Source organism: Oncorhynchus tshawytscha, linkage group LG08, assembly GCF_018296145.1.
Source record: "Oncorhynchus tshawytscha isolate Ot180627B linkage group LG08, Otsh_v2.0, whole genome shotgun sequence".
In the NCBI taxonomy this organism is placed as follows: domain Eukaryota; kingdom Metazoa; phylum Chordata; class Actinopteri; order Salmoniformes; family Salmonidae; genus Oncorhynchus; species Oncorhynchus tshawytscha.
This window is the reverse complement of record NC_056436.1, coordinates 51,234,050-51,478,103: the sequence shown is the minus strand read 5'-3', so window position 1 is coordinate 51,478,103 and position 244,054 is coordinate 51,234,050. Positions and strand designations below refer to the sequence as shown.

Here is a 244,054-nt window from a genome sequence, read left to right as displayed (position 1 = left end):
TGTTCTGTTGTTCTGTTGTTCTGGGATTGATTTTCACTTTTTGCACCAAAGTATGTTCATCTCTAGGAGACAGAATGCATCTCCTTCCTGAGCGGTACGACAGCTGTGTGGTCCCATGATGTTTATACTTGCGCACTATTGCTTGTACAGATGAACGTGGTACCTTCAGGCATTTGGAAATTGCTCCAAAGGATGAACCAGACTTGTGGAGGTCTACAATTTTTTTTTTCAAGACTTGGCTGATTTCTTTTGATTTTCCCATGATGTCAAGCAAAGAGGCACTGAGTTTTAAGGTAGGCCTTGAAATACATCCACAGGTACACCTCCAATTGACTCAAATGATGTCAATTAGCCTATCAGAAGCTTCTAAAGCCATGACATCATTTTCTGGAATTTTCTAAGCTGTTTAAAGGCACAGTCCACTTAGTGTATGTAAACTTCTGACCCACTGGAATTGTGATACAGTGAATTATAAGAGCAATAATCTGTCTGTAAACAAATGCTGGAAGAATTATGTGTCATGCACAAAGTAGATGTCCTAACCGACTTGCCAAAACTATAGTTTGTTAACAAGAAATTTGTGGAGTGGTTGAAAAATGAGTTCTTTTTTTGGTTGAATTTTACCCCGTTTTCATGGTATCCAATTGTTTTTAGTAGCTACTATCTTGTCTCATCGCTACAACTCCCGTACGGGCTCGGGAGAGACGAAGGTTGTAAGTCACACTGCGTGTTTGTGTGCAGTTAGAAAGAGCAGCTGTATGTCAGATCGTTGGAGACCACGTGGGATATATGGCTCACACCGTTGAAGGAGTTACCAAAGAGCAGGGCACCTCACTGGACTGGCATAAACTAAGAAATCTATTTTGTGGATCAAAAATTAGAGAAGGTGACAATTGTGACTAGCTACTTGCAGGTTCTGAGACGCAGCATGAGGACTCGAGACCTTGTTTAGGTAGATAGACATATATTTTAATCTCACGGGAGAGAGCCACACCCTGTCAGTGGCAATCTTGGGGACAAGACGTTCGCACAGCCGTCCTGGGGTCATTGACGCCGGGAGATGTGTGAAGACGGATGAAACATGAATCGACTAAATTAATGTTACTGTGAATTAAATTGCCCATGAATTAAATGAAATTGTCATGTTTGGATTGTATCAAGAGTTCATAAAGAGTTGCACATTTTGATATGTTCTATTGTACTCTAAGTGCTCTGGATTTAGTTTAAATGAAGTTGATTAGATTAGGGTGTGGGTGTGTTTTCCTCCATATTGTTGTAACTTGCAATGTGCAAAGAAATGTTAATTCAGGTTGGGTGAGTTTCTGCTTGAATTTGGTTAAGAGGACAGTGAATTCGTTCATATTTTGAGAACTTGTTAGCAAGCTCCTGTGTGTGTCACGCACGCAGTATTTTCTCTTCGTGATTATTTTGAACTGAAGACACGTGTAACCACATGAAGTCTTATTTAATTGATAGTAATTTACTCTGTTGTTCTGTAATGTGTCATGTATTTCATGTACACTGTAAATGTTTGAGTGTTAATTCTTTCGCGACTAATAAATCCTATTAGTTGAATTGAGTAAATCCATTCCTTGTTTTACAGAGTAATCCTTTGACTATACATTCATAATTTAGTGGGTCTATTGGTAAGTATAATTTACACTACACATAGTACATGCTTTGGTTTCACCTTGACATACCTGGTCGACTTGACTCAACAAATGAATGCTAGAACATTGGTCTCCAGGATGATCTATTTGTATCTAACTTCTTAATAATTTCTTAACTGTGCAAGATACAAACATGTTCATTATAGTCATAATGAGAGGTGATGCAAGGCTTGCTACCTTGACTAGATCCTCACATAATAATGAAGACAGATTGATGAATGTAGTTTATTATTATATTTAACATGATTTAGATTCAAGTACAGCCACGTCTAACCTCCTTTCGCTTCAGGGAAGTCTGCCACATCCAAGGGCAGAGCTCAGTGGAGAACCTGGCAGACCGAATTATCAAAAGAACCCCGGCAGCAATGAAGAGGGGTCTGGCCATGGAGCCTGCTGCTGTCCGTGAGAACTGCCACTGTTTTGGGCTCCCTAGTGGTGCAGCGCTCTAAGACACTGCATATCAGTGCTAGAGGTGTCACTACAGACCCTGGTTCATTTCCAGGCTGTATCACAACCGGCCGTGATTGGGAGTCCCTTAAGGTAGCACACAATCGACCCAGCGTCGCCAGAGTTAGGGTTTGGCTGGGGTAGGCCGTCATTGTAAATAATATTTTTTTCTTAACTGACTTGCCTAGTTAAATAAAAGTTAAGTAAATAAAAAAACATCAAGAATGTGAACTACATAACATGTGGGTTTGTAATCCACCCTGACGCCCCTTGGCTGGGGTCTTCACCTGACAGGCTGATCTACGATCCAATTGAGAGCCCACTGTTCGGCTTACTGGAGATCATGTGTCCAAACGCCAAGAGTTTATGTTGACTGCCCCTACCTGAAAGCTCCAGCGTGGCAAACTGGAGCTGAAGTCACAGCACACCACAGCGCACCTACCACCGGTACAAGGCCAGATGCTAATAACATGGCTAGAGCGGTGTGACTTCGTTGAAGAGGGCATGCTAATCCAACGCATCTACAAAGACAGTGGGGTGGCAAACACTATCAGGGAAAAGGCAGACCATTTATTTTTTTCATTTTTGCATGTCTAGATATCTACATTAAATGATTTACTTCAAACATGGCTATGCCTGAGGGATGTACAGGGAAACTTGTTTTGATGTACACTTTTGGAGTGCATCCTATTTTCATTCATGTTCGTTCATCATTGATGTTGACTGCTTAACCTTTATGAGACAGACGTTCTGCTAGCGACCCACCTCGACAACATCCGGTGAAATTGCAGAGCGCAAAATTTAAATTACAGAAATTTAAATATTTAACATTCATGAAAATACAAGTCATACATCAAAATAAAGCTTAACGTCTTGTTAATCCAGCCGCTGTGTCAGATTTCAAAAAGGCTTTACGGCAAAAGCACACCATGCGATTATCTGAGGACAGCGCCCCCGCATGAAAAACATATTTCAACCAGGCAGGTGCGCCACGAAAGTCAGAAATAGCGATGTAATAAATGCTTTACTTTTGAAGATCTTTTTCTGTTGGCACTCCAAAAAATTCCAGCTACATCACAAATGGTCCTTTTGTTCGATAAATTCCTTATTAATATCCCCAAAAACTCCTTCAAAATGCATACAAAATTAATCCAAACGTTACCAATCAACTTCTCCAAACAAGTCAAACAACGTGTATAATCAAACCTCAGGTACCATAATATGTAAATAAATGATCAAATTTAAGACGGAGAATTGTCTTTACCGGAGATAAACAACAAAGAACGCACTCTCATCCACGCGCATGAAAACACTACAGCCAAAATGGGAGCCACTTAGAAAAACTACAAATACTTGCAAATTTTTCCAAGAACAAGCCTGAAACTCTTTCTAAAGACTGTTGACATCTAGTGGAAGCCCTAGGAACTCCAATCTGGGAGGACTTCGCCCCATAATAAACATGACAGTCATTGCAAACAGTGGTAGGCTAAAATTATTATTTTATTGGATGGTTTGTCCTCTGTGTTTCACCTGCCATATCAGTTATTTTATACTCACATACATTATTTTAACAGTTTTAGAAAGTTTAGAGTGTTTTCTATCAATATCCCAGCTTCTGGGCCTGAGTAACAGGCAGTTTACTTTGGGCACGCTTTTCATCCGGACGTCAAAATACTGCCCCCTAGCCCAAAGAGGTTTTAAACTTGTTAAACTGATGTCTTTACTCATTGAACACATTGTGGAGCATACAGGTTACTTGTGTGTTCCAATTGTTCTAAACTGGTTGCCAGGTGAAGAGGAGTGACACAAGGGATAATGCAACTGTCATGTCTGCTCCCGCTCTTCCCTCCCCTTGGCGCTTGAGGGCGCCAGGTTGCGCTGCATCACGCACTCCTGCCATCCATCATGCACACCTGCCTTCCCCCGTCACATGTATCAGCATTATTGGACTCACCTGGTCTCACTTATCACCTGTTCATTTCCTCCCCTATATTTGTCAGTTCCCCAGCTCTGTTCCCTGCTGCTGCATTGTATTGTTTTTGTCTTTAGCATTAGTTTGCTGACGCTGTTCCTGTCTCGTTCCATGTCCGTCTTTATTAAATGTTTAACTCCCCGTACTTGCTTTGTCTCGCCAGCGTCAATTCCATGTGACAGCAACAAGATGAGGTTTAAAACAAACAATAGCCTTAAGGCTAGTATTTAATTAGAACTTAATGTAGGCTAATAATATCAAACAGAATTATAAAATGAACTGATTCAATAAAACATCAAAATCAAAGGCACCTAGGGCATTGGAGCTTGTCGAGATGACCTGAGTGACAGTGCAGGGTGCTCAGGCTGGCTATGGGCATGGGGTGGCTGTCTAGGTGGTTCTGGGCTCACTTCTTATTTGCCCGGGCTTTGACCAGAGTTCCATTCTGGTAGTTGAGCAGGAAGCATGCAGCTGAGTACAGCTGGTTGAAGCTACCTGTGATGGAGAGGGGGATGATGGTGTCAAAGAGTTTGTTCTCCCTTACCTTCCTGATACATCTTTCCATGTGAACTCTCAATCGGGTGATAGACTGGGTCAGACACACATCTAAGGCTGGCCTCTGGGTCCTCTTTGAGAGGAGAGCTGGTCGCTGAACCTTACAAGGCACAGTGTCGTCCACAATAAACCCTTTGTCCACCAGGTTGGCCATCCTCGGTGTGAGAAGAGGCACAATGCTGGACTACTTCAGCAGCTCTTTGCTGCTGATCGAGTCAGCAAGGGAGAACAAACTCTTTGAAAAGACACAAATGTGAGTGCATAATTTAGTGCCATCCCAATCATGCCTTTGAAGGTGGAGTGAGACTTGTACGTGGAGAAGACCTCACTTTGTAGAAGCAGAGGGTATGGTGTCTTGCAGCGCAACTCTGTGCAGTAGATGACAATTTAAATGTGTCCATATAGCCCTCGTTGAACTCCGCAGTTCTTCCTCTAACATCCAGAGACACTTGACACCAAGCAAAGCGTAGAGAAAGACGATCCGACTCAGTGGACAGGCTGATAATAAACCTGTGAGCCAAATTCCTCTGCTTCAAACCCACAGTGTGCTGGAACATGAAGAGTAAGAACTAATCTATGGGCTGCAGGACTGTCTGTTGAAGAAAGTGAAAACATTCATAAACATACTGTACATGAAATCCAATACTATAACAAAAAGAGTTTAGCCCTTAGAGCAGTGCTATTCAAAGTTGGGTTCCCCCCCAAAATATTTTTAAAATAGTACAGATTATTGTATGGGACAATATACAAACGTTTTAGGGAAAGATAATAGAGATGAAGATGTAATGAATTGAAGTTTATTTGTTGACGTAAATATCTAAATGTACTAATTTGAAGGTAGTGTTATCAGACCTGGGGAGGGGTGAGTTCCACAGAAATTCTGGTGAAAGAAAAATGGGTTCTCCGCTGGAAAAGTTTGCCTACCACTGCCTTAGAGGGAAGCGAAACCATGCCTAAATAACAACCAGTCACAGTATTATCTCTCCTTAACCTAGGAGTTATTATCATGATTCCCATTGACATTGAATAGAAGATTGAACCAGGCTTGTGACAGTGATGTTGCTGTGTGTTAAAGATCTGTAGGGCACTGTAACATGTGCGCTACATTATATTGACTGCTGTTGCTGCTGCTGTGGTGTCTATTTTAAAAACAGTTTTAAGAAAGATTGCATTTACCGTTGTATCGCTTAGGAATGTGACCACGTTGTTATTCTTTGACACTGCTCTTGCTCTCGTTACACTAATCACCTTGTGTGTGTCAGGTTTGATGAGCTTTGTGAAGGCCATTAGGTGGGCGTGAGTTGCAAGCCCATGCGAAAGTTGGAACATACTATAATGAATGAGTTTAGAAATGGATTAGAAAAAAGTCCTACTGGGGCATAATATACAGAGTGATTTAGAGATAGAAAGAGATACATCTGTTTATTTTCCCTTTTGTACTTCAACTTTATGCACATTGTTACAACACTGTACATAAACATAACATATCACGTGAAAGGTCTCTATTCTTTTGAAACTTTTGTGTTCCTTTCTGATTATTTCCCTTTTTGTTAATGATCTATTTCACTTGCTTTGGCAAAGATAGAGATATGTTTCCCATGTCCTTTGAATTGAAATTGAATTGAGATGGCGAGTGGGGTAGAGGTAGAGGGAAACTGAGAGAGAGGAGAGAGAGCGGGGCAAATGAGTGAAAGATAGAAATAGCAAGGGAGACAAAGATGGACAGGGCCTGATTGTGTTCCCTTCTGGCCCTGGCAGCAGTTGTAATAGTGTAACACATACACAAACCCCAAGGAACCTGCATCAGGTCACTAATGTAAACTACAGCTGTGATGCTCATTGTAAAAGTTTATCAAGTGTATAGCTAATAGTAACATTAACCTACCTTATGCCGAACTGTATGTCGTCGGAGGAGGCTGCAAATCTTTCCAAACAGAAATGCTTGCTGACAGACTGCTTTTCCACCTGCCTCCCTAGACGCTGTATCTCCTTGCGAAGGTCTTCGTTTTGCCCCAGTGACATATCAAGGGCCGAGGGGTCGGGGGCTGAACTGTAGTCATGATCCATCGCCATGGACACATCATCTGCAATGTCCTCAACATCCTCTGTCTCGGATGATTTAGTGGTGGCTGATGATATCGCTAGCTAGCTACTGTTCGCGTTGTGGTTTGTTTAAGTCTAGACCAGAACCCCATGGCCTGGTTAATATTTTCAGCGGAAGTACGTGGGCGTGACGTTGTCGTTCTACCCTATTCTCATAAATATCACTTAATTGTATGGGTCTGTTCCACTCAAATAATAGACCCAAAATAAACATGACCTGTTTTCTAAACGCTCATCCCCAGGGCCTGACTCCCCAGCCCAAATGAATGGTGTGGCAGCTGGAGCTATGGCAAGTTGGATAATGTTGTATCCACTTTCTCTGCTGTGTGCTTTTGAAGTGATTTTCTGCTGCTCGTGTATGTTTCTTGATGGCAGCACTGTGAAGCACAAGGCACCAGTACACCTTTCACACTGCTAAGCCTTTGAAGCTGTGACACTTAGCACTCCTATACAAGCCAGGCCTCAACCGGAGTGGCTAGGATTGGAGGAGAGGGAGACAGAAAAGGAAACAAAGTAGTGATCAAAGACCTGGAGGGGGGTTACAGTGAGATTGGTAGGAGAACAGCCTCTAGTAAAGATGAGGTCAAGCGTATTGCCTTCCTTGTGAGTTGGAGGGGAGTGGGAAAGGGTGAGGCCTGGGGAAAAAAAGAGGCAAGGAGGGGGAAAAAAGAGGTATAAATAAATTCATCGAAGGCACACGTCGGGAGGTTAAAGTCACCCAGTTTACTTCGATATGTGCTTATTATATGAATATTTGTGCATAAAGGTGTTTCCATTGCCATTTCTCGCATAATTAATGTTACTGACACAAAAAGATCCAACCATCTCAAACTAACATATTATCTGTCAGCATTTCTAAAATTGTACCAAAACTTCCTGTTTCCATCACAGCTGTCTTGATTTTTTTTATACGGTAGAGCTTTACTTGCATAAAAACTGTGTATGGAAACAGTAAAAGTTTTAAGGAAGTTATTCAAAAATCAAACCTTCCAGGAAAACGTTCAAGGAACCAGAGTAAAACATTCGAAGAACTTCCCTGTAACTTAAAAATAAATAGACGCAAACATGCTTCGGTTTTGATGACACAAAAAAAAACAACGCTCCACATGAGGTGTAGCAGGCAAGCTTCAGGCGTGATTTTAGCTGCTAGTGCGACTCCCCATAGTTGTCTTGTACATCGTTTCCCACCCTTAAGGAACAGTAGTTATAGTCATAACGTTACTTTAATTGCAATACCATTTCTGACAAACCAAAACATTGCCTTATCTTGCACTAGACGACAGTCTTGTCCTAGAGCAGTGTTCTTGTTTATGTGTCAAGTGGCTGAGATGACATGTTTTCTATGTGTCTCTTGCCTGGAACTCAGGAGCTCTCCAAAGAATCTGGCATATTTGTTAGCAGCAACAACAAAGTAATGTTCATGACAGTCTGTTTCTTTGAAATGTGGGGTAGAAAAAAACTGGGGGACCTGATATCCTTTCCCTTCTTGAAAGACATTTGTTTAATTCACTGATCAACAGATTAACCTATGAGGGGGAGAATAGACATAACTGACGCCAGTGGACAACAAACTCAAAACTACAGTGGATGACTTGCAGTTTTCAGATCTGCGATGTAATTAGTAAATGTCAAGCATAACCCCCCCCATGCTAATTTCTGTACTCAATGATTATCTCATTGGCATTGTGCCTTTTTCTGCATGATTTAAGATGATGTTATCCTTGAAAGGCAAACTCTGTATCATTGTACATCAGCGATACAACTTTAACTAAAAAAACAAATGGCAATCGACCTGCTGATAATCTGAAATGCACGAGGGTACGGTCATCTCATGCAGATACACTTAAAGTTGTGTGTCATTGACATTCTGATTTAGCAATTGACAAGTAACTTAACGGTTTTAAAATACAATAGTGGCTCCGATATAGGCCAGGTAAAATATAACTGATGGCTTATGGTGCTAACACAAGGTAGCCTGTACAGGGGACATATTTGTGATGTGTACGCCTAGGGATATTTCAGTTATCATATTATCGCCACACCGTCAGTCATGAATGATGACCGCAGTAAAAATCCCATGTCACAGTTGAGTCATGGTAATATTCTCTTATGCACTCTGGCCATGCTTTGGTAGTACCCAACTCCCTAATGACCATCAGGTCGCTAATGGCCTGGTACTTAAGGGCTCTATTGTCCCTCTAACCACTCTGACATCAATGCAAATTCAATCGTAAAATCGCATCAAACACTTGTCATCAAAACAGTGTCCTTCTTTTAAAACTCACCTCACTATGATGATCAATTTGAAGAAAGAAATTCAACCACAGGTTGAAACTGAGTGGAAAACATGTTCTTTGTGAAGGTTGTTTCAAAGCCTAACACAACAGAGTGGACAGTGTTTTCTAAGGTGATGATTAATTCAAAACAATCATATGCATATTAGAGCTTAGGCATACTCATAGACCTACAGTATATATGAGCCCCAAATCCCCTGAATTAAATTAATGATTGTGCCTTTTTACAGTATATAGCCTACTGCATATTATTCAAGGCAGAATTTTTTTTTTTTAAATGATTTAAGATGTCTTTCATACCTAATTGGTCTAGCCTATACTCCAAAATTAAACCAATTCTAGTAATCGTCATTGAGTGTGGACTGTATTATTATGCAAACTGGATGGATTGGTTACCTTATGCTATGCTCAAAACTTTTTATCCATGAGTCTCAGAGAGAACTTATAGGCCTAGGCTATGCTGTTGGTTCATCGATTGTGCAGGGCAGCTTCACTATAATTACAGTGAATTTGTATTTCATTTTGAATAACCTAGTAATAGGGGATTTAGTCTATTTTCATATCTCACCACCCTGCATATCCATATCCGTATCTCTCTCCGTATCTCCTCCTCTCTCTACTTTCTCGAGCGCACAGAGAGAGGGGCTGATAACAGTTTAATGAAATATATTCCGTTGTGAAAACATCTTACTATCGATGTTCCCGAACAGATTTAACTTGGTTTCCCAAATTAAGCACTGGGTAGCTGCAGGAACAAGGTTGGAGAGCCCGTGGAATACCAAGTTCGGGCTGAATATCACGCTGCATTGCTCCTCAAACAGTGGTTGACCCGCGGATTGAAATAGGTGTTCTTATAAGCCCAGGCATTTCTCTATGCAATCCCATGTGAAAGCAAAGTTTTGATGGTTGCCACTAAAAATAGGAGGATTCCAGATGCTACTATATTAAGAACACGGTCTGCTATAAATCCGGATTAGCCTATCCTGTGTGATTGAAAAATGAACCGGCAGGAAAGTGTCCTCCGTTCGTTAATCAAGTGCATACGGCTAACATGTCCCCCCCGCCCCTGTTCCCTGTTCTTGAACATTTGATAATGGGCCATTCTAAATCAAGACAAATGTTATACATTAGTAAAGACAAGATTGCATGTAAAAAATAGTCTGGTGGGTGAAAATATGATTACTTGATGAGAGAACAGCACGTGCAGCCGGAGGTCAAGGCAGAGAGCGCAAGCTTTTTTAGCGACTTTCTCAAATCGTGAATAGTCATTGTACTGTTCCAGTCAAAACCTACTCATTCAAGGGTTTGTCTTTATTTTTACTGAGATGGTTTGGGATGAGTCAAACCACAGTGTGAAGGAAAAGCAGTCAACAAGTGTCCAGCATATGTTGGAACTCCTTCAAGACTGGTGGAAATGCATTCCTCGTGAAGCTGGTTGAGAGAATGCCAAGAGTGTGCAAAGCTGGCATCAAGGCAATGGGTGGCTACTGTGAAGAATCTCAAATCTAAAATACAAAAGTTTAACACTTTTTTGGTTACTACATGATTCCATATGTGTTATTTCATCGTTTTGATGTTTTCACTATTATTCTACAATGTAGAAAACAGTGAAAATAAAGAAAAACCCTGGAATGAGTAGGTGTATCCAAACTGTTGACTGGTACTGTGTATTTTGATTTCTAAGACATTCTAAGGTTTGTATCATAAAATAACTCTCAATCTAGCATATAGGACCTGTTTCAAATGATCACTTTTATGCTCAACATCTCCACTTCATATACTTAGTCGCGCCGGAATGGGAAAATGTTATTTTCTATTTTATTCAGTTCATTTATATTCTTCTCATGATAAAATCACATAATATAAAAAATTTGGAATGGGATTTCTAAGCATATCTTGTCTGCTAAATGGACAAGCCTACAACCTATGGCATGGTCAGATAACATACAGTAGGCCAACTCATGCTCTGTTCTTCTGAAATAAATGTTCTTCATATCATAATGTTTCTTCAGACCTGCCTAAAATCAATAATGGATTTATTGTGATGGTGTATATTAAATGTATTTATAAATTGTTCCAAAGGTGTGCATCAGTGGCTAGATTATGCAGCTTGTACAGTATGTGTGGAGGCCTGAAGATGCCAAATGTGTTTATGTTAATTTTTATTTATTTATTTACCTTTATTTTACTAGGCAAGTCAGTTAAGAACAAATTCTTATTCTTATTTTCAATGACAGCCTAGGAACAGTGGGTTAACTGCCTGTTCAAGGGCAGAACGACAGATTTTGTACCTTGAACTTGCAACCTTTCGGTTATTAGTCCAATGCTCTAACCACTAGGCTACACTGCCGCCCCAATTAACAGTCAAGTACCATGAGAACGGCAGTTTTTTGCATGACAATAACCAGCTGGCAAAATTTCATGACCTCCACAGCCCTATGTACACCCTAGAAAAATAGCACCATTCACTTTGAAGAGTACATATTTTGTCATGGATAAATGTGCTATTAGTGTGGCTGTCGGTGCAACGGCTTAATAAACCTGACAAAGATAACATGGAGATGAATCACAGTTTTGGCCAATCGCCTTTTTACAAATTGTAAATTGTGAGGAATTCTGATTTTCCTTCCTCTCATACACCACAGTAGAAACAGGGTTAGATCATCAGGCATAATAAATGTGTAATCATGACAAATGAGATGTGAAACACAATCATTTTTGAATAATACGAGGCATCTCCGAGGTACCCAAACATGAGAGGCTCGCATACCCCATTTGTATTGGCCCGTAATGGTGTCATAAACCATTATAAAAAATACAAAAAAATGACAGTCATATTTATGATGTGTGGAATAGATGGAGCTTTCTTTAATCCCAAATGAAGTTTGCGAAAGCAGCCTAAAGCTTTTCCAGAACCTGGGGCCAAGTACTTTACAGTTTGACGGCACTTCATTTTCATTCAGAGTTTGTAACCTTGAGCGCCACAATGTCATTTACCCTCCTCCGTTCTCAGCTCTTTAAGATGCACCAATTTCATTTGCATGGGCATCTCTGGGAGTGGAATTTCACATTGCAATATCGCATTACAAAAACTAAATGGGTTTTCGAGCGCCTTCGTGCACATTAGAGAGTCTTGATGCATATTACTGACATAGATATTGCCGGTTGTGAATGGATCGCTTGGACTTTGAGCTATCTTCAGCCGCTTCCGGCTGTTTACTGGTAATGAAGTCGGCGGTGGTTAAGTAAGTCATTGCTGTGTTTGTCACCAAACTAATGGCTTTTTGGCTCATTAAGCCTCATACTGTTGGTAGCCATTTTATCTAGAGCTGGGTGTCCCGTCCGTGTTGACTCCCAAATGGCACTGTCGGTAATTGAAAACGCTGAGCTTTCAGGTTTTTGGGGTGAACTTTTGACACAGAAACATTCCTTGTCTAGGGCATTGGGTTGGTTTAATTTCTGGTTTATTCATCACTGTCAGTATCATATCCAAATTCTTATTAGCAGGGTGGTGGCTAGCATGGTTCACTACAACAATAGACAACAACAGCAGACAATCACTCTCTAACTGGTTATATTCATTATCCTGACAGCATCCGTATATCAGTGTTAATTATTTGTATGTACGCACCTCTAAACTGTCCGAGGAAAAACTACATGACAGAAAAATAATACATTACCTCCACCAAATATTTTGTAAACAATGCCCTTAATAAACTAGTTCTCTTCCAGCATTGTTGGCCATTAAATCTTGTCGCTGGCGATACAGAGCTCATTAGTTTTAATGAATACATTGATGAATGAGGGGTTTTCAGCTGACTGATGAGATTAGGGAACAGTATCATTGTGGAAATGGGCCCCTAACGAAAGGTCACAAAAGTCAGTCGAGCGAATATCTTAAACCAAAAGGAACTCTAATCAACTCAAACTCCTTTCTTGAAAAGTTACTGTTGTCAAAGTTGCACTTAAGCGGGCAGACCGATAGCAAATAAACCCCTATTCTGTCAAGGCTAGATCTGATGTTACACTCTCCTGGGATGATTCTTCATTCTGATATCATTGAAGATGGTTTCATGTGTGTGTGCTAAAATCTTATTTAGCTCTCTGATTCAACAATGGACAACCAGTGCCTTTATGAATAACATACACATCTTAATGATGGTATACAGTTCAAGGACCTGGTTATTCATCATTTTAAAAAAGCTATCTAAAAATATACGGTATTAATTATAGGAATGGTGATAGAAAGGACAATTTCACTCAATTCTATTCAAAGCAGTTTCTCATTGCCCTGTCATGTCCAATGAAGTCCAGTTTACAGTCTTCATTCACTCCAGTTTTCATTTATATGAAAATTAATCATGTTATTTAGTTAACTTTGTTAACCTAGTGATTTTCTGGAGATGATAGGCAGTTCCTAGATCTGTGGCAACTTCCCAAAGCAATATACACTGACACTAATCTTCACACATTAGTATGTTTGATTTGACAGTTGAGCTCAAGTTATAAGCCGTGAATAAGATGCATGGACTAAGTGGATTGCAGTTTGTTTGGTTTAAGATTCTGGGGGAAATAAGATTTCTATCATTACAATACAACCTGAAGTTATTATTCTCCACTCTATCAAAACCAATTAGAAGATGTTAAACCTAAGTGGATAAGATTTACTTGTCAGCATTGCAGAATATGAATTTGTTTCAGTGCATAATCAAATACATATTACATATTTAGTTTACAGTCACCCCGTATAACCTAAAGTCAGTTGTCCCACATGTAACGGATGTGAAACGGCTAGCTTAGTTAGCGGTAGTGCGCACTAAATAGCGTTTCAATCGGTGACGTCACTTGCTCTGAGACCTTGAGGTAGTAGTTCCCCTTGCTCTGCACGGCCCCGGCCTTTGCGGAGCGATGGGTAATGATGCTTCCTCCTGACTGTTGTTGATGTGTGCAGAGGGTCCCTGGTTCGCGCCCGGGTATGGGTGAGGGGACGGTTTAAAGTTATGCTGTTACATTGATGCTGTTGACCAGGATCACTGGTTGCTGCGGAAAAGGAGGAGGTCAAAAGGGGGATGAGTGTAACGGATGTGAAACGGTTAGTGGTGGTGCGCGCTAAATAGCATTTCAATTGGTGACGTCACTTGCTCTGAGACCTTGAAGTAGTAGTTCCCCTTGCTCTGCAAGGGCCGCGGCCTTTGTGGAGCGATGGGTAACGGTGTTTCGTAGGTGTCAGTTGTTGATGTGTGCAGAGGGTCCCTGGTTCATGGGCGAGGGGACGGTCTAAAGTTATACTGTTACACATACATACAAAATGTTGCCTGATGGAACGTTTCTCCAATTCTCCAAGCTCCAAGCCCTTCATTTCAAGGCTATGTTCACATATAAAAGGAGAAACATATTGTCCACTCTAACCAAAGATTATACACACAGACACTCATACATGTACAGTTCTTATTGAGCTTTTTCTCCGTGTTGAAGAGAGAAAAATACTTGTTAACAAAGGGAAAATAAGCCTTCACTGTGTCTTTTTCAAACTGTTCTCTGCTGTAGAAGTCCCCCCTTCCCTCTCTCTCTCTCTCTTTCTCTCTCTCTCTCTCTCTCTCTCTCTCTTTCCCACACATTTTAACTTGTACTGTAATTTCGATGAACTTGAGTCTGCTTTTGGTCTGGCTAGCTCTCTCTCTTCTCAGACCCTCTCCCTGAGAGACCGATTGAAGGAAATCAACAATGGCTTAGTCGGGTTTCAGCATCTGCCGTTTATTGGCAACAGGAGGACACCTTCTCTACTAAGTGGCTTAACTCATTTATTAGCCCCTTCAGCACTTTTACTTTATTGCTGCAGGTTTTCAGACATTGCACTGGGTTGTGGTCATTAAGCACCAGACAGAAGCAAACAGGCTGACACAGGGAGTGACTACATGGACATGTCCAATTATACACACCACCCTAATTTTACTTTGGTACACCGCTTTGAGTGACTTACAAAATAAAACAAACTGGAATTGTTGCATCTCGTCGTGTTGTTGTCCTCCGGTGGCTAAGATAGCTAGCTAAAGAGAAGAGCATGCCATTGTTGTTTCTCTATAAGTAGGGTGAGCCAACATGTTTTTTTTCTATTTGCAAGTATGCACACACATGCACGCACACACACACGCACGCAGGCGCGCGCACGCACACACACACACACACACACACACAGAAATCAGTACCATGGACAGCCACATCATATTTACCTCATGTTGATTTGATTTGATTGAACTAAATTATTTTGATTTGATGATGTTGAAATGTTAAAGTTGAAATGGTGCTGGCTGGAATAGTGGAGGCAGCTCCTGTTTTCTTTGTGACTTGCGGTAACACTCATTGGTTCTAAATCATTAGTTGTTTAGCAGTTAGAAACTGTCGAAAACATGAACATGCTTGACCATGTTGTAGGTAATTTAACTGTTTGTTACATGCAATATGCTTTGTGGACTTCACCCGACAGATGTTGCTCTCCGGTTTTGTGTTGAAACAAAGGTGTGGTTGAATTTTATTTCTTGGCCTTGGCCTATATATCACAGTGGCAAAGTATATGAACTAACAAGTTAGAGCAATTATCACAACACATAGGATGTAATATGGCTATTAGTTATTGCTCATCTTTTTAATGAGATACAATGCATTCGAAAAGTATTCAGAGCACTTTTTCCACATTTTTCATATTTTTGTTATGTTGCAGCCTTATTCTAAAATGTATTAAATCATTTTTTTTCTCTCATCAATCTAAACACAATACCCCATAATGACGAAACAACATTTTTGGGGTGTATTTTACCTCCTTTTTCACCCCAAATTAGATCTTGTCTCATCGCTGCAACTCCCCAATGTGCTCGGGTTGCGGATGGCTGAGCCATGCGTCCTCTGAAACATGAACCGCCAAACCACGCTTCTTACCACCGTGTCGGAGGAAACACCGTTTAATTGAGGACCGAAGTCAGCCTGCAGGCGTCAAACACACCCCTAACCCGGACGACGCTGGGCCAATTGTGCGCCACCCTATGGGACTCCCGATCACAGCCGTTTGTGACACAGCCTCGGATCTAATCGAGGTCTGTAGTGATGCCTTAGACTGCTGCGTCACTCGGGAGGCCCGCAAAATAGGCTGTAATACATTTTTGCAAATGTATTAAAATAAAAAACTGAAATATCAAATTTACATAAGTATTCTGACCCTTTACTCTGTAATTTGACAGTGATTACAGCGTCAAGTATTCTTGGGTATGACGCTACAAGCTTGGCACACCTGTATTTGTGGAGTTTCTCACATTCTTCGCTGCAGATCCTCCCAAGCTCTGTCAGGTTGGATGGGGAGCATCACTGCACAGTTGCACATTCAGAGACTTGTCCCGATGCCACTCCTGCGCTGTCTTGGCTGTGTGCTTAGGGTTGGTGTCCTGTTGGAAGGTGAACCTTCGCCCTAGTCTGAGGTCCTGAGCGCTCTGGAGTAGGTTTTCATCAAGGATCTCTCTGTACTTTGCTCCGTTCATCATTGTCTCGATCCTGACTAGTCTCCCAGTCCCTGCCACTGGAAAACATCCCCACAGTGCCGTAGGGATGGTGCCAGGTTTCCGCCAGATGTGACACTTGACATTCAGGCCAAAGAGTTCAATCTTGGTTTCATCAGACCAGAGAATCTTGTTTCTCATGGTCTGAGAGTCTTTAGGTGTCTTTTGGCAAACACCAAGCAGGCTGTCATGTGCCTTTTACTAAGGAGTGGCTTCCATCTCAACCATAAAGGACTGATTGGTGGAGTGCTGCAGAGATGGTTGTGTGGAGAACCTCTGGAGCTCTGTCAGAGTGACCATCAAGTTTTTAGTTACTTCCATGACCTTGGCCATTCTCGCCCAATTGCTCAGTTTGGCCGGGTGGCCAGCTCTAGGAAAAGTCTTGGTGATTCCAAACTTCTTTCATTCAAGAATGATAGAGGCCACTGTGTTCTTGGGGACCTTCAATGCTGCCAAAATGTATTGGTACCCTTCCCCAGATCTGTCCCTTGACACGATCCTGTCTCAGAGCTCTACAGACAATTCCTTCGACCCCATGGCTTGGTTTTTGCTCTGACCTGCACTGTCAACTGTAGGACCTTATATACAAAGGTGTGTATCTTTCCAAATCTGGTCAAAACAATTGAATTTACAACAGGTGGACTCCAATCAAGTTGTAGAAACATCTCAAGAATTCAGTGGAAACAGGATGCACATGAGTTCAATTGAGTCTCATAGCAAAGGGTCTGAAAACTAAGTTTCAGTTTTTTTTATTTGTAATTACATTTGCAAACATTTCTAAAAAAAACTGTTTTCACTGTCATTATGGGGTAGATTTATGGGGAAAAAACTATGTAATCAAGTTTAGAATAAGGCTGCAACGTATCAAAATGTGGAAAAAGTCAAGGGGTCTGAATACTTTCCGAAAGCAGCGTACATGTGCAAATTCTTAAATGCAACACATCATAGGTGTAGCTGAAAAGCCTCCAAAGATATTTTTGGGGATAGTAAGATGCAAATATAATTGTCTCTTTGTGCCTTCCCAGTGTAGCCCATTCAAGCCTTGCAAAGCTTTAAATGAACACACACACACACACACACACTCCTCTGAGTCTGCCTGTTAGCGTTTGAAGTCTCCTCACACACAGTCCCCAATGACATCTTTTCTTCAACCAGTCAAAGGCATCTAAAGACTCTATATGTAGAGATTGTTACATTATGTTTCACATTCTTAGATTTGCACAGCAGAGGTTTCACCCTGTATGTGCCATGTAATATTGTGCTCATGTAACCGATTGGATTTTGTTTTGTTTAGACACCAAATAGCATTCAAGTAAGTCAGATTTGACCAATTGTATGTTGATTTGCAGCATAAATGCAGTGATTGTTAAATGTATCACAGCACATTAATACTGTTAATGAGATGCAAACCAATTTCTTAATGATGTATTCCAAGAATGTAATCCAAGAAGATTGCTAGAGCCTTTGAAATATAATGATTAGACTTCAAGTGGAATTGACAGCATTTTAACGACTTTGCAAATATGAAACAAACAGTTAAAAATATCACCTTTCCAGTTTATGCTATAAAATCTACTTCATAAGAGGTTTTAAAAATAGATTATATTTGATTTTAAATAATCCCATGAGATAGAGTAAAGTATTGTTGGCAGAAGCTAAAAACACGGAGCCTAACATTAGCTAGCTAGCTTGCTGGGAGGCTGTCATGTCATTGGGCGAATGGGTGAGTGGCCAACTTTTTCCCCTCATATCGTTATTCGGTGGCTACAGCTAGAGATGCAGGTGCCATTTTGGTTCGCTAGCAAGTAATGTGAATTGCTTTGCTAGCTAGCTAGCTAGCTAGCTATTCTGAACTTGAACGACTGTTATACAAAGTTAGCATGCACATCTCTAAGTTGTCAATCAAATGTATTTGGCGTCGATCAAATGGGCGTGCAAGGCAGTTCCCATTCAGTTGACAAAATGTGGATTTGTATAAGCATGCATTGGCAGGCAAGATTCAGAAGGTCGAGCAGGCTACGATTCCCCATCGTTTACCAGTGAAATTTTGATGGCAAACTACAATCTGAAAAGGGTGGGTTTATCTATTCTTGCCTCGTTAGATTTTAGCTCATCGCGCTCATTTACATATTTGCAGAAATCCATCAGGTGACTTTTGGCGAATGCATTCTAATGGTCACAAGTCACGCTGTTGCTACTTCCTGTAAACACACCGTCCAGAATCAAAGTGAATGATGGCAGGCCGGTGTGACAAATGGCTTACTTGCATAGAAGCTTACTGTAGCTCTGAGTGGTTATGGCGCACCAGTCTGTGTAGAGTCAGGTCCTGATTACCGTTCGCCTAGCTGCAGGATATTATGCTGACCATACGAGTGCGGATTATCATATTTTTTTTTATATATACTGTATAAGAGTCTGTCTGGAAAGATGCTAAACTTTGGGGATATTGATGATATTTTTTGCACTCTAGTGCAGCACAACTGTTTTTCACAGCATTGCAACCAACACAGAAAAAATACATTTTTATAATATGTGACGTTTTGGAGGGGGGCTGTGTCATACATACCCAGCAGCACTTCGTTCTCCACCCCCTCCATAGCCCCCAATGAATGATACTGTAATAGACAGTTCTCTCTTTTCTCTCTACAAGCCAATATGTATCCAATGTACAGTCTATTACAGTAGAATTAAAATCCACTCCAAAACTAACTCTATTTGGTTAATAGAGACCCTACTGAGTATTCTCCACCTCACTTTACCATAGACAGGTAGAACAGTTTACAGCCCAACAGCCCAATATTCTCAACATACCAGTGTCAACATTGTATTTTTTATTATACATTTTTTAAATAATTAAAACCATATTTTTAATTTTTTTCCCCCCATAAATTACTCATTGCATTGTCTTGTTGTCACAATAGAAGTGGCGAATGATTAAAATGCAATATCCTTTGAATAAGTTATCCACATTGCAATGTTTTGAAATGAGGGCTTTCATTTTTAAGGTTTCCTCATTACCATACGAAAGCGTCTGTGCAGCTGGCAGAATACTAGTCCAGTCCTGGAAAAGACTGACACGTTTTTATGCGGTTTTGTATACTGCAGTGTTAATTAATTGTCCGAAAGCACGGCCGCTTTCCTACTGTATAGTGCTATATAAGTTTCACAAATGCCTTGCTCTATGTCATTCCCAAACATTCTACGAAAGTATGAAAACATGAAAATTACCATGTCTAAGTGCTTGCTTGTCAGAAAATGTAAAAAAATTTTTTTTTTTTTAAGTGTCATATTCTTCCTGAGAGCGTACATGAACAGATTTTTGAAGAAGATTTCATGTCGCTAAAAGGCTGTCAGTTCCACTTTAATGAACAGCAATAACACATCTTAATGAAAGGCAATTTTGCCGGGCAGGCATATTGTGATTGTAAGAAAGGTATTAAGTAAATGTAGAATGATTTAAATAAATACAAAATTTATGCAGTTAAGGAATTATATTGAATCATATACACATCACCATTCAAGATAATAAACTTGATATTCTCCCCTTGATGTATGGGTTGAGAGTGGGATACATGTAGCTTGCCAAAGGCATGTACATTGCTGATGCATGTACCTCTGCTGTTGTATGTTGAACACAATCAGTTCATAATGATCTTCAAATGTAACATGAGAACATATACTCCCTTCAGATAATATAGATTTGTTTTTGGTGGGGCATGATCATATCTTTTTGAAAACATAAGCTCGGAGCAACACGTTTAAACAAACACTTTTTAAACCATTTCAAAGTTTAGCAAAACAATTTCCCAGATTGTGACATAAGGATAATGTAGCTTGTGCAAGTGAATGCATGGATACTATATAGTTTCATAGTATTTACGCTGTAAAATACTATATGATCACAGAAAAGATGCACCCACGATGGGAAATCCAATGCAATTGAATGCCTCATCTGTCCCTCACTTGTCAGTAAGTATGATCATGCTTTGGAATTCTTATAAACAGCCTTTTTTTAAATGTAATTTTTTAAAGGGGTGGTTCAGCTTTAGTACTTCTGATGTCATGCACACTTGTTTTTTACGACATGGATTCAGATGTTTTGTCGCTCAGCCTTGATTACACCTGGAACAGTTCTCATTTCACAACTTAACAGACCAGTGGACACTGCCTCTCTGTATATCATCTAACACACAGACAAATGCTCGCCGCTATCCCCGCTACCCACGATCCCGTTGTGGTGGAACAGACACCACCTGTTCTCTAAATCTTATAGCCATTAAAGTGACATTGAATGGATGAACATTTCCGCCATCGCCAATGTTTTGCAGGTTGCCTTGTGAAGATTCTGTCTTACATTACAAAGTATAGTATAGAGAGAATTCATCTTTTTGTTTGTAATTGTTGGTCTAATGTTGTTGTGTATATCTTCTGGATGTTTGCTCTTCACTCAAACTTACGAGTCTTCTTTTATGAAATTATACATAAAATATACAGCAGCACTGAAGAACTTAATCTAAATAAATTATGATTTCTGACTGTGTGAAGTTGAGTTCACACTCACACATGAATTATGGACTAGCTATTTTGGACATATTGCCATTTCCTCCCTGTATTCTTTTGCCATCTGCTTTGGTTCCTTTGTGCCTAAATGGAATGAGCAGTCTCTCTTTCAAGATTCGCTACACTTATTCACAGTAATGTACTGTCACCCTGGATCCAATCTTACTGAGGGTGTTGAATCAACCCAAGTGGGTTGAATCTGTGTCATTGTCAGTCTAACTCTACCTACTGCATATCAATATATTCCTCACTTCACAAGCCAAAGTATTTGATATTTTTGTGATTTGCAGACATTATCACATTTGAGTGGCTCTAATGAAACAAAAAAAGGCCTTACAATGACTTTTGGTGAAAATAAATATATGTTCCCCTCAATTTACTCAAAAGTAGAAATATAAGGCCACAAAATAAATGGCTGAAAGCATACATGCTTCCAAGTGATTTTTTAAATATTTTTTTCCACCTTTATTTAACAAGGTAGGCTAGTTGAGAACAAGTTCTCATTTACAACTATGACCTGGCCAAGATAAATCAAAGTAGTGTGACACAAACAACAACACAGAGTTACACATGGAATAAACAAGCGTACAGTCAATAACTCAATAGAAAAAAGAAAGTCTATATACAGTGTGTGCAAATGGCATGAGAAGGTAGGCAATAAATAGGCCATAGTAGCAAAGTAATTACAATATAGCAGATTGACACTGGAGTGATAAATAAGCAGATGATGATTTGCAAGTAGAGATACGGGTGTGCAGAAAAATAAATAAAAACAATATGGGGATGAGGTAGGTAGATTGGGTGGACTATATACAGATGGACTATGTACAGCTGCAGTGATCGGTTAGCTGCTCAGATATGTCACGACCTGAACTTAGTTATCTTTGTTTTCTTTAATATTTTGGTTAGGTCAGGGTGTAACTAGGGTGGGTATGTTAGTGTTTGTATTGTCTAGGGTTTTTTGTTTTTTTTGTAAGTCTAGGTATTTGTATGTCTATGGTGGCCTGAATTGGTTCCCAATCAGAGGCAGCTGTTTATCGTTGTCTCTGATTGGGGACCATATTTAGGTAGCCATTTTGTCTAGGGTATTTGTGGGTTCTTGTCTATGTGTAGTTGCCTGTCAGCACTCGTTTATATAGCTTCACGTTCATTTTGTAATTTTGTTTGTTTGTTTTGTCTTCTTTTCTTTCTTTATTAAAATAAATATGTACGCTTACCACGCTGTGCCTTGTTCTCCTCCATACAACCAATGTGACAAGATAGCTGATGTTTAAAGTTAGTAAAGGAAATATAAGTCTCCAGCTTCAGTGAGTTTTGCAATTCGTTCCAGTCACTGGCAGCAGAGAACTGTAAGGGAAGGTGGCCAAAGGAGATGTTGGCTTTGGGGATGACCAGTGAGATATACTTGCTGGAGCGTGTGCCACGGGTGGTTGATGTTATTGTGACCAGTGAGCTGAGATAAGGCAGAGCTTTACCTAGCATAGATTTATAGATGACCTGGAGCCAGTGGGTCTGGCGACGAATATGTAGCGAGGGCCAGCCGACTAGAGCATACAGGTCGCAGTGGTGGGTGGTATAAGGGGCTTTGGTAACAAAATGGAAGGCACTGTGATAGACTGCATCCAGTTTACTGAGTATTGGAAGCTATTGGAAGCTATTTTGTAGATGACATCGCCGAAGTCAAGGATCGGTAGGATAGTCAGTTTTACTAGGGTAAGTTTGGCGGCGTGAGTGAAGGAGGATTTGTTGCGAAATAGAAAGCCGATTCTAGATTTGATTTTGGATTGGAGATGTTTAATATGAGTCTGGAAGGAGAGTTTACAGTCTAGCCAGACACCTAGGTATTTGTACTTGTCCACATATTCTAGGTCAGAACCGTCCAGGGTAGTGATGCTAGTCTGGTGGGCGGGTAACGGCAGCGAAAAATAGAAAAGCATGCATTTGGTTTTACTAGCATTTAAGAGCAGTTGGTGGCCATGGAATGAGTGTTGTATGGCATTGGAGCTTGTTTGGAGGTTAGTTAACACAGTGTCCAAAGAAGGGCCAGATGTATACAGAATGGTGTTGTCTGCGTAGAGGTGGATCAGGGAATCAACCGCAGCAAGAACAACATCATTGATATATACAGAGAAAAGAGTCGGCCCAAGAATTGAAACCTGTGTTACCCCCAGAGTTCCAGAGGTCCAGACAACAGGCCCTCTGATTTGACACACTGAACTCTGTCTGCAACTCTGTCTGGGGGGATGGGTTGGCCAGGATGGGTTGGCCAGGAGGAAAGCATGACCAGCCATAGAGAAATGCTTATTGAAGTTTTAGATTATCATGGATTTATCAGTGGTGACTGTGTTACCTAGCCTCAGTTCAGTGGGCAGCTGGGAGGAGGTGCTCTTGTCCTCCATGGACTTTACAGTGGAGTTAGAGCTACAGGATGCAAATTTCTGTTTGTAAAAGCTAGCCTTTGCTTTCCTGACTGACTGCGTGTATTGGTTTCTGACTTTCCTGAACAGTTGCATATCGTGGGGACTATTCAATGCTATTGCAGTCTGCCACAGGATGTTTTGTGCTGGTCAAGGGTAGTCAGGTCTGGTGTGAACCAAGGGCTATATCTGTTCTTAGTTCTACATTTTTTGAAAGGGGCATGCTTAAATAAGATGGTGAGGAAATGACTTTTTAAGAACGACCAGGCATCCTCGACTGACGGGATGAGGTGAATATCCTTCCAGGATACTCGGGCCAGGTCATTTAGAAAGGCCTGCTCGCAGAAGTGTTTTAGGGAGTGTTTGTCAGTGATGCAGGCAATGACGCAATGATCGCTGATATCCTGATTGAAAACAGCACAGGTGTATTTGGAGGGCAAGTTGGTCAGGATAATATCTATGAAGGTGCCAATTTTTACGGATTTAGGGTTGTACCTGGTGGGTTCCTTGATGATTTGTGTGAGATTGAGGGCATCTTGCTTAGATTGTAGGACTGCCAGGGTGTTAAGCATATCCCAGTTTAGGTCACCTAACTGAATGAACTCTGAAGATAGATGAGGCTATCAATTACCATATGGTGTCCAGGGCACAGCTGGGAGCTGAGGGGTGTCTATAACATGCCACAACAGTGAGAGACTTATTTCTGGAGACATTCATCTTTCAAATTAGAAGTTCAAACTCCTCCCCCTTTGACAGTTCTATCTTGAGGAAAAATGTTGTAGTTTGGTATGGAAATTTCAGAATTTTTGATGGCCTTCCTAAGCCAGGATTCAGACACTGCAAGGACATCAGGGTTGGTGGAGTGTGCTAAAGTAGTGAGTAAAACAAACTTAGGGATGAGGCTTCTGATGTTAACATGCATGAAACCAAGGCTTTTTCGATTACAGAAGTCAATAAATGTGAGTGCCTGGGGACACGCAGGGCCTGGGTTTTTTAGGCCTTATAGCCAAAACGTTCATCAGAAGCCAGCTATCAGATGCTAATTAGCTACTAGCTATTTAGTCATTGTTAGCCACTGCTAGCGGCCTTTACCCTCTGCACATGCACCAGACGTTTTTTAGCCTGGATAAGACCTGCCAGCCTCGGACTGACGGATTCCTGCCGTTAAACCCTAGACCATTACTCCTGATCATCACAGCTAGCTAGCTGCCACCGAGTGACCCAGACCCGAAAAATAGCAGATCCGTGTCACATTGAGTGAGGCGGGTTACCGGAAGGTATATTTAACAAAAAAATGAAAAATATACAACAAAGATGAAAAATACAAAAAGTAAAGAAGAGGACGACAAACCACGTCTGCACTGCTACGTCATCTTGGGAAATCTTGAAAATAGGTTTGCAGGTTTTGTCTCCTGTGGGCTTTCAGAATGGGAAAGACAGTGAGAAAGAGTTTGGTGGGCAGTCTATAACTGGCCTGGTACTGTAACTGATTGTGGCAGCTTTTCTAGGGGATACAAGCTTCCATTCCTTCTATTTGTTTCCTGCCTTGGCCCATCCTATTCCACAATGGATTTAGCTTGTCAATAAGGGACCATTAAGGCTGAAAGATTCTGCCTGGCATTCACTCGTCTAATTGTTCCATTTATTCCAAGTATCCCTCAGTCTCGGGCCTCTACAAATGTCAGCACATCCATATCAATATTGTCATATTCTGAATGGAAAAGCATGAGACATCTGTCAGAAAGAGAAGGGCTGAGAAATATCATGTGACCTCAACTCTGACGCCATCAAGAACTGTCTAGCATGAAAAGCTAGTAACATAGCTATAAATCCTATAGTATTAACGTATGCACCAAGTAACTACTAAGTATAGTAAGATTACTTATCTCAGAACCACTCAGGTGTATGAGAGCACTGTTTACACCATGACATCGGAAAGTATTCAGACCCCTTGACTATTTCCACGTGTTGTTACATTACAACCTTGTTCTAAGTTTGTCAATCTACAAACAATACCCCATAATGACAAAACAAAAATATGTTTTTAGAAATGTTTGCACATTTATATAAAAAAACTAAACAGAAATATCACATTTACATTAGGGTTAGGGTCAAAGTGAGTCCAATTTCATGGACTATACCTTTAGCAGTATCTTACGGAGCAGGCTGGTAAGGCAATTAGCCGACAAAGGCCAGACAACTACACAGAGACCGGCATCACATGAAAGAGGTGTGAGGATCAAACCTTAAGGGCAGAGTTGGCAGTTAGCATCACAGACACTTTTCTGTTGATCAGCTTGTTGCCATTTTGCCAGAGAAATCGCCAGTACAGTACTGCATGTAGATGTCCGTATAAGTGTCTCCAGAGCCTGGGGCACAGTAAAGATGCTAAACATTTTAGGCCTGCAAAATGGAGGGACATGTCAATATTGGTGGAAGATTGCCTACTTTGTGTGATTAGCATCTGCTGCCCAGCTCCCTTGGCACTGGCGCTAACACTTAGTCCGCGCTCTGCGTGATCTCTATGGCACAGTGGTACTCTCAGCGGTTTTATTTGCATCTGAATTGGCTTGTCTCTGCTGGAGCTCTCTTAACAGCACCTCTCACACATGGAAATGAAGCCAGTGATCAGGTGGATTCTCTCATTGTCTCAAAGAGCCTGTCGAGGCATGACTCCGGGTACGATGGGGAGATGGGCAGGGGATTGGAAAGTAAAGATGTTGACATTAATAAATGTAAGATGATAAGATCTTTTTGACTTTGGTGAAACCTGAGTATCACAGATCAAACTACACTCTTGCCATTCTGTTAATCCATTGCAATAGACGCTACACTTGCTGAGATTGTACTGACTTGAAAGGCATATTGTCAAGTGGATAGGAACATCTACAGCTCGTTCCTCTTAAAAACCTGCAGTCATTCGGGAAAAAGGCAACAGAGATGCTCATTATGCTCTTTCATAGGGAGTTGATGTAGAAAATTGTGAATAGAATGATACATCATATTGTATGAAAACACACAGTATTCAAGAGCTGATCATCACAATATGTTTTGTTTTCAGCATTGATAGGTCGAAATTGAGCGCTCAATAATCATAGAGGACCAAAAGAGAGCTGTGGATAACACTCATAATATAATGTGTTCTGTTTTGCCACCATTGTGGTTTATACAATTGAAGTTGGAAGTTTACATACACCTTAGCCAAATACATTTAAACTCAGTTTTTCACAATTCCTGACAAATCCTTGTAAAATCCTTGTAAAAATTCCCATCTTAGATCAGTTAGCATCACCACTTTATTTTAAGAATGTTTAATGCCAGAATAATAGTAGAGATAATTATTTATTTCAGCTTTGATTTCTTTCATCACATTCCCAGTGGGTCAGAAGTTTACATGCACTCAATTAGTATTTGGTAGCATTGCTTTTAAATTGTTTATCTTGGGTCAAACGTTTTGGGTAGCCTTCCACAAGCTCCCCACAATAAGTTGGGTGAACTTTGGCCCATTGCTCCTGACAGAGCTGGTGTAACTGAGTCAGGTTGGTTAGCCTCCTTGCTTGAGTTCAGAGCTTTGTGATGGCCACTCTAATACCTTGACTTTGTCGTACTTAAACCATTTTGCCACAACTTTGGAAGTATGCTTGTGGTCATTGTCCATTTAGAAGACCCATTTGCGATCAAGACCCATTCCCTCCCTCATGATGCCATCTATTTTGTGATGTGCACCAGTCCCTCCTGCAGCAAAGCAACCCTACAACATGATGCTGCCACCCCTGTGCTTCACAGTTGAGATGGTGTTCTTTGGCTTGCAAGCCTCCCCCTTTTTCCTCCAAACATAACCATGGTCATTATGGCCAAACAGTTCTATTTTTGTTTCATCAGACCAGAGGACATTTCTCCAAAAAGTACGATCCTTTTCCCCATGTGCAGTTGCAAACCGAAGTCTGGCTTTTTTTATGGCGGTTTTGGAGCAGTGGCTTCTTCCTTGCTGAGTGGCCTTTCAGGTTATGTCGACATAGGACTTGTTTTACTGTGGATATAGATGCTTTTGTACCCGTTTCCTCCAGCATCTTCACAAGGTCCTTTCCTGCTGTTCTGGGATTGATTTGCACTTTTCGCATCAAAGCACGTTCATCTCTAGGAGACAGAACGTGTCTCCTTCCTGAGCGGTATGACGGCTGTGTGGTCCCATGGTGTTTATACTTGCGTACTATTGTTTGGATAGACTAATGTGGTACCTTCAGGCGTTTGGAAATTGCTCCCAATGATGAACCAGACATGTGGAGGTCTACAATTTTTTTCTCAGGTCTTGGCTGATTTCCTTTGATTTTCCCATGATGTCATGCCATAAGGGGCTGAGTTTGAAGGTAGGCCTTGAAATACATGCACAGATACACCTCCAATTTACTCAAATGATGTCAATTACCCTATCTGAAGCTTCTGAAGTTTACACGCTGTTTAAAGCACAGTCAATTTAGTGTATGTAAACTTCTGACCCACTGGAACTGTGATACAGTAAATTATAAGTGAAATAATCTGTTTGTTAACAATTGTTGGAAAAATGGCTTGTGTAATACACAAGGTAGATGTCCTAACCGACTTGCTAAACTATAGTTTGTTAACAAGAAATTTGTGGAGTGGTTGAAAAATGAGTTTTAAGGACTCCAACCTAAAGAGTTTTGGACACTTCTATTGAAACGACTCCGTTTCAAAACTGTTTGTGGATCACGGTGTTGAATTCTGATACATCACAGAAGAATCAAAGGGCATGTCAAGCTTATATGAGGGGTATAGGAAAGTGCAGCAATAGACCAGCTCCGATGACACGTTTATGTTTGGGTAAATAGAGTTACCCATGTCATGTTCCCCATTCTGCAATTTAACTCTAAAAGAGCCAACCATCAGTTAAACATAGAAGACTCAAGGCCGTAAATATGTGGTTATCAAAGGGCATTGCACAAACCATCCGTGCACAAAATGACACTGCCAGTTACCTGGCTGACAGAGTCATATCAGCTTTCTGATTCGCTCTTGGACCCGTAAAAGATCAATATCCATTTGCAGTCTAGAAGATGGAATGTGAATGTTGTACTTGTAGATATTAGTTTGTTTCCTGTGTTGGTAACTTATGTGACTGGTTGAATGCAAATCTTTGTTGCACCGTTTACTTTAAATCCGCACAGCTAATTGCCGCATTCTCATTGTAAAAAGAGACATTTTGAGATCTATCCCACTGCAACTGTTGTGAGTGGCAGGGACTTAGAGTGCACTCCAATAGTTGTTTTGTGGACTGAGTATGCTGTACTGTGTTCATTTGGGCTTACTTCCCTCTCCTTTACCCTGTGTATTTGTTTTGCATATAGTGCAATATAACAGCTGAGACTGTTGTCTAGCCTCACACTGAAAACTCACACAGACCTTGAGTTTGACAGAATCGTCCAACTCAAGGTCTGTGAGTGCAGTGTGTTTCCGATCCACGCGAATGGGTTTTCTCTCAGTTAATATCTCTATCCGTTAGCACAAAGCTTCCTGTTACGTTGACACCGACCCAATTGACAAGGGAGGCAAAACGAGAGTGAGAAACTTTCCTTCTACCCTCTCATGATGAAAAGAATGGGCTACATCTGAGATGGGCGTTCTGCATGACTGGAGCTCCTCGAGCACACGGGCACATCCCTTCTTGTACAGGCAGACAAGTGGAGGGAGGCGGGTGGAAGAGTGGGTTATTATCTGTCAGACGGTAGCTAGCTAGCTCGAGATGAAAGAGCTGCTGCTCCAAAGAGCTGCCTGCAATCCTCAGAACGGGGCTGCCCCGATCACCGGCAAAAGCCAGAGCTGCCCTCCAGGGCTTCAAAAGGAAAAAGTTGAACTTACTTATGAGCTGCAACACGGTTCCACAGTCAAGAATCCCTAAAGCCAAGTTAAATATAGAAGAGCATGGAAGAGCAAAATGCCCCATGGAGGGAGCAGGTGGACAGATGATGGATGCAGTAAGAAAGGCGTTGGTGGATATTAAGGTCTCGATCGAATCAAGGTGTTATTGTGTGATTCATTTTGTTTTAGGAATATCACTTGCTCACTATATGAAACAGAACTGACAGAAAATACACACATCAAAATAGAAATACAAATTGCAAAGCAGAAAAAAAATATGGTCACAAAAAAACAAACGCATTCATCAGTAATCAGGTCCTCCGTCAGCTTTCTGAATTGCCCTCGAGGCACCAACACATCGAATTTAAGGACATTTTGAAGATTGTTCCACAAATAAGGTGCAAGAAAACCGAAAGCTGACAAAAGGAATTTCCAGAGTTAGCCGTCCCTGAGTGGGTGTGGCTAACATACGGAATTGTTTTAAGATGGTCATACTATGGATCATTTAGTTATTTGTTTTTGAATTTTAGGACCCCTTTAGGTATAAAAACATTTTTGGAAAAAAATTGTATTTGATAAAATATAGATATCTTTACTACTATAGCCCGGAGAAATGCGTTGAATAACACAATCATAAATGGCAAAACAGACAGTCAAAAAACAAATGACAAGAAACAAGGTTTTGAAGTGCTTGTTCTATATCTTGGCGAAAGTTATATACAGTACCAGTCAAAAGGTTGGACACACCTACTCATTCTAGGGTTTTTCTTTAGTTTTATTATTTATTTTCTACATTGTAGAATAATAGTGAAGACATCAATACTATGGAATAACACATATGTAATCATGTAGTAACCAAAAAAGTGTTAAACTAATCAAAATATATTTTATATTTGAGATTCTTCAAAGTAGCCACCCTTTGCCTTGAGGACAGCTGTGCACACTCTTGGCATTCTCTCAACCAGCTTCATGGGGTAGTCACCTGGAATATATTTAAATTAACAGTTGTGCGTTGCTAAAAGTTTGTTTGTGGAATTTCTTTCCTTCTTAATACGTTTGATCCAATCAGTTGTGTTGTGACAAGGTAGGGGTGGAACACAGAAGATAGACCTATTTGGTTAAAGACCAAGTCCATATTATGTCAAGAACAGCTCAAATACGCGAAGAAAAATGACAGTCCATCAGTACTTTAAGCCATGGAGGTCAGTCAGTACGGAAAATGTAAAGAACTTTGACTGTTTAGTGCAGTAACAAATGCCATCAAACGCTATGATGAAACTGGCTCTCATGAGGGCCGCCACAGGAAAGGAAGACCCAGAGTTACCTCTGCTGTGGAGGATAAGTTCAGTAGAGGTACCAGACTCAGAAATTGCAGCCCAAATAAATGCTTCACAGAGTTCAAATAACAGAAACATCTCAACATCAACTGTTCAGGCCTTCATGGTCGAATTGCTGCGAAGAAACCACTACTAAAGGACACCAATAAGAACAAGACACTTGCTTGGGTCTAGAAACTCGAGCAATGGACATTAGACTGGCGGAAATGTGTCCCTTGGTCTGATGATTTTTGGTTCCAACCGCCATATCTTTGTGAGACGCAGAGTAGATGAACGGATTATCTCTGCATGTGTGGTTCCGGCGGTGAAGCATGGAGGAGGTGTGATGGTGTGGGGGTGCTTTTCTGGTGACACTGTCTGTGATTTATTTAGAATTCAAGGCACACTTAACCAGCATGGCTACCACAGCATTCTGCAGTGAAATGCCATCCCAACAATTGTTTTTCAACAGGACAATGACCCAACACACCTCCAGACTGTGTAGGGGCTATTTGACCAAGAAGGAGAGGGATGGAGTGCTGCATCAAATTACCTGGCCTCCACAATCACGAGACCTTAACTAATTTGAGATAATTTGGGATGACTTGGATCGCAGAGTGATGGAAAAGCAGCCAACAAGTGCTCAGCATATGTGGGAACTCCTTCAAGACTGTTGGAAAAGCATTCCAGGTGAAGCTGGTTGAGAGAATGTCAAGAGTGTGCAAAGCTGTCATCAAGGCAAAGGGTGGCTTCTTTGAAGAATCTAAAATATATTTAAATTTGTTTAACAGTTTTTGGTTACTACATGATTCCATATGTGTTATTTCAAAGTTTTGATGTCTTCACTATTATTCTACAATGTAGAAAATAGTAAAAATAAAGAAAATGAATGAGTAGGTGTGCCCAAACATTTGACTGGTTCTATATATATATATATCTATTATGTGTAAAATAAATGAATATATATATATATATATATATATATATATATATATTCATTTATTTTACACATATTTAACTCCTTTTTTGGTTAGGCATAGAGTGGTCATAAAAGTCTCCAGGTCAAACCGTTCGGGTGCTACAGATGTTTTCGTGAGAAGACCAATTTTCAGGATGTCTCATGGTCTGACAAACACCGCTCTCGTCCTGCCAACTTTCATCGCAGATGAGAAGAGCGACACTGGCGGATTCGGTGAATTGAGGCAGATCCAATGCAAAAAACAGATGTCCCTATTTTAAATTGGCAGATCTTTATTGGGATTTTTTTCTTAAAATGTATACATGAAAACATAGCAATGTCAATCTACATGACACCTGCTTTCTCTAACTGAATGATCGGCTATGAAAAGCCAACTGACATTTACTCCGGAAGTGCTGACCTGTTGCACCCTCTACAACCACTGTGATTATTATTATTATTATTTGACCCTGCTGGTCGATTATGAACGTTTGAACATCTTGGCCATGTACTGTTATAATTTCAACCCAGCCCTTCAATCAAGTGGTAGAAACACCTCAAGGATGATCAATGGAAGCAGGATGCACCTGAGCTCAATTTCGAGTCTCATAGCAAAGGGTCTGAAAGTAAATAAGGTATTTCTGTTTTTTATTGATTTTGAATACATTTGCAAAACTTTCTGAAAAACTGTTTCCGCTTTGTCATTATGGGGTATTGTGTGTAGATTGACGAGATCTTTTTTGTAGATGTTACCCATTTTCTATAAAGGCTGTAACGTAACAAAATGTGGAAATAGTCAATGGGTCTGAATACTTTCCGAAGCCCCTGTATGTACATATATTATTATACATGAGTTTGCGTATGGTTACATACTATGGGAGAATGATCACTGAGATCCAATGCAAATACTTATTTATGGGGGTTATTAGTAATATATAAATACATCAATGGGGTGTTAACAGGGTGTTTCACATTTATCATGGGGATTTTTTTTATAGCAATTGAGTCTGATTAAAGTCATGCATATACTCATATATTGATCAGAGATAGCCAATCCAGATTAAAATCCCATAAAATGTCCAATTCTGAGGACAGAAAAGGTGTTAAACACTCAGATAAAGCACCAACAGCATCCGCCATGGCAGCAGGGGGGCGGTAAATTCTATCAACAAATACATTTGAGCTAAAAATTGATTTGGAACCTAAATATTTTAAGATTGGGACGCCGTGAAATTCGATTTTACATTTGACATATATGGCTACTCCTCCCCCTTTATGTAATCTAAATACATTGTAATCACTTTCTTCAATGTCTTTATCAGAGACAGAACCATTTAACCATGTTTCCGAGAGAACCAGAATGTCAGGACACGAGTCCCGTACCCAAATGTCTATAGTGTCAATTTTTAAGTCCTACTTCATACATTTAGGTGCATTAGCCAAAGTGTCCAATGAGATTTAAAGGCAGAGGCGGTATTCAGCTCATTCCCATAAGAGCTAACATGCATAGGGTCAGCTGCATCTACTGTATTTGTTGAGTGAGCTGAGAATTTGCCAACGTCCCTGGCCAATCACGTGAGAGCAGAGTTTAGGCTAGCTACCCTGTTACTGCAGTGCTTCCAAACCCCTTCTTGGACTTCAGGGATTCTTGATCAGCTGAGGCAACCTTTGCAGGGCAAAGCGGATGCTGCAAGTCATACAAACGATGACAGTGCGTCTAGGGTTGTATATCTGTGTGACTGATGAAGGCAGTAGATTTCAGATTGCCTTCCAAAAGATCTGATATACTGCTGCGGTATTGCCCAAGATAGCATTGCAGCATCATAGTATATCTGATTACGGTTGGATGAGGACAAACCTTACCTAGTGACATGTCAGTGCTCTCTAGACCCTCGGTGTGTTTGCATATGTGGTCCGGGGTGAACTTATATATTTGAAAGCCTTCACTGACCATGAGAGTTATGAGAGTTATATTCAGAGGAAGTGAGTTTCTGCAGTCTATCTATCTATATTGACCTTTAGCATTTTCCCTATGCCTACTTGCTCTGCAGTGAAACTCTGTTACATTCATTCATGACGACATGATCAGGTGCCTTCCCTCGAAATTCCCAAATGGAATCCAAAGAGTTTTTTTTTTTTTCAAGAAAATAAAAATGGATTTCATGCCCGACTAAACTACTGAATTAAGAATTATAATGTACATGGCTCCTCTTTACTTCATAAATCTCTAATTCAATTAATTCAGCAAATATCGCATGCTAAATACATTGTAATATCCCGATAGCTAATTAGTGAGAGTTGCAATTTTTCCCATGAGGACATTTCCTGCTGGATTTCAGATGGACCTTTCTGTCCCTTTTGAGCTTTCCTAGAGGAATTCACAAAAATGCAGTTACCTACATGCAAACAAATCCATTGTAGTAGCAGCTCTTTAAGTCTCCGTTTGAATCATTAAATCATGCATATTTAACTTTATCATGCCTTATTAAGTCTTCTACCTCTGTCACCAGTCAACCCAAAGTATGAATATATCTTAATGTGGAGGTTTCAGAGCTAATGTGAGCAGAAAAGATGAAGGTGAGTTTAAAACATTTTCTAATTGGTATGAAAGCAATTCAGTGCCATTCAGTGCATACCAGGTCTTGAACACAATAATATACAGCATATATACAGTGGGGAGAACAAGTATTTGATACACTGCCGATTTTGCAGGTTTTCCTACTTACATACTTACAAAGCATGTAGAGGTCTGTAATTTTTATAATAGGTACACTTCAACTGTGAGAGACGGAATCTAAAACAAAAATCCAGAACATCACATTGTATGATTTTTAAGTAATTCGTTTGCATTTTTTTGCATGACATAAGTATTTGATCACCTACCAACCAGTAATAATTCCGGCTCACACAGACCTGTTAGTTTTTCTTTATGAAGCCCTCCTGTTCTCCACTCTTTACCTGTATTAACTGCACCTGTTTGAACTCGTTACCTGTATAAAAGACACCTGTCCACAGACTCAATCAAACAGACTCCAACCTCTCCACAATGGCCAAGACCAGAGAGCTGTGTAAGGACATCAGGGATCAAATTGTAGACCTGCACAAGGCTGGGATGGGCTACAGGACAATAGGCAAGCAGCTTGGTGAGAAGGCAACAACTGTTGGCTCAATTATTAGAAAATGGAAGAAGTTCAAGATGACGGTCAATCACAATCGGTCTGGGGCTCCATGCAAGATTTCACCTCGTGGGGCATCAATGATCATGAGGAAGGTGAGGGATCAGCCCAGAACTACACGGCAGGGCTTGGTCAATGACCTGAAGAGAGCTGGGACCACAGTCTCAAAGAAAACCATTAGTAACACACGACGCGTCATGGATTAAAATCCTGCAGCGCATGCAAGGTCCCCCTGCTCAAGCCAGCGCATGTCCAGGCCGTCTGAAGTTTGCCAATGACCATCTGGGTGATCCAGAGGAGGAATGGGAGAAGGTCATGTGGTCTGATGAGACAAAAATATAGCTTTTTGGTCTAAACTCCACTCGTCGTGTTTGGATGAAGAAGAAGGATGTGTACAACCCCAAGAACACCATCCCAACTGTGAAGCATGGAGGTGGAAACATCATTCTTTGGGGATGCTTTTCTGCAAAGGGGACAGGACGACTGCACCGTATTGAGGGGAGGATGGATGGGGCCATGTATCGCAAGATCTTGGCCAACAACCTCATTCTCTCAGTGAGAGCATTGAAGATGGGTCATGGCTGGGTCTTCCAGCATGACAACAACCCGAAACACACAGCCAGGGCAACTAAGGACTCGCTCCTTAAGAAGCATCTCAAGGTCCTGGAGTGGCCTAGCCAGTCTCTAGACCTGAACCCAATAGAAAATCTTTGGAGGGAGCTGAAAGTCCGTATTGCCCAGTGACAGCCCCGAAACCCGAAGGATCTGGAGAAGGTCTGTATGGAGGAGTGGGCCAAAATCCCTGCTGCAGTGTGTGCAAACCTGGTCAAGAACTACAGGAAACGTACGATCTCTGTAATTGCAAACAAAGATTTCTGTACCAAATATTAAGTTCTGCTTTTCTGATGTATCAAATACTTATGTCATGCAATAAAATGCAAATTAATTACTTAAAAATCATACAATGTGATTTTCTGGATTTTTGTTTTAGATTCTGTCTCTCACAGTTGAAGTGTACCTATGATACAAATTACAGACCTCTACATGCTTTGTAAGTAGGAAAACCTGCAAAATCGGCAGTGTATCAAATACTTGTTCTCCCCACTGTATATATATATATATATATACATGCCTTCAGTATCTCATGGCAGTGCACTAGAGAGAGAGTGTGAGTGACAGAAGGGAGTGGAGTGAAAGGTGGGGATGGAAACCCCTTCTGGGAGTCAGGTGAGGGAGAGCTAAGGGTTCAACAGGAGGTTAAAGTTCAACAGGAGGTCAACAATAAAGAGGACAAAACGCAGGAAACAGCAGCCTGCACTAAATTAACTGTAAAATTATCTTGTAAAGACACCATGTAAAGTAAGTATGACATGTACCTTGTAGACCTAATACCATTTTCACTGAGCTAAAACCTTTAATCAGAAATAATGCATTGCGTAAACATGTGTTTTCACAGTTTCAATATATAGCACAATATTTAAAGACATATTCCGCATTCATGTCCTGCTCCAGGTGTGGGTGAATGGAGAGAGAAGTAAATCAGGGATTTGAGTATCGGCGTGTAGTGTTTGACGCGGTATTGTGAAGTTTAGCTTGTTTCTCACTTTTCTCATTATGTCTGTCAATGCATTCTCTGTTTAGTAATTTAAGATAAGTTGTCTGGTGGTGGAATGTAAATAAAAGAAAGGGAAAGGGCAACAAGTTTGTGTACATCCCTAGAGAGTCGTAATTCAGGAAATAGTGATTCACATGCAACAAAGAACCCAAACGGTGTCCTCCATGTTGTCTGGTGACGAGCAACTTCCTTGTAGTTTACTTATGTATTTGTTGCTGGTGATAATGAATTACTCAATCTCTTTCTGCCTAATGCTGGAAATACAGTGTGGAAATAAGCAATAAAGTGCGTACATTAGCCTATGAATGCCTACAGGGCTGACAAGGATGAACTAATTGTTATATGGTGAGTGAGAATATGTCACTTTAATAATCTGTCAATTGTATTTGTCTGTAATGATAATGGAAATGTCAGGGAATCTTCTTAGGAAGACGCTAATAACTACAAAACAACACCTTACAAAATTCTGCTTCAGTTATTTTGTCTTAAATTGCTAAATGCCAATGCACCGTCTCTCATCGTGCTTCACTAATTGATTGCCAAGATACGCGCTTCTGTAATTCATTGCATGCAAGATGCCATGTTTTCGACTGTGGAACAGGGCAATGCATTTTACCTTTGTGTGGGGGATATTTCTGATCTAATATTTGAAGAGTTAATTTCCAAAAAGCTATATCCACCAATGTTTTTAATATCCATTGTTTAGCTGGAATGGAATGTTCATATCCTGTATATTTGAGTGTGATATGTGGTTTCCTCACCTAACATAGCTATTTGAAGATGAATGCACTTACTGTATGTCGCTCTGCATATGAGCATCTGCTGAATGACTAAAATGCCAAATGGAAATGTTTCAAATGTATCATTTGTACAGTTCTTTATTAAAAATGTAGGTATTTGTTACTTTCGACGACATTCGACTGTATAAAACCTAAAAGTGCTACTTATTTCTCTGAGAGTGAGGCACACTCAGAAATGAAAAATAAAAAGCATTCAGAAATGAAAAATAAAAATATTTGTCTCTCTGAAATTAAACCATCAAGTGATTTTAAACAAATACATGTCAGTCAAAAGTTTGGACAAACCTACTCATTCAAGGATTTTTCTTTATTTTTTACTATTTTCTACATTTTTGAATAATAGTGAAGTCATAAAAACTATTAAATAACACATATGGAATCATGTAGTAACCAAAAAAGTGTCAAACTAATCCAAATATATTTTATATTTGAGATTCTTCAAAGTAGCCACCCTTTCCCTTGATGAAAGCTGTGCACACTCTTGGCATTCTCTGTCCAGGTAGTCACCTGGAAGGCATTTCAATTCACAGGTGTGCCTTCTTAAAAGTTCATTTGTGGAATATCTTTCCTTCTTAATGCGTTTGAGCCAATCAGTTGTGTTGTGACAAGGTAGGAGTGATATACAGAAGATAGCCTTTTTTGGGCTATTATGTCCATATTATGGCATATTATGAACAGCTCAAATAAGCAAAGAGAAACGACAGTCCATCATTACTTTAAGACATTAAGGTCAGTCAATGTGGAAAATTTCAAGAACTTGGCAAGTTTCGTCAAGTGCAGTCACAAAAATCATCAAGCGTTATGATGAAACTGGCTCTCATGAGGACCGTCACAAGAAAGAAAGACCCAGAGTTACCTCTGCTGCAGATGATACGTTCATTAGAGTTACCAGCCTCAGAAATTGCAGCCCAAATACATCAAATCAAATCAAAATTTATTTGTCACGTGCGCCGAATACAACAGGTGTCGTAGACCCTACAGTGAAATGCTTACTTACAGGCTCTAACCAATAGTGAAAAAAAAGGTATTAGGTGAACAATAGGTAAGTACAGAAATAAAAACAACAGTGAACAGTGAACAGTAGCGAGGCTATATACAGTAGCAAACACCGGTTAGTCAGGCTTATTGAGGTAGTATGTATAGGTAGTATAGATATGGTTAAAGTGACTGTGTATACAGTATATGATGAACAGAGAGTAGCAGTAGCGTAAAGAGGGGTTGGCGGGTGGTGGGAGGCGGGACACAACGCAGACAGCCCGGTTAGCCAATGTGCGGGAGCACTGGTTGGTCGGGCCTATTGAGGTAGTATGTACATATGTACATGAATGTATAGTTAAAGTGACTGTGCATATATGCTAAACAGAGAGTTGCATCAGCTTAAAAGAGGGGTTGGAGGAGGCACACAATGCAAATAGTCTGGGTAGCCATTTGATTACGTGTTCAGGAGTCTTATGGCTTGGGGATACAAACTGTTGAGAAGCCTTTTTGTCCTAGACTTTGTCCTAGACACTCCGGTACCGCTTGCCATGCGGTAGTAGAGAGAACAGTCTACGACTGGGGTGGCTGGGGTCTTTGACAATTTTTAGGGCCTTCCTCTGACACCGCCTGGTGCAGAGGTCCTGGATGGCAGGCAGCTTAGCCCCAGTGATGTACTGGGCCATACACACTACCCTCTGTAGTGCCTCGGATGCTGAGCAATTGCCGGACCAGGCAGTGATGCAAACAGTCAGGATGCTCTCGATGTTGCAGCTGTGGAACCTTTTGAGGATATCAGGACCCATGCCAAATCTTTTAGTTTCCTGAGGGGGAATAGGCTTTGTCGTGCCCTTGTTGGTGATGTGGACACCAAGGAACTTGAAGCTCTCAACCTGCTACACTACAGCCCCGTCGATTAGAATGGGGGCATATTCGGTCCTCCTTTTCCTGTAGTCCACAATCATCTCCTTAGTCTTGGTTACGTTGATGGATATGTTGTTATTCTGGCACCACCCGGCCAGGTCTCTCATCTCCTTCCTATAGGCTGTCTCATCGTTGTTGGTGATCAGTTGTGTCATCTGCAAACTTAATGATGGTGTTGGAGTCATGCCTGGCCATGCAGTCGTGGGTGAACAGGGAGTACAGGAGGGGACTGAGCACACATCCCTTGGGGGCTCCAGTGTTGAGGATAATGTGGCAGATGTGTTGCTACCTACCCTCACCACCTGGGGACGGCCCGTCAGGAAGTCCAGGATCCAGTTGCAGTGGGAGGTGTTTAGTCCCAGGATCCTTAGCTTAGTGATGAGCATTGGGGGCACTATGGTGTTGAACACTGAGCTGTAGTCAATGAATAGCATTCTCACATAAGTGTTCCTTTTGTCCAGGTGGGAAAGGGCAGTGTGGAGTACAGTACAGATTGCATAATCTGTGGATCTGTTTGGGCGGTATGCAAATTGGAGTGGGTCTAGGGTTTCTGGGATAATGGTGTTGATGTGAGCCATTACCAGCCTTTCAAAGCACTTCATGGCTACAGACGTGAGTGCTACGGGTCTGTAGTCATTTAGGCAGGTTTCCTTTGTGTTCTCGGGCACAGGAACTATGGTAGTCTGCTTGGAACATGTTTGTATTACAGACTCAGTCAGGGACATGTTGAAAATGTCAGTGAAGACACCTGCCAGTTGGTCAGCACATGCCCGGAGCACACGTCCTGGTAATCCGTCTGGCCTGCAGCCTTGTGTATTTTGACCTGTTTAAAGGTCTTACTCACATCGGCTACGGAGAGCGTGATCACACAGTCGTCTGGAACAGCTGATGCTCTCATGCATGCCTCAGTGTTGCTTGCATCGAAGCGAGCATAGAAGTGATTTAGCTCGTCTGGTAGACTCGTGTCACTGGGCAGCTCGCGGCTGTGCTTCCCTTTGTAGTCTGTAATAGTTTGCAAGCCCTGCTACATAAGACGAGCGTCGGAGCCGGTGTAGTATGATTCAATCTTAGCCCTGTATTCACGCTTTGCCTGTTTGATGGTTCGTCACAGGGTATATCAGGATTTCTTGTAAGCTTCCAGGTTAGAGTCCCGCACCTTGAAGCGGCAGCTCTGCCCTTTAGCGCAGTGCAAATGTTGCCAGTAATCCATGGCTTCTGGTTGGGGTATGTACGTACAGTCACTGTGGGGACGATGTCCTTGATGCACTTATTGATTAAAACTGATGTAGTGTACTCCTCAATGCCATCAGAAGAATCCAGGAACATGTTCCAGTCTGTGATAGCAAAACAGTCCTGTAGTTTAGCATCTGCTTCATCTTACCACTTTTTTATAGACAGAGTCACTGGTGCTTCCTGTATCAATTTTTACTTGTAAGCAGGAGTCAGGAGGATAGAGTTGTGGTCAGATTTACCAAATGGAGGGCGAGGGAGAGCTTTGTACGCATCTCTGTGTGTGGAGTACAGGTGATCTAGAATTTATTTCCCTCTGGTTGCACATTTAACATGTTGATAGAAATTTGGTAGAACTGATTTAAAATGCTTCATAGAGTTCAAGTACCAGACACATCTCAACTGTTCAGAGGAGACTGTGTGAATCAGGCCTTCATGGTCAAATTGCTTCAAAGAGACCTCTAATAAAGAACACCGATAGGAACAAGAGACTTGTTTGGGCCAAGAAACATGAACAATGGACATTAGACTGGTGGAAATCTGTCCTTGGTCTGATGAGTCCAAATTTGAGATTTTTGGTTCCAACTGCAGTGTCTTTGTGAGACGCAGAATGGGTGAATGGATGATCTCCGTACAGTATGTGTGGTTCCCTCCATGAAGCATGGAGGAGGAGGTGTGATGGTGTGAGGATGATTTGCTGGTGACACTGTCTGTGATTTATTTAGAAATCAAGGCACACGTAACCAGCATGGCCAGCTCCCTGAGTCAAAACATCTTTGCCATTGATTACAGGTGCGAGTCTTGGGTAGGTCCATAAGAGCTTTGCACACCTGGATTGTGGAATATTTGCCTATTATTTTATTTTGTAAACTCAGTCGAGATGTTGGGGATAAGGGGTAGACAGCCATTTTCAAGTCTTGCCGTAGATTTTCAAGCATATTTAAGTCAAAACTGTAACTTTGCCACTCAGGAACATTCACTGTCTTCTGGCTACTCCAGAGTAGATTTGGCCTTGTGTTGTAGGTTATTGTCCTGCTGAATGGGGAATTGCATTCCTAGTCTCTGGTGTAAAACAGACTGAAGCAGGTTTTCCTCTAGGATTTTGCCTGTGCTTAAGTCGGCCCATTTCTTTTCATCCAGGATAAAACGCCCAAATATTTGCCGATGGAGTCACTACAATATTGTGGATCCACCCACAGCCATTGAACTGTGTAGCTTGGCCTCATGGTGACATTCCTGTGCAGTTTCATTCCGGTCCCTATATCTCAGTTCAGAAGGACGACTGTATCTTTGGTGGAATGTAAATAAAAGAAAGGGAAAGGGCAACAAGTTTGTGTACATCCCTAGAGAGTCGTAATTCAGGAAATAGTGATTCACATGCAACAAAGAACCCAAACGGTGTCCTCCATGTTGTCTGGTGACGAGCAACTTCCTTGTAGTTTACTTATGTATTTGTTGCTGGTGATAATGAATTACTCAATCTCTTTCTGCCTAATGCTGGAAATACAGTGTGGAAATAAGCAATAAAGTGCGTACATTAGCCTATGAATGCCTACAGGGCTGACAAGGATGAACTAATTGTTATATGGTGAGTGAGAATATGTCACTTTAATAATCTGTCAATTGTATTTGTCTGTAATGATAATGGAAATGTCAGGGAATCTTCTTAGGAAGACGCTAATAACTACAAAACAACACCTTACAAAATTCTGCTTCAGTTATTTTGTCTTAAATTGCTAAATGCCAATGCACCGTCTCTCATCGTGCTTCACTAATTGATTGCCAAGATACGCGCTTCTGTAATTCATTGCATGCAAGATGCCATGTTTTCGACTGTGGAACAGGGCAATGCATTTTACCTTTGTGTGGGGGATATTTCTGATCTAATATTTGAAGAGTTAATTTCCAAAAAGCTATATCCACCAATGTTTTTAATATCCATTGTTTAGCTGGAATGGAATGTTCATATCCTGTATATTTGAGTGTGATATGTGGTTTCCTCACCTAACGTAGCTATTTGAAGATGAATGCACTTACTGTATGTCGCTCTGCATATGAGCATCTGCTGAATGACTAAAATGCCAAATGGAAATGTTTCAAATGTATCATTTGTACAGTTCTTTATTAAAAATGTAGGTATTTGTTACTTTCGACGACATTCGACTGTATAAAACCTAAAAGTGCTACTTATTTCTCTGAGAGTGAGGCACACTCAGAAATGAAAAATAAAAAGCATTCAGAAATGAAAAATAAAAATATTTGTCTCTCTGAAATTAAACCATCAAGTGATTTTAAACAAATACATGTCAGTCAAAAGTTTGGACAAACCTACTCATTCAAGGATTTTTCTTTATTTTTTACTATTTTCTACATTTTTGAATAATAGTGAAGTCATAAAAACTATTAAATAACACATATGGAATCATGTAGTAACCAAAAAAGTGTCAAACTAATCCAAATATATTTTATATTTGAGATTCTTCAAAGTAGCCACCCTTTCCCTTGATGAAAGCTGTGCACACTCTTGGCATTCTCTGTCCAGGTAGTCACCTGGAAGGCATTTCAATTCACAGGTGTGCCTTCTTAAAAGTTCATTTGTGGAATATCTTTCCTTCTTAATGCGTTTGAGCCAATCAGTTGTGTTGTGACAAGGTAGGAGTGATATACAGAAGATAGCCTTTTTTGGGCTATTATGTCCATATTATGGCATATTATGAACAGCTCAAATAAGCAAAGAGAAACGACAGTCCATCATTACTTTAAGACATTAAGGTCAGTCAATGTGGAAAATTTCAAGAACTTGGCAAGTTTCGTCAAGTGCAGTCACAAAAATCATCAAGCGTTATGATGAAACTGGCTCTCATGAGGACCGTCACAAGAAAGAAAGACCCAGAGTTACCTCTGCTGCAGATGATACGTTCATTAGAGTTACCAGCCTCAGAAATTGCAGCCCAAATACATCAAATCAAATCAAAATTTATTTGTCACGTGCGCCGAATACAACAGGTGTCGTAGACCCTACAGTGAAATGCTTACTTACAGGCTCTAACCAATAGTGAAAAAAAGGTATTAGGTGAACAATAGGTAAGTACAGAAATAAAAACAACAGTGAACAGTGAACAGTAGCGAGGCTATATACAGTAGCAAACACCGGTTAGTCAGGCTTATTGAGGTAGTATGTATAGGTAGTATAGATATGGTTAAAGTGACTGTGTATACAGTATATGATGAACAGAGAGTAGCAGTAGCGTAAAGAGGGGTTGGCGGGTGGTGGGAGGCGGGACACAACGCAGACAGCCCGGTTAGCCAATGTGCGGGAGCACTGGTTGGTCGGGCCTATTGAGGTAGTATGTACATATGTACATGAATGTATAGTTAAAGTGACTGTGCATATATGCTAAACAGAGAGTTGCATCAGCTTAAAAGAGGGGTTGGAGGAGGCACACAATGCAAATAGTCTGGGTAGCCATTTGATTACGTGTTCAGGAGTCTTATGGCTTGGGGATACAAACTGTTGAGAAGCCTTTTTGTCCTAGACTTTGTCCTAGACACTCCGGTACCGCTTGCCATGCGGTAGTAGAGAGAACAGTCTACGACTGGGGTGGCTGGGGTCTTTGACAATTTTTAGGGCCTTCCTCTGACACCGCCTGGTGCAGAGGTCCTGGATGGCAGGCAGCTTAGCCCCAGTGATGTACTGGGCCATACACACTACCCTCTGTAGTGCCTCGGATGCTGAGCAATTGCCGGACCAGGCAGTGATGCAAACAGTCAGGATGCTCTCGATGTTGCAGCTGTGGAACCTTTTGAGGATATCAGGACCCATGCCAAATCTTTTTAGTTTCCTGAGGGGGAATAGGCTTTGTCGTGCCCTTGTTGGTGATGTGGACACCAAGGAACTTGAAGCTCTCAACCTGCTACACTACAGCCCCGTCGATTAGAATGGGGGCATATTCGGTCCTCCTTTTCCTGTAGTCCACAATCATCTCCTTAGTCTTGGTTACGTTGATGGATATGTTGTTATTCTGGCACCACCCGGCCAGGTCTCTCATCTCCTTCCTATAGGCTGTCTCATCGTTGTTGGTGATCAGTTGTGTCATCTGCAAACTTAATGATGGTGTTGGAGTCATGCCTGGCCATGCAGTCGTGGGTGAACAGGGAGTACAGGAGGGGACTGAGCACACATCCCTTGGGGGCTCCAGTGTTGAGGATAATGTGGCAGATGTGTTGCTACCTACCCTCACCACCTGGGGACGGCCCGTCAGGAAGTCCAGGATCCAGTTGCAGTGGGAGGTGTTTAGTCCCAGGATCCTTAGCTTAGTGATGAGCATTGGGGGCACTATGGTGTTGAACACTGAGCTGTAGTCAATGAATAGCATTCTCACATAAGTGTTCCTTTTGTCCAGGTGGGAAAGGGCAGTGTGGAGTACAGTACAGATTGCATAATCTGTGGATCTGTTTGGGCGGTATGCAAATTGGAGTGGGTCTAGGGTTTCTGGGATAATGGTGTTGATGTGAGCCATTACCAGCCTTTCAAAGCACTTCATGGCTACAGACGTGAGTGCTACGGGTCTGTAGTCATTTAGGCAGGTTTCCTTTGTGTTCTCGGGCACAGGAACTATGGTAGTCTGCTTGGAACATGTTTGTATTACAGACTCAGTCAGGGACATGTTGAAAATGTCAGTGAAGACACCTGCCAGTTGGTCAGCACATGCCCGGAGCACACGTCCTGGTAATCCGTCTGGCCTGCAGCCTTGTGTATTTTGACCTGTTTAAAGGTCTTACTCACATCGGCTACGGAGAGCGTGATCACACAGTCGTCTGGAACAGCTGATGCTCTCATGCATGCCTCAGTGTTGCTTGCATCGAAGCGAGCATAGAAGTGATTTAGCTCGTCTGGTAGACTCGTGTCACTGGGCAGCTCGCGGCTGTGCTTCCCTTTGTAGTCTGTAATAGTTTGCAAGCCCTGCTACATAAGACGAGCGTCGGAGCCGGTGTAGTATGATTCAATCTTAGCCCTGTATTCACGCTTTGCCTGTTTGATGGTTTGTCACAGGGTATATCAGGATTTCTTGTAAGCTTCCAGGTTAGAGTCCCGCACCTTGAAGCGGCAGCTCTGCCCTTTAGCGCAGTGCAAATGTTGCCAGTAATCCATGGCTTCTGGTTGGGGTATGTACGTACAGTCACTGTGGGGACAATGTCCTTGATGCACTTATTGATTAAAACTGATGTAGTGTACTCCTCAATGCCATCAGAAGAATCCAGGAACATGTTCCAGTCTGTGATAGCAAAACAGTCCTGTAGTTTAGCATCTGCTTCATCTTACCACTTTTTTATAGACAGAGTCACTGGTGCTTCCTGTATCAATTTTTACTTGTAAGCAGGAGTCAGGAGGATAGAGTTGTGGTCAGATTTACCAAATGGAGGGCGAGGGAGAGCTTTGTACGCATCTCTGTGTGTGGAGTACAGGTGATCTAGAATTTATTTCCCTCTGGTTGCACATTTAACATGTTGATAGAAATTTGGTAGAACTGATTTAAAATGCTTCATAGAGTTCAAGTACCAGACACATCTCAACTGTTCAGAGGAGACTGTGTGAATCAGGCCTTCATGGTCAAATTGCTTCAAAGAGACCTCTAATAAAGAACACCGATAGGAACAAGAGACTTGTTTGGGCCAAGAAACATGAACAATGGACATTAGACTGGTGGAAATCTGTCCTTGGTCTGATGAGTCCAAATTTGAGATTTTTGGTTCCAACTGCAGTGTCTTTGTGAGACGCAGAATGGGTGAATGGATGATCTCCGTACAGTATGTGTGGTTCCCTCCATGAAGCATGGAGGAGGAGGTGTGATGGTGTGAGGATGATTTGCTGGTGACACTGTCTGTGATTTATTTAGAAATCAAGGCACACGTAACCAGCATGGCCACCACAGCATTCTGCAGTGAAACAAAATCCCATTTGGTTTCAGCTTAGTGGGACTATGATTTGTTTTTCAACAGGACAATGACCCAGGCTGTGTAAGGGCTATTTGACCAAGAAGGAGAGTGATGCAGAGCTGCGTCAGATGACCTGGCCTCCACAATCACCCGACCTCATCCCAACTGAGACGGTTTGGGATGAGTGAAGGAAAAGCGAAGGAAATCAGCCAATAAGTGCTCAGCATATGTTGAAACTCCTTCAAGACTGTAGGAAAAACATTCCAAGTGAAGCTGGTTGAGAGAATGCCAAGAGTGTGCAAAGCAGTCATCAAGGCAAAGGGTGGCTATTTTGAAGAATCTCAAATATAAAGTATATTTTGAGTTGTTTAACACTTTGTTGGTTACTACATGATTCCATATGTGTTATTTCATAGTTTTTATGTCCTCTATTATTCTACAATGTAGAAAATAGTAAAAAATAAAAACCCTTGAATGAGTAGGTGTGTCCAAAATTTTGATTGGTGCTGTATATACAGTATCTTTCAAAAGTATTCAGACCCGTTTGATTTCACATTTCACATTTTATGGTGTTACTGAGTGGGATTCAAATCAATTTAATTGATTTAATTAATCTACACAAAAGTATCTGTAATGTCAAAGTGGAAGAACATTTAAAAAAATATATATTAATAAAGAATTTAATAACTAAAATATAGTTCTTGCATAAGAGTTCAGCTCCCTGAGTCAAAACATCTTTGCCATTGATTACAGGTGCGAGTCTTGGGTAGGTCCATAAGAGCTTTGCACACCTGGATTGTGGAATATTTGCCTATTATTTTATTTTGTAAACTCAGTCGAGATGTTGGGGATAAGGGGTAGACAGCCATTTTCAAGTCTTGCCGTAGATTTTCAAGCATATTTAAGTCAAAACTGTAACTTTGCCACTCAGGAACATTCACTGTCTTCTGGCTACTCCAGAGTAGATTTGGCCTTGTGTTGTAGGTTATTGTCCTGCTGAATGGGGAATTGCATTCCCAGTCTCTGGTGTAAAACAGACTGAAGCAGGTTTTCCTCTAGGATTTTGCCTGTGCTTAAGTCGGCCCATTTCTTTTCATCCAGGATAAAACGCCCAAATATTTGCCGATGGAGTCACTACAATATTGTGGATCCACCCACAGCCATTGAACTGTGTAGCTTGGCCTCATGGTGACATTCCTGTGCAGTTTCATTCCAGTCCCTATATCTCAGTTCAGAAGGACGACTGTATCTTTGATTTGTCTGGGTGGTTTACAGCTCCACAGCTTTTAACTTGACCATTCTTCAAGAGATATTCTTAAGGAGATATTTTTACCCATTTACCAACCACTGCCCTTCTTTATGAGGCTCTCGAAAAGCTCCATGGTCTTTGTGGTTGAATCTGTGCTTCAAATTCAATACTTGACCAAGGGACCTTACAGATGTTGTACAGTATGTATGGGGGACAGAAAAAAGGTTAGTCATTCCAAAATCATGTCAACCCCTATTATTTCACACAGAGGAGGCATCTGTTGGTCACAGATACCTTACAAAAGGTACAGGGCGTGGATCAGAAAACAAGTCTATATCAGGTGTGACCGACACACCTCATGCAGTGTGACATCTCCACATAGAGCTGATCAAAGCTGTTGATTTTGGCCTGTGGAATGGTATCCCACTCCTGTACAATGGCATTGCACTGTTTTATGTGATTTGTTAAGCCACATTTGACTCCTGAGCTAATTTAGGCTTGCACAAACAAAGGGGCTGAATACTTATGCAAGTTATGGATTTTTTTATTTATCTTAAAAACATTGACGTTACAAAGTAATCTGTGTAGATTGTTGACGAAAAATGACAATTGTAATCCGTTTTAATCCCATTTTGTAACACAACATAATGTGAACAAATCCAAGGGGTCTGAATACTTTTGCAAGCACTGTATAGCGTTTTGGAACGAAAGGCATATAAATGTAAGGCACATAGAAAATTTGATGCAGACGAGTCTCAAGTCCCAGGAGAGGACCGAATTTTACAGAGGGTTGTGGGTAGACAATGTGTGTTGAAAAATGTGTTACAGGCATTCTGGTGGGGATGGGTTATTGGGGAAATATAAGCTTGCTCGCTCCATTGCATTGGAATTGCTTTCTCAATTCACCTGTGTATATAGAGCATAGTCTCAGAAAAGAACCTGTTTATTATTGTGCTGTCGAAAATTTGATTTCTAACCATGGCACAAACAAACTTATATTGAGGCCAGTGGAGGCTGGTGGGAGGAGCTATAGGAGGACGGGCTCATTGTAATGGCTGGACTGTAATTAATGGAACGGTATCAAACACATCAAACATTTGGAAACCACATGCTTGACTAAGTTCCATTTATTCCATTCCAGCCATTACAATGAGCCGTCCTCCTATAGCTCCTCCCACCAGCCTCCTCTGATTGAGACATCGTCTTTCCATTCTATTCTCCTTGCCAAAGTGAAGACTTTTCTTTGGTGAGGAGACTTTAGGGAGATACAAATCTTGTTGCCATGGCAAACAGCGCAGAGACATCTGACAGCTATGCTGGGCTGAATGTTAATTAATTCACCCCCAACTTATTCCTTTATCACACAATCAAATGTTGCTCTGTCACTCCCCATTTTTCCATCACATCATTTTCCCCTTTTTAATTGTTCCTTATCCATTCACAATGCCAAAAGGAATTGCTTTGACTGATTATGGCCAATGGCAGCTAGCAAGAAAATAAGTAACCATTCAGGTTGTGTGTTCCCTTTTGCTTTTCAGTCAGGTACATCCTATTATGCTCCTACTCATGCCAAACCACATTGCTCACTCCCTCTTTGTAGCACTCCAGCCATCCAGCTGGCCCTTTGTGTGTGTGTGTGTGTGTGTGTGTGTGTGTGTGTGTGGGTGTGGGTGTGCCAGTCTGCCTCTGTGAGAGCTGCGTGATGTTTTCCTCCTCCTCTCCAGTGTAGCTCATCAGGGGGTTGGACACACCTTCTCCACATCTGCTAACCCGTGAGAGTGGCAGCACATCTGCTCCTTCACTGTGAACACATCCACTCCAGTGGCACACATGCATGGGGGACATTTTCCATGACTCCCTGGCTACAAGCCATGTCTGCGTTCATCACTGTTCCGGTGTTTTGAATTGTGGGCCCATGTCCCAGTGCAAAGCAGGCTTTCTTGATTTGTGTCACAATTAACATGGTGCTGGGTGTGTTGTTCAATAACTAGAGAGATGAGCAATGGCCGATGCACAGACACCTGTACCTCTCTCAAGCCATTATCCAAGTTATGTCTCATAAGAATAGGAGTCTTTATTATTCCCTGTGGGCCATTCATTTTGCAGCACGTAGTAAAAACAATATGTACTCAACTAACAGTATTACTACTTATTGAGAAAGCTGATAGCAGTTGGCATGAAGGTGAGTTCAGACCTATTCGGTTTGAACTTAGGGAGCTTGGGTTTGCACTCTGAGGGAAGCAACATAAATTCATTAAACAAGGGATGCTCGGAGTTCCTTAAATGGATTGCGCCCTACGTATTACTCGTGCCTCTTATTCTACCCTGAAACTGCCGGGTTTCCTCAGGAAGAGCAAGCGCTGATTTCCCTTTTGCACAGCATCCACCTTCGCCTCGAAACTCAGTTTGCTGTCAAGGAAAGTGCCAAGATATTTGTGTTGATCAACGGTCTCCACTGGCTCACCATCTATCAGCATCTGCATAGGTGGCAGTGAGCTGGAAATCAATAGTCATATCCTTGGCTTTTCTTGACATTAAGTTCTAAGGAGGAGCTGTCACACCCATCCAACGAACTCTTCCACCACTGGGCCATGGCTCACCTCCTCATCTTGTGAAAGACTCACGATAACCAAGTTGTCTGCAAACGTAATAATATGCCCAGCTTCATGATTACTCTGACACTAATTAGTGTACCGTGCAAACACGATGGGAAAGGATGCACTCTTGTGGTGAACCAGTGAAGGAATATAGTGTGCCGGGTCGGGAACTGTTGACTCTCACCCTTTTGAGGTTTAAAACCAGCTGACCATGTTAAAGTCATGATCTGAATTGGACAACAGCCTCTCTGCTAAGACATGGTTGTATACAATTAAAAGCTGAAGAGAAGTCAACAAATAGCAGTCAGCCATGGGTCTTACTACCCTCAAGATGATTAAGGACATAATTAAGAATAGTGATAGTTGCACCTTCCGCCCCTGTCCTGACCCTTTAAGCAAACTGCGATGGGTCTAACTGGTCCTGAACCTTGGCCATAATCTCACCCTTAACAATGTTCAAAGGTGTTCAAGGTCAGTGAGGAAAGGGCTACATGCAACAACTTCAACAATTTTACTGAGTTACAGTTCATATAAGGAAATCGGTCAATTTAAATGAATTCATTAGATCCTAATCTAATGGATTTCACATGACTGGGCAGGGGCGCAGTGGGCCTATCCCTTATCCCCTACCAGTCCCACCCACTTGGGAGCCACGCCCACCCACTGGGGAGCCAACCAATCAGAGTGAGTTTTTCCCCACAAAAGGACATTATTATAGACAGAAATACTCCTCAGTTTCATCAGCTGTCCAGGTGGTTGGTCTCAGACGATCCCGCAGGTGAAGGAGCCAGATGTGAAGGTCCTGGGCTGGCGCGGTTAAACATGGTCTGCGGTGGTGAGGCCGGTTGGTCGTACTGCCAAATTCTCTAAAACGTTGGTATCGGCTTATGGTATAGAAATTAATATTACATTCTCTGGCAACAGCTATGGTGGACATTCCTGCATTCAGCATGCCAATTCCGACCTCCCTCAAAACTTGAGACGTCTTTGTGTGACAAAACTGCACATGTTAGAGGGGCCTTTTAGTGTCCCCAGCACAAAGTGCACTTGTGTAATGAGCATGCTGTTTTATCAGCTTCTTGATATGCCACACCTGTTAGGTGGACACATTATCTTGGCAAAGGATAAAGCTCACTAACAGGGTTGTAAACAAATTTGTGCACAACATTTGAGAGAAATACATTTTTTTGAGCGTATGGAAAATGTATGGGATCTCATGACATGAAACATGGGACCAACATTTTACACTTTGCGTTTATATTTTGATTCAGTACAGTATCCTTTGCTGTTGCAGTGACAGCTGGAAGATGGAGGAAAATATGCCAGTGAGTTTTTAACACTCTGCCTCCAACATCATCAGGGCCAGGGCTCTTTTTGTCTTTGATGTGGCGGAATATTTTAAAAACATTCTCATGACCAATATGAATATTACATTCAGAGACACTCCCTTAAACCAGTTAATTCATCATTAAAAAAATGGGTGTCAAACCGTAGGTAAAAGTTGTCATTGGTTTATTAATTATCTTCCCAGCTCTAAACTGCAATTCAACCGTCGATTTCATCCCCTCCAAGTAGAACAGGAGTTGCCTCTACTCAGTTCAGCCTCCACCTTGTCTTTCTACTTCAACTTAACCCGTTTAACCTCCCTCTTTACGCATTTTATGTGCTCCCCTACGCTGGCAGACGTCACCCTGGTGAAAAGGGATATTTTTCATGGTAGAGTTTTGAGTGATTTGGCTACCCAAGGTTTGTTATTTGGGAAGCTTTTGCACGATTTCTGGGGGTGTCACCTAATTCTCACAGAATGAAACAGAACTGGTCACAGTGCCAGTCAATGAATCCAGGTCGGTGCAGGAGCAAGTAAAACATGGCCGAGTCAGTTTTATCAAAACAGTTCTGTTCTGTGTACGTTTCGATGACTCAGCCATCCACAACAGAACGTGTCTTCACTTTGATGAGGCCTCTCTTCAGGACAGGTTTGTCTGTGGGAATGACGTAAACAGAATTATGGTCAGACGAGCCTATTGGACCTCAGACGATGGATTTCTTCACCCCCTCTACTGTCCGACAACGCAAATCCAACACTTGACCATGTCTTGCAGGACAAGTGACGTATTGGTAGATGTGAGTGTGAGACTTTTTCAGTGAACAGCGATTATTGTCACCCAGAACAAGATGCGGAGCATCAGGGGGGGAGATGCTCTGTAACTGTCGCACGGTCCGGGAGATGGTGTCCGTCGTCTTGTCCACGTTAGCTCTAGGATGCATGTGACGGAGATTTGGGGGGGAACTCCTGTGGTAAGCAAAAGGGCTGAAGTGAGAGTAAAAGTTCAATATCTGGGTCACACAGACTCTCACGTATGAGCACGTAGAGGCAGACCCCTCCGCCTTGTGCCTTTGCCCATCGTTTTTGCATCACAGCCTTGACGTACAGGCACCCAAAAGCCGTCGATTTCTAAATCAGCGTCCCGGTCCTGCTCTTTCAGCCACGACTCAGTGAAGGCCAGAATGCAGGCATTTCTGTAATCGGATAATCACTTAACATTGGCTTGCAAGTTCGTCTGTTTTACGTCTGAGTGATTTGCACATTAGCCAGGATGATGGGAGGGGAGAGGTATGCGGTTTAGTTGTGATTTCTTGAGTCTTTAATGCACGCTGCGACTGTGTCCTCTCCTCTTCTCCCGACTCGGCTTTTGGTTATTATATGTGCTCTCTTGTTGCCATTTTGTGAATATAGTGTTATCAAAAGGCATACTGTTTTAGTTCACTTTTATTTAACCAGGAAGACCCATTGAGCTCAGAAGAACCCTTTCCCAAGGGAGACCTAGTGCCTGTTAATGCCCGTATTGAATTTGTCTACAATCTAAAACAATGCTTGTTGATATAAAAAGTATAATAGATGCAATAATCTGACCCTTGAGGAGAATCCATTTGCCGCCATCTTAAAAACATGTAGTGTAAACAAAGAGCAGACGGGTGGAATGTGGTTGGCTGTAGACGGATGCTTGGCTTCTTTATCTCTTGCAGCATCACTCCAGTGCATCTCCGAGGCGAAAAGGTGGCTGTGTGTGCATCCCCCTGTCATTGATGTGTGTTCACTCACCTAGCGCGGCCCTGGTGTCATGCCCGACTAAATAACAGCAGGCTCAGCATGACAATGGGGCCCAAAGGATACAAGGTGTGATGCCGCCACCATCTTATCACATACACAGGGCTCTGGCTGATACGTGTCATATCCTTCCAACATCCCAGTGAGTCTCTACTATGAGTTTGACACGGGGCAAGCTAAGGGGAGTGTTCACACAGCCAGTTAAGATGCCAATGGGTGCACCCTGTTGACTATCGATCTATTTAGTAGGTTAGACACTACACAGACACACACAGACACACAGACACGCACACATGCACACACACTGACTACGAATTTTGCACACAACTGAGGATGTTATACTGCAGAAATTGATCAATCAATATGCACATTGATTAGTTGGTTTTCAATTAAGTAGGAACCAATTCATTTCTTTGTTGATGTCAACCGACCCCAATCAACCCTTACACCCAATCAATGCAGAAAAGATCCACTGAATGCTGTTGATTCCATTCAGACATTCAGAGAAATAGAAAACCAGTGAGTGTTAAAGCGTGGGAATTGAAGGCAGAGAGGGGACCGTTGGGTGAAATGTATGAGTATTCAGGTCTGGCACAAAGCACAGCACACATGGTGGCCTCGATCAGTCATCAGCCCTGACGCGGGATGGACAGAGAAGTGAGGCATTACTAGTGCCCAGGCCTGGAACATGATTAAAATACTACATTTGACACCGGGAGGGGAGGGGAGGGGAGGGGAGAGTTCCACCCATGTGGCAATGCACTGGAAGATGAAGGGCTTGACAATAGATCATTTAAGGCACTTCCAGCCACCTCGTTTCGCCCACCGAGATATGTATTCTCCTGGCAAATTTTATTATAGGGATCGTGTAAAGGAGACTATTAATGTAATGTATCAGTCTCACCGAGTTCGAGAGGAATGCAAATTTTGTCTGTCAGGAAAAACTAGCTGGGGCTTATCAGCTGGGTGAAGGGAAGTGTTTCAGTGGGAATGGGCGATCTGTGATGAGGCACGGGCTTGCCTAATCACCACGGATCAATACGGAAAACCTAAACGGACAGGGTGGAAACTGAAGCTAGGCTACGAAACTCCTTGGAATGGCTTTGAACATCATAGTGTGACATGTATATGACATAAAGCAATGTGAGAAACATGGATGTCCCTGGGTTAGCTAGCTGGGGACTGGCACTATATCAGGTAGGGCAAGCCGGTAAAGTGCCTTCAGAAAGTATTCACACCTCTTGACTTTTTCCACATTTTGTTGTGTTAAAGATCAGTAAAATGTATTAAATTGTGATTTTGTGTCACTGATCTACACACAATACCCCAAATGTCAAAGTGGAATTGTTTTTATAAATGATTACAAATGAATAAAAACTGAAATCTGAAATGTCTTCAGTCAAGCAGTATTGAACCCCTTTCTTATGGCAAGCCTAAGTTCAGGAGTAAAAATGTGCTTAACAAGTCACATAAAAAGTTGCATAACAGAGTTTAACAGGATTTCTAAATGACTACCCCATCTCTGTACACCACACATACAATTATCTTTAAGTTCCCTCAGTCGAGCAATGAATTTCAAGCACAGATTCAACCACAAAGACCAGGGAGATTTTCCAGTGGTTCGCAAAGAAGGGCACCTATTTGTAGATGGGTAAAAAAAGTATATTGAATATTCATTTGAGCATGGTCCAGTTATTAATTACACTTTGGATGGTGTATCAATACACCCAGTCACTACAAAGATACAGGTGTCATTCCTAACTCAGTTGCCAGAGAGGAAGGAAACCACTCAGAGACTTCACCATGAAGCTAAAGGCTGTGATAGGAGAAAACTGAGGATGGATCTACTCCACAACACTATTTATTTAAAACCTGTATTTAACCTTTATTTAACTAGACACGTCATTTAAGAACACATTCTTATTTACAATGACAGCCTACCCCGGCCAAACCCAAACCCAGATGATGCGGGGCCAATTGTGTGCCACTCTATGGGACTCCCAATCACGGGCAGTTGTGATACAGCCTGGAATCAAACCAGGGTTTGTAGTAACACCTCTATCACTGTGATGCAGTGTCTTAGACCGCTGTGCCACTCTGGAACCCTTACTAACATAAATTACAGAGTGAAAAGAAGTATAGCCTGTACAGAATTTTAAAAAATCCAAAACATGCATCCTGTTTGCAATAAGGCAATAAAGTTATACTGCAAAATTTTTATTTTTGTCCTGAATACAAAGCGTTATGTTGAGGGCAAATCCAACACAACACATCACTGAGTACTGCTCTTCATATTTTCAAGCATGGTGGTGGCTGCATCATGTTATGGGAATGCTTGTCATCGGGAAGGAGTTTTTTAGAATACAAATAAATGGAAAAAAGCTAAGAACAGGCAAAATCTACGAGGAGGACTTGGTTCAGTCTGCTTTCCAACAGACACTGGGAGATTAATTCACCATTCAGCAGGACAATTAACTAATACACAAGGTCAAATATACAATTGAGTTGCTAACCAAGATTACATTAAATGTTCCTACGGTAAGACTTGAAAATGCCAGTCAGCAATAATCAACAACTAACTTGACAGCGCGTGAATCATTTTTTAAAGAATAATGGGTAAATATTGTACAATCCAGGTTTGCAAAGCTCTTAGAGACCTATCCAGAAAGAGCTGTAATTGCTGCCAAGGTGATTCTAACATGTATTGACAGTAGAGTATTTTTTGTAGATCGTTGACAAAAAAAAAATTAAATACATTTGAATCCCACTTTTTAACACAGCAAAATGTGGAAAAATATCAAAAATTTGTGTTAATTATTTCTGAAGGTACCCTATTCCTTAAATGTAATATCTAACATAAATGCAAGAAGAAAAAAATATATTTGCATCAGTCGTCATCTCTCACTCAAATGTCACTCGACATTTGTTTCTAATACATTTCCTTCATTTAACTACAGTTAATTTCAGTATTTATACTCTCTGATTGTTACTCGCTTTATATGCAATTGATTTGTCCACAATTACCAGTGTTGGGGAGAGCTATTCTGAAAATATAGTTTACCAAGCTACCAATTACTTCACACTACAACAAGTTAAGCTACCCTTAAGAAACATATAAATGTAAAATAACAAAAATATAAATGTAACAAACTATTTAAAAGATTTTACTGACTTACAGTTCATATATGGAAATCAGTAAATTGAAAGAAATGTATTAGGTCCTAATCTATGGATTTCACATGGCTGGGAATACAGATATGCATCTGTTGGTCACAGACACCTAAAAAAAAGTAGGGGAGTGGACCAGAAACCTGAAATTGTTGCATGTAGCCCTTTCCTCACTGACCATGAACACATTTGAACATATTGTTAAGGGTGAGATTATGGCCAAGGTTCAGGACCCATTAGACCCATTGCAGTCAGGACAGGGGTGAAAGATGCAACTGTCACTCTTCTTAATTATGTCCTTAAACATCTTGACGGAAGTAAGACCCATAGCTGATCTCAGACAATCCTGCTGGTAAAAGAGCTGGATGTGGAGGTCCTGGGCTGGCGTGGTTACACGTGGTCTGCGGTTGTGAGGCCGGTTGGAAGTACTGCGAAATTCTCAAAAATGACATTGGAGGCGGCTCATGGTAGAGAAATTAACATTCAATTCTCTGGCAACAGCTCTGGTGGACATTCATGCAGTCAGCATGCCAATTGCGTGCTCCCTTACAGCTTGAGAAATCTGTGTGCAAAAATTGTGTGACATTCATGCAGTCAGCATGCCAATTGCGTGCTCCCTTACAGCTTGAGAAATCTGTGTGCAAAAATTGTGTGACAAAACTGCACATTTTAGAGTGGCCATTTATTATCCCCAGCACAATAAGCTTTTTGTGTGTTTAGAAAATATATGGGATCTTTTATTTCAGCTCATGATGTCACGGATCCTTCCGGAACTGTCATTACGCACACCTGGTCCCCATTCCCAATGATTAGTAATTGTATAAGTATGCCCTTTGTTCACCATTGTGCTGACGATTATTGTTACAATGTCTGTTGTGCATGTGACCTGTGCTGTGTGTTTTGGCTTCTGTGCCATTGATGATTACCGGTCTCGTCCCATGTGTTAATCACTGTGCGTGTTATTTATTTGAGGTACTCCTCACTCTTTTGTTTTGGGTTTCTACCCTGTGTTTTGTATAGTGTTTGTCTGGTCTTCGTCCCCGTGTGTTGGCACGCCGTAATTTGGGTACAATAAAAAGCCCTATTACGCATTCCTGCGTCTGTCTCCCGACCAACACTACATGTTGCTGCATTTCTATTTTTGTTCAGTGTAGTTTACTTAACTATAGTTACTTTGAAAAAGTAGTTCACTACATCCAAACTACTTCGAGAAAAATCATCATATCTAAATCTGAAATGTCATAGACTACAAATTGCAAGAAAGATCACCCTGGAGTCAGATGTTAACATCATGTGTAATTTGTCTATTAATCATAAAAACTATGTTTCAAGTGAAAATTATGCTGGTCTTCCTGAAAAAGAAAATAAATCTTGCCTACTTTACTCATATTTTCTGTTATTTTTGCAAAAAAGTAATTCCAGAAGTTAGCTACACCACTACATGGCAAAAAAGTTATTATTAAATACTGAAAACACAACCATCATTTGAATTTAGTACAACTACCACCAAGCTACAGCAAAATGTAATTCAATTGCTAGTTCACTACTCCCCGTCACTGACTATTACACATAATTTTTTAATAGCGATTGCAATTTCTAATGATGATCGCATTTAAAAAAATAAAATCATGGTTATGTGAAGTGCCCATCAATAAGTTATGTATCAGCACACCCACATTGTGTGGGTCTCCTTTAATCTCAAGCAGACACGATTGGGTGTGGAATTAGTTTTGTAAGAGTGACAGAAACTGCTGAATCAATATAGGGGTCGTTCAAATGAAATTTCCAAAGCTCTTTCAAAATGACATTCACGAAAGTTCAGAGATATGTTCATATTCTCAGAATGTCATGAGCCTCATTTATACCTGGTGCTAACATGCATTCTTTGTCCTGATCTTATCCACATTCTGATTGTGCACACATTTTAGCCTGTTATATCTACATATGGTAGTAAATTGTGTCTCTTATCCATCCACTGTGTCCGCATTGTGACCAGATGTCCTGTTACCTCCCTGTATGCAGATTGTTTGACAGATATTCTTTGAAAATAATATGAATGTATTTATTTTAAAACAATTATGCATGCTATAAGTCAATGGTGCTACCTGTCAATGATTGTAGAGATCGGTATAACTTTGATTTAAATGGTTTGACCATCCAGATCGGTTTTCACTTGATTGATATCCAGTTACAATGGGTCCCTGACTACCTCTGGAGGTGGTCAGGAAGAGCTGATCACAATCAGATCACAATGCATCTTTTAATTGTCTACACCTGTCTGAAAATGTGAGAATGTGGACAATATCAAGAGAAAGGACAAATGTTAGAACCAGGTATAAACACAGGCTATTGTCAGCAACAGAAGCATTACCGAAGAAGTTTCTCTGAACTGTGTTGAACCTGGTCTTTCAACGGCGTTAGTAGAGTGTGGCCTGAAACCATTTTTGAAACACATTTTCCACAGAAAGGAAGTATAGACTTTATTGTCAGGTAAAATGTCAAGTATGTATTCTCTACATAAATAATAACCACATGAATCAACAAACAGCACATGGCTATAATGAAAACTACAATGTCTCAGTAGGTGAAATCACAATGTACTTGGTCAAGGATAGCGAGATGACAATGGTGCTCTTTTCGTTTCTTGAAAGGTGGGTGCATATGCATTCAAAATAATGAACAGAGCCCTCAAAAACTGTATGAAAACTTCCATGTTAAGGAACTCAGTCAACTCTGCTGCTATATACAGAAAACAAGAAGTAAAGTCACAGGTAATCAGTACAGTCCTATGGGTATCAAGGGGCAACACCAAACAAAATGTGATATATATTTTTGTTTTTTTTGATGAATTGAAATTGAATTGACTAAATAAAACAAAACATCAAATTATATAAAAATGTATCATCTTAATTGGGAACATAAAATGGACCTGTCCATAACCAACCAGAGGTCCAACATTAGATTTGAAAAATAATACATTAACATATTCCTCATTGTGTTTGTGTTAGAGTGCTATGGTGAAAATGCATAGAATGTGTCCTTCGAGGAAAGAACTTGTGTCCTAAGCACAACGGGCCACATACTTGCCAGGTTTCATAGGTACAACTGATTCATCCAACTACGTTCTGCCTTGTAGCATTTGATAAGAAATGTGACTCACATTTGAAGCTTATAGACCAAGGTCTCTCTCTATATTATCCTTAGACCCACACAGCTCATAGGGCCTCTATTCTCTACAACTGCACAAATCCACTTCCAACTAAACAAATCCCTCTTTATTTCACTGTAATGATACATATCCAATTGCTAAACTTTGCCAAAATTGATTGACAATATGTAAGTACATTCTATTATATACTATGACTCCTTTTGGGCCAGGGATATTCTTCAAATTTGAATATTTTTCTACACACACACACACACACATTGACCTTGTGAATCAAAGTGTGAAACTTTAATGAATTTATCCCGCAAATATTAAGACGGATCGATCTATTAACATTGTCATTGAGACTTGGATTGTTGGACAAAATCACATTCAAATCACTAGCTCTGTTGAAGACTCTCAGAGATCAAAGGTGACCAAGCAGCACTACATCATAATGGACAACTCAATCTCTCTATCTCCACTTCAAACGAGACGGGGTCTCAGCAAGAGCTCATTTTAATTAGCCCAGAATGGGCTCCACGTCGGTCCGAGATGAAAATAAGACGAGAAACATGGATTTTTGGAGCATCTCTCACCATGAAGGAGGGTCAAAGAGAAGAAGGTGTAATCTGCAGCCGCAATGGGAATAATTATGTGAATTCCTCTTTTGGAGTTTGTTTTCCTTCAAGGCACAGGAAAAAAATGGAACGGGAGTAGACAAAACAGAGGAGGATAGTCTAGACCTATTTTCTCCCTCTTTTTAGCGAGACGCCAGTTGACGTGATTATCAAAAAACGTCCATCGAATTGAATTAGCAAGACTTGCAATCGAAAAATGCTAATATGACTCTAATTTGTCTAATTTGAACTGATATCCCCTAGAAGATATTGTGGAACCACCAAGATTTCAACTTGGCTAGTAAACAACGCCAACAAATCACTCCCTATTTTTTTAATGAAGTTCCCAACATCCAATACGATTTTGATCTGTGAATTTTGGTTTTGAGAATTGCTTATGTTTTTCTTCACACCCAATAAATGATGTATCTGCAACCAAATTCAGTGCAACTGTACATTAATAATAACACAAGACGAGTCTAAACACAGACCGACCTACGACTCGCCAACCCACGTCACTACGTTGCCTTTGACAACATCGGTGATCTCGCAGTTGAGCTTGTTGAGACGACCGTCCAGGATGAAAATAGACTCCCTGGACGGGGTCATGAGGTACTGTCCGAAAAGTCCACTGCCGGTCATCACGCGGTTTCTACTGCTCCACGGCCAATCGGAAGTCTTGGTGGCCTCCTTCAGACTCTTGATCATCTTCACATTGCCTGTGCTCAGCTCGACATATAGAGAGTCCGTTTGGCTTCCCGAACTTCCGAAGACGTTGTACTGGTGGACCTCGGTGAACGACGGCTGGAAGGCCACATCAGACAGGTGAAGGTTGGTGTGGATGTCGAAGGGCTCGCCGATCTCCCCGCGCACTGTGATCTGCTGGATTCTCATCAAGCCGTTGCGGTCGTCCACTGTGACCAGGTAGTGACCGTCCGGAGACACGTACGGGGTGCCGGTGACGTCCCCATTGTGTCCATTCACGGAGTCTGTCACACTGTCTACGATGAGCTGGGGCTGGGTGGCGCCCGTGGAATCAGGCCTGCAGTTGATGAAGTAGTAGCCTCCCAGGTGGGTGTAAGCCAGGGACTTGGGAATGCAGTTGTACTTGAGCAGGCTGATGTTCTTCCCTGACGACGTGGTCTCCAGGTCGATCTTGTGGAGCGCCGGTTCATTTCTGTGGAGGACGATTCCAAATCTAGACGGAGAGAAAATACATTTGGAATGTTAGTATACTTGTTCACGTTTTTATGACATATATAAAACCATTAGAAGTACTGTTGAGGGTCGACACAAAAAATCTATACTTTAAAATGTATTTTATGCTTATTTATTAATTAATTAAGTCATTCATTCATGTTGCACATTACACCTACAGACTTGAATCAATTTGATTTTGCTTCCGGACTTCACAATTCATAGTGGTGCTACATTAGAATTAAAGCCAACCTTCACCAAGACTACAGTTACATTTACAATTGTGGAGAGTGGAATTAAATATATGATTTTCGAGAGAAGTCTGTTATCCTCACGACTATTGAATAGTTGCACATTTTCCCCGCTCATGCTGTGATTAAAATCTTAACAGTGACAGGGACTTTCATTTGCATCCCCATCTCCTATTATTATACTCTGAATTGACTTGGGTGTGTGACTCTCTTAGCTACAGTATTTCAGTTCCTCAAAGAAACGGCCTTAGGATTGGTTTGAGAAGAAGAGAGGGGTGGATACGGTCTTTTCACATTTCAGTGGCCATTTTCTTATCGCCTCAGATGAGCAATCTCAGCAAGCTGAGTTGAAATCGTCTGCCCTATGCTTCACAGTAATAGATTTCCATGGGCATATTAATCATTGAAAATACTATATTATACATCAAAAATCTAAAGAGGAGTGATAATGACACGTTCGAATTCTGATATGCAAGACTGGAGGGAGAATGTGAGGGGCCGACATGGCAAAATTACATCTGAATGCTGTCTGATCAATCCTGACATGCACTTCAATCTCGGTATCATCCGTCTTCTTTTATGTGATTTTAAACACCCCTACTGTCTGTTCATGTGGACAGAAAATTACTGTTAGAGAGTGATGGAGCACATTATCAGCACTGTGAAGTAAAGCATTGATCCAGAGATTGTATCGTCCATTTGAGGCGTTAGGGCTGGGGACTTGGACATCAATGGGACTGATCGTGGACGTTTACTAGGTGCTGCATTGGGTCATGAAATCGGAGGGTCTGCATGGTCCATTACCATGGTCTTTTATCTTTTGTTATATAAATACTCTTGGATTTTGTGTAATTGTGAGTTTCTAGAATGTTCGAAACCCACAGGATTTCTTCCCAGGGAGCTTTTGATCCCAACACAAGCACCTTCAAGTTAAAAAAAAAGCACACCCACAGGGAGCGAAATTAATTCAAAGCTAACACAGTTAGTGAAAATAACTATAATTTGATCTATTGGAGAATGAGAAAAAAGGAAAGTGAAATGATGTTGCGGGTGGACTCCTGATAGGGAGAAAGGAGTACTATGTTAGTGCAAGCAACTGTAAATACTGCTATGTGAATGTACCTATATGGTATACATTTTAGGACATCCCTACTCCCCATGATAAATGTCCCTACTCTCTACAAATGTGTACATTAAGACAGATCAGTGAATGGAGCACATCTACAGTGATACAAAGCAGAGTACTTGATATATGAAGGTCAATATGACAATTTTGCCTTCAGCCTTATTTTTTCTAAAAAACGAGTAGTGCTGAAGTTTGTTAGAAAAATAAATATGGGCTTGTTTGCGTTCTCTATGAACAGAAAAAGTGTAATCTGGGCTGGCTTTGCTTGTAAACACATTGAGCAAAATATAAATTGCGAGTTGCCTTTTGTTGTTTTGTTTTCAGCGTGCCTCCCTTTATCGGTACACTATACAGATTTTTATAAATACTGTGCAATTATGTGAAAAGTAACACTTGTGTGTTGAGTTATGAGCTGTATACTTTGTTGTAGTTTTTCTTGCATACTTTATAATAAGGCAGGAGTTAGCTTTTCTGGTCCACCTGAACTCAATTAGTAAACAGAGGAAAACAAGGATGTTTTCTCTGTAATAGGCGAAACGACTTAAACAATTCATTTGGTTGAATATTTATTTGTTAAATTCAGTGGTGACCCATCATTCAGGGCAGGTGGGACCTGTTTTAAGCCTCACAATTTTGAGCTTGCCTGTTTTGCTTGTTATTTTGGCATGAATACATTGTCTATGAACAGTAAAAGTATCATCTGGGCTGGCTTTGCTTGTAAAGTTTGCAAACAAAGTAAAGAAAAAATATATATATATATATATATCATTGAGTTGATAAAGCCGCAATACAAACATGGTCTCTGTTTTGTTTTCTTGAGTAAGGCAGCTCCAAAATGAAGGTGTTCAGCCTAGCTCAGTGCTTTCTGTGGTGGTGGGGCAAGCCAGCAGAAAAATATGGAGCATTGCGCCGTGATTGGCTCAGTGTTCTGTCACTCATGGGGACACTCTACGTCACCACCAAGTCTAACAGTAGACTTTGAAAATTCTAGCCCCTTGGGTGCTGCCATAGAGTTTGGGTGCTGCCACATTAGAAGAGCCCATCTAAGAAGGCTCAAGATCATTGGCCACAGATAGAATGGCGTCAAATCACGATATATGTACAGTAGCTTTCATTGGACTGATCATGTCAACATCACCCTTTCAAAATCTTAGCTAGCAGTCATCATCATGAAGTCGACAATGTACTGGCAAATCCTTGTCATAGTGATAGAAATAATGAAGGAAATTGTAGATAAAACGTATTGGTGCTCATCAGCCATTGGACATAAACATTACACAACAAGTTGGAAATCGCAAATTCAACAATGAGTGGTTTGGAAGGAATCAGTGACAGTGGCTGTATGGTCCCAAATCTGCAATTAAGGGGCTCTTTTCCAAGTTTAAAATGATAAACATTCAACATTGGCCAATGAAGGATGATTTGTGCCGCGACTGGGAAAATACGTTTTGAACATCATCCAACTCGGAATTGTAAATCCGGACTTTTTCTAGAGCTACGATCTGAAGATCAATAACATCATCATGATTAGACCTTGTTTTTTTCAGAGTTGTCAGTTGTTTTATATGCAGCATAAATCCAGAGAATGTCAGACTTTGATGACTAAATTTGACAACGAAGGACCGCCGCGCCACCTTCCTGTTCAAGCGAGCACAGTCCAAAAATGTACTGTATGCTTCTGCATAAATGATGTAAAGATGGCGCCGGAGAGGATGGCTGCTGTTTTATTGGCTCTTAACCAACAGTGCTATTTTGTTATTTTTTTCACATTTGTAACTTATTTTGTACATAATGTTGCTGCTACCACCTCTTATGACCGAAAAGAGCTTCTGGACATCAGAACAGCGATTACTCACCTCGAATTGGACAAATCATTTTTCTTAAATGAGTCGAACCGGAAGGATATACTACAAACACCTGAACAGGCCCTCATTCCCTGTCAAAGAAACTAAGATTTTGCGGAAAGAGACCAGGGTGCCTTGTGAGGATCAGGCGACGAGTGGCTAATCTGCCTTTGCCATCCGTACTGTTTGCCAACGTTCAATCGCTGGAAAATAAATGGGATGAACTGAAAGCACGTATATCCTACCAACGGGACATTAAAAACTGGAATATCTTATGTTTCACTGAGTTGTGGCTGAACGAAGACATTAATAACATACAGCTGGCGGGTTATACACTCTATCGGCAGGATAGAACAGCAGTCTCTGGTAAGACACGGGGCAGCAGCCTATGTATGTTTGTAAACAACAGCTGATATATGATATCTAAGGAAGTCTTTAGGTTTTGCTCGCCCGAGGTAGAGTATCTCATGATAAGCTGTAGACCACAATATCTACCTAGAGAGTTTTCATCTGTATTTTTCGTAGCTGTCTACATATTACCACAGACCGATGCTGGCACTAAATCTGCAATCAATGAGCTGTATACCGTCATAAGCAAACAGGAAAACGCTCATCCAGAGACGGCGCCCCTAGTGGCCGGGGACTTTAATGCAAGGAAACTTAAATCCATTTTACCTCATTTCTATCAGCATGTTAAATGTGCAACCAGAGAAAAAAAAACTCTAGACCACCTTTACAACACACACAGAGACGCGTACAAAGCTCTCCCTCGCCCTCCATTTGGCAAATCTGACCATAATTCTATCCTCCTGATTCCTGCTTACAAGCAAAACATTTAAGCAGGAAGCACCAGTGACTTGGTCTATAAAAAATTGGTCAGAAGAAGCAGATGCTAAACTACAGGACTGTTTTGCTAGCACAGACTGGAATATGTTCCAGGATTCTTCTGATGGCATTGAGTAGTACATCACATCAGTAACTGGATTCATCAATAAGTGCATTGACATGCACCAACCAGAAGTCATGGATTAACAGGCAAGATTCTCACTGAGCTAAAGGGTAGAGCTGCCACTTTCAAGGAGCAGAAATCTAACCCGGAAGCTTATAAGAAAACCCACTATGACCTGCGACGAACAGGCAAAGCGTCAATACAGGACTAAGATCGAATCATACTACACCGGCTCCGACGCTCGTTGGTTGTGGCAGGGCTTGCAAACTATTACAGACTAAAGGTAAGCACAGCCGAGAGCTGCACAGTGACACGAGCGTACCAGATGAGATAAATATCTTCTATGCTTGCTACGATGCAAGTAACACTGAAACATGCATGAGAGCATCAGCAGTTCTGTGTTCTGTGTGATCACGCTCTCCGCAGCCGATGTAAGACCTTTTAACGGGTCAACATTCACAAGGCCGCAAGGCCAGACGGATTACCAGGACTTGTACTCACATTTGCTGACCAACTGGCAAGTGTCTTCACTGACGTTTTCAACCCCTCCCTGTCTGAGATCCACAGATGAAGCAATCTCTATTGCACCCCACACTGCCCTTTCCCACCTGGACAAAAGGAACACCTATGTGAGAATGCTATTCATTGACTACAGCTCAGCGTTCAACACCATATTGCCCTCAAAGCTCATCAATAAGCTAGGGACCCTGGGACAAAACACCTCCCTCTGCACCTGGATCCTGGACTTCCTGAGGGGCTGCCCCCAGGTGGTAAGGGTAGGTAACAACACATCCACCACACTGATCCTCAACACAGGGGCTCCTCAGGGTGCGTGCTCAGTCCCCTCCTGTACTCCCTGTTCACTCATGACTGCACGGCCAGGCACGACTCCAACACCATCATTAAGTTTGCCGATGACACAACAGTGATCACCGACAGCGAGTCAGCCTATAGGGAGGAGGTCAGAGACCTGACCGTGTGGTCCCAGGACAGCAACCTCTCCCTCAACATGATCAAAACAAAAGAGATGATTGTGGACTACAGGAAAAGGAGGACCGAGCACACCCCCATTCTCATTGACGGGGCTGTACTGGAGCAGGTTGAGCGTTTCAAGTTCCTTGGTGTCCACATCACCAATAAACTAACATGGTCCAAGCACACAGCTCTGCAGATTCTGCTGTGAGGAGGCAGTCATTAGATCATTTATTTTGGCATTGTCCATATGTAGCTCGTTTTTGGTCACAGGTCCAGGAATGGCTGAAGAATTGCAACATTTGCCTAGAACTAACGCTACAGATAGCAATACTGGTTGATTTGAAAAGCCATAGTCAATCAATCAATAATATAATAATTATTTTAGCAAAAATATATATTTTTAATTTACAATCTGTAGAATCTATGAGAATGGGAAGGTTCAATTATTTTGTGAAGCACAATTGAAAAATATATGGCAAATAGAAATCTGAAATCCTCAACATGGATGATGTTGAGAGATAGATGGGAGGGGTTGAATGGAGCTGAAGGGTGGGACTAATAACAAGATAAACAATGTAAAGCATACGGGATCTGTAAAATGTATATAGGTTCGGAACTTTTGTGAAATAGCATAGTTACAAATAGAAGTCAAACTGGATGGACATCAGAAATAGAGGAAGGACTAAGAACAAACAAGAGAGAACTATTGTAAAGTAGACTGTGTCTGTAAAATGGGTATAACATGTATAAATTGAAGGTAAAAGCAGAAGTGTTTATTAGCTTACTCCAATTTGGGGATCGGTGATAGGGTTTGCGGGGAATAATAATAAAGGTATATTCTTATAAAGGTATATTCTTTAAAAAAGTATGTACAGTATGTCTATATAGGCATGTGTATGTATATATGTGTATATGTATGCATGCGTGTATGGATATATTTACCCAAAAAATATTGTCGATTGGAAATGATGCAGACAACTACATTGGAAGTAACATTCTTTCCGCAATATTAAGCTGACCCTCCCTCCCTCCCTCCAAATTTAAAAAAAAAAAAAAACATGGTCCAAGCACACCGAGACAGTCGTGAAGAGGGCACGACAAAACCTATTTCCCCTCAGGAGACTGAAAAGATTTGGCATGGGTCCTCAGATCCTCAAAAGTTTATACAGATGCACCATTGAGAGCATCCTGACTGGTTGCATCACTGCCTGGTATGGCAACTGTTCCTCCTCCGACCGCAAGGCACTACGGAAGATAGTGCGTACGCCACAGTACATCACTGGGGTCAAGTTTTCTGCCATCCAGGACCTCTATACCAGGCGGTGTCAAAGGAAGGCCCTAAAAGTTGTCAAAGACTCCAGCCACCCAAGTCATAGACTGTTTTCTCTGCTACCACACGGCAAGTGGTACCGGAGCACCAAGTCTATGTCCAAGAGGCTTCTAAACAGCTTCTACCCCCGAGCCATAAGACTCCTGAACATCTAATCAAATGGCCACCCAGACTATTTGCATTGCCCCCACCCCTCTTTTACACCACTGCTACTCTCTGTTGCTATCATCTATGCATAGTCACTTTAATAACTCTACCCACATGTACATATTACCTCAACTAACTGGTGCCCCGACAGATGTACCGGTACCCCCCCTGTATATAGTCTCGCTGTTGTGTTATTTTACTGCTGCTCTTCAATTACTTGTTACTTTTATTTTCCTATTCTTATTTTTTTTATAAACTGTATTGTTGGTTAGGGGCTCATAAGTAAGCATTTTACTGATGTATTCGGAGCATGTGACTGATACAATTTGATTTGATTTGACATGAACATAGATGAAATGCTTCTGTCTACCACCACAAATGCATCATTTCAGAACTGTAACATAATGAAAGCATCAACTTGCGGTGCTTGACATAAGCATGTAAGAAATGATTGCGCACACTACTTATGAATGTGTTATGTACGGGTTATTGAATGTATCATCAAGTCCATATCCCATTTATGTTAAACCATCCTCCAACATGAAAATTAAAATCACATTTTAAATAATGTTCTCACACTTCATGCATTGTATTGACTTGCTGATGTATAAGCCAGCTTTCAGTATCGTGCACACTGCAATAACCCTACTGCTAAAACTACAAAGGCCTGTTGAAGCTTTCAGAGTTTACATCCTAGATATCATTGGTCTAAACCTTACTAGTGTACTGCTCGGCTGATCTGCCAAATGCATTTATGCTGCTTTGAAATACTGTAAGATATAGATGAGTTATAGACAAAGGTCCATGTTTATGTAAGAATGGCGGCACTTACTTACTGTAAAATGAAGGAAGGCTAAGGACTGTATACGTCCATGTTCAAATCCATATGAACACTGTAAGGTCTACTCGTATTTTCCATCGTCCAGTCACTGACAGAAGTGTAAAAACATGACATACAACACAGCCAGCAAAACGTTCACCACTGTCGACTCCCCACCAAGCGAGGTAGAAACAACAGTACAAAAGATTGGACCGGAATTTAAGTCCAAGACCTCTATAATAGAGTCAGCAAAAACATTCAATAGATGTTTGCGCCCTAAGAGCACAATCAAGGGCTCTTTTAAGCTGCGTTATCAGACGTTTCAAAGGAATAGGGTGTTTAAAAAGTCCTTGTGCACAATGCCATATCCTTGGCATTGATTCGCAGCTCCCCAAAGCCCCTGGATCGTTTTTCCTGATAAATCTAAAAGCCTCCAAAGCCTTTGTATATTGTGATGTTCAGTGCACTGAGACTCCTGTTTTGGGCTATGAGGTGCACTGACCGCATATTGGTTTGGTGGAGTTGTTGGGCACATCCACAATGGATTGATCTTGCCTGAGGCTAAGGGAGTTATTACGCACGAAAAGCTATCAATAAGTGCGCTTGATTGAGTTTGAGCTATCCAGAGTGGGCATGGTTTGACCTAAAGGGTGGCAGTCTGCCTACCTATCAATTGAGGTTCAATTAAGTACACCTAGGGCAAAATGAATGGTCATAGATTAAAGTATATTTGTGGAATAAATGTAGATTCCATGTAGACATTCATACAATAAACCTTTTTTCCATAACATTATCAAGCCAATTAAGAAGGAATATCGACGTAGCGAAGTTAGAAGCAAAATTCGATTTTCATCAAAATAATAATTATTGCAAACTATGACATGAAGTAATAAACATATTTGAATATGTCTCAAAAGAAAAGATAATTCACTCTTATTAAACTAGCCAGATCATTTTCCATCAATGGATGTCGGTTTAACTCATTTGACTGTTATAATTAAGCAATAAGGCTATGTATAAGGGTTATGGTATATGTCAAATGGGCTGTTCTTAAGCATGACACAATGCGGAGTGCCTGGATACAGCTGTTAGTCGTGGTATATTGGCCGTATACCACAAACTCCCAGGGTGCCTTATTGCTTAAACTGGTTACCAACGTAATTACAACAGAAAAAAGTTATTTTTGTCATACCCATGGTCTGATATACCATGGCTTTTAGCCAATCAGCATTCAGGGCTCGAACCTCATATATAATTGTAAATAAATTACCTTTTGCGCATGCGCATAACTATAGATAAATCCGACAGGAGAGTTTGAGTGATGAAATTCGGACAGAGGATCTCAAAATCTCTGAGCAAGAAACAAATCAAATCGTATGTCACATGCGCCGAATACAACAGGTGTAATGCTTGCCGTGAAATGCTTACTTATAAGCCCTTAACCAACAATGCAGTTCAAGAAAGAGATAGGAAAATATTTACTTAGTAAACTAAAGTAAAAAATTTAATAAAAAGTAACACAAGGCTATATACAGGGGGTACCAGTACTGAGTCAATGTGAGGAGGAACAGGTTAGTCGAGGTAATTTGTACATGTAGGTGGGGTAAAGTGACTTTCACGTCCGGATGAAAAGCATGCCCAAAGTAAACTGCCTGTTTCTCAGGCCCAGAAGCTAGGATATTCATATAATTGGTGGATTTGGATAGAAAACACAGTTTCTAAAACTGTTTGAATGATGTCTGTGAGTATAACAGAACTTATTTGGCAGGCGAAACCCCGAGGACAAACCAACCAGGATTTTTTTATTTGAGATCACTCTCTTTTCAATGGGTTTTCAATGGGAATCTAGGCAGTTGCTTGCAGTTCCTATCGCTTCCACTGGATGTCAACAGTCTTTAGAAATTGGTAGATGTTTTTCCTTTGTGTAATGAAGAAGTAGCCCTGTTCAGAATGAGGGTCGAGTGAAGTGTACTGTTTGATAGAGGAGCGTGATCTGAAAGCAAGCTCCACGTTGTTTTCCTCCGGTATTGAACACAGTTTATCCCGTCTTAAATGTTATCGATTATTTACGTTAAAAAAGATCTAAAGTTGTATTAGGAAAGTTGTTTGAAATGTTTGGACAAAGATTACAGGTAATTTCTGAGATATTTTGTAGTCATATTGCGCGAGTTGGAATCTGAGTTTTTCTGGATCAAACGCGCCAAATAAATTTACATTTTGGAGATATAACGACGGAATTAATCGAACAAAAGGACCATTTGTGATGTTTATGGGACATATTGGAGTGCCAACAAAAGAAGATCTTCAAAGGTAAGCCATGAATTATATCGTTATTTCTGAGTTTTGTGTCGCACCTGGCGGGATGAAATATGATTGTCTGTGTTTGTTTGATGGGGTGCTATCCTCAGATAATAGTATGGTTTGCTTTTGCCGTAAAGCCTTCTTGAAATCTGACACAGTGGCTGGATTAACAAGAAGTTTATCTTTAAGACTGTTATTTGAGACAATGCATTACTGAACATAACGCGCCAATTTAAACTGAGGTTTTTGGACATAAAGAGGGACTTTATGAACAAATCGAAAATGTATTGTGTAACATGGAGTCCTGGGAGTGCCACCAGATGAAGCTCGTCAAATGTTAGTGATTAATTTAAATAGCTATTTCTGACTTTTGTGAGCCCTCTCCTTGGCTGAAAAATTTCTATATATTTTTTTGTGGCTAGGCGCTGTCCTTTCATAATCACATGGTGTGCCGTAAAGCCTTTTTGAAATTGGACACTGGTTGAATTAACAAGAAGTTTATCTTTAAAATAGTGTATAATACTTGTATGTTTGAGGAATTTTAATTATGAGATTTCTGTTGTTTGAATTTGGCGCCCTGCAATTTCACTGGCTGTTGTTGAGGTGGGACGCTAGCTTCCCACAAATCCCAGAGAGGTTAACAGAGGTTAACAGAGGAGTATAGAGTGCAGTGAAGTGTCCTATAAGAAGCGTTGGTGGCAAATCTGATGGCCGAATGGCAAAGAACATATAGCCTCTCGAGAGCACCATTACCTGCCGATCTATATATTATGTCTTCCCATGCCAGCATGGGTAGGATGGTCATCTGCATCAGGTTTAGTCTGGCAGCTGGGGTAAAAGGTAGGCCGTCATTGTAAATAAGAATTTGTTCTTAACTGACCTGTCTAGTTAAATAAAGGTTAAATAAAAAATCTAATAAAAATGTATCTCCCCTTTAAATAAAGGACGAACCGTGGCTGCCTTCCAAGCAATGGGAACCTCCCCAGAAAGGAGAGACAGGTTAAAAGGGTTGGAGATGATAAGGGCAGCGACCTTAAAGAAGAAAGGGTCTAAACCATCTGACCCCAATGTTTTTGGGGGGTCAAGTTTAAGGAGCTCCTGTAGCACCTTGGACTCAGTGACTGCCTGCAGGGAGAAACTTTGTAGCGGGGCAGGGAAAAAGAGGGAAAAAACATTTGGGGATAGGCGCATTAGAAAGGGTGGGAGATGAGGAAATGTTGGATGGGCAAGAGTCAAATAGGAATCCTGACTTAATGAAGTGGTGATTAAAGAGCTCAGCCATGTGCTCCTTGTCAGTAACAACCACATCATCAACATTAAGGGACATGGGCAGCTGTGAGGAGAAGGGTTTATTCTCCAGGTCTTTAACCGTTTTCCAGAACTTCTTGGGGTTAGACACACAGAGAGAGAACAGCTCCTTAAAGTAACTAACATTGGCCTTCCGGATAGCCTGAGTGCACTTAGATGCAAGGAGGCTATAGCCCCTGATAGGCCTACATCTTATTTAGCAGCCTGAAGACTATCTGAAATGTAAGCATTATGTAAACTGAGCAATTTAGCAGCTTGCTTAGTTCAAATTAACAAACTAATTTATTCAACATGAATAGCGAGGCGATTTGAGAATGAGGTCGTAATTTCAATCACTAAATTAAATATGAATAATATGAATATGAACTGTATATGCTTGTCAACAACATGCCATTGATTATCTTGATCTGTATCCTCATCTGACTGACTGTTACGTCTCTCTAATGTGGTATAATAACTAATTGACAATTTCGATAGAGCTTTGACAACTTCCCATTGAATAAATTATTATTATAATTTATTATTATTATTATTATTATTCCATAATAATACAAGGCCACAACAATACACTGAAGTTACGGAGTATTTATTAAATTAGTTTGTCAGCTCAAGGTAGGCTACACAAGCCACACAATTTGAGTAGCAATGACTCAAGTGAAATAGTCATTTCAACATATTTATTGTATCAAATGGTAGCCTACCATAGCCTACAATGGCATATACATTAATAGGCTACTGGATGGCCAACAGATGAAAATGTATAATTCGCCACATTTAATGGCGAAACACACAAGGGAGTTCCATAACGTCCATTTCAAATTTCCACACGCACATTCCACCTACATATTGAATTGATGATCATTAGCACCTGTTTGGTTTAAGTGTACCTAAGTGTACCTAGAAGAATTCATGCTGTTTTGAATGGGTGGTCACACCAATTATTTGATGTAGATTTTTCTTCTGTTCACTCACTTTGCATTAAGTTAATTGATAAATATAATATATTAACATGTCTATTTCTGAAAGCATTCTTACTTTACAGCATTTTTTTCACACCTGCCTAAAACTTTTGCACAGTACTGTATATATTATGTCTGCTCCTCTGTGTTGTTCCCGGTAGCAGCATTGTTTGTTGTGTCGTGTTTATGTCCATATGCTGTCCCTGTTCCGTTGCATGTCCGTCTGTATTAAATGGGTCACTCCCTGTACCTGCTTCTCATCTCCTGCGTTGGGCCTTTACAGGGAGTTTTTTAGGGTTTTGTTTTGTTGGTGACGTCGGACCTGGGGGCTGCCGCCGATGAAACCGGGGGTGCCTAAGCTGGCTCCTCGGGCTGTCATGCCCTAGCTGGCTGGAGAGGTTGCCCAGATTGGCTCGGCAGGTTCCCATCCCACGTCATGCTTCAGCCGGCGCGTCGGTCCCGGATGCCTCAGCCGGTCCATGAGTTTTCTTGTTTTGTTGTTGACGTCGGGCTTGGATTCCGCCGCCAATGCCTAAGCTGGCTCATTGGGCTGTCACTTCATAGCTGGCTCGAGAGCTTTCCATGCCTCGGTTGGCTCGACAGGTTCTCATCCCACGTCATGCTTCAGCCGGCCCATCCGGCTGGGGGGGGGTACTGTCATACCCTGCTCTCGCTCCCCCTCCTTACCCATCATCATACGCATCTGTTGCCATCATTACGCGGAGCTGCGCTCATTGGACTCACATGGACTCCCTCACTTTGTTGATTGCCTCTGCATATATGTCTGCTCCTCTGTGTTGTTCCCGGTCGCAGCATTGTTTGTCATGTCGTGTTTATGTCCAGACGCTGTCCCTGTTCCGTTGCATGTCCATCTGTATTAAATGGTTCACTCCCTGTACCTGCTTCTCATCTCCTGCGTTGGGCCATACACACCTGTTAATTGAAATGCATTCCAGGTGACTGCTGGTTGAGAGAATGCCAAGAGAGTGCAAAGCTGTCATCAAGGCAAAGGGTGGCGATTTGAATAATCTCAAATATAAAGTATATTTGGATTTGTTTAAAACTTTTTTGGTTACTACATTATTCCATGTGTGTTATTTCATAGTTTTGATGTCTTTACTATTATTCTACAATGTAGAAAATAGTACAAATAAAGAAAAACCCTTTAATTGAGTCGGTGTTCTAAGATTTTTGACCGGTATTGTACATTCTCAGTACCTTCCATGTTTTTTTAGCAACCCTATCAGACAAGTCTTAGTCGACCTAATTAAAACTAGGGCTTGCGAATGCAACTCTCCGGGAGTCTGTTAACATCCTTAAATCCCAGATACATCCAGCTTGGCACTTGGCTTTCTCCACAACTTCAACTCCAGCTAAGCGTTTGGTATTGTGCTAGGCCTTCTGTATCAAGTTAAGCCTCAGTGTGTCAGCAGCTCGGGACTGAATCTCGGTGAGTGCCCATCAAAAGCTCAGGCACCAAATCGATCTGCTCTGCATATGTTGCTGACGAGCAGTGGGTCAGTAAACTCACCTCCCCCTGCTTTTCAGAAGGCAGGAGGGCGTGGTCCGAGGAGGGGGGTGTCTGTATTTAAATTCACACTCAAACACACTGACTCTCTCGCGCACACACACACAACCACCCACCCACAAACGAACACACTCTGACTCTCTTTCTCACACACATACCGACACTGACGTACCTGATGTGATTAATGATGAGGCTGGCGGCAGGAATGAAGAAATCCTCCACTCTATCAAAGCGTCTGCCAACCGGCTGGGTGTGGACGGTATGGTGGGACACACTCCCGCTGGCCTGATTGATCACCTAGCACCACACCAGGAGAGGGGGAGGAGGGGAAAGGAGGAGAAGATGGGGGGAGATATTTAACACAGCCCTCGTGAATTATTCACTGTGTTTGCCTCCTGCATCGCTTCTGACATGAACTCACACTGGGAGGAGAGGTCCTCTGTGTGCGTTTGTACCAGTGTGCACATACAGGAAAGGCTAGCCTTAATTATGCCACAATGCACTGGAGAGACTGGAACCTCCTAACAATCCAAAAGCCGTGCAGGCTAATAACTTGTATTGAACTTGAAACAGAAAAGGACACCTAGTACTGTGCCATTTGGGAAAGGGTTGTTGACCAAACTTGGATTGATAGTTGATAATGTATCCCATTGGGAGAATAATAATGCTTAGTAATGCATAGTAGCGTTCCGAAAATGTCACAACACAAGTGTTTTTTATGCCATATCATAACACATAAAATAGTACATCTTTAAACTAAATATTGCTTATTTCACATACATAGACCCACTTGTATAGATCATTAGTATCAAGACAAACACGTAACACTACTCTATATGGTGCATTTCAGTGTGATGTCAAACAGTTACCTGCAAAGTAGGAAAGTTTCTCTCCATGTCTCCCCAGCTGAGGACCCACACCTGGTCATGGGATTTGTCATAGTGCAGCTTCACCGGGTAGGGGTCTGTGCTCACCGTCTGAGAGCACACACACAAAAACAAACCTTAAATAGCACACTCTACTTACCCAGTCCGATCATTTGCTTTAGTCTTCCTGGAGTGCCAGGTGGACAGGGTTTGCACTTTTGGGACTTTTCCATTGGTTCCATCACATCAGGCAAGCGCAATCAAGCGCAGCTTGAGGAAAGCACAACTATTTGAAGACAGGTCTGCACTTAAAGGGCAAATCAGGACCATTCAACACGGTTCTTAGACAGATATGCCCTTTGACGCTCGGCGCGGTGCATATCACAACTTTCCCCGTTCGCTAATGCATTGGATTTGACAGGAAGAGTCAAGTTTTCCCTTTTGAACGAGACAAAGGGGAGGCTCAACCTTTTTTATGTATGAGGTGTTTGGACGTGGAGCGGCTTCTCAAATCGAGTGGTGACAGGGCAATTGCTCGACAACACCGAAGTAATTGCTTTCAATCCGTATCCATTCCTTGACACCTGGCTACGATGTGTTCCAGCCCGGCTCCGACGGATGAGTCATGTGTGTGGCACTCATGCATTATGTCCACTCGGGTGCGGATTGACAGTAGAAAACACACAGTGAGAAAAACAACACAACAACACAGCTTTTTACACCTAGCTTGGCACAAAAAGCAATTATTTTCTTTCTTTCTGGTAAATTAGAGCAGACACCAAAACAAGCTGAAGGAAGGTGAAGTGGTGTTTTTTTTCCTCCCCGTAAAAATCTTAATGGAGCATTTTACCTGGCTGGTTTCATGTTAAAGTGTATGGTATTACTGTGAGAGTAAACAACTCGAGGGGATTTATGGTACAAGGAGATATGAGAGATGTGTTGAGTCATGACTCATCTCTGAGCATGTAGTAATCAGATGGAATAGGTGTGGACATTGTTGTTGTTCTTCTCCGGGCAACTTCCGCCTCTCGAGGACTTGACAGTATTAATTCCATCCATATTCACATGTACCTAATCTGTGTCTGTGACAGTGGATATGCTATGAATTAGACCGAATCAATCCAGTACGCTGATGTTCTATTTAAATACAAAACGGTAAAGTTGATGGATGATCCATACAATACAGTGGCAGGACAGTCAATATAAAGTACAACTCAATTTTGAAAGCGAAAAGAGAAGATGAGTAAATAAACTGAGACACCCAAATTACCCCCCCCCCACCCCCTTTTTCCTTTCCTTGGTAGAGCTGAGCGAGGATCAGGTGGCTAATTAGCGTCAGCTCATCTAGAGTAATGAAGCCAAGCCTCCAGGTGACCCAATAATGAGCCTGTGATGGTCGCCAGCGCAACAACCTGACTACCGGTTTGACCCTAGGGAGCCTTCAGCAGCAGAAATTGGCCCCCATGCGGCCCCCATGCGGAGTCCTTTTACTCCGAGACGCACAAACCTTTTTAACCCGGCACATACACAGCCTGCTCTGCTCAAGGTACTCTCCTACTGTAAGAACGTTGGAGCCTTTTGGTTCATCATGGGGTTAACCATTCCCAGCAGGCAAAACTGCAATGATGTCAGGCCGACATTCTTTTTTGCGATGTCATGGTCAACATTGGTAAAAAAAAAAAAGAAAGAATAGGTGGGTAAACACTGATCGCCGTTCGCGGTGAATAAAGTAACTCTCTACGTTTTCAAGGAATTTTTCTGCGTGTGTAAATTTAAAAAGCGCGTAAACAACGGTTATGTGAGTTTACCCTCCACTACCACTGATAAGCTTATATACTGGCTGTAAAAGGAGGTGAAGTACGTAACACAATCATCTGTATCTATCTGAGCAACGGGAACAGCTTTCACAATTTTTTTTGAAGAAGCCATACAAAGACCTTACAGAGGTTGGTTGATGGAAAAGACATTGGAAACAACAAAATCCAAATCTACATCACAGAAAATAATTGAGTTGCTAAAGTTCAGTGCATTTGTATCTAAATGAAGTCTGACTCAACTGGGGGTTTGTGAAAAAGTCTGTGTCCATCCCTTGACCAGAATAGCTAGAGTGCTAAATTATTGTCAGCTGTAGTGAATAGTGTAAGCCTCTCAGACTCATCAACTTCGTAATTTCTTCAATGATGTTCAGAAAAACAACATTTGCTTTATGAATGGTTCCAGATTCAAAAAAGTGCAGATCAAAAATGTCATTGAAAATGTAAAAGAAATATTCCAGGTCCTTCCGAGTCGAGGCTTGGAAAAATACAATATTAACTCAGAGTGAAGGAGAATGAGTGCAGATATGAAAAAGGCAGAATAGCTATTTATTTTAAACAATACAACATTACACCCATTGCTGTGTACTGTAGCCTATTACTGGACATGTGTTGTTTCGTATGACAACTAAGAGTCTTCCTAATGGATGCCGTATGTATGGTTCGTTATTGTGTTTACTGCATACCGGAACTCATAACACTCCACAGCAGGACCTGTCCAAAAGGGGAAGCGGATCTTGATTATCCAATTTTTGTGGCCGAAATTACCTGGACAACCTTCTGAGACGTGATGTCGACCACAAGCACTCTGGCCAAGGTTGGCTGTGTGACATAAATAAACTTGTCCTTCACGTTAACTGCTGATGACCACACACACTTCTGCTTGACCTCCCCCATTGACTTGGGGCAAACCTCAGCCTGAAAATAAAACACACACACACAGTTAATACATGTATTGTGCAACATTTATCAAAATGACACATTAAAAAACAAATTATCTTTATCTCCTTTCTTCCCCTTTGTTGTCTTCGAGTCATTCCCTTATCAGCTAACTCCAAGTCCAAGTCTCTCTTATCCCAACAGCAACATGAACACACACACACACACACAATCTCCCTATTGCCCGTGTGCAATCCACTACGGTCCTACACTCTGAAACCCTATATCCACAACCCTCAACCTGGCTAACGTTGGCATCCTGCCCACATGAAAAAAATACTACTTCCCTATAGAATACTACAATACTTACTATAGAATTCTATAGTCAACTGTAGTATACTGTAGAATACTATACTACACACTGTAGTATCCCTCAATCATGTACTTACTATAGAATTTTGTAGTATACTCTACAATACTATAGAAAATGGTCTTTTAATATTTCTCCAGTAGGTTTCCTGAAGGAGAAAGACTCTACTTCTATATACAAGATAATAATACTACAGTAATATCTGCAAAAATACTATAGTAAATACTACATTATACTACAGTCCACAAAAAAAGTAGTCATCAATAACACTACAGTAAATACTACAGTATACTTACTTACTTAAGTATATACTACACTTTTGTTTTACTAGTACAGTATACTATAGTAAATACTACAATAGTGCTCAAAATACTACAGTGAATACTCCAATAAAGTCTGCAAAAACACTACAGTGAATACTATAGTATTTCTACCATAGTATGCTCTGTCCTTCTATCCCCTGCTATGTCTCTTTCTTCGCTCCCTGTCCCCTCCCGTGGCCTGTGAGCCTGGCTCAGCCCAGCGTCTGTTCTCTGTTCTTGAACTAAGGGAAGATTTGTTTGAGGCCTCATGGCCTGGTTTGTGCCGAGGACGAACTCACTCGCGTCCTACTGTCACAGGGGGGGGGTAGAAGTCACACATCGCCACACCGCTGCGGGCCCCATACTCTCGGGGAAGAGGTGTGAAACCTTAACTCTGACATCCAGCGGAGACTGTGAATGGCGGATTTTGTGTGTGTGTGCGTGCGTGTGTGTGGCGTGTCTGTGGCTGTTGGTTTGTGTGTGGGTACTACTGGACAGAGAGGATGACTTTCAGAGGGAGGCGAAGATAATCTACTGTTGATTTGCCAATGTATCATGCCAATACTATACGTAATTCAAGGCTTCTGTTCATGTGGGTGCTCATATTTGTGTCATCACATGGCAACTGTAGCTGTTAGACCTTTTACTTTAAATCCCAGAATTGGCAGTCAACGAGATAAACAAAGTTCCATTTTCATGGATGTGTTTGTAAAGGAAACTATTAAAACTCTGGGATGTAATCATATTTTTTAATTTCTGCCACTTTATCAAAGCAGAAGCCATCTGGAGACTGAATACCTCAGAGACTCTACCTCTACCCTCCTGTAGACAACACTGCAGTAAGTCGCAACTGGGCATGTGCGAAACCCTAGTCAGGTAGGCAGAAGAAAAACTTGTGTTATTTTCTACCAACATTGCCCTTGGATCGAATGGAAAGCTTTAGAAGTATAGAAAACATGCTGGAAAGGTTGTCGGGTGAGGACAATTTGGGCTCTGTAACATACCAAGATCATATTTGATTTTGTGGTATGAGCAGGACTAGTTCTTAGCCTTGGACACGACAAACACAATCCTTCAACCTAAACATCCCTGTTCTTTAGCCCCCCTTGCTTCCTGCCTCAGGAAATGTATCTGCCTCGCCACTGAATTTTGAACAGCATCACTTCTTCAGCTGGCATGTGTATCACAGTAAGACTCCCATATAACGCTTAAGAATAATTAATTATTGGGTCATTACCATGAATGATCAATCAAGAATGTGAGATGTGAGCGCCATTTCCAGAATGGGCTTGATACACTGGCAAATCAACAGTAGTCTATCTTCGCCTCCCTCTGAAAGTCATCCTCTCTGTCCAGTAGTACCCACACAGACACGCCACACACATACTCACACAAAATTCTTCGTAGACAGAGCTTGTGCTGCTGCCATAGAGTTCCCCGTTATTGATATCTTAATACAGATGTCGTCTCTCCGAGGAGCTTGGGGCCTGATCGTTGTGCATTCATGGCTCGCCTTCGCACATAACAGCTGTCCAATAAACATTGGCTCTTTGGTGAAAGGTAGAAAGGAGGAATGCACCCATTTGAGTACATGTGTAAATCTGAGGGGCATCTATCAGCGACCGGCTTTGAATAATACGCCGGTTCAAAATGGAAGACGCAGCAGAGAGTGAGAACCATTTCGACGTCAAAACGGCAATTCAACGAGGAGCCTGACTTGAGAGAGAGACTTTTGGGAGTTGACAAACCCTCCAGAAGTGCATGATCTTTCACTTAATCAAATATATGAGAAACAGTAGTGACAACAAGAGAGACAATCAACTCCCCATTTGTTATGAGACGCAACCATTTCATTGAATAAAAGATTGTGACAGGTTTGCAAGATCAAATGTGAAATACACAAATAATTATCAAAGTGTTGATAATACCGAAGCATGTGGTCGGTCCTAAGCTAATTACATGAACACTGTTTAGCTAACAGCTAGCTAAAGCTAATTTGTTAGGCTAGCCCTCTATACCAAGCACAGTGATACACGAAGAGGAAGTGTTTCTGTTAGAAGGCATTTCACCTGAAGGAATCGTACTTCTAGGTGGTTGGTCCTTAAGCTAATAATGCTAATTAACTAACAGCTAAACTGCTAGCAGTAGCCCTACAATGCTACATGTACTGGATGTGTTTCTCTTGTGGAAGACGTCTCACCTGAAGTCCCAGTAGTTTCTCACTGGGCTTTATGTGTCTCTGGATCTCACATGCCACTGGCTGGATGACTTTGATACCATCCTCGTAAAACACATAGAACATATTGGCAATTCCAAGACCTGGCGAGAAATGCAACCTTGTTACAAGTCAGACAGGTTTTATTACAAGGTTAACAACAAACTACTATGTTAAATGGCATGGAGCACGATGTACAGCACCGTTCAAATGTAACAGTTGAGTAGGTGGGTAAATTAGCTACTTCAATATAACTGAAAACGGACCCTGTTATTAGATGTTCGTTAGAAACGGACATTATACAAACAAATGTACGGTGTCTATATGAGGGCAGCTTGACATGTCAATTGAAATTGTGCCAATCAAAATCATTTTATCGACTTTATAACATGTTATAGTAATCTACTGTACAACGTGGGAGTCAGCAAATAGTTTAAATACCAACATACCTTCCTCTCTCCACAGAATGTTTGCCACTGAACGGGATGACAAGAAAAGAAAGACAAAAGAGAGTGCATTAGTGTGGAATTAATGGTTATCCCTTTGTAAGAATTCACATACCGATTTAGACAAAACAAAATGTCTGTTTTGAAGAAAACCGTCTCTTTGATACTTATTGCAACAACCAATCAATAGAAACCCTCTGTTTTAGAATAATTGAATAACAAACACTTCAGGGTGAGACACAATCCAGATGGTATATTGTAAATACATACGAACAAAAAGCATTTGTTTGTTACTGTTTTGTTGTTAGCCCACCTAAAAAAGCCCTTTGTGTTTTATACCGCCAAAGCATGTACCACATGCAAATGGGAGACATTGAATAAAATACAGGTACGCCTCAGGTAATTATCTGTCAATTAGTATATGTTTTATGTATTAGTTATTACTAGAGTTATCATTAAAAGTCTACATATGTCTCCAGCGTAGATGAGTTCCACAGGTCATTAAATGGGCCACATGTTTTGCCTAACTAAAAATGCCGTAATTGTCATTAAATTCACTTTGAGACAACTAATTACATGAAATTGGAAACTTGAGCTGCATACCAACCAAGCAAATGTAATGCATGACCTGGAATTACAACCCTGCAAAGCCCTCAGAGCCTTTTGAGTTGAGAATGATATGCCTCTTAAAAAGACGTGCTCATTTCGCCACAAAAATAGATGAACACTCAGAGTGAGATCGGCCTATCACAGGAAAATGTTCGATTTGCTATTCAGGAGCAAAATGCAAATAACAGACCCATTTTGTTTTAAAAATCCTGATTTTCCCACCGTATAAGCACGACGACCTTCTCCTATCGTTCATCCATCCCACAACCCCCTGTTTCCATTCCATCTTCCATTTTCCTGGCTGTTGGCAAACCAATCTTGGGCCCCAATTCAGCTCCAATTCTAATCTTTCCCTCTTTTGATGCTGCTCATTCTCTCACCCTCTCTTCTGGTGTGCGGAGAGAGTAGAGAAAGATCAATACAAATAGCTACCAAAGCAGTTGTGCCATTGCTTTGGTCGTGGCAAAACAGACCTGTTAGCCTCATCTTTCAAAAGTGCTGTGTCAAGTCCCACTCCCTTGCGCTCGTGCATACATTTTTGGTCTCGTTTAAAAGAACTGAGTTCAAGTTACACAGAGAACTGCTGTAGATTAAAGACGAGCGTGGAAAGAAAAAGGGGAGTGGCAGGGGAACACTGAGTTGTTCCAGTTTCTGGTGGTGTTCGAAAAAGCGCCAAATTGGTACTGCTGGTTAAAATGGAGGAAGGCGGAAGGCTATGAGATGAGGTCTTGGCGCCCAAGTCTTTTCCAATAACGCATTAATATGATGCTATTCATCACAGGGCAGAAAGATTGCGCTCGTTCTAAAACATACAAGGGGCACATAAATCATATTCGTCATCCATATTATAAAACAGCTAGGCGCCCCTTTCTGCGCCGGCGGGGTTCACTATGCCGGGACTCCACATAACTGCACCTTCCCACCAGCAAGGTTACAACACAAACTTGCTCTGCTTACAAGGGCACACAGCTGCAAAATTTGGGCACAGTGCCTGTGGATTGGAACATCCTGACATCGCAGCTAGCAGACTTACTGAGTGAATTAACAGGTGATGCCAGGCATCCCCAACTTAGCTAGGTCGGCAGATGCAAATGAAAATACGCTTCGCAAACACAATCACCCTGGGCGTCTTCCTCTCTTTATTCTTCTCCCACTGTGATTCATTGGATTTATCAGCCTGTGTTTGGGATTGAGTCGCCTGGCAACATTGGCACGTTGTGTCTGCTGTGTGTGTCAGTTGTTATGCAAATTGACCTGGCAGCATAGTAAAATTGAGACAGGATATGTTTTAATTATAGCTGGTTATAAATACCTTTGTTCAAATACTGCCTGGCTTTATTGACATGATGACGACACAGATTTCAATTGGATTCATTAACATTCCTGTTTCACGGTCTGACCATGATACATCAGTTATGGATGGATAGATAGAAGGTTATGGAAAGATTGAAATACGAGTTAATAAAATGCCACACAAAGAGCTTAGAGAATGTGATCGTCCAGGCAAAGATGACAAATCAGTTCAGAGACACACACACACACACAAACCAAATGGAATGTTGACAATATTTGCCCACCAACAACTATGCTGTATCACCATCGACTTAAGTGTACATCATCTTGAATTCTTCCTGTTCCAATGCCATGAAACACTGTAAATGGAATAATGTTCAACCAGGTTTTTATTTTGCTGAAGTTGTGTTTAAAAGCTTAATCCTGCCGATATAAGGACGCTTCATTATTGGAAGGATAACTTTAGCTGGATTGAGAAACATCCCAGTCATACTATACCGGGTAAAGCCGAAATGGAATTCTTCAAAGGTGTAAGACTATTCTAGAATTGGAGGTGGAAGTCTGTGGAGAGAACTGACTACTGGGGGGAAAGTATATCATCTTTTAAAAGAAAAAAATAGCCAACGATTTAATCCTGGGAGGGGAAAATCCTTGAAAAATTCAAAAGCGCAAGTAATTGGTGAGACAGAAGTGTGGAGCTACCCATGTGATTTTACCTCGTCAGGAGAAAAAGCAGGATAAATGTTTTAGATGGTTTCAAATAAGTACTTTCCCGACAGCAAGCTGTTAAGACTCCCAGTGATGGAAACTTTACTTTTAGAATTATAGCCTCACTATACTTTTTTAATCATTTAATGTATATTTACGTCAGGGAGAAAAGTGCAGGTCTCCGACAGCCTTCCCCGAGTCGTCATAATGTCACACACTGGCATTACAATACATCGCAAGTCATTGGCAATGTCCTGTGAAGCTGATTCAACTGATTCAAATGCTTGATGATTTGTTGAAATTGTCAAGGTAGTGTTGGGCCGTAACAAAAGCCTGTCGCTCTCCCATTCACAATACCCGACAAGGCCTGATTCAACTAAGAGCTCAAGGATTTGTTGAATTTTGTGTGATAGTGCTTGGCTGCAACAAAAGCCTGCACACCCTAACGCACCATACAGTACATGCTTGACACATACTCAAGGGTGCCATACATAGGCCTTACAAACGCTTCACAATGGAGCCCCTGCAGACCCACAGCCAGACAGACAGGCCATGACACTGCTGTTGCTGGCCACACAGCTTAGGTTTCTGCATAGGGACTGTGAACCGTGGCCAACACAGTGTGAAAGCATGATGTGATCGAATGTGATGGGCTTCGATTGACACACACACACACAGACATGCCCGCACACACACACGTTGACACACACACACCTAAACACCCCGAATCAAAATCATGTATTTGTCACGTGCGCCGAATACAACGGGTGTAGACTTTACCGTGAAATATTTACTTACGATCCCTTTCCCAACAATGCAGAGTTAAAACATTTTTAAAATGTGTGTGTGTTTGTGTGTGGCGTCAATATGCATGTGTGTGTGTGTGTTTTGTGTGTGTGAGCATATGTAGTCTGAGTGTGTGTGTGTGTGTGTGTGTGTGTGTGTGTGTGTGTGTGTGTGTGTGTGTGTGTGTGTTGGAGTGTCAGTGTAGTAAGTGTGAGTGTGTGGGTAGAGTACAGTGAGTTTGCATAGAGCCAGTGCAAGAGAGTCAATGCAACAAAAAAAAGGGGGTCAATGCAAACAGTCCGGGTAGATATTTAATTAACTGTTCAGGAGTCTTATGGATTGGGGGTAGAAACTGTTCAGGAGCCTTTTGGTCCCAAACCTGGCGCTCCGGTACCGCTTGCCGTGTGGTGGCAGAGAGAACAGTCTATGACTTGGCTGGAGTACATTTTTAGGGCCTTCCTCTGACACCGCCTGGTATAGAAGTCATGGATGGCAAGGGAGCTCGGACCCAGTGATGTACTGGGTCGTACGCACTACGCTCTGTAGCGCCTTGCCGTCGGATGCCAAGCAGTTGCCATATCAAGCAGTGATGCAGCCAGTCAAGATGGTGCAGCTGTTTAATTAACCTTTTGAGGATCTGAGGGCCCATGTCAAATATTTTCAGCCTCCTGAGGGGGAAGAGGTGTGTTTGGATCATGATCGGTCCTCAGTGATGTGGACACCAACGAACTTGAAGCTCTAGACCCACTCCACTACAACCCCTTTGATGTGAATGGGGGCGTTTTCAACCTTTTGTTTCCTGTAGTCCAGGATCAGCTCCTTTGTCTTTAGGGACGTTGAGCGAGAGATTGATACACACACCCACATGTTGACACACACACAGTACTCACAATGCTTAGGCTGTAGGCACATGTCCCTCTCTATGTTTTGACCAAGGCACACCAAAACTAACGCCAACAACGACCCCTGCCTCACGCTCCAGAAATAATTGGCGGCCATTTTTAAATGCAGGGCAGATATTCATGCCAGTTTAGCACCAGTTCTTGTCCGATTATTATAATATTTATTTTGTCATTTAGCAGACACTCTTATCCAGCAGTGATTGCCTACAATTTCATAACTTTTTCTGTAGTGGTCCCCCCATGGGAATCGAACCCACAACCCCTGGCGTTGACTCTTAAGGAGCACTCCGAATATTGTCTGCGCGCTTGTTTTGACGGTGATGAAGTGCACCAACAGCTTCAAGAAAAACGTCTTGACTCTCGCGGAGGCGAGAAGCAGGTTTCTGACCTTGAATGAGCTCAAGGTGAATCCACTGAGTGGGGTTCATTCTTCGCTCAGAGTATCACGTTTCTCACACTGGTGTTACTATAACTACTTCAGCAATCTATCAACACTGTGTTGAATAAGGCAGCCAAGATACTTGTGTTTATTTTGTACTGGATACCTGATGTATGAACCATGCAGCCTACTGAGCCATTTGCACGAGTGAAAACTCACACCGTTACAATAGTGGACAGGAGAAATTCAAATATAACATGTGGTGTGACATCACATCTACCTGAAAGCATAAAGGGCGATATGAAGGAGCTCTAGCAAACGATGGTCGACAGCATTGAGTCGAAAGTGCACACACGGCTCCAACTGCCAAAGGGGTTGAGGTTGTACCGCTCCCAGTAAAGATGGGAGGTCATTGAGGGATCGACAGCCACCGAGGCACAGCAGACAGCTATCCAATGGGAGGGAGGGACGGAGGGAGGTGAGGAAGGGAGGGCGGGAGGGAAGAGGGAGACAAGAGATGTCTAGGAATAGCTTGGCTAAGGTTAAAGCTAGCCAGCCCAGGGACACAAGTTACACTGGTTATATGAAGGGCAGCTCACATGGACCATATATCACATGCATCAGCTGATCACAAGTGTCTTTCACAAGTCTATGTTAATATACGGATATAAGAAAGTAGGCTACAGTACATCATAAACAAAGTGATGTTCCATACTCTACTGTAAGGCTACATCACTTTCCAGTGATGGCTGTAATACAGTGAATTTAGGTTAATTAGGGTATAATACATTATTTTGTACAAAACATCAAATGTGCTCAACTGTCTATTGTGACTGTGTATCACCTTGCAGTTGTTGACATCTCTCTCTCTCTCTTATGCAGAAGAGAGAGAGTGGTGGGATGCATCAGTCGTGCACAGCGGTGCTTCAGCTTACACACTGACTAAGAGCACTATCATAGCCTCAGGGCTAGAGAAGCAACCAGAAGCAGTCTGCATTGCGGTCTAGCAGAGCAAGCTGAGCTCCTGGATAAGTAGACAGTCCACAGGGGTAATAAGGGGAGACCAGACGAGGTCAAACATACATTGGGGTGCCGCTGGGTGGTTATAATGTAGTGGTGGACTATTTCAACATCCACACTGCTATCTCTTTGATGTTGACTATGGACTGTGGATCCAAAATGGTCGCAAGTGTGCAGACCTCCTGAGCAGTTTCATCATACACAGTGAATTCAAAGCTTCAAAGGAGGAGACTGACTGAATTCTGACCCAAGAGTAAGTATGCTCTCTGGGTTGGGGATGATCCAAAATGGTCACCAGTGCGTGTGTCAAACCCCTGAGCAGTTTCATCATACTCGGTGGCTTCAAATCTTCAAAGGAGGCAACTGACTGACTTCTGAGTGATCCTGTGATGTGTGACGGCACGTGGAGTGTGTCACTGTCGCTGGGACAGCAGCTAAACCTAATGCATCATCGAAGGGGACATGTGAGTGACTTGAGAGTTAGAGTTGCTCTGTTTGCTTTTTACGTGCTGTTACTACAACACAAGCTCCAAATAAAACACCATCCCTCCCCGTAACTGCAGCAACAGAGATGTGGCATGGCTGACCGTTTTAATTATGGCATGTGGGGCCGTCTATATATTAAAGAGTGTGCATACCGTTTTAATTACAGAATATTTTTGGCCCTATTTTAGCTGCCAGTCAAACTGTGCAAAAGTGAAACTGAAACCTAAGTTTAGTTATTCAGTCTGAGTAGTTAAGATTTGGGATAGGGTTAAAGCAGGAAAACAAAAAATACAACAAGAGTGCCTAGCACCGGGATTGAATCCGCAATCCTCTGAGCAGTAGCTCGTGGTTTAAGCCCATCCTCAACCCCGTTGCCAACACGCCTACTAAATGGTAATAGACACTCGCGTTGCCCCTTGTGGACATTAGGAAATTGCCATGGAGATAAAATGCCACCCAGTGCTATAATTTCACCCTTTCAATGATGACACTGGGTGTCGTAATCCACTAGAGTCTGGCCTTCCTTATTAGGAGAGAAGAGGATTAGTGACAACGTGGTTCGCTAATCAGGGATTGATCTCTTTTTTTTCCATTTTGGAAAGTTTCATGATGAATAGGACTGTGTCTGTTCTGAACACGTACTTGTATCACAATTCTACTTTGTCCCGTAGGGCCACCCAACCATTTCCTCAAAAAGCTGAATTAATTTCACACGCCTTTTGATGACGGGACCATCAGTGCAAATCTCTCTCAATTAAATAAGAATCTAAGATAAAAAAATAAACAACACAGACATTACCATAGGTACCCTGTTACTAATGACAACCATTAGCCTCCATAGCCAAACCACCAAACCACTAGATAGGAGACAATAATATTGCGTGTAGCTATCTATTATTTCTCTAGCTGAAGTTCTATTATTCAATTTGTTATAAACTATTAACAAGTGACTGGATGAATTATTGAATGTTTTGAGCCGCGCATCTCCATTATCTCCAGGGAAGGATACACACACGCAAAGGAGACATCATGACTTATACATACGGGTCTTGCGCGCCGAATCCTCCACAAACAGGGAGGAGATGTCCTCGTCCACCCCGGCATCGTTTTTGGCGATACAGGTGTACGCCCCCGTGTCCTCGAAGTGGACGTTGCTGATGTGCACCTCGCTTCCGTTAGCTGGCCGACACAAAAGAAAACATGAGCACACAGACAGACGCGCACAGACACACACGCACACAGACAGACGAGCGCACGTATACACACACACGCACACAGACACTGTCAGTAAGTGTGGCACATGCAGATAAAATACCATTTGTGTGTTGCCAGTGACACTTAAGAGATGTTTGCCAATTTTGATCAAAGTCACCCCATTACATAACTGAGACTTACAGGATAGGAGACAGGAGAGTGAGGGGTCTTAACAGGATTGGAAAAAGTCAAAATGGGAGACCTTGCAAAGTTGCGCCATGTAGTGGGTTGTCATTGTGTACTGTGTTGATCTAGTTGTCGCTAATGGTAGGGTGTCTGCCCATCTGGGGAATGATTTTGGTGTCACACCAACAGCACTAAGAAGAGCCACTGAACACGCCGATTGGCACATGTGTTTTTTTTTCTGTTGCTCAGAAACAAAAATGACATTTCAGTCTTGGAGGAGCGTTCCCTGACCGATTCCATGTTTGTCCCCCATGAGACACTGTAGACGAGGAAGCCTGTTTCACTTCCTTAAAATCACCAGAATGAATCTAAGGTAACTCAAGAAATGTGCAATAAATGTTGACGTTTTTGCTGAGGATCTTTTAGTTGTGCAATTTTACATGTAACTAGGGTGTTTGGTGCAGTAATTCTCAAGTAAGAAAGTGCGTGACGTCTTATGTAAACAAAGTCGGAGCTGCTGGGCAGGCCTGTCTCACTGTCTATGCTATTGGATAGAGCGCAATCACCGCAGCTGTTCACCCCACGTTAGTGGAAAAATGGACATTGTCAAATCAAAACACAACCTTTATTTACCCCTCCGTTTTAGACGAGACTGACTTTATAACCAAAATTACCCAATTTCCACTTTGTAGTCAATTTTGACACTAGAATAAAACATTTTGAAATGGAGTGAAACTGGGAGGTACTAGCTTAACTTCTCCAATAAGAACACATATTTTCCACTTGGGTTGCAAAACGTTTTGATTCGGTATACCCTACTGAACATGACCCAGATGTATGCCAGCGTTGCTTGATCCAATTTCTAACCCTATTCCCCACCTGCGACTAGATGGAACCCACCTTGCAGGGTGAGCTGTTTGGACAGCTTGGTAGCGATGTCCATGCCATTCTTCAGCCATGCCAGTTGTGGGTTGGGGATACCCTCAGCATGGCACCGGAGACTGGCCGTCACCCCTGGCTCCCGTGCCTGGCTCTCTGGGTAGACGCGGATGACGGGAGGAACTGCATTGTGGGAAGAAGGAAGAGAAGGACAGATGAATGTAGGCCCACACACTTTTTTGAAAATGACGGGGCTTTTGAGGAATGAGGCAGCCTTATTGGATAAGAAGTTTTCTTTCAGAGTGTCTGCCAAGTCCATTTAACTTCTCACCTCTGCATTAACATACTATCAATAGGATCAAGTGCATTTCCAGCATATGCTGAATGCCATTAGAAACATTGGTGTGCTCAGCCAGATCCGCGCAACCCAAACAAATCAGCTTGATAAATAAGGGAGGGAACCTCGGTGGGGCTGGCCATTGATTTTGTTGGGTGACCATTGATTTTGGGCAATCTTTTGTCAGGCACAGGGATGAGGGGGAAAGGAGCTGCAGGAAAAGGCACGACTTTTTATCTAACAACTTTACTTAAGATGTGTTCGATATAGGAGATGTATAAGCAATGTTCAGGCATTTATAAGCAATAGACACAGAATTCCACAGGTCAACCTGCAGTTTTTGACAAGAGTCATTTTTATGCATTGCTTATGAAAGTGTGACATAGTTCTTATGCAGGGCCCCTATAACTGGTTAGCATATTTCGTGGTACAAAATCTAACTAATATATTTGAGTAATCCTTAGAATGGATAGCACATTCTAAGCCTGATAGTATTATGAGAAAGGTCAAAGAGTGCTGGAAAATGATTTTCATTATTGAAAAATGAGTTACAAGGTTTAAGTTAATCAATGTGTGTCAATGCACTATTGACTCATTAAGTGCACCTCCAATATTGTTGTAATTTTATGTGGAGGAATCCTTGTAAACAAAGGCCACATGGCAGCTCATGACCGTATGTTTCTCTGTACTTCACGTTCCCTGTTGAATTTAAGAGTAATGACCTGATAGAGGTCAATTGGGAACATTAGACCACTCCGACATGCTATCCTGTCATTGACATTTGATTCACAGCAAATGTGGCCCAAATCTATGGCCTATTGACCCACTTTAAAATAGAGGTAAAAACAATACCAGTAATACCATTTAACCTCTAAAAGCCTAAGATAGCATATGGATTTGTTTGAAGATGGTCATACCACGGATCATTTCGCGATTTGATTTAGAATTTTAGGACCCCTTTAGGTATCAAAAAGTGAAATAATAATATTCAACACCGTAAAATATATATTTTTCAAAATCATACAGTGTCTGTTTGTGGGCCAAACCGTGACAAGACATCGTGACAAGACATTTTTGTGGGATTGTCTCATGGTCTGACAAACACCGCTGTAGCTTGACCACCTTCCACCGCAGATGTGGAAGGCCGCCATAGGAGGATGCCTAAACTGACCGTTTTTTTGATTGGGGTGTTCTTATTACGTTACTTAGATTGACGTACAGGCGCATCAATAGACTCTTAAGGATTCAAATACACTTATAAAGAGCAGTGACATCAAGGCTTCAGAGAAGATTTCCACCTTGCTACCCTGGTAGGCTGGCATAGGAGAGAGAAGAGGAAGTGCCACTGGCTACAGAGACTATTTCCTGTGGGCTTGACTAGGGAGAGGAAGCCTTTGGCCAGCCAGGTGAGTGTGAGACTGGAGAGTGATTTGGTGCCATGGCCATCTGCTCCCAGTAACATTCTGGTTCCTAGAACCTGCTGCCTACAACATGCCTCAGCTTGAAGGTATGCCACCCAGCAATGCCAAACATACCAACCGGAACGAGCCATAGCAGGTGTAAGGTAAAGGTAGCCAGCTGACAGAAATAACACCACTAAAATCCATTAAATGCATAGTTTAAAATGTTGTTTGACTCTTTATGTCAAGCATCATAAAAACGATGGTTTAATGTTGCGGATTCCCACCGGTTACATCGATACCATTTCAGGAAAAGGCGGGGCCGAACAGGCGCCCATTAACATCGACGGGGCTGTAGTAGAGCGGGTCGAGAGTTTCAAGTTCCTTGGTGTCCACATCCCCAACGAACTCTCATGGTCCAAACATGCCAAGACAGTCATGAAGAGGGCGCGACAAAAACGATTTCCCCCCCTCAGGAGACTGAAAAGATTTGTCATGGGTCTCGTTATTGTTATTCTTATTGTGTTACTTTTTATTATTACTTTTTATTTTATTTTAGCTTACTTGGTAAATATGTTCTTCTTCTTGCACTGTTGGTTAAGGTCTTGTAAAGAAGCATTTCATGGTAAAGTCTACACCTGTTGTATTCGGCGCATGCGACAAATAACGTTTGATCTGATTTGATTAGGAGACCATTTTGGAGGTCATGCCGTCTTTACACAGTGACGGCCTTTAGACTCCACCGTTCCACTTCCAAATGATATACTACGGTCAGCACACATTGTATATAAGTTAATCAAGGTCTTATTAACCTAGAACAAAAAAATGATATATTTCTCTAAACACTTCTTATTTTCATGTGAGTGGCTTGCTTCCTCCCTCCCTCCCTCCCAAAATGCCTCAATCTTCCGCTGTGCATGCATTTGTAAAAACACTTCTTGTTCATGTTCGAATCACCATTTCCTTTAGCTCCAGACAGGCACAAAGTGAAATATAGTCATAGCGGTTTTCACACTCAAAACTAAATTCAGACAGAATTGGAGACTTGTTGTAGCCTGATGTCTTCCTAGGAGTGACAAGAGACATAGTGATACGAGTATAGGACACAGCAGGGTTGACAGCTCCATCATAAAACTCCCCAGCCTGCCGTCAATCACACAGCAAGTCCCCCTTCAGCACTGGTGGCAAAGGAGGTGTGTGTATCACACACACACACAAACACACACACACACACACAACAAAAAAACACAGACTCACGTGCATGCATGCATGCACACGGACATACACGCATACACACAGGCATGCACGCATACAAACAGGCACACACACACACCCTCCCCCACACACATAGCCCTTCAGGGGACAGCCTTGCCAGCACACTCAAGGGTGGTTTCAGACTTTCAACTTTTCACCAAATTGACTCGTAGCCCCTGTGAGTCCCCTGCCCTCTGTGTTTCATCTCAAGCATCACGACCAAGGCAAGCCCCATTATAGGGGCTGTCGGAGTGTTCTGGCCGCCCACCATGGAAAACACTTTTTCTCTGCGCAGTGATTAGTCTTTCTTCCTGCCTGTTCTCACAGCTAGCTCTGGGCCACCCATGGAGGTTTCCAAACATCAGAGAGAGGGAACCATACACGGATGCTCCACATCCCTACAGCCAATGAGGACCAAGACTGTGAAAGACAACTTCATCAAGTCGAGGGATACAATTTACGTGAATACATACACATACACCAAGTTAGAACATGAACAGCCCCGGACACAAGAATAATGCTCATGTGGCTTTTTTCACAAATTGTCACCGCAAGTGCTGATTAACTTGTCTAAAAACCCTGTGATAGTAATCAAGGTAATAAGCATGTAATAACATATGGAAAGCCTGTAGAGAGGAGATTTTGCTGTGATTTTGAGTCATCTGGCTGTAATCAGTTGTTTTCCATTACTCAAGCAGCTATGCATCATAAAAATAAGAATTTGTTCTTGACTGACTTGCCTAGTTAAATAAAGGTCAAATAAAATAAATAAGCATTTGACCATAATTAAATGCATTTCTTCCAGTTTTCACACGTCATATACTTATGTCCTTGTGCATTTCTATAAAATATACTGCAGTGGTAATCAAAAGGTGGTATTTTTAGACCGAACCCTGAACTGTATTTCCAGAGAAAGGCGAATATTATCCCCTGACAATTCTGATGTGAGTTTTTTCAATGTTTTGACGCATAATTGAGCGAAAGGCCATCAGTGAACCCTGATGGCTGTTAGCACAAAGATGAACTTTTTCGCCCCATCCATTTCCAAAATCATTTGCCAGGCTGCATTTACCCGGGCCAGCCAATTTGTTTTTCAACCAATTAAAGCGATACATTATCATTAACTACACTGTGAGTGATACTGTGTGTGCTTTAAGGTCATCGTTAATGGAAACTGTCTGTTTCAAACGATTGTCCTTCTGTCAGAAATTCGGCAGGCCGTGAGTGTTTTAAGACAGCAGTACCATCTTTTCCTGCGTGCCTCAACTCATGTCTCTAACATGAAAATGGCATCGACAAGACATGGCCCCCTTTCCAATTACAAATCTAACACTTGAAAGCATTTTCACACAACTAAGGGCTATTTGATTCGTTAAATCTGACTGAGTGATAATCCTGAAAGAAAGGAAAGTAGTTTGATCACTGATAGAATTATAGATCCAAAACAGCACTCTCAACAAGCTCATGTCGCATTCCCAGTTTCCTTTCTGCGTATTTAGAAGGAAAAAAAGAAAACTTGACAGCCCCGTAAAGCATTTCATTTCACCTCACACATCCCTGTCTCAATGGTGGCGTGTCAAAGTATCCAGGCGCACTCTCAGGTGTGATTTAACAGCATTTGGCGTGGATAGGCATTTGGCTGTGACACAGCTGCGGAAGGAAGTGTGAGAGTGTACCATTCTGTTCCCGCCGAGCAGAGACGGCGGCTTACCGTTCACCTGGAGCGTGTGCGTCTGCGAGAGCTGCTCGTACCCGTCAGCATGGCAGGTGTAGTTCCCTGTATGGGTGGTGGTCACCTTGGTGATGTACAATGAGCCGTCATCTCCGAAATCCTGCAGAAGAAGAAAGAGGGACGTCACAATGGCTGTGTGGGACAACAACAACAAACAAAAAAAAACGAATGGGGTTCAAAATCGAATTCACCTCAGTATGAATGATATTCAGATCTGAAAATGAAAATGTTTTGAGAATGTGCAAAATGTGCTCAGGCAAATATGGCTGTGGGGCAGAGAGAATTGATGTTATTGGAACTTTTGTAAAGCAGCAAAGGAAAACTGGGGACAAGGAGGACATGATCAATAAAAGCACACTGTGACATACATTTCCATCAAAGACAAGCAGTTGTTCCACAATAATCTTCCAATTATTGTTTTTTTTGTATGCCTGCCACCATAATACCCAATACTGGGTCCTTAGTGACATGTGATAGGAGTAAAGTTACACTTGAACATTTCTATGTATTATCTTTTACGAAAAGAGAAACCTGCACTGCATCTTATCAAAAACATGTCCAGGAAGCAACCATGAAAAACTGCTTTGTCTTTTGTTTTGGGGCTGAAATTCACCTATAGTTGGGCTAGTTTTAAAAGCGAGGTAGGTTGAAGTAAGTCTGTCTGTAATGTTATGGTAATTAAATCAAAATCAAATCAATGTTTATTGGTCCCGTACACAGACTTGCAGATCGCAGGTGCACCGAAATGCTTAGGTTCCTATCTAACGATAACAACACACATATAAGGAAAAATAAGGAAAACAAGAAAGTACGAATAACAAGTCAATGTGAACTGATGTTCGTCATGTTGAGCATAATCAATTGAATAAGCCATTATGAGTAATCACTGAAAAGAGCAAAATGAGAGGATGTAATTTGTTTTTTTGTGTTTTTTTTACATGAATGCAACACAAATACAAGTTTCATTGTGCAATTTAAATTGACAAGCCAATCTGTGAGGCTACCAAGGTCATGGTAAACAACTGAAACAAAGGTAATGTTTGCTGTGTCATGATCAAGCTGGTGGTGAAAACAAATAAACTCAGCAGAAAAAAAGAAACGTCCCTTTTTCAGGGACCCCTGTCTTTCAAAGATAATTCGCAAAAATCCAAATAACTCCACAGATCTCCATTGTAAAGGGTTTTAAACACTGTTTCCCATGCTTGTTCAATGAACCACAAAACAATTCATGAACATGCACCTGTGGAACGGTCGTTAAGACACTAACAGCTTACAGACGGTAGGCAATTAAGGTCATAGTTATGAAAACTTAGGACACTAAAGAGGCCTTTCTACTGACTCTGAAAAAACACCAAAAGAAAGATGCCCAGGGTCCCTGCTCATCTGCGTGAACATGCCTCAGGCATGCTGTAAGGAGGCATGAGGACTGCAGATGTGGCCAGGGCAATAAATTGTAATGTCCGTACTGTGAGACGCCTAAGACAGCGCAACAGGGAGACACGATGGACAGCTGACTGTCCTCGCAGTGGCAGACTACGTGTAACAACACCTGCACAGGATCGGTACATCCGAACATCACACCTGCGGGACAGGTACACAATGGCACCAACAACTGCCCGAGTTACACCAGGAACGCACAATCCCTCCATCAGTGCTCAGACTGTCCGCAATAGGCTGAGAGAGGCTGGACTGAGGGCTTGTAGGCCTGTTGTAAGGCAGGTCCTCACCAGACATCCCCGACACCATGTCACCTACGGGCACAAACCCACCGTCGCTGGACCAGACAGGACTTGCAAAAAGTCCTCTTCACTGACAAGTCGCGGTTTTGTCTCACCAGGGGTGATAGTCGGATTCACGTTTATCGCCGAAGGAATGAGCGTTACAATGAGGCCTGTACTCTGGAGCGGGATCGATTTGGAGGTGGAGGGTCCGTCATGGTCTGGGGCGTTGTGTCACAGCATCATTGGACTGAGCTTGTTTTCATTGCAGGCAATCACAACGCTGTGCGTTACAGGGAAGACATCCTCCTCCCTCATGTGGTACCCTTCCTGCAGGCTCATCCTGACATGACCCTCCAGCTTGACAATGCCACCAGCCATATTGTTCGTTCTGTGCGTGATTTCCTGCAAGACAGGGATGTCAGTGTTCTGCCATGGCCAGTCAAAGAGCCTGGATCTCAATCCCATTGAGCACGTCTGGGACCTGTTGGATCAGGGGTGAGGGCTAGGGCCCTTCCCCTCAGAAATGTCTGAGAACTTGCAGGTGCCTTGGTGGAAGAGAGGGGTAACATCTCACAGCAAGAACTGGCAAATCTGGTGCAGTCCATGAGGAGGAGATGCACACATTATTCCATTTCAGTTAGTCACATGGCTGTGGTTTTTTCAGTTTATATCTCAGTTGTTGAATCTTGTGTTCATACAAATATTTACACGTTAAATTTGCTGAAAATAAACGCAGTTGACAGTGAGAGGACGTTTCTTCTTTTGCTGAGTTTAGATGCTGAGTAAGAGGAAAAATGTAATAAAAAAAGAATACTGCTGTTACAGTACATTGAAATAAGCCCCAAAGCTAATGAATCCATCTGGAAATAACTTAAATTCACTTCCTCATTTAATACCTATCAACATTTGTACTTTAACAGTAATTTGACATTTTTTATGGGAGTATTTCTTACTTCAGTTAGTTGATAAAAATGTATTCATTCTAATTTGATTAAGCAGCTTTCCTTGCTGGGAACCCAGAGAGACCTGAAGAAAGATAGCAAATCTGTGTTTCTTGTCATAATTCAATTAGAATTCCAATCATGTCTGATGGCATTGTTTCGGTTTCAGAGTCAGTACATGTCGTCCCTTACATAGACCTGCAAGACAGCTATAAAGCATAGGCATGGGCCACCATGTTTGGCAGGTACAACCTCTATGACCAAATAAACAGCGATCAGGTATGAGATTGTGAGACTCGGGCTGTGCCGGATCATCATACCGTCACTGTGTGAAGGGAATTGATGGCACGTTTTGGCCCCTCTGCGGAAAGCATATTGTGTCACCCTTCTAAATGAAAAATGAATGGGGGGAGAAATGAAACTCAGAGGGGTGGAACTAGAGGCACTGGAGGCGATCGACCCCCGCACCCCTCCTCCACCCCTCCTTCCCCCTCCACCTCTCAGACATAGCTGAGGGAAGGTGAGACGGTGAGACAGAGGAGCAAAAAGAGGAAAAGGAAGAAGATTTACAGGCAATCCTGATAGGAAAAAAATGGCTGCCAGCAACCCTTTGCATGACCAGCTGACCTCTTAAAGAACACCAAGGAACTGTCTCATTGGCATCTAATACAGGGCGGGAGATGTGACCCTAATAAAGGGCAGGACATGTGAGGCCAGGTGTATAAGCCGACTTCTTCAATATGATGTCAAGGTCGGATGTATCCATGACAGGGAATTCATTAGCTTTGTGGGCTTTTTATTGTGGATGACATCAGTTCCGATGAAACCTACCTGTGTTGGGATCTGCTGGGGAGAAAGAACACAAATGAAACATTTAGATGTTAGTTAAAAGGAAGACTTGAGTAAAGGTTAACTTTGAAGGAAGACATGACACAACATATAAAGCAGGCAATGGCAACTATCAGAAGTTGGCACGCTTTCCAACATGTTAACCTACTCATCATACAGCTTAATTTATTTCATGCATTTTGTGTTTCCTACAATATGAATTGGAGTATTTATAGCGAATAGAGAAGTCTTATAGCTCAACATGTACAGTACCAGTCAAAAGCTTGGACACACCTACTCATTCAAGGGTTTTTCTTTTTTTTTATATACTATTTTCTACATTGTAGAATAATAGTGAATACATCAAAACTATGAAATAACACATATGGAATCACGTAGTAACCAAAAAAGTGTTAAACAGATCAAAATATATTTTAAATTCTTCAAAGTAGCCACACTTGATGACAGCTTTGCACACTCTTGGCATTCTCTCAGCCAGCATCATGAGGTAGTCACCTGGAATGCTTTTCCAACAGTCTTGAAGGAGTTCCCACATATGCTGAGCACTTGTTGGCTGCTTTTCCTCCCCTCTCATCCCAAACCATCTCAATTGGTTTGATGTCAGTTGATTGTGGAGGCTAGGTCATCTGATGCAGCACTCTATCACTCTCATTCTTGGTCAAATAGACCTTAAACAGCCTGAATGTGTGTTTTGGGTCATTGTCCTGTTGAAAAATAAATGATAGTCCCACTAAGCCCAAACCAGATGGGATGGCGTATCGCTGCAGAATGCTGTGGTAGCCATGATGGTTACGTGTGCCTTGAATTCTAAATAAATCACAGACAGTGTCACCAGCAATGCACCCCCACACCATCACATCTCCTCCATAATAATAATTAATTCACCTACTTTGCGTCTCACAAAGACACAGCGGTTGGAATCTAAAATCTAAAATTTGGACTCATCAGACCAAAGGACAGACTTTCACCGGTCTAATGTCCATTGCTTGTGTTTTTTTGGCCCAAGCTAGTCTCTTCTTATTATTGGTGTCATTTAGTAGTGGTTTATTTGCAGCAATTTGACCATGAAGGCCTGATTCAAGCAGTCTCCTCTGAACAGTTAATGTTGAGATATGTCTGTTTTACAATCTGAGATGCAGTTAATATCTGAGGCTGGTAACTCTAAAGAACTTATCCTCTGTGGCAGAGGTAACTCTGGGTCTTCCTTTCCTGTACCAAATAGGGCTGTTTCCTGTATACCAACCCTACTTTGTCACAACACAACTGATTGGCTAAAACACATTAAGAAGGAAAGAAATTCCACAAATGAACTTTTAACAAGGCTCACCCGTTAATGGAAATGCATTCCAGATGACTACTTGATGAAGCTGGTTGAGAGAATGCCAAGAGTGTGCAAAGCTGTCATCAAGAAAAAGGGTGGCTACTTTGAAGAATCTCAAATATAACATATATTTGGATTTGTTGAATACTTTTTTGGTTACTACATGATTCCATATGTGTTATTTTATAGTTTTGATGTCTTCCCTATTATTCTACATTGTATAAAATAGTAAAAATAAAGAAAATCCCTTGAATGAGTAGGTGTGTCCAAACTTTTGACTAGTACTGTACATGCAGTGTAAAGTATGCCTATATAGATTAAAATCCTAGCTGCTTTACCCCACTCAGTACAATAGGCCCTTGAACATTGGGAGATAAACCACAATACGCATAAACCCTTGATCAGGGCGAACCAAGACTCTCAAGATAAGTACAGCACCGAGACATTCTGTCTCCTCTCTCCTCTATTACAATTCCACATAAATTCCTTAAACTTCTATGCCGGACGTGCAGACTAGGCAGTCTAGACACAAGACTCAATGTAGATACTTTCCCAAGCAGAGCACTCATCCTTGCAGTCTTCATCATGCTTCGGCATCCTAATACTGGAGCATCCTAATACCAGCCAACAGCTGAGGATGATGATGCAATGCCCAGCGACTGTCATATTCATGGGATTAGAGTAAGCGGCTTTGTCAAAATGGAAACCGGCTCTATTGAACTCCATAATAAGAGCACACCATTAGGATTAATGTGGGATTCACTGAGTCGGACTGTTGACAGATTTTTTTAATATTTTAAATAACACCCATTCTTAAAGGGAAGTGGTCTGTTAAATGAGACAGTGTAAATCCTAGAAATCCATTTACCGAAGTACAACTCCAATTAGTGTTGGCAGTTCAGGCCTTGGCATATTAAAAGGCACAATTATACCGAAACTTTGGTGAAATTGGATAATTGGCCTTCACAGAGGGGGTTGGTGAACATCAGGTGTGTATAAATCCACTCACTTTGCTATGAACAACTCTGTTGGCAATTAGCCACAAGACTAAGGGCAATAAATAATCTAGGGTAAACCGGTTTTGGGTTTTTGCTTGATATTTCGCTTAGTCTAGTTAGCGATAAAACACAGACACTTTTATGTTTAGTTAGAAATGACTGTCTGACTGACTAACTGGACTAACTAGACTCTTGAGTCTTTTGTTGTTCTCATGGCTGGTGGGCTGTTCATAACAATAGGCCATCTGCGGTAATCATCTGCCCAAGGTCGGGGACAACCTTGTTAAGACGACTACAGGAAAATAAATCCAAAGCTGACAGACACCGGGATCAAAGTCGAGCTCACACTGAGGGAAGCGGTGGGCAGAATACAGTTAACCTGAATGGCACGGAAACTGACACTAACAGAACAGAGCGAAGGTATCCCAACTTGACTTCGTTAGCCCGTGACTGAATTTAAATAGTGTACATACAGTACAGTGTAGTGTCCAATTCAATTGAGCTGTTACAGTCCGTAACACCGCAACGCCGTGTAAGGTTGGTTTTCCACTACACCACAGCACATCGTATTAGGAACCAGTTAGTACAATAACAGTTGATATCAACTAACTGTATGTCGATGCTAACAATAAAAGGGGTCTCCTTCAATTCAACAGGGAAATAAGTTATTCTATGTGAAGAGGAAGCAACAAAGACCCCCCTTCAGGTTGCAAAGCCTCTGAACTCCATTGGATGTCTTCAGCGGTTGCCCGATGCTGCCCACATGGAGCGAGAAAAATAAAACAGTCTTAGAAAATATCTACCATACACAGGAGCCGACCTAACTTGACCTGACAAGGCCGTTACTTTACCCAAGAGTTACATCTAGCTCACTCACTTTAATCCAACTTGGCATAGGCTTGTTTTGATGCATTCCCATGTCATTTTGCCGTACAAAATGATGAATCATTTATTATAGAGGGGACTGGGGGGGGTGTCAGTGCGCCTGCATTCACATGCTAGTCATCAAGTACCTTGGAGAGTCGGCGATGGACGGGGCCAAAGAAGAAGATTCTTCATGTAAATGGAGGATCATAAGAAGCTGAAGCGCTTTGGAAACAGTTGGGACAGAAATCCGATCCCAGGGATGATGGTGCTCGGTGATGATTGGCGGCAGCTGTGCAATTCCTCACACAGTTTAAAAGGTCATCAACATTTAATGTTACATTAGCGGCTTCGCTGGACCGCCTTTATCTAATGCGACAGTATTGACTCAATTACGCATGGTCGAGTCAGCTATAGCTTGGCCAACCCTGAAGGGGGAGAACGTAGAGAGTGGGCAGTGTTGCCTGGTGACTCACGGAACCTCAAGTCTCTAAGTGTCCTGCCTTTGAAGAAGGATGAAAGCGACATGGTGGTTGTCGGGGGCTACCGGCAGATTCAGCACACAGACAATGTCAGAGACGATGACACGCTCAGCGGGAAGTAAAAATAGGTGCTTCCCCATTGGAGTATCCCTCTAAGCAGACTGAATAACTGTCAAACCCAAAATGTTGTTCAAAACCTCTAGGTCAACCTTTTGATTTGTCCAGGTTAAAGAAAGCGTGTGTGTGTGTGTGTGTGTGTGTGTGTGTGTGTGTGTGTGTGTGTGTGTGTGTGTTACAAAACTAGAAGTTCAGCTGTATTTCAGGTGAGGCTGCAGGCACCACTTACATTTATGTCCTCCAGATCCAGCAAGTTGAGAACCTGATTGTTGCGTTTCCAGATGATGGGAGGTCTCTGCTCCCCTGTGATTGCACAAGTCAAGATGGCACTCTGGCCAACGGTTACCGTGGTGATCCTCAATTTCTGGTCATCGGGCAGGGTGAGCTGGAACACTTCTGTAAAGAAAGAAAGCCAGCTGGTAATTAGATCACCCGTTAGTCATAGAGAGCGGTGCCACAGTCACTTATGTTCTACCAGGGTGCTTAAATGTAAGAATTCAAACGTGTGTGTGTGTGTGTGTGTGTGTGCGTGTGTGCATGTGTGCGCGTGCGTGCGTGCGTGCGTGTAACTACACTTGCGGGGACCAACTGTAGTAAACAAACAAAAAATTTGACCAAAGGTCAAGGTTTTGGGTTAAGGTTCAAATTAGTGTAAGGGTTAGAATTAGGTTTAGGAGCTAGGGTTAGGGTTAGGGTTAAGGTTCGGTTTTTGGGTTAAGGGTTAGGGTTAGGGATGAATGAAAATAGGATTTTGAATGGGACTGAATTGTACGACCCCAAAAGGTTAGCTGTGGAAGACTGTGTCAGTGTGTGTGTGTGTGCATGTATTTACTTCCACATATCAAAGAAGTACGCACAATTATGTTTTGTGTGTGTGAGCACAGCACACTGAAAAGCAGAGTAATTATGGCGCAGTGTGTTTGTGCACATTCTTTGAATTAATCAAGCTGAAAAAAGTAGAATAGACAGAAAGAGTCTCAATTAGCCAGTGTTTTGTTGGCTAGGCACAGCATTACTGCATGATATTGTTTGTTTCCTGGTAAAAATATGCATAGGGGAAACATAATGAGTTCATACATCAAGAAGAAATGTATGACATTAGGAGATATATAAAAACATTGAGTAAACAAGAGGTTTAATGTACATTTAATTTAAACCATGCCCATATATCCAAGGATTTCATCCACCCAACTAGCTATCCATATTATCATGTGGACTTTTCCAAAGGGATTGTGGGTGTTCTATTCAATTTCCCACAATGCCACCATTTTTATGTAATATTTACATAAAGAGATTACTTGAAATACACTGGCAAACCAAAAGAAACCCCCGTCCTCCACATATTGCTATCGTCACTGATTGCTCTATTGAAAGCATATTATTCTATAACAATATGCTGTATTATGCTGCCATAAACCTACAGCGTTTATTAAAAATATATATGTATGTTAATGTTAACTTGTTTTTCGTTTACAAAGGGACTCAAGGCACAGAAAACATCTTGGAAAAACAGAGAACTTTTGTGTGTGGCCAGTAAGGGTGTCGATGGTTAGCGGCTATTACGCTTCCAGTTCTTCAATGAGACAATGAATGAAAAAAAGAATCTGTTACCCAAGCATCCCTTTAACTCTGTTATGTAACTAGATTTGTAACTAGTGTGAGCCTTTTAATTTTCCTCTTGGGCTAATGAGCAACAGAGCAAAAGGAAACACTGACTCAATTTGTTCTGCTCCTGAGAGCATGAAATACAAAACCTAATGAAAGAAAAGCCCAGTTCCGGAGACTAGCAATTAGCTTAGCGCACCGAAACACAACTGAGAAGGGGAAGACAGTACAGGTGCATCAAAGCTGGGACCTGAGACTGATGAACAGCTTCCATCTCCAGGCCACCACAAGCCGGCCTCCGTCCAGTACCCTGCTCTGAACCTTAGTGACTTTTACTAGCTGGCTACCACCCGGCACTCTACTCTGCACCTTTAGAGACTGCTGCCCCATGTACATAAAAACATGTTTTTGCTTTGTCATTATGGGGTATTGTGTGTAGCTTGACGAGGAACTGTTTTTATTTCATCCATTGTAGAATAAGGCTGTAATAAGGCTGCAAAAAGTCAAGGGGTATGAATACTTTTCCGATTTAAATGTATATTCCGGACTCTTGACATTGCTCGTTCTGATATTTATCAATTTTTTTTTTTTTTTTTACCTTTTTGGATTATGTGTGAATCATTTTGCATGGCTAGGTATTTACTGCACTGTTGGAGCTAGACACATAAGCCTTTCACTGCACCTGTGATAACATCTGCAAATTGGTATATGCGACCACTTTGATTTAATGAGCTGGAATTAGGCTAAACTCTCCATGTGGTGTAGGTTACCTTTTAGCAAAAGTCTTGCTCATACATAAACGATCTTCTAAGTCAATCTGTTTGTTGTGTCTGTACCATTTATGTGATTCCTGAACTGGAATAACCCCCATATGATCAATGCTTGAAGACTGCAGACACCTAATTCTGTAGGAAACACAAATAAAGACCTTGCTGCACTTCTTGCCCTGAGTCGAGATTGTATTGACTAATGCTTTAAAATGGTTCATAACTCCAAGCAATGCGTGTCCAGTATTACCATAGGGTTTAAAAGATCACTAAAGAACTTAAAACAGGATTGCTCTTTTCGAGATTAAGTGAAGCTAACTGTGTCATTAAGACATGAATATGTACAAATCCACTTCTATATTGTTTCAAGAATTCTTGGGAGATGTTTCTCATGGAGAGAGGATTGCATACGATTGTCCTGGAACAATGTTTTGTCCTTTGTGAAATTCCCATGTGGAAACCTAAATCCAAGACACACGAGGACATAGTCGCTAGTGGAAGTCTACACACTTCATTCTAAGTTTTCACATTTTGCTGCCTTAACCTTACATCTAGAAAGGGAATCAATTAGATGTGTTTCCTTTCGATCTACACCACCTAGTTCACATTTTCAAAGTCAAAGAAAAATGGTGGAAAATGTTTGCGTAATGTCTTCACACCCCAGAGTTAATACTTGATGGATGGAGCTTTGGCAGCAATTATATCTGTGAATAATTTTGAATAAGATTCTACCGACTCTGCACAACTCTTTGGGCAAGTTTTTCTGTAATAATTTTTTTCAAAATTTCTCAAGCTCAGTAAATTTGTTTGGGAGTCATAGATGCACAGCAAGATTCAAATACAGATTTACAGTGTGTTCAGAAAGTACTCACACCCCTTGACTTTTTCCAAAACATTTTGCATTACAGCCTGACTTTAAAATGGATTATTCAACTGAAATGTTGTGTCACTGGCCTACACACATTACCCCATAATGTCAACGTGGAATTATGTTTTTGTAATTGTTTACAAATGAGCTGAAATTTTTTGAGTCAATAAGTATTCAAACCATTTGTTACGGGCAAGCCTAAATAAGTTCAGGAGTAAATATGTGCTTAACAATTGACCTAATAAGTTGACTTGACGACCTCATCTTTGTACCCCACACATGTATCTGTATGGTCCCTCAGTCGTGCAGTGAATTTCAAACACAGATTCCACCACAAAGACCAGGGAGGTGCTTGTTTCATAAAGAAAGGCACCTAATGGGTGATGGGTAAAATACAAACAAATATTGAATATACATTTGAGCATCGGTGAACTGGATGGTGTATCAATACACTCAGTTACTACAAAGATACAGGCATCCTGTATCTGTGATAAAAAATTCACCTTTCAGCAGGACAATAACCTAAAACACAAGGCCAAATATAGACTGGAGTTGTTTACCAAGATGACATCGAATGTTCCTGAGTGGACTAGTTACAGTTTTGACTTAAATAGGCTTGAAAATATATGGCAAGACTTGAAAATGGCTGTCTAGCAATGATCAACAACCAACTTGACAGAGCTTGAAGAATTTGTTAAAGAATAATGTGCAAATATTGTACAATACTCTTAGAGACCTACCCAGAAAAACTCAACTCTGTAACCTCTGCCAAAGGTGATTCTAACATGTATTGACTCAGGGGTGTGATTACTTACAGTATGTAAATTAGATATATGTATTTAATTTTCAAGAATTTTGCAAAGAATTTTAAAAACATGATTTAACTTTTCCATTATGGGGTAGAGTGTGTAGATGGGTGAGAATTCACGCTGTAACACAACAAAATGTGGAACAAGTCAATGGGTATGAATACTTTCTGAAGGCACTGTAAGTCGGGCCTGAGACTGGACTACTCAGGACCACTCAACACATCTTGGAAAGCCATTCTGGTGTGTCTTCAGTATTAAAATCTGTTCCTATGAAGAAAAAAAACTATATTATAGGGTCAGATTTTCAGAAGACAGACAGGTTTTCCTCTAATATTTTACCTGGGCTTTGCTCCTTTCATGTTTCTTTTGATCCTGACAAACTTCCAAGTAATTGCCTATAACAAGCACTCCCATAACATGATGCCGCCACAATATTAGAAAATTCAGAGGGTTTCCCTCTGTGATGTGTTGTATAGTGTTTAACCCAAGCCAGTTGTTTTTAGGGCAAAATGTCTATTTATTTGCTGTATATTACTTAAATGTATATTACTTAATTCTGGAAACAGAATGGATGCTTTGTTGTGGATTTTTATACACAGGCTTTTCTCTTTTCATTTTGTCATAGAGGTCAGCACTGTGGAGTGAATGCAATGTTGTTGAACCTCTGTATTTGTAAGTATTGTGGGGGCAGCATCATATTATGGGTATGCTTGTCACTGGCAGGGACTGGGGAGTTTGTCAAGATGAAAGAAACATGAAAGGAGCAAAGTTCAGATACAAAGTTGGATAAAACCCTTTTGAATAACTAACCTTGGGATAGTTATCTTTTCAGCGGGACAAATACACAAATGTTAAGGCCAAACACACACCAGAATTGCTTTCCAATAGGTGTTGAGTGTTCCTGAATTGTCCAGTCTCGGCGTAAATCGGCATAAAAATCAGAGGCAATGTTTGAATATAGTTGTCCATTAATGACCCACAACCCAATCAATGGATATATGTTGCTCTAAGAGTTGTACAAAGTTGGTAGAATCTATTACAAACGATTGAGTGCCAACTTCATCTATTGTGACGTTAAGAGTTTGTAAACAATGAATTAACTCATTTTCAGAGTTCAGCTCCGGGTTTATTGGACACAGCCGAGATTTTTAAAAGTCACTTGATTTTTTCCTAGAAGCAGATTGAGATTCACACAAGGATTTAATATTGTCATACGGGTTTAAAGATGACATAAACACACTGTTGATCAAAAACATTCAAAATAAATATGGTTGCCAAGAGCAAACGGTGGTCATCGTTTTGACATGCTCACTGAACTCTGTCGGGCCAATATCACGTCAACAAATACAGATGCCTACAACGGACATCCTACTCCACAAACAATACAACATCCAAGTGGGAGCTTCCTAACCCTGGCTCTATTATGATCCTCCTACCCGTCGACACTGCTGGCAAAACAACCCTGATAACATCACGGTTAACACGACGCATGGACGTTTCAAAACCCAGCAGGCTTTATAGTGACGGGATATACCCACAAGATCTCCTCCAATAATATCCTCCCTAACCATTCAATTACGTGTCCCTTGTATCTTAATGCTTTGGAAATGCGCTCCGAGCGATAAAGTTGATTCACAGGCAATCTCGGGGGGATTGAAACGGGGGAAGTTATGGGGGAGTTTAAAAAGATCAATTGCCAGCCGGCGAGCTCCATCATCATCATACCGTCGCAGGGAAAACGATTTGAATGTGAAGTCACAGAATGGGCAATTCCTTATAGGTCGAACTGGAGCACGGGCTGCTGGACATTTTGGCTCACCTTCTTTGGCCTCTGATTTATCAGACAGGCAAGTGGCCTGGCTGCTCCTTTCGTCTTGTTTTGGACTTCCATGGCTCTTCTCCTGGGAGGGACCGAACCTTCAACATCCAGCCTGTAATTAGTGATTAATAGGCTGGGTCTGGCTTTTCATTTTCTCTCCGACTGTTCCCATAATGGGATGGTGGTCCATGCCCACCACCGGAGTCTAAATCACCTATGGCACAGTAGAGGAACAGTGTTTGTCAAGGAAAATAACTGGGGCTGCAGGAAGTGTAGTAGCCAAAGGGGCAGGCAAGAGATAAATAGCTACCCACTGTCGTTTAGCGACTCACCTATCCCTTTCGTTTTCTGTTTCTTTCTCTTTCCCTCTCTTGTGCTTTCCCTCCATCATATATTTTATACTTGTGGCACAGCATTTTCAAAGAGGTGTCATCAGTCCTGTTGGGTGTATCCCCACCGCTGCTGTTTTTTTATATATATTGTGGAGTACTGTTACATACTTTTGAACGACCCCTAAGTCACTCCACTTGGGTATAGGGTTCCCTAGACTGATAGCAGGGTTAGTTCGACTTAATTACCTACTCCAATATCAGTGTCTGCAGATATGAACAACCTTGCCAATACCAGTAATACTTTGAACGAGACTTGAAGCTTCAGAAAGAAAACTGAATGGAAGGCCAATTGAAATAAAAACCTCTGCTCCAAGGTTATTAATGTGAGCGAAGACTGTAAAAGTTGAGCAAATGGTCTTGCTGATTACCTTTGGCAGGATAGGCAGTTAACCCACTGTTCCTAGGCCGTCATTGAAAATAAGAATTTGTCCTTAACTGACTTGCCTAGTTAAATAAAGGTAAAATAAATGACCGTGGGGCCTTGTTTTCAGAGCAGCTGGGGACTGACCTCGTGGGACTGACCACACATCAGTTTTCAACATGGCTGAAGACCATTCTAATTGGACAAATTTCAAACTACTTTGTGAAAAAGGCATTGAGAAAAATGCTCCAAATCAAAGGCGTATTTAGTATTGGGGTTTATCTTAAGGGGGCGATGATGATTTGGAGTATGTGCCTCTCTTACCCATGCCGCTCCTTCTGATGCTCCCATATGTATCATTTGCTATTTGGTATTTGTTGAAGTCCATTTTGTTTAAAACAATTTGCTACTTCTTGAAGTCAATTTTGTTTCAAGTGAGCACCTATTCCTTATCATGCGGTTCACAACAGTGAATAATATTGAGCGATAGACAAGTGGGTGTTGTCTGTCTGTCTGTGTGTGTGTGTGTGTATGTGTGTGTGCGCGCGCGCGTGTGTGTGTGTGTCTCAAAGGCATGTTTGATTAAGGTGTGCCGGTGAGCCATATCAACAGCAGACTGATGAAAAGCGAGATGGAGTGAGTTCAACACACAGCTGAGTGTCCAGGGATGCATTAAGTAATTGCCTTCTAGCTCCACAGGAGGGTTCTTAATAGCACCGGTGTGTTCAAAGTACAATGTTGCTCCAATACTTGCATACCTCTCAAGACTGCGTTCCGAATGTGAGCATGTCAACAACTCACCCCTCCTTGACAAGAGCCTTGAAATGTTCAAGAGGGATGAAGCCCTCTTGAACATGTTTTGTGTTTGTTTTCATGGAAATGCTTCACTTCTGTCAGGTTGTCTGTCTTTCTGTTGGTCTGTCTGTCGACATTGACAGGAAGGAGGAGGAAGACTAACGTCTATGGTCGATTTCAAGTTTTCATAACAACCGGTAATCAGCGTTTTTGGACGATTACATTGCACTCCACGAGGAGAATGTGTGGCAGGCTGACCACTTGTTATGCGAGTGCAGCAAGGAGCCAAGGTAAGTTGCTAGCTAGCATTAAACGTATCTTATAAAAAACAATCAATCTTAACATTATCACTAGCTAACTACACATGGTTGATGATATTACTAGTTTATCTAGCTTGTCCTGCATTTTTATTTTCCTTTATTTAACTAGGCAAGTCAGTTAGGAAAACTAATTCTTATTATCAATGACGACCTAGGAACAGTAGGCTAACTGCCTTGTTCAGGGGCAGAACGATAGATTTCTACCTTGTCAGCTCAGGGACACGATCTTGCAACCTTCCCGTTACTAATCCAATGCTCTAACCAGTAGGCTACCTGCGTGATCAATGAATCATAGCCTACTTCGCCAAACAGGTGATGATTTAACAAGCGCATTCAAAAAAAAAGCACTGTCATTGCACCAATGTGTACTTAACCATAAACATCAATGTCTTTCTTAAAATCAATACACAAGCATATATTTTTAAACCTGCATATTTAGTTAACATGCATTTGTTTTAACTAGGGAAATTGTGTCACTTCTCTTGCGTTCTGTGCAAGCTGAGTCAGGGTATATGCAGCAGTTTGGGCCGCCTGGCTCGTTGCGAACTGTGTGAAGAACATTTCTTCCTAACAAAGATCGTAATTAATTTGCCAGAATTTTACATAATTATGACATAACATTCAAGGTTGTGCAATGTAACAGCAATTTCTAGACTTAGGGATGCCACCCGTTCGATAAAATACGGAACGGTTCCGTATTTCACCTGAAAGAATAAACGTTTTGTTTTCGAAATTATAGATGCCGGATTTGACCATATTAATGACTTAATGCTCGTATTTCTGTGTGTTTATTATATTATAATTATGTCTATGATTTGATATTTGATAGAACAGTCTGACTGAGCGGTGGTAGGTAACAGCAGGCTCGTAAGCATTCATTCAAACAGCACTTTCCTGCGTTTGCCAGCAGCTCTTCGCTGTGCTTCAAGCATTGCACTGTTTATGACTTCAAGCCTATCAACTCCTTAGATTAGGCTGCCAATGCTATAGTGCCTATAAGAACATCCAATAGTCAAAGGTATATGAAATACAAATGGTATAGAGAGAAATAGTCCTATAATTCCTATAATAACTACAACCTAAAACTTCTTAACTGGGAATATTGAAGACTCATGTTAAAAGGAACCACCAGCTTTCATATGTTCTCATGTTGTGAGCAAGGAACTTAATGTTAGCTTTTTTACATGGCACATATTGCACTTTTACTTTTTGCATTATTTTAACCAAATTGAACATGTTTCATTATTTATTTGAGACTAAATTGATTTTATTTATGTATTATATTAAGTTAAAATAAAAGTGTTCATTCAGTATTCTTGTAATTGTCATTATTACCAAGGCTGTTGAGTCTGCCGATAAGAATGCTGTGATTGACAGAGTCAAAAGCCTTGGCCAGGTCGATGAAGACAGCTGCACAGTACTGTCTTTTATCAATGGCGGTTATGATATCGTTTAGGACCTTGAGCGTGGCTGGGGTGCACCTGTGACTAGCTCGGAAACCAGATTGCATAGCGGAGAAGGTATGGTGGGAATCGAAATGGTCTGTGATCTATTTGTTAACTTGGCGTTCGAGGACTTAAGAAAAGCAGGGCAGGATAGATATACAGTACATGGGGTACCAGTACAAAGCTGAGTACAAAGCAGTGTTACGAGGAAATTGAGGTAGATACTATATGTACATATAGGTAGGGGTAAAGTGACTAGGCAACAGGATAGATAATAGACAGTAGCAGCAGCGTGTGTGTGTGTGTGTGTGTGTGTGTGTGTGTGTGTGTGTGTGTGTGTGTGTGTGTGTGTGTGTGTGTGTGTGTGTGTGTGTGTGTGTGTGTGTGTGTGTGTGTGTGTGTGTGTGTGTGTGTGTGTGTGTATGAGTTGGAGTGTCAGTGTGATTGTGTGGGTAGAGTCCAGTGTGTGTGCGTAGAGTAAAAAAAAGTTGGTGCAAGAAGGGTCAATGCAGATAGTCCGGGTAGCTATTTGGTGAACTATTTAGGATGTGTGCCTGTTTTGCATACAGCTTTGTGGAATATTCAAAGCACAGCAAAGTTTTTTTGTCACTGTTAAAGATAAGACACTAACGTCTATGCATAATTCATTGACTCCGTCCCATATTAAAACAAAAAAAAATAAGTAAGGTAAATATCTTTCCAGGAGTAATGGATTTGAATTAGATCAAGTTTCTGATATAAATGAAGCCTGCCACACTACAGATAGTTTCATGTAGTGTCATCCTTGAATACATCAGGTATAGGACAGATAAGGCTAAAGACGTCACCCACATACTGCACATTCAATGTCACCTTAACGTTAGGGCGTGGGGATGTTAAAGTAGCAAGGCAGCAGGCATCACTGTTTCGCTATGTCTTGATTTCAGTATCAAGCACTTCTGAATAGATGAGGAGAGGGAAACAGCTGGTGGTGTACGCGCTTTATTTTCCTTCTAGCTGACTGTCAGTCAGTGGCTGAAGTATCGATCCAGAGGGTGATGGTGGGCGACAGGCGAAACATGTCACTTCTGTTTTGCTGAGTGGGAGGCCCTTGGGGCATTGCACAGTCTAAGGCTGTGTCCAAAATGGCGCCCAACTTCCTATATAGTGCATAACTAGGGAGTAGGGTGCCATTTGGGAAAGGTGATGCGGGTGGGCCAAGTTCTAGAAGTCGAGGGTAATACCAGTTAATGTCATATCATCTAATAAACCACATTGACATCAGCGATTTGAAGTCATTCATGCTGGTAGTTAAGTAAACAGTTCAAGAATGATCCATTTAGAACGTAATAAAGATCTGAGCGTCCTATTCTCTTGTTTTATTTGACCTACTCTTATGGGCTTCATAATCCCTGGATCTCCGTGTGGATTTGCAGAGATAGAAAAAAAAAGGGTTACTGAAACTCTGGTTCTTTACTATCGATCATAATTAGATTATCAAAGGCGACAGCCTTGTCTCCTTCAGGGCAGCGGCAGACAACGACGGGTTGCTTCCTGGGCCTGCATGCCTGCATTTCTATTTATTTAAGTAACCCTTTTCACTGTAGTAAATTGACTGAGAATACATTCTTTTTATTTACAGAAACGACCTGGGGAATAGTTACAGGGGAGGGGGGCGAATGAGCCACTTGGAAGCTGGGGATAATTAGGTGGCCATGAGGGCCAGATTGGGAATTTAGCCAGGACACCCGGGTAAGTTACATGATCAAAACAACTGGAAACTCAGAAATATCATGACATCAGTGATCTTCAGGTCAGAGCTCTAGAAAGAGGCCCGAGTTGGAATTCAGAATTGAATGACCGTTCAAATCGATTTATCCCAGTCAGTTCCCAGTTGATTTGAATGCACTGAAGTCACATGGTATTATGATAAGTACCATGGGATCTTTAGTGACCCCAGAGCCAGGACACTCATTTAACATCCCATCTGAAAGACAGTGCCCTACACAGGGTAATGTCCCCAATCAATGTTCTGGGATATTGAGATATATATTTTTTTTTTAGACCAGAGGAAAGAATGCCTCCTACTGGCCCTCCAACACCACTTTCAGAAGCATCTAGTCTCCCATCCAGGGATCGACCAGGGCCAACAATGTTTAGCTTCAGAGGTAAGCCAGCAGTGGGATGTAGAGTGGTATACTGCTAGCAAAAATTAAGACGACTCTTGGGTTATTTATCACTCGCTGCGCAATGACAATTCATGGATCCTCATGCTTTCTCACGATAAGCTTCTGCAGAGCATTCTGCTCACTAGCTTCAGTGAGTGCTGTTAAATTTGATCCATAATACATGTCTCATTTTCCAAAAGTGTGGTTTTTCCCGAATGTGTTAATGTATTTGGAACATTTGAAAAGTTTTAAGAAAAACATTTTTTTCAGGAAATATCCTCAATACCACTTGAGGTACTGAGATAATAGCCAAATGGGGCATATCAAAACCCACAGGAGGATTTCACCTCCTTTCTAACTTAAATCGATGACAAATTGCATTTTTGCAAATTGGAACCAATTCTAACAGGATAAAGCATTGTAGAAGAGTTTCACAATACTCCTTAGGTTACAAGAATGTCCCGTCTTCCAGAAGTTTGGTCTTTTATCAAATAAGCCTTGGTTTTATTTCTCCATATACTGTCGGTAATGCGTATTCACATCCGTTCGTGAATCTTGTAGTCTTGTATAACCATTAATGTATGTCAGTCAGGAAAGCAGAAATTTGCATCCTGTAGCTCTAACTCCAAAATGTTCTGGGACACTGTAAAGTCCATGGAGAACAAGAGAACCTCCCCCAGCAGCTACTCGCCCCAGCCTCCCCAGCTTCTCCTTTACCCAAATCCAGATAGCAGATGTTCTGAAAGAGCTGCAAAACCTGGACCCGTACAAATCAGCTGGGCTTGACAATCTGGACACTCTAGTTCTGAAACTATCCGCCGCCATAGTCGCAACCCCTATTACCAGCCTGTTCAACCTCTCTTTCATATCGTCTGAGATCCTCAAGGACTGGAAAGCTGCCGCGGTCATCCCCCTCTTTAAAGGGGGAGAAACCCTGGACCCAAACTGTTACTGACCTATATCCATCCTGCCCTGCCTATCTAAGGTCTTCGAAAGCCAAGTCAACAAACAGATCACTGACCATCTCGAATCCCACCGTACCTTCTCCGCTGTGCAATCTGGTTTCCGAGCTGGTCACGGGTGCACCTCAGCCATGCTTAAGGTGCTAAACAATATCATAACCGCCATCGATAAAAGACAGTACTGTGCAGCCGTCTTCATCGACCTGGCCAAGGCTTTCGACTCTGTCAATCACCATATTCTTATCGGCAGAGTCCGTAGCCTCGGTTTTTCTAATGACTGCCTTGCCTGGTTCACCAACTACTTCTCAGACAGAGTGCAGTGTGTCAAATCGGAGGGCCTGTTTTCTGGACCTCTGGCAGTCTCTATGGGGGTGCCAGAGGGTTCAATTCTCGGACCGACTATTTTCTCTGTATATATCAATGAAGTCGCTCTTGCTGCTGGTGATTCTCTGATCCACCTCTACGCAGACGACACCATTCTGTACACTTCTGGACCTTCTTTGGACACTGTGTTAACAAACCTCCAGGCGAGCTTCATTGCCATACAACACTCCTTCCTTGACCTCCAACTGCTCTTAAATGCAAGTAAAACTAAATGCGTGCTCTTCAACCGATCGCTGCCTGCACACCCCGCCGGACTAACATCAATACTCTAGACGGTTCTGACATAGAATATGTGGATAACTACAAATACCTACAGTGCCTTGCAAAAGTATTCACCACCCTTGGTATTTTTACTATTTTGTTATCTTACAACCTGGAATTAAAATGGATTTTGGGGGAGTTTGTATCTTTTGATTTAAACAACATGCCTACCACTTTGACGATGCAAAATATGTTTTATTGTGAAACAGGCAAAAAAATAAGACAAAAAAACTGAAAACTTGAGCGTGCTACCCGAAACTTCTGACCCACTGGGAATGTGATGAAAGCAATAAAATGTTAAAATAAATAATTCTATCCACTATTATTCTGACATTTCGCATTCTTAAAATAAAGTGGTGATCCTAACTGACCTAAGACAGGGAATATTTACTTGGATTAAATGTCAGGAATTGTGAAAAACTGAGTTTGGCTACGGTGTATGTAAACTTCCGACTTTAACTGTATACTAAGATCATGTGACAGATTATGTGACACATAGATTGCACACAGGTGGACTTTATTTAACTAATTATGTGACTTCTGAAGTTAATTGGTTGGACCAGATCTTATTTAGGGGCTTCATAGCAAAGGGGTGAATACATATGCACACACCACTTTTCCATTTTAATTTTTGATTATTTTTTTAAACAAGTTTTTTATTTTTATTGTACAACTTTATGTATGTCCATTAAATGAAATTCAAATAATAATCCATTTAAATAACAGGTTGTAATGCAACAAAATAGGAAAAACGCCTTGGGGGGGCGATGAATACTTTTGCAAGGCACTGTAGGTGTCTTGTTAGACTGTAAACTCTCCTTCCAGACTCACAATAAGCATCTCCAATCCCAAATTAAATCTAGAATTGGCTACCTATTTCGCAACAAAGCCTCCTTCACTTATGCTGCTTAACATGCCCTTGTAAAACTGACTATCCTACCGATCCTTGACTTCGGAAATGTCATTTTCAAAATAGTCTCCAACACACAACTCAGCAAACTAGATGCAATTTATCACAGTGCTATCCGTTTTGTCACTGAAGCCCCATATACTACCCACCACTGCGTCCTGTATGCTCTAGTCGGCTGGCCCTCGCTACATATTCGTCGCCAGACCCACTGGCTCCAGGTCATCTACAAGTCCATGCTAGGTAAAGCTCCGCCTTATCTCAGTTCACTGGTCACGATGGCAACACCCACCCGTAGCACAGACTCCAGCAGGTGTATCTCACTGATCATCCCTAAAGCCAACACCTCATTTGGCCGCCTTTTCTTCCAGTTCTCTGCTGCCTGTGACTGGAACGAATTGCAAAAATCGCTGAAGTTGGAGATTTTTTTTCCCCACACCAACTTCAAACATCTGCTATCTGAGCTAACCGATCGCTGCAGCTGTACATAGTCCATCTGTAAATAGCCCACCCAATCTACCTACCTCATCCCCATACTGTTTTTATTAATGAACTTTTCTGCTCTTTTGCACACCAATATATCTACTTGCACATCATCATCTGTTCATCTATCACTCCAGTGTTAATCTGCTAAATTGAAATTATTCTCTCCTATGGCCTATTTATTGCCTACCTCATCATGCCTTTTGCACACAATGTATATAGACTCTTTTTTTTCCTACTGTGTTATTGACTTGTTTATTGTTTACTCCATGTGTAACTCTGTGTTGTTGTCTGTTCACACTGCTATGCTTTATCTTGGCCAGGTCGCAGTTGTAAATGAGAACTTGTTCTCAACTAGCCTACCTGGTTAAATAAAGGTAAAATAAAAAATAAAAATATACCACACTTTCTTGTGCCTTATTGCTTAAATATACTAAATCAACATATTTACTATTCGAGGGAATTTAAGGTATTAGATTTTAAATGTGTTTTAAATTTTTATGATTTTAATTGCATAGGGCTGAAATAACATTTAGATGTGTTGTTAAGACAAGTGCTACACTATCTCAAGTGATGTTAGACAGCGCCATCATTGTGGTTCACCAAACCATCATTGTGGTTCACCAACTATTTGTATATAAAAAACATTTTATTTATTTTTTACATTCACTCACATATAACGTCTTGTGCTGGGGACAATAAATGGACACTAAAATGTGCAGTTTTGTCACACAATACAATGCCACAGATGTCTCAAGTTTTGGTACTACGACTGCAAGGAAACGTTGTTTTAGAAAATTTGGCAGTGCATCCAACCGGCCTCACAACTGCAGACCACGCGTAACCACACCAGCCCAGTACCTCCACATCTGGCTTCTTCACCTGCAGGGTCATCTGAGACCAGCCACCTAGACAGCTGATGAAACTGAGGAGTATTTCTGTCTGTAATAAAGCCCTTTTGTGGGGGAAAATGTATTCTGATTGGCTGGGCCTGGCTCCCCAGTGGGTGGGGTGCCAGGCTCAGGCCCACTCATGGCTGCGCCCCTGCCCAATCATGTGAAAACCATAGATTAGGGCCTAATGAATTTATTTCAATTCACTGATTTCCTTATATGATCTGTAACTCAGTAAAATCATTGAAATTGTTGCATTAACATTTTTGTTCAGTATAGTTTACTTCATAAAACGTGGGAATTAACTACAATGACCACAATGTTTATTTTACGACTGCTCCCGAAGAGAGATTAATGTTCGATCGTGAGGTGATATAGAGAGCAGCTGTTGCTTCGCGAGGGATCTCTACCTGAAAATACATGATCTAAGGGATTGATAGTTTATATTCATAAAAGTATGCTTTGTTTACTTTGAACTACAAAATATTGATTTTGTCAAGCTGCTCAGCAGCTCTATAGAGATGATGACTTGAAATGAAATAATAAAGTAATCAAATAAAACAAGTGAAATATACAAAACAACTGATATATTTTATTAAAGTAAAGTCACGTGAATAAATGTTGGCTAGTAAGTGATAAGCAATAATAGGCAGTCACTACTATCATGACTTTTATTAATTGTTTCATATTTTGTAATAATCTAACCGAAATCAACCTCAAAATCGCTCAGCACTATTTTCCATGAGTATTTACTGAGTAAAATCATCTTAAGCACCAGCAGACACAGAGGGGAGAAAGAAAGACAAAACAATTGAAAAGAAGAAGAAAAGAGACAGGTAAAGATGAATGCTTAGCCAACGAGGAAAGACATTTCCTTTTCTTTTTCAGTTTCAGCCTGAAGAAGCTTGGGGGGAAAGCTAAAAAAGTGAGTAGTTGGAGCTAGTGCATCAGAGCTCTTCAAGGATGTTGAGCTCTCCACAGATTTTACCCGTATCCTTTCTTGATTTGATTTGCCTGAAGGACTACTCCCCCGCTTAAGCCTGACTAGGAGAGGAACAAGACAAGAAAAATACTATGCCAGTTTGCCTTTTACTCTTGTAACTTTTCTTGTCTCACCTAGACATGCTTTACATACAAAGTGCTGATGAGTGACCAATTTTACTGGGAAATTCATTATGCATTATTTTTCTAGCCGTGATGTGTCAACCCCAGTGAAATGTTAGAGGATATTGAGCCAGTTGGAAATGTCAGACTGGGATGATTTGAGAAAGGGAATTAGGCAAGAAAAGGTAGCACAATATGTGTTAGTGTTTCTTAGTTCGGTGAAGATTAATTTACATCATTATGTTGTACTAGAGATTGAGGGTTTGGTTTTAGCTCTTTCACTATTTGCTCTGTGTCTAGTTTTATACAGCGACATTGACTGACTATATAAACTACTGCATTTACCCATCTCTCACTACCGGGTTGCCATGTTAGGCTCAATTTTTCAAGAATATAGATATAGTTGTTCAGTGTATATCTGGCAACCACACAAGTAGTTTTAAACTTCAGCGAAATAGCAAAGTAAAGGACTATACTGAACAAAAATATAAATGCAACATGCAACAATTAAAACAATCTTAATGAGTTACAGTTCATATAAGGATATCAGTTAATTTAAATAAATTTGTTAGCCCCTAATCTACGGATTTCACATGACTGGTCAGGGGCGTAGCCATGGGCCCACCTACTTGGGAGACAGGCTCAGCTCTGGGGAACATTCCTGAAGTCAGCATGCCAATTGCACGCTCCCTCAAAACCTGAGACTTCTGTGGCATTGTGTGGTGTGACAAACCTGCACATTTTAAAGCAAACTTTTATTGTTCACAGCACAATATGCACCTGTGTAATGTGCTGTTTAATGAGCTTCATGATATGCCACACCTGTCAGGTGGATGGATTATTTTAGCAAAGGAAAAATGCTCACTAATAGAGATGTAAACAAATTTGTACAGTCAGGGAGAGGTTGTAAATGTTAGTGAAGACACTTGCCAGTTGGTCCGCGCATGCTTTGAGTACAGGTCCTGGTAACCCATCTAGCCCTGCGACTTTGTGAATGTTGACCTGTTTAAAGGTCTTGCTCACATCGGATACGGAGAGCATATTCACACAGTCGTCCAGAACAGCTGGTGCTCTCATGCATAGTTCAGGGTTGCTTGCCTCGAAGCGAGCAAAAGAGGCATTTAGCTCGTCTGGTAGGCTCGCGTCACCATTGTAGTCAGTAATAGTTTTCCATCCTTGCCACATATGACGAGCGTCAGAGCTGGTGTAGTAGGATTCAATCTTAGTCCTGTATTGACGCTTTGCCTGTTTGATGGTTGTTCTGAGGGCATAGCGGGATTTCTTATAAGCTTCCAGGTTAGTGTCCCACTCCTTGAAAGCGGCAGCTCTAGCCTTTAGCTCGGTGCAGATGTTGCCAGGAATCCATGGCTTCTGGTTGGATATATACGTACCATCACTGTGGGGACAACATCATCGATGCACTTATTGATGAAGCCGGTGATTGAGGTGGTATACTCCTCAATGCCATTGGATGAATCCCGGAACATATTCCAGTCTGAGCAAGCAAAACAGTCCTGTAGCGTAGCATCCGTGTCATCTGACCACTTCCGTAATTGAGCGAGTCACTGGTATTTCCTACTTTAGTTTTTGCTTGTAAGCAGGAATCAGGAGGATATAATTATAGTCAGATTAAGTCAAGTTTTTTTTAATCTTCGGATGGACATGTGACATGCTGGTAGAAATGAGATAAAACGGATTTAAGTTTGCCTGCATTAAAGTCCCCAGCCACTCAGAGCGCTGCTTCTGGATGCTTATGGCCTTGTACAGCTCGTTGAGGGCGATCTTAATGCCAGCATCGGTTTGTGGTGGTAAATAAACAGCTACGAATAATATAGATGAGAACTCTTTTTTTAGACAGTGTGATCTACAGCTTATCATGAGGTAGTCTACCTCGGGTGAGCAATACCTTGAGACTTTAATATTAGACATTGCGCACCAGCAGTTATTGACAAATATAGACTCATCCCCGCCCCTCGTCTTGGCAGACGTAGCTGCTCTGTCCTGCCGATGCACAGAGAAGCCAGCCAACTCTATATTATTTGTATCGTCATTAGGCAAGTTTCCGTGAAACATAAGATGTTACAGTTTTTAATGTCCCTTTAGCAGGATAGTCTTAATTGTAGATCTTCATGTTTGTTTTCCAATGATTGCACATTGGCCAATAATGCTAAGGGTAGCAGTGCTTTACCTGCTCGTCTGCGAATTCTTACAAGTCACCCAGTCCTCCTCCCCCTTTTTCTCCGCCTTTTTTTCATGAGGATGACGGAGATTTGGGCCTTGTCTCGTCAAACAGTATATCCTTTATGTCGGACTCATTAAAGAAAAACTCTTTGTCCAGTTCAAGTTGAGTAATCGCTGTTCAGAAGCTCTTTTCGGTCACAAGAGACAGTAGCAGCAACAAAATGAGTTCAAACAATGCGAAAAAAACAAATAAAATAGCACATTTGGTTAGGAGCTCGTAAATGGCAGCCATCTCATCTGGCGCCATTAAGTAGTCTATGATGAGATTTAAATCTCCCAGATGGAGAGTTCTACAGATGAGGACAAGTGTCTTGCCATTCAACGAGATATCATCAATGTCAACTCTAATTGAAACTAAATTACACTCCATTTACTTTTATAGTTCCCACAAGGATAATAAGTTGATCCAGGTTTCAGAACCTTGTGCTAATAAATAATAAGGACCATAGAAAAGCCTTACATGTTCTGTTTAGAGCTACCGGCATAATGATGGTCACTTGCTTGAGTTATTATTAACATCCTATTGGCATGGGGGGATGGCGGGTAAACATAGACAGAGAGAGCCAGGGGCTACTGCTGTATGTCAATTGGGAATTGTATTGCCCGAGATAAAAAATTAAGAAAGAATTGCCTACCTGCAACCAACCCATGTTAACTATTGTATAGGAATGTATAGAATAGTGTAGAGTAAACATGGCTAACAGTTTTATCCACTTTGCTGTTGCATAAAGGCATAGATTTGTTATAAGGCTTTTAGCAATATGTGCTTGTAAGCATGTCATGTCTATTGGTCAAGTCAACACAACCTGTGGAATGTATGGTTCTTTGAATTTCCTTTCCAAAGAAAATGCAAGCAGGAAAAAGTAGACGGTAATGTGTAGAAAATAAAAAGAGTGGACAATCCACTCTGGACTGGTCCTGTCACTCACCGAAAGCTGTGTAGAACTCGTCCTTTGTCAGGTGCTCGTCATCATTGATGTCGTTGTATTTGAGAAGGTCAAACAGGGTGCACTCAGAGACATCCTTGGACAGACCTTCCTGCTTGATGACCTGCAACAGAAAAATGCATTTAGACCTTGCCTTTTAAGTGGGCCCGTATATAACTTACAGTTAAACCTAAGTCTAGGCCTGGATTTTTCTGGGTCTGGGATTTTCTTTTTTCTTGTACTTTTTTCCCCCGCTGTCTCCTTTTTTGGGGTGGTTGCCGAAACTGGGAACCACTCGAGGATCTGGGATTTCTAATGTTACAGCATAGAGCATGCAATACAACAAAATCAGTTCTCTGTCTAAATATAGCACGTCAAAGAAGACATGGATTCCTCAGTAATAAGATGATTGAAATAGAGAAATATCACAACCTCTCCAGTGTTGTTTTCCAATGTCAGTAAGACCTGAATGCATTTCTTTGTGTGACACTGTAGGTGAATGTGCATTCAATTACACTGGAGAAGACCCACTGAGGTGTAAATTGTGTGTACAATACATGGTTTAGTGGAGAACAGGTGCCATCCTAAAAACCAGCCCAGATTTGATCATCTCTGCAGACATAACAATGACGACAAACTTGAAAATGATGTTTCTAACCTCAACTCAATTTTACATGAAAAGCTTAACTCTCAAGCCCAATTCCATTCTTTGTCCAATCCCTTCAACAACAAAAAATGCATTCAGGTGAGAAGTTGTGGGTTGGGGGAATTGCTATTTGCTATTGGGGGAATTGCTATTTGCTATTGGGGGAATTGCTATTTGCTATTGGGGGAATTGCTATTTGCTATTGGGGGAATTGCTATTTGCTATTGGGGGAATTGCTATTTGCTATTGGGGGAATTGCTATTTGCTATTGGGGGAATTGCTATTTGCTATTGGGGGAATTGCTATTTGCTATTGGGGGAATTGCTATTTGCTATTGGGGGAATTGCTATTTGCTATTGGGGGAATTGCTATTTGCTATTGGGGGAATTGCTATTGCTTTGAAATGTGGACTCACATTTATTGTGTTGGGAAGAAAAATGCAGTCATCACCTTGAATATGAAGATTAGGTGCTCAATTCAGTCCAACCCGAAATTGCAGTATTTACGCAGTAGCTATATTCTCAATTGTCAAAGAAACTCATAGATTGGTCTTAGCTACTGCATAAAAACCTACAATTACTACCAGAGGGATCCCTCTCACAGCAGGTATGCTTTCACTTTTCACAATTAGAAGTGTGTGGGCATGGGATGAACATTGTAAATAAATTATTTCTGCCCGATGTGGGATTTAAACTCACAACCATTGAACTGTAAACCAACTGCCATAACAGACTAAGCCACCAATCAATCATAGCATTTGGAAGACAAAAAACATACTACAATTTGACATGACTACCATTGTAATTTATTTCTTGTCGTGATGGATGTAGCTACTGATATAAATGTGAATCCACATAGCCTACATGTTTATTTTCTTCGTATTCGTAAAAGCACATACATTCGTATGAAACGGCAAGCAAAAACATCGAATTTGGAATTTTGTGGAACGTCAGTAGTCTAGTCACGGAAGCATCATGCAAAATATAATGGCACATTCCACTTACCAAGACCATTGCCAAATAAGGTGCGCTGTCACCTACTTTTATAGTTAGCCTTGAGGTGGTACCACCCAGCACATCTAGAAGAGAGTGTATTTAATACTGAACCCCTCCCTTGAGATGACGTGAAATTATTATGTTTTAGTCATTATGTCTGTTTGGGCTTCTTGCGTTCCGGTCCATTTGCATTCTACAAATTATTTCTAATTCTAATTACAAATTATTTGCAATTATGTTCAAGGCCCCCTGACCATCCGTTCAAGAAAAGATCGGCCTGCGGATAAATCTAGATGATCCCTGACGTAGATGCACTTTCTCAAGACGTCATGCCTGCTCCCACTCCCGCTCCCTGGCGCTCGAGGGCGCCAGGCTACCCGTCTTTACACGCACCTGTCACCATCATTACACGCAGCAGCGCTCATTGGACTCACCTGGTCTCCTTCACGTGGTTGATTACCGCTGTATATCTGTCTGTTCCTCGGTGGTGTTCCCTGTGTCCGCATTAATTGTTGTTACGTGTTCCTGTTCCATGTCCGTCAGTTATTAAACCTTCCCTTCCTGTACCTGCTTCTTATCTCCTGCGTCGATCCTTTCCCAAGAGGCCTCCACAACATGATTTCAATGGTACAGTCGAACCACTAGGGTCAATAAGAGCTAGATTTACTACTAACAGACCAAAATATATCACTTTTGCAACAAACTATCACAATGATGACCAGCATTGACGTGTTTCACTATAACTAAGCCTAAAACATCTGTTTTTCGATGAAAAAAAATGTTTTTTACATTAAAGTTACTCTTTAAGTCTTACCTTGTCCTAGATAGTCTATAGATCTCTTATTTCTGGAAGTAAATAGTATTATCCCGAGGAAACCCCTTTTCATGCTGCAAAGACTCTCTTGTTATGTTTTATATATGGTTTGAAATATGACAAGTTGGATCTACAGTATCTCACCGTCAGGCTGACTTTCACTCATCCATCATTCTAGATCAGCTGTCATGAAGCTTGACAAAATATGACAGTGTTGGGAAGTAGTGAACAACTGTATTTTGCAGTAGCTTGGTGGAAGTTGAACACAATTCAAATCTTGGTAGTGTTGTCTGTAGTTAATTACTTTTTGCCATATAACGGTATAACTAACTATTGAAACTACACTACTTTTTGGGGCAAAAAGAGAAGAAAATAATGGAGAAATAGGCAATAATTTATTTTATTTCTCAGCTTCAGACCTGCCTAATTCTCACTTGAAACCGTTTTTGCAAGTTGTCGTCTATGACATTTCAGATTTAGATATGATCATTTTTCCCGAGGTAGCTTGAAAACTATATAATTTTTAACAATATTTTTATTAAGGGTAGCTTTTGTTTAGCTTTAACCTCTTCTAGTGTGAAGTAATTGGTAGTTTGGTCAACTATGATTTCCGAGTAGCTTCCCCAGCACTGCTGCCTAACGTATCATCATCAAGAATGTCTTGTTCTTTGCAACTTTGCCTATGCTTTCTGAACTCTTACTGAACTACAAGTGTAAACTATAAAGAATTATCAAAATGTTTGTGATGATTCAACCTCGTATGTTGATTTCAAAAACGTCCTTAAAGTCATCTGTGCATGATAAAGTACCAGAAATGTATTTCCATTGACGTCTATCCCTTCACAGTACATTACAACACTTGCTATAAGCACTCATAAAAGTGTACCCATCCTTTAAGACAATTCATAAGAATTGGCAATTGAATGCATTCATAATACATTAGACACAGTTGGTTCAGAGAAAGTGTTATAAAAAAAAACAGGGCATTCCAAAAGTATTCCCTGCTTTTCTGAACCACCCGATTGGCGGACGGATTGATTCAGGGAGATGGTAATATTAGAGGGGGCTGTGAATCACCACAGTCTTTGATGATTCTCACACCATCTCTTAAATGTTTTATGTCCCGGCTAGAAATCAAACCATCTTTACCTTGCTCTGTAGTTGATGTTCGGGTTTGATGTACCGGAGGAATCGACACTATCTGATTGCGTCAACATAGAGAAGGGGGTCAGTGTCTGAAGATAGAGTGTACCCACCTGACCCTTCATCCACTCAGATCTGAAGACACACACATACGCATGCACACACACATTGAACACACACACAAACACACACGCGCACACACTACACCAGGCCTTAACCTTTGAACTAAATGATTCACATTGTGTTTGGAATGCTGCCAGAGTCCGTGTCAAATTAACACCCCATCAACTTTATGTATTTTATGTATTTTACTTAACCTTTATTTAACTAGGCACACTCGGTTAAGAGCAAATTCTTATTTACAATTAACAAATACACAAATAGAAAACTCGTAAATGAGGGCTGAAATGATTGGTCACGTCAAATTTGTATAATTTAACCTGACAAAACAAGAAGAGCGAAGAATTTAGGATTTCAGTGGTTGAATTCCGGGCCATGAGTGACTTCTGAGATGTGGCATAGTTTTGAGGACCTCTGAGATGTGGCATAGTTTGAGGACTTCTTGAGATGTGGCATAGTTTAAGGACTTCTTGAGATGTGGCATAGTTTAAGGTCAATTGTGTCAACGTCTGATATTCAGAATGAATGACTTTTGTAGACAAGACAAAAACGTTGGGCTTAGAATAGCTACTACATATTCTGCATGTAATACCAGTTTGTACTGTATATATCACGTGGACTGGGAGATGTTTCGTATTGCGTCAGACAACAACATTGACGAATACGCTGATACGGTGTGCGAGTTCATTAGAACGTGCGTTGAAGATGTCGTTCCCATAGCAACGATTAAAACATTCCCTAACCAGAAACCGTGGATTGATGGCAGCATTCGTGTGAAACTGAAGGCGCGAACCACTGCTTTTAATCAGGGCAAGGTGTCTGGTAACATGACTGAATACAAACAGTGCAGCTATTCCCTCCGCAAGGCTATCAAACAAGCTAAACGCCAGTACAGAGACAAAATAGAATCTCAATTCAACGGCTCAGACACAAGAGGCATGTGGCAGGGTCTACAGTCCATCACGGACTACAGGAAGAAACCCAGCCCAGTCACGGACCAGGATGTCTTGCTCCCAGGCAGACTAAATAACTTTTTGCCCGCTTTGAGGACAATACAGTGCCACTGACACGGCCTGCAACGAAAACATGCGGTCTCTCCTTCACTGCAGCCGAAGTGAGTAAGACATTTAAACGTGTTAACCCTCGCAAGGCTGCAGGCCCAGACGGCATCCCCAGCCGCGCCCTCAGAGCATGCGCAGACCAGCTGGCCGGTGTGTTTACGGACATATTCAATCAATCCCTATACCAGTCTGCTGTTCCCACATGCTTCAAGAGGGCCACCATTGTTCCTGTTCCCAAGAAAGCTAAGGTAACTGAGCTAAACGACTACCGCCCGTAGCACTCACATCCGTCATCATGAAGTGCTTTGAGAGACTAGTCAAGGACCATATCACCTCCACCCTACCTGACACCCTTGACCCACTCCAATTTGCTTACCGCCCAAATAGGTCCACAGACGATGCAATCTCAACCACACTGCACACTGCCCTAACCCATCTGGACAAGAGGAATACCTATGTGAGAATGCTGTTCATCGACTACAGCTCGGCATTCAACACCATAGTACCCTCCAAGCTCGTCATCAAGCTCGAGACCCTGGGTCTCGACCCCGCCCTGTGCAACTGGGTACTGGACTTCCTGACGGGCCGCCCCCAGGTGGTGAGGGTAGGCAACAACATCTCCTCCCCGCTGATCCTCAACACTGGGGCCCCACAAGGGTGCGTTCTGAGCCCTCTCCTGTACTCCCTGTTCACCCACGACTGCGTGGCCATGCACGCCTCCAACTCAATCATCAAGTTTGCGGACGACACAACAGTGGTAGGCTTGATTACCAACAACGACGAGACGGCCTACAGGGAGGAGGTGAGGGCCCTCGGAGTGTGGTGTCAGGAAAATAACCTCACACTCAACGTCAACAAAACTAAGGAGATGATTGTGGACTTCAGGAAACAGCAGAGGGAACACCCCCATCCACATCGATGGAACAGTAGTGGAGAGGGTAGCAAGTTTTAAGTTCCTCGGCATACACATCACAGACAAACTGAACTGGTCCACTCACACAGACAGCATCGTGAGGAAGGCGCAGCAGCGCCTCTTCAACCTCAGGAGGCTGAAGAAATTCGGCTTGTCACCAAAAGCACTCACAAACTTCTACAGATGCACAATCGAGAGCATCCTGGCGGGCTGTATCACCGCCTGGTATGGCAACTGCACCGCCCTCAACCGTAAGGCTCTCCAGAGGGTAGTGAGGTCTGCACAACGCATCACCGGGGCAAACTACCTGCCCTCCAGGACACCTACACCACCCGATGCTACAGGAAGGCCATAAAGATCATCAAGGACATCAACCACCCGAGCCACTGCCTGTTCACCCCGCTGTCATCCAGAAGGCGAGGTCAGTACAGGTGCATCAAAGCTGGGACCGAGAGACTGAAAAACAGCTTCTATCTCAAGGCCATCAGACTGTTAAACAGCCACCACTAACATTGAGTGGCTACTGCCAACACACTGTCAATGACACTGACTCTACTCCAGCCACTTTAATCATGGGAATTGATGGGAAATGATGTAAATATATCACTAGCCACTTTAAACAATGCTACCTTATATAATGTTACTTACCCTACATTATTCATCTCATATGCATACGTTGATACTGTACTCTATATCATCGACTGCATCCTTATGTAATACATGTATCACTAGCCACTTTAACTATGCCACTTGGTTTACATACTCATCTCATATGTATATACTGTACTCAATATCATCTACTGTATCTTGCCTATGCTGCTCTGTACCATCACTCATTCATATATCCTTATGTACATATTCTTTATCCCCTTACACTATGTATAAGACAGTAGTTTTTTTGGAATTGTTAGTTAGATTACTTGTTCGTTATTACTGCATTGTCGGAACTAGAAGCACAAGCATTTCGCTACACTCGCATTAACATCTGCTAACCATGTGTATGTGACAAATAAAATTTGATTTGATTTGATATACTGTGTCACCATTGCCATATGTTTCAAGGATTAAGAGGGACCGTAGCATTTTCTGTGAGGAATAATTTAAAACCAACATGGCGTTACTCAATCTGCGCAGTGGATATTTGTGGACAGACTTTGAAACACCTGGATAGACGATGGCTCATAGCTTTGTGTCTAGCCCTTAGTGTCATCCGTAATGTAATACTTTTGGTACCCATGGTAACTACCTGAAGCAACTTACCAATGTATCAACAGGGAATATTTGCATAGTCAAATAAAGCCCAACACAACATTACAATTTCTCTTTCATTATGTATTTTACCCGCTGTTCACCGATTTATGCTCCCATCCCCGAGCTGAAAGCATTGCTGTTATGTAAATATATATATATATATATATATATATATATATATATTTATAGTTAAATATCAGAGTTGTTGGCTGTAATCAAATGGGGCACTTTGGATTCAAAAGAGTGAATGCATAAGAATATGAATCAAGCTTGTTTTCTATCTCACATCAGTCTAATAGAGACAGGAGTAATCAGAGTGCCACTGGATATATTAATATGAAACTGTGAGCAGTTGAAAGGTTATTTAAACCAGCAGTGGTTGCTTACTTATTCAGTTATTTAAATGCATGGGATATAAACCAGTCCTCAGGTATTGCGAAACATAAATTCATTATGCATAAAATGTCTTCCTTTGTCATGAAAGTCACACAATACTCCATATTCAACCACACTTCTTCCGGGCCGTAACAGTCAAAGCCGACATTCTACCCACGAGCAGAACGTTCCTTTGACCTGGATTATTACATTTCTTAGTCGCCTCGCTTTCTGAAGCAAAGACCAACTGAAAAGGGAATAATGTTGAAAATATTACATCAAGATGGCTCCTATAGTAAATTCCTAGCAGGCTATAGTAAACGCAATGTTAAGGTTCTGTTTGTTGACCCTTTCTTCATTTCAGGGAAGGGTGTGATGGCATGGCTACTGACATGTGGGAGAGACATTTACTGTGGCTTTATTGTCCACCCTCGTGTCCTCACCTTTGATAGTTCCCTACTCCTTGGTGTGTAGTAAACACAATGTTTCGTTGGTTTTTCCCTTTTTCTTTCAAACACTTAGTGACATCCAAGTGCCGGCCTCCTCACCTGTGATAGTTCGCTGCTGTCTACTCTCCCGCTACCATCGGCGTCGAAGCGCTTAAACAGAAGGTCGACCAGCTTCTTTCTGGTGGCCATGTTTTCTTTGTGGCCCCCACGGTTGCCAGTTTCCATGTATCGCTGGTCATGCAGGTTCAGAATTTTGGTCTTCAACCTCCGGTAGTCACTCAGTCTGCAGTTGTCATCTGAGGAACAACAACAAGAGAGAAGAAGTTAAAATGGCTTAATCATGTAAAGTGAGGCCCATATAAAGCCAATGTGCACACCCAGAGACGTCATATCCATAGGAGGTACAAGGACACTAACATCTCAAATTTCTCCTGTTTTTATTTTATTTTCAGATGTTAAACTGTTTTGGGATAGGGGGCACCATTTTCACTTTTGGGTGAATAGCGTGCCCAGAGTGAACGACCTCCTACTCTGTCCCAGATGCTAATATATGTATATTATCATTCGTTTTGGATAGAAAACACTCTGAAGTTTCTAAAACTGTTTGAATGATGTCTGTGAGTATAACAGAACTCATATGGCAGGCGAAAACCTGAGAAAAATTCCAACCAGAAAGTGGGACATCTGAGGTTGTAGTTTTTCAAAGATTGGCCTACCAAATACACATTGAGATATGGATAAAGTTGCACTTCCTACGGCTTCCACTAGATGTCAACCATCTTTAGAAACTTGAATGAGGATTCTACTATAAAGGAGGGGCTCATGAGACCTCTTTGAGTCAGTGGTCTGGCAGAGTGACTTGGTCTCATGACGAGTTACCTCTCGTTCCAGTGCTTTTCTGAAGACAAAGGAATTCTCCGGTTGGAACATTATTGATGTTTTATGTTAAAAACATCCTAAAGATTGATTCTATACATCATTTGGCTTGTTTCTACGACCTGTAACGGAACTTTTCGAGTTTTTGTCTAGAAGAAATGCTCGAGCCTCATGAAGATGGATTACTGGGCTGAACACGCTAACAACAAGTGGCTATTTGGACATAAATTATGGACTTTATGGAACAAATCAGTAATTTATTGTCGAACTGGGATTCCTGGGAGTGCCTTCTGATGAAGATCATCAAAGGTGAATATTTAAGGTGTTATTTCTAACTTCTGTTGATTTCAAAATGGCGGATATTCCTCTGGCTGTTTTGGGTTCTGAGCGCCGTACTCAGATTATGCTTTTTCCATAAAGTTTGTTTGAAATCTGACACAGCGGTTGCATTAAGGAGAAGTGTATCTTTAATTATGTGAATAACAGTTGTATCTTTAATCAATGTTTATTATGAGTATTTCTGCAAAATCACCGGATGTTTTGGAAGCAAAACATTACTGCACGTAAGGCGCCAATGTAAACTGAGATTTTTTGGATATAAATATGCACATTATCGAACAAAACATACATGTATTGTGTAAGATGATGTCCTATGAGTGTCATCTGATGAAGATCCTCAAAGGTTAGTGATTTTATCTATATATTCTGCTTTTTGTGACTCCTATCTTTGGCTGGAAAAAATGGCTGTGTTTTTTTTGACTTGGCTATGACCTAACATAATCATATGTTGTGTTTTCGCTATAAAGCATTTTTGAAATCAGACACGATGGGTAGATTAACAAGATGTTTATCTTTCATTTGCTGTATTAGACTTGTTAATGTGGAAGTAATATATTTCAAAAAAATATTTTTGAATTTCGCACGCTGCCTTTTCAGCGGAAGGTTGAGGAGGGGTTCCCCTAGAAATGTTAAATAATTTAATTTTAAAATTTAAGCCCACATTTGATCAAAATTATTTATAAAAAGTGTTCTTTTGTGGAGGGGGCACACTAAACTGGACCATATTTTTCCTATCAGCTACCCACATCATATGTTATAGCAATCTCAGTCGATGACACAGTCGATGACGTGGCACGCAACCATTAGTTGACTGATTTGATTTTAGTTGCTGTTGATGGGCAGGACCCGCAGGAGATATGTTTGTAAATTCATTTGATCAAGCTATGTTGCCTATTGATTCCTTCTTGATGGGCCAGCGTCGTCAGGGTTTGGCCGGGGTAGGCCGTCATTGTAAAAAAATCATTTGTTCTTAACTGATTTGCCTAGTTAAATAAGGATGACTCGTTTCAACTGGGCACGAAATAATCTGAAACACAACCAAAACAAACAGAAAATGCATCCCCAAAATGTGTAGAGTCACTAGCTTGACGCAGTCATTGTGTGTAAGGGACCAAATACTTAACTTTTTACTAAATGAATACACGTAAGTGAATTTGTCCTAATACTTTTGGTCCCCTAAGATGGGGCGGGGGGTCAATGTACAAAAAGTGCTGTAATTTCTAAACGGTTCACCCGATATGGATGAAAATACGGTCTGCACTTTAACCGCATAGTCATTGTATTATTTCAAATCCAAAGTGCTGGAGTACAGAGCCAAAACAACCAAACATTTGTGCCCCTTCTAAAATAATGGGTACATGACGCCCCTATCTGCAGCATATGAGTCTCTGTTCATGCAGAATATTAAGTTTAACACTCTCATAACTTGTAGTGTTGTGTGGGTTGGCAATGATGGAAGTTGTGAGCGAATTCATTATCAAACACCAACAGTAAGAGAAAATATGATGATTTGTGTTTGCAATCCACCACCAAAAAGCAGACATCAAAAGAGTCAACTGCATGAAATATTCAGCATAGAAGAGTTACGAGCAAAAATAATGACTGGAACTTGTCATTCCAATGTATGACATATTGTAAAACTTATTTTTCTTATATCTAGAGAAGTGTTAGTGACAGTTCTGTGGTGACAGTTCTGTTGGCTGTTGTGAACTACACCTGGGTAGACTTTGCTTCCTCCAGACAGAAATAAAATACTAAAGCAGGACAGAAAGTTTGAGGGAATGTTTCGAGTTGCTTAAGACAGGTGTTCTCGACAGTGGCATAACACAATTAGTGACAGACAGTCGTCTCAACACAAAGCCTCTCAAGGACTGTGGCATCCCCATCTACAGGGTGGGACTGTGCACCATTTTGCTGCCAAGCGCTGCACATCATGAAATGGCCTCTGTTTTGACAAGCCTTGGTGACAGAAAAGCTGCCTCAGAAATGGCCGAATGAATAAAAGATAAATGGCTGCTAGCCCTAGCCCAGGGGATATGAAGGTCAGTGTTATCAAAAGCCCTGGACACACAGGGACAGACAGACACACGCACACACTGCAGGCACGTACTCACACACTCTTACGGACAGACACTCGCACACTCTCTCTCTTTCTATAAAATACACACACATACAGGTACACGTACAATTACTGAGCATTCATTCAACAGCCTCGGCAGCCTATTTTCTAAAACAAACTAAAAAAGATATACTTAAGCTGTCAAGTAGGGTGCTTTGAAAAGAATGGCAGCCACTCATAATGCATGCTAGACTAGTATAGTGTCTAGTGCTTCGGCTATGTTGTGAGAAGAGTGCCGTTGTTAACCCCTACCTAAATTCTTTGTGAAACACTCAAACGGCTTGGTGAGTGCATCTCTTCAAGACAGTGTGTTCCGAATGGCTGGGAATCCGTCTCGAATGGAAACAACCCCTACATTCAACCGACTTGAACAACACCTGCCAGAATCCGAATTGTTCATGTTTGCTACAACCACAAGCAAACATGACGAGGGTTGAAATACTGGATGAAGTAAGTTAGTTTCAATTTCAACCAAGGCTTTCTGAAACATCTCTTCGGCGATGCATTCGGGAACTGCAAAAAAGACTCCTGGTGAGACTTCTGTCCCCCTGGAGTGCCTCTGTATAATGCAAACTCTGGCAACATTGTTCATGTCGGAAACGTAGGACCACTCCTCGAGGCCCGAGAGACTCCATGTAAAAGCCGTCGCCATGGCTGACTGGCCCTTCTGATGGGGATTTTTTTTCTTCCACCGCCACCACGGACTCCCATTCAGACATTGTTTTTAAAAAAAAAGAATATTCTGGTCACGTCAGTCTGGTGTGACGCTAAGTGGCTCGCTAAGCACGAAAGACCCGTTGCGTGTTATTAATTGTAATGGACTGGTGAAATAATTTGCAGGTCAGCTCCCCAATTCGAGGATGAGAATATATGGGCAAGCAGACGCACGCATATTGGCTTAAGGGGTTGAAGGATACGACTTGGATCCATCACGAGAGCCCCACGCCACAGAGGTATTACTGTTGACAGCAGAGTAGAATATAGCAATCAAACAGAGTAATTGTTCATAACACTCGTGGTCCTAATGCTGAATCATGGAATCATGCCTTGTGCAATGGCTTTGCTGCATGTGCGAATCTGAAGGAATTCATTCGTCTTTGTTCTGTCAAGTCATTCTTGTTTTTCATTCCCGCAATGACAGATAAAAAGAGGGTCCCAGTGAAAACGATAAGATGGAGAAGAGACGCAATGTCATTTTATCTGCGAGTGGTTAAGATCAATCAATTCAAATTAAATCCTTTTTAAACTAATGCTGTACAGCTCTCTGGAGAATATATGATAGATGATCATTTGACGGTCCATTCACGGCTTTAGTCTCTTGCTTATTTGATTTGAAACTAATACGTTTATTCATGTTATTCCAATTGACATGTTTGAGTTGTCAATACATCAATTATACTGAACAAAAATATAAATGTAATATGCAACAATTTCAAATATTTTACTGAGTTACAGTTCATAGATGGAAATCAGTCAATTAAAATAAAGTCATTGGGCCCTAATCTTTGAATTTCACATGAATGGGCAGGGACTTAGCCATGGGTGGGTCTGGGAGGGCATAAGTCCACCCACTGGGGAGCCAGGCCCAGCCAATTAGAATGAGTTTTTCCACACAAAGTTCTTTATTAGAGACAGAAACCTGCCTTACACCCCCCTCCCCTCAGACAATCCCGCAGGTGAAGAAGCCCGAAGCCACATCTTTGGTAGTGTGTTGTGTGACAAAACTGCACATTTTAGAGTTGCCTTTTCTTGTCCCCAGCACAAGGTGCACCTGTGTAATGGTCATGGTGTTTAATCAGCTTTTTGATATGCCACACCTGTCAATTGGATGGATTATCTTGGAAAAGGAGAAATGCTCACTTACAGGGATGTAAAACAAATTTGTGCACAACATTTACAGAAATAAGTTTTTCGTGCATATGGAAATGTCTGGGGTCTTTTATTTCAGCTCATTAAAAATGGGACCAACACTTTACATATTGCGTTTTTATTTTAAATCAAGTGGCAAAGCATTGCAATAATCTGTCATTACTTCCCCACAACCTGACTTAACAATATTACATACAGAGTTACACATTACGCATTGTAATCGCATGGGATCAATAACAACGATCCATGGATTACAGTGTACCCTGCTTTTTTACATGCCTCTTTAGCATATTTCTGCTACACATTTTGTACACAGAAAGAAACATTTTCAAAGTCAATTTGTACAGTAAACAATTCAGTGCTCATTTAGGACCCCCCCCGGTCCATATAATCATATTCATAATGATAAAAGACGTGAAACTGATTCTAGAGCAGCACTTCTACTCTAGGATGTGTTATGAATATGGGCCCTGGTCCTCTAGGTCCGTCGTGTACGTTGGTTTTCATCCTTTGCCTTTAAGACACTGTATTATACACGGGTAACCAAATGTGTGAAACCTATGTCTAAATTAGAAACATAAACAGATCAAGCTAGAGGGACATAAAAGTCAGCAGTACTATGGCCCTTGAGAATTGAGCCTTTGTAGCCTTGAATCCAAACTGACATGATCCCTTTTTACCATTGTTTTGGAGAATATCACTTTAAATTCTAGCCAAGGGGCTTTTGCAACCCTCATATAGATCTATCAGCCATTATTACAAAGCGTAAACAGAATATTATGTATGTACGGGGAAGAGTTGCAATGAGACAGTTCATTAAGGGTAGATTAAACATCCACTTCACCCCAAACCACAGTTCACTGTTAAAGGGACGGTGAATGCCGCTGAACTCTGTCCCCTGCTCAAAAAGTATTGCTGTTTTATTTATGTAGAGAAAGAGGAAAGAGGCTGCTCAGCGGAATAGCTTGTGTCACATCCCCCCGTCCCCGTCCCCGTCCCCGTTTCCCCCCATCCGCCAGGTACTGCCTCCGCCCCACCATACATCAAATCACCACAGCGTGACAACTCGGCTACCCAAATCAAAGGTCACTGATTGCTATCTTAAAGACCAACTAGAGATGTCATTGGTGTAACACCTGACTGGATCCGAAATGGATCTCTGGGCAGTGGGCCGCAAACTCCCCACAGCTGCTCTGCCGAGCCGGGGGACTGTATTACTGCAGCCGTAGCCAGCCCACTACCGATTTGCTGTTTTTCTGAGATGCAAGTCAATGCATTGAATTAGACTCTGTATATTCCTATAGACATTCTACACCGAATTGGACATAGAACATTCTCATTCTAGCAACCTAGCTAGCTATCAGAGTCCAGATCAAATTAAACGATCCATTGCAACCTGTGATTTTGCCAGCTATATCAGCGGTGTAGTTGATACCTCACTGAGCTCCAGGTGAAAAATATTCTTATTCTGTCTGTAGCCCTTCTCTTCGCTCAGTCTCTGTCTGTCTCTGTCTCTTTACCGCCTTACTGCTACCTCCCAGTGTGTATTGGCACCCCCAGTTGCACCTCTAATTTGCTTTTCTCACTCCTGTGAGCTGGGCCCACTGTTCCTCTCCATTCCTTTATCTTCAATCACACACGCACACACTCACGCACACGCACACACTCACACGAGCGCACGCTCGTGCACACACACACATACCCCAACCTTTGAGGAGATCATTATTTGCCAGGAGTCTTGAATCTACTCATTCTCTAAGAACTAGCTTTAGAGAGCCAGTACCATAGAGATCCTATTAAATTATTGTTAGTACTCTAATTCCTAATTCTATGGCCAATACACTCCCTCCCTAATTAGCTCAACTCAGCTCTTATGCATTTTAGTGTCCCCTCACCTTTTCTTCGCAAAGTGAAAACTGTTCCAATTATGTATCCGCTGCGGGATTCACATTCCATTGGATCTCTATGAAAACATTATGTTTTCATCTGTGCTATTGAAATACATTCACATTCCATCGTTATTCCATAATTTAGAAGACCAAACCCATTTTTATCATAACCCCCATACCAGTGGCTGTCCGTGTTGTTTAAGACAAGGGAGGATTTTTTTTATTTTATCGCTATTACAGCAGATTACATGACTGGCATTCATATTCCATTCACCAAGCTCAATGTAACATGGATAGGTTTAGGCTACTACATGATACCAAAATTTTACCTGTACCCATCATGAGGTTGCTACAACCTAGCCTATGAATGAAAGTTTACAACGTAAACTGATCTACGCACAAGTCGAGAGAATTATGAGTAATCAAGGTGACAGAAAGGTCATATTCAATATCGTGTTGCACACTCTTGCCTGCATTCAGCTGATCTACGGTATAAATCATTAGACCAGCAGTTGCAAACGATTCGTTGTGATTGCTTCTGTTTAAGAAATATATATATATATATATATATATTTATTTTTTATCGGCACAATGAATACACACACCCATGATCACAAGCAAACACAGTTCACATTCATAGCAGCCACATTCAAACAGCTCATTGTATATATAATTACTTCTTGCATCTATCTTATGGACTTCAGTGCACAACACATCAGCTGTCTGTGACGAGGCAAAAAAAACATTTCCAAGCAAAACCTTCATATCATGACCGCTACCTGCTACAACACAGCCTACATCATTGTCACCATATTAGCTAACGTCAAGTCAACATAGCTACTAGAACTAACACGTAAGTAAACCCACTGGAATTATGTAGTACAGTGTACCGTCAGCAGCGAGCAGTTTAGTAGTTACACCGGTGGGCCCCAGTGGCAATAAATTAAATAAAACTAAAAGCTTACCTTGACTTCCAGTGTTGGATAACCATAGTCAGCTAGCTAACATAGCGTCCTTCTCTGATTGAGCTGGGTGTTTGAGAAGACCAAACTAGCTAGCTGCGTTCCATGGTAGCTAAGTAAGTGAAAGATAAAGTGAAAAAAATATATACTACGAAATATAGCTAGCTCTCTCTTTCTCTCTCTCGCTTCTCCTTAATTTTGGAAGAAATACATTTGTTCAAAACTGTTCAACTTCTGAGCCAACTTCTGAGCCTACTGTAGACCATTGCAAAACAGTGTTTTAATCAATTCTTTGGTGACATGTGTATGTATTTAGTATTAGTGTTGTAAAGTACTTAGGTAAATACTTGAAAGTACTACTTAATAGTTTTTGGGGTATGTGTACTTTACATTACTATTTGTATTTTTGACAACTTTTTGTTTTACTTCACTACATTCCAAAAGAAATAATGTACTTTTTACTCCATACATTTTCCCTGACACCGAAAAGTACTCGTTACATTTTGAATGCTTAGCAGGACAGGAATTGGTCCAATTCATGCAATTATCAAGAGAACATCCATGGTTATACTCTGATCTGGCAGACTCACTATACACACACTTCATTTGTAAATAATGTCTGATTGTTGCAGTGTGCCACTGGCTATACAGTGCATTCAGAAAGTATTCAGTCGCACTTGACTTTTCCCACATTTTGTTCTAAAATGGATTCAATTGTTTTTCCCCCCTCATCAATCTACACACAATACCCCATAATGAAAAAAAAACATTTTTTTTAGGAATGCTTGCAAATTTATAGAACATATCAAATTGAAATATCACATTTACATACAGTACCAGTCAAAAGTTTGGACACACCTACTCATTCTAGGGTTGTACTAGTTTCTACATTGTAGAATAATAGTGAAGACATAAAAACTATGAAAAAACACATGGAACCATGTACTAACCTAAAAAGTGTTAAACAAATCGAATATATATTTTATATTTGAGATTCTTCAAAGTAGCCACCCTCTGCATTAAAGACAGCTTTGCTCACTCTTGGCATTCTCTCGTATCAAAATGTGGCAAAAGTAATGGGGTCTGAATACTTTCCGAACACACTGTACGTAACAAAAACAAGAAAATGACGTTGTTTGGTTTGCTTAATATAATGAATTTGAATGAATTTATACTTTTACTTTTGTACTTAAGTATATTCAAATCAAAAATCAAATCAAATTTTATTTGTCACATGCGCCAAATTCAATTCAACCTTACAGTGGAATGCTTACTTACAAGCCCTTAACCAGCAATGCAGTTTAAAGAAAATACAAAAAAAGTAAGAGATAAGAATTACAAATAATTAAAGAGCAGCAGTAAATAACAATAGCGGGGCTATTTACAGGAGGTATCGGCCAGAGTCAATTTGCAGGGGGCACCGGTGTCGAGGTAATTGAGGTAATATGCAATGCAAAAAGTCTGGGTAGTCACTTGATTAGATGTTCAGGAGTCTTATGGCTTGGGGGTAGAAGCTGTTCAGAAACCTCGTGGACATAGACTTGGTGCTCCGGTACCGCTTGCCGTGCAGAGAGAACAGTCTATGACTAGGATGGCTGGAGTCTTTGACAATTTTTAAGGCCTTCCTCTGACACCGCCTCATATAAAGGTGCTGGATGACAGGAAGCTTGGCCCCATGATGGACTGGGCCGTACACACTATCCTCTGTAGTGACTTGCGGTCGGAGGCTGAGCAGTTGCCATACCAGGCAGTGATGCAACCCATCACGATGCTCTCGATGGTGCAGCTGTAAAAACCTTTGAGGATCTGAGGACCCATGCCAAATCTGTTCAGTCTCCTGAGGGGGAATAGGTAGTGTCGTACCCTCTTCACGACTAGTGGTGTGCTTGGACAATGTTAGTTTGTTGGTGATGTGGATGCCATGGTACTTCAAGCTCTCAACCTGCTCCACTACAGCCCCGTCGGTGAGAATGGGGGCATGTCGATCCTCCTTTTCCTGTAGTCCACAATCATCTCCTTTGTCATGACCACGCTGAGGGAGAGGTTGTTATCCTTGCACCACATGGCCAGGTCTCGGACCTCCCTATAGGCTGTCTCATCGTTGTCGGTGATCAGGCTTACCACTGTTGTGTTATCGGCAAACTTAATGATAGTGTTGGAGTTGTGCCTGGCCGTGCAGTCATGAGTGAACCGGGAGTACAGGAGGGGACTGAGCACCCACCCCTGAAGGGCTTGGCGGATTGTTATCTACCCTTACCACCTGGGGGGTAAGGGTAGGTCTGTCAGGATGTCCAGGATCCAGTTGCAGAGGGGGGTGTTTAGTCCCAGGGTCCTTAGCTAGTAATGAGCTTTGAGGGCACTGAGCAGTAGCCAATGAATAACAATCTCACATAGGTGTTCCTTTTGTCCAGGTGTGAAAGGGCAGTGTGGAGTGCAATAGAGATTGCATCATTTGTGGATCTGTTGGGGCGGTATGCAAATTGGAGTGGGTCTAGGGTTTCTGGGATAATGGTGTTGATGTGAGCCAATGACCAGCCTTTCAAAGAATTTCATGGCTACAGAAATGAGTGCTATGGGTCGGTAGTCATTTAGGCAGGTTACCTTGGGCACAGGGACTATGGTAGTCTGCTTGAAACATGTTGGTATTACAGACTCAGACAGGGAGAGGTTGAAAATATCAGTGAAGACACTTGCCAGTTGGTCAGCACATGCTCGGAGTACACGTCCTGGTAATCTGTCTAGCCCTGCGGCCTTGTGAATGTTGACCTGTTTAAAGGTCTTACTCACATCGGCTGCGGAGAGCGTGATCACACAAATCGCCTGGAACAGCTGATTTTCTCATGCATGTTTCAGTGTTACTTGCCTCGAAGCGAGCATACAGTAGAAGTTATTTAGCTCATCTGGTACGCTCGTGTCACTGGGCAGCTATCGGCTGTGCTTCCCTTTGTAGTCTGTAATAGTTTTCAAGCCCTGCCACATCCGACGAGCATCGGAGCCGGTGTAGTACGATTCGATCTTAGTCCTGGATTGACGTCTAGCGGGATTTCTTATAAGCTTCCGGGTTAGAGTCCAGCTCCTTGAAAGCGGCAGCTCTACCCTTTAGCTCAGTGCGAATGTTATCTATAATCCATGGCTTATGGTTGGGGTATGTACGTACAGTCACTGTGGGGATGACATCATCGATACACTTATTGATGAAGCCAGTGACGGATGTGGTGTACACCTCCATGCCATCGGAAGAATCCCGGAATATATTCCAGTCTGTGATAGCAAAACAGTCCTGTAGTTTAGCATCTGCTTCATCTGACCACATTTTTCCGAGTCACACGAGAATACATCTCATTGAGTGCAGTTTTAGTGCCCGTATCGATCTGTGATGGTATATAGACAGCTATGAAAAATACAGGTGAAAACTCTCTAGGCAGATAGTGTGGTCTACAGCTTATCACCTCAGGCGAGCAAAACCTCGATACTTCCTTAGATATCGTGCACCAGCTGTTGTTTACAAACATACATAGGCTGCTGCCCCGTGTCTTACCAGAGACTGCTGTTCTATCCTGACGATAAAGTGTATAACCCACCAGCTGTATGTTATTAATGTCATCGTTCAGCCAAAACTTGGTAAAACATAAGATATTACAGTTTTTAATGTCCCGTTGGTAGGGCATACTGTACGTGCTTTCAGTTTGTCCCATTTCTTTTCCAGCGATTGAACATTAGCTAACAGTACGGATGGCAAAGGCAGATTAGCCACTCATCACCTAATCCTCACAAGGCACAAAGTATTTGAGCAATTACATTTCATTTTTATATTTAAGTATAATAAACCAAATACTTATACTCAAGTAGTATTTTACTGGGTGATTTTCACTTTAACTTGAGTCATTTTCTATGAAGGTATCTTTACTTTTACTCAAGTATGACAATTGGGTACTTTTTCCACCACTGTTCACTATAGTTTTATCTAAAAAGGTTAAAAAATATATTTTATTTTATTAGAATCCCAATTAGCTGTTGCAAAAGCAGCAGCTACTCTTCCTGGGGTCCACACAAAACATGAAACATAATACAGAATGACATAATACTACAGAACATCATTAGACAAGAACAGCTCAAGGACAGAACTACATTCATTAATTTTTCACTATTTAGATTTTTTATAAATTCCCTGAGGAGGATGATCCTCCCTTTCCTCCTCTGAGGAGCCTCCACTGCCCCATACTCCATGGACAGCATGTTTCAACATTGCCATCTCTGCATCGATCCACTCAAATTATTTATCAAACACACATACAACAAGCCCAGCAAAGGAAGTAGGGATTCCTTCCTTTAGATCTGCCAGTCTTAACTAGTTCAGAACGCCAAGTGCTGCCTCGTGGCTGCTGTAGCTCTCTAGGCAGTGTGTGTTTGAGAGGGCAGAGAGTGTGGTGTTGTGTATGATTCCGTTTACAGGCACAGGCTGATGTCCTCGCAAATGTATTCTACAGTGACTGGTGAAATTAAGTTATTTAACTGTGCAACTGTCAGGGAACACCCAGACCACAGAAACTCTTGCACAGACTTTCTGATAACCAGACAAATACCAGCGTTCTTACACACTGTACAATCTTTATTTTTCAAACACAAATGTGATGTGAACATAGCCTCTCTGTCCTCTGATGGCTCACAGTACACATCGGATTACAGCTCCTATGAAGAGATCTTCTATGAGGCTACTATCAATCCCCAATAGGGTCACAGACAGGGCACAGTACAGTACAGCACACCAACAACCATTTTTGAACCCAACCAGGGAGCTACAGACATGAGTCAAATAAAGATTATACAGTACTCTCTTGTGGCTCCGTATTGATCGAGATGAAGGCTATCAAGGGTTACAAATATCAGTTCCCCTGGGAATTGTGAGTTTATATAGAGTTCAACGAGTATCAAACAGTGACTCAAAAGTGGTGTTAAATACCGTGAAGAGAAGATCAGTATGAATGAATATGTTTGAAACAGTTCCAATTCATCAATATTCAAAGTCCAAGTTCGTTGCGGTACATCCCTGTTCACCTTGGACATCACCCTCTCGAGGGCTTTAAGAGTATACACACGTAACACATTGGCTTGGGGCTTATGGGTCAGCCAATATTTATTCTGTGTCCAAAATGTGCATTGCTCTTACTGATGGTTTGTGTGAAATCTGACTGGCCTTGATATATGATGTAATCTGCGGTATTGGCAGTCCGCTCAGTCATTTTCGCACAGACAGTCTTGGCGGGGCCCTCATTCAAACTGATAGAGGACTCAGGGTGGGGTTGGGGGGGGGGGGTCTCATAGGAGAGGCCCTTAGGTACAGATCCAGGATCAGATGGTATTTGATCCTGATTTTTCGATATTTAAAAGGGATCTTCAACTTTTCTTTTTCTTTCCTCAACGTTGATTTTCTTATTGAGGGCGATTACAGTGACAAATCAAAGGGCTTGTGCTGCGCTCTATACGATATCGATCAGAGTTTCTTTTACAGTGCCTTGAGATAAATGTCCTGGTAGAGGAAGTAGCCAGTGTCCACAAATTAAATGCATTTCTCTGTGTCATCAAGCTTGGGGGTAGATGTACTGTACATAGTTTGAGGTTCGTGTTTTTATACTACGACACACTTCCGCAGAATAAAACGCTTTTGTCTCTCTATTTCCTTTTCTCCCTCTCAACTCAAGACACAGCTTCAAGCAATCTTGGCAGCAATTGTTTGGTTTATTTCTCCAAATTGTTCAGTGAGGATAAAATCAAGAAAATGAGGGGGAGGGGGATAGAGGAAGAGAGAAACAGAGAACTGGAAACTATTTTTGCAATTGAAGCTGATAAATGTGTGAGAATTACCTCAGGTATTTCAAAGGAAATGTGTTAAGATGGATAGCTCTGCAGGTATTCTCACCATGGACAAATAAAAAGGACATTTGGACAATTGTGTTTGTTCCTAGTTTGGCAAAGCAAAGTCATTTTGTACCAAAACATATTTATCAAAAGTACCAATGGTATGATTTTTCCACGACACTTTCTTGTTGATGACATTTCGCAGATATACTTACTGTACAGTAGCCCTTCATTCTCTAGTCAATTACCACATACATACCAGCAAAGCATAAATGAAATGAATACCCTTCGTTGCCTTTCAAAATTATTCATTAAAAAAAATCACCTGTTTCAGCATTTTTCAGTGAACTTCAAATAATGACATTTCCATTCTGTCAACATATTATTCTGCACATCAGAGGGCCACAGCATCAATAGAAGTCTGAATGGCAAATTTGGCATATTATTGTTTTGTGTCTGCCCTCCAACTTTCTGCACGCATGTTTGATGGAATAATTGCCCATTTTAGGTACAAAATGAACATGAAAAGAATCAGGGCAGGCTTTGATGCTTAGCCTGCAGTAAATACACGCACCAATCAAAGACAATGGTTATTTGTTTGTCTTAGAGTGAAACCAGCGGGGCTTCTGTCATGTTTCACTTCGCACGTACAATAAGCAGCATTGACACACGGGTGTATATGCAGCCCAAGCTTTTAATGTGCATTTACAATTGATGTGACGTGCTTCTGTGAGGTGGTTCCTAAACGTGGGAGAGCGGCCTAGCCTGGTTAGATGGCCTGCTGGAGAGCATAAATGGAAGGAGATAGACGGTGCGTAAACAAGGCCAGAACCTCTGAAGTGAAATGTTTATCATTATTGCTTTTCATCTTACACGGAATGCACTGAATCATCTGACTGTGTGCTTTATGATTTTATTTGGCCCTGTGATGTGTTGATTGAGTCCTCACACCTCGATGTGTGGATGTGTAGAGTTCTGAATAGCTAGGGGTAAAACATTTTTTTTCCCCCAACCTCAATCTAGCAATATGTTTCATCACAATGGGAATACAACTGTGATTGCCCTGTGGTTAAAGTGGTGAACGTGTGGGTACACTCTGATGCAGCGGTCCTCTGAAATACCCACTTCAAGACTTCTGGATGAACAGTACAGCTTGGGTAGCACTGTACCTAACATCTTAGTTAAGGACTTTAAGCATTGCTATAAAATATTTGAGTGCTTTTCAAATTCTCAAACTCTCCCAGTCCAATATCCATTCAATTCAATTCAACACAACAATGAGACCACCAGCTGTTCAAGACAAATCTGTTATCACTCTCTCCATAGCCGATGTAAGACCTTGAACCTCACTAGGGTAGGGGGCAGCATTCGGAATTTTGGATGAAAAGCGTGCCCAAAGTAAACTGCCTGCTACTCAGGTCCAGAAGCTACGATATATATGTAATTGGTAGAGGTGGATATAACTGTTTCCAGAACTGTTAGAATGATGTCTGTGAGTATAACAGAACTGATATGGCAGGCGGAAACCTGAGGAAAATCCATCCAGGAAATGCTATTATTTTGAAATGCCTGTTTTTCCATTGAAAGCCTATCCACCATACAAAGACTTATGACCCAGTTCACAATCCCTATGGCTTCAACAACATGTGGCCAGTCTTTAGACATTGGTTCAGGCTTTTACTCTGAACAATGAGGGAGAAACACCACTTTCAATGAGAGGACAGTGGAAATTGCCAGACATAGTCCAGCGCATGACCGGGAGCGCGCCTTTCTGGTTTCTCCTTTTCTATTGACGAAGCTATTGTCTGGTTGAAATATAATTGATTATTGATGACAAAAACAACCTGAGGATTGATTTTAAACATTGTTTGACATGTTTCTACAAACTCTTATGTTTTTCTTTTTCGTCTGTCTGTTGTGACCGCACTTTTTTTCAATGGATTACTGAACAAAACGCACAAAACAGAGGTTTTTGAATATAAAGAGGGACTTTATTGAACAAAATTAACATTTATTGTGTAACATGGAATCTTCGGAGTGCAGCCATATGAGATCATCAAGTTTTATCGCTATTTCTGACTTTTGTTACTCCTCTTCTTGGCTGCTAACTGTTTGTAATGATTTGTCTGCTGGGCGCTGTTCTCAGATAATCGCATGGTTTGCTTTCACCGTAAAGCCTTTTTGAAATATGGCACAGTGGTTGGATTAACAAGAAGTTTATCTTTAAACGGGTGTATAACATTTGTATCTTTTATGTATGTTTATTATGGGAATTTCTGTTTTGTTGAGTTTCACTCTCTGCAATTTCACCAAATGTTGTTTGAGACAGTGGATTACTGAACAAAATGCGAGGTTTTTGGATATAAAGAGGGACAATATCAAACAAAATGAACATTTATTGGGTAACTGGGAGTCTTGTGAGTGTAACCATATGAATATCATCAAAGGTAAGTGATTAATTTTATCGCTATTTCTGAATTTTGTTACTCGTCTACTTGGCTGGTTACTGTTTGTAATGATTTGTCTGCTGGGCGCTGTTCTCAGATAAAACGCATGGTTTGCTTTCACCGTAAAGTCTTTTTGAAATCTGACAACGTGGTTGGATTAACAAGAAGTAAATATTTAAGGGCCGAGCACTCCCCCCATTCACATCGACGGGCTATAGTGGAGCGGGTTGAGAGCGTCAATTTCCTCTGTGTCCACATCACTGAGGATCTATCATGGCCCACACACACCGATACAGTCGTGAAGAGGGCACGGCAATGGCTCTTCCCCCTCAGAAGGCTGAAAGGTTTTGGCAAAAAAAGTTCTACAGCTGCACCATTGAGAGCATCTTGTCTGGCTGCATCACCGCTTGGTATGTCAACTGCTTGGCATCCGACAGCAAGGCGATACAGAGGGTAGTACGTACGGCCCAGTACATCACCGAGGCCGAGCTCCCTGCCATCCAGGATCTCTATACCAGGCGGTTTCAGAGGAAGGCCCTAAAAACTGTCAGACTCCAGCCACCCAAGTCATAGACTGTTCTCTCTGCTATCGCACAGCAAGCGGTACAGATGCGCCAAGTCTGGAAGAAACAGGACCCTGAACAACTTTTACCCCCCAAGCCATAAGGCTGCTAAACAGCTAGTTAAATGTTTAACCAAATAGCTACCCCGACTACCTGCCTTGACCCTTTGTGCAATCTTTTTTTTTTACTCATCACAAACACTGCTGCTACTGTTAATTATAAATCCTGTTGCCTAGTCACTTTATTCCTAGTTATGTGTAGATATCTACCTCAATCACATCATACCCGTCCACATCAACTTGGTACTGGTACCTTGTGTATATTCACAAGTTAAAGTTCATCATTGTGTATTTATTATTACTTTTATTATTATGTGGTATTACTTTTTCTTTCTCTCTGCTTTGTTGCGAAGTGACCGTAAGTAAGCATTTCCCTGTTAGTCTCCACCTGTTGTTCACGAAGCATGTCATGTCAGCATGTGAAATTTGATTTGATTTGATTTTAAGTTCAAGTCTTACATAAACCGTTTGTTTGCACAAGTTTCACTACATTCCAAAAGAAAAGGCTGGCAAATAAAATAAAAAACATCCTATGAAACACTCCTCTTCCCCGTTCCTAAATGAAGTTATTATATTGTCTGTGGGTAGGCTACCTTCCAAAGAACATTGCTGAATTTTTTTTCACCTTTTGATGCAACACATGACAGTGAGTTTTTACTTCTAAGACTTGAAGAATATAAAAAGAGGGGATATCGTACTGACTCTGTCAAAGCTGGTAATCTTCTTCCTGGAAGTGTATGGCAAGCATTGGCATGGACTGAGGGGGAAGAGCATGTCTAAGGCCCTTAGCATCGCTTTATGGTTGGGAAAGTGATGGTTTGTCGACTCAACCTTACACTCCACTAGCATGTCTAGGCCAGAGTAGCGGAGGTGGTTAAGTGGATTAAACTCACCGTCACATGATGGCTAACCTTGACTGAGACCTAAAGAAGCATTATCCTAAAGAAACATATTAGCTCCCCAAGCTAATTCCTAGACTTTAACTCAATGGAATAACAGTCTGGAGACATGCGTATGACCCAGGTCCGACACCGACAGGTAGTAGGTCACTCTTTAGTACATGAACGTGACTGCAGAGGACTAGACAAAGAAAAATGAGATCATTTGAATGCAAATTTCTCTTAGCATATACATTTTTGACAAACAGGCCATTCCCTGTCCCCAAAGCTATGCAATAAATCTGCAACGTCATCCTACAGCATCTGTCTTTATTTTGCCATAATAAGAAAGGCTGGCTATACCATCCAGTGATATTCTTATCATTATGCGCTGTTTTTGATCTCAGAAAAAGCCAAATGAAGAGCAATAAAAGACAAGAAAATCTATACTGAACTTGATAGCTCCATTCCAACACACAGAATATTGATCTTAGAGTCCCAGTAGTAGAAATGGGATCATGTCCCTCGATGTTACCTAGGTTACTATTTAAATCTATTGTCACAGCAAAAAAAGCTTCCCTGTTTGGGAAGCTCACCTGAATACTCTTTATGACCGAATTACATGTACATCTTTTCAACACTACTGATCTTCCCCCTGTTAACAGCAATTCAGAACCTACTAAAAGTCCCATGTCTGGTCTTCCATTACTCACTGCATAAATTCCCTCATAGATGTTCCTGTGACTTTGCTGAAACATACTAAATGCTCAGATCATGAACTGTACATCAGAGTGTGACTAAAAGTGATTGATTTAATTGCTGATAAACCTTGGGTGTAAATGTCCCCTTTTGTAAAAATTCTGACGACCTCGGTACTATTTGTATTTTACAAATCATGACATAGATTCATTCTAAGTTCATCTAAACTAATATGGCACTGTGATTACTGACTGACTTTCCTTCAATCCCAGGCCTCTCAGAACCGAAATGCACTGCACAAATATAATACCCCCAAGACATGCATAGCTCTCACCATTACAATAACAAGGGAGGTTAGTATTTTGGGGGGGTATGATATTTGTACGTAACTTTCTCAATCATCATCATTCACAATTCGTTAGGGATGATCTATTATCATGGCAGCATCCACATTAATGTATACTGAACAAAACTATAAACACAACCATTTCTAGGAATTTAATGAGTTGCAGTTCATATGAGCAAATCAGTCAATTGAAATACATTTATATAGATATGCATCTTATATTTATTTATTTGTATTTATCCTTTATTTACCTGTTAGTCACAGATACCTTAAAACTTCTTACGGCTAGGCACCCCTCGACAACATTCCACTGAAAAGGCAGCGAGCGAAATTCAAAATTTCAATTCAAAATATTTTTTTGAAATATGTCACTTTCATACATTAACAAGTCCAATACAGCAAATGAAAGATAAACTTCTTGTTAATCTACTCATCATGTCTGATTTCAAAAAGGCTTTACAGCGAAAGCACAACATATGATTATGTTAAGTCAGAGCCAAGTCACAAAAACACACACAGCCAATTTTCCAGCCAAAGAGAGGAGTCACAAAAAGCAGAAATATAGATAAAATGAATCACTAACCTTTGATGATCTTCATCAGATGACACTTATAGGACATCATGTTACACAATACATGTATATTTTGTTCGATAAAGTGCATATTTATATCCAAAAATCTCAGTTTACATTGGCACGTTATGTTCAGTAATGTTTTGCTTCCAAAACATCCAGTGATTTTGCAGAGAGCCACATCAATTTACAGAAATACTCATAATAAACTATGATAAAAGATACAACTGTTATTCACAGAATTAAAGATATACTTCTCCTTAATGCAACCGCTGTGTCAAATTTTTAAAAACTTTACGGGAAAAGCAAACCATGCAATAATCTGAGTACGGTGCTCAGAGACCAAAACAAGCCAAACAGATATCCGCCATGTTGAAGTCAAGAGAAGTCATAAATAGCATTATAAATATTCACTTACCTTTGATGATCTTCATGAGAATGCACTCCCAGGAATCCCAGTTCCACAATAAATGTTTCATTTGTTTCAAAAAAGTTAATCTTTATGTCCAAATACCTACTTTTTGTCCGCACGTTCAGCCCAGTAATCCAAATTCATGATGCACGAGCAGACGAAAAGTCAAAAAGTTCCGTTACAGTCCGTAGAAACATGTCAAACGATGTATAGAATCAATCTTTAGGATGTTTTTAACATAAATCTTCAATAATGTTCCAACCGGAGAATTCCTTTGTCTTCAGAAATGCAATTGAACTCAAGCTAACTCTCACGTGAACGCGCGTCACGAGCTCATGGCACTCTGCCAGACACCTGGCTCAAACAGACCTTATGAGCCTTAGGAAATGCATGCTTCACAGTAGAAGCATCAAACAAGGTTCTAAAGACTGTTGACATCTCGTGGAAGCATTAGGAAGTGCAATTTGACCCCATAGACACTGTGTATTTGATAGGCCAAGAGTTGAAAAACTACAAACCTCAGATTTCCCACTTCCTGGTTGGATTTTTCTCAGGTTTCTCAGCATGCAATTGGCATGAGGTTGGACGTACTTCCAAATTCTCTAAAATGACGTTGGTAGAGAAATGAACATTCAACTCTGGCAACAGATCTGGTGGACATTCTTGCAGTCAGCATGCCAATTACATGCTCCCTCAAAACTTGAGTCATCTGTGACATTGTTTTGTGTGACAAAACGGCACATTTGTGAGGGACCTTTTATTGTCCCCAGGACAAGGTTCACCTGTGCAATGAACATGCTGTTTAATCAGCTTCTTGATATGCCACACCTGTCAGGTGGATGGATTATCTTGGCAAAGGAGACATCCTCACTAACAGGGATGTAAAGAAATCGAGAAATAAGCTTTTTGTGTGTACGGAACATATCTGGAACATTTTCTGTTATTTCAGCTCATGAAACATGGGACCAACACGTTATATGTTGCGTTGATATTTTTGTTCGGTTCTTATTTACAGTAAAAGTGACTCCAAAATTACACAATACATTATTTACCATTAATTTCTATTGGACACAAAATTATCTGAAACACAACCCAAAAAAAAACAGCCAATGCATCTAACACATTTGTAGTCACAAGCTTGATGTCTTCATTGCGTATATTTGTTGAATGTGTTCATTGCGCTTACAATGCCAGGGTTGTGGGTTTGAAAATGTATGCTCTCACTACTTACTTTAAGTCGCTCTGGATAAGAGTGTCTGTTAAAATGAATATGGTAGCAAATAGTTTACTTTTTAATAACCATACAGTATAAGTGGCACCCGAGTGGCACAGCGGTCTAAGGCACTGCATGACAGTGCTAGAGGCGTCACTACAGACCCTGGTTCGATCCCGGTAGGTATCACATCCGGCCGTGATCGGGAGTCCCATAGGGCTGTGAACAATTTGTCCAGGTTAGGTGAGGGTTTGGCCGGGGTAGGCCGTCCTTGTAAAAAAAAAGACGATGTTCTTAACTGACTTGCCTAGTAAAATAAAGGTTAAATAAATAAATAAAGGTTAAAGATGTGAATTTGTCCCAATACTTTTGGCTCCTAAAATGGGGGGACTACAGAAAGTGCTGTCATTTCTAAACGGTCCACCTGTTATGGATGGAAAATACTCTCAAAATAAAGCTGAATACAGGGCCAAAGCAGTAAAAAAAATGTGTCACTATCCCAATACTCACTGCATTTCTTAATAATTTTAAGACCACAAGCAAACATTTTCATTTTCCATTTGTGTGAGGTTTTGTTTCAAATGCAGGGTTGACTGGCGGCAGACTTTTTTGAAGCAGAATTTGAGTAACACCATCATACCATCATACAGAAATACTTGTGCTGTATGATTTCAAGGCAAGAGGGTACTTGTGTGTGTGCTGTTCTTAGTTACACATGCACCAAACTGATCCTGCATCATTCATTTGATATACAGCAGATGAGCCTCATAATCTGTCTGGATTTGAGTCTGGAATGTTTAACCTCGACTACTCGGAGTGTTAGTGCTCTTTAGCATTGAACTGTTAGCCACCTTTAAACACTGTAGCGCAACCACACAAACATTTAAAAATGGAGCATTGAGATACATATACATACTGTAGGTAAATTGCATCAAAACTGGCATGCAGACAGACCCTGGGGGTTGATTTACACCCATAGCCTTTGAAAACGTAATGATACACAGGTCAGGATTTAATGAGGAGCCTTTCTGCCGGTGACAATGCAGGTTTATGGGGTTGGGGGGGGCTGACACACCCAGTGTCTCACGTGGAGGTCGCTGCATCCGTGCCAAGCCTAGTCATTAAAAAAAGAAAGCGCGCACAGGGCTTCTGAGGTCTTACTTCTGAGGTTTTAGGCAGGCAAATCCCACTGTCGTCTCACTAGAATTGAAAAGCACAGAGACCTCATTTAGATAGAAGGTCTCCTGGGAAAAGATGCCATGATGGCTTCATAAACATGTTTTTCTGACGTACGGCAGGCCACCAGGGAACCATCCACAGGGAAGGGTTTTGTTGTGAGGCACACTTTGAAGGCCATCGGAACACTGTAGTTTGTGGTTGACAAAATATGTTATTTTTCCGCGTATTCGCTGATTATAAATTAAGATGCTGCCTGTTTTGTAAAGGTAATCTATCGTTCACTGTACATAGGAAATCACGATGTGTCTCTTGTATTCATGGACTTTGAATTGTTACATGAAATGTCTCCCCCAACAACATAATAATACTTCTTAGAGGAAAGCCCAGTCATTTATGCTAATTTAAATCAGTGATCCTCCAAAAGTGGAACAGATGTCTTCTATCGGAAGAATCAAACTTGGTTCCTGAATGAAACATATGGATATTCAAACAAAGATTCAGCACTTGAGATGATGTACTATGATAAAAAAAGAAGACTTACTATGTATGATAAATGACTTCCAATATGTTAAAGAGCTCGACGGATAGAGCTTTTTTGTTAGTTCAGCAAAACAATTTGTTGAGAGATAGTAACATTTAAAAAAACAAAAACATAGTTGAGACACTATATTTCCTAAGAGAACTCAGTCCATATCACCACAAACCTAGCAACAGGTAACATTGACAGTTGACTGGATGTTGGCGCAAACTATTCCAAGTGAACTTTTGCCGGAGACTATTTCTAAACAACATTTCAATTTGGATTTTGAAGCGAGATGAAACACCGAAACCTTAATTGCTTCCTCTGCATACATATAGTTGACGTGAAATTGTATTTCCTGAATATAAATAAATGCAGAGAGCACCACGAGTACTAACTCACTGTTCATTTCCTTGGAGGGAAAATCTTATAAAAGAAAGTACTCAATAACAGTGTGAAAACATACACAATTAAGGTGAGACTCTGAAGATGTTGCACATTTCCCCCTGTAGACATATGCAAAAGCATTTGATTAATAAAACAACCTTACATGGGCGAGACCAAACAACTTACAGTATTTTGGTTTTATTAAAGTAGTGCATCTTTGTCGCACAGGAAACATGGGACTTTCTCTGCAGTTGCACGTTAATGCAATGCATGTTTGATTGACTCCATTCCCTAGTCGCATACAAGACATTCATAACCAAATACTCCTTAGGGTATTGTAATTAAGCATATCTTACTTTAAGGTATCCTAGGCTAATCTTAAACCTTTGTCTTTGTCTTTCTAGGCACACTGAAATCACACGGATATGCTATGTCACTACTCAACATCCAAATAGTCAAAAACTAAAGCAATAGGGCTGGTTCTATGATTGAATTCTTGCTCTGGATGAGTGACATCATTGGTTATCACATGAAAACAACAACACAAACTAAACATCTCATCCTACTGGTACATGAATGTGTTTCTGAAACACAGAGAGCACTTGGCTGGAATGCCAGGACCTCATTGTTAATTGTCTACGGTGGTGTCAATTGTCTGCTGCTGAGATTGCCCTGCTTCCATCCACGAAACTTCCCCCTTGGATTGGACAAGCTTCTGTTCTCCACTCATATTTCAATCAGATCCAATCCCGACTCGGTTTCCGAGCAGCAGAGGAGGGAGGGGAGGGAGGGGGGGTGGAAGTAGACGGGGGTCATGTGTTATCCAAAGGCCTAATGAGAACCTTCAGTCAACGCATTGGCTGTCATTTTTTATCCTGTCCTTCCTAGGAGATAAGAGCGAGAGAGCGCTGTGCAGATAGAGGCTGTCCATTTCCACATGTACTAATTAAGCTGAGACCAACTCAAAAGAGCCCTAGCAGGTTTTTTTCTTCTCACATTTGAAAACAATCATTGCTGCTAGGCAACCCAAGCCTCTAGCACTAATTGTCCCTCTATCAACTTAATCTGGCATTTGCAACTTCACTTAAGTCTTTTTGAGGCCTGGATGTCTGTTTCTTGTCTTACTGTGACATTAGCATGGCATTAGTGTGAGCCTACTGGGTCTATGGTCCGTATCTGCCAGACACAACAATAACAATGTCGCAAATATTTTATTTGCAACATCTGTAATGGAAATGGAAGATATATGAGAATTATTTTTATCCGTTCAACATCATTTCTATCCGTTCGACAGGCGTGGATTTTTCTTTCATGCGTCAAATGATGATGGAAATGTTTGTTTTTTTCAAATAAATGATGACTGCCGATGATTGCCTACTGCTTGCAAAATGAATTTTTTCAACTATAAAAATAATATTTCTTTGCAGGACAAGGATTATCCTGACTTTCAAGAATGCTTGAATTGCTTCACCTTGCTTTTCTGGTTGGTTTGATGCAAGTTTCACCATCCAATTACTTCAGATCTACAGGAGTGCAAGTATCACCATGGCACGAACCGTGGCGTTGGCACATGAAAATGATTAGAATATGGCAAATATTAGTCAGTTATTGCATTCTATTCTTGCGGGCTTTCGCGGGCTACCTGAGACATGAAACAGATAGGTGGGCAGGCATACAGGCGGTCACCAATTTATTAATGTGCAATTTGCCTAAATGGGTGATGGAAACACTTCAACCACTACTGTTTTATTCAACACTGTAGGTTTCTGTGATGTAATTATGTCCAACTGTTATCGGAACAAGATAGTTAAATGGAAACTCACCCTAGCAGGTAATTGTGGCATCTATTTTTTATTTGTTTAAATTTAAAGCCAACAAAAAAATTACTGGACAAGTTCATTGAAACATAGCTACTGATCTCGTGATTTAAGTACGAAAAAGCTCAATTGGTTAATTTCCTTGCCAAGGGTGTAAAGATAGTAGGGGTCATGTTGGATATCAAGGACTACATGCTCTGATTTGGTCGGTCCATACACTATTCAAAAAAAAGGTGCTATGTAGAACCTAAAAGGATTTTTCGGTTGTCACATTGGAGAACCCTTTGAAGAACCCTTTTTGGTTCCAGGTAAACCCATTTTTGTTCCAGGTAGAACTCTTTTGGGTTCAATGTAGAACCCTTTCCATATAGTAATCAGGTATTATACTTCATTTTATAGAAATGGCAGAACCTGAATTCGTCCCCATTTACATTGACACTACCAAAAGGGATTTTTTTTTATAGTGATATTGAAATGATTGGAAATCACGATTACATTAAGGAAGTATTTATGCCCATTAACTCAAGGTAAATTGAAATCAGGGACTGCGTGGTCTATAAATATGTGAATGACATGTTTTATAAAATGACATTTAGGCACATTCCATTTCACCACTAATAACCCCCAATCATAACACGTTATAATTATGTCTGGATTCTAGCAGTAAGCCCCACTACACATTTGCCTCAATGATCTATTTCCCACCATTTTAACTGTGACTTTTGTATGCGCTGCAATGAACAAATCCTCTGCAGTCGCTTGCCGCCAAGACCTACGCGGGCACTAATGTGGAAGAAAGACAAATGTTGTAAACATTAGGGCTTTGCCCTATCAGGGAAAATACTAATGGAATAGCGGGAAGTGGCTAGAAGTGCAGTAACACTGAAGTCTATTTCTAGAGAGAAAAACAAAGCTTTTAAGGAGCCATGAATATTTTAAAGAGGAGAGGGCTCTAATAGGACCAACAGGTCTACGAGCAGTGCCTATGCTGCTCACATCGAATAAGAAATTGATTACAAATCAGTCACTGTAAAATACAATTCTGGGCACAGACAAAGAGCGACTGAAAGAAACCATTTTCAGGCCGAGAGCCTTTTTGATTTGGCTCATGTTGATCTTGTATTGATTCCGCCTACGTTGGTCAAATATCACAATCCCACTTATGAATGCTCATTGATTGAGGCTTGATTTTCAGATGGCTAGGATGGAAGGTTGACCAGACAGGACACATGGAGAAGTTGATTAGAGCATCAGACAACCAGGGACAGATCATTGATCCAAATGTCTTTGTCTGATTGGGATGAAAGGGATTGGTACCCTTTGCGTATGCATGCAGACAAGGCCCTACCCTGGCTGAATTTGCCTCAGACTCATGCATGGGAGGAAAGTGGTCATACTTTCATTACGGAGGGTTTTTATAAGCAGTTCTATGATGGGCTCTTTTGTTCCGCAATATATACAACCATCTTTGATTATATTATTCTTCCAATTCCAAACTAATAATTGTGATGGAAAATGGGAAACATGAGTTTTACATTCACTGTATTCCTATTTTCCTGTGTAGCTTATCATGTGGTTTGACAATTCACTAGCAGCAGTTTGCTTGCACTGGTACCATGCAATTGTGCATCCAGCAAAAGAAAAGGCACCTTAAAACTCAGTTTCCCAGAAATCCAGGTAAACCAATGTTTCTCTCACTAATATTATAAGAAATCACATAGCTTTGTCATGTGTTCCAATCATCTCGCCTTCCTCCCAAAGTGTGCACTTGTTTACTTCCCTTCACTGATTTGAAAGGAAATAACTGGTATAAGATGGCAGAAACTCCCACTAGTCCTTGCCTCCACCACTCCAATGCTTTTCAATTTGTGTAAAGTAGTGAACAAGTGCACACTTCAGGAAAAACAAAGATATTATTGAGACCCACCCCATGGTCTAAACCCTACATACTCAACTGGCGGACCACGGACCAGATCCGGACCCAGAACGGGGTTAATACTCGGTCGGGCTTCGAGGTCGCATGTGTTGCGAGGTGGTGGTTTGTTACTAAGCCGATAAATTACAATGTCCATCTGGACCTTTGCCACCTAGGATTATTTTGTGACTGGACCTTCTCAAATAGTACTTGAGTATCCCTGGTCGACACCTATGAAAAGCCCATTTTTTACCATACAGGAAAAGTAATTGGTGTCTTTGTACAATCAATGTTCCAGAGCATCTGAAATTCTCTGGGGAAATCAAAGGATTGGTGTGTACAGTATTACCACCTGCTCATGATATAAAAACAAGCAATGCTCTGCATCAACTGAGAAACTAATAGAGATAGCAGGGTACAAGAAGTAGCTACTGTATGTTGTATCGGGTTCATAAAGTGAGAGATGGCTCCATCACTGTACAAAACCATTTTTCTAACAACAAAAACATTCTGCGTAAGATATGAATTACTGAGAACTGCAGGATCTCTGGTGGCTTCTCCAAAGCTCTAATTTAGACTCTTATAGGAAAAGGTGCTACCAAGAACCTTAAAACCTCTCAAGGATCCGCCCCTTTTCTTCAATTTTTGCCTAAAATGACATACCCAAATCAAACTGCCTATAACTCAGGCCCTGAAGCAGGGATATGCATTTTCTTGGTACGATTTGAAAGGAAACACTGACGTATTTGGAAATGTGAAAGGAATGCAGGAGAATATAACACAATAGATATGGTAAAAGACAATACAAAGAGAAAAACAACAGTTCTTTTGTATTTTGTTTGTACCATAATCTTTGAAATGCAAGAGAACGGTCATAATGTATTATTCCAGCCCAGGTGCAATTTAGATGTTGGCCACTGGATGGCAGCAGTGTATGTGGAAAGTTTTAGATTGAACAATTGCATTTATGTTCAAAATGTTGTATAAAAGACTGCCCAAATGTGCCTAATTTGTTTATTAATAACTTTTCATGTTCAAAATTGTGCACTCTCCTCAAACAATAATATGGTTTTCTTTCACTGTAATAGCTACTGTCAATTGGACAGTGCAGTTAGATTAACAAGAATTTAAGCTTTCTGCCAATATCAGATATGTCCAATGTTACTGTTACTTACAACCTCATGCTAATCGCATTAGCCTACATTAGCTCATCCGATCCTGAAGAAGTTTTCAAGGCTTCTTCGGCTGTTCCCCATAAGAGGACCCTTTGAAGAACCCTTTTTCCTTTTTAGCTGCAGGTAGAACCATTTCTACAGAGGGTTTTACATGGAACCCAAAAGGGTTCACCTGGAACCAAAAAAGGGTTATCCTATGGGGACAGCCAAAGAACCCTTTTTTTAAAAAGAGTATAGTGCATAAAGAAGATAAAACGAATCTCCTGTAACTACTTTGCTCCTGCATAAAGGGAACATACACCACAGAAGATCTCTGAACAATGTTGCTTTGACCCCATAATATGATCTTGCACATTCCATGACAGACATTTTATGAAGTTATGAGATGTAATTCTTACCTTTGTAGAAGCATTCCTCGCTGTGCATGATAGTAATTCGCTGTGCACCCAGACAGGAGGCACGGTGGAGCTCACAGTGGTTCTGATACAACTTGCCGTCCGAGCCACACACCGGTTTGTAGTGTGGTTTACAGCGGTCCAGACAGTTGCACTCCCCTTTACCACTCTCATGGTTGACCACGCAGTGACGCCCAAGGCCACAGTACTTGTGCTCACAAGGACTCTGGAAGCCCTTGTTATGGCCCAAAAACCCTGCAAGGAAAACACAAATAAAGAAATGTTTAAAATTAGAAAATAATAAGATTAATAGGACGATAGTATGTTGGAGTTTGAACGTTGGCTTAAAGTACAGCTGTAGGATCTTAATTTGACCAGTTTCTCACAGAATAAAAATAATCCTGCAACAACAGGAAATGTGAATTATTGTGTGGATTATAATTAATATACATTTTTGTTGTATGGGTTGATAAATTTTTAGTGAGGGCAAATCAAGTCTGACATTTTAAATGGAAACTTCAAACGCTTAGAAGCCTTTTTAAACCTTGATTACACTACAAGTTTGCATTTCCTGCAACAACAGGGTGATCAAATTAAGATCCCATGTAGATGCAGGTTATACAAGAATGTAAAAACATTAACATCAGATACTAGAAAGGTAATAAGATGATAGTCAGAGTTTGAAAAGCTTTTGAAGTTCACTTGTAGTAACTGTCTAGGTTTAAGTAAATCTCGAATTGAGGCAAAAATGTGTGTTTTATATTATTTTGTACTACTTTTCAGGCAGTGAGTTATCGTGTGTTTAACAAGTCAACCTTCACACGCAGTGAGCATTCTTGACAGGGCAAGAAGCACGGTAACCTCTCATCCGTACCAAATGTGTTGGGGCTCAAACGGAAGGTTGCTCTCTCTTAGGTCCCCTATCCACCAGTTCCATTGCCCTTTGGATTCACTCTCAAGGGCAGTGTGCAAATGACTTTTCCTTATTTGTTGCTCCGTCTGGCTTAAGCTTTCGCAAGCAACATTGTTTCAGCTGGGCACTCAGTTTCCCGCACCGATGAGCTCGGGACGGACACAGCTCTGTTTCAGGTGTTCTTGACTTTTCTTTTTACAAAAAAAGGTTAATTTGTCAGCAAGACGCATCACTTAGGCTAATTCAGGCTACAAGAGTGTAGGCCTAATGACAATCGCTGAATATAATGACACTTTTTGGTGTTTTGTAACAGAAATCTCCTTCCATTAATCAAATGGCGGGTTCACACTTCACAGTGCACTTTTTGGATGCTAGAATCATTTTGGTGTTGACGAATGTACGTAGGTAGCCTACTTTTTGGAGTGATTTGTTTGACAGTCAGATGAAATCATCATGAAATGAATAGGGACCCCCAAATATCACAGTATAATTAGCAATGCTCAAGGGGAATAAGAACATGGCCACCAACGCTGGAAAAACAATCCCACTGAGACTAATGATGGCCACTGAAATGATGGGAAGATTCACTCAATAAGCATCATTTATCTGCTGGAGGTCTATTTATGTTGCTTTTTGGTTGTCTACCTCAATAATTATCAGGGCACCATTTCACTACGTAAGCTAAAAGCATTGTGAATAAAGTACGAAGAAAAATGTGTATACACAACGTGTTGAGCGCTGTCCTACTTTTCACAAATCCACCACTATTTTGAAATGTTTATATTTATCGGACAATCCACTGCTGTAGTGAGCTATATAACATGAAATATACATTAGGATCAAAGTATAAACAAGGGGCTACCATACTCTTCTCTGTAATCATCTTTGAGCTTTAGTATTGGCCATTGAATAAGGAGTGGTGCATCATAATGGTACGATGTTTCAGTGCCTCAGATGCCTTCTTTACAATTACCAATGCATCTGCCCCTCAAGGTGCACACGGTGTTCTAATAAACAAACCCCGCTATAGAGGGAAATAAAAACACTCTACTCTCATTGGTCAACGAGGGAATCCGTTGGCAGGGAACCTGAATACAGTAACAAACAAACCACTCGTAAAGAGGCTTCGTCACCCTGGTAGCGACTCCCCGTGGGTGTATTATCCCCTATCTGTCAGGGAGGATTTAAACGATACAAGTGTCTACATTGTGGCCTGATTCAAGCCCATCAATGGCCATGGTTCGCTGTGATTTATTTATCCCCCTCGGTGCGGTGGCATAATGATTATTCAATGTGACTTTGTGTTGCACAGTAAGGTGCCCAAACACCACTGACGGGGGTCATAGAAGGGCAGAGGGAGTTTGTTATTGGTATGCACACCCAGTCTCTGGGTGATCCAGTGACATCAAAGACAAATGAATAATTCTGTGCAATGATTTGTTTATTGATGACTAGCCGTTTCAAAGTGAGAGGCGCGCGGCGGGAGGGAGGGAGTATCCGATTCTGGGCGCTAGTTAGCGTTACTGCATTTGTAATTGTTGCTGGCTTTATCCGATGAAAAAACTATTTTCTTTGGAATGTTCACTTGGAAAATGTTCGTTCATTATTCATAACTGTATTGTACAGCAATGAGGACGATTTTCAGAAAGACAGAAGGACAGATAGAGTTGCGTAGATGAACGGCTGTATCCAAAATGCATGGATAGTTCACAGGGAACTGTCTTGATTTGAAGGCAACAACAATAGTGGAAATGACTGAGGTAAAACAATAACCAGGGAAAAAATAAGTCATGCTCACTGGGATACAGTGAGTGTCAGATTTATTCAGCCCATGTGCTCAGTCTGATGGTCTAGTAAGCATTTGTTATGTTGACCCCAGCGCACATAGTTTTGAAGGGCAACGCCCTTTTACGTATTCATAATCACGTATTCATAATCACGTATTCATAATCACGTATTCATAATGAGATGCATGTCGTGTTTAACTCTAAAGAGTTACATGGACAATAGACAAAAGACATGACCAGATTGACATTGCAGTGGTTCAAACACGAATGCATTTAGGATGGAAAACTCAATAATGTCCCTGTGCACCACTCGTTGCATCATACTTTGCTAAATCATTATAATACATACATATCTAGTGCCTTGTGGCTACCAGAAGCATTTACCTCTTTGGTATGCTCCACCTTACTCTCTTTGCGGTGCCTTTCTGAATCTGAAGCCTTCAAACCCATTACAAAGCTGAATCTAACTGACTCGCTCCCATTCACATTCATAAGCATGCCCCCAAAGCATGCTATTTACAGCACTCTCTCAGATATACAATGCATGCTTTTTCCCCAACAATATCCGATTTGCCGTCTCCATTTGTTCCATAAACCCAGGATGCAAGACCCGGCCCATGTGATGTTTTCGTAACAGCGGCTCTGAGTCCTTGGGGAAAGTCGGGAGTGTAGTAAACAACAGTTTGGAAGCTCTCAGATCATCTCAGCTCATCTCACCGTGGTGTGTTAAGATTCCCCAGAAGACGCACGTGCGAGAACAAGATGATGCAAGTCTAAATCAACAGCACACTAAACAACGCAAAAAAACTTTACATGACACGACGCACAACACGCACAGCTCGCCACACGTCGCCCCGCTTGGATTAGTTCCTTGAAAGTTGCACCAGTAACATATTGTGTTACCACGGTCTATGGAGAAGCGGCCTACGTAGGAAGTGGGTAAAACCGGAAAGGTGTCTGCACTCGAGAAAAGCATTAACATTAACGCTAGCAGGAAAGACTGTGTATATTTACTAGCATACCTGCTGTCATGGAAACAAAGAGTAATATATTCACGGTGGCAGACCGGTGTCATTTAACCTGCTCCCTTTCAATCCCAAACAATTGTAATTCATTCCTCCACACTGGCTTAATTAATACCTGATAAGAGTGTTTTAGGCAGAAGAGAGAAGCCTGATTAGTTCTCGCCAGTGTGTGTCATCACTAATCACTTGTGGCATTTTTGTATTGAGAAAGACTTTAACATTAATAATTCATTAATAAATACCCAAGAAAGGACCCCCTGCTCAGAAATCACAAGAAGGTTGTCGGCTCTATTCTTACATCACTGCATTGCAGGGCAAACTACATGTATATAGCACTCTGTTGGTGGCAAGAATTTTATATAATCATTTAAATTGGAAAAACTAAGTGTTGAATCAAGTGTCGTTTTTTGTACCAGTTCATAAACCATGTGCCATGGAATTGGTATGTTGAAAATATCTTCCCATTTATTTTGAACCTGTATGACACAGCTGTCAACATTTTTGTTCTCAAATGAAACTGGTATATTTTTCTATTTATGCCAGTTCCTTTCAGCCAATTTGTATCTTTAATATATGGCAGGCAAACAAGTTCCCTACCTTCTCCCTTTTCCACTTGCCTCCTCCATTTTTGTGGTAGTGCTGCAATCAGTTGGCTGTAAATTAGGATTGAGCAGATATTCCCGTATATTTCCGATAGCTGCATATGTGACTCCTTCCATTCATAATGTCATTAATAAAGTATAATACCATTTTTAAACATTTCTTCCATAAACAATGTTTTTTCATTCATCAGTATATTTGAGTTTAACCATAACATTTGCTGTAATATTTGTTATATCTTTTCTGGAAGATAAAACTGAAATTGTAACCAGCTTTGTATGGCTTGTTTAAGACAGAGTGATACTTTAAACAAAATGTTCTTTTCAATTAGTCGGACATGATTTGTAATCTTAGTTAGCATCTCTTCGACAGTGGACTATTTCCTCAGTGAAACTATTGCAAAGTGAATTCTATTGTGTTCTGAACGAGGCGACCGAAAAATGTATTTACCAAAACAAATGTACTTTTGTACAATATTGAGTCCCACAATATGGAAAGGAGTTGTAGGGAAGATGGAGAAATACTGTACATACTATTAGAGACACATATGAATGAATTCATGTTGAGCGTGGGTTTACCTGCAGTATGTAATTGTCAATCTATACAATTATACAAACTGACTGGGGGGGGAAATGGACAATTATAGTGAATTTCTATTTTTAAAAGCTCTAGGATCAAGACGTAATTGGTTTGATTACACAAAATGGTAGGCTAAACGCAGTGCCAGTGGTCTCCCATTGTTACTAAAAGCATGTGTAAGGCACAGACTTGCTCGGAGCTGAGTGACGCCCCACTGTTAAAACATGGTTCAATATAGATGCCTCATGACATTTTTTGGAACGATAAAAAAAACAACACACGCGCTTAAACGTTTTGCTACCGTACCTTCATTTCAAATAGCGTGATGCATCTGTCCAAATCCTCAGTGACTTGGATAGGCCTATACTTCTTTATGGGAGAAAGATTCCCAAATATTTGAATGTCGTTTCTCTGCCAACACAACATTGCTAGGAATGCATCCAATAGGTAGTCACGGCGTCACAATGGATGTGATCAGAGGGTTGTTGCAAGGTTGTCGCTCAACATTTTCCAATAGTACCGATGTTGTACCAAAGTTGTAGCCTATGAGGTTTCTGAAATGTCGTATTGGCACCAAAGCTTACACTCTGAAAATGGTGTTGTGAAGTCCATCTCATCACAACCTACATTACAGTAATTGCAAAATTGCGACAATTTATTGTGCTTGTTGGTGTTGATTAAACAACTAATGAAAATGTTTAATAAGTGATTATTTAAGGCGCAAAAGCTTTTGCCGCCATTTAAAGCAGCCTCAAAAAGTTTTTTTTTTTTTTTGATGTTGCCCTTCGGGTTCCTCTCCATGTAGCTCACAAGTGAAGCCTGAACCGAAACAGGTTGTCTTGGGAGATAGCTAAGTATTCAACAGGAAAGTACTGCTGTCGGCACAACAAGCTAAACCCATCCAAGCATGCTCAGCCAATCGATTGACTGCAAGTGAGCATTAGTCCCCTGTTCTAGACCAAAGCACACAATTGGGTGTGTAAAGGTGCTGTTTGTGCAATCCAACTGCACGTTCACTCAACCAGGATTGAACTTTCCATCCCATTAATCTCTCTGGCCTGATCAGTCAATAGGGGCCCATGCTTTTCTCTCAGTGTGTCCATATTAGGATGCGTCCCTCATTCCATGTCAGTAAATGGTCCTATTTGTCAGAGTGTGCCATGCTTGACTAATTGTCAACTCCTAACACTACTCCCAGTGTTAATTCACATGACATTAAGTTGTCTTGCTGGTGGCAGCTAGCCACAGTGTGTGTTTGGTGACATACGATATCTTGGGGTGTTTTGGTACAGTTGTTATTTTTGGCTTTTTTGACCGCTGGTTTTCTGGTCGAAGTGGACAGAAACACATGTCCCAGTAATGTGTTCATATTATGATGTGGACTTAGTTCATTTGAGGATGGGTTTTGTTTGTTCTATTATAACAGCTTGTTAATGGTGTGTCAAAAGAACACAAGAGCATGCTACATGTCACATGTTGTGGTTTCTTTGCGTCTGAGTCGGGTTTTGATTTGATTTGATTTGGTGTGTTCTTTAGAATCTTAGTAAACAGCAACTATTGAATCTGAAACGGGGGAATTTACCATCAGAACCCAAATGAATCAAAGATTCTCCCGTTTCTGTAAAGAACTGTACACCTCCGATTGTAAATCCAAACCAGTCCTTTCTAAAATAATTAAGAACCCTCAAAAGAGGAAGCCACCTCACTGGGAGCCTAAATCGCTCTTAATGAACTCAAATGGGCATTGGATAGCATAAATAAAGGCAAAACACCTGGATGGAACGGTATAAATTCTGAATCAATTAGGTCCACTATTACTCGAAATTATTAACACAGCCATTCACAAAAGAACATTTGGGAGAGATGTGAATACAGCACTAATTTGGCTTTTATTCAATAAAGGTAAGTATGCCAACCAGTGTTCTCACTATCTACCCTTATCTTTGATAAACACAGATATTAAACAGTTTTCTATGATTGTCGTCCTGTCTCAAAACTTACTTACCCAAATTGGTCCACACAGGCCAAAGCGGGTTTGTTAAAAAGCTTTTATCCTCAGATAACCTCTGTTGACTATTACATATCTTAGATGCTTCATCAGACACAACAGCTTCTTGGGCTGTATATCTCTCAATGCAGAGAAAGCTTTTGGTAGACTAGAATGGTCATATCTCTGGTCTGTATTGTAACATATGGGAATTGGATCCCATTTCGTTAATATGATTGAAATATTATATGCCAATAGTTTAAAAAAACTATATCTGCTCAGCTCCATTCAGAATCACTAGAAGCGATCCCATTTTTTGACTTTGCTATTCTTATTATCCACGGAACCTCTGGCCCAGGCAATTCGTTAAACTAAGGAAATAACACCAAATTTCCTAAAATCGACTGATCACTTCATCAAAAAAATATATAATTTAACTAGACAAGTCAGGTAAGAACAAAGTCTTATTTACAATAACGGCCTAGCCCGGCCAAACCCCAACAACGCTGGGCCAATGGTGCGCAGCCCTATGGGACTCCCAATCATGGCTGGTTGTGATACAGCCTAGAATCAAACCAGGATCTATAGTGACACCTCTAGCACTGAGATGCAGTGCCTTAGACCACTGCGCTACTCGGGAGCCCCATTATATGCAGACAATATTTTACTGTATCTAGACAACGTACAGTTGAAGTCGGAAGTTTAGATTCACTTAGGTTGGAGTCATTGTAACTTGTTTTTCAACCACTCCACAAATATCTTGTTAACAAACTATAGTTTTGGCAAGTCGGTTAGGTCATCTACTTTGTGCATGACAAGTAATTTTTCCAACAATTGTTTACAGACAAATTATTTCACTTATAATTCACTGTATCACAATTCCAGTGTCTCAGATGTTTACATACACTAAGATGGCTGTGCCTTTATGCCTTTAAACAGCTTGGAAAATTTCAGAAAATGATGTCATGGCTTTCAAATCTTCTGATAGGCTAATTGACATCATTTGAGTCAATTGGAGGTGTACCTGTGGATGTATTTCAAGGCCTACCTTCAAACGCAGTGCCTATTTGCTTGACGTCATGGGAAAATCAAAACAAATCAGCCAAGACAACAGAAAAAGTATTGTAGACTTCCACAAATCTGGTTCATCCTTGGGAGCAATTTCCAAACGCCTGAAGGTACCACGTTCATCTGTACAAACAATAGCACGCAAGTATAAACACCATGGGACCACACAGCCATCATACCTCTCAGGAAGGAGATGCGTTCTGTCTCCTAGAGATGAACATACTTTGGTGCGAAAAGTGCAAATCAATCCCAGAACATCAGCAAAGGACCTTGTGAAGATGTTGGAGGAAACAGGTACAAAATAATCTATATCCACAGTAAAACGAGTTCTACATCGACATAACCTGAAAGGCTGTTCAGCAAGGAAGAAGCCACTTCTCCAAAACCGCCCCCAAAAAAAGCAGACTACGGTTTGCAACTGCACATGGGGACAAAGATCATACTTTTTGGAGAAATCTCCTCTGGTCTGATGAAACAAAAATAGAACTGTTTAGCCATAATGACCATCGGTATGTTTGGAGGAGAAAGGGACGGCTTGCAAGCCGAAGAACACCATCCCAACCGTGGCAGCATCATGTTGTGGGGGAGTTTTGCTGCAGGAGGGACTGGTGCACTTTACAAAATACATGTCATCATGAGGATGGAAAATGATGTGGATATATTGAAGCAACATCTAAAGACGTCAGGAAGCTGAAGCTTGGTCGAAAATGGGTCTTCCAAATGGACAATGACCCCAAGCATACTTCAAACGTGGAGCAAAATGGCTTAAGGACAACAAAGTCAAGGTATTGAAGCGGCAATCAAAAAGTCCTGACCTCAACCCTATAGAAAATTTGTGGGCAGAACTAAAAAAGCGTGTGTGAGAAAGGAGGCCTTCAAACCTGACTCAGTTACACCAGTTCTGTCAAGATGAATGGGCCAAAATTCACCCAACTTATTGTGGGAAGCTTGTGGAAGGCTAACCGAAACATTTTACCCAAGTTAATGCTACCAAATACAAATTGAGTGTATGTAAACTTCTGACCCACTGGGAATGTGATGAAAAAAATCATTGCTCAGCAAACTGGATGCATTCTATCACAGTGCCATCCGTTTTGTCACTAAAGCACCTTATACCACCCACCACTGCGACTTGTATGCTCTAGTCGGCTGGCCCTCGTTACATATTCGTCGCCAGACCCACCTTCTCCAGGTCATCTACAAGTCCATGCTAGGTAAAGCTCCGCCTTATCTCAGTTCACTGGTCACGATGGCAACACCCATCCGTAGCACGCGCTCCAGCAGGTGTATCTCACTGATCATCCCTAAAGCCAACACCTCATTTGGCCACCTTTCGTTCCAGTACTCTGCTGCCTGTGACTGGAACGAATTGCAAAAATTGCTGAAGTTGGAGACTTTTATCTCCCTCACCAACTTCAAACATCAGCTATCTGAGCAGCTAACCGATCGCTGCAGCTGTACATAGTCTATTGGTAAATAGCCCACCCATTTTCACCTACCTCATCCTCATCCATACTGTTTTTATTTATTTACTTTTCTGCTCTTTTGCACACCAACATCTCTACCTGTACATGACCATCTGATCATTTATCACTCCAGTGTTAATCTGCAAAATTGTAATTATTCGCCTACCTCCTCATGCCTTTTGCACACATTGTATATAGACTCCCCCCTTTGTTTTCTACTGTGTTATTGACTTGTTAATTGTTTATTCCATGTGTAACTCTGTGTTGTCTGTTCACACTGCTATGCTTTATCTTGGCCAGGTCGCAGTTGCAAATGAGAACTTGTTCTCAACTAGCCTACCTGGTTAAATAAAGGTGAAATAAAAAAATAAAAAATAAAAAATTGCTGAGATTATCACGACTTCCGCCGAAGTCAGCTCCTCTCCTTGTTTGGGAGGTTTTTGGCGGTCGACGTCACCGGCTTTCTAGCCATCGCCGCTCCATTTTTCATGTAACCACTTGTTTTGTCTTGTTCCCTGCACACCTGGTTTTCATTCCCCAATCAATCTACATGTATTTATTCCTCTGTTCCCCATCATGTCTTTGCGTTGAAGATGTCGTTCCCATAGCAACGATTAAAACATTCCCTAACCAGAAACCGTGGATTGATGGCAGCATTCGTGTGAAACTGAAGGCACAAACCACTGCTTTTAATCAGGGCAAGGTGTCTGGTAACATGACTGAATACAAACAGTGCAGCTATTCCCTCCGCAAGGCTATCAAACAAGCTAAGCGCCAGTACAGAGACAAAGTAGAATCTCAATTCAACGGCTCAGACACAAGAGGTATGTGGCAGGGTCTACAGTCAATCACGGACTACAGGAAGAAACCCAGCCCAGTCACGGACCAGGATGTCTTGCTCCCAGGCAGACTAAATAACTTTTTGCCCGCTTTGAGGACAATACAGTGCCACTGACACGGCCTGCAACGGAAACATGCGGTCTCTCCTTCACTGCAGCCGAAGTGAGTAAGACATTTAAACGTGTTAACCCTCGCAAGGCTGCAGGCCCAGACGGCATCCCCAGCCGCGCCCTCAGAGCATGCGCAGACCAGCTGGCCGGTGTGTTTACGGACATATTCAATCAATCCCTATACCAGTCTGCTGTTCCCACATGCTTCAAGAGGGCCACCATTGTTCCTGTTCCCAAGAAAGCTAAGGTAACTGAGCTAAACGACTACCGCCCCGTAGCACTCACATCCGTCATCATGAAGTGCTTTGAGAGACTAGTCAAGGACCATATCACCTCCACCCTACCTGACACCCTTGACCCACTCCAATTTGCTTACCGCCCAAATAGGTCCACAGACGATGCAATCTCAACCACACTGCACACTGCCCTAACCCATCTGGACAAGAGGAATACCTATGTGAGAATGCTGTTCATCGACTACAGCTCGGCATTCAACACCATAGTACCCTCCAAGCTCGTCATCAAGCTCGAGACCCTGGGTCTCGACCCCGCCCTGTGCAACTGGGTACTGGACTTCCTGACGGGCCGCCCCCAGGTGGTGAGGGTAGGCAACAACATCTCCTCCCCGCTGATCCTCAACACTGGGGCCCCACAAGGGTGCGTTCTGAGCCCTCTCCTGTACTCCCTGTTCACCCACGACTGCGTGGCCATGCACGCCTCCAACTCAATCATCAAGTTTGCGGACGACACAACAGTGGTAGGCTTGATTACCAACAACGACGAGACGGCCTACAGGGAGGAGGTGAGGGCCCTCGGAGTGTGGTGTCAGGAAAATAACCTCACACTCAACGTCAACAAAACTAAGGAGATGATTGTGGACTTCAGGAAACAGCAGAGGGAACACCCCCCCATCCACATCGATGGAACAGTAGTGGAGAGGGTAGCAAGTTTTAAGTTCCTCGGCATACACATCACAGACCTACTGAATTGGTCCACTCACACAGACAGCATCGTGAAGAAGGTGCAGCAGCGCCTCTTAATCCTCAGGAGGCTGAAGAAATTCGGCTTGTCACCAAAAGCACTCACAAACTTCTACAGATGCACAATCGAGAGCATCCTGGCGGGCTGTATCACCGCCTGGTATGGCAACTGCACCGCCCTCAACCGTAAGGCTCTCCAGAGGGTAGTGAGGTCTGCACAACGCATCACCGGGGGCAAACTACCTGCCCTCCAGGACACCTACACCACCCGATGCTACAGGAAGGCCATAAAGATCATCAAGGACATCAACCACCCGAGCCACTGCCTGTTCACCCCGCTGTCATCCAGAAGGCGAGGTCAGTACAGGTGCATCAAAGCTGGGACCGAGAGACTGAAAAACAGCTTCTATCTCAAGGCCATCAGACTGTTAAACAGCCACCACTAACATTGAGTGGCTACTGCCAACACACTGTCAATGACACTGACTCTACTCCAGCCACTTTAATCATGGGAATTGATGGGAAATGATGTAAATATATCACTAGCCACTTTAAACAATGCTACCTTATATAATGTTACTTACCCTACATTGTTCATCTCATATGCATACGTTGATACTGTACTCTATATCATCGACTGCATCCTTATGCAATACATGTATCACTAGCCACTTTAACTATGCCACTTGGTTTACATACTTATCTCATATGTATATACTGTACTCGATATCATCTACTGTATCTTGCCTATGCTGCTCTGTACCATCACTCATTCATATATCCTTATGTACATATTCTTTATCCCCTTATACTGTGTATAAGACAGTAGTTTTTTTGGAATTGTTAGTTAGATTACTTGTTCGTTATTACTGCATTGTCGGAACTAGAAGCACAAGCATTTCGCTACACTCGCATTAACATCTGCTAACCATGTGTATGTGACAAATAAAATTTGATTTGATTTGATTTGATTTGAGTACGATTGTTTGTGTTACGTGTGTATTGTTGACGCGCCAGACTGGCCTGTTTTTTCCATGTTATTTTTCATGAAGATGTTTATTGTTAAACATAATTCTTGTGACTGTTTTGAGCGTTTTGCACTTTTGCCTAAATAAAGTGTGCGCCTGTTCACAAATCTCTGCTCTCCTGCACCTGACTTCGCTACCAGTACGCACACTTCTTACACCTACCATAGAGTCAGTAGGAGCATGTACCTCCTGAGTCGAGGAGCGCATCCAGGAACAGGCGGCATCATCTCGGTACCATGATGGATCGCATTGTCCAGACCATGGACCGCTGGGAGAGACAGGAAGTGTCTCCAGCGCCTCGACCAGCACAACCGGGGTTACCTCTACCCGTCCCGTCCGGATCCAGCTCCAGTGGGATGCGTCTCTCCCTTCCCAGGGAGTATGATGGGATAGCCACACAGTGCCAGGGGTTCCTTTTACAACTGAACCTATACTTGGCCACCGTTCACACAGCTCCCTCAGGAAGGGAGAGAGTGTCCGCCTTCGTCTCATGCCTCTCGGGGAGAGCTCTGGAGTGGGCAAACGCCATGTGGAGAGAGGAAGATGCGGCGATGGACCACTTCGAGGAGTTCACCCGCCGCTTCCGGGCCGTCTTTGAAGGTAGAGCGGTGGGGGAACAACTATTCCATTTGAGGCAGGGGACAAGGAGCGCACAGGAGTTCACGCTAGAGTTCCGGACCTTGGCCGCCGGAGCAGGATGTAACGACAGGGCCCTCATCGAACACTATCGATGCAGCCTGCGTAAGGACGTCCGACGAGACTTGGCCTGCCGGGATGCCACCATCACCTTTGACCAACTGGTGGATCTGTTTATCCGGTTGGATAACCTGCTGGTCATCCGTGGACGTCCTGAGGTGGCTCTGTTGGTTCCATCTCCCAGCACTCCCGCTCCGGTGCCCAAGGAGTTGGGACGGGCTGTGCGTAGGGAGGCTGGAGGAGGGACCTTCACTTGCACCATCTGTGGCCGCAGAGGGCACACTGCCGGTCGGTGCCGGGTTGGTCCCTCTGGGAGTCGAGGCAGCAGGCAGGGCACTCTGGCATCACCCCAGGTGAGTCTGCACCACTCTCATCCAGAGTCCTCTGTCATCCATCTGTTTGAACCTGTTTGTTTCCCTGAGTTATCCCCGCATTCCCAGCATAAGCCTCTCGTAAATTCAGGAATTTTATCGACAGAGCGGTAGCTCTTAGTTTAGGGATCCCCATTATTCCTGTGGATAGACCTTCCCGGTTCACGCTCAGGATAGTCGACCATTAGGGTCCGGACTAATCAGGGAAGCCACCATCTCCCTGGCCATGGAGACGCAGGGGTGTCACAAGGAGAGAATGAGTCTCTTTCTCATTGACTCCCCTGCGTTTCCCGTGGTACTAGGCTTTCCCTGGTTGGCCTGTCATAACCCCACCATTTCCTGGCAACAGGGGGCTCCCACGGGGTGGTCGCGAGAGTGCTCGGGGAGGTGTGTAGGGGTTTCCGTTGGTGCTACCACGGTAGAAAGTCCAGACCAGGCCTCCACCTTGAGCATTCCCCCAGAATATGCCGATTTGGCTCTCGCCTTCTGTAAAAAGAAGGCGACTCAATTACCACCCCATCAACGGGGGGATTGTGCGATAAATCTCCTGGTAGACGCTGCACTTCCCAGGAGTCATGTGTATCCACTGTCGCAAGTGGAGACGGTGGCTATGGAGACAAATCCCTGCATTAGGGGTACATTCGTTCCTCCACTTCACTCGCCTCAAGTTTCTTTCTTTTTTTGAAGAAGGATGGAGGTCTGCGCCCGTGCATTAAATATAGAGGTCTAAATCAGATCACTGTGAGGTACAGTTACCCGCCACCTCTTATCGCCATAGCGATTGAGTCAATGCACGGGGTGCGCTTCTTCACTAAACTGGATATCAGGAGTGCGTACAATCTGGTGCGTATCCGGGAGGGAGGCATTTATTACCACCTCAGGGCATTATGAGTACCTCGTCATGACATGCGGGTTGATGAATGCTCCATCAGTCTTCCATTCATTTGTAGACAAGATTATCAGGGACCTGCACGGGTAGAGTGTAGTGGTGTATATCGATGACATTCTGATATACTCCGCTACACGCGCCGAGCAGGTGTCCTTGGTGCGCAAGGTACTTGGGTGACTGTTGGTATATGATCTGTATGTCAAGGCTGAGAAATGTCTGTTCTTTCAGCAGGCCGTCTCCTTGCTAGAGTATCGCATTTCCACATCAGGGGTGGAGATGGAGAGTGACCGAATTGCAGCCGCGCGTAATTTGGTTGACTTCCACCACAGTAAAGGAGGTGCAGCGATTTTTTGAGTTTGCCAATTACTACCGGAAATGTATCCGGGGTTTTGGCCAGGTGGCTGCTCCCATTACCTCACTGCTGAAGGGGGGTCCTGTACGTCTGCAGTAGCCGGTTGAGGCGGACGGGGCTTTTGGGCACCTAAGAGCTCTGTTTACCTTGGCTCCCGTGCTGGGTCACCCGGATCCCTCTTTGGCATTCATAGTGGAGGTGGACTCGTCCGAGGCTGGGATCGGAGCCATGCTCTCTCAGCGCTCGGGCACGCCACCGAAGCTCTGCCCCTGTGCTTTCTTCTCGAAGAAGCTCAGCCTGGCAGAGCGGAACTATGATGTGGGGGACCCGGAGCTGTTGGCTGTGGTTAAAGCATTGAAGGCGTGGATACATTGGCTTGAGGGGGCTAAACACACTTTCCTCATCTGACTGACCACCGCAACCTGGAGTACATCCGGGCAGCTCGGAGTCTGAAAACTCGACAGGCAAGGTGGGCCATGTTCTTTACCCATTTTGTGTTTACCCTGTCCTACAGACCAGGTTCCCAGAATGCGAAGGCAGACGCACTGTCCCGGCTGTATGACACAGAGTAGCGGCCCATGGATCAGTCTCCTATTCTCCCGCCCTCCTGCCTGGTAGCGCCGGTTTTGTGGGAGCTGGATGCGGATATTGAGCAGGCGTTGCGTACATAGCCCGCTCCCATCCAGTGTCCCATCGGGCATCAGTATTTTCCGTCTGCTGTCCGTGACCAGTTGGGCCCACATATCACCCTCCTCTGGTCATCCGGGGATCAGTTGGACGGTGCGCTCTCTGACTGGGAAGTACTGGTGGCCCACCTTGTCTCGGGATGTGAGGGTTTATGTTTCCTCCTGCTCGGTGTGCGCTCAGTGTAAGGCTCCTGCCCAGAGGTAAGCTACATCCCTTACCCGTTCCACAACGGCTTTGGTCACACCTGTCGGTGGATTTTCTAATGGATCTTCCTCCCTCACAGGGAAAAACAATGATCCTGGTCGTTGTGGATCGTCTCCTCCCTCTGAACGGTCTCCCTACGGCCCTACAAACTGCAGTGAGGCCCCGGTGTTCATACCGGGGGACAGAGTCTGGCTCCCGACCCAAAACCTGCCCCTCCGCCGGCGGAAGTCGTGATATGCTACTAGTACGCACACAACTGACAGAAATAAACCATTCTCTCTACTATTATTCTGACATTTCACATTCTTAAAATAAAGTGGTGATCATAACTGACCTAAAACAGGGATTTTAACTAGGATTAAATGTCAGGAATTGTGAAAAACTGAGTTTAAATGTATTTGGCTAAAGTGTATGTAAACTTCCGACTTCAACTGTATCTCAATTGCTCTCAAACACATTGAAGATCATAGATAAATTCTGATAAATGAATCTTACCAAATCAGCCCTAATGCCTCTCAAGACCCGATGGAGGACTCCATCTCCAATCCTTTCCCATTATAAATATTTGGTAGTAGCTAAGGTTCCTTCCTTAGATTAAACCATTGCCAGAAATGTTAACAGAATGCTAAAATAATTTCAATCTTACCTCAGTTCATGAAATAATATCTGTTTCTTTAACCGGCAGAATATCTATTGTCAAAATGAATATATTGCCACGGTTGAATTTCTGCACTTCAATGCTTCCCATGGCTCACCCTTCTGGATATTGGCAAAATAAAATCATAGTGCGGTTTGAAAATGTATATGGCCAGGGAAATGATCCCAGATGAAGTTTTATAAATTAACACATTTACAAAGAGGGACAGATGTAAGACGACTATACGTACCAAACTTTAAATTGTATTTCCAGGCACTAGCATTTCGCCCAATCCTAAATTGGTTTAGATAAGATTCTTCTGCCCTCTGGCCTACTATAGAGAGAAATATGATGTCTTCTATTGCCTTGGAAGAGGTGGTATTCACTGATATATCCCTTAAACGATGTAAACTATGCTTTGGCCCTATTATTGCTTGCACAATTACTATTTGCCGCAAAATTGAAAGACAACCGAATGAAAATGGCATGCCCATGCCCCAATATTTCGCAATAATGCCTTGTGATCTGGAGGGTGACCTTTTGCATCCCCCTAATTGCTCAAATGTGGAATCTCTATCCTTACCGATATCACGGACAGTACTGGTTTGAGAACATTCCAAGATTTGAAAGATATAGTATGTACACATTACCAGACAATTCCCTTTTTCTATGCTGGCCTATGGAGTCCCTCGGAAAACTCAACTACTGAACCATCCAATGATGGGCTCCCAAAATAACTGATCTCAATAATATATAAACACCTTTTGGAAAGCTCATATTCTGAGCTAGCCATTAAAAAAGTATTGTTCACAGATTGAATCTGAACAACCCTTTAATTGGAACAGAATATGAATAAATATGACCTTGGCATCCTGTAATCCAAACCATTAATTTATACATTTGAACTTTATTCAAAGACTGTATTTAACACCAAGGAAACTGGCCCCAACTGTTCACCATGTCCCCTAAATCAGGTAGGCACATTCCTTCATATGATGCGGGGGTGCGCTGCAGTTAGATGCTTCTGGGGAAAAGTTACAAAATAGATTTTTAAGTGCATGAATTAAAATGCTTTGCATACTTAATGATGATAGGCCCTTGAATCTTGAATACAAGCCAATTAGATATATTCATTTAGACTTTTCTTTGCTTTCAGGCCCACAGGAAGGGGTGGTACGGGGGGTGTCTTTGGTCATTGTAGGGGAGGGGAGGGGAGGGCAGGGGAGATTGCGTTCGGGGGGGGTTAAAGTTCACAAAAACAAGCTTGTATTAGACTTGAAGCTTTTCCTCTGTCAAATACTCAGAATTTCTGATTTCCAGCATTTCTGATTTCCAGTGTTGTCTTGAAATAGCACACATAGAAGACATGACTGTCAGGCTTTAGCTTTGCAAGACTCTGAAGCCATACCAAGCAAAAAAACAAACAGAGGTGATTGACAGAGGTGTGTTTGAAAAGGCAAAACAAAAAATCATTGGGTGGTAACTGTTTCTTGTTGGATCAAACAACTTCCATAACCATTGACCTGAATGGAGAAAAAAAACAGAAGGGAAATGAAATATGCATCTATTCAAAAAGCCAGAGGCGACTTAAGAAAAAGTGAGAGCCTGCAATGTTGTCCGCTCTTTTTTAATGCAGTTTCTAGGAGTCCAGACGACACAAAGTGTGCTGCCGATAGGATGAGCACAAATCCAATCCGGTCATTCATTATTTAGAATTTAAAATAAAAAACTTTAAGTGTTCTGTCCATTGCTCTTTACCTTGAGATGGGCAAGGATACAGCCATTAAGATAGGAAGATAACGGGAGATGAACTTGAAAAAGTGAGGGTTACTTATTTATTTATCCCTAGATTTCTCTGTTGATTAATTTATAGATACAGTAAGTAGCAGGATGTAGAACCACGTGCCCTTATGGTTGTCTGCATCCTCACTGCCCCAAGTCAAAAGCATTGTGAATGCATAAATGGATTAGTGCCTTGTCAGAATCGCCCAAGGAATATTACTTATTTTGGAGGGAAACATCCATGTGTCGAGAAACAAATGAGTCACAGAACGACTACTGATGAGATGAAAGCGAGAAAACTAAGCTCCTGTAGGGACTGGGGTTATACAACCAGGAACATGTGTTCCGACTCCGTCATTTGGATCTTTGTATTTATGCTCAGCAGGTGCCTTATAATAATCACACAAAAAATGAGTTTAGGAGCATAATCAGTGGGGGTGGGGGGGGTACATGAGGAGTTACATACCTAAGAGCCTTATTCATCTCTCGTGACGCAAGATCTTTGCACAGCTCCCTACTTTCATTTCACCACAACTATGCTGTCTTCGTTGCCATTCTAATCCAACTTTGGAGAGAGTGAAGTGAGATATTTCCTCTTGACGAATGCTTATGAATAGACATTCGACTAAAACCACTGTAGAATTACAGGAACGTGATTCTCACCCTCTCAGCCACGGAGTTGTGTCGCTAAGTCTAGCTACTTAAGAACTAATTTTAAAGCTTGAATCCTGATCTACTCTTGGTGCCAAGATAAATAATGCATTTATGGGGGGAATATTGGCCAAAATCTAGGGTTGTCCTTCAATATAATTACAGTGTTGACCTTCAGTGGGGAGGGGGTGAATAGAACCTTATCACCAATCCATCCGTATGGCCTCCATTGTAAGTAGTCCTACCACAGTCCTTCGTTGATCACTGAGAGTAATGATAATGAATAATGAATCTTTGTTTAATCCCATACATCCTTCGCCTGATGTCGTTGGCCAGAAATGTATACGTATCAACATACAGAGAGTATCATCACTTAAAAGTAGACCTCTTGGTCTTCGAAACCTCTTGGTCTGTTTGATCTTACAGATGTAATAAAATCAAATCAAATGTTTTTGTCACGTGCTTCGTAGACAACAGGTGTAGAGTAACAGTGAAATGCTTAATTACGGGTCCATTTCCGAACTATGCAGAGTAAAGATAAGATAAAAAAACAAAATAAAAAATTGAAGTAGTGATACGAGGAATAAATACACAGTAAATAAGGAATAAAACGAATGAGCAAAAGTAACATGGCTATATAAAGGGAGTACCAATACAGAGTCGATGTGCAGTGGTATGAGGTAATTGAGGTAGGTATGTACTATACATATAGGTAGGGGTAAAGTGACTAGGCAACAGGATAGATAATAGACAGTAGCAGCAGCGTATGTGATGTATGTGTACATGTGTTTTATAAATGTTTTATTTAACCCTTATTTTACCAGGAAAATTGACTGAGGACACATTTAAAGCAACGGCCTGGGGAATAGTTACAGGGAAGGGGAGGGGAGATTAATGAGCCAAGTGGAAGCTGGGGATGATTAGGTGGCCATGATGGAATTTAGCCAGGACACTGGGGTTAACATCCCTTCTCTTAGTGCCTTGAGATCTTAAGTGGCCACAGAGAGTCAGGACACCCATTTAACATCCCATCCAAAAGACAGCACCCTACACAGTGCAATGTCCCTAATCTCTACCCTGTGGCATTGGATATTGTTTTAGACCAGAGGAAAGAGTGCCTCCTACTGGCCCTCCAACACCACTTCCAGCAGCACCTGGTCTCCCATCCAAGGACCAACAAGGTTGGTCTGCTTAGCTTCAGAGATGCTTAGCTGCTTAGCTTCAGAGATGTGTGTGTGTGTTGGGGTGTCAGTGTAAGTATGTGTGTGCATAGAGTCAGTGCAGAGAGTTAGAGCAAAAAAGGGTCAATGCAGGTTGTCCGTGTAGCCATTTGATTAGCTATTTAGCAGTCTTGTTTAAAAGTGTTATGGCTTGGGGGTGGAAGCTGTTCAGGGTCCTGTTGGTTGTGCATCGGTACCACTTGCCATGCGGTAGCAGAGAGAACAGTCTATGGAAAGAGGTGTTGTCATGCCCTCTTCACAACTGTGTTGATGTGTTTGGACCATGATAGATCCTTAATGAGGTGGACACCGAGGAACTTGAAGCTCTCAACCCGCTCCACTACAGACCCATTGTTGTGAATGGGGGCATGCTATGCCCTACGTTTCACATAGACCACGATCAGCTCCTTTGTCTTGCTGATGTTGCGGGAGAGGTTGTTGTCCTGGTACCACACTGGTACACACCTCCTTCCTATAGGCTGTCTCTTTGTCGTCAGTGATCAGGCTTACCACCGTCGTGTCATCATTGGGGCGGCAGGTAGCCAGCAGATTAGAGATCGAATCCCCGAGCTGACAAGGTAAAAATCTGTTGTTCTGCCCCGGAACAAGGCAGTTAACCCACTGTTCCTAGGCCGTCATTGTCAATAAGAATGATGGTGTTGTTTGTGGCCATGCAGTTGTGGGTGAACAGGATGGGACTAAGCACGCACTCCTGAGGGGCCCCTGTGTCAGGGGTCAGCATGATGGATGTATTGTTGCCTACCCTCACTGTCTGGGGGTGGCGTCAGGAAATCCAGGATCCAGTTGGAGTGCAATAGAGATTGCGTTATCTGTGGATCTGTTGGGGCGGCATGCAAATTAGAGTGGGTCCAGGGTGTCTGGGATTACGTAGTTGATGTAAGCCATGACCAGTATTTCATGGCTACAGATGTGAGTGATCAGGGGTCATTTAGACAGGTTACCTTGGCGTTCTTGGGCACAGGGACTATGGTGGTCTGCTTGAAACATGTAGGTATTACAGACTGGGTCAGGGAGAGGTTAAAAATGTTGGTGAAGACACTTGCCAGCTGGTCAGCGCATGCCCTGAGTATGCATCCTGGTAATACGTCTGGCTGTGCCACCTTGTGAATGTTAACCTGTTTAAAGTTCTTACTCAGATCAGCTATGGAGAGCGTGATCACACAGTCTTCCGGAACAGCTGATGCTCTCGTGCATGGTTCAGTGTTGCTTGCCTCTATGCGAGCGTAGCATACCTATTTAGCTCGTCTGATAGGTTCGTGTCACTGGACAGTTCGTGGCTAGGATTCACTTTGTAATCCGGGACAGTTTGCAAGCCATGCCACATCCGATGAGTATCAGAGCTGGTGTAGCAGGATTCAATCTTAGTCCTGTATTAACACTTTTCCTGTTTGATGGTTCATCGGAGGGCGTGGCAGGATTCCTTATAAACGTCTGGGTTAGTGTCTATTTTTGAAAGCGGCATCTCTAGCCTTTAGCTCAGTGCAGATGTTTACTTTTAATCCTTGGCTTCTGGTTGGGATATACAAGTACGGTCACTGTGGGGACGATGTCGTTGATGCACGTGTTAATGAAACCGGTGACTGATGTGTTAAACTCCTCAATGCCATCAGATGAATCCCGGAGCATATTCCAGTCTGTGCTAGCAAAACAGTCCTGTAGCTTAGCATTCGCTTCATCGGACCACTTCCGAATTGAGCGTGTCACTGGTACTTCCTGTTTGAGTTTTTGCTTGTAAGCTGGAATCAGGAGGATAGAGTTATGGTCAGATTTGCCAAATGGAGGGTGAGGGAGAGCTATGTGTGGAGTAAAGGTGATCTAGAGTTTTTCCCCCCTCTATTTGCACAGGTGATTTGCTGGTAGAAATAAGGTAAAATAGATTTCAGTTTAACTGCATTAAAATCACCGTCCAATAGGAGCGCTGGAACTGGATATGCATTTTCTTGTTGGCTTATGGCCCTATATAGCTCGTTGAGTGTGGTCATAGTGCCAGCATCAGTTTGTGGTGGTAAGTAGACAGTTAAGAAAAATATAGATGAAAACTCTCTTGGCAAATATTATAGTCTACAGGCTTATCATGAGCTATTCTAAATCAGGCGAGCAGAACCTCAAAACTTCCTTAATATTGGAGCGCTGCATATGGGGCCCCGCTGACGCTAGGGGGCTCTGTCGGGGTTTCAACTTATTGTTGAGAGTTAGAAAAGTTGAACACACAAGGTGTAATTTCGAAATGTGGTAGTGCATCTGCAGTTTTCCTCTTATGTCAGTCATTCACAGTCACTCAATTAGCCACATTATTTGAGCTGGATTGCTAGTAAGGTAGTCTAGCCAGCTATCTAAGCCTTGTAGCATCTAAGCCAACCGGGCATGCAGGGCACTGGCCCAGTGGGCCTGATCTAAAGGGGGGCCCCATTGATCACTGGGCAAAAAGGGTCAACATCATGGGATGTCTTTATCTATGTATTTCCGGATATCTGACATTTTATTAGATAAAAGGAGTAAACCTGCTCCATATACACATGTCCTTCATTTCATATACGGGGCTAGGATATGCTCCGTAACAGGACAGTTTCTACATTTCTCCAATCCAGCCTCCGAAATCTCCCTGCTACCGTATGAGCCCAGGGAGATATCTGGGGTTGAGATATGTTCAAGACACGCACATAATGCACGTGCACACGCTTCTATATTTGTAAGCGAGTATGTGTCACAATCTGACATACTTAAGCCTTTCTACTCAGGCATGAAATAATCCACATGTCTTCAGAAATGTATCATATCTGTTGTCATTAACACGTGAAGGTGACATATCTGAGCATACATTTGCACTATATTCAGAAGTAGGCTATACAAGGCATGGAAAGGCAAGCATCGTCAGATTTAATCAACGTTGCTATCTCCAAGGAACATCTCTGATATTTCTATTTTAAGAATGCAGCATAGCAAATCCAGAGCTCCAATCACAACATGTGTTTTCTGGAAAGATGCAAAGGTAGGCCAAACTTTGAAAAACATTTTTACATTTTTTTATTTTTAACAGTTGCGCACTCTCAATGTTAATATCCCTGCCTGCCCTGTTTGATATAATGGACAATGAGATGACGGCAGATTGGGTTGTCAGCGGCGGTCCCTCACAGTCCAGAACCAACGTGGGGGCAGAGTGTTGGTCTGTGATCCACTCCAAACTTTCAATGCATATATCTAAATTGTGTCAATATTGCAATAAAATATTCATCATACCACAAGGGAGCTAACATTAGTCTGCCTGCTTCATTCATGACGAAAAAAACGACGAATTGTGACTAGCCAAGTTAATAGTTAACTAGTGAGCAGCTCGTTAGCTAGTTAGCGTATATTAACCAGTAATACAAAATCTGCCTAAATGTTTTCAAACATTAGCTGTTACCTTGATGTTTGATAGGGGGTAAAAAAGGGAAGGCAATGTTGTTATTTGTTAGCTAGGTTCCTAGCTAAATTACCTAAGCTACCAGGTAACTTTTACCCCCCTATCGAGCCTAGCTAGCTAGCCCTACTGGCCACTGGCCAAGTGAGTTAATGTTCTTGATTCCAGTTACTAAGATACATACAACATCTCAAATTAGCTACTCGCTTTAGCATTAACTTCTTTGCGGTATTGTCAGTTCAGCTTCTCACTTCTTTGTTTCTACATTGCCAGTTCAGCCCCATCAATTACAAACTATTTTGTGGTGCCCAAATAAAACAATGACAGTTGGAACTTTGCTCATGCATTTAAACAGAGGGAATTTTAAAAAAGAACGATATGGACTTAATATTTGTCAAATTATTGAGCATGTCCTCAAATTCCAAATACACATCAGAAATTGTCCTTATTTAGCAAATCAAAATCCTGATATGGCCCTCAGCCAAGAGCATATGCATTGTATGTGCTGAGGAAATATACTATACTGTCAGTATTTGTCAACCTAGACATTTTTTTTAAATAAGATGTAATAAGATGTCCACATTGGCCTATTTCAGGATATCTAATGAGTTAATGTCCAGCCATACCATGTATGATATCTGGAGGGAATCCAAAATGTATTATTGATTATTATGCTGAAAACTCAGAAATGCATCAGAAATTGTTCTTATTTTCAGCATATCAAAAGCATATCAAGAACGCAGCCAAGAGATGCATATCTGGACTTAATATACAGTAGCTTCCTATCTTGAATGTGCTGAGACAACACAGATGTGCTATGTATACAGTCAGTATTTGTCAACAGGAAGAGAGAAAATAGGATTTCACATATCTCTGGATATGGAATGAGTCCATATCCGGCATTTGGAAATGTCCATGAGTGGTAATTCGGAGTAATCCCAATATCATATACGTCTAAAAAACACATCTGGATCCAGAGTGTCAGGATATGGTGCATATCCATAAAACTCTAAATACTGTATGCACTGGAAATGGTCTGTATTCTTTACAACAGTGGTCACCAACTGGTCAATCGCCATCGAGGGGTCAATCTTCAAAGCATTCCTAGTCAATCATTTCTGTAAAAAACCCAATGATAGGTCTTGCATTCCTATTTCTTTAATTACTCTCGCGGTGTTGGCAGTAGGTGCACCCGATTCAGCTGCCCTGAGCGCCGGGTAGGCGACGTGTTCCCATTTGGAATGATTTCATATGTCTGAAGGTATAAACTCCCATCCCAGCAGGCCTGAAGGGAGAAAATCAAGGGCACTATAGGTCTACTAGGTCTACTGCTGGCCAATCGGATGGCTCAGATGATCATGCCTGCAGTAATGTAGCAGGCGTAAAAGAAAGCTACAGCAAAGTTGATACTGTACGATTTTCTTAACTTTTAAAACCATGACTAGAGACAGAGACTGTCAACGAATGTTTATGTTTTTACTCAGCACTGTCAACACTTTCTATTCAAACTTTTATAATCCATAAAATGTGCCTTCTCCCTGCTTCCACTCGCGTTACAACCAGCACTAAACTGCAATGAATAAGTAGGAGAGTGTATCAATAGGTTTGCGTTGTTATTGTTATCCGCTTGGGTCTTTTTTAATATCGAGGAATATTTCACTGTCTCTAGTCATAACAATATCAACATGAATTTGTGTATGAGGCAGAAAAAATGCCGTGCAAGTTTTGCCATCAGCTGGAAAAAGGTGTCCCTTTTTGGTCAGTGTCAGCAGAGAAAAGGGAGATGTATTTTTTTACGTTCTGAGAAGAACAACAATGCATTAGCAGGGCAATTCAAGCAAATCCAATACACAGCGATAATGTTTTGGGCCAATAGCCTACTGGCCTAACCTCATTACGACTGTACTGTTTTTAATAGGTTAATGTTGCATTGGCTTACATTGTTTAAGTAATGTAAAAAATCGAATAAAAAAGGAACGGTAGATCTCAGCTTGCATTGAGACTCAGAAAGTGATCTCGACTCAAAAAAGGTTTGTGACCACTGCTCTAGAATATCAACAACATTACATGTAAAGATATCCCCTGAAAAGTCATGGCAAAATGTGTAGAAATAAAGGATATTACCATTGAAAACTCTAAATTATCTCCGCCCAATTGCAAAATCTGAAGAATTGCATGAAATGAGTTTTAAAAATACAAAAAAATCTGCCAAATGGCAAAATGAGAGATTTTTATTGTTTTTACAATTGGGCGGAGATAAGGCATTCCACATTTTCTGTAGGGCCCCCGAAATGAGAGGGGTTGCCCTGACTCCTATTATTAGGCTGTCCTAATATGGACACCATATAATGATGAGAAAGTCAGTCAGCAAGATGATAATGGCTATCAATCGAAGCTTGATTTGTCAACAGCAACAATTGCATTTCAACACTCATTCTGCCATGTGAAATTTCCAGGAAGTTTGAAAAAAAGCTTGAGAGTTGCTAATTAGTTTCATGTCTATGCACACACCATCCCATTCTCAATGAATATGTAATCTCCCTGCACACATTACCTTAGAAACACAGAATCCTTTTGTTTAAAGTGTACAGTCCCTCCTGTACCGGATTCACACCCATGAATATTCAACAAATGCAAATATTGACTTTTCTCATGTAGAGTGAATCCTATCCTGGGGTTACAATAGAGATTTAAATAAGGAAATATCAGTCAAACCATATTTTTGGGGAATAGTTCTGATGAAGGTGACCTTTGGCTTACTATGATCGGAACATTAGCCACTGTAGCATTCGCATTCGTCTTTAGCATTCACTCTAGCATTCATTCAGATTTTTTATAGTATCTCGTTGACCACACATATGTCTCCCACAAGACCATTGGAAATGTATGGTTGTATTCACAAGGATTTTTCAAGTGCATCTACAGTACGAGCTACTGTCTGTACAATACAGATAGAGAAGGCAAGCTATTGAGGCAGCTTTAACTAGTATTTAGGACATGCCCATCTGTCCACTAGGGTTTTTGTCGGTCAAAGAGTCACTGTTGTGAATGAGAGCGCCTTACGTCATCCAACTCTTACCCCAGGCCTCTTTACTGCTCAGTATATCTTCAGGCGATTTCTCAACTTCTCTCCATAACAGAGTGCTAATAAAAGTATACTACACTCTGTGAATCTTAATTCCCGGTAACCTGATTAAGACTTATGGAAGCTATTACATTTTAACTCATTGGGAGACTGTGGGATGTGATTAAAACAACAGGGATTCTTCCTGCCAATAAGTCTGTCAGAGGAAAGTGCAGTGCACTGCAAAATGTTCAATGTTCCGCTCTTACATACTGCTGTGCTGCAAAGTTATTAAAAGTGTAACCCAGTCTCATGGCGGGGACATATCATTTTAGGATTAATATACAATTTAGGGGATAATGTTTGCAACCTTTGAATTATTCAAATGTACCAGAGTCTGGGGTAGGGTTGGGATGTGGTGGCAGTGGCAGTGGGATGCTGAGCATACAAAGTAATAGATAATATCATTCTATCAAAGTTGTTACTTGTTGTACAGATGGTAGTACAGATAGAGGAATTTATACTCTGGTTTCAGGTAACTTAAAAAACAATGTCTGTTTTTATGTAGAATTCAAAACAGAAGGTAAACTACATTTGACACAGCAACAAACAGAGAGGATTCTGTGATTGTTATTCAGGGAGTAACTGCAACTTCCAATTCAGATTTTTTTTGTTGTTGTTCCAAATAGTACCACAGCATGGCTTTGAATGCGCCAAATGTCATGCAGTTGGGACATAATATATATCTGAAATGTATGTTCCACCAGCTTTTCAATATTGTAAGTTGGGATAGCCTATTTACTCCTGCAAATGGCATTTTCCTGACAACAATCCCAAGGTATTTTGTACCAAGCCGAACAGCCAGAGATATTGATATGGTCCCAGGCTTCATTTGGTACTCCGATTACACTGCGTTCTGGCATGAGATGGGTGTATTCTGTCCATTTTTGTCCGTTCCAGTCCGACATCATTTTGGTTTATTCTGGATCTGTCCTTAATTGTTTTATGTGCACCACGAACCATTGACTAAATGTAAAAATATAACAATCTGTCAGTCTGAAAATGTGTGAGACAACAGCATGCATAGAAGCTGACTTTGTGTACTGTAATGACATGTTATGTCTATCCAATTACTCTTAACTTACTGTTTTGAAGATTGAACTGGAGTCTCAAAATATTGTAGCTAGGGCATATAAGGTCACCATAACAATTGATTAATTCCTTTAGATTTGACTACACATTTGACCCGAAAAATATTTGTATATCCCAATTGATCCAATTTAGCGCCAGCTATAGCAATAAGTAATACGAAAGGTTTAAACTTCCTGTTTTGCACTGTTCATAACTTCCAATAACCATGAACGCTAGCCAAATCAGGCCTCAGGGGACCCCCCTTTAAGCCAATGAGCAGTTATTTTGACTCAAACATTCTAACAGTCTAATAAATACATTTCAAATGATCCTTTGGTTGTGTTTATGAAGGTCTTGGGTAACGTCAGTATACTGTACGTGAACATTATTATTTTAAAAAACCATATCGGATTTTCATTAGTTCATGTTGCCGTAGGCTATCTGCTCCAAACACGGAGCGCATGGAATAGTGTTTATTCGTGGCAGAACAGTGTTTATTCGTGGCAGGTAAGTGTTTTGGAAACCTCAAAATCTGCTCTTTCTGATATTTAAAAAAAAAATCTAAGGGCCTTCCCAAATCTTACCCAAAACTGTTGCCACAAAGTTCACAGAATTGTCTACAATGTAATTGTATGCTGGAGCGTTTACCTTTTCCTTCACTGGAAATAAGTGGCCAAGTCCGAACCATGAAAAACAACCCCAGTCCATTATTCCTCCTCCACCAAAATGTACAGTTGGCACTACATATTGGGTCAGGTAGAGTTATCCTGGCATCTGTCACACCCAGATTCGTCCGTCGGACTCCCAGACATTTGAATTCAATCTGGAATTAGATGGGGTACCAGTATAGAGATGCCAGGATGCCAAGAAGGGTTCATAAAACCGAATCGAAGCCGACAGCTGGGGACCGCCCTTTATGATAATGCCCCCTCTACAATTTCAGCTTTGACCTTCCCGAGGTGGAGAGAAAAAATTGAGAGACATCCATTACCAACCCTGCATAACACTTAGTGGCAGACATCTTGGTCACTGCATCACCTTTCTACCTCCTGACATTGACTGTGTGTGTGTGTGTGTGTGTGTGTGTGTGTGTGTGTGTGTGTGTGTGTGTGTGTGTGTGTGTGTGTGTGTGTGTGTGTGTGTGTGTGTGTGCGTGCGTGCGCGTTGAAGGGTCTCCACATTACAAAGGTGACAGAGTGTTGGACGAGATGCATCTGTCAGACACCGTGGGAGAGCACTAAGACATTTGTCATGCCGTAGTATTGTGTTGTCTCGTGCCACATTGGTGGACGATTAGGTGCCAGGGTAATGTTGTGCACAGGAGATATTAGAGGTACTCTCTATCACCTGTGTGTTGGCTTCTGTTACAGGTTTTGTTTTTTCCATTTATGTTTCGAGGCTAGACTTTCAGCACGTAGAGCACATTAGCACGTAGAGCGCAACGATGGGTGCCACCTCGTTAGTCAGTATATGTTACACCTGTACTGGCTTGTCCATCTCGTTAGTGGGAAGGTGTTTCACCTGGCTAGCCCAGATGTTATTTAAGAGTGGCTGACCCAGTGCTGCAGTTGTCTTGAGAGATGTGGAGGGTTAACACCTTTAGTTAGCGCTCCCTATTTTGATTTCCAGACAAACAACCTGATTCTTCCCTGCTTTTGTTTTGTTTCACCTTTTTGGTTTACTTTCTGTCATTAGGTTTGGTGTGGGTTTTTCGTTTGTTTGCTACTTCTTGGGCAAATTTATGGGGCGCTCATGGTGGGTGTCCAGTTGTTGCTAGTTAACTTTCAGTGGACACCCCCATGAGTGTCTTTCAGAACCCCTCTTAAAACCCCACCTGTTTAAACTTAGTTGTCAGTGACTCTTTGTTAGTTCCCCCTTCTGTTTCAGCGATATTATTTGGTTTTCTTGCTGGGGAATGCAACACCTCTTTTAAGTATTGACGTTTACAGAAAAATACACTAAGTATGTGGACACCCCTTCAAATTAGTGGATTCGGCTGTTTCAGCCACACCTGTAGCTGACACGTGTATAAAATCGAGCACACAGCCATGCAATCTCCACAGACAAACTTTGGCAGTAGAATGACCTTACTGAAGAGCTCAGTGAATTTCAACGTGGCACCGTCATAGGATGCCCCCTTTCCAACAAGTCAGTTAATCAAATTTCTGACCTGCAAAATCGTCTGTCCTCGGTTCCAAACTGCATCTGGAAGCAACGTAAGCACAAGAACTGTTTGTCGGGAGCTTCATGAAATGGGTTTCCATGGCTGAGCAACCCGCGGGGTAAAGATCGCCGCCATTGGACTCTGGAGCAGTGGAAACTCATACTCTGGAATGATGGATCACGCTTCACCAACTGGCAGTCCGACAGACAAATCTGCCATTGTTCAGACTAGGCCCCATTGAAGGGAAATCTTAACGCTCCAGCATACAATGAAAGTCTAGACTATTCTGTGCTTCCAACTTTGTGGCAACGGTTTGGGGACGGCCCTTTCCTGTTTCAGCATGACAATGCCCCAGTGCACAAAGCGTGGTCCATACAGAAATGGCTTGTTGAGATCAGAAGAACTTGACTGGCCTGCACAGAGCGCTGACCTCAACCCCATCGAACACCTTTGGAATGAATTGGAATGCAGATTGCGAGCCAGCCCTAATCATTCAACATCAGTGCCCATCCTCACTAATGCTCTTATAACCGAATGGAAACATGTCCCCGCAGAAATGTTCCAACATCTAGTGGAAAGCCTTCCCAGAAGAGTGAAGGCTGTTATAGCAGCAAAGGGGGGACCAACTCCATATTACGGCCCATGATCTTGGAATCAGATGTATGTATGTACGACAAACTTTTGGTCATGTAGTGTAAGTAATGTACCAAATATAGTGTGATTTGGGCTTGATATACACTACTACTGTATCTATGAATCTGTATAATAACATTGAAAGTATTGGTGACACTTGACACTGACAGGTATAATGCATTATGAAGCAGTTATAATGCACTGTAAGACGTGTCAGAAGTGGGTATTACACCTTTATAACATCGCAGGATTATCTCCTAATGTTCCTGATTAAATAACAGCGATTTTAAGTCAGTTGTCAATAAGCCTTGCATTAAGACATTGTAACGACCCATTCATGCTTAAAACATGTAATACACAGTACTAGTCAAAAGTTTGGACACACCTACTCACTCCAGGGATTTTCTTTATTTTTACTATTTTCTGCATTGTAGAATATTAGTGAAGACATCAAACTATGAAATAACACGTATGGAATAATGTAGTGACCAAAAAAGTGTTAAACAAATCCAAATGTATTTTATATTTGAGATTCTTCAAAGTAGCTACCCATTGCCTTGATGATAGCTTTGAACACTTGTGGCATTCTCTCAACCAGCTTTGTGAGGTAATACATTTCAATTAACAGGTGTGCCTTGTTAATTTGTGGAATTTCTTTCCTTAATGCATTTGAGCCAATCAGGGTAGGGGTGGTACACAGAAGAAAGGCCCTATTTGGTAAAATACTGTACCAAGTCCATACTTTGGTAACAGCTCAAATTAGCAAAGAGAAACAACAGTCCATCATTATTTTAAGACATGAAGGTCAGTCAATGCGGAACATTTCAAGAACTTTGAACGTTTCTTCAAGCGCAGTCGCAAAAACCATCAAGCACTATGATGAAACTGGCTCTCATGAGGACTGCCACAGGAATGGAAGACCCAGAGTTACCTCTGCTGCAGAGGATAAGTTCATTAGAGTTACCAGCCTCAGAAATTGCAGCCCAAATAAAGTTCAAGTAACAGACACATCTCAACATCAACTGTTCAAAGGAGACTGTGTGAATCAGGCCTTCATGGTCAAATTGCTGCAAAGAAACCACTATTAAGAAGAGACTTGCTTGGACCAAGAAACTTGCTTGGTCTGATGAGTCCAAATTTGAGATTTTTTTCCTGCAGAGTAGGTGAACAGATAATCTCCGCATGTGTGGTTCCCACCATGAAGCATGGAGGAGGAGGTGTGATGGTGTGGGGGTGCTTTGCTGGTGACACTGTCAGTGATATATTTAGAATTCAAGGAACACTTAACGAGAATGGCTACCACAGCATTCTGCAGCGATACGCCATCCCATTTGGTTTGCGCTTCATGGAACTATCATTTGTTTTTCAACAGGACAATGACCCAACACACCTACAGGCTGTGTAAGGGCTATTTGACCAAGAAGGAGAGTGAGGGAGTGCTGCATCAGATGGCCTGGGTGAAGGAAAAGCAGCCAACAGGTGCTCAGCATATGTGGGAACTCCTTCAAGACTGTTGGAAAAGCATTCCTCATGAAGCTGGTTGTCAAGAGTGAGAGAATGTCAAGAGTGTGCAAAGCTGTCATCAAGGCAAAGTGTGGCTACAATGTAGAAAATAGTGAAAATAAAGACAAATTGGTGAGTAGGTGTGTCCACATTTTTTGACTGGTACTGTAAGTAAAATAAACCATTATACCAGTTTTAGTAGCCTAAAGTTTTAACAAGTATCATTATAAGAGAAGATGGAATAACCCATGAAATAATTAATTATATATGTCATTACCCCTGATGGTAATCTTTTATTTAGTTTGCTCGTATAATTATTCACTTTTTTGAGGATGACAAGCGGGATATGAAAGACAAACTCATTCCCTGAGATTCAAATCCCCGGGCTTACTCTTCACACCTTCCCTCCTCAAAGAGATGAGAAGGGGTCAACACTGCAGTGAATGATAGACATCCAAGTTGATGGCCTAAGTCGATAGGATAGTCTCTTTCATGCAAGGCAGAGGGAGCAGATTCCCTTTCAGTGGTTTGACTCATGTTCTACCTCTCTGAAGTACTTTGTACAAACCTAAAATAGAAGCCTTTTGGAATGACTAGTGGATTTCTACCAGACCTGGGTTCAAATAGTATCTTTCAAATGCTTACCAGACAAAGCAAACCCCACCCATCTAGCACTCCAGGCAGGCTTAAGCAAACACCATTTGAAAGGTATGCAGTACTATCTGAACTCCGATTCCGTACCACCAGTGTGTGGTACGTACTGCAACACACCTCCTTCAGAACAGTAAATACAGTATGTTAGTCTTGATAGCCTGTTTACTTCTTACTTATCTTGCCTGTGTCGGGACATTTTGCTCACAGTGAAGGGAAAGTGCTTTTTCTACCTCCAATTCCCCTTTCCAACAATTTGGTCGATATATCCCAGCGAAGGATTCTCATCTTCCACAACTTATTGATGTACAGGTTCCCTTGTGGTTACAGTGTCTGCCCTGAGGAAGGTTGTGAGTTCAATCTCTGGCCTAGTCATACCAAAGACTGTAAAAATTGGACCTGATGAGTGTCTGCTTGGCACAGAGCATGAAGGAGATACACTACATGTCCAAAAGTATGTGGACAATCTAGAGGCGAAAGAAACGCACACCTATTTAGGCGAGGTGCTGGCTAGCGGAGTGGAACACTTAAAAAAATAAAGGAGAGCCGCACACTCTAGGAGCTCAGATGCAAAAATATTTATGTCCAACGTTTCGACAGACAATCTGTCTTCATCAGGGTATAAAAGCATGTGGATACCTGCCCATAGAACATCACATTCCCAAATCCTTTGCTGCTATAACAGCCTCCACTCTTCTGGGAAGGCTTTCTACTAGACGGTGGAACATTGCTGAAGGGATTTGCTTCCATTCAGCCATAAGAGCATTAGTGAGGTCGGGCACTGATGTTGTGGGGCGATTAGGCCAGGCTCGCAGTCGGTGTTCCAAATCATCCCAAAGGTGTTCAATGGGGTTGAGGTCAGGACTCTGTGCAGGACAATCAAGTTATTCTACACTGATCTTGACAAACCATTTATGGACCTCGCTTTGTGCACAGGGGCATTGTCATGCTGAAATAGGAAAGGGCCTTCCCCAAACTGTTGCCACAAAGTTGGAAGCACAGAATCGTCTTGTATGCTGGAGCGTTAAGATTTGACTTCACTGGAACTAAGGGGCCTAGCCCGAACCATGAAAACAAGCCCATTAGACCATTATTCCTCCTCCACCAAACTTTACAGCTGGCACTATGCATTGGGCATCCGCCAAACCCAGATTTGTCCGTCGAACTACCAGATGGTGAAACGTCATTCATCACATCAGAAATTTGATGAACTGACTTGTTGGAAAGATGGCATCCTATGACGGTGCCACGTTGAAAGTCAATGAGCTCTTCAGTAAGGCACTTCTACTGCCAATGTTTGTCTATAGAGATTGCATGGCAGCGTGCTCAATTTGTCAGCAACGGGTTTGGCTGCAATAGCCGAATCCACCAATTTGAAGGGGTGTCCCCATACTTTTGATTACATAGTGTAGATTGGGGGTAAGACCCTGTGATAGATTAGTGTCATGTCCAGGGGGTGTACTTGTACATCAAGCTGCCTCACGCTATAGAAACAGGAGATAGTCTCCAGCCTTATGAGCAGTTCCAGCTCGCACAAGCCAAGGCTACTGGTAGACTTCTTGAAACAAAGTTATTGTAACACACTCCACCAACCACACAGGTTCTCCTTTTAAACTTCTGAAATTCTTTTTCGTAGAAACAACATAAGCCCGTCGATTTTTTTCAGAACGTCCCTTGTTCATTCAATGGAAATGTGCGTTTATCGAACTGTTTAATTTTGTCAACCGTTTTACTCAACTACCCAATAACAGCTCCGTAGTCACCGCTACAATAACATTCATGGAAGTGAAAGAAAAACAGGTATGGTGAGAGAGAGAGGAAGAAATGAATAACGGAGACATACCCTTTATCTGCAAACTCCCTGGGAGCCCATCCTGCTGAAACAAAAACAAACAGAAAGACAAAGTCGTGAGATACAACACAATCACGCGCCCATCAAAGTAATGAAGTAATGAAAGTAATGAAGCTAACAGTAACTTTTTGGTAACTTGGGCAGAAAACGTTAAGAGAGTTGGAGAGTTGAATTAAAGAGAGGGGAAGGCCAGAGCAGTAATATTTGGGAAAGATTTGGTGAAGTGGTAGAAGAGGATGATAGCATTGCCGGCTATGTTCTGTGTGATGATTGTGAGGTGCTCTACAAAGAAATTCCACAGTCACAAGACGGGGACTTCAAATATGTCAAATATGTCACGTCAAGGGAACTGCACTGTTCAGATGGGTTTAATGGAATAGTAGCCAACCTGAAATGTGGATACTGACCATAGGTCTATAACCTCTCACATCGCCTAATATGATATTAACTCCTGTCGAATCAAGCATTTATTGCAGTAAAATGATTCACCAAGTGTACATTTTGACAGTGGAACAGGAGTGGAGAAATATGATTTCTTTCTTTCAGCATCTTGAGAGAATGAAGGTATTTTTGTATTTTATTTAACTAGGCAAGTCCATTAAAAAGACATTTTTATTTACAATGATGGCCTACCCCGGCCTAACCCGGACGACGCTGGGCCAATTGTGCACCGCCCTTTGGGACTCCCAAATCACGGCTGGTTGTGATACAGCCTGGTTTTGAACCAGAGTGTCTGTAGTGACTCCTCTAGCACTGAGATGCTAGTGAGGTGCTAGTGCATGGTTAGGCCCTTTCTGTAGATGGGTTATCTTTATCAGCATTATAAAAGCTGATAGTATTTCAACCACATGAAATATGCATCATTTTCACAGCTTTTCATTTCCATAAAACTGATCAAACTGATGTCATTTGAAAATGTTGCATAAAAATCTTTCCTATGTGTAGACAAATTGACAAACAAATAGCCTACCAACATTTCAGAAGTTAAGCAGAAACATGTCAAAATTAGGCTTAAAAAAATCCTGCACCCCCTGTCAAAAAAATCGTTCCGCCATCTCTGACTGTATACAGCACATTTTTCTATATTAGCTAGAGGGTTAGTGTCGGGTAGCGGCCTCAGAATTTCACATTATCACATATAGTTGTGGTTGCAGATGGGTTATTAGTAATTGCGGGCGGGTGCGGGTTAACAAACAGCTGACCTGCGCATCACTAGCACACACACACAACTAAACACACAGGCTCGCACACACACACACACACAACACTGCTACACTCTCGGTATTCAAGGGACACTGTTTCACTAAAGCTTGCCTTTCAACCTCAACGACTTTGAGCTCTCTCTCGCTCTCTCTTGCTCTCTCTCTCTCTTCTCTCTCTCTGGTTCTCTCTCTCTTCTCTCTCTCTCTCTCTCTGGTTCTCTCTCTCTCTCTGGTTCTCTCTCTCTCTCTCTGGTTCTCCCCCCCTCTCTGTCGGCTTATCTGCTTCTAATCTAGATTTGCCATGTGGACAGGCCAGCACATGGTGGTTGTTGCTCTCATCAGCCTCCCTCTCCTTGCCTCCATTTTGTGATGCCACAACCGGTACAGTAGATAACTTCACGACAAACGTATGTAAAAAATAAATAAAATAAAAAATAAAATAAAAAATAAAAACCTTTGTTGTTTTAGAACCATATCTTTTGGTTGTCCTATTACATTTACTTTTTAATAATTTAGCAGATACAGTCATTCTGAGTGACAGTTAATGCATTCATCTAAAGCTAGCTAAGTGAGACAACCACATATCACAGGTATATTAAGTACATTTCTCAATAAAGTCGTTTTTCTCTGAAAGACATTCTCCAAAAGACGAACAGAGTAAAATGACATTTCCCTTATCTATTGGTTATTTAATAGACTTTAATTTATATGGACAAAGGATATTCTTGAGAAGGAATACAATTAGAAAATGTTTTCGTTATGTGGTATGCCCATCCATACACACTCATTTGGGCATTTGTGGAATGACATCATGGACAAGACAGCCAATTGGCTGATGATGACGATGACTACAGAGACAAAGCTCCATACTATAAACTGAATGGCTCTGTATGATTGGACGTAGCCTGGTCTCATAGATTGGACGTAGCCTGGTCTCATAGATTAGACGTAACAGAGTAAACTTCCATCCGGGATACTCAAATGAGTATGATGTGTTACATTTGGTATGGTTGATTGATTGATTGATTTTATTGATTAGAGTTTTTTTTTTTAAATACATACATAGGGGCGCTCCAGCCAGTGACGCCTCCACATACAATTTAAGAAAATCATCAAAGATAACACAAAGTTGAAAAGCTTATTTCCATTGTGGTTCTTTTGGAGGGGAAGGTGGGATGACAGACAATGACAGACACAATTGTTGTTTGTTTCATAGCATGAGATAATTAGTACAGTTCCATTTCCTAATAACCAACTATGGACAGGCACATCTCCCTTGTCTCAATGATTATACACAACAGGCATCAAAAGGCAAACCATATGCTATCCCAGGCATTTCCTTCTCAGCCACAAATTATAATCTTACTCACTTTTGACTCACTTTTGAGACATGCTACTATTTAGCCATATTTTCAGTGAGATCTTGAAACTACCTAGAGGTTATAAGTTTCAAATTCCAAAAAGTTTATTTTCCCATACCACTATTAAATCTAAAAGGAACAACGTCAGTTTCACTCCTTCTAGTGGAATAGTTATGGTTATCTTGGACCAAGTTAAAGTAGTTACTTAGCTACCTGGGGTCCATACTCTGGACAATCTGATGTACAAGACATAATTTCATCTGAAAGACTATCTGTCATGCCTCTGTTTAACCTGTCTTGTGCTTGTCTCCACCCCACACCAGGTCTCACCATTTTTTCCCCCTTAATATATACCTGCATTTTCTGTTTGTCTGTTGCCAGTTCGTCTTGTCTTGTCAGGTCTTACCAGCATATTTCCCGTTTCTCCTGCTCTCAAGTTCATTTTTCTAGTCTGACCTTTCTGCCTGTTCTGACCCTGAGCCTGCCTGCCATTCTGTCCCTGTTTGACCCTGCCTTGGATTATGCCTGCCCTCGCCCTGCCCTTTGCCTGCCCCTTTGTATAATACACATTCTGAGTATCGATCAATCAACCTCCTGTGTCTGCATCTGGCTCATTTCCTGAGTTGTGATACTATTCTCCAATTTGAACCATCAAAGGCTTTCAAAGTGAGAATAGTCAAGGTGAGTAAGTGCTGGTAGTTTAAGAATAACCCTGACTAAGTTGTTCTGAGATGTCTGCAATTTATTTTCAAATGATCTTGGGGGCACTATTGTACCAGGTACGTATAGTCAAAGTCGCACTGAACAAGAGCCCCCAGCCAATGCCACCATTGTATTCCTATCCAGATATTTGGAGGTTCTTGCCAGAAACCACATTTTATGGTTCACTTTGGAGATAACATTTTGTTCCATGCTCTCCCTTGTCAGGATGGTTATCTAGCACACATCCAAGATAATTAACTAAGTGTTTTGCTGTGACTTCTATTCACCTACTACCACCTTAAAATCTGGGGATTTCCTCAGTTTCACTTTGGACCCGAACAAGATGGACTCTGTTTTTCCAAGGTGAAATCACAGCTTATTATCATATAGCCATTTACTGACATTCAGAAGTTCAGCACTGGGGGTTTTCTCAACCACATTTTTGTCTTTATGGGAAACCAACAGTTCAGAATCATATGCATAGAGGAAAAGGTCACATGTAAAGGCAGATTTCAGATCATTTATATACAGTGCCTTGCGAAAGTATTCGCCCCCCTTGAACTTTGCGACCTTTTGCCACATTTCAGGCTTCAAACATAAAGATATAAAACTGTATTTTTTTGTGAAGAATTAACAACAAGTGGGACACAATCATGAAGTGGAACGACATTTATTGGATATTTCAAACTTTTTTAACAAATCAAAAACTGAAAAATTGGGCGTGCAAAATTATTCAGCCCCCTTAAGTTAATACTTTTTAGCGCCACCTTTTGCTGCGATTACAGCTGTAAGTCGCTTGGGGTATGTCTCTATCAGTTTTGCACATCGAGAGACTGAAATTATTTCCCATTCCTCCTTGCAAAACAGCTCGAGCTCAGTGAGGTTGGATGGAGAGCATTTGTGAACAGCAGTTTTCAGTTCTTTCCACAGATTCTCGATTGGATTCAGGTCTGGACTTTGACTTGGCCATTCTAACACCTGGATATGTTTATTTTTGAACCATTCCATTGTAGATTTTGCTTTATGTTTTGGATCATTGTCTTGTTGGAAGACAAATCTCCGTCCCAGTCTCAGGTCTTTTGCAGACTCCATCAGGTTTTCTTCCAGAATGGTCCTGTATTTGGCTCCATCCATCTTCCCATCAATTTTAACCATCTTCCCTGTCCCTGCTGAAGAAAAGCAGGCCCAAACCATGATGCTGCCACCACCATGTTTGACAGTGGGGATGGTGTGTTCAGGGTGATGAGCTGTGTTGCTTTTACGCCAAACATAATGTTTTGCATTGTTGCCAAAAAGTTCAATTTTGGTTTCATCTGACCAGAGCACCTTCTTCCACATGTTTGGTGTGTCTCCCAGGTGGCTTGTGGCAAACTTTAAACGACACTTTTTATGGATATTTTTAAGAAATGGCTTTCTTCTTGCCACTCTTCCATAAAGGCCAGATTTGTGCAATATATGACTGATTGTTGTCCTATGGACAGAGTCTCCCACCTCAGCTGTAGATCTCTGCAGTTCATCCAGAGTGATCATGGGCCTCTTGGCTGCATCTCTGATCAGTCTTCTCCTTGTATGAGCTGAAAGTTTAGAGGGACGGCCAGGTCTTGGTAGATTTGCAGTGGTCTGATACTCCTTCCATTTCAATATTATCGCTTGCACAATGCTCCTTGGGATGTTTAAAGCTTGGGAAATCTTTTGTATCCAAATCCGGCTTTAAACTTCTTCACAACAGTATCTCGGACCTGCCTGGTGTGTTCCTTGTTCTTCATGATGCTCTCTGCGCTTTTAACGGACCTCTGAGACTATCACAGTGCAGGTGCATTTATACGGAGACTTGATTACTCACAGGTGGATTGTATTTATCATCATTAGTCATTTAGGTCAACATTGGATCATTCAGAGATCCTCACTGAACTTCTGGAGAGAGTTTGCTGCACTGAAAGTAAAGGGGCTGAATAATTTTGCACACCCAATTTTTCAGTTTTTGATTTGTTAAAAAAGTTTGAAATATCCAATAAATGTCGTTCCACTTCATGATTGTGTCCCACTTGTTGTTGATTGTTCACAAAAAAATACAGTTTTATATCTTTATGTTTGAAGCCTGAAACGTGGCAAAAGGTCGCAAAGTTCAAGGGGGCCGAATACTTTCGCAAGGCACTGTATAACAGATAGAGAAGTGGACCCAGAACACTCCCTTGGGGTACCCTGCAGTTCAGGATTTTGGATTTCGACAGGATCCCATCTACATCCACCATCTGTTTTCTTCCTTGCCGATAAGAGCTAACCTATTTTACGGCTAAGTTGTTAAAGCCCATGGCTCTTAGTTTGATTAACAGAATCTCATGATCCACTGTATCAAATGCCTTTTGGAGATCTAACATAACAATACCACAAAATGTCCCTCCATCTACTTCCTTTCTGATGTGGTCAGTTAAATATAGTAGGCGAATGTCGGTGGAATGGGATTTCCTAAAGCCAGATTGGAGCTCATATAGTAGGTTATATAAGGAAATGTAACTGTCAATCTGTTCGAACATAATCTTTCCATGGCCTTCGATAAAATGCACAGGATTGAGACAGGCCAGTGGTTTCCATGATCAAACTTATTCCCTTTTTTATATAGAGGAATGACCCTTGCTAGTTTTATTTCACTGGGGGGGGAAACAAGTTAAATAACAGATTTACAATGTGAGTTACACAGGGGGTGATAATTACCGCAGCGTCCCTTAGTAACTGTCAAGGCCAGTTGCTTTGGAAGTTCCCTTCAGCTTCTTCAGCACAGTTGACTCAGACACTTTCAAATGAAATAGCATTTACAGTACTTGAATCTCCTGCTGTGAGTAAAATTGTTGGACTTGACTTTCCCCATAGCAACCTAATTGATAAGGTTCCTTGCGAACAAATGCATTAGCTATAGTTGTAAGATAGCTATTCAGACTGTCTGCAACCATGTTCTTGTCTGAATGAACCTTTCCTCTAATGTCCAAGCTAAAATGTTGAGCTTTGGTCTTTAATTTGTTACTGTGACCTAACAGCTTCAGACACTTCCATAAATAATGTACTCGGATTGATCCTATTCGAAACTATTTTGTCATTAAAATAATCTTTCTTGGCCTTCTCTATCATCCTGTTAAACCTAATTTCTTAATTTCTTATAGTCTATAAAAACATAATCTGACCTGGATATCCTGAACTCCAGATCATTTCTACACTTAATTGCCTTTAAAATGTTATTGTTTATCCATGATTCTGCTCTTTGCTTAATAAATAAATTATCTGGAGCCTGCTTTGTCTGCACCATCTAAAAACAATGATTTAAAATTGCCCCAGTCATTTTCCACCTTGTTACATTTCAATACAGCAGACCAGTCAAATTTGCTCAAACAATTAACAAAAGTATCTGCACTATAGTTCTTCATAGACCTCCTTTTTATTGAGTTATGACAATTCAAAACAGTTTTCTGGACCTTCCTACGACAGAAAATGATGGAATGATCCGTGTGCCCATAGTTTACAACCCTACTGTTTGTTATCATTGATCTATCTGATAACAACACAAGGTCAATGACGGTTTGGGTAGAAGGACAGACCCTGGTGGGTTCATTAATCAGTTGGTGTAAGGCAAACAGGTAGAGCGAACGTCCAGCAACATAAAGGTTGCGTGTTCAAATCCCATCACGGACAACTTTAGCATTTTTGCGCAATAGCAACTTTGCAACAACTTACTACTTTGCAACTACTTAGCATGTTAGCTAACCCTTCCCTTAACCCTAACCTTAACAATTTAACCTAACCCCTAACCTTAACCCCTAATCCTAACCCCTAATCCTAACCCCTAATCCTAACCCCTAGGCAAACTCACGTTAGCCACCAAGCTAACGTTAGCATTTGCCACCTAGCTAACGTTAGCCACCACAAATTGTAATTCATAAGAGATCATACGAATTGTAATTCGTAGCATATCATACGAAATGAATGACGGACATCCACAAATGAATACATACCATACGAAACGTAACATATCATACTAATTGGAGCATCACGGATTACTTTTACTATGTTATGCCTACCCCTGAGTCCAGGTTGTTGGAAGTGGTCTCTATAGTGAAGGCTAATGGGGACAAAGCTTATTTCAAATGGCATAAACAAAGCACAAGCAGTGTTATGACAGAATACCATCTCACTCCAACCCGTTGGCCCCAATCGACCTTGGCTCTTTCCGAATCCAAGGCTGAGCAAAGGCATGGAAAAGGAATAAAAGTGCAAGGTCTTTGCTGTGTCTTGTTGTGGCCTACAATACAATGAAAATACCTCACCGCACAACAATTATAACGTTAAGTGCACCTTTGTAAGAAAATTGAACCTCTTTGACATGCGGTTGTGTGTGGATGGTCCTTGACTCCCCTCAAAACAATTAAAACCTCAACAAGAAAAACATCAAGGTATATGAAAAAGACTTGAGTTAGCAATTTATTATAATGCGCCATACATTCTCACAGACCTGTTGGACAATTAAACCAAGCTTACCTTTCTATCCCCACAAGACAAATTGTACTATAGGCAAAAGCTGTAATGGCATTTCTCTGTGTCCATTATTAAGGCACCTAGCTAATGCATGCATTTTAACAGAGAGGAAAGTACATTCATTCCTTTTTGTGAGAGTACTTTTCTACTTAGCAAAAGTATCACCGACAGTCCAGCTCGTCTAATCTGTTTTATCATGGAGTTGTGCTCATCACAGGGTAATTCAATATGTGGATGTCAGTAAAGGGAGAAAATGGAGAGACTGTGCGTGATACACACCAATTCTACATTTCTCCACTGGTGCTGAGCCCCCCAAAAAAGACTGGATAATAACAGAAGAAAAGCTTGCACACCAGATACGCTGCTCCAGTGTTTTATTCCTGCGCCCACTTATGTGTGTAGGCTTTTGCTTTATTATAATGGAGATGGGATCCTATACCCAACTCTCTCCATTCTCTATTTATAGAGGCCTTATGTCACCATTGACAAGGCTGCAATTTGAATTAACATGTAAGGGGGGTATTTCCAGTGTTCTTGTTGGAGTGGCCTTCACGGTTTTGTTCATATGTGACATCCTTTCAGAGCGCAAAATTGGATCTTTAGAATTCAATTGAGCTTCAAAGGACAATTCCAATCCAACTTGATGACATTCAAGGTAGAAGAGCGCAAAACAACTGTACAAATACCGTGATTAACGAATACAAGGTAGCCCGTGTATGCTGTCTACTACGGTATTGCTACTTCATCAACATGATGAATCGACAAATAATTCCCATTTAGAATTCTGACACAAATGTTCCCGAGTGGGATCGTGTCATCAATATGCATCAATGATGTAATTAATCTAGCGTGTTAGCATCACGTTCCGTAAAATGAATGTCATAGCGACAATGTTGGGCCCGCTCAGCACAAAGTCACAGCATACAGAGGATAGGGTACACCACTCTGGCAACGATAGGTTCATTTATCATAACAGATCGGGATTCATTTTACTACTCAGCTTCTACACGTGTACTGCGGCCATAACTCATATGGGATATTATATTAATAAAAGGCAAGCCACAACAGAGAAGAATGTCTCGCTGATATTAAACTTAACATAGATTTGATTATGCAGTGGCCTCCGTAATTATTGGGACTGTGAAGCATTTTTGTTCTTCTTTTGGCTCTACGCTCCAAAAGTTTGGATTTGAAATCAAACAATAACTATGGGGTTAAAGTGCTGACTATCAGCTTTCATTTGAGGGTATTTCCATCCATATTTAGTGAACCGTTTAACCCCATTTTAGGGGTCAAAAGTATTGGGACAAATTCACTTAAAGTAGCCAAAAGTTAAGTATTTGGTCCCATATTCATAGCACGCAATGACTACATTAAGCTTGTGACCAATGCTTCAAAAACAATTTGGGCACTGAGAAAATTTCAGGTCTGCTGAGCGCAAACTTGAAAGTTCTGCGCAACTTCCCGTGCGAGTTTACTGTGAACACTGAGGCTATACCTGCTTTACGTTACAGTTTTAACAATGGCCAAGTAGTATGTAGGCCTTATGTAGGCCTACCAGAGTGGTCTACCATCAAAAATAATGGAGAAAAACACATCCCATAACATTTTAATGTTGAAATAGTTGTTCTATTATTCAGCCTACAGTAGCAGCCAATGTGTGATGTTCAATGTGGGCCTACATTCCATGAGATGTTTGGAAAAAAAACATGCATTATGAGGCGACAGGTAGCCTAGTGGTTAGAGTGTTGGTCCAGTAACTGAATAGTTGCAAGATCAAATCCCCAAACTGCCAAGGTAAACATCTATTGTTCTGAACATGGCAGTTAACTGTTCCTAGGCTGTCATTGTAAATAAGAATTTGTTCTTAACTGACTTGCCTAATAAAATAAAAACACTTGCCTGTTTATCCACTTGTCCTTCAGACAAGGAGGTGACTGGAAATGTTGTGTTTGATGCAAGAAACCACTTCATAAAATGCATTATTATTCCCATACCATTATTACAGAGAATTAGACAAATGATGCTACACTCTTCCTATTGGCTACTTAGCTTATTCAAGACCGTCTCAAAATACAACACTGCCCCTTTAAGACATAAAAAGTTCTTTACCTGAAACTTTTCAAAGATGGTTGTGCTCTTGTTAGAAGCAACCACTCCCCCATTGTCCGTGGTGGAATAAGTACTCAATTGTCATACTTGAGTAAAAGTAAAGATACCTTAATAGAAAATGACTCAAGTAAAAGTGAAAGTCACCCAGTAAAACACAACTTGAGTAAAAGTTTTTTAAAGTATTTGGTTTAAAATATACTTAACTATCACGAGTAAATGGAATTGCTGAAATGTACTGGAATGGAATTGCTGAAAAGTATCAAAAGTAAAAGTGTAAACCATTTCAAATTCCTTATATTAAGCAAACCAGGTGGCTCAATTTTATTTTATTTATTTATTTATTGGCAGATAGCCAGGGGCACACTCCAATACTCAGACATAATTTACAACTGAAGCATTTGTGTTTAGTGAGTCCGCCAGATCAGAGGCATCAGGGGGGACAAAAATGTAAAAAGTACTTTTGGGTGTCAAAATATATGGAGTAAAAAGTACACTATATTCTTTAGGAATGTAGTGAAGTAAAAGTTGATGTTAGCAAAAACATAAATAGTAAAGTAAAGTACAGATACCTCCAAAAAACGACTTAAGTAGTACCACTGCCCATTGTTGTATAGAAATATGCTATAACTGGGCTAATAACTCACTAACTAGCAAAGAATATGAACAAATGTGCAGAAGTGGCTACATGCAGCACTCGCTCTGATCTCAGAACAAGCGCATCTACTTGAACCGCTCACACTGTAGCCTAAACACAGTCCAGTTCAAAGTGAATGGCACAGATCCATATATGGCAATGACTATTTGAATTTAGGCCTACTGCAGATCTAATTGGTTATGGTGCACCGGTCTGCATAGAGTATGGGATTGAGCAGGCCTGTCAATGCAATAGAATCCTACTCCAATGTGCTCTGCCTAGAAAAAAATCTCTTGCACAGTTAGTTTTTACTAAGTCTTGCATAGTTCGTTTTGTTTCTGTATGTTACATTGAATGTGGCTAATATTGCGTTGATTCGATCACAATTCCCACAGTAGAGCGAAACGTTGATAGTGTTAACTAAGGGGGAAATTCAATCTCATGCTTCTCTGTGTGGGCTGATAGCGGCAGTTGCACACCACAGTTTAGAGGGAACATTGCTCGTGACTTTACAAATTTGTTAGATGCATTTTCTGTTTGTTTTGGTTTTGTTTCAGATTATTTTGTGCACAATAGAAATGAAGGGTAAATAATGTATTGTGTCATTTTGGTGTCGCCTGTATTGTAAAATAAAATAGAATATGTTTCTGAACACTTCTACATTAATGCGGATGCTACCATGATTACGGATAATCCTGAATTAATTGTGAATAACTATAGAAGCACAAATATCATGTGTTTAGAAACATATTCTATTCTTGTTTACAATAAAAGTGATTCCAAAATGTCACTTCAATGTCATTTCTATTGGGCACAAAATAACTTGAAACACAATCAAAACAAACAGAAAATGCATCCAACAAGTTTGTAGAGTCACAAGCTTGATGTAGTCATTGTGTGATATAAATATGGCACCAAATATTTAGATTTGTACTACTTTAATACACATACAATAAGTGAATTTGGACCAATACTTTTGGTGCCCTAAAATGGGGGGCTGGCTATGTACAAAAACTGCTGTAAATTCTAAACAGTTTACCAGATATGGATGAAAATACCCTAAAGTTCAAGCTGACAGTCTGCTCATTTACCTCATAGTCATTGTTCAACTTCAAATCTAAACCTTTGGAGTACAGAACCAAAGTTTTATGGTCCCAATAATTATGGAGGGCACTGTCTATTGTTCTAAAATCCTCAAATGAGTGTGGAGAATAGGGAGAATACTTGGAATCTGTTCCACAGCAACAGCAGATTATGCATCTCTGCTGTTAAACATATAGTTTTGGTTACATATTGTTGTCCACCACAAAATCCAAAAATGACTGCGAGAATGGAGGGATCCTAGAAAATACTTCCAATCAGTTTCATAAGTAAAGTAAGACAGGTCCGGGACCTAATTTACTCCTCACGCTCATTGAATATTCATATTCCAGCATGTCACATATGCAACCAGAGGGGGAAAAAAACTGTAGACCATATTTACTGACCATAATTCTATCCTCCTGATTCCTGCTTACAAGCAAAAACTAAAGCGGGAAGTACCAGTGACTCACTCAATACAGAAGTGGTCAGTTGACGCGAATGCTACGCTACAGGATTGTTTTGCTAGCACAGACTGGAATATATTCCGTGATTCATCCAATGGCATTGAGAGGTATACCACCTCAGTCACCGGCTTCATCAATAAGTCCATCGATGACGTCGTTCCCACAGGGACCTACGTACATATCCCAACCAGAAGCCATGGATTACAGGCAACATCTGAACCAAGCTAAAGCTGCTGCTTTCAAGGAGAGCGACACTAATCTGGACACTTATAAGAAATCCCACTATGCCCTCAGACGAACCATCAAACATGCAAAGCGTCAATACAGGACTAAGATTGAATCCAACTACACCGGCTCTGACGCTCGTCGGATGTGGCAGGGCTTGCAAACTATTACGAACTACAAAGGGGAACCCAGCCGCGAGCTGCCCTGTGACGTGAGCCTGCCAGATGAGCTAATTGCCATTCATGCTCGCTTCAATGTGAGCAAGACCTTTAAACAGGTCAACATTCACAAGGCCGCCAGGCCAGACGGATTACCAGGGCATGTACTCAGAACATGTGTGGACCAATTGGCAATTGTCTTCACTGACATTTTCAACCTCTCCCTGACCGAGTCTGTAATACCTACATGTTTCAAGCAGACCACCATAGTCCCTGTAACCAAGAATGCAAAGGTAACCTGCCTAAATGAAAATCCGCCCTGTAGCACTCATGTCGGTAGCTCTGAAGTGCTTTGAAAGGCTGGTCATGACTCACATCAATACCAACATCCCAGACACCCTAGACCCACTACAATTGGCATACCGCCCCAATAGATCGACAGATCTCAATCGCAATCTCAATCACACTCCACACTGCCCTTTCCCACCTGGACAAAAGAAACACCAATGTGAGAATGCTGTCCATTGACTACTGCTCAGCGTTCAACACCATAGTGCCCATAGGGCACGACAACACATTTTCTCCCTCAGGAGACTGAAAGGATTTGGCATGGGTCCCCAGGTCGTCAAAAGGTCGTCATCGAGAGCATCCTGACCGGTTGCATAATCGCCGGGTATGTTGACTGCTCAGCATCCGACCGTAAGATGCTACAGAGGGTAGTGTGTTCGGCCCAATACATTACTGGTGCCAATCTTCCTGCCATTCAGGACCGAACAATATATACTAGGCGGTGTCAGAGGGAGGCCCAAGACTCCAGTCACCCAAGTCATAGACTGTTCTCACTGCTAAGAGAGTCTAGGTCCAAAAGGCTCTTTAACAGCTTCTACCCCCAAGCTATAAGACTGCTGAACAATTAATTAATTTGCCACCTGGACTATTTACATTGACCCTCCCTCCTTTGTTTTTACACTGCTGTCACTTGCTGTTTATTATCTATGCATAATCACTTTACCCCTACCTACATGTACAAAATACCTCGACTAACCTGTACCCCCGCACATTGACTCGGTACCGGTACCCCCTGTATATAGTCTCGTTATTGTTATGTAATTTTATTGTGTTACTTTTTATTACATATTTAACTTTAGTTTATTCAGTAAATATTTTCTTAACTCTTGAAGTGCATTGTTTGGTTAAGGGCTTGTAAGTAAGCATTTAACGGTAAGGTCTACTGTTGTATACCTGTTGTATTCGACGCATGTGACAAATACAATTTGATTTGATATTTGCACTCACGGGGACAACTTTAACATGGAATCTTTTTTTAAATGATTTAACCTTTATTAAACTAGGTAAGTCAGTTAATAAGAACAAATCATTTTTTACAATGACGGCCTTCCAAAAGGCAAAAGGCCTCCTGCAGGGACGTGGGCCTGGATAAAAAATAAAAAATAAATACAATATTAATAGAGGACAAAACACACATCACAACAAGAGAGACAACACTACATAAAGAGAAACCTTAGACAACAACATAGCAAGACAGCAACACATGACAACACAGCATGGTAGCAACACAACATTATAGCAGCACAAAACATGGTACAAACATTATTGGGCACAGACAATAGCACAAAGGGCAAGAAGGTAGAGACAACAATACATCACACAAAGCAGCCACAACTGTCAGTAAGAGTGTCCATGATTGAGTCTTTGAATGAAGAGTTTGAGATAAAACTGTACAATTTGAGTGTTTGTTGCAGCTCGTTCCAATCGCTAGCTACAGCAAACTGAGAAGAGGAACAACCCAGGGATGTGTGTGCTTTGGGGACCTTTAACAGAATGTGACTGGCAGAACGAGGGCTACAGTAGATATCTCAGAGGGGAGTGAGGCCTAAGAGGGGTTTATAAATAAGCATCAACCAGTGGGTCTTACTATGGGTATACAGAGATGACCAGTTTACAGAGGAGTATAGAGTGCAGTGATGTGTCCTATAAGGAGCATTGGTGGCAAATCTGATGGCCGAATGGTAAAGAACATCTAGCTGCTCGAGAGCACCCGATCTATACATTTTGTCTCTGTAATCTAGCATGGGTAGGAGGGTCATCTGAATCAGGGTTAGTTTGCAGCTGGGGTAAAAGAGATGAGGAAATAGAGAGAAACCAAGTCCAGATTTAACTTTAGCCTGCAGCTTTGATATGTGCTGAGAGAAGGACAGTGCAACGTCTAGCCATACTCCCAAGTACTTGTATGAGGTGACTACTTCAAGCTTTAAACCCTCAGAGGTAGTAATAACACCTGTGGGAGGAGGGGCATTCTTCTTACCAAACCACATGACCTTTGTTTTGGAGGTGTTCAGAACCAGGTTACGGGTAAAGAACGCTTGTTGAACACTAAGAAAGCTTTGTTGTAGAGCATTTAATACAAAATATGGGGAGAGGCTAGCTGAGTATAAGACTGTATCATCAGCATATAAATGGATGAGAGAGCTTCCTACTGCCTGAGCTATGTTGATGTAAATTGAGAAGAGCGTGGGGCCTAGCATTGAGCCTTGTGGTACTCTCTTGGTGATCTACACCAGCCTGTGTGTCCAAGTGATAAGGGAGTTGGGCCCTGAGAGAAAATGAAGTGTGGGACCTATCATGTTTGCCAGCCAGAAAAGATCTGTGATTATTGCAAATAATTTTTGCTTTACTCGTTTTCGCCAGAGGCATGCATAGCCAAATATATATAAAAAAAATCTAATTTCATTACATTTGAAGGAGTGTCCAGGATGAATGGTTGGTTATTGGGCCATTATCTAAAGTATAGAAAGTCCTACTGACCAGACCTGGGTTCGAATACGATTTAAAATCTTTCAGCTACATTAATTTTAGCCTGACTTTCTGCCAGGTGGGCGATATTTGCTCTTGTGGAACTTCTCTAATTGTTCCATTAAGCCAGGAGAGCTCAATTGAACATAAAGTATTTGAAATTAATAGTATTTGAACCCAAGTCTGTACTGCTTATCATCATAATGTGCAGCTCACTAAACGACACAATGGTTTAGCATGAGCCACAGCCTAATTCTGAGAGACAAACAGGTGACAGAGAAAGAGAGTGCTGAGCAGTAGACAGCAGAGCAGAAGCTGTTCAGTCCTGCTGCTGAGAACGTGATTGATGAAGTCATTATATGGCCAATGCAGTTAATGTCCTGCAGTTTAAAGTGGTATACCTACACTGAAGAAAATACAGGTTCTTAAATGGTTCTTCCTCAGCTGTTAAGGTTCCTTGGTGAACTGTTGCCAGATAAAGAACCTTAGGGTGAAGTGTGGGGTTCTTGACGTGGCATCTACAGCCTGAAGATGTGTCCCTTTCATAGCACACAGCAAATAGGCGTTAATAACCAGAGTTGAACCAAAACCACGCCCATCATTATCATATTTCCCAGCATGCTCTATTGCAGATAGATTTTTAGAATTGTTATTCTTATTAATTGATATTGTTGTTTCAATATCAATGTTTTGTATTTACATTGATTGATTAATAATTAATCTTTTGCTACTGGAATATACTGTAAAAAAAAATGCAATCTGTTACTGAAGTGGTTGTTCCAGTTGAGATGTTTAAACTAGTCTCATATCATAGTCATTTGGAATTCAGGTGAATAAAAATTCTAAATGTTGGTTTTCCAAACTCTTGGCTGGATTCTCGTAGGAATAACACATCACATTGCAAGCCAGCATAATGTGACTTGCAGGCCTGATGAGGCCTGGTGTTTCAAGACACTGTGCTAGGGTAAAACTAGGCCCTCAAAATCTGTTGTATTCTCTTAAATAATATCATTTTAATGACAACATATTAAATTACGATCTCATTTGGTGAAAATAATGCAACAACCGTGTCTCTGTCACGAGCAAACACAGTCATGGGTGGTACTGGTGACTCTAAAATTGAGAAATATGCAAATAAGGCTTAAAGGAGCAATCTGCTGTTGCTACATTTCATTTAAGAATGAAAGAGGCCACTGTGTTCTTGGGGACCGTCAATGCCGCACACATTTTTTGTTACCCTTCCCCAGATCTGTGCCTCGACACAATCCTGTCTCGGAGTTCTGCGGACAATTCCTTCGACCTCATGGCTTGGTTTTTGCTTTGACATGCACTGTCAACTGTGGGACCTTATATAGACAGGTGTGCCTTTCCAAATCATGTCCAATCAATTGAATTTACCACAGGTGGACTCCAGTCAAGTTGTTAATCAATGGAAACCGGATGTACCTCCATTTCGAGTGTCATAGCAAAGGGTCTGAATTCTTATGTAAATATGGTATTTCTGTATTTTATTTTTAATACATTTGCAAAAATGTCAACAACAAAAGTTGTTTTGCTTTGTCATTATGGGGTATTGTGTGTAGATTGTGTGAATAATTGAATCCATTTTTTAATACAGCTGCAATGTAACAATGTGGGAAAAAGTCAAGGGGTCTGAGTACTTTCCGAATGCACTGTACAGCCTCAAAACATGGTTCAAACTATCTATATAATGTTCTGTCAGTCCTCGCATCCGTAGCTCTACCTATGAATTTGTGAGTGGTTCCAGTTCACCAGCCTCAATCCCTCAGCGTTTTTACCAAAACAGGGGTGGGGAGGCACTTTGTTATGGTTTTAACTACTGATTGCTGCTTTAAAGCCTACAGCAGGGCTATTCAATTCCGGGCCTGGAGGACCAAAACATTTCTGGCTTTGGATTTGTGCAGGGTTCTTCAAAGAACCATCCCATTTATGGTTCTTCAGAGACCATAAAATGGATCCCATAAAGGAATCGTTCTTATAAACTTTATTTGGATCCAAATTCGACCTTTATTTTTAAGAGTGTAGGAAAATATACACTGCTTGCTTTAGAAAAGAAATGGACATTGAAAGATTTTTCAAGAGAATATTTATAATGTCACTGCGACAGTTGATAGACGTAGCTGGTAAATTCGCTTTGGCTATCACTCCCTTTTCAGAGCACTCTCGTCTGAGTGTGCCAGAGCGCAGAATAACTGACGAATTTACTAACGCTCAAAACCTGTTGAATATGGCCGGTGTCAGTAAAAGCTGGCAAAAAAAAGTAATTCAATTGTTGCCAGCAGCACCGTTGCAGTCACCAACGCTCTGAATAACATTTTTTTTTAAACAGCCTAACCAGCTCTGCTAGGACGAGTAAAATGGTCAGAGTGAGCTGTTCTCTCATTTGTGTCTGGGAGTAGCTAGCAAGCTAGCCAACGATAGCCAGTTAGCTTGGGTGCTCGACTGCTGTTGTTAGGTCAGTACGCTCGGATCAACTCTACTCCTCAGCATCCAGTGTGCGCTCTGAACGCCCAGAGCACACTCTCTGCCCTCCAGATTAAATTTACGAACACACCCATAGTATAAACCAGCCTTTAGTCTAGAAATCATTGGTTGTTTAGTAATATAGCCTCACATGTGAATCCTTTAAAGAGATGGGTGGGTCTAATTTTCTCAGAAGTGAGTTTACAAGTTTATCAACTTTCAAAGCAGAATTACTTTCCCATTGTTCCTCAACTGTAGTGTATGATATACCATTTTATTAGGGCTGATTCTACTTTTATTCAATATAAAATAAAATAAAGACAATTTCAAATGTTGTTACGTAAGACCGAATCGAGTCGGTCGGTCACAAATGTGACATTTCTAAAAACCTATGTTTGCTTTGTCATTATCGGGTATTGTGTGAAGGTTGATGAGGGAAAAAAATCCCTTTTAGTATAAGGCTGTAACGTAACAAATTGTGGAAAAAGTTCTGGGGTCTGAATACTTTCCAAATGCACTGTATGTAATGTATTGTCATAAAGAGTTTAATTTTAAAGGCTAATAAGTCTGGTGGAACCATTCATAGAGAAGAACCCTTCATAGAGTTCTAGGTAGAACCATTTACAGGGGGTTCTTTGAAGAACCCTTCATAGAGGGTTTTAGGTAAAAACCCTCTGCAAAGGGTTCTAACCAGCACCAAAAAGGGTTCCACTACAGGGACAAACCAAAGAACCCTATATGGTTCTGCTTAGCACCTTTTTTTGGAAAAGTGTAGATTAGAGTCCGTTCCTACTTGAAGATACACGTGTGACCTTGTCTAAATCAATGTAACAAATGTAGAGGCATTTGCATATGCGTTGGCACCACTTCTATAAATAATTGTGTCTCAAAAAAAGCAGCACAGCAATGCCCAGAACTGTCCATACTTGTATTTTTCCTAAGCCACTCTGAACACAACATGTTCCACATTAATGAAAACATTGCCAATATTAGACTTTTTTTTAAAACATTCCCAAGCCAATGTGACCTTCAGCTTCCAGCCTCTGGCGCAGGGTAGCCGACTAGCCGGTCTCAAGTTCTGTTCACACCATCTGTCCTCCTACTTCCTCTCTCTCTCTCTCTCTTACTCTTGTTCTCTCTCACACAATGTCATAATCAACACTGATCCTGGGCTTAAAATGACCATTGTTTCTCTTTTTTTAAATTCACATGCCAACATGAATTAAGCTAATTGAAAGAATCTCTAAGCAGAAAAAGGATAAAGTCTCTATTTGGAGATGGCAGGAGACTGGCTCAAAGTAATGGGGTATAATATGGAAATCAATGGGCAAGTTTTTATCTCTGTGCTTACAGAGAGGCTGAGGAGAGTGTATTCCAATGCATGGGGGATTTACAGTAAATGTGTGTTCGGGGGGAAACACACACACACACACACACACAAATGCCTGCAGACAAAAGAGCGTGTGTGTGCCCATCCCGTTTCCTTTGCCAAAGTGTAATCCATTATAATTGGACATAATTGATCTATTACGTAATATGGATATCGCACAACCCTCGTCTTTGTAAGTATGAAAGAGAGAGTGGGGGAGAGAGAAAGCTTGTTAGTGCTTTGGAAATACTTTTTTCTTGGAATCTGATTGTGCTTGCAGAGCTAGGCCTGCGCTGTCGAGACGATAAATGTTCAATTACACTTTCAACTTGTACGTTTTTCTAAAAAGGCACTTCACTTTTAGCATTAATGCCCCCTCCGATAACTTCCCCTTCTCCTCCCCTAAATTTTAAAATGTTATGTTAACTTGATGCTCAAGTCTCCCTGGCAAAACACCAGTAATAAATCACTGTATTTTTGTGAGCCTGAAAAAAAACTTTTTAACAAAGTTGCTCAATGCACTCTGGGAAAACTCCATTGTGATTAGCTTCATAATTGGCAACGCTGCAGAGATCTCTTGTTACGAAAAGGCTAATGGAAGAGGAAGGAAATCAATACCTTATGTCGGAACCTCATGACAGGTCGATAAGGTGGCGGACCGAATCCCTCCTCCTTGCCCGGTCTCCCCTCAATGACTCCCACTCCGAGGGAGACCACTCCCAACAAGAACGCCAGCGAGCACCATCTGGATGTCCTCATTGGTCTGTTCCTGTCAACAACAAAAAAATGCCAAAAAATAGTGAGCAGTTCGGCAGAACCCTTCGACGTGGCTGCAGTTCAATATCAGTTGGGGGGCTGAGACCATACATTAACCAAGGGGCTATTAGCGTAGACAATGGACACTACAAATCTGTCGTTGGTTTAAACTAATGCTATCAATAAGTGCCTCACAATCAGCAAAAAAAGATCAGATCTGCCTTTGGAATCAATTAAATGGAAATGGGAATCAAGAGAAAGTAAAGATAAAGGAAGGCAAATGAGTCGATGTATTAGGATCATTAAGGCGGTGATTTTGCATTAATTAAACATTAATTAGGTAGCTGTACAGCAGTACAACTTCCAATACAATCAACTCAACTGTGAGACAGAAAGTATGGCTTTAATTCAATCCTTTTCATCAGTTACATCCAAATGCTATTTACATAAAGGTATAGTGGCAGTGAATACATCACACTGGAAAAGGGCTCCTATCTATTAAAGCAATAACGCCACACTGAATATAACTCTCCTTCAATTATCCATTACACGGTGTGAAAACAAGTTCGACCTTGGCACGGCGCCAATTAAACAAACATCATTGAGAAACAGTCATCATTTCCTTAAAAAGCCATTTCTGTGGCCCAGATAATGCAGGAAACATGGAAAGACAACACGCGTTGGAGTCACCGGTCTACAATTCCGCCTCTCCTTTTCCTGCTTTAAAGTCCTCCTCACACCGCAAGCGTAGGACAACTGACATCGTGGGTGTGACCCCGCTCTCTGGTTGCTCTGAGTAGTAGACACATCTCGACAACACTGGCAGTGCTTGTTCCCATAGGTGAAGGGTCAAATTCACAAAAACAATGTGTCACCAAAATCGGCTGTAGTAAGACAAGGAAGTGTTCATACTGTGTGCCTGTGACTTGTTGGCTTCCTCTGTACTTGCTGGTCCCTGTGCTGACAATGCCACTCTTTCTCTGTTGTTTGAGGACGGAGCAGATCTGGGTTCAAATACTATGTGAGATCATTTTGAATACGTTAGTTGGGCTTGACTGAGCTTGTCTGGTGCAATGGAACCACTAGAACAGTAGCCAGTGTAAACCCCACCCATACGACACTCCAGGCAGGCTAAAGTAAACACTAAAAGTATATGAAAGATTTAAATAGTATTTGAACCCAGGTCTAGATCTGCGAGTGGCATCAAAATCTATTGTTTCCCACTGGTGTCGAATTGTTACACGGAACGGCATTTATTTTGGATCTTGTGTCACAGACTGAGGCATATCATTGTGAATGTATATTTATTTTCCTACTGTCATGTTTTGCAGTGGAGAACATACATCAATATACAATGATAATAATAAATGATTGTGGGGGAGACTCACTTCATCTGCCACCAATGTCATTATATGTTGCATAAGCCTGTATATCCCTTGATACTCATAACTTAGTGATGATATGGTAATACTGTGGTTGCTGGTTAGAGGATTCATCGATATATTAAATGAATCATCATGGCAGTATGGATCATTCTTGTTGTACGCCGCTGGTTTGTATAATAATCAAGGGTATTACTGACTGAACCAATACATTTGTTAGAGGGCTTGGGTTTGAATAAGATCATTTATGTTTCTTTTTATGCCCAATGAAAGTACAGCTGTCCCAACTTCATTAACATTTGATTTCTTCCACAAAGATGGCAAACGAAGTGCAAACCTTTTCAAGTAAAACCCACATCTGCTTTTAAATCAACCAAGGGGGCTGCATTTGAGAGACAGCATCGCAAGGCTTCAAAGCAGTGGGTGTTTGCGTGGGGAGCAAAGGGGCTGCATCAGAGCAGTGGGTGTTTGCGTGGGGAGAAAAGGGGCTGCATCAGAGCAGTGGGTGTTTGCGTGGGGAGCAAAGGGGCTGCATCAGAGCAGTGGGTGTTTGCGTGGGGAGCAAAGGGGCTGCATCAGAGCAGGGGCTGTCAGAGCAGTGGGTGTTTGCGTGGGGAGCAAAGGGGCTGCATCAGAGCAGTGGGTGTTTGCGTGGGGAGCAAAGGGGCTGCATCAGAGCAGTGGGTGTTTGCGTGGGGAGGAAAGGGGCTGCATCAGAGCAGTGGGTGTTTGCGTGGGGAGCAAAGGGGCTGCATCAGAGCAGTGGGTGTTTGCGTGGGGAGCAAAGGGGCTGCATCAGAGCAGTGGGTGTTTGCGTAGGGAGCAAAGGGAGAGAGACTGAAAGGTGCGGTATGGCACATGCGGTTTGAGACTTGTAAAACACAGAGGGAGGCTACCTTCCGTCGACATTACTAAGAGCTGGGCTCCCGAGTGGCGCAGCGGTCAAAGGCACTGCATCTCGGTGCCTAAGGTGTCACTACAGTCACCCTGGTTCAAATCCAGGCTGTGTCACAACCAGCTGTGATTGGGAGTCCTGTCGGGCGGCGCACAATTGGCCGGTGTAGGCCGTCATTGTAAATAAGACTATCTTCTTAACTGACTTGCCTAGTTAAATACAAAGAGGCAATGGCATTTGTTTGACTGGGATTGCCTTCTAAGTGAACCTGACTTCATATACTACATGTTTATGAGTCTATGTTGATCTACGTGGGCAGCTATGCTATGGTTGTGCTTTGTGTGATGACTAGAGAGAATTTCTTGACCATGTGACCTGACCAGGAAAATAAGTTGCCCAGTTCCAGTGCTCTACACTCCTACTCCTCCCCACTCATATTTTCGACATTTAAACTCAATTTAAACAGATGCAAACGCCCAGGTGCAAAAGCAGACCTCTTTAAGCATGCTCAGCAGTATTTCCGTGTGGATCAATTTCCGGGTTGGAGTTACTGCTGTCTGTCTCCAAGACGTCTTCCACATTGGAAACATCTGCTGTGCTGTGTGTCTGCCACACAAACAATATCCCGCGTCTTCTTTCCCGAAAGTTATCGTGGCACTTCTCTTACTGCCGTCTGCCCGACTGCATTGTAGCCTAACACAGATAAAAGGATGGGAGAGATCCTTCAGTTTCAAAGCAACACCGAGCCTTTTGCCCTACTGCTGTGCTCTTAACTTTGCAACTCTCACAGGAGTTGAGCTTATTTTGGTGTCTTGTTCTCTCTCCTAACAACCTACACATAGAAGACAGACAATAAACCAACTGATATTCACAGATGGGGGGGGGGGGGAATATTATATTTCCCGATTATGGTGCCCATACTTCTCTTGTGTGTCTATCAGCAAACCTACTTCACATCGGAAACCCAATGATTTCATTTAGCCTACCTGCAAATTGTCTGTTCCTTCATTTCATATTCCTCACACTCCACCCATCAGAACATACAGAACATATAAAACTCATATGGTTGCTTTAGCATAATTACTTTGCCACATACCATATACTTGCGAGACAGATCATGTGTTGCAAATTGCAGCCTCTAGGCAATGTATGCACGGTTCCTATGGGAAGTCTACACCAATACCAATGTGTCCCCCTGACTACATATGGGAAAAAACATGAGCCTCAAATATCTCAATATATTTCCAAAAATAAAAAGCATTGTGGAGTAAAATAGAACATTTCCATGTTGACATGTCATTGTTAGTTGGAAACTATTCATTTCCATGGACATGACAACAGATGTTTATTTGACTCTATGGGTAGAAATAGAGTCCCTCTCGTGGGATGTGTTGCTTTCAAAGCCTGACTCGCATTCTCTGACAACTAATGCAGATTCGGCCCAGTTGCAGCCTTTAGATTGTCAGTAATCTGAACAAGACGGAGGGCACATCTGGGATGTTTTAAACGGTCTAATTATAACGTTTTGATGCTGCAGAAGACGAAACAACTCTCAATAGCTATGGTCCCACGTTACACCGAAGGTACAATCCTTCTCTGATCTTCATCAGACACTGCATTAAGTGGTTTGTGTTGCCTCCCTCATACTGCATCAAGAAAACTACACTGACGGAACTCAAATGTAACATTTCCAAGCCCAGCGTTTCTGCTCCTTTCTATCACCTGTTTGGAACACAATATGATCTATACTTCGCATGTATGTGTCTCTCTTATGAGTTACACAAATCGAGATGGGAGGGGAATGTGAAGGGTATATCCAAATTAAATACTGTAGTATTCACTATAGTTTTTAAAAAAGTGTAGTGTTTTTGCAGACATTACTGTAGTATTTACTACAGTGTATTTTTGGGAGGATAATAAAGTAGAATTTACTATAGTATTCTACAGTATAGTACAACATTCTATAGTAAGTAATACACATGATCTTGGGATACTACAGTGTGCAATATAGTGTTCTACAGTATTCGGCAGTTTACTACCGAATTCTATAGTAAGTAATGTAGTATTCTATTACAAACTGTAGTATTATTTTCAATTGGGGACATAGACACATATAGACTATCCCTGAGGGTGGCAGGTAGCCTAGCGGTTAGAGTGTTGGGCCAGTAAACAAAACGTCACTGGCTTGAATACCCGAGCCGGCGAGGTGAAAAATCTTTCGATGTGGTCTAGAGGAAGGCACTTATGCCTAATTTGCTCCAGGGACACCATACCACTATGTCTGACCCTGTAAAACAACACATTTTACTGCACCTACGTATCTGGTGTATGTGACAATAAAAACATATTTATTTATTATTTTTCTTCCCCCTCTACCTAGAGGGCAATTATCAACATCTTTCCAGTAAGTCTGGCAGTGGTCACATGGCCGAAGCCGTGTAAACTGTTGGTCACGTGCCCATCTTAAAAGGATAAGAGAGGAACCAGAAGACTAATCCTGGCCTAGGGACAGATGTAGGACACCCTCAACCTCCAGCCTCATGCCTCATGCCTCACCCCTCCTTGTGAGGAACAAAGCCTCCAAATGCCCGATGGATGGAACAGCGTTGCACGCTCGCCCTCTCACCAACCTTTGTGAGGGGTTAGCCGTGAGGCTTGAGGCCAAGGATGTCCTAAAAGGCCTTAACCTTCACGAAAAAGGCCTCACCCTCTGAGGGGCTAGGGCTTAGGGTGTCCTAAAGTGGACACCGAACAGCTGATAAATATCCCTGACTCATTACACAAGGAACACAGCTTCCAAATGCCAGGCGGATAACACCGGCGCACGCTCGTCCCCACCAGATAACAGATGAGCCAGGCGGATAAGATCGGCGCACGCTCGTCCCCACCAGATTTCAGATGAGCCAGGCGGATAACACCGGAGCACGCTCGCCCCACCAGATAACAGATGAGCCAGGCGGATAACACCGGAGTACGCTCGCCACCACCAGATAACAGATGAGCCAGGCGGATAACACCGGAGCACGCTCGCCCCCACCAGATAACAGATGAGCCAGGCGGATAACACCGGAGCACGCTCGCCCCCACCAGATAACAGATGAGCCAGGCGGATAACACCGGAGCACGCTCGCCCCCACCAGATAACAGATGAGCCAGGCGGATAACACCGGAGCACGCTCGCCCCCACCAGATAACAGATGAGCCAGGCGGATAACACCGGCGCACGCTCGCCTCCACCAGATAACAGATGAGCCAGGCGGATAACGCCGGCGCACGCTCGCACCACCAGATAAGAAATGAGCCAGGCGGATAACGCCGGAGCACACTCGCACCACCAGATAACAAATGAGCGAGGAGTTAGGCCCTTGTGTACATTTGTCGTCTACATGTTGCATCATAATTATTTATTATCCCAAATCCTTTTATGAGGCTGTTATCTGGTTTCATTCAGGTATCCATCCCAATTAAATGTGATCCCATTGAGCTTTGAACTTATGCTTTGTGTGTTGTATCTTTCCCCCTAAATATATGCCTGATGGGGGAGTGCCTGCCTGCCTGTCAAGAAAGCCAGCCTTCTATCAACTGCACATAGAAAACAAAAACATTCTTACAGATAAATAGAACTGTTTACAGTATCCTTACATGAACTAAAGTTACCCTCTATTCTCCAAGTAAAATAAAAACGAACACTCGTACTTGACTTTTTCCCCCCCTTACTAGTTCTGACTTTGCTGATAGCTACTTTGAGGAAACATCTACGTACTATGACTGTGATGTGTGGTTGTGCCACATATCTTTATCTTAAGATGAATGCAGAAATTGTATGTCGCTCTGGATAAGAGTGTCTGCTAAATTACTAAAATGTCAAATGTATTAAAATAAACCAGCACAGATGAATGCTTAGATCACATCAACACGTAACACTCTGGCGACAAAGCCCTCCAAACTAAATCACTCTTAAAACATAATCCCTTATAAATCATCCTAGGAAGTCCATATCCTGAGAAGATAAACACTTGAAAATGAAATGTGGGATTTCAATGATTGAGAGGCTCAGCAGTGACTGTCTCTCAGCTCTCAGCACCACCAGCAGAATGCATCAGCAGACAACAAGGCATTACCGTCAATTCAATTTTTTATAAAAGCACCATTCAATGTACTAGAAGTCTCATTATACTTTATGGCACTGGATATGAATGCACTACAAGCCATTTAGAATAATACAACTCTCCATGGTTTGCTTTTTGATAGACAAAGGGTTTTATTGGTGACAAGTGGGCGAAAAAAGACAAAAACAATATGGCTGCCTCATAGCCTGTAGGAGTTAAGAGGTAAAAGAGAGTTCAGCCGGTCACTCATTGCACTGTAATGAGTCTCCAGTGTTTTCCAAGTTAGCTGTCTGGTTTGCTCTCAGTGGGACATCCAAGCCCGGGCGCTTTTCAAAGGTTTCTAGCTAATCATTTTCGAGAACATCCAACAAGGTGTGTTCCCCTCAGTGTACGACCAGACTGGCAGTCTTTCTTTGATCTAGCAAGGCTACCTTTTCTTGGTCTTACACTGTGATCAATGTCTTGCTATTAATTATTCAAATGTAACCCAATTTATCCTCAGAGTGTGTTGCATTATTCAACTGGCTTTGGACAACCACCTGTAATAACGTTTTCAGTCACTGGCCTTGGGAACAATAACAATCCATGTATCAAAGGAATGAATGTATGTCACGCCTCCAGTGGGATCGTTGCAATCATCTATGCTCGTTTATACAATGGTGGTTCTAATCCTGAATGCTGATTGGTTAAAACAGCATTCCAGCCGGTGCCTATTCCACAAGTTACCACCGGCTAAATCTATTATATTAAAATGCCTATTTACTCTGTTCCATTTGACCGCGCAATCCACCATCTCATCAGCCCAGCCAAGCAATTTATAAACTTCATCACCACTATAAAATTAATCTAGACATTATCTCACATTTATTTTAGACTAACATTGAGTTTTCAACAGCGGAGATTTGTGTAAACCTTGCTGTCTGTCTCTCTGACATTCGATCTCCAACTGTCCCATAGTAATGAACGTGAAGGGAGTCGGGACGAGACAGACAAGCAGGCAGCGTTTCTCAGTCACTCTAAATCATGAATCAGCTGGTATCATTTTTATGGATATATACAAAGAAATGTCAATTGAAAAAAAGGTCAAACGAAACCAAGTGCATTTGGTTTGCAGTCTTTCCAGCTTCAGATTGGAGTGATTGTGTTAGTTGTGTTGTGGGCTAGCTCCTCTGAACAACAGTGTCTTGACGAGTGAGCCCATTTTCTATACCAGATGAAATCGAGCCTCATTAGCTCATTGTTATGGATGTATCCAAATAAATGTCTCTAGAAAACAGCTTAAACCTATGCAAATGCAGCTACTTTGCTGTTATTCTGGCTGCACTTTTTGAGGTGACTATAAGTTATCCATAGTTGGCTAGCTAGTAAGCAAGGGATAAGAACATTTCCAGCCAGTATGGCAAATGGAGCATTTAGAACAAAAGACTGGGTCGCGTCCATATATACAGAACAAAAATACTGAACGACTGGGTCGCGACTCTAGCAACCAAACTGATAGAAAGAACGTCCAGCCAGCTTGGATACCAGCCCTAGATTTGTGTCGGGACTATATCTTGTGGAAGGATGAAACAGTATGAATAAATGAATCAAAATAAAGTTTTTCATTAAAATATGTCAATCATTATTTGAATATGGTGGTAACCCGTTGTATAAAAGTGATAATGCCTGAGAAGCATTATGGGGGATATATTGGCTTCTACATCGTCTCGGGCCTAACAACACCCGTGCCAATATATCCTCCAAACACCAACTTCTCCGGCATTATCACTTAAATATTGTACTGTAGATACAAGAAAATCCCATGACATTCTCTCTATAACTATAGCTGAGAGAAGAACTGGCAGGGCTTTCCTCAATCGCTACACAACATTACATTAACACAGTGATGTTATCTAAGGAGGGCCAGAACAATGTGGCCACACTTGGCCCATGCTGTGATGTGGGGCGAACTGTGACCTGTGTGTCCATTAAAGTGCAATGCATGGGCAGACTCCTCCCACATAATAACCAGAGAGCAATCCACAAAGACAATAACACTTAGTGTTTTGATCTCAACCCCCGTAACCCCACATACGTTGGCACGAACACACACACACACGCGCACACACACACTCTGCTGTACACACAGGATTACCACACAGCTACAGTGGGCGAGCTTGTGATAACCCGTTTACCCGTTAACCCTCAACCACCCTGTTGATGAACTAGATAAGTGACCTGACCATCTGTCTTCAAGACCAGAAGGATCAACCCCACAGTGTTAAAGACACGGTCCTTATAACGAGCGGGCTGAGAGTCGGGAAGCAAGTACAGGGAGTGACTGTTCTAATAAAGAAACAAAACAATAAACACGAAACACAAACAACGCACCGACATGAAACTGAGTCAGTAGCACCTGAGGAAAGAACCAAGGGGAGAGACAGATATAGGGAAGACAATCAAGGATAGGATGGAGTCCAGGTGAGTGTCGTGAGGCGCTGGTGCGCTTGAAGATGGTGACAGCAGCCTGATGACCTAGAGGCCGGAGAGGGAGTACACGTGACAGTACTGCCCACAGCAAACAGCTTGAGCGCCTATATTATACATGCCACGTTTACATCCGTAATGTATCTTTCAAATGGCGATACTGTTACACTAATGAAAGTGTTTTGCCATGGCTCAGATTCATCCAAAATGGCAAAAATCCATACTATGGGCATATAGCATTGCTGTGCCACAATGAAGTGCACTTTAAATAAAAAACAAGAAATATTGAACCATACTATTACAATTGGGTTCCTAATCACTCACTAAGCTAAGTGCTAACATGTTAATGAGATTGTAAACGCCCTCGTCTGTAGCTACCCCTCTATTTGTGCTACATTAGCAATATTAGGCTAGACTAGCCCACTGTCTGCGTGTTCACTGGTATCATAGACCTAATGGAGACAAAGCCATTCAAGGTCGATAAGATATTTCTCACAGCCCATAAAATAGCTATAGCCATGAATAGTGGTGAATCCCAAATCAAACCCAAACGCCTGTCCCAACCCGTTGTGCACTAACGTAGATTTGCCAGACATGACTAGAACTGAGGACTCTGCTGCAATCAATCACAACAAGTGCTAAATTCCCAATTGACCCCTAACCCCTCAAACCTAAACACTTTGGCATGTTTCACAGACAGATTAAGCATTGAGGATCAGGGTACAGTATAATACAAGTATTTACAAAACGTTTACTCCAACACTGTGGTATTCCATTCATATTTCATCCATTACCTTTCCAACACCAATATATGTGCAACACATTGCTAGAGTACCTCTGTCTGCTCTCTAATCTCAATCTAATCTTAATCCATTTTCCAGGGGCTGTATTCATACATTTCAAAATAGAAGTGCTGATCTAGGATCGTTCTTTTTAAATTGTAACAATAGGACAGAAAGAAATGAGCCACTTTGTCCAGCAAATGAGCACGCGTCGATTCGGTCCCCAGGGTGCTTGAAGTCATTGTAATGAGAGGCGGAGTGCACATTAATTCCTGCTGTTCCGTTAATATGAGAACCTTTTCCCCCGGCACAATCTCATACCTGTTGCTAAACAAATTTAATTGGGTACATTTAGGTCGGAAAATAAAACGTGTGAAAAATGCCTCTTTCAAATAGAAAATGTCCTACTGAGTTGGATAATGTTTGGCTGAAAGGTTTTGTAATCACACCTGGGCTCAAAATCGTTTGGTTGAGTCTGCCTGGAGTGGCAGATGGTGAGGCTTGCAGTTTTGGTTGGTTTATTAAACCAGGCATTAACAGGCCCAGATAAAGTATTCATGTCTGTTTGTAATGCATGGGATTCAGTGTGGCCTAGCTATCATATATTCTTATTATTCTTATACCACAGCATTGTTGAATACTCATTTCTGATTGGGAAGAAGTGCTTTCTAGAATGGACATTAATTAAAACCAGATAACAGGACCGTTGGAAAAGATATCGGGACACCTTGCAATCATGACGCAATATGTGCCTACACATGCAGACCATACTTGCTACAAAGTTACAGAAAGCTAAACCAACAACTACACAAACTGAAATTGGATACATTGTAAACGCAGATCCAACGAGGAAAAACTTTGCTAGCTAGCTAGGATTGATTTGTTTTTCCAGAGACATCTTTTTGGAGCATCTGATGATGTAACATTGTGAGTGATGAACATGAATTTCTCTGCTCCCTAATGTTGCAGTCATGACGCAAGTGAAGCTATGCTGTCAAATCCTCCCACGTTTCTAGTTTCACCAGCTGTTTTCAGCAAGTGATATTTTTTAATTCGGTAGCCATTTTGGCAGGTTTGCTAGCGACAAACTATTTAGCAGGCTTCTAGCCTAGTGTTTGATATGCAGTGCGATCTCCTCTTAATGATAGGTGTCCTGGCGAGAAGGCAAACTTTTCTAGCTATGCCAGGCAAAATCAGGCATTGTTATGGATGTATCAAAATGAATGTCAATAGAAACGGCTACTTTGCTGTTATTCTGGCTGCAGAGATCGTGAACGTGTTAGCCATAGCTAGCTGGCTAGCTAGCAAGCAAGGGATACGTTCCCAGCTAGCAATGAGGAATCGGCCCAGAAGTGGCCCTCTTCCGGGGGGCCGGACTGATTGAATCGGGTGTCGGACTCGGCCCGGAATTAAAATGAAAAACTGCCCAGAATCGGCCCAAGTATATTGGGCAGTTTCCTTCTACCGGAATTCAGCCGTCTACCTGGAATCCCCCCAAAAGCGGCCCGATGCTATTTTAAATAAATGTATACAAAATGACCCGATTTAGTAATTTAAAATATTACTATTATACATTTTATACATACAAATTATACCCATCCACCCCAAAAATGTTTTATTGTATTTATTTATTTTTTACCCTCTTTTCGTCATATCCAATTGTATTGTCCCATCGCTGCAACTCCCGTACGGCCTCGGGAGGGGTGAAGGTCGAGAGCCATGCCTCCTCAAACACAGCCCCGCCAAGCCACACTGCTTCTTGACACAATGCATGCTTAACCCAGAAGCCAGCAGCACCAATGTGTCGGATGAACAATGTGTCGGATGAAACACCGTACACCGCTGACACGGTCATTCGCCTGGCCCACCACAGGAGTCGCTACAGCACAATGGGACAAGGACATCCCGGCCGGCCAAATCCTCCCCTAAGCTGGACGATGCTGGGCCAATTGTGTATCACTTCATGTGTCTCCCAGTAGCAGCCAGCACTGGTATCGTGCTGGCTGCGATGCCGCGTCTTAGACAGCTGCTCAACTCAGTTGGCCCCATCCAAAGTTTAATGCTAATCAATTTCCCTGCACAAAGTATCAAAATACTAAAATACTACTTAAACAGGACCCAGGAGAATTTAATGTAAATTTTTGTTTTTGTTTTTTTGATCACAAAAGCAATTACAAAGTATGGAAAAATAAATAAGTAATGAAATGTTAAATATATAAAGCAGCCCGTGTAATCATCTGCCGGAGAGTAATCACAATCAGCCAAAACACCAAGTTATACATTTGGGCCAGATAACTCACACCGGAATCGGCCCGAGCCCCAAGTAATACATTTGGGCCAGACAACTCAGACCGGAATCGGCCCGAGCTCAATCCCCACATAGTAGCCATAAATAATACTGCCGAAGGCGTCCCAGACTCCGGCCACATGACGTCGGCCGAGTCTGACTCTCATCCAAATGCCCCGACTCTCAGCCGGAGTCGGCCCAGATCCACTAGGTTGCCACTGAGCATGGCAACGGAACATAAATAACGAACAAATGGGTCGCGTCTATAAATATAGAACTAATCGAACAAACGACTGGGTTTGATGAGAAAGTATGAATTTGCTTCTTTTTTTTAAATGATAGCGGTAAATGTGTACTTTCATATTGTTTTCTTTGGCAACTTTGGTATAAGCGGGTGAAACGCCTCGGTTCTGTACGTTACCTTGGAAATATAAACTCCGAAAAAGGACTTGGCTCCGCCTTGTCCCGCTGCGTCATCCATTATTTCCAAGGTAATGTACAGAACTTCGGCGTTTAGCCATTTACATATAGTGACATTTCCAATGGATTTATGGGGTATCAGTCACTCAATTTTTATTGTAAAATATGCATTTTCGTTGTTATTGCAGGTTATGCCGGTCTACTGAGGAATGTATTGTGTTGGGGATTCCATCAATTCCTTGGCTAACAGCATTTTTATGTGAACGTGTGTGTGTGTGTGTGTGTGTGTGTGTGTGTGTGTGTCAAATTCTCTCGGATTTAGACAGAAGAGGTGTTGTTCCCCTCTGATGTTTAAACAAATCTAATCGATACAGGGTGAGTGGACAGCATGGGCGATGCTTGAATAGTAATAGCCCAACTGGTTGAGGGACTGTTGAACGCAAGTTCTCCATATTCAGCACCTTCAGATGAATGTGAATCAAGGTACATCTCACATGGAAGGTTTCTAACGACTGTTATCTTCAAGTTTGGATCGCAAGGGGCCTGAGAGAAGTAAAAGGGGTCATTAGGTCTGCCAGACAATACAAAAACACATTGGGTAGATTTTCTCCAATCAACCAATTTATCAACAAATAGTCCATTTGAATTCAATTTCAGAGTTTTAAAAAAATGTAGGAGTTTATTCAAATCGATAACACTATCCAGTCGGACTTGAAGACTTAACCGCACTAAAGTCCTACATCTATGCTCGAGAAGATACAGTACACAGCCATTCAGAGTAGCGGAGAATTTACAAATAAAATGAATGTCCATCGCAGTCTCTATAAAGCCAAACGAGTCACGCGCAGCGAGAGAGCGGGTGGAAAAAAAACTCGAGTATCCCGTAATCCTTCCGCCGCCAACAGTGGAACAAGGATTAGCCTGCTAAAGAATAACACGCTAAATACTAAATACTAGGCACCGGAGTGGAGCGTCCCTGCCATTCCCAAAGATATATATATATTCATTCCCAAACATATTGATTCCGTTTCAGAACTAGGCTACTCATCACGGCATTCTAGCAGCGCAGTCACCTATAGCGCACTTACAAAAAGCATGCACTCCACTCGCAACTTCATTGCCATCAACTGATGCAGTTGTATTGCCTACAGTACAGAAAGCATAGCTTAGCTTTATCAAGTAAGTAAACTAAATGCCAACCCCGATACATATATGCTTTGAATAAGATGACATATTTCCGGTGATGGAGAAGAGTTGTACGGAGGGATTTGTCTTTGATGTCGATTAAACTGCAGTTCGATGCTAAATTAAACACTTTTATGGAATGTGCACCTTTCAGTGGAATATGGTTTGTTTTTCTATTCACATTCCACCTTTTCCTTGTGTTATTTAACAACAGAAACACTATGAATATCTGTGCATATTGTGTTTTACCTGTATGTCCAGACGCAAACCATCCAGAAGGATAATCCGAACGAGATTGTTTTTTTAAACAGTAGTTCACAACAACTATATGTCAAACTGGTCCGATCAAATCCACCGATTGTAACTCGACATCCACACAATAGCCTATAAGTTTGTAAACGTGAAGTCTGTAAATCCTTTTCGAATACCATCAACCATCGGGTGGGCTACGAAGAGCGAATCTCTGACGTTCAGCACCACCAGAGGAGTGGACAGCTCCGTTAGAAACTGCGGGTCTAACCTCTCTGGATCGTCTCCTGTGCCACTGAAGCACAAGCCACCACCTACTGGATGCGTCCGGATCCGATTTACATACAGTCACAGGAATAACCAATCAAAAGCCCAGCAGTAATCTCCACCGCGAAAGTGAAGACAAACAATCTGCCTCGACTGATCCCATCCACTGGAATGAATTGTCCTTGACTGAGATGAAAAGAGTTGGGGGCTGTCGAATGTCACCCTTCCCACTGTTTAGAATTTTGAGTCACTGAAATCCGTCAGTCAAGTCCTGCAAGCAAGCATCATCCACGAACAGACAAGGTTATGACAAATATGGTGGTCCTCCAAATACATACCAATGCAATAATCTATGTTTTCCATATCCATATCACCGTAAATTCTGCACGGCCAATGCAGACGGCAGATTGACCATGTATCACCTTTTAAGCCTGGAACCTTAACCATCTTGAAACAGTAGTGAAACTGAACAATTCTGTTTAAATTCCAGGCTAAGAAGGCTTAGGCATACAGGCATATTACAATACACATTTCTTATAAGTCACCAAACATGGTCAATATTCATGCCAAAAGAGCTATGTTATTTGCAGGAAGTGTCACATATATACAGTGGGGCAAAAAAGCATTTAGTCAGCCACCAATTGTGCAAGTTCTCCCACTTAAAAAGATGAGAGAGGCATGTAATTTTCATCATAGGTACACTTCAACTATGACAGACAAAATGAGGAAAACAATTCGAAGAAAATCACATTGTAGGATTGTTTATGAATTTATTTGCAAATTATGGTGGAAAATAAGTATTTGGTCAATAACAAAAGTTTATCTCAATACTTTGTTATATACCCTTTGTTGGCAATGACAGAGGTCAAACGTTTTCTGTAAGTCTTCATGAGGTTTTCACATACTGTTGCTGGTATTTTGGCCCATTCCTCCATGCAGATCTCCTCTAGAGCAGTGATGTTTTGGGGCTGTTGCTGGGCAACACGGACTTTCAACTCCCTCCAAAGATTTTCTATGGGGTTGAGATCTGGAGACTGGCTAGGCCACTCTAGGACCTTGAAATGCTTCTTACGAAGCCACTCCTTCGTTGCCCGGGCGGTGTGTTTGGAATCATTGTCATGCTGAAAGACCCAGCCACGTTTCATCTTCAATGCCCTTGCTGATGGAAGGAGGTTTTCACTCAAAATCTCACGATACCTGGCCCCATTCATTCTTTCCTTTACACGGATCAGTCGTCCTGGTCCCTTTGCAGAAAAACAGCCCCAAAGCATGATGTTTCCACCCCCATGCTTCACAGTAGGAATGGTGTTCTTTGGATGCAACTCAGCATTCTTTGTCCTCCAAACACAACGAGTTGAGTTTTTACCAAAAAGTTATATTTTGGTTTCACCTGACCATATGACACTCTCCCAATCTTCTTCTGGATCATCCAAATGCTCTCTAGCAATCTTCAGATGGGCCTGGACATGTACTGGCTTAAGTAGGGGGACACATCTGGCACTGCAGGATCTGAGTCCCTGGCGGCGTAGTGTGTTACTGATGGTAGGCTTTGTTACTTTGGTCCCAGCTTTCTGCAGGTCATTCACTAGGTCACCCCGTGTGGTTCTGGGATTCTTGCTCACCGTTCTTGTGATCATTTTGACCCCACAGGGTGAGATCTTGCGTGGAGCCCCAGATCGAGGGAGATTATCAGTGGTCTTGTATGTCTTCCATTTCCTAATAATTGCTTCCACAGTTGATTTCTACAAACCAAGCTGCTTACCTATGGCAGATTCAGTCTTCCCAGCCTGGTGCAGGTCTACAATTTTGTTTCTGGTGTCATTTGACAGCTCTTTGGTCTTGGCCATAGTGGAGTTTGGAGTGTGACTGTTTGAGGTTGTGGTCTTTTATACTGATAACAAGTTCATATGCCAACCATGTCATTGCCACAGACAAATTAATGTAAAGTGAGATTTATGGTCGGGAATAAGTGGAAACCCTCTATATAACAATTTCTCCACGACCGGTGTGTATCATGGTACATATGTGCTCAGAATACCCATCTCATCCAGGTATTGCACCAGTTAATCATATTGCCAATTACTGCCTTGCATATACAGTTGAAGTCGGAAGTTTACATACACTTATGTTGGAGTTATTAAAACTCGTTTTTCAACCACTCCACGATTAACAAACTGTAGTTTTGGCAAGTCGGTTAGGACATCTACTATGTGCATGACACAAGAAAGGCATATTATTTCACTTATAATTCACTGTTTCACAATTCCAGTGGGTCAGAAGTTTACATACACTAAATACACTGTGCCTTTAAACAGCTTGGAAAATCCCAGAAAAGTATGTCATGGCTTTAGAAGCTTCTGATAGGCTAATTGACATCATTTGAGTCAATTGGAGGTGTAACTGTGGATGTATTTCAAGGTCTACCTTCAAATTCAGTGCCTCTTTGCTTGACATCATGGGAAAATCAAAAGAAATCAGCCAAGACCTCAGAAAAACAATTATAGACCTCCACAAGTCTGGTTCATCCTTGGGAGCAATTTTCAAAAGCCTGAAGTTACCACGTTCATCTGTACAAACAATAGTACGCAAGTATAAACACCATGGGACCACGCAGCCGTCATACCGCTCAGGAAGGAGATGCAGTTCTGTCTCCTAGACATGAACGTACTTTGTTGCGAAAAGTGCAAATAATCTGACTCCGTTACACCAGCTCTGTCAGGAGGAATGGGCCAAAATGAACCCAACTTATTGTGGGAAGCTTGTGGAAGGCTACCCAAAATGTTTGAACCAAGTTAAGCAATGCTATCAAATACTAATTAAGTGTATGTAAACTTCTGACCCACTGGGAATGTGATGAAAGAAATTAAACCTGAAATAAATTATTCTCTCTATTATTATTCTGACATTTCACATTCTTCAAATAAAGTGGGGATCCTAACTGACGTAAGACATGGAATTTTTACGAGGATTACATGTCAGGAATTGTGAAAAATGTAGTTTACATGTATTTGGCTAAGGTGTATGTAAACTTCCGACTTCAACTGTGTATGTTAGGTATGCGTAAATGGCTGTAAGAAAGTCACGCATGAGAGCAGATATTGGGTAGCAAACGGAGCCTTTTATTTAGGTGAACCAAAAAATACACTGCACAATGAACACGAAATACAATACGGGTTGACATAACCCAGCGCAACCAGCCTAATGTGCGCATGCATGAAACAATAAATAATCCCACACAAAGACATGGGGGGAACAGAGGGTTAAATACACAAGTGATTGAGGGGATTGAAACCAGGTGTGAGGAAAACAAGACAAAACAAATGGAAAATGAAAAGTGGAACGATGATGGCTAGAAGACCGGCAATGCCGACCACCGAGCACCACCCGAACAAGGAGAGGACCCGACTTCGGTGGAAGTCGTGACAGTACATACTGTACATGTGTGAAATATGGTATAGGAGAAAACAAGGGAAATATGTCAATGTCAATAACAACTAAGCATGATAATTTCGGATATTGAGTAGGTAAATAAGCTCCAGATTGCATTGTCAACCTAGGCTACACCCACTGTGACAGGCTGAATTACCAGGCCTTGGCGCATGGGAGTGACCACCGCACTCAGACTGTGTTGACACTTATGGTTCTGAGAGGATTGTGTAAAAAGAAAGAGAATGATGGTAGATCAGTCCAACTTCTCAGCAGGTCAGCTTCCATTTTGACCTCTCGACTCCACTACAAAGCTCTCAGGGTCAGGCCTTTGTAACACTTACAAGTAACACTTTCTATGAGTTACCTTTGTCTTTGTCGAAATAGCATTTTTATTGGCTATTACAAGAAGCCATAAGGTATTTTAGTGTGCCTTATAATGCACAGCAAGTAGCCTACTGGTTAGAGCGTTGGGACAGTAACCGAAAGCTTGCTTGTATGAATCCTTAGGCCGGCAAGTTGAAAAATCTGCCATTCTGCCCTTGTGCAAGGAAAGTAACCCCCACAACAACTGTTCCCTGGCAACGATGTCGATTTAAGGCAAAATGGCAAAATTATGTACTAATATGATAAGCTACAGAATCAGAGTCACACACAGGTAACGGGGATTAGAGGGCCTAAGGTCAAACAGTTATTCTTGATATTTCCGAATGAAACAAGGCAGGGATTATAGGAGAAATGTAGATAGAAATATTAAAAGTAACAGATTCATGTTACATGCTCACATTCAAATCAGAGAAGAAAAAAAAAAGGTGAAATCGAGCTGGGGGTATACTCTTAAGTATATCTGTCTGGAACCAATGGTCTTTAGAGAACTCTCAATACACGCAGTCCAGAAGCAATTTTAGTATGTAAATCTTCGTGGGGCAAACTCCCCCTAAAAATGTTTGCTACATTACAGCAATTATTACGCACATGTGCTTCTAACAGCTTACTACACAACATATACTTAGTATTACTTTCTTAGCTACAGTAAACATATCTCCCTGGCATATTACATCATTTCTGCAGCAGCATATATCACATTTTTGGACTCAACTTGTTGTGCTTCTGTAACAGCCATTGGTGGAAGAAGGTGAGGACCAAAGCACAGCGTTGTACGTGTTCGTCATGTTTAATCAAAACTGAACACTAAAATGCAAAACAGCAAAGAGACAACCTAAACAGCTCCGTCAGGTGCAACACACACTAAACAGAAATGAACTACCCACAAAACCCATGTGGGCAAGAGCTACCTAAGTATGGTTCTCAATCAGAGACAACGATAGACAGCTGTCCCTGATTGAGAACCATACCCGGCCAAAAACAAAAATACAAAAACATAGAAAAAGGAACATAGAATGCCCACCCGTGTCACGCCCTGGCCATAGAGAGGCTTTTATTCTCTATTTTGGTTAGGCCAGGTTGTGACACGGGTGGGCATTCTATGTTCCTTTTTCTATGTTTTTGTATTTTTGTTTTTGATAGCTTCTCTCACTTGAACAGAAAGGTGGTGCACCAGTCCTTCTTGTGGGCAAATTTTGTCATGAAACTTTTTCATAAAAGTCTGGCATTCACATGATGGTGCTTTCAAGACAACTGTGGACTCTGAAAAAACAAAGTCGAATCATGTCGTCAGTGATCTTCAGGTCGGAGCTCTTGAAAGAGGCCCGAGTTCCGGACTTGGATGTTCAAAATGTATTTTCCCAGTCGGAGCCTGTTTTTCCCCAGTTGTCTTGAACTCACTGAAATCTGAGATATCCCCATTCCGAGGTTCCAGTTGTTTTGAACGCGGCAGAAGTCTTGCTGGATTGACAGCATAGCCAGTGTATTCAACCTTTTCTGGCCCATGGTGTTGTGTGTGTATGTTTATCCTTTTAAGATTGGAAAAGAGACCCTTAAACCCAGACTTGGACCACACACCCTCTCCACCGAATAGCAGGCGGGGGAAGTAAAATAGTGATTGCTTTGCAACTCTTGCAGTTAGCCACTGATTCCTTCCAAACCACGTATTGTTCAATTTGCGATTTCCAACTTGTTATGTACACTGCATGCACAAATATTAGGCAACCTGTATTCCTCAGGATTAATTTTATTGTTGAGGAAACACAATGCTCTCAGTCAATCAAAAATGTTACTGAACCTCAAACCTGAATGTTTAACAAAGGAAAAGTGAGTTTTGTCTTTCTCAGGGGAACATATAAGTGTGCACAATTATTAGGCAACTAAAAATAATGTGTCCCAACTCACTTGTTTATTCTCAATTTTTAGAGTAAGTGTAACAAATAAGTAACACAAAATGACAATTAAATAACACTTTTGGCCTTTTTTTTGCCGATCCCTGTTTTAGATCATAATTAGTACAATTATATGGAAGGGGGGGGGGCTGATCCAGTGACCATTCCATCTCTGAGATGCTTTATAAATACGGGCCATGTCTTCTCCACCCAAATGAGACATCGCCCAAACTTCAAATTAAGACGGGGCACTGACTTGGCAGTGATACATTACCAAGGGAGTTGACACTGACTTCTGAAGTTTTGGGCGAGTTGGAGAAACACCTTCGCTCGATTCCACTTCCAGTCCCTGGAAACTGCCTGAAAGAGAAATCATTACTCACCAGCTGTAAATAGAAGTCCAGTCTCAGGGCACCACAATTCAAACAGAGCCCACTCATCTCAGCTGGCAGGCAGGCTGGATATCCTTCCACCAAGCCTGGGCGGCGAGAGTCTGAGAGAGGCAAAAATAATGATTTATATTAGTTGGGTCCGTTAATAAGCTCTAGCTGCCCTGATGCTAAACGTCCGAAGACATTCTAAGAAACAATAGGAGAATCAAGTAAACAATACATTTTGAAGTAGAGAAGAAGGCCCACGTGGCCTGGGGTGATTCTAGGATCCAAGCACGTTTGTAATCGGAATGATGTTCAAAAAGCAACAGGATTTGAACACCCAAGCAATGAGAGCTGGTAGTAATCAACAGAGACAGAGACGCACAAATGCACACAGAGACGCACAAATGCAAACACACACATGCACACATACACGCACACACACACAAAGTAAGCTGTTTTTTGTTCTATAACAGCTACATACCCCCTCCAGCACCAGGGTCAGAGCACTCTCAAATGTTGTTTTTTGTCATCATTGTAAGCCTGCCACACACACACTATACTATAAATGTATTAAACATGAGAATGAGTGCGAGTTTTTGTCACAACCCAGCTTGTGGGCTCTTATAAAAAAATAATAATAATAATAATCAATAATTTTGCTCTTTATTTAGCCATCGTACATATGAAACTTTATTTGTTCATCAAAAATGGTGAATAACTCACCACCGGTTAATGAGAAGGGTAGGCTTGAAAGGATGCACATAACTCTGCGATGTTGGGTTGTATTGGAGAGTCTCAGTCTTAAATCAGTGTCTGTATTTAGTTTTCATGCTAGTGAGGGCCGAGAATCCACTTTCACATTGGTATGTGGTTGCAAAGGGCATCAGTATCTTAAGGGTTACACCCACACCATTATGTTGTTTGGATACGCCCACACCATTATGTTGTTTGGATACGCCCACACCATTATGTTGTTTGGATACGCCCACACCATTATGTTGTTTGGATACGCCCACACCATTCCAACACAGAAAAGCTGCTTCTTAACACACTTAATTGCACTTTTAAGGAAAACTATTTCATTCACATTATAAGGAATTATTGGTCAAATTTCATAGAAATCTGTAAACACTGGACAGTTACTTTAAGCATTTCAGTTCCAGGAATAAGTTCCAGCTCCTTTTGGTTATGCCTCCATTCCCTTGCACCTTCAGGGAACAAAACAGGCTAGGTCCCATGATACAGTATATAGAGGAAAGATGGAGACCCATTTTGGGACTAGTTGGAGTTAGTGCCAGGTGTAAAAACTGTGGTCTAATTGGGGCTCAGAGTTTTTCCATGTCAGGTCATATGGTCAGGAAAAAACGCCTCACTCTAGCTCTAACAGAAATGATGTGCCTGCATCGCAGAGGCAAAAAGTGGTCTGAACGGTCAGATAGCTAGCAACAATGACAAGAAGCTGCCATGTTGGGAATCATAAGTGGCTTGTTTCCGCTAGTTGTATTTTGTTATTGATACCATGTCTTGTTTTGAGGTATTTTGACTTATGTCACATCTATGCAAATATGGTTAAAATGAACTAGCTCGCTAACCAACAACTATAACAAATGTATTTGAGTGACAACAAGTGCTCAATGTGCAAACATTAATGTTTTCAATAAACCTTTTGGAGACTAAATATAGTTTTCATGTTGTCAACAGTCTAAACCAACCGCATCGGTTTTGTTTCTTAACAACCCACCTGCCTAAACATTTAACTTTTAACTCAGTATCTCAGTATTAACAGGTATGTAATAGGTTATAGGTTATAGGTTATAGGCCACAGGTGTGCAATAAACTATTAATGAATATAGGCTATATGACAATAAGATCCAGTTAAATGATTGGAAAGCATGCTCCAGAATGACTAGTAAGTCTTTTTTAACCTACCACTTTAGGCTGGAAGTGCCAATGTGTGGTTCATACATGCATAATCTATGAGCTGAATTACTGTCTTACCTCAATTAGAGATGAAATAGTTTGAAAGCGACTGTTTACTGGAAGCTGTGCGGGACCATTTCCCCTTCATTTTCTCCCACCTGGACCAGCCCCCTAGCAATTTGAGTGACAGCTACCAAAATGCACACACAGCAGAGTAAGAGAGAGAGAGTAGCCTCGTTTCACTGCCAAAAATCAAATTAAACCATCTAGTTTTCAGCGGAATAACAACACAATGTCAAATACAGGTAGCCTAGTCAAATAATATACATCCAATCACATTAACCGTTACTCTCTAGCGGGAAACCTTCACTCTTGCACAGACACTTAGAAGCAAACATGACAATTTGAAAAATAAGACACAGGAGTTTATTGAGCGAGAATAAAGATGACTTTGGAGTAGTAAGACATGTCTAAAAGCAACAGATACTATTAATAAGAAGGGGCTAGAAGCATCTTATATGGTGAGCTACCGAGTGGCTAGGACAGGCAAGACTCATACTATTGTGGAGGACTTAATTCTTCCTGCTGCTGCGGATATGGCTGGGACAATGTTGGGGGAAAAGGCTTAAAAAACTATACAGACAATGCCTTCATCAAAAAACACTGTTTCACGACGCATCAGTGACATGGCAGGAGATGTTTTGAAACAATTACTGCTTCGCATACAAACCAGTGAATTCTATGAGTTACAGCTGAATGAGTCAGACGTGGCGGACCTGGCACAGCTCCTGGTATATGTCCGTTATGTTTATGGGTGGTCAATTAGGAAAGACATCCTCTTCAGCAAACCACTGGAAACCAGGACAACAGGAGAGGATATGTTTAAAGTACTGGACAGCTTTGTGACATCAAATGGACTTTAGTGGTCAAGATGTGTTGGTATCTGTACTGATGGCGCGAAAGCCATGACAGGGAGACATAGTGGAGTGGGAACGCGGGTGCAAGCAGTTTTTCACAACGCCATTTGGGTACACTGCAGCATCCACCGAAAGGCTCTTGCTGCCAATGGAATGCCTGACAGCTTGAAATACGTTTTGGACACTACAGTGAACATGGTTACCTTTGTTATGGATTGGACCCTTTTTTTCAATTTCCTTCTACAATGACAAACCCAAATCTAACTACCTGTAGCTCAGTTCCTGAAGCAAGGATATGCATATTCTTGATACCATTTGAAAGGAAACACTTTGAAGTTTGTGGAAATGTGAAATTAATGTAGGAGAATATAACACATTAGATCTAGTAAAATATAATACAAGGAAAAAAATAATAATAATTTCCCATCTTTGAAATGCAAGAGAAAGGCCATAATGTTTTATTCCAGTTTTGACCACTAGATGGTAGCAGTGTATATGCAACGTTTTAGACTGATCCAATGGACCATTGCGTTTCTGTTTAAAAAATATATTTTTATTTTTATTTCACCTTTGTTTAATCAGGTAGGCTAGATGAAAACAAGTTCTTATTTGCAACTGCGACCTGGCCAAGATAAAGCATAGCAATTCGACACATACAACAACACAGAGTTACACATGGAATAGACAAAACATACAGTCAATAATTCAGTCGAACAAAAGAAAACAAAAAGTCTACATACAGTGAGTGCAATTGAGGTAAGTTAAGGCAATAAATAGGCCATGGTGGCGAAGTAATTAAAATATAGCAAAAAAACACTGGAATGGTGGATGTGCAGAAGATGAATGTGCAAGTAGAGATACTGGGGTGCAAAGGAGAGTATGGGGATGAGGTAGGTAGATAGATTGGCTGTTTACAGATGGGCTATGTACAGGTGCAGTGATCTGTGAGCTGTTCTGACAGCTGGTGCTTAAAGCTAGTGAGGGAGATGTGAGTCTCCAGCTTCAGAGATTTTTGCAGTTTGTTCCAGTCATTGGCAGCAGAGAACTGGAAGGAAAGACGACCAAAGGAGGAATTGGCTTTGGGGGTGACCAGTGAGATATACCTGCTGGAGCGCGTGCTACGAGTGGGTGCTGCTATGGTGATCAGTGAGCTGAGATAAGGCGTGGCTTTACCTAGCAGAGACTTGTAGATAACCTGTAGCCAGTTGGTTTGGCGACGAGTATGAAGCGATGGCCAACCAACGAGAGTGTACAGGTCGCAATGTGTTGTAGTGTATGGGGCTTTGGTGACAAAATGGATGGCACTGTGATAGACTGCATCCAGTTTGTTGAGTAGAATGTTGGAGGCTATTTTATAGATGACATCACCGAAGTTGAGGATCGGTAGGATGGTCAGTTTTACGAGGGTATGTTTGGCAGCATGAGTGAAGGATGCTTTGTTGTGGTATAGGAAGCCGATTCTAGATTTAATTTTGGATTGGAGATGCTTAATGTGAGTCTGGAAGTAGAGTTTACGGTCTACCCAGACACCCAGATATTTGTAGTTGTCCACGTATTCTAAGTCAGAGCCGTCCAGAGAAATGATGCTGGACGGGCGAGCAGGTGTGGGCAGTGATCGACTGAATAGCATGCATTTAGTTTTACTTGCATTTAAGAGCAGTTGGAGGCCACGGAAGGAGAGTTGTATGGCATTGAAGCTCGTCTGGAGGTTTGTTAACACAGTGTCCAAAGAGGGGCCAGAAGTATACAGAATGGTGTCGTCTGCGTAGAGGTGGATCAGAGAATCACCAGCAGCAAGAGCCACATCCTTGATGTATGCAGAGAAGAGAGTCAGCCCGAGAATTGAACCCTGTGGCATCCCCATGGAGACTGCCAGAGGCCCGGACAACAGGCCCTCCAATTTGACACACTGAACTCTATCAGAGAAGTCGTAGAGGATCGGCAGGGTTCCGTGCCCCGTACCGGCAGTAGAGGGGGTCTGGATATTGTAGCCTAGGAGTGGGCTTCGGTGGTAGCACAGGAGCACTGGCCGGGCTAGCTTCAGGCTAATTGGTGCTTGCTCCGGGATGGAAACGCTAGCCAGGAGTAGTCACCCGGGATTGCGGTTAGCTAGTTGCGAAGATCCAGATGAAAATGGCAGCAGTCTTGTAAAAATGTGTTGTAAAACACATTGTCAGTGTTGTAAAAATGGTAGCAAAATGTTGTATCAAGTTTGCCCAGATGTGCCTAATTGGTTTATTAATACATTTTCAAGTTCATAACTGTGCACTCTCCTCAAACAATAGCATGGTATTCTTTCACTGTAATAGCTACTGTAAATTGGACAATCTGTAAATCTGCCCATATCAGACATGTCTATGTCCTGGGAAATGTTATTGTTACTTACAACCTCATGCTAATCACATTAGTGCACATTAGCTCAACCATCCTGTGGGGGGGGGGATCACCAATCCCATAGAGTTGAAAAATATGAATGCAAGTAGAACGCTGATTGGCTAGCTCTTCCTCCTCAGGAGGATGACATCATCCTCTATAAGGAAATAGCAAGCATTTTTGAAAAGGTAATTTTGAGATACAAGTTTGAGGTGGGGTTTTTAAGTGTTTTTTTCCAATTCATGCTTCAGCCACAAATATGAGTATGAGTAATCCTTATTTTGGTACGAGTTAAAAGAATATTAACTTTTAAAAGTGAGATTACTTTAATATAGGCTTCTGTCCACTGCAGCTTTGGGAGACTCATCTCTTTCTACATATGTCATTTCAATGTTGAAAAAAAAAGGACCCATGAGAACCAACAGGTGAATTTCATAAGAACATGTAATTGTGGGTGTCAAATGAAAACTAAGATTCCATATTTTTGTGGAAGTAAGGCATATATACATTTTTCAACCATTTTCCATCCTAAAAATGAGGATAGAAAAGGGATCTTAGAAAATATCTCCCAGAAAAACTCTTAAAAGGTATTAAAAATACATGAAAATACAATAATGTTAAAGTAAAGACCCTGCCAACAAAAATCATCACATATATTTTGTTTTTGGAGAAACGTTTCTGCATTCTTTAAGTTTAAGGGTACATTGCCTTGAAATTCCATTACCAAAAACATACATATCTTTAAGATATTTTAGATTTCTCTCTCTCATGAGGAGGGAGGATAATAAAGGTTCACAGAAGTAAACATTTATTATCAATTAGTTAGTGTTTTTACTGATATTTTGTTTATTCATTATTAAGTGATTAAAACTCGAAATTCCGTTTAAAAACCACAGTTGGGTTCACAAGTAGAACACAAGAGTTGAGTACACTATAATGTATTGTGTTGTACTATACTGTACTGAACTATGATGTTCCTAATTGTACTCTCCTGTACTCTATTGTACTGTACTGTACTGAACTCTACTCAACTGTGCTGTGCTGTACTGCGCTTCACTCTATTGAGCTCTACTGTGCTGTACTCTGATGTCCAAACTTGTGAAACATAGATGTCTATGATTGGATCAAATTTGGTCAGATCCAGCCCAACCCAATGTAATCTTGTTTAGGGGCAGAGCTCATGAAAAATAATAACAAAATAATAGTGTGTAGAATAATACCCAAATATGCAAAGGAGGATAGTGCATATTTATCCCATTGTGTACATATTTAGGCTACATCCAAATGAAGAGAATGACATTCATATCCATAATTATGCATTTCTGTGTAGTACAGATCAGGAACCACAATTCCGTTACCTGGTGTAAATCCAGTATCACATTTATTTGGAAAGTCCATCTGTTGATGCTCTACAGATTATCAGTGATATTTCAACTAACTGTCTACTAACCCTAGCTCTAACCCTAACCTTTAACCCTTACCCTAATCTTAACTATTTTAAATGTCAACTTCAATGGTGTAGGGACGTACCAAGGACCCGGATAGCATGGACCATGAGAGTACGTTATGACAAGCACAAGCTAGCTGTTCATTAGGACAATGTGTTCTTACAAAACCTCGATGTACATTAGACTGTTATTCAATACAACATATATTGGCTATGGATTTCAACTGCAAATGGCATTAGCTGATGGCTGAAATCATTTATGCTTAAGTGATAATGCCCGAGAAGCCAGTGTTTGGAGGATATATTGGCACGGGCGTTAGGCCCGAGACAGAGTCAAATGTATTCATACTTTTTTATCCTTCCACGAGATAAAGTTCCAACACAAGTCTTTGGTTACCAGAGACCCAGTCGTTAAGCCTTTCTGTTCTGTATCTATGGACACGACGCAGTCGTTCGTTCTAAATATTCTATTGACATACTGGCTGGCAATGTTCTTATCCCTTGCTTGCTAGCTAGCCAACTACGGCTAACTTACAGTCACGTCAAAAAGTGCAACCAGAATAACAGCAAAAGAGCTGCAATTTGCATTTGTTTAAGCTGTTGTCTAGTGACATTTATTTGGATACATCCACAACAATGAGCTAATGATGCGCGATTTCACCTGGCATAGAAAATGTGTTCTCGTCAGGACACTGTTGTTCAGAGGAGCTAACCAACAACACAGCTAACACAATCCCTTCAAACTGAAGCTGGACAGATTTCAAACTAGCTGCATTTAATTATGTTTTACCTGTTTTCTATTGACATTTCTTTGTATATATCCATAAAAATAATGCTGATTCATGATTTCGACTGGCTGAGAAAAGCTGCCTGCCTGTCTGACCACTATACTTTCATTACTATGGGACAGCTAGAGATCGAATTTCAATATTGAAACAATGTTGCCAATATCAGAGAGACATACAGTAAGTTTTCAAATCTCCGCTATTGAAAACCAATTCCTAAGCAGGGTTGGTCATGGTCAGTCCCTGGCTGGGAGACCAGATGCTGCTGGAAATGGTGTTGGAAGGCCAGTAGGAGGCACTCTTTCCTCTGGTCTAAAAAATATCCCTATGCCCCAGGGCAGTGATTAGGGACACTACCCTGTATAGGGTGCCGTCTTTCAGATGGGACGTTAAACGGGTGTCCTGACTCTCTTGAGGTCATTAAAGATCCCATGGCACTTATTGTAAGAGTAGGGGTGTTAACCCTGGTGTCCTGGCTAAATTCCCAATCTGACCCTCAAACCATCACGGTCACCTAATAATCCCCAGTTTACAATTGGCTCATTCATCCCCCTCCTCTCCCCTCTAACTATTCCCCAGGTTGTTGCTGTAAATCAGAATGTGTTCTCAGTCAACCTACCTGGTAAAATAACGAATAAATGTACTTATTAAAATATGATGCTGTGACAAGTTGGTCACTGTCAAACCACCATGCCTACTCTTTCTCACATTGTGACCTAGGGCTGAATGATGTTCAACGCAGGCAAGCATTAAAAATGTCCACAAATCAGCAGACTTCTTTTAAAAATTCTATGTATATAATATTGGTGCTTTATTTGTGGAATAAAGGCTGACAAAAATATTTACGTTAAAGGCTAATATATGCCGATAATATTGGTCAGCCAATTTATCAGTTGGGCTCTACTCAAAACACAACTTAAACAGAAAGAATTATATACAGGAAATACTTATCTTATTCCAGAAATATATAATATTACAAAGGAAAAAGGTAAGAAAATTCAACTTACCTCTTATTGGGTCTGGCTAAGAACCCACAATCAAAAAAAAGACTTGGAAATTACAAACTTAAACCTCAAATACTCAAGTTCTCCTGCAACAGGGTGATTAAATTAGGATCCTGGGTAATCGCAGAGTAACGGAATTGTGCTGAGATTCAGATTTTTCACTTAAAATGTATGCCAAACAAAAAACATTGATTTCAAAGTTTAACTAACCATACAACTCTATGCAAAATTTACACTGAACATAAAAAAACAAACACACAGTTACTGGAAGAATGGGGTGTCAGCAATCACAATGACACCTTGATCACATCTATACTAATGCTGCAGAAATATTATTTAAAGCTGTATGGCCAAAGGAAGGGCAAATAGGTCTGGCTGCACAAACGTACTGCAAATCGAGAAATTATGTGACTAAACTGAATAAAAAGAAGAAACTATACTATGAAACAAAGATACATTATATAAAGAATGATGGTAAAAACTTTGGAGCACCTTAAGTAAACATTTTGGCAAAAAAGCTCCATCATTCATTGAATCAAATGTCTCATTCGTCACAAACCCACTGATATTGCCAACTACTTTCATTCTTTTTTTATTGGCAATATTAGCATATTTAGGCATGACATGTCAGCAGCATGCCACCGACACTAGACATCCAAGTATAACTGAAAATTATGAAAGCCAAGCATTGTAATTGTGCATTGTAATTGTGATTTCTGAAAAGTGTGGAAGAAGTAGCAACAAATATGTTGTCTATCAACAATGACAAGCCACCTGGGTCTGACAACTTGGATGGAAAATTACTGGGGATAATAGCGGCCAATATTGCCACTCCTATTTGACATATCTTTAATCTAAGCCTACAAGAAAGTGTGTGCCCTCAGACCTGGAGAGAAGCAAAAGTAAAGCCCCCTTTACTGGCTGAAATAGCCAGCAAATCAGCCTGTTACTAACCCTTAATAAACGTTTGGGAAAAAATGGTGTTTGACCTGATAAAAATGATATATATATATTTTTTGTTGTTGAATTTTTACCACTTTTTCTCCCCAATTTCGTGGTATCCAATTGTTTTTAGTAGCTACTATCTTGTCTCATCGCTACAACTCCCGTACGGGCTCGGGAGAGACGAAGGTTGAAAGTCCTGCGTCCTCCGATACACAACCCAACCAAGCCGCACTGCTTCTTAACACAGCGCGCATCCAACCCGGAAGCCAGCCGCACCAATGTGTCGGAGGAAACACCGTGCACCTGGCAACCTTGGTTAGCGTGCACTGCGCCCGGCCCGCCACAGGAGTCGCTGGTGTGCGATGAGACAAGGATATCCTTACTGGCCAAGCCCTCGCTAACCCGGACGACGCCAATTGTGCATCGCCCCACAGACCTCCCGGTCGCGGCCGGTTGCGACAGAGCCTGGGCGCAAACCCAGGGTCTCTGGTGGCACAGCTGGCGCTGCAGTACAGCGCCCTTAACCACTGCGCCACCCGGGAGGCCTAAAAACCCGGGTGGCCTAAAAATGATATTTTACAGAGAAATTGACAACATAATTGCACCACGCTTATAGGTAAGGACTTTCAGCATGCATGGCACTTACACAAATGACCGCTGATTGACTGAGAGAAATTTATGATAAAAAAAATTGTGTGATCTGTTTTGTTAGACGTCAGTGCGGCTTTTGACATTATCAATCATAGTCTACTGCTGGAAAAACGTATGGTACCAGTCAAAAGGTGGGACACACCTATTCATTCAAGCTGTCATCAAGGCAAAGGGTAGCTAATTTGAAGAATCTCAAATTTAAAATATTTTTTTATTTATTTAACACTTTTTTGGATACTACATGATTCCATGTGTTATTTCATAGTTTTGATGTCTTCACTATTATTCTACAATGTAGAAAATAGTAAAACATAAAGAAAAACCTTTGAATGAGAAGGTGTGTCCAAACCTTTGACTGGTACTGTATGTGTTATGGCTTTACACCCTCTGCTATAGTGTGGATAAAGAGTTACCTGTCCAACAGAATACAGATGGTGTTCTTTAACTGAAGCCTCTCCAACATAATCCAGGTAGAATCAGGAAATCCCCATGGCAGCTGTCTAGGCCCCTTACTTTTTCAATCTTTATTAATGACCTGCCATTGGCTCTAAAGCCTGTGTGCCTATGTATGCCGATGACGCAACATTATACACATCAGTTACTACAGTGAGTAAAATCAGTCAGTTTCAGAATGAGTGGCAAGAAATAAGTTAGTTCTAAATATTTCTAAAACTGAAAGCATTGTATTTGGAAAGAATCCTTCACCAAACCCTAAACCTGAACTAAATCTTGTAATGAATAATGTGGAAATTGAGCAAGTTGAGGAGCCTAAATTGCTTGGAGTAACCCTGGAGAGTAAACTGTCATAGTCAAAACATGTTGATGCAACAGTAGCTAAGATGGGGGAGCAGTCTGTCCATAATACAGCTCTGCCCTGTCTTCTTAACAACACTATCAACAAGGCAGGTCCTACAGGCCCTAGTTTTGTCACACCTGGACTACTGTCCAGTTGTGAGGTCAGGTGCCACAAAGAGGGACTTTACAATTGACTCATAACAGGGCAGCACAGCTGGCCCTTAAATGTACACAGAGAGCTAACATGAATCCTATGCATGTCAATCTCTCATGGCTAAAAGTAGAGGAGAGATTGACTTCATCAGTACTTGTTTTTGTAAGAAGTGTCGACAGGCTGACTGCACCGAGCTGTCTGTTTAAATGACTAGCACACAGCTCGGACATCCATGCATACCCCACAATACATGCCACTAGAGGTTTCTTCACAATCCCAAAGTCCAAAACAGACTATGGGAGGCGCACAGTACTACACAGAACCATGGCTACATGGAACTCTATTACTCATCAGGTAACTGATGCAAGCAGTACAATCAGATTTTTTTTTAACTGATAAAAATACATCTTATGGAACAGTGGGGACTGAAGAGACACAAACACAGGCACAGACACAGGCTTACACATACACATGATAAGACACACACTCTACACACGTGCATACATGGATTTTGTATTGCAGATAAAGTATATGGTAGTAGAGTAATGGCCTGAGGGCACACACTTAATGATGTGAAATGTGTTATGAAATGTAATGTCATGTAATGATTGAAATTGTATATAAACTTCCTTGATGTTGCTGAACCCCAGTAAGAATAGCTGCTGACTTGGAAGCAGCTAATGG

The 244,054-nt window shown here is 41.6% G+C and overlaps 1 protein-coding gene across 5 annotated transcripts; it reads right to left on the bottom strand.

Moving 5' to 3' along the window:
* Window positions 1-58,953: 58,953 nt before the first annotated feature.
* Window positions 58,954-226,456, bottom strand: LOC112256346 (follistatin-related protein 5). 5 transcript variants are annotated; one of them, XM_024429520.2, is made up of 17 exons: window positions 226,034-226,456; window positions 212,121-212,271; window positions 192,365-192,398; window positions 158,086-158,337; window positions 129,696-129,892; window positions 121,833-121,953; window positions 102,570-102,736; window positions 98,541-98,555; window positions 95,027-95,147; window positions 90,346-90,507; window positions 89,110-89,244; window positions 81,886-81,912; window positions 81,422-81,540; window positions 78,439-78,588; window positions 75,860-75,967; window positions 75,163-75,287; window positions 58,954-61,453 (listed from the first exon to the last, which is right to left on the bottom strand). In XM_024429520.2, the coding sequence occupies exons 1-17, from the start codon at window positions 226,213-226,215 to the stop codon at window positions 60,751-60,753; spliced, it is 2,769 nt and encodes a 922-aa protein (XP_024285288.1). In that variant the 5' UTR covers window positions 226,216-226,456; the 3' UTR covers window positions 58,954-60,750. The 5 variants fall into 5 exon arrangements, with proteins under 5 accessions (XP_024285288.1, XP_024285290.1, XP_024285289.1 ...); XM_024429522.2 differs by having other exon boundaries at window positions 98,541-98,552; XM_024429521.2 differs by having other exon boundaries at window positions 192,365-192,395.
* Between the last annotated feature and the right edge of the window lie 17,598 nt (window positions 226,457-244,054).

Coding starts and splice junctions, on each gene's coding strand:
- LOC112256346 (XM_024429520.2), bottom strand. CDS start 226,215: ATGGTATTCGAAAAGGATTTACAGACTTCACGTTTACAAACTTATAGG. Junction 81,913..89,109: donor GGATTCGGCGCGCAAGACCC/GTATGTATAAGT, acceptor CATCCCGTTCAG/TGGCAAACATTCTGTGGAGA. Junction 81,541..81,885: donor CATTCTGTGGAGAGAGGAAG/GTATGTTGGTAT, acceptor ATTTCTCGCCAG/GTCTTGGAATTGCCAATATG.